General features: G+C 38.7%; 5 protein-coding genes and 1 long non-coding RNA gene across 12 annotated transcripts; 3 read left to right on the forward strand and 3 right to left on the reverse strand.

The window, feature by feature from the left end:
* Positions 1–12,282: 12,282 nt before the first annotated feature.
* On the reverse strand, positions 12,283–128,216 carry LOC125806756 (rho guanine nucleotide exchange factor 25-like). 2 transcript variants are annotated; one of them, XM_049486393.1, is made up of 4 exons: positions 127,115–128,216; positions 115,724–115,859; positions 16,280–16,590; positions 12,283–12,489 (listed from the first exon to the last, which is right to left on the reverse strand). In XM_049486393.1, exons 1-4 carry the CDS (start codon positions 127,208–127,210, stop codon positions 12,331–12,333), a joined length of 702 nt encoding a protein of 233 aa, XP_049342350.1. In that variant the 5' UTR covers positions 127,211–128,216; the 3' UTR covers positions 12,283–12,330. The 2 variants fall into 2 exon arrangements, with proteins under 2 accessions (XP_049342350.1, XP_049342351.1); XM_049486394.1 differs by lacking the exons at positions 115,724–115,859; positions 127,115–128,216 and adding an exon at positions 84,071–84,603 and having other exon boundaries at positions 12,286–12,489.
* Positions 128,217–138,372: 10,156 nt separating this feature from the next.
* Positions 138,373–162,906, reverse strand: LOC111194058 (uncharacterized). Its single transcript, XR_002650858.2, has 3 exons — positions 162,726–162,906; positions 142,518–142,644; positions 138,373–138,639 (listed from the first exon to the last, which is right to left on the reverse strand). It is a non-coding gene; the product is annotated as an uncharacterized LOC111194058 (long non-coding RNA).
* Positions 142,575–162,360, forward strand: ankrd33aa (ankyrin repeat domain 33Aa). The gene is made up of 5 exons (XM_022676902.2): positions 142,575–143,116; positions 149,302–149,669; positions 151,667–151,796; positions 151,901–152,041; positions 159,151–162,360. The coding sequence occupies exons 2-5, from the start codon at positions 149,388–149,390 to the stop codon at positions 159,984–159,986; spliced, it is 1,389 nt and encodes a 462-aa protein (XP_022532623.1). The 5' UTR covers positions 142,575–143,116; positions 149,302–149,387; the 3' UTR covers positions 159,987–162,360.
* Positions 162,907–164,609: 1,703 nt separating the features above from the next.
* On the forward strand, positions 164,610–190,779 carry acvrl1 (activin A receptor like type 1). Of its 5 annotated transcripts, none has more exons than XM_049462752.1 (10): positions 164,610–164,628; positions 178,665–178,736; positions 180,712–180,942; positions 182,861–183,045; positions 183,833–183,932; positions 184,466–184,612; positions 185,581–185,856; positions 186,075–186,272; positions 187,955–188,085; positions 189,835–190,779. In XM_049462752.1, the coding sequence occupies exons 2-10, from the start codon at positions 178,667–178,669 to the stop codon at positions 189,979–189,981; spliced, it is 1,485 nt and encodes a 494-aa protein (XP_049318709.1). In that variant the 5' UTR covers positions 164,610–164,628; positions 178,665–178,666; the 3' UTR covers positions 189,982–190,779. The 5 variants fall into 5 exon arrangements, with proteins under 5 accessions (XP_049318709.1, XP_022532622.1, XP_015460684.1 ...); XM_022676901.2 differs by lacking the exon at positions 164,610–164,628 and adding an exon at positions 165,547–166,403 and having other exon boundaries at positions 182,864–183,045; XM_015605198.3 differs by lacking the exon at positions 164,610–164,628 and adding an exon at positions 165,548–166,407.
* A 9,780-nt stretch (positions 190,780–200,559) lies between these two features.
* Positions 200,560–240,464, forward strand: acvr1ba (activin A receptor type 1Ba). The gene is made up of 9 exons (XM_022676897.2): positions 200,560–200,795; positions 229,093–229,332; positions 231,032–231,292; positions 232,801–233,031; positions 234,237–234,404; positions 234,564–234,720; positions 235,720–235,844; positions 235,959–236,089; positions 237,036–240,464. The coding sequence occupies exons 1-9, from the start codon at positions 200,702–200,704 to the stop codon at positions 237,159–237,161; spliced, it is 1,533 nt and encodes a 510-aa protein (XP_022532618.2). The 5' UTR covers positions 200,560–200,701; the 3' UTR covers positions 237,162–240,464.
* Positions 240,465–242,013: 1,549 nt separating this feature from the next.
* On the reverse strand, positions 242,014–284,192 carry kmt2d (lysine (K)-specific methyltransferase 2D). Of its 2 annotated transcripts, none has more exons than XM_022676896.2 (54): positions 283,288–284,192; positions 277,609–277,691; positions 275,719–275,830; positions 275,409–275,611; positions 275,193–275,302; positions 274,946–275,108; positions 274,670–274,841; positions 274,460–274,574; positions 272,995–273,176; positions 271,403–271,557; positions 271,033–271,179; positions 269,714–270,519; positions 269,492–269,602; positions 268,410–268,523; positions 268,212–268,316; positions 267,934–268,115; positions 266,488–266,652; positions 266,230–266,339; positions 265,622–265,663; positions 265,329–265,517; positions 264,470–264,655; positions 264,268–264,390; positions 263,917–264,168; positions 263,709–263,789; positions 263,528–263,611; positions 263,301–263,441; positions 263,128–263,212; positions 262,795–263,033; positions 262,488–262,561; positions 262,342–262,392; positions 260,636–262,243; positions 259,735–259,902; positions 259,478–259,605; positions 257,543–259,374; positions 257,322–257,445; positions 257,148–257,235; positions 256,983–257,049; positions 256,596–256,828; positions 253,362–256,388; positions 253,124–253,267; positions 252,791–252,955; positions 252,466–252,613; positions 252,297–252,378; positions 252,013–252,188; positions 251,759–251,883; positions 251,535–251,673; positions 250,577–250,701; positions 249,031–250,453; positions 248,170–248,306; positions 247,954–248,084; positions 247,163–247,448; positions 246,955–247,028; positions 245,514–245,622; positions 242,014–245,391 (listed from the first exon to the last, which is right to left on the reverse strand). In XM_022676896.2, exons 2-54 carry the CDS (start codon positions 277,655–277,657, stop codon positions 245,299–245,301), a joined length of 15,180 nt encoding a protein of 5,059 aa, XP_022532617.2. In that variant the 5' UTR covers positions 277,658–277,691; positions 283,288–284,192; the 3' UTR covers positions 242,014–245,298. The 2 variants fall into 2 exon arrangements, with proteins under 2 accessions (XP_022532617.2, XP_022532616.2); XM_022676895.2 differs by having other exon boundaries at positions 252,791–252,958; positions 283,288–284,191.
* Positions 284,193–288,358: the final 4,166 nt, after the last annotated feature.

The following is a 288,358-nucleotide window of genomic DNA, read 5'->3' on the forward strand; positions in this document are numbered from 1 at the left end:
GGAACAGTTCTTGCGCTGCGACTGATGGCGTTTCCCGAGTCCACAAGAACACAAGTACAGACAGGAACGCAGATTGAGAAACGGCCCTGGTCTATATCATGTTATATATAGTATATTCAGGTAGTCAGCTGACCTCAACTTTTCAGCACATACTGTTGCTGAACCTAGACCTGCAGACCAACTGCAGCATCAACCCCACATCATTTACTTAGTTAAATCCAGGTGGAGACTTTTGTTTTGGCCAAACTGTATTTACTTCAACAGAAGCAGGATAAAATCCTTTTTTTTTTTACATATTCCAAAACATATTCCGTCTACAAATTGTGTATAGTGATCTAGCAGCATTCCAGACCACAGTGGCAATGGAACATACATCATTTTCCCCATTATAATCAGCGGAGCACTGTTATTTTAAGGTACAATTGCTACATAATGTGGCTTCAAATTCCACTGTGTGTGAGATTTGGGCCATTGTTCACATGTTTCTGATGATGATGAACATCCATTAGGCCCTGCTGGCTTGTGTAAAGTGTTGAAAGAGAGGAAGTAGATGGAAGTTCCTGTCTTTGTTATTAACACATATTTTTTTAAAAGGTAAATTGAGGACAAACACACCAGTCAAGCTTCTCCTTCACGAGTCAATTAATCTCCCTCCAAAGATGAACGATAGATGAATGTAAATGAGACGTCAGGACTATAATAGGGATTAGAAAATTCGAGCTCATACAGAAACTACTCAAGCAGTGAGCGTCGCTCTGAAATCAAAAGACAGGGCGAGCCAAGCTAACCAACTGCAGCCTCTGTGCGCAGGGAACACAAAGTCCTTTAATCACTGGCTAAAGCTGCAGTTCCTCTGCAGCTCTTCCAGTCTTCATCTCATTTTTCAGCCCTAATGTCTCACACCTCATGCCAGGAGGGTTCGCTCGTGCCAGCCAACAGTTCTACTTCCAGACACTGCTTCTAATTAGTGGATTCGGCACTTTAAAGAACACGCTCTTTGCTGACATGGGTGTTAAAATGTACACAGCTATCTGATCTATTCTGACTATTTCAACCAGAAAAGCAGGAGCAGAGAAGCTGTGGAGAAGCTATGATCACCATCCACAATGTCAAGTTCAGAGATAGTGGTTTAAAACTTCCCACCAATGGAACGAAGAAAGAAAGTGCCAGAAAACTAGTCTGGTGAAGAAAAAGGGAAAATGTTGCTAATTGTTTCCTTCCAATCAGAAAATGAGTGACAAAATCTAAAACAGTTGGCACTATTAGGAGATGACCACCATGGTCACTGGTCAAAAAAAGACATTTACCACAGTACATTGTAAATCATAATTTTAAAATGGCAAGAAATCACTGTTCCTTGAAATGTGCCATGTGGTTTTATAAGAAAATTCTATATAACTGTGTAAGAAATGTGTTATAGATGTGTATTTATAGATGTTCTAAAATTGTCTTATACAAACAAATACCACCAGAAAATTACGCCCTGTCTAGATGGTATTAGTTTCTCAGGGAGATGTCCGTGAAAAATATTTAACACTTCTACTCAGTGATAAAACTCTTGCATCCAGACTGCAATTGAAAAAAACAGGACGACCAGTGATTTTTTTTTTTTTTGCTTTCTCAGTCACATAGACATTTGAACACAGAGCATGATGGCGGCGTCTAAGTGATCTAAAAGACACTGGAGCAGAGAAGAGACACTGACTCTAATTTATTTCAGTTTGGGGCAAAAATGTATTTCCTTCACTAAGGAATTGGTTCAGTAGCTCCTCCATTTCCACTCGCTGTTGTGTTTACATGGATCTCCATGGAAACACGCGCCCAAAGTGTAATTGCGGTGCGTGGCAGTGAACAAATAGCTATTTTATTAAACGCGAGATGTGCGTCCGGACGGAACTAAAATTGCTGGACCACCACAGTGAAAAACAGTAGATAATTCAGCCTTTTAAGAAAAACACATACATGGTCATTCAGGACGGGAAAAAAATCACAGAGGACCCCCCATAAAAGAGAAAATTACCCCAGGACCCCCTGAAAAACTAATCATCCGGATAGGGCTTTTTGTATTTATTTTTACCAGTAGAGTGATGCCACAACTAACCAATGCTGGTCTAGCACAGTGACTTAGTGGTTAGCATGCTCACCTCCCAGCACTGGGGTCTTGGGTTCAATTACCTATCTGAGTGGAGTTTTCATGTTCTCCCTGTGTTTGCGTGGGTTTCCTCCGGGGAAGCTGGTTTCCTCCCACAGGCTAAAGACATTAAGATCAGGTAAATTGGATAAAATGGTTGTTTCCGGTTGAGAGTACGCTGTGCGCTATTGGCTGCAGCTTCTCACCGGTGTGTGGATGAGTGCTCAGTGTAAATGGTTGTGTGTAAATTATGATTGTAAGGTGTCTTTATGTTTCTAGAAAGGCGCTATATAAGCTAAGCAATTCTAACTGTCTATCTAGATAGATAGATAGTGCTGGAGTGCTCATCCAGGATCAGATTTCCATAATTCCATTTTTCCATAATATTCTTACTACCACTCTAGATCAACACTCCTAATTTTAAGAAGCTTCTGGAACACGGAGACCCAAGGGTTTCCACATTTCCACATGAAGACAGGAGCATCAATCTATCCTCAGTCCTCAGTATCCTCCCCAACATGCTGACTGAGGCCTGGTAGCAGAGATTTCCCAACAACTGGAATAAACTACAGAAAACACAGAAAGACAAAGCATGTCCGTTACCGTGCCCCTGGTACTGTAACTGAACTCAGAGCAGCAGAGAGAGAGAGAGAGAGAGAGAGAGAGAGAGAAAGCAAGTCCTGGGGGGACCAGGGAACTGTTTGGGGCTTTAAAGTCACGTAGGCTAATATGAAGCACACAGAGATTCCTGCACTGATGCTGTGATTGAGACCACAGCTCTGTTCTCCATCCCCTGGGCTTCTCTCTCTCTCTCTCTCTCTCTCTCTCTCTCTGTTCATTACTCATAGCTTTTCTGGGAAAGGCCTTTGCCTACAGCAGCCTCCTGTTCAGCTCAAACATTCCGATCACATTCACTTCTCCTCTTTACCTGACTGACTTTCAGGCATTTTAACAAGCAGCCAGTGTGCTATAAAAAATGATTTCAGATTTCAGAAGCTCTGCAGGGAATGGAAGCACTTCAAAACTCAGAACAGTGGAAGGCAGCATAATTGTTCCACAAACAGGAGGCCAGAAACTGTGTTTGTTAACCCTTTAACGTCCTCATTAATGAAAAAAGCAATAAACTGTGCCGGCTTATTAATCCATCAGTCACCTCAGCCACAGTCTGGTAACCAGAACGTTAACCAGCCAGGCTAAGCTAAGCTAAGCTAAGCTAAGTTAATGCTGAAGCTAAAGTAAGCTTCGCTAACCTAACCACAGTCCTGCAGGCGCAGCTAGCCTGCCAGTTAGCTAACCAGAACCATGCAGCAAACAGGTAGAAATGCTCGCAAACGCGCAGCTTTCACATTAAGACGACTTTGCAGGGCAGGAGAGTAGAGTTTCAGCATTATTTCTAGGTCCTGAAGTTTACCAAGGTCCTGAAGCTTTCAGCATTATTTCAAGGTCCTGAAGTTTTCAGCATTATTTCAAGGTCCTGAAGTTTACCAACCCCCTTAACCCCCTATTTTTATTTCAAGCTAACATTCGTGGTTTTAGCCTGTATAAACCATATGCCGTTTTGTAGTTACAGTTCTGTTACAGTTCACTTGAGATAGATAGATAGATAGATAGATAGATAGATAGATAGATAGATAGATAGATAGATAGATAGATAGATAGATAGATAGATAGATAGATAGATAGATAGATAGATAGATAGATAGATAGGTAGATAGATAGATAGATAGATAGATAGATAGATAGATAGATAGATAGATAGATAGATAGATAGATAGATAGATACTAGCATTGTTAGTAGCACTGTTGCTAATACATTTCCAACCTGCCTAGGCTAGCTTATAGCACTGTTGCTAATACACTCCAAACCTACTAGGCTAGCTTATAGCACTGTGGCTAAACCACCAACACTCCAACACTGGCTGTTGTGTCTGTGAGCACTGCTCTATTCTTGGCATTATAACACAAATTCAGAATAATCTTCAGACATAATCCAGATACCTATCATAGTCTCTAACAAACCCTCAACCTGCCAACAATTATCAGCGAGTAATCCACCTCAGAGAAACAGTTATACACTTGTTTACAGTCAATAAATCCCAGTTTAAAATCTTACAGCAGCCATCAAGTGCATATGTTCTAGTCTGTAAATTTTATATGTATAATTCTGTTTATTCTTGTTATTATTCTGTTAAAGCTTTATCTTTTATTGTAGAATTCCATCCTAAACATCTCATACCTGCAACCCTACTCACTTCTAGACCTACACTTCATATTAGACAAATCATATTAGACATATGTTTCCTTTAACTACACTCTTGCTTGAAAAAAACCTATATAATATAATAATGTGTCATATGTTACACATTGACTTTAGTATATTCTAAAACTGTTTACAGTAAATAACGCAGTGTTATCTTGGCAAGCCGGCTTCTGTTTATCATTATGTGTTAGCTGTTTTGTAAATACAGTAATAGAGCTTACTGAATTGCAATGGGTTGCAGTGTGTTACACTGGGTTGCAATGTTCTACATTGGATTACAATGCTGTGCAATGCTGTGTTGAACTGTGCTACACAGTGTACAGGGTGCTACACAGTGCGATTGCACCATATTACAATGCAGTGCAGTGTTTGACTGTATTGTGCTATAGTGCGCAGCTATGTATGTGTTCCAGAGTACTACACTGTACTACCCTGGGTTGCAGTGTGCTACACTGTATTGCACTGTGCCACACTGTGCTTCAACTGGCGTCAATGTGCACTGTACACTGTGCTGTAACAGGTGTCATTGTGCTACACTGGGTTGCACTGTGCTATAGCATGTTTCAGTGTGCTACATTGTGCTACAACAGGTTTCAGTGTGCTACACTGTGCTGCAACAGGTATCAATGAGCTACACTGGGTTGCACTGTGCTACAACAGGTTTCAGTGTGCTACACTGTGCTGCAGCAGATTTCAGTGTGCTAAACTGTGCTGCAGTGGGTTTCAGTGCACTACACTGTGCTGCTCTTAACTACAGCAGGTTTCAGTGTGCTACACTGTGCTACAAGAGATTTAAGTGTGCTACACTGTGCTGCACTGTGCAATAACAGGTTTCAGTGTGCTACACTGGGCTGCACTGTGCTTTAGCAGGTTTTAATGTCCTACACTGTGCTACAGAAGGTTTCAGTGTGCTACACTGGGCTGCACTGTGCTATAGCAGGTTTTAATGTCCTACACTGTGCTACAACATGTTTCAGTGTGCTACACTGTGCTGAACTGTGCTATAGCAGGTTTTAATGTCCTACACTGTGATATAGCAGGTTTCAGTGTGCTACACTGGGCTGCACTGTGCTATAGTAGGTTTTAATGTCCTACACTGTGTTACAACAGGTTTCAGTGCACTAAACTGTGTTGCACTGTGCAACAACAGGTTTCAGTGTGCTACACTGTGCTGCACTATGCTCCAACAGGTTCAAATGTGCTACACTGTGGTGCAATAGGTGTCAGTGTGCTACACTGGATTGCACTGTACTATAACAGGTGTCAGTGTGCTATACTGGGTTGCACTGTACTATGACAGGCATCAGTGTGCTACACTGTGCTGCAACAGGTGTCAGTGTGCTACACTGTGCTGCAACAGGTGTCAGTGTGCTACACTGTGCTGCAACAGGTGTCAGTGTGCTACACTGTGCTGCAACAGGTGTCAGTTTGCTACACTGTGTTGAACTGTGCTGCAACAGGTTTCAATGTGCTAGACAGGTTGAACTGTGCTACACTGTATTGTGCTAGGCTACATTGCGCTATATACACTATATTCTAGTGTATCATGTTGCACTGAGCTGCACTGTGTTGTGTTGTGCTCCATTGTGTGGCACTGTGTCGCACTGTGCAGCGTTGTGCTCACTTGTGTGTTGCTGTTTGCGCTCCCCTGCTCAGCTGACAGGTTTCCTGGCTGCTTTGCTCGCCTCTGATCACTTCCAGATGCGCTCTGGCTCAGTCCACAGGAGACATCCCTCTACTTTACGTTCTCTCCTTTATTTGCACGCCTTGTTTTTCTACCCAGAAGCCCACGTTCCACACTCGAACATTTTAATAAAACACTGGGATCAGGACTTGTTTTGCTTCCTGCAGGAAATTATGCTAAAGTTAGGTACAGTGAAGAGGAGGCCATCCCAGCATCACTCCCTGCTTTCTTTTTCTGTCTGGAATGTGAAAACATCTGCAGTTTCCCACTCAGCCACCGACAGACTGTCACAGACTTTTCTGTAAAAGCAATGCGGGGACTGAAATAAAACCCTCTGCTTAGAACATTCATACTATCCCTCTGTTTGGGGGGTTGGGGGGGGGGGGGTTCAGAATGCTGGAGCGATTATATGTTCATTCAGGAATTTTCCATTAGCCAACAAACAATAAACTCACGCTGGAGCGCTGGGGCCTGCAGCACAGAGGCAGGTAAAGCAGGCTGAGGAATGAGGTCCTGTAGCGAGGACACGGCGAGGACACGGCAACGTGCGGCTTGAACCGTATGAGCCACTGAGCCGCGGCCTGCAGTGAGAGACGCTGGTAGAGGCTTAAAGTAAGCAGCCTTCATCTTTGCAATTTATAGTAATAACAGAGAAATGTTCATGAGGGCACAACCCAAGAGAGACTGACCCGAATACTGTAATCCACAACTCTCACATCTCTCTCTCTCTCTCTCTCTCTCTCTCTCTCTCTCTCTGTGTCTCTTACTCAATCTCTCTCTTATTCTATCTCTCTCTCTCTCTGAGCTTCTTTTTTGTTTTTAGGGTTAAGAGGTGGGATTTCAGTTTGTACCTAACATGTTCCAACTCATTTAATCTTCATCTTAACCCTATTCTCTCTCTCTCTCTCTCTCTCTCTCTTTCTGTCTCTCTCTCTCTCAAAAAAAAATCAACAAAATGTGAACACAATTGTGTGTTTCTGTGCATGTGTGTGTTTGTGTGTATAATACATATGGTACAAAAATCTTATTACATAAGTATCTCTACATGTAATAATAATTTGTACCATATGTATTACACACACTGCACATTACCACTATGTGAGTGTGTGCGTGTGCGCACATGTGTGTATAATACATATGGGACAAATCATTACTACAAATAGATACTCATGTATCATGTATCGCTGCTGACAAAAATAAAATCCTATTAAAAGCTGTTAAAGATTGTTAATTTCATTTCTGTCTATTCAGCAACATGGTTTGAAGGCACCACATCTTTTTCGTTCATTTGACCATTTCTCATTTTCTGCAAATAAATGCTCAAAATTACAAGATTTTTATTAGGAATTTGGGAGTATTGTTGTCAGAAAATACAGAATACAGAAATATCTTTAAAAAAAATTTGCTTTTAATTATTTATTTAAATAGGTTTTTATTAGAATGCATTTGACAGGAAAAAAAAAACTATTGGTGCACAATTGTTTAAAGTTTTAACAGTTTTTTTAATTAACATGTGTCAAAATTAAACAATAGAAATATGCCCTGACATACCCATGATAGATGTTAACTTCTATTGTAACTGTATGCACTTATACAGATGTATATACTGTATATATAATACTTATGGGGCCTATGTATGAAATCACTTCCAGATATTTTGTGTAATATGTGCAAACTGGAGAGTGTTAGAGCTTAGATCAGGCTCAAAGCTCGAGCCCAAATTAAACCCAACCTTTTTTTTAGTAAGTAAAGTGTTAAAAATGAGCCTTTAAAACAGATTTTTGGGCTAAGTGAATGAGCAAAATCTGTTCAGATTGCTGTTAATTAACACTGCAACACTGAAGAAGCATAGACCCATTATTTGAGAAAAATGTTTATTATAAACAAATTTTCGAAAGATTAAAACACAAATAATGTGAACAATGATCCACAGGCCTAAACATCCGTAAACTAGGCCTGAAGAATGACGTCTGAATAACTTTCCTCTAATCTAATATAATTTAACATGGTTTAAGAATATAAAATACTTTCTGAACAAATAAACGTTTTATATTGAGTTTATACTCAAGTTTGCAATACACACCCAATACCTGCACTACTGATATACTTGCACTGTCAATATTCACTTTAATTCCCCAAAAACTGTGAACTTTAAGAACTTTACGCACTCATTCACTTTACCAGCCTTAAGCTATATAACATATTTGCACTACTGTTATATAGTATTTATACTGTCATTCCATCCCAATCACCATCAATACTGCACTACTGTCTTCCGTCTTACTTATGTTTATTGTGTCTTGTTGTATTGTACATATAGTGTCTCCCACTCTTTTAGATTATATATCTATTTCTTTTTTTTTTCTTATATTTATATATCTATTTCTCCCCACACTACTGCACCTTGTTTTTGTCTCATGTATGTCTATTTGTGTCCCTGCTGTATTGTACACATAGTGTCTGTTTTTTTTTAAAACACAGTTTTATTTGTTACTTAGCTATATTATGATTATCACACCGTAGCTTTATATAGAATAAAAATCGCCTATGTCACAGACCATTTTTTTGAGAGACTCCAAGTTCTAGTGTGTGTCATATTTCACCAATGTATGTGTTACCTACAGTATATGCAGCCTGGCAACAAAATGCTCTCCCCCATCCACACACACACACACACACACACACACACACATTTCCCACATCACATGATAGCTAGACTGGAAAGTCTGGAGGTGAGATATGGAGGAATAGCTGGTCTAATGACTGAGGGTGAATAGGCTACAGGGCAGGCGGGACGCTGAACAGTAATCACACAGTTTAATCCCAGCACAGCTCTGCACTCAGCATCCTTAAACTACATACAGAGACATCAGTGCAGGCCTGCGTCTGACCCCCCAGCACCACGTGCACTCCCCCATCCTCTCAGCTCATACCTACACCACACAGTAAAGCCTTAACCCTGTGATCTAACTGCCATACATTCAGACTGCCAGTCATTAAACACACCCACAGAGAGGTTACAGTGTGAGTGAGGGACCCTGTTCAGTGCAGTAAAATGGATAAGCACCTCTGTTTTTTCCATTCTGTGTGAAATAGCATCATGATATTTATATCATCAGTTGTAGTATATCAAAAAATGACAACTATAAAGGAGAAGAAAAAACTATTCTCAGCATTTAATGGAAGTCAATGTAAAAAGACTTTATTCATAGCCAAATTTTAGCATTTCTATTGTTCTGTTTATTGTGCCATGTCTGTTTATCAGACATATTCTGTCAAAAACAGCTCCTTATATCTATTGTCTTCTTTTTTTAAGCTGTCACCCTATCACTCGCATTTGACAACCATGTGTCATTCACACTGCACCTGAGTTTTGCACAGTAAGTCTCAAATATGACTGGAAAGTTTTCCTTTTAGTTTCTGCGCTGCTAACAACCAAACATAGCTATAGAGTCTCACGATACAGCAGGGAAAGGAACAGCCAATCACACTGGCTATATACTAGTGCATCTCAAAAAAAAATAATTTAAAAGAATATCATTGAAAAATTTATTTCACTTTATTTCAGTAATTCAGTTCAAAATATGAAACTCATACATTATATAGATGCATTAAACACAGAGAGATCTATTTTAAGTGTTTATTTCTTTCATTGTTGATGATTATTATGGCTTACAGCTAATGGAACCCCAAAAATCAGTGTCCCAAAAAATAGAATATTATATAACACCAATTGGTACTTTTGGCAGTGTAGGCCAAGTGTGCCAAGTCCTGCTGGAAAATGAAATCCACATCTCTATAATAGTTGTCAGCAGAAAGAAGCATGAAGTGCTGTAAAACAAAACTGCACTGACTTTAGACTCTCCAAAACATCACTGATTGTAGAAATTTCACACTAGACCTTAAGCAGTTTGGACTGTGTGTCTCTCCACTCTTCCTCCAGATTCCATGATTTACAAAAAAAAGTAAACTTCACTGATGTACAAATTGGCCTTATATAATATTCTAATTTCCTGAGAAACTGATTTTTGAGTAGATCAAACTTTTAAACTAAATTACTGAAATAAAGTAATTTTTAATGATATTCTAATTTTTTGAGATTAACTAGTATGTGATTCTGTAATTTTCCCTTTACATTATTTCTTTGGAAATTTTTGTTTTAATGATTACACATTGTGTTTTTAAACATGTCATGGTAGTCAGAGAAAATCTGTAAAAACGTAATACACATATTTTATGTTTTAACCAGTTTTTGACAGATTAGCCAACTTTAATGAAAATTACTGTGAAATGAAAAGGATTCTCATTCTGCAGTTTCACACATAATTACTGATGTTATGAGGATATATCACTGGTAAATACATTCAGTACAGTCATTTTATAGCTGCTACAAAATATGCAAGAAAATAGCAGTAACAAAAAGCAATTTTTGGCAGCAGAACAGGGGTTTGAAAAATGTTTTAAAACATTTCAGAACCAAGTCAGATTTGAACTGCTAATATAATAAAATAAGCTGCAGGTTTGACAGGTGGAGTACCGGTAAGAAAGTTATTGCTATTTCTATGGGCTATACAACACTGGTAAAATTGGAGTGGTGTACTTGATTAATAATACTGTATCTCGACCATCTGGCAATAATAGTTTCCTCCAATATAATCATCACTGAGTGCTAATCACAAGTCTGCAGATTAAAATCACCAGCATTCCTCTGCTCCGCTCTGAAGTTGTGTAATTACAGTTCTTCAGTCATCAGTCAGGAACAGAGTGATTCTGGAGCTATAGTTCATGCTGGACACCAGCCAGGAGCACTAGATCCACCGTACGGACCTAAAGGGTGATGCTGAGGGTGACGTCTGGAGCGGTGTTTGTTTTCCCTCGGCTCCAGCTGAAGCGTACAAGATGTGTGGGCTTTATGTGAGTGTGAGAGTGTGTGTGTGTGTGTGTGTGTGTATGTAGAGATCAGGTGGTGTGTGTGTGTGTGCGTGAATTGTGTTTGATCAGTGTGTGTTCTCGCTCTTGGAGTCAGCGCTGTAACAGGGAGCCTGGCGACTAATGACCCATCACTCTGTCCCATCTGGCTCTTCTCACACAGCACACTCTCCAACACACACACACACACACACACACGCGCACACACACACACATACATCACTGCTCCTGCAGCCTTTTTCAGACGCTTCTTCATCTAAATCTATGTGAATGTCTCTCTCAGCTCGTTCCTCACCTCTCTCTCTCTCCACAGTGCTCTCAGACCCTTCATCATCCCTTCTTCTCTCTATACTTTCTTCTGACCATTCCTCACCTCACTCCTGTTTAGCTTTTCCTATAAGTTTCGTAGATAACTACAGCGTTTTGGACTAAGTACTGTATTTTTTGGACTTTAAGGAGCACCGGATTACAAGGCGCATTAAGCAACACTAGTAAGAATGCAAACTTGAAGTGAACTTGAAGTGTGTCTCCATGTTTCCCTTCTAATTCAGCAGGTCTCGCCACTAGGGGGAAGCACCTAATAAACAAAACTGTAATTCTTAAAAAAAACTTTTCTTTCAAAGTCAAACAAGTGCTAGATGTCAATCTACACAGATTCTCTCCTGAGAAGTGTTTATTTGGGTGAATAAAGCTTAGAATTCCAGTATTTTGTCCAAGGGTGACTGCTAGCCGTGGTTAGCAAGTGTTTAGCCAGCCCCAGTTAGCAGTGCTTAGCCAGACGCGACTAGCAGCACTAGCCAGAGGCAATTAGCAGCGCTAGCCAGCCCTGGTTAGCAGCGCTAGCCAGCCGCAGTTAGCACTAAACAATGCCGCTCGATAGCTCTAGACTGAGGAACCCTGAATATTTCGGTAAGATAGGGCGCTATCAACTAGTGGTTTGTCCGACATAGCTTGTTTTATCAGGGTAATCGCGCAGACTACAGTCTGATATACTCACCTCTGAACGTGTGGTGAAAACGTGATTTGGTCTCAGTCCAACCCAGCTATCAAACATACTACTTTTATTTGAGCTAAACTGCTGATAAGGTGCAGTTTAATCTGATATATTAGCCAAATAACGCTTATTATTAACACAGCTATGAACAGATACTGTCTCTGCTGCTCCATGCTGTTTACCCGTGCAGTATGTGCAGCATTCACCGCTGCCAGCCACATAACTCTGTTGAATCCCATTGAAAACACTGTTAAATGTGTTAAAACTCTCCAATTAAACAAACTCATCAGCTGATCTAGACCATATAAACCAATGACAGGTGTAAAAACACCCTAAAAGCGCATACTGGTAATGTGTTGTGTAAGTCTCTCTGTATCTGTGTGGAGTAGACTGACCTGTGAGGTGGAGCCTTGTAAGAAGTCAGACTGGTGACTGTGAGACTGCAGGACACCTGGAGAATCTTCAGAAGCTGGTAGGCCATCCCTCCACTCCTGCCCAAGCAAAAAAAACACAAACTTTTTGTTTTTATTAATAACCAATGTACACTGCCTGGTCAAAACAAGTGGCCACCTGGATTTAAGTAAGCAAATGATGTGGGGTTGATGCTGCAGTTGGTCTGCAGGTCTAGGTTCAGCAACAGTATGTGCTGAAAGAATGAGGTCAGCTGACTACCTGAATATACTGAATATAGACCAGGTTATTCCATCAATGGATTTTTTTCTTCCCTGATGGCACGGCCATATTCCAAGATGACAATACCAGGATTCATGGTGCTGGAAATGTGAAAGAGTTCAGGGTTCAGGGAGCATGAGATCATCATTTACACACATGGATTGAGAGAGTTCATCACAGAGTCCAGATCTTAACCTCATTGAGAATCTTTGGGATGTGCTGGATGGAGAAGACTGTGTGCAGTGGTCAGACTCTACCATCATCAATGCTGCTGCAAGATCTTGATGTAAAACTAATCCAGCAAAACTGGATTGAAATAAATCTTGTGACATTGTAGAAGCTTATTGAAACAATGACACATTGAATGTGTGCTGCAATCAAAGCTAAAGGCCATTCAACAAAATATTAGAGTGTGATGACTTTTTTTTTTTTGGCCAGGCAGTGTAAGTTAATAATAAGCTTCATTCTGACTCCATTCAGGGTTTACTGAACACCTCTCTACCACAAGTACAGTATATTAAAATGGTTTAAAAACTTTAGCAGAATATTAAAGGCATTTAGAAAGCAGACAGCAGGGTACAGGAGCAGAGTCCTTGACGCATAACACTCAGTGGGTCTGCTGGTCAGTTAGACAGATGCACGCTGCAGGGCAGTCCAGCAGATCAGATGCTCACTCAGTGTGGGCCGGCTCTCGCTGCCGTATGAGACAGCTGGCTGAGGACGGGGACATGTGTACAGGTGCGGCCTGTGTACTTTCTTTAGTGTGTGAAGGTCAGGCTGAGCTGAGAGTGTTCAACACAACTGAGAAGATATTAGCACCTTCTGGAATTTCCACTGAGAGACAAAGGTCTGAACCATACACTGTGTATAGCTGGACAGAGCATCGTCTCTCAAAAGTGAAGCCACCACAGGTCGGGCGCCCCCTGCTGTTCGGTTGCAGAAAGCTGTGTAACCCCACCCATCCCCATAGGTTTCAATGGCAAAACAGACAACTTTCAATGCAAATGCAACATCTAGTGTAACCTCAGCTTATATTGTCTAATTTTTATATCCCCACAGAATTCGTTTTTAAAAACGTTATTCAGCTCCGCTCTGCAGCCTGTGACCGTGAGGCAGCCCTCAGGGGCGGGGGTTATTTAAATGAATAGGCTGTCTCTCCACAGTCTTTCTCCCTCCTCTGGTCTCTACTGCGCAGACTCGGGTTTCAGGATCGCCAACATGGAGGAAGATTTTGGCTTCATTTTCATTGAATGAACGGGAACGGCGACACGGCGTCCATCTTTTTTTACAGTCTCTGGTCTGAACCAAGATGTGTGTGTTTATTGAACTGTATACATTTAATATGTTTAGTTTTGGTTTCTCTGTGAGCTGCATACTTTCAGATGTTCTTCCCTGGCAGAATACAGCTCCCTAATGAATGTAAAGTCTACCGTACACTAGACGACTTCATAAAGACTGTGAAAAGACTTTTAGTAGACTAAAATCTGACCCCCTCTCACATCTAAAGACTCTTTTTGGCCACAGACTAAAACTGGGGGTATTGCAGGGTCAACATTTGCAAGACTGCAACAAGATTCTTTCTGAGATTATTTCCCATCATGCTTCTGGTGGAGTTTAGATATAAATATAAGTATTAATGGAAACACATGTCAAAGAGACACTCTTGTTCACTCCTCAGCTCCACCAGTTTCTCCTCCTTTTCTACACTCCAGGAGAACCATGGTTTCCAAGCCATCGCCGGAGTCTCATCCATGTCCAGTACTGCAAACTTTCCCATGCTCGCCTTGTGGCTTCCCGTAGCTCTCCTATTGGTTGTTGACACTGTTCATGTCACTATTTGCGTGAGCCTAGTCTCAAGACTTACGATAATATTAAACTCGACTCTAGCAAGACTCTCCTGATTGTATCTCTACATTGGTAATTCGTCTGTGACAGTGAACTCACTTAAAAATCATTTGGATTAAGGTTGGAATAAAAGTCGGGCTATTCTAGGATGAGATTTAGATTTAGGGGTGCTGAGCACCCAATGAACCCATCCACACTTCTTTTAAAAAACTGCAAATTAATTTCTCATATCAAGATTCAAATCAGACACACAAACTATTGTACTGTATGTACAGGGACAAGTGTGGTACTTTCATTTTAAACATATTTTCAGCAGATAAGAAGACAAAACTGTTGGGCACATTTTTACAGAGTTTTAGCACAAATAGCTCTGATAGTTTAAAACTCATGAAAACTATCCATTTTTCAGTGTGTGTGTGCATGTGTTTGTGTGTGTGTCACGGTCTCGCTCTGTTCCCCTGTGTTTCTCCTGTAATTTTCCATCACGTGTGTCTAATTTGTAGCTCCGCCCCTCGTTACCTGTCTCCCCAGGTGTTCATTGTTTCATGTTTAGTATAAATAGTACCTGTTAGTCTACGTTTGCGGTCGGTCTTTGCACCTTCCAACGTTGTCTGTCTCGTCACGTCCTAGCTATAGTTTTGCCACGTTTCTAGTTCTTTGTTTAGTTTGTATTATTTGTTTATCTCTAGTTTGTTACTATTCCTGGTTTTGTACATATTTATGTATTTATTCCTTTATATTTTCCCTAGCCCTGTTTAGTCACTTTCTGTTTAGCTTAGCTCTTTGTTGGTTTTCCCTGTTTGTTTATGTACATTTACTTATTCGTTATTCCCCTGTTTGTTTGTTTGTTTACTTATTATTCATTAAAGTCTGTCTTACCCGCTTTTACGTCCGCCTCCCGTCTGGTCCCGCGTTACAGTGTGCCCAAAGCAGCACAGACAAAAAGTGGATCACACTGTTTGCACAGCACGGGGAGACAGCAGTTTTTTTCCATTCTTAAAATTTAGTTTAATAACTTACTTTCTAAGATTGTAATTTTTTTTTAGCTTATCAGAGAAACACTAGTGTTTAAAAAATCAACAAATATAACTTTGTGCTTTTAATTTTAGGAGTATTGTGACACATTTAAGGGGAGCTTGAGCACACCTAAAAAAGGTGGAAGCACATTTTGTGTCTAAATTGTTCCATAATGCAAGTGTCTGTAAAAGGTCAAATTTTAAAACAACACCGGTAATTTTCTCATTCTGTTGTTGAATTTTTGAAGACAGAAAGCCTCAACTTTCTGTAATTAGTCTGAAAGTCTGAACCATCTACAAAAGTGTTTTCATAGAACAAGACCAGCTCTTTTGGTTGGACCAAATTTTGGTTCTTTGGTGTGGATTGTGGTTCACGGCTTCTTTCACATTTGATATTTTGGTTAATACCAAAACCTAAAAGCCTGAAAAGTCAAGAACAACAAGGGCTATCAGAAAGTTAGTTGGTCCACACCAAGCAGACAAATTATACATATTATTTATACATTATATTTTATTCCTGGAGTGTTTGCATTCATATGAAAATACTCTAAGTAGAACCAACATGAAGGAAAGGTTACATATGATGCCTATATGACAGAAGGCAAATGTATGTGAGCAAATGCGGGTGTGTCCAAGGATCCTATAATATCCATTCAATAACTAGCAATTAAAAAAAATAATAATAATTTTACCCCTGAATGCTTAATCTGACTTAAACACTGAATTTAATACTGTCTTTTTCTCTCACCAGCTCCTTGTCAGTGATGGGCAGGATGGTCAGGTGCTCCTCTGCAGTCCTGCTGCTCCCCAGCTCCTGGTTGCTCTTGCTTTGAGGTGGGGGGGGTTTGCTCTCCTGCTTGCGTGCCGGCCGTTCCCCCTTACTCCCCCCGGCTGCTCCGGCACTCAGCTTCCGCACGGGGTTGGTCAGCCACTTCTTCAGCGTGCTGACGGAGCGCCGAGAGCTGGGGGAGCTCGGGGCAGAGCTGCCAGACGCCTGGGGAGGTAATGAAGCCACAGACGTGGAGATGCTTCCCTCACTGCCTGCTGCCGAGTAGGAATCTGCACACAAATACAGAGAGAAACACAGCAATGAGCATTTCAGCAAATAGAAAGAGATAAAACTGCACTGCACTCTTTTATACACATATTATTGCTGTCATACAAAAACAGTACGTTCATTTTTGACATTCTTCATAATTTGTCTGTGTTTCTTTACATTGTGTCAGAATTTAATGATGAGTGAAACCATATTTAATGCCAGATGTGAACTAGAGGAGTATGGTTTATTGGCTACTGGCTTACTGGCTTAGTATTAAGGTCCCACTTATAGAACTTTTGGGTTGAGGTTGGGTTGAAAGTTGGGTTGAAATGATGGTGACAATTCTTGTCACTGAACGTTAAGAAAACTCAACATTTCAAAGTAACTGACTTCACAGGATTCTTTGTTTTTGAGGAGAACCATCACCATTTGTGCCAACTAGAAACCTTTAGTTCAGATAATTCATTTTTCATATGATTAAAAACTTCAAAAACTTCACTTTATGTTTTTAATTTTAATTTTAATTCTAATTTAGTTAGATGAGAAAGGGTTTTCTGATGACTATTCTTTACCATCAACTAAAATATATGTTTTTTTTTATTAATCAAATTCTAATAGTGGGAGCAACACTGTATGTTTTGTTCATTTAAATTAACATCTGGAAACTAGGAATATATGACTATAGTAGGCCATAAATCCCTTAATTCCTCAAATAAAACCCTCAAATAACCTTCAAAAATGTTGCACGGATTATTTAGTTAGACCAGAAATTGAATAGATCTAGTTGAAGCAATTAGTTTGCTATAGCTTGTGGTGCAAATCAGCATTTTTTTTTCTCCAACTGACTTAAGGAGAAAAAAAATCACATTGAGGAGAACGATTTTTAAGGAGAAAAGTTTTGTTTTGTACTGTATGACCGCAATCAAATCTTCACAGCAGTGTCACTCCAAAATCTCTCAGCAGTAGAGACCGTTACACCAACAATAGTAGGACAAAACTTATTTTATTTCAGGAAGAAACTATGTATCAGCAGGTAACCTTATAGTGAACTACATATAGGCCATTGTTTGGGAGGAAACGTTTACTTTGGACAAATATTCTGAAAATGTTGCTTTTAAAAAATTATGAACAGTAAAATATTTATTATCATAAATGAATTGGGTAAAGGTTTTGTAGTATTAGTGTCTCTCTTGCAGACTTTAGATCTATTCAGACCTACTTGATTTATCCATTCAGATATTTCTGAATGACTGAAGACTGAATTTGTTGCAAGTAAGATAGATAGATAGATAGATAGATAGATAGATAGATAGATAGATAGATAGATAGATAGATAGATAGATAGATAGATAGATAGATAGATAGATAGATAGATAGATAGATAGATACATTTTGGATATCCAGCAGCGGGTATACACAGTACACAAAAGTAACTAGGAAGGATAAGATAAAACAAAACTTATAAAATTACAAACACCAAAAAATGTGTATAAAAAATTGTATTTGTAAACAAATACAAAAAATACAAATACAATAAACTATATAAGTATAAAAGTACAACAGTACAGTCAGTAGTATGTAATGGCAATAAATCATAATGAATCGTAAACAATGAACACCAGTTGATGTGCATATAAAGAGGGTAATGCATATATATGCACATGCATATAAAAAGGGCTCCCCTCTTTGAAACAGAACCACAACACAGGATTGGAGACAATTCTGGCATATTTTATTGAATTATGATTAGACTATTTTAATCGCAATCCAGTTCTGAGTCTCTGTTTTAACATTTTAACATTTGCTATTAATGGACATTTTTAAAAGAGCAGCACTGAGGAGAGTTCTCAGTAGATAAATGAATGTTTAGTTAGAGTCTGCAGTGTGAAACTAATTAATCTATTCTGACTAACTCATCATATTTAAACTATTGTACTGTGGCTGTATTATTTGTACGAACATCTAGATGATACTGGATTGATATAGGTTGACATTCAGCTTTAAAATCTCAGATTGGATCGAAGGAAAAAGGATCTGAATGCTGAGTATTTTTAAGTCAGAACACAGTATGGCAAACCAGAGTGAACTGAAAACTACACCAGGAAACAGTTGTATTGTGTCGGTGGTTGTCGAATTAGCTTCACTGTAAAACAATTACTTCGCAACCTTCATAACCTGTTTGCTTTCATACACTTGCTCCACAGCAGAAGTGCAAAACACGACCATCACACAAACTTTCACACACAGTTGCGTAACACGTGGACCTTAGAGGAGCTATGATTCAGCGCTGCTGCTCTCCTGACACTCAGAGCAGTAGATGTGAATGTGTGTACAAGGGTGTTTGTTTTCACAAGGATTCAAGATACAAATATCCTGACGCTGTAGAAACACCAGAGGAAAACTGGGCCAAACCTTTAGAGCAAACAGAACGGTCATTATTGATCTGCCTTTTTAAACAGGCAGTTTAGTTAAGAGTTGGAGTTTCTATGGAAAGTATGAAAAGTAGATATATTTTTTTCTGTAACACTTTCTATGAATGTCATCTTTATTACATGCTATAATCACATTCATAACATATTATAATGCATTCATAAGGCATTATAAACATGGCTATAAATGTTTTAAAAAAGCATAACCCATTATAGCCATGTTTGTTAAGCATTATGACCTGTGATCATAATACATTATAAGCTGTGCTTATAATATATGTTAAAATAGTATATCTCTATCATAAATAATCTAGTCCTACAATGAAAGTCTGGCATTTTACTTAGAGCGCACAAAGACCTGTTATAATACATCATAATTGACTATTATTAATATTATATTCAAGACAGGAATAATTTATGAGTGGTTAAAAATATATTTATAGGATTATTGAGGGTGTGTTTATAAGTTGGAACCTTTTTAAGTCTACAAGCTGGGACTGAATTTCTTGGTATTGATGTATAACATGTTATAAACACAGCTATTAATGCATTATAATCACAGTTCATGATGCATAATAAACACGGCTATAATGAATTATACATTTTTATAAATATGTATAGCCATGTTTATAATGCCTTGTAAATGCATTATAATGTGTTATGAGTATGTTTATAGAGTCTTATAGAGATGACATTCGAAGAAAGTGTTACCATTTTTTCTATTCTTATAAGAATAAGTTGCTAATATGTACACACTAAGAAAGAGTACAAAGTTTGTCGCTGGGGCGGTACCTTATATTGAGGTACAAAAAAAGTACCTTTCAGTGAAAGTCCTTTTTTGTACCCATATTTTTGTGCCAGTAAAGATTATAACGATTATAAACATTATCATCAACTGAATATGTGTCAAGAACTAAAATTGTCTGGCTTTCACATAAAAAATCTGCAATTCAAATATATATTGTTTATTAGTACAGTGATACAGAATACTGAATGTACCCTTTGGCTGCAGGTTAAATGGTACAAATCTGTACTTATTGCTGTTAGGAAAGACTTTGTACTTCAGAGGGAACAAATCTGACCCTGTAAAGACCAATATTGTACCTTTGAGGGTACAATTATTAATATGGTACCTTAGAGTACAAAAAAGTACTCATATCGTACCTCTGTTTCATAGAGTGTAGAATATGATATCCGGCCTTTTTTCCCTGTTCTTTAAGGGTCAGGACCCTATAGGAACACCACAGATGCATTTGTGCCACTCAAAAATTATATAGCCAGGTAAAGGGGGGTTGGGGACTGACTTTGACTTTGAAAGTTAGACACTGAGGGTATGTTTCTGAGAGACAACAAAAGTTAAGATGTAAAATAGTCTACTCAAAGTCTACTGAAAACAGCGTGTCAAATTGATTTATATTTGATAACTCTATCAACTTTATTAAAAGCACAACCACTGACAACAAGGACTAATTACAACTTTGACAGCTGTTGGTACAAATGGATAAGGTGCAGCAGTGTTGCTGGAGTTTTTAAACATTCACTGTCTGTTCTATTAGACACTCCTCTCCAGCTGCTCACCTAAAATGTCTTTCAGTTAACAGCTGTGCTGAACTTGAATGTCTTGCCTCTTAAGAGTTACAGGTATACAGTGAATGAACTCTATTTGAGTAATGTTCTAATACATATTATGGCAAGAACCACTCAAACAAGTAAAGATGAAAAATTACTTTAAGAAATGAAGGTTCAGTCAATCTGGAACATTTAAAGAACAATCAAAAACGTCATGATGAAACTGGCTCTCATCAGGACCACCCCAGGACAGGAAGAACAACAGAGCAACAGTTACCTCTGTTGCCCAGGATAAGTTAATCCGAGATACCAGCCTCAGAAACAGCACCCCAGATAAGAGCACCTAAATGCTTTACAGTGTATTTTGGTTTGTTTAACACTTTTAAGTTACTACATGATTACTATAAATATTTTCAATAGACTTAAAGTGGACTATATATATATATATATATATATATATATATATATATATATATATATATATATATATATATACAGCTCTGAATAAAAGATACCACTTAAAAATTGTGGGTTTCTTTGATTATACCTAATTGAAAACTTTTGGAATATAATCAAGAGGAGGATGGATGATCACAAGCCATCAAACCAAACTGAACTGCTTGAATTTTTGCACCCGTAGTAAAGGCATAAAGTTATCCAAAAGCAGTGTGTAAGACTGGTGGAGGAGAACATGATGCCAAGATGCATAAAAACTGTAATTAAAAACCAGGGTTATTCCACCAAATATTGACTAATGATTTCTAAACTCTTAAACCTTTATGAATATGAACTTAGTTTTCTTTATTTCTCATTTTCTGCAAATAAATGCTCTAAATGACAATATTTTAATTTGGAATTTGGGAGAAATGTTGTCTGTAGTTTATAGAATCAAACAGCAATGTTCATTCACTCAAACATATACCTATAAATGGCAAACTGATTCAGAAACTGAACTAGTCTCTTAATTTTTTCCAGAGCTGTATATACATATATATGAGACGGCATGTATTGAATTTAAGCAACACCCGTGTGCGGCTGTGTATGTGTGAGAATATTCATGTGATCATGCATATGTGTGTGCACATTTCATGCCGGTTTACGAGTGTGCACGAGCCCCGTGCAGGAGCCCCACTCGAGTTGGCATGGGTCACATGGAAGAGCATAAGGGTACTTGAGGGTGGAGAAGAGGCAGCAGTGCCGGTCAGCTGGACTGCAGTGTGACCCAGGGGAGCTAAATATAGTCCCAGTCCAGCTGAGGCTGTGAGCGGAGAGCTGGTGTCACGGGGACCCTGGGAAGGGAACAGGGGGGAACGGGGGGGATGTGTACAGGAAGCACACTTTAATCCTCACCCACAGGAAAGGCTGCACTAACTCTTTTCTTGTTGTTCTTTTTTTCTGACCGAGTTTGTGTCCAGTTCCGTTCCCCTGGTTCCCCTCCACCCCCCTCCTTCCCCCAGAGTGCAGTAGCCGTATCTGAGGTTATCAACTGACCCTCTTCACTCGCCTGCTTCATCCTCCCATCCCTCTCCAGCAGCTCCTTCCTGACCTCTGATTCAGCTCTACTGAATGGAAGTGAATTACTCAGTTTAGTGAACTGAATCAAATGTCAGATTCAATGAACCATTGATTTACGCTCTCCTACGCTCTCATTTCCTCAATGTCCAATAAGATTCACTTCAGTAAGTGTGAACTTCCACACAGACATAGAAGAGGTGGAAAGTAATTAATTACATTTACTCACATTTTTAATGTTTTTAAAATAGCTAATTTTACTTTTACTCAAGTACATTTTCACACAAGTAATTTACTTTGCTACATTGGAAAACTCCCCGTTACTGAGTAACAAATGCTGGGAAAAAAAAAACAAATCGTCTGAATTTAAAAAAATTGAGTTTTGTTCTCCATGGCAGCGCAGCTTTGAGTTTCTTTACGGCACTGCACATGCACCGACCATGTTTTTCATCTGCTTGGATGTTAAAAAAATATATAAATAGCAGTTAAAGCATAGCAATGGCAAGTTAAAAAATAATAATGACCTGTAAAACTATTAAAAAAACAGTTTATGGTCACCTATATGACCATAACCTTTTAACTTTTTAACAGTAAAGGAAAAAATGGATTGTAGAAACCTTTTTACTTTTAGTATTTTTTAGATGGTTTTTAGATGGATACTTTTACTTTTACTTGAGTAGAATTTTAGCAACGTAAAGGTACTTTTTCCACCTGTGCATAAAACACAAACCCATGGTTCCTTCATTGCATTACTCAAATAATCACTTGTAGCACCTTCATTTTTAGGAGGTCAAACTGTGAAAAAGAGAGAAAGTAAGATACAGAAGAGTTTGGGAATCAGTTCAAATGGTTTATTTAAAAGAACCAGTTCAACCGAATGATTCTTTCATAAGTCATTCATGAATTGTTCATGAGACGGAAATATTCAGCCTGCCAGAACTGCACACGGACACACATTTCCTCCACTCTCACCAGTACAGGCTCATGCCCTAAGGTTAAGTAATGTACTGTATGCAGCCACTCAAAAGCCCAACCGCTACAGCAGCAAATTCTCTGCTCCAAAGAGGCAGCACTTCCTTTCAGGGTGAGAAATTAGACTTAGGAAAATTGGAATTAGAGATGCACTGAATATTTGCTCAGCAACCAAATATAATAATATGGCTTTGAAAAAAAGTACTTTTGGTGTTCACATATAATAAGCGAAATATGTGAGAAGGCACAGTAATTTATACTGTTTAAAAATATATATGTATTTAATTTCTTTCATCAGACATCAGAGTTAACCTAAAGCTATCAACAGACAGGAGGGTGATGTGAATACTGAGCTCACACAAGGACTTCAGTCTGTCATCAACTCAGTTATATAATAATCCAGCTCAGAAAAACAGTTAGCACTACACTCCAGCCCAGCCAAGTCTAACTGTGACATCTGTTAGCCTCACAGTTTTAACCCAGCTATTGACATCACAATTAAACTGTTTCATCTTAGTGGGGATCATCTGCTACGCCCTCTGCAGGGTTTCAATAGCAACATCTTGATGTTTCATAAAAATCTAAGGCAATGGAGGGTCATTATTGCAAAATACAGCTCTGGAAATTAAAAAAATTAAGAGACCACTTCTGTTTCTGAATCAGTTTCTCTGATTTTGCTATTTATAGGTATATATATTTTTGAGTAAAATGAACATTGTTGTTTATTCTATAAACTACAGGCAACATTTCACCAAAATTCCAAATAAAAATATTGTCATTTAGAGCATTTATTTGCAGAAAATGAGAAATGGCTGAAATAACAAAAAAGTTGCAGAGCTTTTAGACCTCAAATAATGCAAAGAAAACAAGTTCATATTCATAAAGTTTTAAGAGTTCAGAAATCACTAATCAATATTTGGTGGAATAACCCTTATTTTTAATCACAGTTTTCATGCAACTTGGTATTTTCTCCTCCACCAGTCTTACACACTGATTTTGAATAACTTTATGCCTTTACTCCTGGTGCAAAAATTCAAGCAGTTCAGTTTGGTTTGATGGCTTGTGATCATCCATCTTCCTCTTGATTATATTCCAGAGGTTTTCAATTTGGAGAGAGTCTGTTAAAATGTGTTAAAAGTGTTTAATAAATATCTTTACATTGTAGTTTTGAAATGTGCTTTACTTTAAAAAAACAAAATCAAATATGTTTAGGCTGTTTAATTTATGTAACAGTGACTGAAGTGGCAAACTAAATAAAAAACAAAAAAAACGTTTGCTATTCAGTATTTCGCCTCAGATAATTGTTTTAAAAAAAAAGTTTAGCCAATTTTGTCCATTTAGGTGCATCACCACTTATAACTGACTTATGGTTCCTGCTGTTTCTGCTGCTTTCTCTGCTTCATAAATTTCACAATATTTTCCAAGTTCACGTACAAATTAACAGCCTAATAACGGAGCTGATCTAAGCCCAAGTGGGATCCAGACGAAATCCAACAGGGTTTGATTACACCTCCCACTGCCTGCTGCTGAGCAGAGGAGAATAGCAGCTTTCTGACTCCACCATATTGCCGCATGCTGACCTGCAAAACGTGTGAACGAGGTGACAGACCGGCCATGTGTCTTTCTCCACTGCAGAGAGATGAGCGAGGGAACAGCTTTAGCCTGCGGTTCTCACTCACGTCTCTCTCTCTTCCTCTCTTTCTCTCTCTCTCTCTCTCTCTCTCTCTGAGCTCGTTCTCACAGAACAACAACATAGCCCACTTATGGAAGCGGGATAAATCAAATTCAACAGCCGCTCTTGAATTTTTGGGAGAAAGGAATGTTATCGAGAATCAAGGGCTACACAATGACCTTCTGGAGTTGGGAACAATCCGCCATTGTTTACGATATCCTCCACAAATCAATAGTGACATACACTATCCAACAATGAGCTGTCCTTCACTTCAGCCTGAGCACATGCCAGGCTGGTTTAAGATTCGCCCATTCACTATCAAGTTCAAGGCAAAAACTACAGTAGCATAGAGTAGAATGACTACAGCTGAGCAGGGCTGCATGATACATATTGTTTAAGCATCGTCATCACCATGTGTGCATGCGCAATAGTCACATCACTGGACGTGCAAAGTCACTTAAAGCAATTAAATCAAACACGTCATGTCGCAATGTTTTGATTCTTGGCACAAGAAGAAGTAGATACACAGCGCTGTCTCTGTGTCTGTGTGAGTGACAAGCTCCTGCTGCCATAGAAGCGTGAGGGAGGGGGACAGTAGTAAACACAAGGTAACCGAATGGCCTCCATCCACATGGTTGGGTCAAAAGCTGTGCACAGTCCAGCATAGTTTTGCGCAGATATTTCCAGTTACAGCTGAATTCACACTTTTAACCCCCCCAGAAAAGATGATTAAAGGGCCGATTACTGTTGTTTCGCTGTTTTCCTTGTGTTTTCAGTTGAGCTCGGCGCTGACTCAGCTCTTGATCGGTCCAGATGCGAGAAAGCACATGGGTGTGGCGGGGCTGGTGATGTCATGGGCGAAAAAAGAACATTTGCAATGTACATTTTCTTTCAATATTGTGCAGCCCTACTGCTGAGCATGGGACCAAGCATAGATAAGCCAAGACACCAGCCATTCTAAAACGTACAGAAGCTGACAGTCAAGACTAATAGAACAATACCACATGACCAATAATAGCATGATTAACTAGCAAGTTGATAGCTGACACCTTCCCTACAACCTCCAAGTCTTCCTAAGCAGAGTAGAAAACCAGAACATGGCTTACAATCAGAAACACTGTAGATGCCAAATCCAATCACTCAAAAGACCTAGAAACAATTAGGTAGCAAATGTGGGGAGCTGACATTAGATAGATGAGAGTAATGTGAGTATTTTTGTGATTTCATTATAGTAAAAACCCAAAACTGGAATCAAACAGCTCTAGTTCTAAACTAAGCACACTTTCTTATAAGTTTTATTTCAAGTTGTTATCCAATTTTCTCCCCAATTTACACGGCCAGTTACCCAACCCACTCATTACGACTCCCCTCATCATTAGTGATGCCACAACACACCAGGAGGGTGAAAACTAGCACATGCCTCCTCCAATACATGTGACGTCACCAGCCACCTGATGCAGCATTGCTGAGTACCATCACAGCGCGCTCGGAGGAAAGCGCAGCGACTCGGTTCTGATACATCAGCTCACAGATGCCTTGTGCTGAGCGATATCACCCTTGGCTCCGGTAGCCGATGGCAAGCTACATAAACAGGATTCGAACCGGCGATCTCCTGATCATAGTGGCAGCGCTTAGCCTGCTGGACCACTCAGAGCCTCAACTAAGCAAAACATCATTTTAAACATAAAACCTTTATTTTTTATGTTTTTTATGTTTATGTTTTATGATGTTTTGCTTAGTTGAGGCTCTAAGTGGTCCTAGGCTAAGCGCTGCCACTATGATCAGGAGATTGCCGGTTTGAATCCTGTTTATGTAGCTTGCCATCGGCTACCGGAGCCGAGGGTGATGTTCCTCATTTGTTAGCAGAATTTGGAACAAAACTTGGAAAAGCATCTCTCTGAATTGAAACGTGTCGATATGCAATGCACATGTTTCTACAAACCATTCAGTTTCAGTTATATAAAGACGCAGCCCACATATTTGTGTTGGCCACAGGATGTAGTAATTGTTTGTCACTTAACTATAATATAAAACCAAAAATGTTCATACCAAATGTAGACTATACAATGTAACAGCCACAGTCACTGCTACTACTATTCAAAGACAGTATAAAGACTCAAGACTAATAATACATCAGTAGAGATAGAGAAAAATAGCCAAGGACAGGGTTAAAGCATGTGGGTGTATTTGCTTCATTTGCATGACCTTAAGAAGCAGACTGAAGCTTCTGTATTATAACATTCATTCACAGGACACTGCATAGTGCCATTCACTTCCATCCAGTGAACTTCTTCACTTCAGATTCACAGCAGCAGCAGCAGGATTCTCTGTCACTGACTGATGTTTGACTCAAGGTGAGCGAGCGGCTCTCTGACACACTACCTCAGCTTACTGAGTTCGGGCATGAAGAGCTAAGCTGACCCTCTCTTTAACTTAGAGAGCGTCTTCTGGAATTCCACTCCCCAAAGCGAGTCTTGCCAATTAAACCACCTACTCATAAAAGTGGGGTCAGCAAGTTGAAGTCAGAACACTTTATGTAATATCTGGCAAAATTCTCCTCACATACCAAGCACAGTCAATAAAAGCTAATAAAAAAGTCCATCAGTCTAGCTCTCACGACTTTAGAGAGAAATTAATGATGTCGACCAGAAATATCCAACAAATCAGGAGGAGGTGTCAGCTGTATTTCCTTGCCAATGTCATTGAAATGTGTATATGCATGATTTGTATTTGTATTCCCTGCATTTTAATATAAGAGATATAAGAGATAATGGACCTATCCTACACCCTGTCAACAGTCTTTTTTCACGCTTTGCACCCATACCGTTAAAATAGCATCAGAGTTCAAGTATAAATCTACACTGATGGGTGTGTTAGTCTGGAAGTAAGGTAAAGTAAGGTGTTCAGGTAAATTTCTGGCGTGTTGCTATATGTTTTGGCAGCGGAAAACACAGGAGCTCCACTGACTGATTAAAACCCTGACAACAGTCAACAGTCAATCATCAGAGTCCATTCCTACAGGTAGTGCGCAAACCCGACGTTTAACTCAACAATGAACACAATAAAGATTAAAATAACATTGCTGTTCCCTTTAATGAGCTGCTGGTGTATCTTTAGAGCATGAATGAGCAGGTCAGTATCTTCTGCTGAGAAGCACAAAAGCGCAGCGCTGTTAAGATACAAACGTGCCAAAGTCAGAGCTCACCTGGTTCTTAAAGGGTCTAGTGTTTCTAGTGTCAGGACTTCACAGAAGAGTAGAGACTGTTACTGTGGCAAACCTACAAACCTTTAGACCAGGGGTGTCCAAATTTTTTTTGTTGGGGGCCAGAAGGAGAAATATATTTAGTCACGGGCCACAGACTCTGTAATAAAACAAATAATGAAATATACCACTTTAAATAATACATTTTCCTGATTACTTTCATTTACACACCATTTTACTTGACTTACTATCTTTATCTATCTTTGACAGTGTTGTGTAAACTAAGATTTTTTAAATTGATGTTTAATTTCATGATGTCTCTTAATATTAAACTCCTTAATTACGGCAACTTTTAGACTCTTTTGCCTTTTTTCTGCCCTACAACTGAACACTCTCACCCCTTTTAGACTCGTTGGGCTGTTTTTCTGTGCTACAACTGAACCCTCTCTCAACTTTTAGACTATTTGGCACGTTTTCTGCGCTACAACTGAACACCCTCTCCGCTTTTAGACTCTTTGGCCCGTTTTTCTGTGCTACAACTGAACACTCTCATCACTTTTAGACTCGTTGGGCTGGTTTTCTGCGCTACAACTTAACACTCTCTCCGCTTTAGACTCTTTGGCCCGTTTTTCTGTGCTACAACTGAACACTCTCATCACTTCTAGACTCGTTGGGCTGTTTTTCTGCGCTACAACTGAACACTCTCTCCGCTTTAGACTCTTTGGCCCGTTTTTCTGCGCTACAACTGAACACTCTCGCCCCTTTTAGACTCTTTGGCCTGTTTCTGACACCTAGCATTTTTTAATCTCACATTATAAAAACCTGCTTAACAGAGGGCCATCTTTCATTCTATTTCCAAAATACCTGGCAGGCCGCTCCAAAAAAGGAAACAGGCCGCAAATGGCCCGCGGGCCGTAGTTTGGACACCCCTGCTTCAGACAGTTTGCTTTGGGTGAGTTGGTACCAAACAGGGATTAAGCCTAGTAAACTATATACTGTTTTCTTTCAATTTACAAATGCTGTGTAGTCTAAGACTAGGATTAATCATTGTTTGGAAAATGACCCATAGAGTATAAAATGTATGGTTTACTGCTGCTAAACAAACCAGGACAAGAAAAGAAAATGCAATATCTTTAGAAAAGATAACAGTGGCCATCTGGGTGGGTTTCCAGCACAAGATGGGATTTGAAAGGCATGTAGGGGAACTGCTCTAAATGTGATAGTGGCTCAGAGGTTCACAGTAGAGCAATGGTAATGTTATGTTGTTAAGCTAATAAGCTAATAAGCTATGTGAGCTACTTTCCATCAGAACCAATGTTCCTAAGTTCTCATGTAGTGATTCCTGTGAATCACCCAGTCTGTACTATCGTTATAGTTTAAAGAGTCAGCTGTGTAAAACAGGACAGAAAGCAGGAGTGTTTGTAAACTGACTGGTCATTCATTGTTGACTTTTCCTTGTCTTTCCTTGTCTCTCTGTCTCTCTCTCACACACACACACAGCCGGAGAGAAGAAATTCCTGGTAGGTCCCCAATGGTGATTTTCTCAAAAGCATATGTTTTAGTTCAGTGTGACCTACAGCAACCCCCCCCCCCCCCCCCCCAAAAGCAGCCGTGAAGGTACAGCCATTAGAGCAGTGTAAGAAGATCCAGGATGGAGGGATGGAAGAGTGGAGGTTTTTAAGGAAGGAAGAGGGAGGGAAGGATGTAAAGGCCTTAGACAAACACCGGCTTGGAAGAGAATGGAGGTGATAGAGATGGTGGGATGAACTGTTTGTTTCTGTTAAGAACACAGATTCTAAATCAGGGGTCGGCAATAGGCTTGTTGTGAGATTGTTTGAACTATAATGAACGATAATGAAAAACAAAAAACTAAATAAAATGCTTCTCTGGTGACCTTTTGTGTACATTCCTCCCCTGTGTCTCTCTGTCGTGCTCAGTGTGACTTTAGTTTCCATCCGTTCTCATTTTTCCGCCCGTTCTTGTGCTCCCTATCTACTTATAAGGGTGTATTTTTTCCCAGTCGTGTCCCAAATTAACAATCCAGGTCAGCGGTAGCGTATTGGATCACGACCATGATGACACGGGTTCGATCCCGCGTGAGGACCAGTGTGTTTATTCATGTATTTATTTATTTGTTGCAATTGGGTTCAACAACCCTCTGGTCTTTAGAGCTACGAGTATGTAGCACTTCATCCCATTACACTTCATTTTACAAAACATTTTTTTTTGTGGCCCGCCATGTAATGACTTGTAAAATATCTGGCTGGTGGCCAAATTTAATTGCCGACCCCTGTTCTAAATGTTCAATATATACCATGTTTAACAAGAAAAGTTACTGTGATTTGAACGAAACCTTTTATAAAATCTTGTTTAAGCCACTCTCACCTGGACACTGAATCTCCATATCTACACTGATAAGTGTGGCTGTCTGGAAGTGAGGTGTGTGCAGGTACATTTCTGGCATATTGCTCTCTGGGCAATAGAAAACACATGTGCGCCACTGACTGAATACAACCTAAACAACAGCCAACAGTCAGATATTAATTTGCTATCTTTCAGTGCACAGACCCAACTTTAACATCAACAAAAAACTCAATACAAAATAAAATAACATTGCTGTTCCCGCAAAAATGACCTGCTTGCTAACTTTCACAGTGTGAACAAGCAGGTCAGTTTCCTCTTCTGAGATGCGCAGAAGCGCTGCAGCGTTAAAACACCAATCCGCCAAAGTAAAAGAGCACATGGTTCTTAAAAAGAATGCCCCTAAATTAATTCATTAATTAGTTAAGATAATTAGTGCATGCCTTTTGCACGTTTCGAGTTCTGCAAGGTGTACTTTATCCTGACGTTATGATAGCAAAGACACTCCCAAAATTACACGCCCTAAATCAAGCTGCATGCTTCGCGGTTAATGGCTCACCTATATAGATATCTAAAAATAGGGCCCACATTATCATACCAGTGAAAGCATCATACTATATACTGTTCATAGCTTGTCCAAAGCAAAGTTGCCAAATAATGCACTTATTGAGTATTTTAACTTGTTCCTTTGTGTATGAATAATTTAGTATGCCTGTATTTACTCATTTTACAGCAGTGCAACCAAACAAAGCAGCCGGTAAACATTCGAGAGTTGACTCAGGTGTCTTTTTATATTATTATATTACCTCATATGGAATATCTTTTATTCATCATTCATCAATTCAAGATAATAAAGTTCAGTTTGACTTTGTAGAACATTTTAACCTTGTTCTGCACCTCTTGTTTTAGCATATTTTCTTGTTTAATTATGAATTAATACTGAATCTAACAGAAAAGCTTCAGAGTCCAGTTCTGAGTCTGTTGATACAGAATGTAAATGAAATGTAAATGTAATTCACTTCATTAATAAACACATAACTCATTATGCAACTGCTGTCAAAAATGATTCATAAACTAGCTTACAGAACCATCAGACTTTTTAGCAGGAGTAAAGCAATCCCTCAGCATGTATGTGTGTGTGTGTGTGTGTGTGTGTGTGTGAGTGTGTGTTGATGGGGGGAGGGGGGTGTGTGTAGGGGGCTGCAGACCTCAGAAGGTCATGAAAACATGCAGTTGATTGTGAGATCAAACGATTGGGGGCTACTTTTTCTGAGAATAAAGAAGGACGCAGCTGGCGGCAGAGCTGTGTATCAGCCAGCTAATCACTTAAGAGTCTTAATCTTAAACCACAGCTTTACTGCTCTATATGAATCACTCTACAGCTCCAATTCTCCACCCATTATAAACATGTTTATTATGCTTCATGAATAGTGTTTATAATGCATTATAAGTCAATACCAAGAGTTCCAGCTTGAATAGTGCTTTATAGATGACAAAGCCATGCTATGCACACTGAGCCATGCTAAAATTACTTTTAACCACTCGTGAGTTAGTATTACAGCTTACAGTCACTTATAATATATTATAACAGGTCTATGCATGCTTTGGTATATCTACTCAAATATTACACAAAGATACTGCTGTGCAGTATTTTTATTTTTTATTTTTTCAATGCTTTTGGCTACTGAAAGCTAGTCTGTAACACTTTCTATGAATGTTATCTCTATTAGACGCTATAACCACATTCATAACATATTATGATGCCTTCATAAGTCATTATAAACATGGCTATAAATACTTATAAAAATGCATCACCCATTATAGCCATGTTATTAAACATTACGACTTGTGATCATAATACATTATAAGCTGTGCTTATAATATATATGTTATAGTATATAGTATATATCTATCATTAATAATCTAGTCCCCCAATGAAAGTATGTCACTTTACTTGGAGCACAAATACCTGTTATAATACATTATAATTGACTTAAACTTGGTATTGATGTATAACATGTTATAAACACAGCTGTTAATGCATTATGGTGACAATTTATGATGCATAACAAACATTGAATGCCTTATGAATGCATTATGACGTGCTATAAGTATGTTTATAGTTTATGACATTCATAGAAAGTGTTACATTATAAAGCTTTAATATTGCTATACATATTTATAACAATATATAACACATTATGGACATACTTATTAGGCATTACAAATTATGATTATAATGCATCATATGCTGTGCTTGTAATGTAATGTTACACATCTGTGTTAAACTATCTTATATCTGTTTGTCTGTCCTGACACTGTCTGTCTGGCCATGATACACCTGCACTCAACTTCCGGACATGTGGGATCACGAGACTCGACAGCGTTCCAGTTCACCCTCCTACTGATTGCAAACACCTGGACTCAGCACTATATATAGCACTCACTTTCACTCACTCTTTGCCCGGTATTTAACCTATATTACATAGTTCTTCTGCCTCACGTTTTTTTTTTTTTTTGCCGACCCTTTTTGACTTTTTGACTACTCTTTAGCTTAGCCCTTTGTTTGCCCTATCCGTTACTTGATAAATTATCTATACTGTATCCACGCTTGTTTGTCCTGTGTTTGGCTTCCGTGACACTGTTACTAATAATATATTCCCATGAGGGACATCTGTCACTTTGACAGCACTTGGACAGCAGTTATAATATTTAATTTTTTATATAATATTTAATATAAGTAATGATATCATGCTTTGTTAAGGCAGCTTTGTTTAGTTTCTAAATATTGACATATAACACTTTATAAACAGCCAATGCATTATGATCACAGTTCATAATGTATAATGAACACCGCTATACACTGGCTATTCATTTTTATGAACATATATATATGTATTTATAGTCATGTTTATATCCCCTTATGAATGCATTATAATGTGTTATGAGTATGTTTATAGAGTCTAATAGACATGACATTCATAGAAAGTGCTGTCATAATTATTTTTCCCAGGCTTATGATTCATGTGATTCACAATTCATAAAGCATTATGAACATGGCTATAATGTGTTATACATTTATATAAATATATATAGCCCTGTTTATATTCCCTTATTCATTATAATGTGTTATGAGTATGTTTATAGAGTCTAATAGACATGACATTTATAGAAAGTGCTTTCGTAATTATATTTTCCAGGCATATGACATACAAATCACAGCTTATGATTCAAGTAATTCACAATTCATAAAGCATCATAAACATGGCTATAATATGTTTTTTGCATTTGTATAAATATTTATAGCGATGTTTATAATGCCTTATGGATGCATTATAATGTGTTATGAGTATGTTTATAGAGATAGAGGGAAGAGGCCAGGCATTCAACATACAAAAACACAGCTTATGATTCATGTGATTCACAATTCATAAAGCATCATAAACATGGCTATTATATGTTACGCATTTGTAGCCATGTTAATAATGCCTTATGAATATATTGTAATGTGCTACGAATGTGTTCATAGGGTCTTATAGATATGACTTTCAGAAACAGCGTTATCTACATCTCCTACACACTCTCCACCCCTCACCCCGTGTGTTATTATCTCTGTGTATGAGTGTGCTGTCTGTTCTGGCTGTGTGTGCGTGTGTGTGTGTGTGTGTGTGTGTGTGTGTGTGTGTGTATGAAATTGTATCAGAACTCTTGCCGTCAGTCTTTCTTCTCTCAGTGTTGTGCTTTTATAAGGGGTAAGAGTGTGTGTAGACGTCTGTGAGATGTGGAAAATGTGCTTGGTGTTTGACTCAGAGCAGAGTGGTGTGTTTGATGTGGAGTGATAGAAGAGCCGGGTGGGCTCTGAAGGGGTTTAGTTCATTTTGGGCTGGATTTACCTTCCAGCTGTCACCCTGCACAGAATGTGACGCCTAAACACACTCAGACAGTCCCTCGCTCTGTCCCCCATCACTGTAGAGTCACACAAATGCGCATAAACTAACAATCTGAAGTTTGAATAGCTGTCCAAAAGATTCAATAGAGTCAATATATACTGTCAAGTCACAATATTATGATATTCTTCTTTCTACAGTCATTGTCCGTTTTTTTTTAAGTGGAGCGCCACTGAGCATAGAGCTCTGGAAAAAAATAAAAGACCAATAAAAATGATGAGTTTCTTTGATTTTACCAAATAGAAAACCTCCGGAATATAATCAAGAGGAAGACGGATGATCACAAGCCCTCAAACCATTTTTGCACCAGGAGTAAAGGGATAAAGTTATCCAAAAGCAGTGTGTAAGACTGGTGGATGATTAAGAACCAGGGTTATTCCTGCAAATATAGATTTTTGAAGCAAGTTTAGGCAGCCGATGGCACACAGCGTACTTTCAACTGGAACAACCATCCACCTGAAGGACTGCATCAGGCACTAAGGAGTTAACCCAGCACAGATACGTCTTTTTCACCAACAAAGTGCTGCTGGAGGTGCAGCGAACCTTTTAAGAACCGGCCTGTGTTTCCACTGCTTGTGAATGTGGGTGTCTTGTAAACAACTTTGCGATGATGACGCTTGACGCCCCGTCCTTTGGTCGCTCACATCACAGGTTCACTGGTTCCAGACCAGCAAGATTGTGGTTCCAGAGCAGCGCAGACATTTCTGGCCAAGAACCTGTGATTTTGTGGTGGAAAATCACAGAACCATTCGGGAACTTGGCACCAGCCCCTTCACCATACCAGTGAAAAAACACCCAGTCCATATCTGGGCATATAGTCACACACTTTTACACACCAGGGTATCCAGTTTACCTGATCTTCATGTTTTTGGACTATGGGAAAGGAAACCAAAGGAAACTCACAAAGACACAGGGAGAACATGGAAACCCCATAGGACCCCCATTTGTTTTTCGTTTTTCAATGCATATGAATAGTACATTATTTAAAACGTTAGCAAGCAATAGTTAACTGCCAGTATTGTCTAGTCATCAGGTCTTTACATATGCCCCACCAGCTAGCTACTTACTACTTGAACCAGGAGTGGCATAAGGTCACCCAAAAGTAGTGTGAAAGACTGGTGGAGAGCGATCTGCCAAAACACATAAAAGCTGTGGTATTCATTTCTGAACTCTTCCTGAGTATTACACTTATCACTCATTAGTATTGCTGGTTCTAAATTAATATGACTGTGTTTTCTTTGCATTAATTGAGGTCTGGAAGCATTGCATCTTTGCATCATTCCTTATTTTAACCATTTCCCATTTTCTGCAAATAAATGCTCGAAATGACAATATTTTTACTTGGAATTTTGAAGAAATGCTGTCACTAGTTTATATAATAAAACATCAATACAAGGTTCATTTTTACTTTAACATATAATCCCTATAAATGGTTAAATCAGAGAAACGGATCATTTTTTAAATGGTTTCTTAATTTTTTTCTGGAGCTGTATTGCCTGGCTTACAGTACTATATATTTAATCTTAACTCTTGTATCGTAATATGAATCATATTGCCAAGTTTTTGCCAATACACAGACCTAATCATGATGCGTATCATACTGCCAGGTTCTTGCCAATAATCAACTGTAATAGTAGGGCTCATTTTATGTAAACACAGCATACTGTGATTAAAATCTTGTTCCGCATCATGCATGATGTTGGAAAAATTTTACATTGCAAATGTTATTTTTTTGACAATATTTATCTTGATATTAAACAATGCAGGGCCCATGGCATCACCATCTCCGCCCCCACCCGCGCGCTGTTACTCAAAACCCAAGGAAAACAGCAAAACAACAATAATCTGCCCTTTAATCAGGCATTTAAATGGCTTTTTAAAAGGTAAATAAGAGTGATTCTCTGGGATTAAAAGCGTGAATTCAGCAGTAACTGGAAATATCTGCACCACAAAACTGTGCTGGACTGAGGTGCACAGCTTTCGACACGTGCCCACGTTTACAAGCACGTGTCCAACCATGTGGATGATGGAGGCCATGCGGTTATCTCGTGTTTACCCATGCCCCCCCCTTGCGCTCCCCCTCCCCCTCAAGCTTCTTAGGCAGCAGGAGCCTGTCACTCACACAGACACAGAGACAGCGCTGTGTATCTACTTCTTGTGTCCTGCGATGTAACTATTAAACGATATATCGTGCAGCCCTAATGTGCGGGTCAGTCCAAATGCCTCGATTCATCAAAGCTTCCTTTGAAACTGATCTGGGCTGAGTGTGAATGGGCTGAACTGATAATCACACAATAAAACATTCTGTGATTTGATTGAGGCTTTATATTTTCACCAGCCTCTGCGTTAAACACTCTCGCAAAGGCCAATATTGTGATAACTGCGCATCCCGAGAGCACGCCGTAATTCTTCCCGTGCCCTAGAATGCTGATGTGTGTTAATGTCCATAACTGGGTTGGCCTTCTCTCTCTCTCTCTCTCTCCAGCACTCTGCTGTCACTGTGTCACTTAAAGAGGAGAGAGAGAGAGAGAGAGAGAGAGAGAGAGAGAGAGTGTGTATTATGGAGATTATAAAAAGAGCCTCCGCTCTCAGACTGTTGGACTGGGCCTGCGGGGCTGCCGGCTGCACATTTCTCTAATGGTGTGCTTCAGAGCGAGAACAGATTACACAGATGCATTTTCCTAATGCAGGAGAAGCAGCGTTCAGTGGATCTGATAATTAACAGCTAAAAGTAAAAGGCGGGCATATTAAGGCTGGGCTCCCCCTCTCTATAGCTTTCAGTGTTATTTCACTGGGCTTCTCCCTTCCATTAGGCTTCTCCCTCTCTCCATCTCTCCTTCTCTCCACCCCTTCTAATCCCCCACCACTCTAATGGCTCTGCTAAGGCATTGCTCCTGTTCTTAGCTTTATGCTTTCTGAGCAAAAAAAAACAAAACAAAAATAAAACAGAGGAATAATAAGTGCTTGCTGTTACAGTGCAGTTTGGACAGTGGTGTGCAGTAAAGCCCTTCTAACCCTTCAGAGAAGGGGTGACAATAGGTGCATGTAAATCATTCCATAATATTTAATTAGGAAATACAGTGGTTGGACAATGAAACAGAAACACCTGTCATTTTAGTGTGGGAGGTTTCATGGCTAAAATGGAGCAGCCTGGTGGCCAATCTTCATTAATTGCACATTGCCCCAGTAAGAGCAGAGTGTGAAGGTTCAATTAGCAGAGTAAGAGCACAGTTCTGCTCAAAATGTTGCAATGCACACAACATTATGGGTGACATACCAGAGTTCAAAAGAGGACAAATTGTTGGTGCACGTCTTGCTGCTGCATCTGTGACCAAGACATTAAGTCGTTGTGATGTATCAAGAGCCACGGTATCCAGGGTAATGTCAGCATACCACCAAGAAGGACCAACCACATCCAACAGGATTAACTGTGGACGCTGTAAGAGGAAGCTGTCTGAAAGGGATGTTCGGGTGCTAACCCGGATCGTATCGAAAAAACATAAAATCACGGCTGCTCAAATCACGGCAGAATTCAATGTGCACCTCAACTCTCCTGTTTCCACCAGAACGCATTAGTCTGCGTTTTTCAGTTGCTATAGGACTCATATCTGACTGACAGCGGTACTAACCAATCAAAACTGCTTTATAAAGCTCTGATACATCAGCTAACAGAAGCCTGTGCTGAGCAACATCACACTAGGGGTGTTGTGTGGGTATTGAGTGCCAACTACCCACCCAGAGAAAGCAAGGCCAATTGTGGCCAACTCTCTCTCAGACTCCGGCTGCTGAGGGCAAGCAGCCAGGATTTGAACTGGCGCATCTCAGACTCGGAGTCCAACATAGGCATTTGTGTTGGCTATAGATGTTTCAAGTAATTCAACAAATCAGCAACCCACTGACATTTTACCAGAGGCTGGATACCCCCCTAGTGATGCATGTTCATGTTCTTTCAGCCATGTAAAGCATCCCGTTCAGTGTTGATGGTTGAGTTGACCAATTAAGACTATTCCACTTACTGACCCCAAACAAAAACTCCTGCAAAAAAATTGCTGCAACATAAATGTCCTGAAGATGCTCCTGTTCACTGTTAGCAATTCATACTGTTTAAATGTGTGCCAGGTCAGTACATGCCCATGCTCCTGTGCTCCAGAGATGAATGATGTGATTCCGATAAGGGCTGCCCAGATCTGCTCCTGGAGAGCTCTGCTCCAACACACATGTTTCTAATGTTCAGATATTATTCCTGAAGGTCTTGACTAACTGGTACAGGTGTGTTTGATTAAGACTGGAACTCTTGTATTTGTCTCACTGTGCTGAAAATAGCTGTGGTAAACAATTAAGAAGGGTCAGTTGAGTTTCTTGTTTTTTTCTCTAGTTATTTTGTGACAGACCCTCACAGTGAAGTGGGCACACTGGAGCAAACAAATACAGGGAAGCATGTGAGTTAAATTCTGTGAATCTTTGTCAAATAGCAGATCACAGTTAACCCTTTAACAGGAATTTTTGGTTTGTTTTTTATCTTTTGGACATTTGGTGCACTGTGGGTATACTCACAGTTGTCAGCTATTTAGATATTAATGGCTGTTGTCACATCTGCTCATCATCTCACTGTTCTGAGATCAGCATCTCCAGACTATTGAGAGACTGACTAGTTTACATTTAATCAATCAGCAGTCCTACATACTGTATGCCTGAACTCATACTCTACTCTTACTGTGTCTTTTTTGGGCGTATTATTCTTGTATTCTTCAAAGTTCCTGTGTTTTTTTTTTATTATTATTAATATTTTTTTTTACTATTGGTCTGTCTTTTAGACTCTAGATTTTCAAATTAAAGTTCTCTGCCTGGTGCAGGTTTTACAGATGTGTGTTGAGTTCTTTTCAGAAGACAGTAAATCTGAACTGCTATATAAGCAGTACACTGACTATTCTACATTATGTCCAAGTGTCATTTTATAGTATTGTCACATGATAAAAAAAAATATATAAGATAAAATATTTGCAGAAATTTGAGGGGTGTACTCACTTTTGGGAGATTCTAACCATATAAAAACATATAACCCTCTCAAATTATTTAGATAATTCATGTTAAAATCAGAAGACAAACATTAAATCCCAAATAATGATAAACTGCATGTTGTAAACAGTTACATAATTCCATTTAAACACTATCAACGTGTGATTTACTAGCTTTTTTATTAGTCTTATTTCAATGTACCAATTGGCAGAGATGGCACAATCAGGTTGCATTAAGTTCAACACCTTCTTTAATTAGATACAGTGACTGTCATGCCTGCCACAGACCACAGTTCCCATCTCTCACCCTCCCAGTTGCAGCTTACTCACACGTTCTACGTCACCGGAGTTTTAGATTGCATTCAGGTGTTAGTAATTTGCTCTTGATATATGTACAGTATATACAGGTCTTTGTTATATTTTTCGCCAAGTATTTTCCCTGTTAACCAGCGATTTACTGAGCGTTCTCTTTCTGTCTGAATTATACGTTTATGACCCTTGTTTGCTCTTTTGACTATGTTTTTTGCCTCGCCATTCTGCTTGTTTGTTGTTTATTTCTGATTTCCTGGTTGTTGAACACTGCTTCTGGCTCATGGTATCGTTTTCGGCTTGTGATTTGGCTCTGATGTTCTGGTTTATTGTCTCTCTGATTTTGACCCACATCTGTTCTTTGACTATGCTTTCTGTCTATGTGCCTTGTAATAAAGCCTCATTCTGTTTTTACTGCGAGCATCTGAATCACGGCTGTAGCGTTACAATGACTCAAATATGCTCTTACAAATTGGTTGAGCAGACATTAAAGGGTTAAAGTACTTTTAGGAACAGTTGTAGTTGTAAGACAGTCGTAATAAATATGGCTGCACAACGATTAGTCAATATAATCGACAATGTCGATTATGTCACGCTGCCGTGTTCTCCTTCCACACCACCGGACTCCATTTCCCAAAATCCCATGAACAATGACGTCAACAACACCCGCTCACCTTCACCCAATCACGTTACGCTCCGACGCTCTGACTCGCCTGTGTTCTGAGTTAGTTCCGGTTCATTCCCCTCTAGCTTCCTGTATTTAAGGCGGCCGTTTGTAAACAAACACCGCGAGGTATTGTCGACTCATGTTGCATACTAAGCGTTATTTTCCTGTGTACTGTTTTTGCCTTCTCGTTACGACCCTGTTTTCGGATTATCGGTTTATGTCTTTTGCTTTGCCCTTTCTGGATTTGATGTATGGCTGGACTGTTTCTCGGTTACGAACTCGGACTGTGTATTTGACTACGTCTTCTGTCATTGGTGAGATCTTTGTTTGCCTGACTATTTTGTTAGCGGTATCTGTTAGCCTTCCTGCTAATAAACCTGTTTGTACTTTTAACTCGGCTCGCGTCACTCCTCACTACCTGGCGTTACAGATTATTCAAATTGAATTGTCGACTAATCGTTAACTTGTAGCAGTACTGCATTACACAAAGTGCTGGGACAGAGGCGCAATGGGAAATGCGTTAATGGCTCACTTACACAGTTAACAGTCAACTTAATCTGTTTTTCTAAAAGTGCCCAAACACAACATATTACATATTTAATCACTAAATACCAGTAATTTCCATGTTTAAACAACATCTAGACCAACATCTTTTAAATCTCATGTTAAGTTGTTTTTCTGTTGTTTTTAGAGATGAAGGACATGGCAAAAATATTCGTTGACTAATCGAAAAATTCGATTTTTCAGATCAGATTAGTTTATTACCAAAATAATCATTGGTTGCAGCCCTAGTGCACAACTGATATTTATCAGTTAAAAAATTAAAGAAATTGCCTTTTTGTTAAGATTTGACTCAAAACATGAAGCTATTAAGTCTTTTTTATGTAGATTTCGTAACATGTAAAAGATAAAGTAGGTGGTGTTTTATAGAGCTGTCATAACAGTCTTCTTAAAACTTAATAAAGATGAAGCTTAAATGAACTAAGGGAGGATTTTTATGCTGTAACTTTACAAGTTTATGCTGTAAAGTTGCTCAGGAGCAGATCGTTTTTCAGAAATCTGGCCTGGGTTTTGGGGTATCGATTGTGGCCAGTCTGTGCTGAGACGGCACTCTGCTGGACAGAGTGTAGCCATTATGGGGCAGCATTGTTTAGAGAGCACGCTGGAGCCTCGTGGGACCTGAAAGCCTTTAGTCAGCTCCAGCTTGGCAGAGAGCACAGAGACTGCATCGAGGGGGAAAACAGCCAGGTCATGCCCACCTGACCACCAACTGTATTACACAGCTCTGCACTGACCGGCTCTGTGAAGCATATATATACTCACACACACACACACACACATACACACACACACTGCTGCACTGATACCTAACCCTGAGTAGCCGGGATAAACACACACATCACAGATTAATATCCCACTGTGTCTAACCTGTGCAGTGATTTCCAGCCCTGTGAAGCACAGACTAACACACAAACACACACAGCGGGTTCCTGAGCAGCATTATTCACAGCATTACAATTATCCAGTGGACCAGAGAGGAGGAAGCAAGGCCAACAGCCAAGATACTCTTAACCCTTAAACAGCTGGATTATCATTTAGTTATTACTTACAAACCATTTAAAGTGGCAGTCCTTAAGATTTTTTCTTTAAGGCCACTATGTTCAGGTGATTGCTGGTTCGAATCCTGGCCATGCAGCTTGCCATCAGCTGCAGGAGCCCCTAAAAAAGCACAACTGGATGGTGCTCTTTCCCCTCATCACTCCAAAGGGTGATGTCGATCAGCACAAGGCATCTGTGAGCTGATGTATCGGAACCAAGTCGCTGCACTTTCCTTTGCGTGCGCTGGCTACTTGCCAATACTACTCTTCACCAATGATGGGGGATATACAGCTGACTAGCAGCAGATTGGGTGGTACAACTGGCCTAGCTAAATTTTGGAAAAAAATAGGGAAAAATAAGAATTTTGCTTTAAATTATAAGCAGTAGCCTTCCTAAGTAAAAAAAAAAAAATTCTAATTAATGGTGTCAGTGTGCCAGAACGACTGTCCCTAAAATGGTCTGGTGGTCTGGTAGGTTTGTTGGACATACTGTAACTGCTTCCTACATATATTCCATAAATTACAATATTTCATAAATAAACTCAATGAAAAGAACAAAACACTCAAAAGAACAGAATAATTTTTCACAGCAGTTTACATACATTGCTCTGTGAAATTACTGAAATTACAAATTTCCCAAAACTTTTAGATTCGTTAGATAAATTTAGCTAAAAGTAGCTAAATTAACTGAATGAATTCATCATAAGGGATGTCCACAAACAAACCTAGGACATAAACAAATGAAAGTGACAAAGCTAATCACGCACCATTACTGTTAAACAATTAAAATTACAGAAGTCATAAAGAAATGTATGTATACTTTTAATTAACACTACCAAATAACATGACACACATTTAGATAATATTCATCTTTTACTTGCTTCCTGTTCCCACATGTATTTACATGCTAAATGTACTCACTATCCAAACATCCTGAATGCTAAAGCTCAATTAACACACACATGTTTATTAGCTAATAATGTAAGTATAAGTTTTGCATAAGCAAACAACAAAACACAAGTGTACATAATGCTAATCTCTTACTTGCTGCTTAAGTTTTGAGGTGCTTTATGTACACCTAAGTTTTAGTGTGCTAAATGCACCTACTATCCAAAAATCCTCAATGCCACAACTTAAATAGCAGCACACTAATGTTTGCTAGCTAAATGCTAGTTAATGCTAACTGAATGCTAGCATGGTTTACTGCTGTGAGAACAACGAGGAAGTGGCTGGGACAAAGAACATTTTAGCAATGTAAATGCATTTAAATTTAAAAAATAAAAATGTAAATACAGATCTTGCTCATATTTACATTTGCACATACACACAGCTTGTAGAGTCTCGGTAGAGGAGAAGTACTGCCAATAGAATAGGACTCTCTGGAGCAGATACATATAAACAAATGGCAGAAATGGGCTGGAAGCATATATTTCCCCAGGTTTGAGCTGTGAAACTATGTTCTTGGAAATTACGGTGGGGTGGTGATCATCCAAAATCATGACCTCACTAAGGCTTTTGTTTTTGAATGCAATCAAAAACTCAAAGCAATGCATTACAATCTAGTAGAAACCCTTAAGTCCTGGACAGTAGAGACAATTAATCCCACAAAAGCAGGAAAAACTAAAAAAAATACCCTTTATCTGTGCAGAAAACATCAGAGCAGGTGTCTTAATACTTGTCAAAAAGTATACAGTCGTCTACATGTTTAATGTACATCAGTCTAATTTAAAGGCTCAGTTAGCAGTGAGGATGTGCCATACAGTATCTTATCACATACACTAATATTGTTATAGCTTTTGATGGAATTAAAAGGTCCATATAATGATAATAGTGATTCAGGACCCTATCATGCACCCTGTGCAAGGTGTGTTGTGATGATCATTGCTATCTTACACCCTGTTAAACAGTCTTTTCACATCTTGCCATTAAAATAGAGACGGAGTTTATGAATATATTTACACTGATAGGCATGGTGGTCTGATGTAAGGTGTGTTTAGATCAAATTCTGGCGTGTTTCTATCTCGTTGGCAGGAAACACAGGTGCGCCACTGACTGAATAAAACCAACAGTCAACAGTCAGCACCCCTGTTCGTTAAACACACACACAGAATAAACAGGGGGACCATCGGTCTTGAAAGCAGTCCATTTTGCATTTCCTGTGAACATTTTTTGTTTATGCTCACAATTTTAATGCATTCACTAAATATTGTGGACGTTACTATTGTGTTAGATTGTTTTATTACATTATAATATTTTTGCTTCATTATTTATTTTGTTACATTACTTATCTTGGAAATTTACTATTAAAACTGTTATGCTATAGAAAACTTTATTAAATATAAACTTTGTTGCAGTAGAATCATCAAAATATTTTGAGATATTATTTTAAAGATATATATCCTCCACCCTAGTCAGCAGCACTATAAAAAAGTTGGCTTTCTTCCCTGCTATCCCTGCTATACCTGCCCCCACCCGCCTCTCTCTCTCTCTCTCTCTCTCTCTCTCTCTCACTTTTTCTCTCTCTTTTTCTATAGCTTTTCGTCTGTACCCAGCCCTGTCCTGAGATTACATTTCACCTACTCAGAGGAAATGGAGCTGTCTGAGGTTCAGACAGGTCTGGCTCCAAAAGAGCTCAGCTGTGCCGGGATGCGGCTGGAGGACAAGCCCCCTGACCAGGTCACTGATGGGTCACTGATGCTGTTCAGCCCTGAGCATGGCTGAACTGGACTGAACGAGGGCTGGACAAAGCAAAGAGTACCTCACTGAATAACAAAAGCCCATCCGCCCTGTGGCCTCACATGACTCGAACCCCCCCCCCCAGTCCCCCGCCGCCGAAGCTGGGGTTGGAGAACACACAAGGCCAGGTTTAGCGGTGCTGGTCATGATTACGGCCATTTCCCAGGTTTATTTTTGCACGAGTGCCGCTGTAAGCTCTTAATGTGCCTTGTTGTTTATGCTCTCAGCCATATATGGGAGGTATCTCATCCCGTGTTTTTGTTTGGTTTTGTTTGTGGCTCTTTTTTTCGTAGCTCTACTTGAGTTAATGAGCGCTGACTGTTGGCTGTTCCTTCGTTTCAGCCTCTCCTCCCACCTGAATCGCCCTGTCATGTCTGTATCTCGGACAAGCTGTGCTCTGCGCACTACAGCACCCCCCCCCCCCCCCCCCCCGCCCCTTCACCAGCTGAAAGATGCTGAGATGAGCACTAAACCATGTGGCCACCAGGCCGACGGGCTGAAAAGCAGCTGTATCCAGTCCCTCTGGAGCCTCAGCTTTACGGGAAACATGGAAACGTCCAGTTCCGGGAGGCACCTAATGCAGCGGAACTAACGCACTCTTCTCATGTTAGCAGCTCTTCAGTGTTTACCTTCCACATAAGTGCATGGCAAGGTGTAATGGTGTAGTGAAAGGGAGAGAGAGAGAGAGTGCTGACAAGAGAGAGCTGATGTTGAAAAAAACTATAGCAAGAAATGTAGAAAGCCTAAAACTTTGACCATAAAGGGATGCACAGGGTCAGCAATAACACTCAAACAAGATGTGGGAATCGAGCGATGACTGTATTAGCAGTAATGACCTCTTCCACCAGCCTGGTCCGTTGACACAAGGCAAGCTGGGTTCATTGGCACCAAATTCCAACCTTATTATCTGTGAATCAAAGCAGAAATCAAGACTCATCAGATTCATCAGACAAGGCTGTTTTCCTCCAGTCTTCAATTGTCCCATTTTGCTTGGTCTATGCGCCATATCTGCAGCCTCGGCTTTCTATTCTTAGCAGACAGAACTGGTCTTGTACTGATTTAGTCCACTTGCCTCAAGGTTTGTCATATTGTGCAGTCTAAGATGCCAACCTAAAGTCTCAAGACATTGAGTATAAGTCAATCCTTGAGTCTCTGGATGTAAGTTTGTATCAAGTCAAGAATCTCTGGGATGCAAGTCTCAATCCAACTTGAGCCTTTGGGATCTTTTGGATCTTTGGGATGCGAGTCAAGTCTCAAAACCTTGTGAGTCAAACTGAGTCTAAACAGTCTATTTTCATGTCTTGTGCCTGCACCATTAAAAGCGTCAGAGTTTAGGAAGATATCTACACTGATGGGCATGGTGGTTTGGAAGTGAAGTGTGTTCAGGTAAATTTCTGCAGGTTTCTATCTTGGTGGCAGAAAAGACAGGTGCGCCACTGACCGATTTAAACCCTGACAACAGTAGCTACTTAGGTGCGCTGTGCATAAGACACATGCCAAGCGTGCGTACACCCTCGCTCCTTACACACGGTCTTTAACAATAAACAGAATACAAAATAAAATAATATTGTTGCTCCCCTAAATTACCAGCTGTCGCACCTTCAAAGCGTAAACGTGCGGGTCAGTTTTCTCTGCTGAGACGTGCAAAGCACTGCACTGTTAAGATACCAACGTGCCAAAGTCAGAACACACCTGGCTCTGGCGTAAAGGGAATGACAAGTGAAACACTGATTGGTTTATTTCCAGCTACACCGAAAACACCCATTTGTGCATTTTGAGCTGCGTAAGGTGCGTTTTTTGCATTCTCACGATACCAAAGGCCCTTAATGCCCTTAATACATCAGCACCTTTCAAAGTAGGCCTTGGACAAGTCCATGTTTTGAGGAGATTTATTTAAAAAATAGGCTATTAACACTTTTACTAGTTTAAGATTGTTGCAGCTGAGTTTGTGCTTAACATTGGGACTTAATCCAAGAGTCTGAATCCAAGATGAGTATATAATAGTATCTGTTTAGTCTTGTTCTTAACAAAAATCCCTGCATTTACGGACTGAAACATTTAATTCTGCCCTATAGGCTAAAGTTTTTTTTTTTTAATAATAATAAATGGTCTATTCTATGGATCACAAAACTGACAGAAGAACGGCAAACATAAGGAAGCCTTGACTCTAGCCATGTCTAGTCATAAGTCAGTTTAAAAGGGTCAATCCAACTCAGTCGACATCTCTAGAACATGCAAACCCTTCATCACAGTTTATTACATATTGGAATTGGCACTGCTGGTAGACCACAGCCCACTCCCAATGTGCTGATCATACTGTTACTTAATATTAACATGCCCAGGCCCAGAGCAGTGCCTTATAAAAGCATCTTGCTGACTCTTCATTTAATATCAGCAGTCTGTTAACAGTTCCAGACATCTTCAGAAGTGAGAACTCCAGCTGTGTGGCTGTTACACAAGCTCAGCACAGAGCTGAGGCTGGCTGGCTGATACACTCCAAACAGTGTGAATGATTACGGGATGGTGGAGGAAAGCCACGGGCAATAAAAGCAGAACCGCAAACACACGGAGGCGTCCAGCCACCCCTCCTCCACCCGTTCCTCCAGCCGTCCCCGGGGACACACTCATCTCCTGGACTGGTGCAGGGGAAGAGCAGGATTCGCCACTTCATAAGAGATGGCTCACGAATGCAGAGACATGAACAAACGCACACAAACACACTACATACTTTTACTGTGGTCTTTAAAATGTTACTGTCTCAGAAACAAGCTTGAGTTAAGCAAGAATTCTACATACTGAAGGGAGAAAGCACTGTTTATTCTTAATTTAATTAACACACTTGAAGGTTAAATGTCAACACCAGTGGTGTACAACTCCAGGATTAGAGGGTTTGTCTCAGAAATATTGATTACTGTATAGTTTATAATTTCTTACACAGTTTACATGTAACAATGCTTCATTTTTACGTGCTGTGTTTAAATCCCAGCCATTTGAAAGCAGTGTTGTATTACTGCAAAAAAAGCAAAGTTTCCCTTTATTCTGATTTTATATATATAATATTGACATGTTTTTAGATCAAAAGCTTTCCTACATTTTCTTAAATATCAGAAATATAATGCCTTGCTTTCTGTGTTGCAATATATTGAAATATATTGAGTTATAACCTCATATATGTATAAATATGTATTATGATATGATGGTATGTATCATACTGCCAAGAATTTGCCAATACACAGCTCTAGTCCTAAGCAAAGGTAGATGACCTACTCAAACACACTTGATTAAGCTCATCGGTTAATTTGCAGATAAAATGAGTGTCTATAAGTTGGGCTGCAACCAAATTCTGATGGAGACCAGAACTCAAAAACTGGCCAGACTGGAGAAGATTTTCTTCAGACTGTGAGTTTTAACATTGCAGATCAGCCAAACCCCAAAACTGTACTTTTCCTCCAACACAAACACACAACAGAGTTACTACAAACTGAACCACTTGAGTCAAGAGCGCCATTTTAACCCTGTAATTGTATAGAATAACTCACAATCACCGGCTCACAAACTTATCAGCTTCCTGTCTTTCCTGATTAACCACTCCAGCCTTCCTGTTACTCCAAGGATTTATCACCCATTCAAAAATCTGATATATATGACACGCAGTAGAATATACACTATATGGACCAAAGTATTGGGACACATGTTCATTTTTTGTTTCTTTTAAAATCAAGGTTATTAATCTACTGTCCCTATACCCCTCTCACACATGTCAGGAATTAAGCATGGCACCAGGAGGTTCATGATGATCTGCTCCAGAGAGTCTTATTCTATTGTCAGTATAAAGGGAGAAAAAAGCATTTTCACTTCTGTGCCTGTCAGCAATAGGTGCAATTAAATATAATAAAATATAATTAAATATAATAAATATAATACATATAATTAAATAAGTGTTAATTAGAAGGGGTGTACTGAAATATATGTGACATATGGTTGCTCAATTTTTAATGTGCAATAGTTATAAAATTACATACGGAAAAATCCTATGTCATGCTATAACTTACTTAATACAAAAATGTTCACTGGTCACATTTTCCATGATATATTAATATATAATTAATTAATATATTATAACATATTATAACACTCATATATTCCTAAATATATATTTTAATATTGCAATATACCTCTGAAAAAAAATAAGAGACCACTTCAGTTTCTCTGATTTTGCTATTTTGAGTAAAATGAACATTGTTGTTTTAGTCTATAAACTACAGAAAACATTTCTCTCAAATTCCAAATAAAAATATTGTCATTTAGAGCATTTATTTGCAGAAAATAAGAAATTGCTGAAATAACAAAAAAAGATGCAGAGCTTTCAGACCTTAATAATGCAAAGAAAACAAGTTCATATTCATAAAGGTTTAAGATGTCAGAAATCAATATTTGGTGCAATAACACTGGTTTTAATCAGAGTTTTCATGCATCTTGGCATGTTCTCCTCCACCAGTCTTACACACTGCTTTTGAATAACTTTATGCCTTTACTCCTGTTGCAAAAATTCAAGCAGTTCAGCTTGGTTTGATGGCTTGTGATCATCCATTTTCCTCTTGATTATATTCCAGAGGTTTTCAATTAGTTAAAATCAAAGAAACTTATCATCTTATTTTTTCCAGAGCTGCATATTGTAGAATAATGCATTATGTATACTAAATGCATTATGTATACTGATGTGTTTAGGTAGCTAAAACATTTACACAGCACTGTATTTTCTTGGATGTACATTATGTATTACATATAGATGTATAGTATACATATAGTGAATAATCCTTAGATTAAAGACGTTTAAGCAATCCTTTAAGGTATAAAACAGAAAGTGTGAGAGAGACTGCGGGTATATATGTGTGTATATATGCTCTCCAGTCTCATTACACTGAAGCCTCTGAGTGTTTGACACTCTGGGCTGCTTGATTGGATCAGGCTGTGTGTTTTATCACACTAGAGAACACAGGGCTGTTAAAGTGGCTCTATTTCTCCAGCACTCCCAGCCCTCAGCTCCTCCTGTCACTGCTCAGCCTGTCCCCCTGTCCAGCTGGCACACGGACAGACACGGACCCGGCCTGTCCAGCTCTGGTCAAGATGACCTGGACTCAGTTTACTGGTTTTAGTATTCATACACTCTGTATGTCCAAATGTCTCTGCATAGCCTACAAGCATTCTGACTTCTGTAGACAAACAAAACCCTCCAATAAAATTCTATCAAAACCTGATCCAATATTGTCACAATTCTGCCCAACCCAATTAGTCTGACAAAATTCTGTCCAAATCCATATGTTGTCTAAACAATTCTATCAAAACCTGAATAAATACTGTTATAATTCTGCCTAAACTCAACCAGTCTGACAAAATTCTGTCCAAATCCATATTTTGTCCAATACAATTATAGCAAAACCTAAACATATACACTCAAACTTTTATCCAAACTCAAACAGTTTGCCAAAATTTTGTCAAAATCCATATGTTGTCGAATAAAATTCTATCAAAACCTGATAAAATTCTGTCAAAATTCTGCCCAACCCAACCATTCTGACAAAATTCTGCCCAAATCCATATTCAGTCTAATAAAATTATAACAAAACCTGATCAAATATTGTCAAAATTCTGCCCAACCCAACCAGTCTGACAAAATTCTCTCCAAATACATATGTTGTCCAGTAAAATTCTATCAAAACCCAATTAAATGCTGTCAAAATTCTGCCTAACCCAACCAGTCTGACAAAATTCTGCCCAAAGCCATATTTTGTTCAATAAAATTGTATCAAAACCTAATCAAAAATGTACCATCCTGACCTCTGCAATGCTCCTGTCACTGAAGGCAATCAATGTCAGTCCTGATACTCTCAGTCTCCCTGCCCTAGACTCTCTGACCTACTCAGCAAAAACTCCACTTCCCAGCATGCACTCACACCAGACTTCCCTGACTCAGCTGATCACGTGATGGTACAGCGTTCTTGCTCATCCAGTTACTAATTGGTTTCACCTGTCCTTACTAGTATGAATACCCCTCAGTTTGCTCTGTTCTCTACTGAGTATTAAATCTAGTTTTGTAGCTCTTCTATAACACATTTCTTTTGTTTAATGCCTTTTGTTACCGACTTGTTTTAATTTCCAACTCTCCATTGTTTTTTTTTCGTTGCCAAACAGAAAAAAACATTTTTGTATTTTTTAATTAGTTTTTTACATTAGCCCTTTCTCTGCTGGATTTAGTGTTTATGACCCTGTTTTTGCCTGACTATGCTGTAGTATGTTACTGACCGTGCCTGTCCTTAACTACTCTTGGAAGCCTAGCCCCTTCATTAATAAATTGTGTGATTTGTATCTGCGAGTGTCTTTCATGTGTCTGGCCAGTGTGACAGTCAAATCCTCACAACAATAATCAAACTCTTGTGGAAAGCCTTCCGTCAACAGTAGAGACTCAACAGTAGTTACTCCGACAGAAGTTTAACACCTTTTTTTTCTTTAATTCTTGTTTTCAGAAGAAACAATAAATGAGCAGGTGTCCCAATACTTTTGCCAATAGTGTATTGGTATCAAGCCAGTTTAGTTTTTAGTACATTTGCACTGGAATCCATCCCTGGTACTAGAAGTCAATGCACTAGCCAAAGAAGAACATAAGACTCTAGAGTTTTCCTGAGCCTTTTGGAATTAATCCGACTTGAGTCCAACCCAATCTAAATCTGAACAACACCACTATCCTGAGATGTTATGAACCATAAAATAAACTAAAACATATACCTGTTATGTGCCATGTCCGATCAAACTTTCACACATCTGATGAATGTTGTCTTGACTGAATCATGTTCTCCTCAATCTATTTGCAGTTTTCTATTTCACTAGCTTCCATTTTTACACATGTGCAGGCCACATGACCCAGCATGAGGGATTCCACATCTACAGCGGGAATAAATGCATTCCAAAATCTATCAAAAGCAGGAGATCCAAGCTCCAGTCCAAGCCCAACAAATAGCTGAGGAACAACGTCTGAACCTGGTGTGAACACTCAGTCATATATCAGCTCTGAAGATGACACACACAGCTCTGAGCGAAGAGGTCATCGCGAGAGTGCGGTCAGCATTACTCGCATGTCACACTTCACTCACCACTTCATAATCTGATGAAATGCCTGGATCTGGGGCAGTCAGAGTATTCAGGTCAATGGCAGTCACTGACATTTGCAGATAGTGTAAAGAAAGATGGAAATGGAATGGGACAGGCCTGCCACTCTCCCCAGTCTCAGGAGTGAAGAACCCGTGCCAGAGCTTCAATCAGTCCAGAAGTTCTGATCCAAAACCAAATAGTGTTCTACCTGACTGTATTTCAACACAATTCAGTTTCAGCTTGATTGCAGCCAAATGAAATTCTAAACTAACCAAATTTTAGCCAGAAACAAATCTGTCCAAAATCAACCACAGAGCAAAATTCTTTCAAACCTGACAGCAGCCCAACAAAATATTCTGACCACTGAAATAATTCTGTCAAATTCAACTGTAGTTCAACTGTCCAGATGCAACCTCAATCTGACAGAAATCTAACCAAACTCAACTACTGTCTGTATTTTTTCTACCCAAACCCAACCATATTCTGACAAAAATAAGACAAATTCTGTTCAAACCTGACCAAATTCAGACAAATTCTGTTCAAACCTGACCAAATTCAGACAAATTCTGTTCAAACCTGACCAAATTCAGACAAATTCTGTTTAGATTTGACCAAATTCAGACAAATTCTATCCAACCTGACCAAAATCAGATGGAATCAAATTTAAACCTAACCAAATTCAGAGAAACTCTGTACAAACCTGACCAAATTTAAAACAAATTCTGTTTAAACTTGACCAAATTCAGACAAAATTCTGTTTAAACTTGACCAAATTCAGACAAATTTTGTTCAAACCTAAACAAATTCAGACATTTGTTTTAAATGTGACTGAATTTAGGCAAAATTCTGTTTAAACCTGAACATTCAGATGAATTCTGTTTAAACTTGAGCAAATTAAAACAAAAATCTATTCAAACCCAATCATAGTCTGACCAATTGTCTGCCCAATTGTTATCCGTCAAAAATCTCAAAAAAACTTGACTGTAACCAAGCAAAATTTCAACCTTACTCAGTTAGAACCTGTTAGACTGTAGCCTAAAAAACGTCTGTCTGAACCCAACTCTATTCTAAGAATCTGTCTGTCTTCATTTGTAGTTATTCTGTACATAATTCTGTCATAACTTAAATTTATTAATTCATTACTACTTTTGCAGAACTTGAGTTCTGCAAAAGTGTTTTGTCTGGAAAGGTTTACATAATCTTTACCTACATCTTTATTCTCTTTTGACTCATCAGATCTTTCTTTCACCAGAATGGGTGCATCTAGCATGCCTGACCGTAAATCATTTAGAATATTAAAAGCAGCAGGATGTAATTATATAATTTAATATAATATTACATTATCTAATAACAGTGTAGTAATAATCAGGGGTAAATGCAGGTTAAAATATGTTAGGGTTAGCCAGACAGGCTATGAAAAACCCAGAGCAGAAACCTGAACCCTGCTTGAGCCTGAGCGAACTTCAGCGTGAATAATGGGGTCCTGTTGGATTTGGACGTCAGACTCCAGCCTGCAGATCTTATTCAGGTTGCAGGACTGCACTGAATCCTTTCTTTTAGTAAACTTTACTTCATTTCCACATACAATATTACCAAATTACAATTACTTAATTACATATTACATATTACATATTATATGCCATCCATGTGTTGAGACAGTGAGACTTGGCCTGATTACAAAATAAATCTTGCAGATTATGTAAATATTTGAACGTGTGTTTTAACTAATAATATTTAAATTTCAGTAATACTGTATAAATTACTGTATAAATTAAGTAATTGTAATTAGATAATATTGTATGCAAAAATTAAGTAAAGTTTACTAAAAGAAAGGATTGATTCAGTAAAATTAATTTAAGTAAAGTTTACTAATAGAAAGGATTGACTGAAGTTCAGTTCACTTATTTACTCTATGTAACATTTAAGACTTGAAACCGAGTTGAAGTTACTTAAATTTATCTGAAATTAAATTTACTTCAAAAAAAGCAAATGCAGAAAGTTGCGAAACCTTTTTTTAAAGTAAATTTTACGCATCATTTTTTTTTTAGTGTATAAGTGAGTGTGAGTTGAGTGGTGAGCCCCGGGATGGACGGTAGCCATTCAGTCCCGGTTTGGGGGAAAAAGTCCCACATTCCTGCACAGCAGGTCCAGCCGCCCCTCCAAGTCCCTCTCTGTGCCCTGGTTTCCTCAGGAGCCACCGCAGGAGCCTGCGGCCCCTGGGATTAGTGGGTCAGACGCAGATTAAATGAAGAGAGAAGGGATGGAAATTACACTTCTTATTCGGCCGCAGTCTGGATCCCTGCGCTCTTCCCGCACTCCCGGCACACACACTCCGTCTACGGTTCCTAATGATGGGCTGCTGTGGTTGGCAGCTTGTGGGGAAACGAGTGAACCCGGCAACCTCTGCATGAGGCTGTGGGACGGGGCTTCAGTCTCTGATTAATCTTATTTACCTTATATTGGATCTGTCTGCGGTGCTGCAGGGCATACTGATTGGGTTTAAATGTGTGTGGCGGGCATGCGGGAGGGGGCTGGAGAATGGCTGGGTTCATGGGCGTTTGCATGGATGGTCAGGGCGGGCTTCCCTTAGAGTGTTATCAATATCGTCCATCAAAAAGTTCATAACTAGATATAACTTTTATAATATCCATTCTTACTTTAAAGAAATTAATATGGATTTGATCCATCATTTGCAGCTATAACATCTTCCACCCTTCTGGAAAGGCTATCTACAAACTTTTGTCTGTATTGTGTCTGTAGAAGGTGGTGCCAGTTAAGTTTGAGATCAATGCTCTGTGCAGGTCACTCCAGGTTCCACACCAAACTTACCCAGCCAATACTTTACCTTACCTTTTATTGCTTGGTGCACTGGGTGGGGAATAGCCATGCTGGAATACTAAATAAGGGCTTTCCTAAACAATTTTCACAAAGTTGGAAGAACACATTTTTTCAAATTGTCTTGACATGCTGAGGCATTCAGGTTTCCCTCATGATGAGGTTTGCCAACTCATGAAAGCCCACCCCATAGCATTATCCCTCCTCCACCAAACTTTACAGTCGGCAGGTAACTTTCTTATGACATTTACCAAACCTCATGCACGTGCAGAGGAGGGGGCGGAGGGGGCTGGAGCACCTGCCCCTTTGGTTCTTACTGCCCAAAGTGCCCTTTTGTCAATTTTTTTTATTTTTTTTTTAAGTGTATGTGTGAAAGTCATACCCTTTTTGGCTGGGAAACTACCGTATTTTACTCCTCTTCCCGCTGTCTTCATGTATTATGTGTTTTCCCGTAAATTTCCCGTATTATATTAAATAAAGAGACCGCTGTGTGAATGGGAAATCTGTTAACGCCAATCATGGTGCCGGTTCACGGATAAAGTCCCACCTTTCAGGAGAAACAGCCAATCAGCTTGCTGGGGTTTTGTGGAGCGTGGAGGAGACTTAGTGTGAGTGGGGAAGCACCCCCGCAGGATTGCAGGATTTGTAAGCTACAATGAATGAAATTCCATTTAGCTATCTAGTTTGCTAGAAGCCGGATGTAGAGGATAGATAGAATTTAGTGCAACACTGGATAATGTTGGTAGTTTAAAGCAATTTCTTAACCCTGATCTCTGCCCTAAAATTGTGTATTTTCCACCTGATCCAACTGATTAGCTAATAAACAATCCTTTACTGAGTCTACCTGTTAAAATCAGTCATTATGTACATCCAGCAGGGTATTAGATACATCATACCACCATTTACTTTATTAACTGCCTTTAAAGCAGAGAAAGCTCTAGAAATATGCAGAACAGTGGGAATATGCAGTAACAGGGTGTCGAAACAGGGCTCTAACGTGACTTATGTTCATTTGTAGTTTACAGTAACACCACAGTAAGACCACAAATCAACCGGTTATATTGTAAGGTATGTTTCTGTATAGTGTTTCAAATTCATGCTCAATGTTCCCCCTTTTGACTTTAAGCACTTACTATGTTTATTATTATTTAGTTAAAAATTCACACTTCTTTATCTGGTAGTCTGATGGATGACACTAGGTTTGTCAGGGCCGTGCAGAGACCTTTGGAGGGGCAGGTGCTTAAAGTCAAAAGATGGAACATCGAGCAAGAATTTGAAACACTATACAGAAACATACCTTACAATATAACCAGTTAATTGAGTAGTAGAAAGTGACTTGAGTAGAAATGTACAGTAGTGAAATAAAAAGAATACTCCAGTAGATTCAGATACAGTATTTTAGTACTTAAGTACAGTAGTGAAGTAAACATAATACTCCAGTAGATACAGATACAGCATTTTAGTACTTAATTACAGTAGTGAAGTAAAAATCAAACTCCAGTAGATTCAGATACAGTATTTTAGTACTTAGGTACAGTAGTGAAGTAGTTAAAAATAATACTCCAGTAGATTCAGATACAATATTTTAGTACTTAAGTACAGTAGAGAAGTAAAAATAATACTCCAGTAGATACAGATACAGTATTTTAGTACTTAAGTACAGTAGTGAAGTAAACATAATACTCCAGTAGATACAGATACAGTATTTTAGTACTTAAGTACAGTAGTGAAGTAGTTAAAAATAATACTCCAGTAGATTCAGATACAGTATTTTAGTACTTAAGTACAGTAGAGAAGTAAAAATAATACTCCAGTAGATACAGATACAGTATTTTAGTACTTAAGTACAGTAGTGAAGTAAACATAATACTCCAGTAGATTCAGATACAGTATTTTAGTACTTAAGTACAGTAGTGAAATAAAAAGAATACTCCAGTAGATTCAGATACAGTATTTTAGTACTTAAGTACAGTAGTGAAATAAAAAGAATACTCCAGTAGATACAGATACAGTATTTTAGTACTTAAGTACAGTAGAGAAGTAAAAATAATACTCCAGTAGATTCAGATACAGTATTTTAGTACTTAAGTACAGTAGTGAAGTAGTTAAAAATAATACTCCAGTAGATTCAGATACAGTATTTTAGTACTTAAGTACAGTAGTGAAGTAGTTAAAAATAATACTCCAGTAGATTCAGATACAGCATTTTAGTACTTAAGTACAGTAGTGAAGTAAACATAATACTCCAGTAGATACAGATACAGCATTTTAGTACTTAATTACAGTAGTGAAGTAAAAATCAAACTCCAGTAGATTCAGATACAGTATTTTAGTACTTAGGTACAGTAGTGAAGTAGTTAAAAATAATAATCCAGTAGATATAGATACAGCATTTTAGTACTTAAGTACAGTAGAGAAGTAGTTAAAAATAATACTCCAGTAGATTCAGATACAGTATTTTAGTACTTAAGTACAGTAGAGAAGTAAAAATAATACTCCAGTAGATACAGATACAGCATTTTAGTACTTAAGTACAGTAGAGAAGTAGTTAAAAATAATACTCCAGTAGATACAGATACAGTATTTTAGTACTTAATTACAGTAGTGAAGTAAACATAATACTCCAGTAGATACAGATACAGTATTTTAGTACTTAAGTACAGTAGAGAAGTAAAAATAATACTCCAGTAGATACAGATACAGCATTTTAGTACTTAAGTACAGTAGTGAAGTAAACATAATACTCCAGTAGATTCAGATACAGTATTTTAGTACTTAAATACAGTAGTGGAGTAAAAATAATACTCCAGTAGATACAGATACAGTATTTTAGTATTTAAGTACAGTAGTGAAGTAAAAATAATACTCCAGTAGATTCAGATACAGCATTTTAGTACTTAAGTACAGTAGTGGAGTAAAAATAATACTCCAGTAGATACAGATACAGCATTTTAGTATGTATGTAAAGTAATGAAGTAGTTTTACTTCATTATTATAAGCTATATAACAACCAGCAGTGATTTTTCTGCTTGTCTATCAGTATCTGCAGTGCATGCTGGGAGCGTGTATACCTGGTCTTTCATGTGATCACACAAAATTCAAACATGATCTGATGACCAGTGTGTGATGGTGTGAACAGGCTCTGTGTGAAAGTGAGTATCTCTGTGTTTGTGCCAGTGAGAAATCCTGCCCAACACAGTTTCACTGTGTGTGTGTGTGTGTGTCTGCTGCAGCTTTTTAATTGTGAAGATGGCGGTCCAGGCCCAGATGGTACTGAAGAGCCTCTTGCAGAGATGGTTCCGGTACGGAATGCCCGCGGCCCAGGAAAGCCATGTGGGGCTTTGTGTTTGCATGCAAATGATTCAAATTACGATTTGAAGCTGCTGATTTTCTTGAAAGACCATTATGTATTATATTTCCAGTACTAACTCATAAAATGTGTCATCAAATATTAAGGAAACATGCTCAGTTTAAGCAATGGCATCTTTTGCAGCAGCAGTGTTTCAGCCACTATGTTTGAACTGTCTTTTATGGAGCAGAAATCTTGTTGTGTATTAAGTCTTTGATTTTGTCTTTGATATTTTTACTACCCAGGTTGCCAGGTTTGGGACACAACCGCAGACAAACATAGGATATACGGCAGCTTCAGTATCCTTTTAAAAAGCTCTGTGACCAAAGATGAAGTAAAATGCAAATATATTTTTGGAATGCATTTGATAGGTGGAGACACTTAGATCCTAGAAGGACTACAAGACAGATTCTAAGCTGGCTATTTTTCTCTTGAACAGGTTTTTCTCTTGAAACAGCACTGAGTTTCAGTTACAATTAGCTAAGTAGGTAAGTTATTTATCACAACCACTAATATGGATGGGCATTTTCAATCAAGATTTTAAAATTCAAAGGGTTGCATTCTTAAACACTGGTCTGCATGCAGCTGGATTATCAAGGCAGTGAGTATTTGAGCTAAAGGTAAAGTGATCCAGACTGGTGCAGCAAATCATCGTCATGATACAATATCCTTATATTAATCTCAGCATCAACCAGCATGACAGAAATGTATATTGAAAACAAAAACAAAATTTCACTTTAGATGTACTCAATTTAGGTATAATTGTGATTATATATCAATATTTGCAACCATTACTGAACCTTTTTTATGCTGGCAACCCAGCCTTGCTCCCATTTAGTACATATTGTTCCTTTAGGAATTAGGAATGCTGGGCTCCGATTGGTCTAGTAGATTAAGGTGCTGTAAATATGATTTAAGGATCACTGTTTGGAATCCTAGGTCATGTTGCTTGGCATCAGCAGCTGGAGTCAGAGAGAGCACAGTTGGCCATGCTCTTTCTGGATGGGTAGATGTCTCTGTCTTCCCACATCACTACTAGTGTGATGCTGGTCAGCACAGGCATCTGTTAGCTAATGTTTTAAAACTGGAGCTCAGACACTTTGCAACATACAAGCATGTTGAATACCCAGTGATGCTGCATCAGCGGCAGTTGGAAAAGAGGTGGTGGCTGAAATTACATGTTATGCATGTAATGTATCGGTTCAGGCACGTGCTATTCTTCCCCCTCCTAGTGTTAGGGGCATTTCCAGTGATAAAGGAAGTTCATATGAACAGGAATTGGGTGATTGGCCTTTCGAAATTGGGAAAATAATTAGATAAAATAATCAGGAAAACTCAGGAACCTCCAAATTTTCCAGAAACTATATGGGAGAAGTAAGGTGAGGGATAACATCACAGACAGCATGTTGCAGCTGTAAGTATACCCGCTCCTGTTCATGTACGGCATGGCCGAGTGCCTGGAGAAAGGTGTGCTGCATCTATTTGTCTCATTTCTCAAACTCGCATTCTTATTCTTTCCCATGTCTCTCCATTTCTTCCCATTTCAAGTCACATTGCCATAGCAACTAAACCCAAGGGGAGGAGAGCGAGGGACATCCACACGAAAGATAAGCAGTCAGAAAGGCTGTTTTAACACCCATGCTTCCTCTCTCTCTCTCTCTCTCTCACTCGCTCACTCTCTCTCTCTCTGACACACACACACACACACACACACCTACATTACTTCATATGTTACGTGAGTTAGCACTGACATCAGAGCTGCACAGCTGGGACTCACTGTCCATTTACAGCCTCACACCTTAAAACCACTTTCAGAAAATCCTTCCAGCATCGTTTCCTCCTGTCCTCCTGCTTTTGTTGGGGTAACTGTCTCTACTTGCTGTAAGGATCTGATTGAGTACAGAAACAACATTGTTAGTGTTGTTAGTGAGGTCAGGATGTTGGGGATGATAATCACCACTAGTCCACACCTTACATTAGGCATGGTGCCAATAAATTTAAGTTCTTGCCATCTGCTTCAGACATTCCTATTCTATTGGCAGTACTTTATTTTCTATAGGGATAAGCTGTGAAATGTGGTGTCCACAAACATTTGGCACATGAAACATACCATATTTTTCACACTATAAGGCGCTCCGGATTATAAGGTGCACTGTCCATTATCTGGTCTACCTCTATTATCTGGTCTATTTTTATACATAAGGCGCACATAAAAGGCACATATTAAGCGACACTAGTAAGAAACAGGGGTGTCGCCATGTTTTCCTTCTAATTTAGCAAGTCTCATCCGCTGGGTGGTGGTGGGGAGGGTAGTTAACTAAGTTAACCCTTGTGTGGTGTTCATATTTTTTGTTACTCGTTTACTTTGTTACTTGTATTTAATTCAGCAAAATTAAAAAAAATTACGTTAAAATGCTTTACACATGCTCGCTTCACCTAAATTGCTAGCAATATAAACAGCTTACATGGTTAATATTTGCCCTTTACCTTTCTTATGTTACATTTCTTTTAAAAAGTGCTACTCTTTTTTTATTAGTTTTTTAATAAAATGTAAAAGAAAATGAATTAAACTCAAGATATGAGTAGAACATTTGTTTAGTTTCAAATTTACAAATAAAGCAATGTTTATTAACCCTTGGCCAAACATACTGTATGTTATATAAACGTGTGTGTGTGTGTTTATCGAAAATGTGTTTTGATATATGTTTTTCACCAAAAATGAGCCAATGCCAATGAGTTTGAGTTAGAAAAAATATATTTTTTGTATCATTTGATGAAAAATGAAAACGGGTCCCACAGACCCGAACACCACACAAGGGTTAAATAAAGCTATGCTGAGTATAACTCTTAAAAAACAGACTTTATTTTAAAGTCAAACAAGCGCTGGATATTAATCTACACAGATTTATTTGGGTGAGTAAAGCACTTTCATTTACTTACAGTAAGCTTACATTCCCGAATTTCTCCAGCACTAAGGCTGGAGCATTAGCATTATCGGCTAATGCCTCCTGACAGGAACCCTAGTGAGCCAGGGCGATATTAGCTAGCGGTTCTTCCCACGTAGTTAGTTTAAAACGGTAAACACGCAGACTACAGTCCGATAGTACTCGCTTTTGAACGGTAAGAGAGGGCTAACTAGCACGGTTAGCGGTTAATGCTAATGTTGCTCCAGCAGTGTTAGTCAGGGTTAGCAACAGGCTAGAAGTGGATAATCCCCACCTCTGAACAGCTAAAGAGCTAGAGCTTAGTGTGGTTAGCGGGTAATGCTAACGCTACTCCAGCCCCTTACAACCTGACATATTTTATGACATAGCCTTCATTTTCCAGTCCAATCCATACAGCCTAACTACGGAAGCTAAGCAGCAACATAAACAACCTGTAGTCCCACTTTGTCTGCAACAACCATGTAGTTACACACATAAGCTGTCTGTGTAATAACACTGTAACTACAAGGGATTCACTGATTATTCAACAACCAGAATTATTTGGTCAAAAATTAATTATTAATTAATAATTAATGCAATGATAAATAAAGTATCAAAATCAATTACAGTAAGTAAAATTTATTACAGTATGCCTGTTACAATAACAATTTTTTATTGGATGATATTTTGTCCCAGAAATTCTTGTGATAAATAAAATATTGCCATTTTATGATACTGATTTAATAATAATATAATAGCATAATAATGCAATTACACAGTTTAAAAAAAGAACAACATTCAGATATTGGAATCAAAATATATTGCATGCTTACAAATCCTAAAAAATAAAACATCTATTATGTTTTTAAACAAAGTCAGCATACCAGCTCATTTATGTTAATCAGATTTTTTTACAAAGTTAATATAATGTGGCCACTGTATCCGTATACAGCACAATAAGCCAATAACACAATTACAGTATCATGACAGGCCAACATTACAGTGATATAGGGTTAATGGTAGACATTTGGATACACTGAGGATTCCCCCTGAGGTCAAAAGTGCACATATAGATCCTCACCCCTCCTCATAAAGCAGCCAATCCTCGTAAACTACAGCTGGACCCCCCTCACTATCCTTTTTTCCCTTTTACATCATCTGAAGCCCTGGAGAGTCCGACCGTGAGCTCGACTGGGTACAGGAACTGTTTCCACTCCACAATCGTTTAGTGCTTTTTTTTTCATGCTTGTGAAAATGTTCGCCAGTCCTTTCTTTCAGGGATCCTGTGGGGGGAAGAAAAAGTGGGCGGCTGCCAGTGGAGACAGACGGAGACCTTTGTGCTGAAAAACATGGCAGAGAAACGCAGCACTGAAAGGCATGCCAAAGGTCAGAGAAAGTACTACTCCTTAACAGACACACCGCTCCACTGCTGCTTGCATTTTAGAGCTGGAACACGCTAAAGGGGTCTATTTTAAATCGCTTGCGGGAAAGTTTACATCTGACGAGACGGGGGGTGGGGGCGGGATAAAGTGAAGATGCAGTCGGAGGACGAGAAATTTTCCCGAGTGCGTTCCATACCTTCCCTTTTTAATTCTAAACAAGGTATGGAATGCTCTCCTGCCTTTAATAAGACGTTCCCTCCTTCTTCTCTTAATGCAGGCTTCACAAACACAAGCCCGGAGAACAGACTACACACAGAGAGTTATGTCAGAGAGAGAGAGAGAGAGAGAGAGAGAGAGAGAGAGAGAGAGGGGAAATATGACTGCAGGGAAGCAAAGGTGAATCAAGTAGAGAGGGTTATTACAACCAGCTGTGGAGATGGTGATTAATGTGGCCTGACTAAAAGAGAGAGAGAGAGAGACAGAGAGAGAGAGAGAGAGACAGAGAGAAAGACAGAGAGATAGAGAGAGGGAGTTACAGAAAGTTTGAAAGAGCAAGACACAGAGAGAGAGGAAGAGAGAGGGAGAGAGAAAGGGGATACAGGAGATAAAGGAGAAAAAGAAAGAAAGAGAGAGAGAAATATGCAGAATGATAAAAATGCAAGATATTGTGAGAGGCAGAAAAGAGAAACAGAGGCAGAAAGAGGCAGAGAGACAAAGAGAGTGAGAGAAAGACAAAAAAGGGAGAGATACGGTGGGGATACAGAAGATAAAGAAGAGAAAGAAAGAGAAAGAAGCAGAAATTTATAAAAGGAGGCAGAAAGAAGCAGAGAGACAAAGAGAGAGGAAAATAAATATATGCAAAAAGATCAGGAAAGCACAACAGGGTGATAGAGAAAGAGAAAGAGAAAGATATACAGAACCAGAAAGAGAAAGACAGATAGAGAGGAAAAACAAAGAGATACAGAGAAAGAAAGAGAAGCAGAAAGATAAGGAGAAGCCAAATAAAAGAGAGAAAGGGGGGCAGGCAGAAAGACAGAGATAGCAGAGAGAAAAAGAGAGTCAGGCAGAAGGAAAGACAGAGAGACAGACAGAAAAAGAGAAAAGGGGAAGTATAAAGAGAAGAATTCTGAGAGAGTGAGACAGAAATTAAGAAAAAGAGAAAGATGGGTTGAGTGAAATAGAGACATACAGAAAGATTGAAAGATTAAGAGAGCAGAATAGAGAGAGAGTAAGACAGACAGAAACATGGAGAGAGAGAGAGACAGATTTTTGCCCCGGGAATGATCTTAATGCTCCATTTGATGTTCACATTCCTCACAGTCAAATCATACGACTTTTCTGCCCAAAATTTAGCCTCGGCTATTCCTCCATCCTGCTGCCAGGACCCTGAGTGTGTGTGTGTGTGTGTGTGTGTGTGTGTGTGTGTGTGTGCAGTGTGTAAGAGCGAGAGAAAGGGAGAGTTGAAAAGGAAGTGTATCAGAGAGAGACGTGTTGGGAGGGAAGGGGACAGAAGGAGTGTAAGGGGGGGATGGGGGTCTCGTGTTAAAAATATCTCAGTACTTTCAGTCTGAACTCCTCTCTGCTGCTCTTTCCTCACTTCATTCAGAAGCGAGAGCTGGAAGAGGACGCAGAGAGAGATAAGAGTCAGGATGTGTTACAGACAGAAACACACCGTCAACCCCATCACCCCTTCAGGATGTCCCTCACAATGGCCTGATACACTCGTACTGATGTAGGTGGTGAATAGGGGTCTCTTTGGGGGGAAACTTATTATTGATGGAGAAGTTTTCCTTTGAGGGATCTTTGAGTTCTGGTCCTGATGAAACCCAACACAACAGAGAGGAGGCAAGCAGAACTTTACACTGAAGTCATGGGACAGTATGGCATCACATTAGTGCAGGGGTGTCCAAACCTTTTTTGTTGGGGGCCAGAAGGAGAAGGAGAAGTCACGGGCCACAAACTCCATAATAAAACAAATAATGAAATATACCACTTTAAATAATACTTTTTCCTGATTATTTCATTTAAACACCATTTTACTTGGCTTACTATCTTTATCTTTGACAGTGTTGTGTAAACTAAGATTTTTCAAATTGATGTTTAATTTCATGATGTCTCTTAATATTAAACTCCTTAATTACGGCAACTTTTAGACTCTTTGGCCCGTTTTTCTGCGCTAGAAATGCACACTCTCTCCGCTTTTAGACTCTTTGGCCTGTTTCTGACACCTAGCGTTCAAACTGTGAATCTCACGTTATAAAAAACTGCTTAACAGCGGGCCAACTTTCATTCTATTTCTAAAATACCTCGCGGGCCGCTCCAAAAAAGGAAACGGGCCGCAAATGGCCCGCGGGCCGTAGTTTGGACACCCCTGCATTAGTGTCAAAAGACGAGGGCGCAAAACCACCAGGTGAAAAAATTAGCCTGTGAGTTTTAAAAGTTTGTGTGTGTGTGTTTGTGTGTAAAAAAAAGAGTGGAACTCGCGAACACTAAAAAGAAAGCATGTGCGCTCTGAACAAAAGCATCATTTTTCTTCCTCTCAAGTGTTCTCAAGTGTTCACAGTTGTCCTCGCGTGCTATGTGTATTGAATTATTTGCACGTAAATGTAGAAAGGGGTAATTTTGACATTTTGGGGGTGTGGTCAGGGTCATCTCCAGGTCTTGAGAGCGATATGTTGTTCAGTGCGCACAATTTCTTTTTTATGCTCGTGAGTTTCACAGAATGTTAAAATGTTAAAACTTGCAGGTTAATTTTTCTTTCACCTGGTGTTTTTGTGCCCCTGACTTTTGACATTAATATGTGGTGCCATAAGACAGAGCCTAAAATATACATATATATATATATATATATATATATATATATATATATATATGTATATGTATATATTTTTTTTCCAATGGCTTTTGAAATGTCAAATGCAAGCTAGACCTGAGACCTGACCTGTGGAATATGTGTGTGAAACAGGGCTACATGATATTGAAAAAACATTGCAGATGTTCCTTTTCAACTATATATCGCCATATTAAACAATACAGAGCCCATGACATGACCAGCCCCGTCCCCACCCACACTCTGTCTCGCGTCCGGACCGATCAAGGGCCGAGTCAGCCCAATCACTCAAAACCCGAGGAAAACAGCAAAACAACAGTAATCTTCCCTTTAATCAGGCATTTAAATGGCTTTTAAAAGATAAATAAGAGAATTGTTCTGGGATTAAAAGCATAAATTCAGCTGTAACTGAAAAATCTACACAAAACTGTGTTTACAAGCACGTGGCCAACCATGTGGATGGAGGCCATGTGGTGACCTTGTGTTTACTCCTGCTCCCCCCTTCCCTCGTGCTCCCCCTTGCGCTTCTCAGGCAGCAGCAGCCTGTCACTCACACAGACACAGAGACAGTGTTGTGTATCTACTTCTTGTGTTAAGAATCAAAGCATTGCACCACAACGTGTTTCATTTAATTCCCTTAAGTGACATCGCATGTCCTGCAATGTGACTATTGCGCTTGCGGAAATCACGATGGCGATGCTTAAATGATATATCGTGCACTGTCATCACTGTTTGTGAATGCAAGCAGTAGCCTAACCACAATTCAGACAATGATTAGAAATGTAAAACAATGCCAGCAGCTCAGTACAAAAGTGTTGAGTACTGAAGAAAACTATTAAACTGCAACAAACCAATATAAATGTGTGTGTGGGTGTTTCATCTACAAGAGCTAAAACTGTCCAAGTGCATAACCTATACAGGTCCGTTTTCTCCTCCTGAACTGAGTCTAGTTCTGAACTGAAGGCCTAGCTCTAATAGGCATTCATCACTGTTGTAAATCACTATTTTTTCTCTCTATCTCTGATGTCATCTCCTCCTGAGTCACAGCGCCCCGCCTGCTCTTCAGCATTTAGCAACGAGGGACTTCACAAAGCACAAATCCAAACAGGATTTGTACAGGAGAGCACTGGGTCAGCTGGACTGAGGCCTGCACACACACAGGCAACATGAACTAAATTCAGTGTAAGTGAGTAAGTTTTTATACAGTTTCACTGTATAAATAACAAAAGAAAAAGAAGGTCAGAAAATATGAAGCTACCAGCAAATAACGCTAAAGTAACTTATACTTATACACAATTCATTAAATAATGTACACAATGACATATCTACAGCAATATAAATAGTAAGACCTGTTAATAGTTACAAAGTTATAGATAAGGAGACAGATGAGAGATGAGAGAGACAGATGCAGAGATAAAGAGATAGATTAGAGGAGGATCCAGAGGAGGAACAAATGCAAACACATATTTAACTCCACCCCTACAAACACATTCCCACCCCTAGAAAAGGCTACCTTTGAAACATGCATTGTAAGCATTGTAAAAACGGATGTAAACATATTATGAATTAAACTGAATGAAACAACTGAATTAAACTGAACTGAACTGAGAGAAAGAGAGACAGATAGAGAGAGGGAGAGAGAGAGAGACATGGTTGTAATTACCTCCTGCCTCACAGGTATTGTCTCAGCTGCCTGGTTGATTTGGGAATTAACCAAGAAAAAAGAGGTAGTGAGGGTCGACCGAGTGAGAGAGAGAGAGAGAGAGAGAGAGAGAGAGAGAGAGAGAGAGAGAGAGAGAGAGAGAGAGAGAAAGTGAGAGAGAAAATGAACGAGAGCAGGAGGGCAACCAAGAAACTTTCATACACAGTACAACAGCCAGAAAAAAAGCAAAATGAAAAGAATGAAAAAAATAATCCTCTCTTGATTTTCTGCTTTTTTATTTTTGCATCTCATAACAGAAATCTGATCTAGAATCCAAATTACTTTTGTTACAAGAAGCAAAAATGATAAAATCAGAAAATCAAGAGAGGATTATTTTTTATTTTGCTTTTTTCTGGCTACTGTACTGTACTGTACTTTCATTACAAGATGCAAAAAATTAAAACTCAGAAAACAGAGATGTGAATATGTTTTCATTTGTCTGGAAATGCAGATTATAGGTTAAATTAAAAATATGACAATGAATTTAATAAAAATTAAACAATGAAGTTTCACACGTAATTTTCACATTTTTAATTTAGCCTTAAGTTGTCAGAAAACTGATAAACATTACACTGAGCCTGAGCCCTATACTCTGACTTCATTCACCTTTCTTATTCCTGCCACAGCAGTCTGTCTGTGGGAGATACTCTTATACTGTACACACATAGTGTCTGTTGTTTTTCTTCTTTTGTCATCAAATGAAAGAATTGTAAAGGATTTTATTTTATGTCACCAAAATTGTAAAAAAATAATTAATTCTGAGTGAAAATACCAGTGTTGTAAATAAGCTTGCTTCATATAATGAGAGATTCCTGTGTGAACAAAGCCAACCCTAATACTTTAGGCCAGTGATGTGATTTTTTCAAGCGCAAGTGTATCTCTGAAGCGGCTAAAAGCAAGAAACGAAGCATCAATTGAGGTCTGATGTAGTTGTCTGGCACACAGTAGACTATTTAGCCTCTGGAGCAGCTAAAAGCTAATGCTAGGCCAAGCGAAGCAGTTTTGGAGCTAATGCTAAGGCTAGCTCAACAAGCTATAATATCTTAACTCATGGTTAGGGAATCTGAATTGTGCATGAGTTCCAGGTAACATTTTCTTACCTAGAACTCCCACAGAAATTCCAGCATCAAAGTTTAAAATGGAATGCAGAATTATATACCTAAGATCAACGTAAAAAACTCCAAAAACTCACACGGCGTTCTTTATCTCTGCCTTCAATGAAAATACCAACATGCTCTTCTTATCACTGAGAACAACTCTGTCAGCAAAGGGGTTAATCTTGCATTAAAGTGTCATCCACCACTGCCCTGTCATGACCTGATGGGCCAACTTCTAAGAGGCTTTACATTCCCATAGTTGAGTAATGTATAGGAGATCCTCTTTATTTCGATGTCAGCAGAGGGAGTGGTGCCATCCGTATGCAGGGAAAGGACATGTACGCAGCCCAGCTGTGCTAAATCTAACAGATAAACACTTTAAACCTTCTCTGAACAACTTAAAATATCCATTAATGCTGACAATCCAACTGACAATATAAACAGAAGATGTTAAAAAGCTAAAGAAAAGCCCCTCAGTCCAGTTAATCTAAGAGTCTCCATAAAAAAAAGAGGCATCAGACTGTCAGGCCTTTAGAAACAGCCTTCCTTTGACTCACTCAGATGGCTAAATGCTAATACTAGCCTGAACAAAAAGCAGGAAATGATTCTGCTATTTGGTGCTTAGATGCATCTAGAATTTCTGTAGCAGCTAGAAGCTAAAACTGAGCCAGCAAAAGGAAGACGGATGAAGTTAACTGGTGCACAAAGACCTGTGGTGCTGGAAAAAGGCTAAAAGCTAATGCTAGCACAACCAGATGCAGATAAGCTCTCTTCAGCTAATATTTAGCTAATCATACTGTTTTTACTACTCATAATGTACAATAATGCTTATTTGTTGCTGTTTGTGTTAATTTATTCATGTGACAGTGCTAATATATGCTAGGCTAAGCTAGGCTAGGGTATGCCATGCTTATTTTCTTTTATTTCCTTGCCAGCAGAGGGAGTGGTGCAGGTTCAGCAGTACTATAACAAACAACTAAAAACTCTTTAAATTATAAGGCGATACGAAGCCAAAAAAAAACAACCCTTAGTCCACCTTATCTGATAATATTTTTACACATGTATTTGGTTTCTATGGTCCAGATCATACCTCATACTCATACTTTTTGGTACTGTTTGGTTTGGTTTCACACAGGCATAAACTTAAGCACACAAAAACAAGCACCAATAAATCATGTGAGCATGCTGTGTCCTCTGATTGGTCAGAGCTGTCTGAAAAAAGTACATGACGCGAGAATATATTGTATTCCAGCATGTGTATCTGTACAATAAGAAACTTTCAAACACAGTGTTTTTAATGGGACATGCATTGCAGATGTACATGTAGTCAGCGGAGTCGTACATCTGCGAGCAGTGAACGCTGCACAGACTGTGTGTGTAAACAGCATGGATCAGAATCAGCATTTGTTCATAGCTGTGGTAATTAGTGTTGTCTGGCTAATATATCAGTTTATACTGTTGCTTACCAGCAGTTTAGCTCAAGTAAAACGAGTGTATTTGATATTGTATTTGGTATTTGATGCATTTGGGAGTTATTTTGATCCACACCCGAGTGTGATTACTGTTTTCACACCTGCTCAATCGAACCGCTCTAAGGGTACAAACGAACTAGAGTCCCTTTTAATAGTAAAGCAGGGGTACAAAAAGCACTTCTGACTGACTGGAAAGGCTAAAAGCTAACACTAGGCAACCATAAGCAGGAACTGATGAAGCTAACTGGTGCACAAATGCCTCATTAGCCTACAAAAGCCTAAACACTAATGTTAGCCCAATCATCTACAAACATCTTAAGCTGGCTAATCGCACTGTACATGCTAATCATAATGTTTACGCGATGCGGCTTGTGTTTATTTGTTCTTGTGACATTGCTAACTTGTGCTAGGCTAGGACAGGCTACGATAGGGTATGCCATGCCTTATTTAATTTCCTCAAAGCTGTGCTAAATCAAACAGCTAAGAACTTCAATCCTTCCCTAAACAGTGTGAAATCCATTAATGCTAACAATCCAAACGACTTTTAAAATGTAAAAAAAAGTGTTACAAAGCCAAGGAAACAATGCTCTGTCCACTTAATCTGAGAGTATTGTAAATTTAAAAGCCCTTACACTCCCTCACGCCTCTCTGCCCTGACCACAGCATAAAGCAGGGGTCCGAAAAGCCCCTTTGACTCACTCGTCTTGAGCTAAGCTGTGTTTTTTCCTGAGCTAAAGCTGAGCTTCCTGTTGCTGGGAGGGCCAAGTCAGAAGCTGAGCTGAAATAGATACAACACTCCTCACATTTTCTCACATTCACACACTCTTTCAGACTTATTTCTCTGCTGTTCTTCTCTTAGTTTTTATTCTACACTCTTTACTTTTCTTCTTTGTATTTCTGACTTATACATTCCTTCTCCACATCTGTTGTTTCTTTCTCCAAAAATTAATTGTACACCTTCTTCCTGAGCGCTGAATACATTAGTTATACAGCAACTCAGCCAAGACATGCTTGGAATCTAGTGTGTTATATAACTGTGTTTCTGAAAGTTAGCTCTTAAGCTACAATGCTAATTAACTCTTATGTAATCTCAAATATACATACTGTATACTAGTGCATCCCAAAATAATTATATATCATTGAAAAGTTACTTTATTTCTGTAATTCAGCTCAAAATGTGAAACTCCTATATTATATACAGGGGGTTGGACAATGAAACTGAAACACCTGGTTTTAGACCACAATAATTTATTGTGGTGACGGACAGTTCTGGTGGAAACAGGAGAGTTGAGGTGCACATTAATTTCTGCCGTGATTTGTGCAGCCGTGGTTTTAGGTTTTTTCGATACAATCCGGGTTAGCACCCGAACATCCCTTTCAGACAGCTTCCTCTTACAGCGTCCACAGTTAATCCAATTGGATGTGGTTGGTCCTTCTTGGTGGTATGCTGACATTACCCTGGATACCGTGGCTCTTGATGCATCACAAAGACTGTAAGCACCAGCAAGACGTGCACCAACAATTTGTTCTCTTTTGAACTTTGGTATATCACCTATAATGTTGTGTGCATTGCAACATTTTTGAGCAAAACTGTGCTCTTACCCTGCTAATTGAACCTTCACACTCTGCTCTTACTGGTGCAATGTGCAATTAATGAAGATTGGCCACCAGGCTGCTCCAATTTAGCCATGAAACCTCCCACACTAAAATGACAGGTGTTTCAGTTTCATTGTCCAACCCAATTGGTACTTTTGGCAGTGTGGGCAGTGTGCCAAGTCCTGCTGGAAAATGAAATCTTCATCTCCATAAAAGTTGTCAGCAGGAAAACACTGCACTGACTTTAGACTTGATATAACACAGTGGACCAACACCTGCAGATGACATGGCTCTCCAAACCATGCAGATTTCATTTTCCAGCAGGAACAATGAATGCATTTATTAAAAGGGGTGTCCAGAAACATTTGGACACATGGTAAGTGTACTTGATTATACGGCTTGTTTTAATCAATACTACTGTCTATAAGTATAGAGTATATAGTATAGTACTATATAAGGGTACTTGTATATTTGTAGTAGCAGTAGTAGCAGCTACAGTGTGTAGCTATCAACACAAATAGCTTGTCTAGCCTATGTAGAGTTAGAAGTAGTGCCAATAGAATGGGACTCTCTGAAACTATGGGTACAATGCCTAATGTCAGGTGTGGGCTAAAAGGGAATAATGATGCAATGATGGATGAATTGAGGATGAGGTGAGGACATGATCATTCAGCATCCTGCATCCTAGCAATGCCTCAAAATTTGATAGAAAGCCTCCCCTGGAGAGATACAACTCAGAACCTACACTTTTCACCTCGGGTCATCTGTTCATCAGCTATGCCAAGCATGGCACCATGATACCTATAGATTCTGATCCATTAGACTTTAAGTAACACATCAAAACACACACAAACACACAGGCAGGGATGCAGCTCTACAATCCAGCAGCTCATTGATATTGATCTGATTCAGGCGTGGGCATCTGAGTGCCTGGTGTGATCACCAGGCTTTGTCTTAAAGACTATTGATCCAGGGATGGAATCGGGGGAGGTAGGGGGGGTTGTCATATGCACCACAGGCGCTGTGGTCATCCAGACCACTTCATTTCATTCAGCCCTGCTGCGCTTGTAAATAACAGGCATCTGCAGCTGCAGTGCGGAAAGAAGCGGCCGTAAAACGGCGTAATTATGACTATCAGGGTCTGGATAGAGAAAAAAAAAAAAAAAAAACAACAGGCAGAAGCAGATGCCTTTAACAAGACTGACACACCGAGCAAAAATGTCCGGATCTGAGACGCACTGCGGATTAAAGAGACAACAAAGTGAGCTGATGTGTTGGGAAATCGGCTAAAAACCATAAAAGGAGGCGGGCTCAACACTCTAAAAATAGTTTGTCACCATAAAAAAAATGTCTTCATGTGGTAACAAGCAACTTAACTGGTTTAAAAATCCACTGGTTAAGATAAGAAGTGCTTTTTATACAATAATTTAAAGCTCAAAATGACTCTATTATATACTAGGTTTATCTAAATGAGCAAAACAGAGTCTCAAAATGTTGTTGCTATCAATACATGGTCCATATAATGAAAAACTTTCAATTTAACTAGTTTATCTTGTACATAGACCCACAGATCAGATATTAAACCCCTTAAACTCCTGTACACTTAAAAAGAAACATCAGTTAATGGATACTAAGCTAGAATTCAGAGGCACTGCTAAACGTATGCTATTAAATAGTGTTCAATGTGTTGAAATCGACATTAAAATAGCTGCTTCAAAATTATTTTGATGATCCATTCATTGAGCTATAATTAGGAGAGAAGCACCTCAACCATTGTGTCTTTATATTGCACTATATACCTCTGGTGAAGCAGGCAAGAAAATCTTTGCAAGAACTACAAAATGCTGATTTAACTCAAGTCACATTTGCGTATCATCATGTAACATTATTAGTGCCTCAGTACACATAAAATGAGTTACTTTCAGTGATGGTTCTGTATCTTTCAGCTTGTCCAGAAATGCATGCATTCCTTACTGTAAGGGATAGCCAGTTCTTGTATCATGCATATATAAGCTTTAAAAGCTTAAAACAAAGTTAATTCAGTTAGTTGAAATCTACATATTTTGAAAAAAAAAAACCTGACCCTTTATGTGTATCAATCACAGCCACAGAAGATGGGGAGACAAAATAGGGAGATGATTCAGTTCCAGCAAACGAGTGGCTACACTGCTTCATTTATCATTTCACTCCAGGGAAGGAGGATGCGAATGACTGGCCAAGTTTGGCACGTGAGCCTCATCAACTCGAGATTGCCTCAGACTGTTTCTGCCACAAACATGGAAAATGGGAATGCTCAGTGAGTGTGTGATCAAAAATCATTCCACATTTATACTATTTCCTCTGTTTTCCTCGGTTCTCTGTGGAAAACAACCAGTGTGACACTTTATTTTCCTTTATATATAAAAAAAAACTAGCTCAGTCAGTGCGGTTAAAGCAAATGTGTAACGACACATGCAACTGATTGCACAAAGTTTTTTTTTTTTTATATATAACTCATTTTTTATATCTGCATCTAATGTTTGGTCAACAATACATAGGGTTGTGTTGAGTTATATACTGTGTATTCCCATTTGTAGGTTAAATTTCCGCATCCTTTGATGACCCAAGACAAAGACGGTTTTGAGACTGGATTGCTGATCACATTTGACGAGCAGCAGTTAGACTGTAGGGCCACTCTAGAGCTGTGAAATTACGCAACAAGGAAAAAGTTCTGAGTAAATTTAGTTTTCTGTTCTTACTTGGACACATACAGTATGCAAATTGGTTTTAAAGCTCTAGAGTGGAGCAACTGCCTAAGTGCCTGCTTTTCAAGAAGTCAAAGATCTTAAGATTCCATTATTAAAATCCAGCAACACAAGAACCCTCCACGATTAGGACACCTCACAACTTCTAGGTGAGGTAACCCTACCTATTTAATCCACATACTACTATCCCATGATTTTTTTCATGTTGATAAGTTAACTAAAATAAAAGGCTCTGTAAAGTCACTTTAAAGGAGAACTCAGGTGTAAAATAGACTTTGGTTGTAGTAAAACATGATTAAAAAAGTACTTACCTTTGATGAATAGCACTCCTCCACTCTCCTACAGCTTTCTGAGATACAGTAATTTTGTGCTTTTTGAGAGAGAGCCCTGACATTCTAATCGAGACACTAATAACTTAAAAAGTGCACAAGAAGTTTGGCGTCGGCTGCTTTGCTAAGAGGCAGGCTATGGGGAATCTATGTATATATATATATGTCTGTCATTATCAGTACAGTGATGGCGGTGCCCAGAGCTGAAATCTGACAGTATGGGATGTGAAGAGTGTTTTTAAATAGGCTTCTTGTGCACTTTATTAAAGTTATTAGCACCTATATTTAAATTAAAGGGCTCCCGGATTCTAGCAAGGAGGTGTGGAGCTAGTTTGAGCTACTGGATAACGGTGGAACGGTGGAAGCGATTTATCGGGGCATATTTTGGCGGTTGTACAGAATTTAAAAATTACTGTATCTCAGAAAGCTGCGGGAGAATGGAGGTGGGCTATGTTGAATAGGTAATTACTTTTTAACATGTTTTACTACACCAAAAGTCCATTTTACACTGGAGTTCATTTTTCACAGTGCACTCTAAGGTAAGCAAGGTCAAGGAGAAGAGTCAGAACACAGTGCTACTCTACGCGGGATGGTGGAGTGTGTAGTGTTTTAGCTCTGGATACATTTAGCTTGTTTCCTTTATTCCAGGGCCTGAGTAAACATTTAGCCCTTATTCAAGCATGATTAAACACTCTTATGTAAACCACCCAGTTATACCCTCCTCCATCATGGGGGATGCGGCTTAGGTGCCGCAGAGATGGCAAGCAGTCTGCAGGCCAGAAGGAATAATAAGGAAAAATAAAAAGAGAGAGAGAGCAAATGAGCAAATGAGAGAGGGAGAGAGAGTTGGGGAGGAAAGAGGTACATAAAGGAGGTGGGAGGGAGTCGCATATGGGTTTAAGCAGTCTCCATCTGCCCCCAACACTCCCCTAATGTGATTTATATTAAAGCAGCTGGGCCTGATGCTAATGCCCAGCATTAAAATGATATTTGCTTTACTTCCAGCAGCATTTGCTCTCTAGCCCACATAACTGCGGGCTTAGTGCGGTCTTGAGATGGCCTTCTCTGCTGATGGAGAGACAGAGAAAGAGAGAGAAAATGAGAGAGAGAGCAGTCCTGCCATTTTGCTTCTTTTAGAGACATATACTCTCTCGCCCCTTAGAGACCTGAGTGTGATCGGGCCGGAGGGGACATCATGCATGCATGGGGATGAGCTAAAAGTGGTGCACCATTGAAGTTTAATGAGTGCCCTCCGCTACTTTCAGAACATCCTCAAAGTTCCTTCCCAACATCCTTGTGGAGTAAAGCTGTAAAGCAGTATAAAGCAGTATAAAGCTGTATAAAGATGGTGCTGTGTGTCGTTTTAGCTCAATAACTGAATAATAAATCCAGCACTGAAAGGGTTAAACAGTCAAAACACTTTTATATATATTTTTCTTCTCAGCTTTTTGTGAATTTGCATCCCATCAAACTGTCAAATCCTAGCAAAAAAAAAAAAAGCCTGTCAGTGGAAAGCCAGCCAGCATGGAGAGAAGCTCCATTAAATAAGTGCTGGAGATTAAACAGGAGGCATTTCAACTATTCCCGGGCCCTGCCGTGTACACCGCAGCAGCAGCAGCAGAGGTGGAGCTGAGGTAGCCTGCAGACTGCAGGGCATATTTAACCCTTTAAAGTCGACCAAAAAAAGTGATATTACAGATGATTAATATCATGTTTTTCTCAATAATTAAAAATTAAATTGAGTTTCTGATATATTAAGCCAACTGTTGGCTATTGAACACCACTATCAGGCCACTTTTGAGCCTTAGAGTATATACTGTACAAACAACGTGTACACAAAAAGTAGTGTTCTTGTTTCATACAGACTCATTCGTTAAATTTTATCCTACTTTTTAACCAAGTTGGCTTAACCAATTAACTCACCCACTCCAGGACTCTAAGAGCCCTTTTTTGCAACCTATAGCTGGATTTAGGGCGTGTCAGTGTGTCTATACACCTCGCGCAGGTTGAAAGGCGCAAAAGGCATGAACTTATTCTCTTAATTAATTATGTTGGGGTGTGTTTTGGGGGTAATGTAAAATAAACCAATCAGTGTGGCAGTTTTCATTTCCTTTAAGAGGCAGGTGAGCTCTGACTTTGGCGCGCCCATCTACCCAGCAAGAAACAGCATGCTGCTCTCTCAGACTCCGGCTGCTGATGGCGTAGCAGCATGACCTCGGGTTTAAACTTGCATTCAGATCAGATGTGACTGGATTGTACACAGAGAAAGGTAGACAGACTTTTGGTAAACAAACTAATGCTAAGGCTAAGTTACATCAGCTAACTTGAATATATAATCAAGAGGAAGATGGATGACCACAAGCCATCAAACCAAGCTGAACTGTTTTTGTTCCAGGAGTAAAGGCATAGAGTTATCCAAAAGCAGTGTGTAAGACTGGTGGAGGAGAACATGCCAATATGCATTATTATTATTATTGTTATTATTATTATTATTATATTATTATAATATAGATTTTCGGAACTTTTTAAAACTTTATGAATATGAACTTGTTGTTTTCTTTGCATTATTTAAGGTCTGAAAGCTCTGCATCTTTTTTGTTTTTTTCAGCCATTTCTCATTTTCCTCAAATAAATGCTCTAAATGACAATATTTATGTTTGGAATTTGAGAGAAATGTTGTCTGTAGTTCATAGAATAAAACAACAATTTTAATTTTACACAAACATATATCTATAAATAGCAAAATCAGAAAAAAACTGATTCAGAAACTGAAGTAGTCCCTTAATTTTTTTCCAGAGCCGTATTTGGAGGATATCTTTAAACTAGCTCACAAGATATTTTCACATTTATTCTGAATAATACAGTTTTATGTTTACTTTAATCTTTTCTCATGAGTTTTTACAGCGAAAAACCCTCTTATTGATGGTTTTCTTGGTTCTAAATAATGTGCATAGGTGCCTAAAACCTCTGCACAGTACTGTATGTACTATATTGATTATAGAATTATCAACAGTGTGCTAAGCACACACGTTATGTCACTGTTTATTGTACAAACATTCACTTTTAAACAACCTTTCATCCAACCCAGGTCAAACTAACAGTGGAGTACTTTCACTTTTGCTTAAACATGGACACCTGAAGCAGTTTTACAGATTTTTTAAAAGAATTTTACAGGGACCTCCTGCTATGGAAAGCTGCACTGTTTGACGTACATGCACTAAGTACTGTCAGCTGTAGTTTCTATGGTGGGTTCAAGTGCAAGTTTTCACCGAGGACTAAAAGCAAAAGTGAAGAGAGGGAAGGCCATCATCCACTGGCTTTAGCTGGTGTTAGTTCTTCACCCTCCGTTTATTTTGGCTCTTACTAGCTTCGAAAACACCTTTTGATTTATGGCTCTATCATAGCATAGTACACCAGCGCACAGGAAAATAATATTAACCAATAATATCCCATTTCACTTTCCTTTCCTCGCCCACAACACATATCAGTTATAGAGGGCCCCAGCTGGCAGACCCTCACCCCAGTTCTGAACTCCAGTATAATACATGAATGATAAGTTTTTGTCATTTTTGTAATATTGTTATATAACTTATATTATGTAATATAAGTAGTGATGAATGATACGCTTTGGGATGTTCATATGTTTAGATATTCTATGTCATTTAAAGGTAATACTTTTAATGTAGTTAGTAAATAATAAGCTTCAGGTTATATACTTTTATGCACTTTAATTTTAGGTAATTATTTTATATTTTCAACATAGTCCAAGGCATGGACAAAGCTAACTTTGTAATTCTGTAATATATTTTTTTTATGTAGTTACTAAATCAAGCCTTATAATGTGACTATTCTTGCATTATATAATGCAGTTAAATGGAAAATATAAAAAAGGTACATTTTGTAACATTTGTTTTGCAAAATGTAATTAATAGATTACGTGTTTTAATTATTCAAAGGTAAGAAGAGGTAAATTTTGTCATTTTGTAATATGTTCATAGTAGTCTTCAGTACTGAATAACAAGAATTAGGATGCGAAATTTCATAAATTTAAAATTAACTTTTAAATTCTGTAACATTTGCAACATGGAAAGTGAATGGAAAATCTTAGTATAATAAATGATTAAAATAAAATGGAACTTTTTTATTTTGTAATATATTTAATTTAGGTACTGACTGACAAATGATGTTAAAGAGAATGTTAATTTTGTCCTTTTGTAATATTTTAAGGTTATGGTTATGGATAAACAAGCATTAGGATATAAATTTGTGTAGTTTAAAGATTACATAGAATTTTCTTACTTAAAGCTCCACTAGGTAGGATTGAGATTTTGTGCTCGTGGGCTCCCCCTACAGTTGTAGAGTGTAATAAATGTTTCAGGCGGTTTAGTTTCTCTTTCTAGTTTTCTGGCTTTCACAGACATATTCGGTCTCTTTCCAGCTTCTGCCAGAGTGTCTGTATGGTAGTTTGTAAAGAATGAACCAGTAGTCCTTATAGAACTGTTAGAACTAAAGGTCGGAAAGCAGGTCGCAGTTCTCGCGAGAGTTGGTCGCGGCCGCCTCGGAAAACTTACAGAGTCTGGTTTGAGCTCATAGGATCTCCGGCACAGACACGAGAGCACCCCTATTCCTCCTATTTCACCTCAATGCAGCGCTGCAGTGAGTTTCAATCTGTAATTTTACTTCTTTAAAAAGATCAAAAATCAAGAATATCCTACCTAGTGGGGCTTTTTTATTTATTAATAACTTATCATAGTGAATGATGAGCTTTATGATGTGAATTCATGTAGTTTAAGGGAATTCATGTAGTTTTCATTTTGTAACATTTTTTAATAGTAGTTAAATATGCCCTAAAATAGAACCCAATGTAATGTAAAACAGCTTAAAATATTGGCACCGAGTGGTCCAGCGGTCTAAAGCACTGCTGCTACTATGACCCGGAGATTGCTAGTTTGAATCCCGGGCATGCAGCTTGCCATCAGGTGTCAGAGCCCTGAGACAGCACAATCGGCCTTGCTCTCTCTGGGTGGGTAGATGGCGCTCTTTCCCCTCATCATTCTTAGGGTGATGTTGGTCAGCACAAGGCGTCTGTCTGTGATCTGATTGATGTATCGGAACCGAGTCGCTGCGCTTTCCTCCAAACACGCTGTAATAATACTCGGAAATGCTGCAGCAGCAGCAGTTCAAAAAGAGGCGGAGTCTTGTTTATATATATATATATATATATATATATATATATACAAAAGAAAAACAGCTAATTTAAACATGTAACCAAACTGACTTATTTAAAGTGTAGACTTATTTAAAGATTCTAAGATTTGCCTGAAGAAAACACTACTAAATGTTGTGTTGCGAGTGTGTACGTGTGCATGTTCTCTGATTATTAGGCCCATTTACAAGCTTGTTCTCTTCCTTTGTAGTTTCCACCAATTGCTGTTACATCACGCTTCCCACTGTTTTACTCAACATCACCAGACGCCAGCGTTCGGGGACTCGTTACTGCACGTAATCACTGGGACTTCATCAGCGGGGCGGGAGTGCAGAGGTGTTCTGCGGGGGGGGCAGGAGGAAAGCAGGAACAGAAGAAAGGCCTGGATTTTATTCCCGCTGGTGGAGGGGAAGGAATTTTTCTATGTGGCTCAGCACCCCACTGTTTCATCCACCCACGTGCTGCACAAAACCTAAAGCATGCAGGAGCGCACTGGGACACTTGCCACTCGCTTTAGCACTGTATGGAGCCTTAAACACACTCGTATCTACACACACATACACACACACACACCGGCACAGAAACTCCTGTGGGTGGAGTTTAATATATCGTATCGAGCTGAATCTCTTGAACCCAGTAAATCATATTTTAGTGAATCGAATATTCACTGAATTTAATGATTTACTGACCATCAAGCAGTCAAATTTAAAATTTATTGTCCCGTCTATATACAATAATTCAATTCTCAATTTAGCAAATGACTCTAACAACGCTGTGAAATGGCCGAGCGCCATGCTCAAAAGAACAGCACAGAGCAACCAGAATGATGCTGCTGCTGGATGACCAGCTAGACCAGCAGCAGACCAGCATAAACCAGTCTGATCAGCTCAGGGGGGTTTGAGTCATGTCTTGAGTCCTAAGACTAATGCTGCGTTCCACCCAAACATCTAAAACATTATGTTTAATAAAAAGTATGTATTTATGTACACTTACTTTTTTATTTGTTCAACCAATATGACTTTTTATATGAATTTAAAGGAATCATTATTATGTAAAATATTGTCCATTATAATTTGTTCAACCAATATGACTTTTATATGAATTTAAAGCATCACTATCATGCAAAGTACAGTTTATTATAATTAATTCAACCAACATGACTTTTATATGAACTTAAATGAATCAATTATATGTATAGTCCAGTATTATTTGTTCAACCAATATGACTTTTATATAAATTTCAAATTTATAGGTTTCAAAACTAGGTTTACCTGTAGTAATAAAAAAAAAAAAAAAGGTGTTTGGTGTTTAGACGCTTTGGGTTGAGTTGACTCTTTAAATGAATCAATGATTCAAACATTGTTTACAGGCCCATTTGTTCATATCACGAGCTGACCTCGTATCTACACAGCCGGGAAGAAAATCCCACACTGACAGACACTGGATTATACTGCGGGTTTCTGACTGAAAATTGAGAAATAACACACTAAACAAGTCACAGAAGAAACTTTAAAGGAAAGATTATTATTGTTTTCCACAATTAATCACAGTTCCTCACCAGAGAGAGATTCTATATTCTATATTCTAGCTAAATATATGCTTTATCCCACAGGGTGTTTGTATCGAAAGTGCTAAAACTTTTTCCAGTACGAGCTCAGTCCTTGGAGGAATGTTTATAAAATATGCGCACAGTAGTTTGTGGGAGGCGCCGGTAACCAAGGTAAGGCGGATAAACACTTCAGAAATTAGTAGCGTTTTCAGATATTTTAGATTAAAAAGATAAAATGTCTGTATGTAAATTCGCGATTATTCCATTTTGAAAATCGCATTAAAATTGTAATTCGAATTAACTGAATTAATCGTAAAAAAAAAAAAAACAGCACTAATTGTAGTTATATTGGAAAAAACTATTTTAGTTAGTTATATTGGTTATCAGCAACAAGTCCTGTATACAATGTCCTGACCTGTCCCAACAGTAAAATGTGTGAGATTTTGGAATCAACAAATGCAACAAAAATGCCTGTTACACACCTTAAGATGGGCTTTTAGGACGAATGGGACAAAATAAAAACTGAAATACTTTAGCGTTTTGCATCAAACAAGAACTGGTAGCATTTCAAAAGTGGTAAATGCTTTGATCATTTCCATTGATTATGGAAAAAAAAGCTAATTCATACATTTGATTGCTCATGAACTTGTCATTTCTTACAGAAGACATTACACAGTTATATTCACACACTATATAACTACACTATACACACACACGTACGCAATTACATAAGCACTGTTTCTGCTGCTAATGATAACTACAAAATCTGCAAAGTGTGTGAAGGGAGACCATAAGCAGGAGAAGTGACAGACTTCTGCTGCTCTGCCAGGGAGTGGGCGGACGAGAGGGAGAGAGTCCAATTCTCACATACACACGCACAGCTACGCTAAATCACCAGTGTATACCAACACTGCATCTCCAGGGGAGAGATAAGGAAGAGGTGGGAGAGCATCTGCCAAAGAGGATTTAAGGCAAAGAAAACCTGAAGGGGAGTAAGGAACGGGCAGAAAAACAAAAAAACAAAGAAACAGGGCAGCTGTGTGGGAGGTCACCTGGTGCAGTGGGAGTACATATGGTTCTAGAAGATGACACAGCTCGGAAACACAGGCAAAAAAGGTATTTTAATGAGTTTAGTGCTTGGTTTATTTTACTGGATAATTGCAGAGTTTAAACCTTTTAGACTGCCAGAAATATTAATAAAAATTGGGATAATATGAAAAATGCATTTGTTAATATACTGTATATCCATTCCTGCATTTTAAGCCTGTAACACATTCCAAATAAAGTTGTGACAGGGACAGTTTAGGACTAGTAAACCCTCAGATGAAACTCCATCAGTAACATCATTCAGCAATATCTGATGGAACCATAAGAGCAAGAGATTACTACTTTAGCCAATCTTTGTTACGCACTTATTGCTTTATTAGGAAACTACATTAGGAACTACATTAACTACGTCCAGAAGCGGCATCAACTTCTCTGGGCTTGGAAGCATCTGGGATTCACCATCACACAACTGTGGTCAGATAAATCAATATATTTTTGGGAAACACCATGTACTCTGGCTCAAAGACAAAAATCACCATCATTAGAAGTCCGAAAAAACCAAGGTGATAAAAGCCTGAACAAATGTAGAAAATAGGAGTTTTTTTTTTTCAGAAACATACATGCATTTTTCAAGAAGACAATGCAAAACCACACGCTGCACACATTACAAAAACACGTGTGCAGAATAAGAGGGTACAGGTACCAGACTGTCCCATCTGCAGTCCTGATCTGTCCCCTCAAAAGAGCAAAGAAAATGTGCAAAAAAAAAATTCTAAATATGCAACAATAACGACCTCATACTGTTGCACACCTTAAAATGCCCTTTACGTGTAACAGTGGTGACAGGAACCAAAAGGAAGAGTGTGAGACTGACTGAGAGAAAAACTCCAGGAGGAGTTGTGATCTGATGTGATGATGTCATAACCTCTGAAATGAAGTCAAAAATATTATTTGAGTTAAACTATTTGTTTTACGTTGTTTTAATAGGGAATGGATTTGCTTTCAGGCAAACTAAGAAAAACAGGTTTGAACCAGAAATTATACATTTTTCATTACACCAACTTAGAAATGCACTTTAAATCAGTGACATGGTTGTTACACTTTTTTCAGTGTAGAGAGTAACATATTTTATGGGTGTTTTTTATCTGATGTTATTTTTTTAGTGTGTTTAAATCAGACGCTCACATGTCTCACATGGAGTGGGTGGACCAAACACCAAGTACCCAGCAGCATTATTTATTTGACTTTTTTGTCATTTTTTGTTAAGACATTATCTGTTTTGTTAAGACTTTCCTGATTTTCCTATTTTTTCTGCTTTTTTATGGTTTATAGGGTCATCTATGGTACCTTTTTTACTTTATGTGATGTTGTATGTTGTTAAATTAAAGAAAGAGTTCCAAAACTTGTCATACAGTGTAAACCCAACGTTAGTGAAGTGATGGTGTTACTAATTTTAACGTTAGTGTTTTAGGGTTAATTCTAAAACACTAAATGGCCTCGGACCAGCGTATATCTCTGATATGCTGGAGAAACACCGGCCTGTTAGACTCCTCAGATCATTAGAGGCAGATCTGTTAACAGTACCTAGAACTAGAACTAAACACAGTGAGGCAGCTTTGAGACATTATGCGCTCAAACTAAAACTTCTTTAAAAAAAAAAATGCTGAAAACAGATCTGTTTACCTGAGCTTTCCACACTGTGTAACTTTCTCTGCTTTGACATTGTTAGTATTGATTTTTCTTCTTAATTTTAATAATATTTTAATTATATATATATTTTTTTTATTTCTTTTAACATTGTTCTTAAACTATTTTCTTAAATTACAATTATTCTTTTACATGTTTTTAAATTGATTTATCTTTGTTTTAATCATATTTTTCCATGCTTTATTCTTATTTTATTCCTTTATTTCCCTTTTTATTGTTACATGTTTTTGTAATTTTACTTCTCTTAGTATTTTCTAATTTGTAAAGCACTTTAAATGACCAGTTTAGCAGAGAAAACATAAAATATCGTAGATTCAAAAACATCAATGTAAATGTGAACTAATGTCAATATGGCAGTAGCTGCATTTTTGGTTTTCAAATTTCTTGATGAATGGACCAATAAAAAAGCTTTAAAAGGACTTGGAATTAAATCTCTTTGCATTGACTTCCATTGAAAGTCTTTTTCTAGTAAAATTCAGGTTTTAAAGTTGAACTCAGGTTAATGATATGGGTTAGTGACTAAATAATAAGACTTTTTGAATCAAGTCACACAGATCATACGAATAACACAAATAAGAGGCATCGGAGTCACTGACCTCTGACCCTGGCATAGCAGCAGCCGCACTTTGCCAGGACTTTTCGGAACAAGTGTTGGCAGGCGCAGCCGCGGTGGTGATGGCCCCCCTTCATGGTGTACCCCAAACACTGGCCGAAGGACTACCAGGTAGGGGCATGGCCCATGGCACTCACACACACACACACACACACACACACAGGCACACACACACTCCTGCCCGGCGTGTTTCTGTGGAGTTAATCCCAAAGCTTCAAACGGTGAAGGGATAAAAGTGAAAAAAAAAAACGTAAATTCTAAGTCCAGATATCCAGCCTTAGGGGAGGCAGTTAATGCCAGATGAAGCAGCTCAGTTCATTCTCTCCCTCTCTCGTCCACTCTCGCGCTCTCACATATACACTCGCACACTCACTCACTCACTCTCTTACACACACACATGCAGTGTTTTTCCTCTGCCCTGCTCTCTCCTGCTCACCGCCTGGTCAAATGACAGACAGAGAGCGAGAGCATGAGAGAGCGAGAGCAGGAGCGCGAGAGGGAGTGAGAGAGGGAAAGAGAGAGAGAGAGAGAGAGAGAGAGAGAGAGAGAGGGAAAGAGAGAGAGGAGGGGAGAGGAGGTGGAGTCAGCAGCTCCAGTCACTGGCTATTCCAGGATACAGCTCCCACTCCCCTCATATTTTCTCTCTCAATCTATCTTCCTCTCACTCTGTTTTATCTCTCTCTCTCTCTCTCTCTCTCTCTCTCTCTCTCTCTCGTTCTCCATCATGGTTCTTTTTTCTTTCAGAGTCATGGTTCTGTTTCTCTTTCTTTCCGTTCTCTCTCTCGGTTCGGGGGTCTCAGATTAGTGTGTTGAGGTATAACTGAGGGGGGGGGGGGGGGGGTCAGTCAGAGAAACCCAACACTTCAGCTCAGACCACTCCACACACTGACACCATCCAAACACAGGCTTCTCCACTAATTCAGCTCTAATACTATAGCTTATTATTTAATAACTGCTATTAAAGCCAATTATTCTGTCACTAACATCAAGATTAACAGTTCTACTATTGATAATAAGGTTTATTACTCAAATACTAGCATTAAAGCATGATATCAAGTTCTTCATGTTCATTGTTAATATTATTTGATTAGTAATAGTAAGGTTTATGGATAACTTTAATAATGTTATAATGTTTTAGCTTATTATTTACTTATACAGTTTATTTACTTATACAGTTTTTGTGGTAAATATACAGTTATTATTGTTAACATTTGGGCACACCTTCTCATTCAGTGTTTTTCTTTATTTCTTTATTTAATTTATTTTCTACATTGTAGATTAATATTAAAGACTAGAAAACAATTAAGGAGCACATATGGAATTATGTAGTAAACAGTATTTATTAATACATTAATCCCCTGATCTAATCCTGATGAACTGAGATGGTGATTTGAGGTGATTTAATTGGGATGAGCTGGAGCTTCACAGTGTGAAGGAAAAGAAAATCAGCAAGTATAGTTCAGCACCTCCAGAAACTCCTTCCTTCAAGATACTGAGAAAACTATTCCAGGTGACTCTCCCTCATGAAGACACTGAGATTAAAATTAAAACCAAGAGTGTACAGATCTGTCCTCAAAGATAAATGTGCTGCTTAGAAGAATCTAAAGTATAAAACAGATTCTGGTTTGTTTAACACTTTTTATTTACAGAATAATTCTGTAATGTGTTCCTGTATGACTTTAATATAATCTTCAATATTAAATTTACAATGTTAAAAAAAAACACATTCAATGAGAAGAGGAATGTCCAAACTAGTGTGTTTTTCTGTATTTGCATTTATTAAGAATCACTCTAACATTATCATATAGATATATTATTTAAATGTATTGTTAGGTGTTAATACTTAGTCTTATTGCTCAGATATTAAAATGTAGATCTACTATTCAAGTGTTGAAATTAATTTTTAATTTATTCATATGAACATTTGTTATTCATTGTTCATTTTTAGGATCTTATGTCTTGTCACTATGTCATTTATTTGAAGGCTTAATAAATTAATAATTTTCAAATGTACTGTATGATTTAAGCACTGAAATGAATGCTTACAATTTAGTAATTCATGTTAATGTGTATCATTTATTATTGATATTAAGACTCATAATTTAGCTATTAATGTTGAGGCTTATTTTTGACTTGTTAATGTTTTGGCTCATTTTATACATTTTATACATTTTATATATTTGTTGATGAAACAAATTAAATGGATGATAATGTTTTTAATGTTAAATAATAATATTCCATTATTAATTGTATGTTAAGAGTTAATGTAAGGCTTATTTCATTACATTAATTATATTTATTATATATTTTATCTATTCAAATTTTTTTGCGGTACTACCACAAATGACTAAGCTGTTCAATAACAAACCACTTTGTAGGAAATGTAGGGAAAAAATAGAAAAGAGGAGACAGGCTATGGCACTTTCAGAGTTTATGGGGTTAAACAGACCCCTTGCAGCCCCCCAACATACATGTGTTTAATGACATAATAGTGTGTGAAGTGTAAGGCGAGACTGAGCAGTGACTGGCAGTGACGGAGTGGCTAAAACAGGCCGCTGGGGGGGCGGGGGGGGTGTTTACTGTACACACAGCAGCAGCAGCAGCAGCAGCAGTGAACAGTGCAGTACAGAAGAACACTGAGACACACGTATCACTGCTGATTTCTGATAATGAGATCAGTATAGGAAGGTGTAGAAGTTCTCCACTGGAAGGTGTGTGAAACCAGGGGAACTTAAGGATTTACGCGTGGAAAGCGCCAAAGAAGGAGATCGGAATCCACCACACCAAGATCAAAGGATACCTCCAGGTAAGTTCAAAGTGCAGAATTTATTCAAAAAAAGTGTAATTAAAGAAAAAAAGAAAAATAAAGAATTATAAAATACAATGCAAATTAAAGGACTATAACGCAACTTAGCATTGAACAGCAGCCCTACAAATAAATACTGTGCCTAGGCTTCAGGACAGTACTTCACTGAGCTTACTAACTCTTCAGCAGTCAGTTACACAATGAGAAAAAAAAAAAAAAAGCTCCTCCACTCTAACGTACTGCCCCTCTAAATACTGGAAGCACCGCCCCGGGCTAAACCAAATCTCAGCAGGTGAGTTAAAACATCCTAATTAAATGCATACAAACATTAACATTTTCTACAATGTGCACATATTCTCACACAGATTTAAAATGGCCATTACATCACAACATCTACCGGTAAGTATTCCTTTCAATTAACTTAGTCTTTTTCTTTTACAGGTTCTTCACTCCAGCTCCCCTCTCTCCTGCACTGCCATGGGCCCTTCTGGCTAGTACAAGAAGAGGAACTGGAATGGCTGCCAGTCCTTTGGAACCCCCTTCTCAGGTAAGTATCTCCATGTGTTTGTTAAAACAATTGTCTTTACAGAACATTAAATCTCTAGCAACAGCTTTGGTGATGAGGGAGACTTCTTACCTCATCAAAGAAGGAACTGTGAGGAAGTGTGTGTGTGTGTGTTGGAATGTGGGATGATGGGGGGGGAAAGGAGCTCATAATAAGGAGCATGCTCTGAACTCTGAGGAGTGTGTGTGTGTGTGCGTGTGTGTGCTGAGGATTGTGCTGAGTGACTGAATCTCTCTCCCCCCTCTTCCTGTTGCTCTGTTTAAATCTCTCTCTCTCCAAACTCTTGCACGCCCCCCCCGTGCCTCTGTACGTGTATATGTGAGCGTGTGTGTGTGTGTGTGTGTATGCAAATGGAATCAGTCCCTCTAGAGTCCAATTACAGAACATCTACTTCAGTAGAGCAGAGCAGCTTCATCTGAAATCCAGAGAGATGTGACGATTGAGCTGCTAACTGTTTTCTCCACCCAGTACTTATCCTGCTGTTCTACAGCTCAGCATCAAAGCCTTTATACACTACACTACACCATGTATTCCAAAAGTCATGGGACAGGGACTAGTATTAGCGAATAGTGGAGAACTCTGCACTGACCTGTGGTTTCTGCTAGAATCACTTCTATCTTCTATGTCTTCAGTCTGATCGAATGGGTAATTCTAGCCAGTTGCCACCGGTTACCATTGTTATAACACGAAGAGCAAAAATCATTTAGGTCATTTATACACTGAGCTCCACAAACTAATGCATGAGTTGCATTAGCCTGGCTTCGGTTTATATCTAGGCTCAATTCTGGCTCAAATGCTAAGCTCACACACAGAGTATAACGTGGGAACACCCCGGTTGCCGAGTATAATACAGGAATTGGTTCAAGTCGCATGTGCCGTAACCACAGTTGCTGAGTACAATATGAGAATCAACCCGCATCAATTTTACCAACACTAAAAGGAGAACACCGGTGTACAGCTCCACTCTCAATTTTGTGCTTTTTTTTAACAACTTGTAGCTTTAGCTAATCACTGGGTGCCACCATCATATATATATATATATATATATATATATATATATATATATATATATATATATATATATATATATATAACAATAACCAGTCATATTAAGACTATGCATGAAGTGCAAACAGAGACAGAACATTTTTTGAAATACAGTACAGAGCTAAGGAATTAGGGTACCACTTTAAAATAAGACTACCGTTATAAAGGGTTTATAAATGGTTTACAATTAGTTTATTAATGGTTACTAATTAAGTTGTAAATGCCTTAAAATCATTAATAATCAGTTATAACACATAATTAGAAAGGGCAACAATATAGATGGCTGTGGGTTCACTATTTGGCAAACAACAGGTCAATGTTGCCCTACATATGTGTAATAACTGATTATTAATGATTTTAAGGCATTTACAACCTAATTAGTAACCATTAATAAACTAATTGTAAACCATTTATAAACCCTTTATAAAGGTAGTCTTATTTTAAAGTGGTATAGGAATTAGTACAACTGCCTATGTCACGTGTACGATTTATTTACAGTATTTATATATGGTTTGTGTCTTGTTGGTCACTCTGTTACCGATTATTGTTTCCACTGGAGACAAAATGCAGCCAGACATACAACTTAAAAGTAGCAGAAGCATCTTCTGTGCAAATACCCAAATTTTCCTCTTCTGCTGAGAGCTGCTCTCACTGCTCAGCCACCACACGCTATCACTACTGGGTTGCCAGATCCCTCTTAAAAACTCCACACTAAACTGTTTTTTTTCCCTGCAAGACAGGTTTAAGCTTGACGAGAAATATCGTAATGTTTTGCCACAAGATCTCATCACACCCCTAATAATTATAATTATTAATTTGCCATCCATATGTCTGTCTTTGTTAAAGAGCATAAATCTAGCGTATTTCAGCATTAAAGCAGGTATTTGTAATGTGTGACAGCACCTTGTATCATTGTAACAAACCACACCGTGTGTATATCAGGTATAAATGGGTAGAGTTGTTATTATTATAGGTGTATTAAACACCTTCCTCAGTGTAAATAAATGCACTGGGGCGCATGGTTGATTCCTCCAATATAGCGGCCGGCTGCTATGCCAGGAGGCAGGCTATGTGTCGTCTATGTATATATATATATATATGTCTATGTCATGATCAGTACAGTGATGGCGGCGCACGGAGCCATAGCTAAATCTATGGGATGTAAAGAGAGGTTTTTAATAAGCTTCTTGTGCACTTTTTAAGTTATTAATGCCTTGTTTTAAATGTCAGGGCTCTCCGGATTCTAGCAATGAGGTGTGGAGCTACTTTGAGCCTGGATAACAGTGGAAAAAGCAATTTATCAGGGGCAGGTGGATGCTCCGAAGTGCCTGTTTTACAGAGTGCTGGGCAAAAAGCACAAAATTACTGGATCTCAGAAAGCTGTGGGAAAGCGGTGTGCTATTCAACAAAGGCATGGTATGGCTATTTAAAAAATGCCAGGTATGGTCTAGAGAGGTATAAAGACAGTACAGGGCACTGGATTTTGGAGCAGTGGAACTGTGTTCTCTAGAATGATGGAGTTCCTTCCAATACCTTTGGGATGAGTCGAGCAGTTGGAATGAGGTTTGGTGGTGATCCTCATCCAACACCCCGACCCTGATTATCTCAAGGTCTTGTTGAGATACGGTAATTATGCACTTTGTCAGCTCTGATTTTCACCTGTTTGAAGACGAGGCCACAAGACTTTAATTACAATGACTTAAAGATGTCAAAGCTAAGGCAAAAATAAGGTTATTTTTTCTTCAGTTAAATGTAATTCTTCAGTTAATTTTAAGTTTATTTCAGTTTAAATTAAACTCTTAACAAGAGTCCTCAAAAAGAGCAAGACTCAAATTGGGCAAGCAAATGTGACGACTGGCTCAGAACACCTCCCTCCAAAACATCAGGCAGCTCTTGGGGTGCTCCCAGTATGCAGCACTGAGTATGGACCAAACACGTGCCAAGAGAGAACACCCAGTAAACCAGTTTATCATACTTTTTAATAAAAGGTTTTTCAGGATTCACGTCACAGAAGAACCCTGATGGTTCTCTGGAATCTGGTTGGTTTCCAGGTGAAATCCCTGATGTCAGAGGATGTAAAGGCATGTATTAGAGTGAGTCTGTTTTTCTATTGCATCACTCCAGCTGCTCCAGCAGCAGTAATTGGGTGCATTACCCATGAGCAGAGGGTAAATAAGGCCAGGTACCAGTTTGTTTTTCCAGAGTAAGGCAGTTCCAAACAAGCAGCACAGACATTTACCTCCCTAAAGATCAATGACATTAAAATAAACACAGAGAACTGACTGAACTGCGCTGCAGAACAGAGTAAATATTACAGCTGCGCACATGTGGAACGGTTTGTGACCCAGGCAGTTATTAAGAGCTAAAAGTTTAGAAAATGGATCATATATAATATCTGCTCATATCATTATTAATATTATTTAATCAGGGCATTATTGAGTGATGCAGCAGTGGGTTATAAACTGTGAGAAGTCAATTATAATTAAATATTTCTAACTGAAACTCTAAGGTCTACTTTTGGTGTTTGATTGGGTTTATTTAACACAGGCAGTCAGAATAAATGACTTAATAACTATTTAAAAGTTATTTTACAAAGTTTTTATCATGCTGTCTACAACATTTATGCAAAAAAAGACTTACATTTATGTATCAATTAAGATTAAGATTAATTAAGATTAAGGATTGGTGAATTGGTGTTTTGCTTGTAAACTGCCCATGTAAGAAAACTGATACTGTTGGATTTGTTGGAATTTATTTATATGTATTATTTTATAATCATTTTATTATATTTATTACTTATAAATATATATTTATTTATATTACATTTATTTTTGATATCTTCTTGATTTACTCTTTTTGAACACTTTTTTATCTACTGTTCTCTGTAAACTTGTTTAGTTTTCATATTTATTGATGTATTTTTTATATCTTCCCTCGTAGGGGGTAGTGGGAGTTCTCTTTTAAGAGGTCCAATAGACAAACAGCAATAATTTAAGGATGGAATAATCTTGTCACATTTCTAAGACATGGTGTTTGTGAGATCAGATCAATTAATAAGCTCTTATTCTTATATTTTTCATTTGTCTTCATTCAAAATTAAAGACTGATGATTCTATCCTATCTTAACTTATACCCTATATTATTTGTTATACCTGTATATTTATATCTGTGCATATGTCATTGACAATAGTGTATAGATGCATGTAAAAGCATCGTAATAAACAATATAATCTTGATCTGCATCTGCACATCTAAAGAGAGTCTAGGAGGCTGTGTGAGAGTGAGTGCAGTACTGTTCTTTATCATTAGGGGGCGAGTACAGCACTATAACACAGCGGCAACTGCAATACTTTTTCCACATCTCAGTGGAGAGGCCTATTAGCATCAGTATAAATGTGCGTACTTTGTGTGCTGTGAAATATTAAGTGTTGGACTTCTATTTGAGATAATTTGATAATTATATAGATGATCAATTCATATGGAACACAATTTTTAAATGTAGAAAAAAGGAGCTTGTGCAGAAATGTCAGTAATGCTTTATAATACAACCCGCATTTTAGAGGGTAAGTTTCCTTTACATGTTTTTTTGCACTTCTCTGGATGAACCAGAGATCCTACCGGATCCTACAGGTACTTTAACTATAGGTATAAATGAAGTACAACCAGGAACAAGAGTGTAACAACTAGGTAACTTTCTGAAATTTACCCTGTACTTTCCCAACACTTATGGTGTAACTGTTCTCTATAAATCAGTAAAAACAAAATATTTATGGACTCCTACTCATACTTAAATGTAGGTACAAATAAAGCACATAAAAAACTGTAATTTCCCTAAACTTGTGGTGTATTTTATACAATATACAATGATATATAATCATTTTGCTCTTTGTTCATGGCAGTTATAAAGGCTTAATTTCAGTAACACTCCAAGGAATCACAGTATTATTATTATTCTAATAATTTTTATGAGTTTTAAAAAGATTGAATTATACTTTTAAAACTTTCAAGGGTGGAGCAGCTAAAAACTGTCAGGGTGGAGTTGGAAGAAAATGTATATGTCATGCCTGGTGCTGAAAGCGCTCCTGTGCCTTCCACACTCCCCGTCAGCGCTTCTCCAATCTCCAACTACAATACCCAGAACGCACCACACCATTACATCACACCAGGAAGGCCGGAGTACTAATCTCAGGCACAATTTAAGGACCACGCTCACGCTCACTCCTCGCCGAGTAATTGTTTGGTTTACCTACATTAAAAAGCGTTTCCTTGCCATTGTTTGATTGTTTCGTGTATGATCCTTTTTCCGCGTTTTTCCGACCTCGATTTTTACCTTCGTCCTCTTATTGGATTTACCTCATGTATGACGTGGACTGTGCTTATCACTCTGCTTTTTGCTTTTGCCCTGTGTGTTGGATTTACTCTCGTGTATTACCTGGACTGTATTATCAATTCTGATTTTTGCCTGCTTCCTTTCACCGCCTGCCTGTGTATGAACTCTGGACTGTTTCCCGTTGATGGTATGGTTTCTCCCTGTTATCCTTCTGTGGTTTTGTACCTGCTTGTGCTCATCACCCCTGTTAATACTAAACCTTTTAACAAAAGCTGTAAACTGTGTCCGCACCTGTCTGATTCTTGTCTGGCCCTGACAGTATAGTTTGAAATGTCAAGAGTAAAATGTATTAATATTTACATACTGTATCTTCAATAAGACAATCAGGAATGCTGAGATTTTAAGGAAAATGTATTCATTAACACACAAAAACCACAAGGTTTTATATTAATGATTAATAAACCCACACCTCACCTGATGTTTACTGTTCTTACTCTATAAATACACAGTACTTACTCAGAAAGTACTCAGAAACAATAGGAAGCAGCGAGCTGTGTTATGTAGTGTACAGTGTTTTTACCATTCTTACTTTGTAAGTACACAGTACTTACCCTCTAAAACTCTGGCTTTATTATAAAGGGTTTCTGAACTGTCTATTTATCAGGCTAAGAAGACCAAACTATGAAAGGAAAAGGGAGGATTCCCTTTTCTTCTCTCTCTATCCTTCTTTCTCTTCTGCTCTCTCTCTCTCTCTCTCTCTCTGTCTGTCTCTTTCTCTCTCACACATACATTAAGCATAAACACAGATGTCTAGGCCTCAGCAGCCGCCACCATTTTTTGAGGTGACTGAATACGTGTGTATCTGAACCTTCGTGCAGGCCTGTTCCCTCCCACTAAGTCCTTTCTGAGAAAGCTGAATTGATGGTCCTGTTTGTGCCCTGGAGCTGATCTGAGCCCAGCTTCACTGAACAGAACAGGGCAGGTCAGGGCCGGGGGAAACGCTCTCCTTTTCTCCATCCGTTTAGTCTTCATCTATGTCTGCTTCACGCATTAACCACCCATTCAATTCATCCTGATCCCAACGTTTATACCAGCCGAGCTCCTGCAGAAATCAAATTCCCAGCCCCTGAATCATAATCACTCAGGGTCAGCTCCACCGTGCAGGATCATGCTTCTGAAAGTGCACAAGAGCCTGACATTCCTTCCTGTGTCTTAATCAAGGACTGAACAGATCAAGCCCTACTTCCTCCTAATAAATTACTGCAGAGAGAGATAGCCACCCTGAGCTGAGGATCTGCAAAGAAACTGAGCTAGCATTAAACTACGCATGTTTGAGCTGTATAATATGAAAAAAATATATATTAATTATTAATCCATTCTAAGGGTTTAATATGAAATTGGTCCACCATTTGCAGCTGTTGCTGTCATTCCCAGACGCTTCCACTTTGTTATAATAGTACTGACAGTTGGCTGTGGAATATTCAGTAGTGATTAAAGTGGCAGTCCCTATTCATTTGTTTCTAAACTAAAAGAAGAAGCATTTCTGAGTGGAGAAGTGATAAAATATTGTGTTTAATGGTAGCAATGTGCTAAAACAATCATCCCTGCTAAGCCTAATATATTCATTCTAAAAACTGGGGTGTCAGAACACTTTTCACAGGAGTTCTTCTGACCACGTCACACATCTTTACGGACTTACTCACATTAAAGAGGATCCGGCGCAGTTTTACTGAATGTGAGCGGCTGGTGTAGCAATGGAGACTTCAGAAGGGGAAACTCAGAGCTCAGAAACGTATTCACTCATAGTAAAAGCAAAGTGTGTAGATGAAGTAAAGTTTCTGACTGAGTGGTCTCTCTCTCTCTCTCTGACTGAACATAACTTTGAAATCGTATTCATCCCCTCTGAAAGGATACCGCATCACACCCGCCCAGTTTAAAATGATTCTTCCGCATGCTCTGTGCAATTACCCATTCTCACCAGAGAGGGTCCTAAATCCCAAAATGTATGACTAAGATTAAGCTTTAAGATTAAGATTGAGGGTCTTACTCAGAAACAGACCTACACAATACGTCCAAATGTTTGTGGACACCCCTGTTAATGAATGCATTCCTTTACTTTAAGTTGAACCCATTGCTGACACACATGTGCAAATGCACACACACACACACACACACACACACACAGATTGTGTAGTCCCTGCAGTCAACAAAAAGCTGAAGAACAGACGTGGCCATAAATATTAGCACACTAGCATGGTAGCATGTACTGCACAGATGACTGGAGGACACAGAAGAATGCAGAAAGAACAAAAAAAAACAAAAAAAACAAACAGAGAATGTGTTTGCTCATCCAAAATATGCTCCCCTCTCACCCAGTGTTTACCGGGAGGATAAATTCTCCAGAACTATATTAACCATTTTAAGCGAAGGCATAACAAACTGAGATCCAAACTCATAGTGAGCTTTTTTAACAACCTTAAATCAGACAAAGTTGGGACAGTGTGAAAAATGCAAATAAAACTAAAAAAAAAAATGCAGTGTTTCCTATATTTACTTTTACTTTTGAAATTTGATTGTAGTCAGCATGAAGCCAAGACATTAATATTCATGCATTACTGCAATTTAAGCCTGTAATGCATTTCAAAAAGTGTTGGGATAGAGGCTGTTTGGAGCTATTGATGGGGAACTAGAAAAAAAAACGAAATAATGATGTGATTTCTAAGAGATGGTGTCAACAGGTGACTGAAAGGATGACTTGGTACAAAAGCAAAATCCATGAAAAACAAGGTCTTTGAGGAGTAAAGATGGGCAGAGGATTTCCTGTTTATAACAAATACATGAGAACATTACTGAAATGTTAAAAACAATTTAGCATAAAAGAAGTATGATCATATTTATCATTCTACAGGCCATAATACCACTTAACCATTTAAGAAATGATATAAGATGGATTGGTCGAGTATAACCCATATGAGCACCTCTGGGGCATCGTCGATGGAAGGTGAAGAAGCACAAGGTCTATAAAATCCACCAGGTTTGTGATGTCACGGTGTGAAAGAGGATTCCTGTGGCAACCTGTGAAGTTCTCCATGATTAGGAGAGTTAAGGCAGTGCAGGAAAATAATGGTGGCCACACAAAATATTGACACTTTGGGCACAATGTGGCCATTTTCTCTTGTGTTCTCCTGTGTTCGTGTTCTCACTTTTGTTGCGGTGCACTCTAAAAAACAGAGGTACGATATGAGTACTTTTTTGTACTCAAAGGTACACTCTTCATAATTGTACCCTCAAAGGTACAATATTGGTCTTTACAGGGTCAGATTTGTTCCCTCTGAAGTACAAAGTAATTTCTAACATTTTAAAAGTACAGATTTGTACCATTTAACCAACCAAAGGTTACATTCAGTATTCTGTACCACTGTACTAATAAACAATATATATTTTAATTGCACATTTTTTATTTGAAAGCCAGACAATTTTGGATCATTACGTTTTTGAGCCATATTTAGTTGATGATAATGTTTATAATTTTTATAATCTTTACTGGCACAAAAAACATGGGTACAAAAAAGGACTTTCACTGAAAGGTACTTTTTTGTACCTCAGTATAAGGTACAGCCCCAGCGACAAGCTTTGTACACTTACTTTTCTTAGTGTGTGGTTTAGACACTAATGGCTGTGTGTTATTTTGGGGGTGGAGCAAATGTACTTCTATACTATAAACTGAACTCTGACTACTTTACATTAAATCAAAGTAAAGTGTCATATCTTCAGTGTTGTTCCATTAAAAAAAAGATACAACCAAAATATGAGGTGTGTACTTACTTTTGCTGCCAGTGGTATAGACATTAATGGCTGTGTGTTGAGTTATTTTAAATTGCACAGTTATACTATATTTATACTGTTATACTCTGTATCAAAGTGTCATTTCTTGAGTGTTGTCCCATTAAAAAAAAAAATAATAATATATATATATATATATATATATATATACGTATATATATATATATATATATATATATATATATATACGTATATATATATATATATATATATATATATATATATACGTATATATATATATATATACGTATATATATATATATATATATATATATATATATATATATATATATATACGTATATATATATATTTATATATAATAAAATATTTTCCCAAAATATAGGGAGTGTATTCACTCTTGTTGTCAGTGGTTTTGACACTAATGGCTGTGTTTTGCTTTATTTTCAGGGCACAGTAAATTTTAAAATGTTATACTATAGCTGTACACTGACTACTCTACACTGAATCAAAGTTTCATATCTGTAGTGTTGTCCTATTAAAATATATAATAAAGTATATTTAAAAATGTCAAAGGTGTACTTTATGACAAATAGCAAAATAAATAAATACCAATAAATACTAATTTAGTGGTAAACAATTATACTTTATGTTTTTCTATTTCTTTCAACCTCATCTCTCTCTTTCTTTAGCTTTATCTGTCTGATCTCTCTTTCTTTCTTACTCCCAATTTCCCTTTCTTTCTTTCTTTCTTTCTTTCTTTCTTACTTTCTCTAGCTCTCTCTGTCTTCTCTCTCTCTCTCTCTCTCTCTCTCTCTTTCTTTCTCTCTCTCTCTCTCTCTCTCTCTTTTCTGAGATGAAGCCCAATTAAGGCTTGCTTGTATAGGAGAGCAGTGAAAGGCTGGACAGGGTGAGTTGGCCCGGTTCCAGCGGGTGCAGCTCATTCGAGTCCAGCGTGCTGCTAACTGTTTACTAGCCTGTCTGTGAGCCCAGAGCATGAGCGCCGCCAGGACACACAGCCCCGCCCACTCACTTTCATTTATACACACACACACACACACACACACACACACACACACACACACACACACACTAACACCAGCCGTAGCCCACCTGCATAGTGGGATAAGTAGGAGGAGGTACCAAGCAGTGCTGCCCCGCAGCTTCACTCAGCTTCAGCACTCCAACCCCCCATCCCCACCCTTTAGTGCCCCCCCTCCAGAGGAATTCTGGACACATGCATTAAATCTGGAGTGTAGAATTCTGTAAGAGGATTTCAGAGCTTTTTTATACAGATCACAGTTACTCCAGCAGATGTTTTATCTTTTGTAAACACAATCCATGAGCCGTCTTTTCAAGTTCCCGAAACGAAGCGCAGTCAGAGAAACCCACGTTAAGCCCCCCCGCTCGGATTACATAAGAGCTTTCTGTTTTAAGTTACAGCGCATTCTGACTCCAACCTTGACCTTGTGTCATTGCCTTATAAAGCATAACCCTCACACAGCAGTTCTTATTAATGTCCTGCTCTCAATAATACACATCTGTCTGTCTCTACACACTACACTCACTAACTACACACACAGAACAAAGTGAAAGCACACACACACACACACATTCAGACTGCTGTGTGTGCTTTCACTTTGTTCTAATAGGCCAACATATGCCTGTAGTATGTACTGGGCTTCAGAATTATGTATTTGAATATCTGCTTATCAACAGATTTAGTCCCCATGCACACTTCTGCATATTTTTTTAAGGAAGCTCCTAATATTCAGAAACTAAACCCAGAGAGCAAACCTCTGGCCTACTGTATATTCTGGCTCAAGTGCTTCATGTACCAATATCTCCTTTTACAAAGTAGTATTGTACAACAATTGGTCAAAGCTGGGTTTTGGCATGGCTAAAAGTACACTGCCTGGCCAAAAATCAAGTCTCCACCTGGATTTAACTGAGTAAATGATGTGGGGTTGATGCTGCAGTTGTTCTGCAGGTTTAGGTTCAGCAACAGTATGTGCTGAAAGAATGAGGTCAGCTGACTACCTGAATATACTGAATATAGACCAGGTTATTCCATCAATGGATTTTTTCTTCCCTGATAAACACGCCCATATTCCAAGATGACAATGCCAGAAGTCATGGGGCTGTAATTGTGAAAGAGTTCAGGGTTCAGGGAGCATGAGATCATCATTTATCATTTTCACACATGGATTGAGAGAGTTCACCACAGAGTCCAGACTTTCACCCCACTGAGAATCTTTGGAATGTGCTGGATGGAGAAGAGCTGCTTTGTGCAGTGGTCAGACTCTACCATCATCAATGCTGCTGCAAGATCTTGGTGAAAATGAATGCAGCAACACTGGATTGAAATAAATCTTGTGACATTGCAGAAGCTTATTGAAACAATGCTACTTTTTGTTGTGCAGGTAGTGTATTATACTACAATTGTCACAAGCTAGTTGGGCCAACTCTTCACAAAACCAAATTTGGCCCAATTCTGCATGGCCAATGCCAAGATGCAGACAATCTTGAAAATTATCTTGAAAATTATTCAGGCAAAAATGGCAAAAAAACACTTTCGGTATTTGGCCAAAAAAGCCAAAAGACCAAATTATACAGAACAATATTGTGTTTTCTAGGCTGATTATTTTAATCAATACAAAGCGAAAATTAACATGTAGAAGCTTTATTTGGATCTCATAGTAAAAATAGAACAGCCTCTATAAACCCCTGTATATACCTACATGACTGATTCTATAGTCTCATATGATCTCTGTAACAGTAACTGAAAGATTATTTTTCTGTTGTTTAAATGGCATGTCTCCATAACACAAAATCTGACATCCAGACTCAAACGATGTAAAACGAAATGATTTGTAACAGAAAAAGAGCTTAAAATCAGAAAAAACATTTTTACATTGCTGTGGTGACATCCGTCTCTGTCTCACACACTCTTAATCAGCCACCAGGCATCAGGCTTTCTGTCGTAATTTGAGGTCTGTACACAGTGTCCTGTACACAGTGTAATGACATAGTAAACTCAACTGTTAATTGACACCAAACATGCACAGGTTACAGTTGCAGTGCCTGGGTTTTGCAAATTGGAGCTTAAACAGCATCCTAAAAATCTCAGCTTTTAGTGGGCTGGCCAAATCGGGGCCAAATTTAAATTTAAATCATAAATGGGATTTGGAGTCACACAACTATACAAAAACAAATTACATCTCTGAGGCATTTTAATAATTATATATCATGCTTAAGTTTATAGTTAGAGAGTGTTAGAGAGGTAACAAATCCTATTTTTTTATTGTTTTAAGCCATTTTTATTAATGTTTTTAATTACATATCTTACTTTTGCAATTAAGCCAATGTAAAAGACACTATGCTTAGTAATAAAATGTATTTTAACGTTATTTTGTGTTCACATTTGTACGTGTAATTTCCTGGGGACAGAAATGGTTTAATCCCTGTTCAGAAAACTGCCCTAGAATCAGAACATTAGGACTAACAGCTTTGCACTGTAACTCTAATTAAGCTCCAGTTTTCCAGTTAGAGGTTCCAGATTTCTTCAGTTTTTTTCCTCTGGGGTCTTTCTGGTCCTGAGGCCGTGTGTCGTGAACCCTGTGGCTTATGAGGATGACACCTGGTCAGTGTCAGAAGACACGGACCGCTCCCTCTCTGACTGCCCTGGATCAAAGGTTCACCTCCAAATGGTCAGTTAATCACAGGGACTTGGCTCTACGGACTGGAACAATGCAGGAGAAGACACAGTTCATGACACAGCCCAGACCCGGCTAAATGTTCCACTGGATTATGCAGCACTGTGCTACATCTCACACGACTGTCACCATAACGTACATATGCTACCGGTCACTCCAAAATGTCTACTCTAAAAGGAGTCCGGTAGCATTTAATGGTTTTACTGCTCTTACTCTGATTTACTGATTTAAACCGGATAAACTGATGAGCTGCATTGAGTTTGTAATGTTTATGAGGAGATACAAGATCAAACTGTGCTATACAGATACACTCAACATTTACAACATTACACTACTCTAGTAGCACTGATTGGCCACTTTAAAACATCTACTGGCAGCACTTATTGGCTACTTTATTAGACATGTCCGCTTACTGCACTCAGTGACCACTTTCTTGGAAACACCTACTTAATTAGAAGTATCTACTTTGAAGGACTTATTTGTGACATTATTAAAACATCTACTTGTAGTACTTATTGGTTACTTCACCAGAAACTTCAGCTTTGTAGCACTTATTGCTACTTTGTAGCACTCACTAATCATTTTGTTTGTAATGTTTGCATCCACTGTCACTTGAAGTAAAACCTACTTTGTTGCATTCAGTCTTCACTTATTTGAAAATGTGTAATCGCATTTGTAGCACTTATTGGCCACTTTATTAGAAACATCTACTTTGTAATACTCAATGGTCAATTTATTAGAAAACATCTACTTCATAGCACTCACTGGCCAGTTTATTCGAAACATTTACTGTGTAGCAGTCAGCAAGAAATTAATGCAGAGAAAAAGATCTTATCGGTTTCAAATTTTCAATTTTGTTAAATGCCATTTCTACTGATTTTCACTTTTGATTTAATGTGAATCTTTTTTTTTTTTTCAAGTCAAGTAGTTTTATTGTCAATACTGCATATGTACAGGACATACAGAGAATTGAAATTACGTTACTCTCCTTCCCAATTTTACAGCAAGTACAGATAATAGATATAATAAAAGAAAGAACGGGAGACACTATGAGTACAATACAGCAGGGACACAAATAGACATACATGAGACAAAACAAGGTGCAGTAGTGTAGGGGAGAAATAGATATATAAATATAAGTAAAAAATAAATAAATAGATATAATGTAAAAGAGTGGGAGACACTATATGTACAATACAACAAGACACAATAAACATACGTAAGACAATAGTGCAATATTGATGGTGATTGAGATGGAATGACAGTATAAATAGTATATAACAGTAGTGCAAATATGGTAGATGGTGAATCTGGTAGATGTTCTATACAGTGGGTCTGAATGTCATGATGAATAAGACCTAATGCTGCTCCAGAGAGTCTCTATGTAAACAATATTATATCCTGAAATACCGTGCCACCCACCCCTAATTATCACATCAGGGTAGTACTTTTTTACTGTTTTTAGCAAAAGAAAATTTATATATCTACTAGAGACAGATTATATCTGTCCAGTATCATTATTATTATTATTATTATTTATTTTACTTTAATGCTGGATATATGGAGATATATGAAGTGCACTATGCTATCAAGACATCATTGGTCATTGACTTTTTTTACACGTCTGATAAAAATTATTGTATATTCTTGTAAATTGCCATATCGTATGGTATGCAATAACAAAGTTTAATTTTCATTTTGTTGCAGTAGATTATTCTTAAATAAAATAAATAATTCAGTGTTTTATCATATCGTTAAGAGTATCATTATTGCAACAATACCATCAAATATTGTGATATTATTTTAGGACCATATTGCCCACTTCCTCTGGGATCAATAAAGTATCTATCTATGCATTATTAGAAGTGTAACCCACCTATTAGGTTCAGCTGTGAGGAACAGCAGTAATGTGAGTCAAACTAATCTGTGTTTAACCATGTTTAACAATCCAAAACTCATTAAAACAGCATTTTTTTACATAAATACTGTCTCTTTATGTTGTCTATATATATTTATATAATCTACTTTGGTCTAAGTTTTGTATTAATATTATCTTTTAAAGCTTATATTGTCACCACTGGGTCAAACTGACTGGAACTATATAGGTATAATATAAACCTTAAACACTAATATACACAATACAAAGTAATCAGATTAATAATTACACATTCTGTACACCAAATACGGCTAGCAGAAAATGTTTCATGCTCCAAATATGAAAAAAAAAAATTAAAACCAGCTCAGTGGACCTCCAACAGTTATTAAAAAATACAAGAATATGTGTCATTCTGTTCGTTTAATATTTAAAGTTGAATAAATCAGAAAATAACTCTGAATTTGTTTTATTGTTATATAGAGCATTATTTATTAACAGCATAGCTCTGCTATAACAGAATGTAGCATGCACATACCATGCACATCTCCAGCGCTGCAGTCATGCCCAGATTGTCACCACCACCAGATTCATGACTGGACAGTTTCTGACCTCTGTACTGCTGCAGATAAGATATAATTCAGAGGACAAATACAGCAGTGTTCCTGGTGGTTCAGCACACGTCAGTTTCACCGCTAGATTGAGAACAGACATAAAATGGTCTAGCCAAAAGTGGTTCTGTGGTCAGAAACTGACCATTGATGAAAGGCTAGCGGAGGGCTTACGTAAATTATGCATGGCAAACAGATGGGCTGCAGTCTCTAACTGCACACTCGACTTAAACTTTTGCAGCAGCAAAAACAATAGGTGTGGAAAGGATGTTTCGATCTTAAAAATACTTACAAATTGTGTCTAAACATTTTGTTGTGACAAAATGTCTTGATAAATGGGACCAATTGCTGCTCTAAAAGGTCCTAATCTATTGGAAATATTTATGTACATTGACTAAAGAAGCTACAGGAATTGGACAATGAAACTGTAACACCTGTCATTTTAGTGTGGGAGGTTTCATGGCTAAATCGGAGCAGCCTGGAGGCCAATCTTCATTAATTTCACATTATTGCACCAGTAAGAGCAGAGTGTGAAGGTTCAATTAGCAGGGTAAGAGCACAGTTCTGCTTAAAATATTGCAATACACACAACATTATGGGTGACATACCAGAGTTCAAAAGAGGACAAATTGTTGGTGCACGTCTTGCTGGCGCATCTGTGACCAAGACAGCAAGTCTTTCTGATGTATCAAGGGCCACAGTATCCAGGGTAATGTTAGCATACCACCAAGAAGGACCAACCACATCCAACAGGATTAACTGTGGACGCTGTAAGAGGAAGCTGTCTGAAAGGGATGTTCGGATGCTAACCCGGATTGTATCCAAAAAACATAAAACCACAGCTGCTCTAATCACGGCAGAATTCAATGTGTACCTCAACTCTCCTGTTTCCACCAGAACTGTCCGTCATTGACTTCCATTGTAAGCCTTTAGTGACCAAAAAACCCACTTACATGTACATGAAGATGCATAGATATGTATTATTGTTCATATTGTTTGTGTTCTAATTTTTCGGAGATCGAAAACATTAATAAACATTTCTGCTTAAATAATAGGTCTATGCTTCTTCAGTGTTGCAATGTTAGTTAACATCATTGTAAAAGAAAGGATTTTGCTCATTCAAACAGACAAAAAATGTTTTTTGCTCAGTTTTATCACTCTACTTACAAAAAAAATGTTGGGATAAAATTAGGCTCGGCTTATAATGACAGTTTATGGGGCGGGTCGGGCTCATGCAGAATGTGCATGTGCTCGGGCCGCATTAGGCTGGATTTTTCGGGCATTATGAGAGCAGCTTGGAAGCCAGCTTTAATAACCCATGAGTGTGCAGGATCTACACGCCTCCATCATTATGCTCAATCATATCTCATCTTATATCCAGGTTAGAGGTGGACCAAAAGGGTACTAGTGTCACATTTCTATTGTGCAGTTTTACCCAAATTAACTAATCCAATTCTTTGGCTCAAATTTTTTAGCCACTTACACAGTATATCATCATTAAATTTAGGGTTGCACGATACTGGAAAAAAATTAAGATTGCAAATCAAATTCTTTTTTCAACAATATATATCGTGATATTAAACAATGCAGGGCCCATGACATCACCAACCCCGCCCCCATCTGCGCGCTGTCTCTCAAAACCCGAAGAAAACAGCAAAACAACATTAATCGGCCCTTTAATCAAGCATTTAAATTGCTTTTTAAAAGGTAAATAAGAGAGTTTTTTTGGAATTAAAAGCGTGATTTCAGCTGTAACTGGAAATATCTGCGCCACAAAACTGTGCTGGACTGAGGTGCACAGCTTTCCACACGTGCCCACGTTTACAAGCACGTGCCCAACCATGTGGATGGAGGCCATACGGTTACCTTGTGTTTACTCCTGCCCCCCTCACGCTCTGCCTCCTACTTGTGCTTCTCAGGCAGCAGCAGCCTGTCACTCACAAAGACACAGAGACAGAGCTGTGTATCTACTTCTTGTGTCAAGATTCAAAACATTGCAACATGACGTGTTTGATTTAATTGCCTGTGATGTGACTATTGTGCATGTGCACATCACGATGACGATGCTTAAAACGATATATCCTGCAGCCCTAATTACATTACACATATATTGCAAACTCATACAGTTCATTTGAGTATCATGCCACACTGGTTAATACTCCAGCAAAACTTGCCATTATTGTTATCTACCGTCCTCCTGGACAAATGGGCGAGTTCACACACGAACTTGACATGCTACTGTCTTCTATCCCTGAGCAAGATTGTCCCATGCTCATTCTAGGGGATATGAACATCCACAACGACAGTACCAACTTTACAGACTTCTCATCCCTCATGCAGTCTTTCGAACTGGAGCAGGTCCCCAGCCCTCCAACACATAAAGCTGGCAAACATCTAGACCTGATTTTCACTCGTAACTGTGACACCGACTCTTTAACTGTCACTCCTTTGCACCTCTCGGATCACTACTTCATGAAACTCAATATTCATATTTCAAACAAACCCACGGCTACTCCTACGATGGTCTCGTTCCGCCAAAATTTACGAGACATCTCAGCAGACCAGTTCTCCTCGCTGGTGACTGACAACATGCCCCCACCAGGCTCATTTTCATCACTCAATGTAAATGATGCCACCGATACACTCTGCTCCACACTAAGCTCCTGTTTGGACAACCTCTGTCCTCTTACATCTCGAGCCATTAAACCAAGCAAACCGCAGCCATGGCTCAAAAATAACTCACTGAGGGAACTACGTTCCAAACTCCGAGCTGCCGAAAGAAAATGGCATAAAAACAAAAAACAAGCAGACCTAAAAAACTACCAACTGCTCCTGGCTTCCTTCTCAGCCAGCATCACGACTGCTAAAGCTGAATTTTATCACAATAAATTCAGCTCCCTCACAGACTCCCGGAAACTATTTGCTACTTTTAAATCACTACTGAACCCTCCTCCTCCTCCTCCGGCTACATGCCTTACTGCTGAAACACTTGCCTCATTCTTTACTGGAAAAGTGGCAGCTATCAGCAACCAGTTTACTGATGTAACATGTAGCAGTCCTACTACATGCTCTGCTGCCCGGTATCCCTCCACCGAAGGCGTTGCGCTCTCCTCGTTCACTTCTCTCACTGAGAACAAGACACTGGCTCTCCTAACACGTAGCCGTCCTACTACGTGTCCGCTTGACCCAATTCCCTCAAACTTACTACAAACCATCGCACCTGCAATCATTCCGGCTATCACTCACACCATCAATGCCTCTTTGACTTCTGGTGTTTTCCCAACTGCTTTCAAACAAGCACATGTGACACCACTGCTTAAAAAGCCTTCTCTCAACCCCGCCCAGGTTGATAACTACAGACCGGTCTCACTACTACCCTTTCTCTCTAAAACACTCGAGAGAGGAGTTTTAAATCAGGTCTCTGGCTTCCTCTCCCAGAATGACCTCCTGGACCAGAACCAATCTGGATTCAAAAAAGGACACTCTACCGAGACGGCTCTGTTGTCTGTGACTGAAGCGTTGAAAACTGCTAGAGCTGCAGGCCAGTCCTCAGTGCTCATTCTGCTGGACCTCTCGGCCGCCTTCGACACGGTCAACCACGACTTCCTCCTAACTATACTTTCAAACATGGGGATCTCAGACAATGTGCTGTCATGGTTCAGATCATACCTCACTGGGTGCTCGTTCAAGGTGTCGTGGCAAGGACAGCTGTCCTCAGCCCACTCCCTATCCACTGGGGTTCCCCAGGGTTCGGTACTGGGTCCCCTTCTCTTCTCAATATACACTGCCTCTCTTGGTCAGATTATCCACTCACATTGCTTTTCCTACCATTGCTTTGCTGATGACACCCAGCTATACCTGTCATTCTCACCTGAAGATCACTCAATCTCTGCACGGATATCGTCGTGTCTCTCTGACATATCCTCTTGGATGAAGGAGCATCACCTTCAATTAAATCTCTCAAAGACTGAACTTCTGGTCATACCAGCAAAACCATCTTTTCAACACAACCTCTCTATAAGCATCGACTCTCTCTCTCTCTCACCGACAAAGGTTGCTAGGAACCTGGGTGTTATGGTTGATGACCAGCTCTCCTTCACGCACCATGTGGCCTCGGTTGCTCGATCCTGCCGCTTCGCTCTTTATAACATCAGGAAAATTAAACAGTTTCTGACGCAACAGGCCACCCAACTCCTGGTACAAGCAGTCGTCATCTCACGCCTCGACTACTGCAATGCCCTGCTAACTGGCCTCCCGGCCTGCGTAGTAAAACCACTCCAAATGATCCAGAATGCAGCAGCACGTCTGGTCTTCAACCAACCAAAACGGGCACATGTCACACCGCTGCTCATTGAGCTCCACTGGCTACCAGTTGATGCTCGCATCAAATTCAAAACTCTTACAATCGCCTACAAGGTGATGACAGAACAGGCTCCTTCCTACCTGCACTCACTCCTGAAGGCTTACGCTACCTCCCGGCCGCTGCGCTCCTCCAATGAACGTCGCCTCGCTTTGCCAAACACTCACACAAAGCAATCCAGACTGTTCTCATACAGAGTTCCCCAATGGTGGAACAAACTACCTTCCACTACCAGATCAGGAGAATCTCTCACTATCTTTAAGAAACTCCTGAAGACAGAGCTCTTCAAAGAGCACTTACTCTCCTAACACCTCTAACACATTAACTACTTCTAACCCCATTTCCTTCTTCCCCTCCTTCACTTCTCTATCCCTTTATTTCCCTTCGACCTCCTTTAAGCCCTATCTAAAAATGGGTTATCTAAATTCCTATTACTTTTGTACTTCATTATTGTAAGTCGCTTTGGACAAAAGCGTCTGCCAAATGAAATGTAATGTAATGTAATGTAATATATATAAATTGCGGACATGTTAAGATGCCATTTACAAACATTACTCAATAAAAGATCAAAGCAGCAGTAGGCCTTTATGGCTTTACAGCGTGTTTGACACAGACTCATCCTCTGCTTGTAGAGATGTCTGAGTGTTTTACGGCTGACGTTTCAGGGTGTCTGGTTTGGCCTGGAGCCTGGAGCAGAGGCATTAAGGCGAGCAGTCCATCAACATGTCAGTTACTCGTGGAGCACCGCTACTCGAGACCTTCTGCTCTCTGTGTGACAATTCCAGTGTAAAACTTATATTTTAATGTATAAAATTTTAAACGTGCACTCAAGTTTAAATGTGCACTGACTGTGCATGCATCGAGAACATCAGCGTCTGTGTTTTTTGAAGCTTTTTGTCTACTGACACACAGTTAGTGTACTAATAAGGGTCTGATGAACTGCGAGCAGGGAGGCGTGGTGGAGAGCAGATTGCAACTTGGCCGTCCTTGTCAAAGTTTATGGTCTAATCATCGTCTGATGACCACTAAAATAGAAATATTACCCACGCTTACTCACACACACACTTACACGTTGTGAAAGCGTGACACATCCAGGCCGGGCTCGAGGGCTGTGGTAGAGCGAGGCCCTTTTAAGGTCAGGCCTGGCTAAACCTCATGCTCCCCTGGAAGGCCCGACTGCAAATTCCCGCAGCTGTTGTTTTTTTCCTTCTTCTTTTTTTTTTTTAAAGAAAATAAAAGTGGACAACAGGGCCATAAAATGGGTCAAGCTTATGAATGAGTGAATGTGCCGTAAATTCCAGGTCTTTAACCCCCTTTAACAGCCCAAACCCCACCCAGCTCCCCTGCTGTGCTGTATACACTCTGAAGTGCCTCTTCTCCCTGTTTAATTATCACTCACCCCTACAAACAAACAAAGAAAAAACTCTGTCCAGAGCGCAGGTTCTACACAGATAATACACTGACATGCCAGAAGTCATGGGACAGCAGAATGCAACCTGATCATTACATCAGATATTACATCACCTGTACAAGCAGTGAAGTGTTATCTTGTGAGTGAGGTAGATCAGCATTTACTTAAAGAAAACACACATAGTGCTTTGCTGTAAAAATCGTGATGGTTTTGGGATTATGGGATTCGGCCCATTCTTCATCTCTGTTTTGATTCTGTTTGATTTTCTTGAAAAGGAAAATGTATTTTAAAGGTAATTCCAAATGCATTATTACTAAACTATTACTGTTTAGTTTATATTTATGTGTTATTACAATGTTATAACTATGGTGATATTACTGTTATTGCTGTGGTGTTATAACTGTTCTATTACTCTGTAATTACAATGGTAAAATGACTGTCTCTAGATTGATTATAATGTTATTATTGTGATAGCACTGTTGTTATTACTATTATGTTCTAATTTTGTTGTTATTATTGTGTTATCAGGTTGGAAAACGCCTACAAACACAGAATTTATATATATATATTTTTTTACATTTTTAACATAAAAACACACAGGAATCTCTTCGCCTCATAAAAGGTTGTTTCTTAATGGCCATGTTCTTCTGAGAGCTGCAACAATACAGAGGGAGGCTTTAATCTTGTTTACATGAAAAAGGATGGAAAAGAACATCTATTCTCAGCATGATGCGTAACCACACCGCCAGGGTCGTTACTCATTCAAATGAATTATTAGAAGACTGAACCTGATTACATACAAGACAGTCTCGTGGAAAATGCGGGAGACGCAGGGAAGCAGCATGTATAATCCGTTCAAGGGCAGAACGCTAAAGACACCCCGCTCGAGGCCTAGAACCTTCTTCTTCATCAGGGGAACAAAGTGAAGAGAAAATCTAAACCAGGCTGAATTTCCACAACTGAACCCCCTTAAGCCCACTGGCGACTTTATTCTCTTTATAAAGGTCTTACTAAGCGTCTTGTGGCTTTTTAAAATACTCACACATTAAAGAATCAAACTGAATGAACAGGTTTTAAAAGATTTAGGGATATAATATAGAATAAACCCATTTAAAGGGGGGAAAGTATATAGACTGCTCTATTTTTCATCTTCAAAACAAGTTTATTCATTCATTAATACAGATAGATTGCTGTGCCAATCAGATTTGAACAATATTACATCATCAAACACTATAAATCAATAGTCATCCAAATGTTTTCCATTAATACATGACCACACACTTCTCTCAACCCACTCAAACTACATCCCAGACTTGATTAAGGCTACTCAGACTTTCCATGTTATTGTGCACAGTGTGGTTTACTGTATTGTGCCAGATTCCCTGTCGTGTACTAGGGGGTTAGGAATGTACCAAATATACAAAAAACTAAATTATTTAGATGAAAATGTCAACAAAAAAAAGTTTCAGTGACATCCACATAAAAAAGTGAAAATACAGAATATTTTATATTAAACAGTCACTTACAATTGTTCAATAAAGTGCTCAATAAATAATTTAAAATTGTTCAGTTCTTTTCTTTGTTAGCAGCAAAATGAAATACAGTACCAATAATTATTTTTTATTCATTAATTAATTAATAAATATTGTTGTCCTAGGTTTAATCTGCTTTACAATGTGTCAATTTTTCTTGCCCTTGATTACCTTTGTTTCTGAACTTTTTCTGTGTACCTCGACTTTATGGTATGTTTTCTCCTTATTGCTCCTGTTTTCCAGTATATTAAAGTCTGTTATTTGCATCTGCACATGCTTGAGTACTGCCTGATCATGACAGATAACTGACTATTAACATTTGTTATCTACATTAACCTTGAAGTTCCAGTTTAAAGTTCAAGAATCAAAATCAGCTAAAGTACAAAAGCTGTCTAAGATGATTGACTATAAGAGAAGGTGAGAGGTTCTGCACCCTCTACTGTTCAGTCCTTTTATTTGTCCCTCCCGCTTATGCCAGGGTCATAATTCTGAGGAAACTGGAGGTGGAACAGCCCACCTTGGTAACTGAGAACTCGCTGCTTCCTGTTGTTGTGTTTTTAAGCTTTCCATACCGACAAAGATAACACTGAAAAGATGGGCTACCGTCCATGCAGCACCTCAGCCTGGGCTTGTTTTGAAAGCCTGGAGCAGCTAAACGACTGGATCTGGACTTGAGACCCTCAGCTAAACTAAAGCTGCTCGTGGGTGGGCCCTGGAGCTTTTAGAATGAAACTGAATGAGAGGATTTGAGAGAGAAATATGATCACTTATCAAAGAAACTGCAAGGGGCAGAGGAACAGATCTAACAATGCTGTAGATCCACCATCTTTAGGTTCAACAAAGATCCTTTCAGTGGATGATCATTTTATAGAATATTCTGTAGATTTCTCAACATAATTTCAATCTGTTTATCTTAGTAATTACACAATAGCTAGATGCCCTAGATGTCTATTTTCTAGATGTCTATAAAAGCTTCTGCTTCCCTAAACAAGCTTTCAATGGATGGATCTTCAGACTCCTACTTTGATAGTCTCTGGACTATGATACCTAGAATACACCTCACTCTGACATCACACACTCCCATGATCACCTGACTTCCAGGAAGCAAATCACCAGAATATTAATTTCACCTGCGACTACCTGTATTTATACCCTTTCAGCTCATACGTACACATTTTGTTCAGCTTATCCTGCTTTACAATGCATCATTTTTCCCTGCCTCTGACTACTTCTGTTTATGGCCTTTTTCTGTGGACCTTGACTCGTTTTTCTTGTCTGCCCTGTGTTACTTATTGCTTGTGTATTTTCCTAGAGAAATGCTTCTACTTCCCTAAACAAGCTTTCAATGGATGGATCTTTAGGCCCTTGGATCCCGTTTGTAAGCCAAGATTCTTTACTTTCATAACTACTTTTCTATCATAATAAATATCAGTTTTATAGATCTAAAATAGAACCCTGTGGGACTCCACAAGATATGCTAAACCAAACCGTTTCCAAAGAGCCTCTACATTCTGTCTCAGTCCGCAGGCGTCTTCCATGTTCAATGACAGTTCTGTGTGTCACAGCTTGTCCAGAAATGCATGTGTACAGTTGTCATTTAGGGGTGGCACAGAAGTACCAACTCATGCATAGGTCTGCCTTAATCAGTTTATAAATCCTAGGCTTGGATACAGTACACCAGGAAATAGTTTAAAACATTCTCAACCACTAGTCGATACAATAAGAAAATTGACCATGATACAATAAAATATAGTGCTAGGCAGTATGACCAAAAAATGTATGTTACGTTTTTTTTTTTTAAGATTCTGAAGTTTTTACAGTGTATCACGATATTTGTATTATTTTATTGTAGGGTTTTTTTTTGTTTGTTGTTTTTTTGCATGACAGGGCTTTAATATAGGTTCCATTTGTCTCTTTTCTAAGTAAATAGTTGCTGCTTGCTATTGTTTTTTTTACTCATTGTCATTTTACTCAGATAATAACACGCATACAGTGAGGAACAGCAGCAGGATCTCCTTAGATAAAGTGCTGTTCTCATTTCTCTCCAGGCAGGATGGAGCATTTCACTCCACAGAGCTGAGCTAGGTTACCATTACTTCAGTGCATTAGCTTGTTATGCTAACTGGCTAACTTGTTAGCTTGCTTCTTTGGTGGTGCTGTTCCACACGGCACTCTGCAGCGTCTCTAGCGGTATGTGAAATGCATACTCGTTTTAATTTCCCCTCCGGTATACAGAATGAACCGTTATACCGCCCAGCACTAATAAAATATTTAGCTGATATTAAATAGGGTAAATACTTAAAGGGAGTTTTTCCTTGCCACTGTGTCACCATAAAATTGGCATCTCTGTGGTGCTGCTCATAAGAGGCGTGGACCTGTTTTTCCTGTAAAGCGGCTTTGTGACAACCTTTGTTGTAAAAAGCTCTATATAAATAAAATTGAATTGAATTGAATTGAATTTAATTGAATTCATTCTTAAGAACCTTTTTTATGTTCCTTTTCAAAAGAGGTGAAATTGAGTGAGGGGGACACGGGGTACAGCCTGCGCAAACTGCAGTGTCTCCTTGTGATTTAGTGAAACACTGGCACGGTCCTGTGATTCCACTGAAGCCACTAGAAGGCATCTTGTTCCTAATCTTTAACAGATGGGTGATCTACAATGCCTCTATGCATCCCTCTTTTTCTCTTTCTCTCTCACTTTCTCTCTCTTCTCTTTCCCCCTTTTCTCCCTTTCTCTCTTTTTTTCTTTCTCTCTCTCTGTTCAGTAATTGGAGCTGGGGCCTCCTCCCCCAGCAAAGCATGGAAACTCCACTCCGGCCCTTTCAAAACTTATTGATGGGCCACTCAGATTGCATTACCATAAGTGAGGTGGACATCTTAAAGCACAGCAAAACACATCTCGAGACCTTTCCTAGCTAAAGTAGGTTTGGTAACCATTATAGAGTTATCAGCAATTAAAATCTCCAACTTCTGCAGAGCTTTGAGAAATCTGACCCTCGCTAAGCCAGGATAATGATGGCATGGAGGAAGCAGGTCAGCTAACGTCAGCACAAGACAGCGCTAACGAAAACAGCCGAGCTCACAGCACTCCGGCTGCCGCGTGCCATTACATAAGCCAATATTTGGAAGATGGAGCGCTGGCAGAGCAATCCATCTAAGTGGTCTGCTTAGGAATAAACATCTCCGACGGCCTCCTCAGTTTTTTTTTTTTTTCGAAGCGCATCGTTCTGCACAACAGCCTGCCGTTCAGCCATATGGTGCAAACCCCAGACCTCAGTCCACCCCCTTAGTACACTCACAAAGCTCCTTTTGTTCCATGCCACTCAAGGAACATGTGAATGCACGCAAACCTTTCCTAGGCAAAAAAAAATATATAACTACGCCTGCACTCGATAGAGCTTTTCAGGTTTGTTTTTTTCACCCCCCCCCGAATCAACCCGGAGCAAGCTGTGCCTCTTAGCTTCTCCCATGCATCTGGAAGTTGCTCAGGGCAGGCAACTCATCAAGATTTCAGCATGCAACATTAGCAGGGGCCCACGTCGCTTTCCCGGTTTGACTGGGCCGCTCTGATTATCAGCCCAGGCGGTGCAGTTTACAGGGTGTGGTTCATTAACCTCCAGCCTGCCACTGTAACAAATCCAATCTGATAACAGCCTCGCAGCCATGCTACCCTCGCACATCGTCACGCAGCGGATTCTCGCCCACACTAACTCCAGCTAACTCCAACTACCTCCGGCCCACGGAGCCAAACAGCAGAACGTACGGATTACGCTCTGATTGTGGGCTTTGCCTGCCGGTCCCCTGAAAATCTGCGGCTGAAGTTGAGGATCAAGTATTAGCCGTATTAAACTCTGATCTGCCACACGGACGGCTGCACATCTGATACCAATCTGATAATTCCTTTTGGCCCACGCTGGAACTATTATAATTCCATTTGGGCACACAAAACACGCTAATAGTGGCTGGATGGATTTGTAAATATTTGCCAGCGTGCAAACATTGCAGGCCTGAGTGTTTATTTAGAGTGTCAGTCAGATGAATGTGCTGGTGCTCCTACTGGCAAGCAAGCGTATGAATTCTTGAAGGTCAAGGTGTGATGAACGTGTTGGAGGCGTCCTACTGATAAACGACTTTTCTTACAACACTGAAGAAGAACTGCCCCAAAGATCTCAATCGATGGCTTAGTCCTACTTTTTAATAAGTGTCTCTAATAACTCTGTATAGGTATAGATTAACAAACAATGTAATAACAGAGTAACTACTGGTAAAGTACGCATTGTTACATATTTATTACAGTTGTGCAGGTTATGTAACTGCATGTGTATCAACACCAATTTTGACTGGCCAAAATATTCTGCTATGTATAGCAGATGACACTGACACTGATACATATGTGCAATTACATAACTCGTACAACTGTAATTAATCTGTAACAATGTAATGTTACTGTTATTACATGGATTGTTAATGTATAGCTACACAGTTATTAGAAACACTGGTACCACTTTAAAATAAGACTACCTTTATAAAGGGTTTATAAATGATTTACAATTAGTTTATTAATGGTTACTAATTAGGTTGTTATTAATAATCAGTTATAACACATACATAGAAAGGGCAACATTGACCTGTTGTTTGTTAAATAGTGAACCTACAGCCATCTATATTGTTGGCCCTTCGACGTATGTGTTTTAACTGATTTTTAATGATTTTTAAGGCATTTACCACCTAATTAGTAACCATTGCAAAATGTACACCATTGTCTCTCTAATTTGGGAGGCCAATTACTCAACACACTCATTAGAACGCCCTCTATCAATAATAATGCTCCCAATACTTGGAGAATAAAGAATAGCATGTCTGGTGTGTAGCCAAGCGCAGCACTCCAGCTCTGATACATCAGCTAACAGGTGCCTGTGCTGACCAAAATCACTTTGGGAGTGATATGGGGAGACGGCCAGAGATGCGGAGATGGGGAGAGACCAAATCTCTCTCGCTCTCTCTGACTCTGGCTGCTGATGGCAAGAAGCATGAGCTGGAAATTTAACCACGACACTCGGATCATAGAGGCAGCACCTTAATCCACTGGAACACATAACTACAATAGTGTAAGCTAGGCTAGGCTAGGCTAGGCTAGGCTGAAAATACCATTTTAAAAGCAGTCGATGAAGCAGATCAGAACTTTAAAATGTAGAGGAAAATCAGAATAAAAAAAATGCTTGTAAGGTTTCTTTTTAGCCCAAACAAAAAATATAAAATAACAGCTTAAAATGCTCCGTAAATTCATTCTATGGCATCTTTACAGAAAACAGAAACACCCCCGAAGGTCAGACAGACTGATCAGTACTATCTCTCACTCTGTAGCCACAGAGGCAGCTGTGCTGACAGGTCAGCCAGCACAAGGTCTTGGTTGATTCACGACTTATGTACGTATTAACCATGCTATTTCTGTTGCCTACAGGATTGCATCATTCCGTTCTCGTCTGAATATGGAAACTTGATCACTGTCAGGATTTGATGTATTAAATAAACCTACTGTCCAAGTCAAGCTGAACACGACCAAATAAGGCGTCTGAGTCTTACCTTCTTTGTCTCTTTGCCCTCTCTCATGGCTGTCCTGAGACGCCCGCTCCCACTCCAGCCCTTCTGGATCCCACTGAGGCTGGCCTGCTGCTTTCTGCTCCCCGTCCACCACCGGCTCCTCGTTTCCCTCAGAGCTCTGCAACATACACAAACACACAAGCACATACTGGATTTACATGAACACATCTGATAGGAATACTGATACTGGCATTGAGTCACATTGCAAAATTTGATCAATTCTGCAGTACTGTAAAAATAGTATTTCTAGAAACACCAGAACAGACTATTCCCAAATTAAGATACTATCACTGGAAATGGAAGAAATGGAAAGAATGACTCAGCATTCTGTTGTTGAATGTTATGATTAACTCGTGCACTGCAAAAAACGATTCTTGAGCCCAGTAAACTTTGCTCATTAATATGAGAAGATTTTACCTAAAATTATACTTTTTGAACTATGCTTAATTAAAACAGTATGTACAACCCAATATTTTGTGTGTTTATTTTGTTTAGAAATTTGGAGAAATATTGCATGAATATTTGAGTAAAATCAACATGATTTGAGCCCAGTGATGTTTGCTCATTATAATGAGAAGATTTTACCTAAAATTATACTTTTCGAACTTTGCTTAATTACAAAAATAAGTACAACCCAATAGTTTTAGTGTGTATTATGTTAAGATTTTGTTACGCCTAACTAAATATTTTAAGGCTGCTTGGGAGACCACGAGGCACTGATACAAGTACTTATCTCCACTGATGAAGAACTTTTGGAAGGCAGCGAGCATGGACTGCATGGGTAAGAGCACAGTGACTGATTATTTTTGAGATATTTACAGTTGTGAGTTATCTGTGTAGTTTAAGTTGGTTTTAGAAACACGGTGCTATAGTGAACTGTGTTGGCCTGCAGCTATAGGCAAGCATCAAACCGAAAGAAAGGGCAAATGTAGCTAGCTAGCACGTAGGCTAACCACCCGGGTGGCTATTCCGGCACTGGGCGCGTACAAACCGGGCTGGGCCGTCATGCTAACACGCATTGGCGACCCCGGTGAGTATACCAGAGTCGGTCTAGCTGGCTTAATCAACTTATTTTTAGCGTGCCGTAATGCTAACACCGCGTTAGCGTGCTGTAATGCTAACACAGCGTTAGCGTGCTATAATGCTAACACCACGTTAGCGTGCTGTAATGCTAACACAGCGTTAGCGTGCTATAATGCTTACACCGCGTTAGCGTGCACCGCATTAGAGACCCCGGTGACTAACGCCAGACCAGAGTCGGTCTAGCTGGCTAATCAAAGTATTGTTCGCGTGCTATAAGGCTAACGCATGTTAGCTACAATGATTGGCCACTTCAACCCCTTTTTTACATTCTCCTTTTCACTGAGCAGCTTGGTGCACTTAGTTCTATAATTATCAGTGTTGGGAATAACAGCGTTATAAGTAACGGCGTTAGGTAACGACGTCATTTTGTCAGTAACGGGATAAAATAATTAATTACTTTTCCTGTCGTTACAACGCCGTTGACGTTACTGGTGATTAAAAGCAGTGCGTTACTATATAATGATATAATAACAGTAATTCGAGCGGACCCCTGCCCAGGCTAGTGAGTAGTAACAGGTGTTTCACCATGAACTGTGACCTATAGAGATCTGTGACTCCAGGTCTAAACAGGTGACAGTTCTCGGTGTAACACCTGTTGAACTTGACACGCTCTTAACACGCCCTGGCCCGACGGCGGGCCAGATAAATATAATAATTAATATCTGGCTGTGTTTATGAATAATTACAGGCTCAATATATCAATGACAGCCTGCTGACTCTCAGGATTACGGAGCTGCAAACCGTTTTACTGTCGGATGTACGGTTCCTGAATAAGAGTGCGTTAGACGGTTCGGTCTGTGAACACGCTCTTTGATCCGCCTGGGGTTACTACAGGACACCCCTCACACGCAAACAGAGAATATCAGCGCGTACCTCAGAGTCCGGGCTTCAGAACCCCTCCAAACATCATAACATCCATCAGTCCAGTCTCCAGTAATCCTCATATCCGAGCACTGCTTTTAGAAAAAAATATTATCAACTTTAACGGTTTATTTTAGGAGTTTCTCTTTGTTCTACAGCGATAAACTGCGCATGCGCGTTTCCATGGGCTTCAGCCTGAGAAAAAAAAGAGGTCTGGGCTCAGCCAATCAGGTGGCGAGTTATGCGGGACAGAGGTGGTAGCCAATCAGAGCCAGTGTTTTTACACGTGTGCCGAAGCACACCTGTGACACTCTCTGTAACTGTTTACTTTTTGCTTTTGCTTTTTTTTTTATAAAAAAAAAATGTTTTTTTTAAAGGATTTTATTCTGCTCTATTCTGATGTGCAATAAATATAAAAAGTTATGTACAAACACCTTTCTGATCTACTTATTTCAACTGACTGTAAAAATGCTTTTTTTTTTCAGTAATTGGCCTGCAGGTTAGGGAGACAAAGGGATAAAATATTATTTTTGTTTCTACACTGTTTTACAGAGTTTTTGCAGATGAGCATGAAACACATGTATTTCTATAATTACAGACTGTTTGTTAAAAAAAATAAATGGAGTTCATTTGAAATGGTCTAAGACTTTTTTTTAACTGCTTTTAAATATTTAATGTTCAGCTGCTCAACCTGCTGTCTTGCTCATGTTCATCTTACAATATTAAGTTAAGTTAATATTAAGTTTATTCACTGGACAAAGACATTTTTTTATGTGAAGGCGTAAAGTGATTTTTTTTGTACTGTCAGTATTAAGACTTTTTGAAAAAAGGACAAAAAAACTTTTCTTAGTTTTATTTAAGAATATGGTGCAACATTTTTGCAAACGTATTATTAAGTATTGCCAGTTTAAGATTTTTGTTAAAAATGAGTAAAAAAATATTTGTTGGTTCTACGTAAAAATATGGTGCAACATTTTTGCAACCTTATTATTAAGTAATGTCAGTTTAAGATTTTAGTTAAAAATGACTAAAAAATATTTGTTGGTTCTACGTAAAAATATGGTGCAACATTTTTGCAACCTTATTTTTAAGTAATTTCACTGTAATTTTTTTTGTAAAAATGACGAAAAATGTTTCTATGGGTTTACGTAAAAACATAGTGCAACATTTTTGCAAGCAAATTATTAAGTAATATCAGTTTAATATTTTAATTAAAAGTTATCAAAAAAGATTTGTGGGTAACACTTAAAAACAAGCTTGCAAAAACGTTGCACTATATTTTTAAGTAAAACCAGCACATCATTTTTTACAGTGTGTGCAGCCAACAAAAATGGCATAAAACCTGTCCGTGGACGTCCCTGGAAAAAATGTGGTCTTGTAGGCTCTCCACTGGGGTTCTACAAGGTTCAGTGTTTGGTCCTCTTCTTTTCTCACTATCAATATCCTCTCATGGCTTTTCTTACCACTGCTATTCGCAGATGACACCCAACTCGTCCTTTATTTCTCTCATTCTGAAACAGGTTTCAACCAGTATCTCAGCATGTCTCACTGTGGATGGCAGCTCACCACCTGAAGATAAACCTCAGCAAGACTGACCTACTGTTCATCCCTGGAACTACAGGACTTCAACATGAACTTTCTATCTCATTCGAGAACTCGCTGGTCTATCAGCAGAGACACAAAGCCTTGGTGCATTGAATGAATAGTCGGTTATTCTCAAATCATGGTGCAAATCTAACGCAGCCATGCAGATTCCTCCTTTACAACATCCAGAAAAATTGTCAATTTCTCACTGGAGGAGCCACCCAAGTGCTTGTGCAGTCTCTTGTCACTTTAAGACTTGAATAATGCAACTCCCTTCTGCCTGGTCTTCCTTTGTAAGCCATCAGACTCTACTGCACCTGATTTACAATCATCAATCTTCCAAAGGTCAGCCATAAAAATTGTTTGCTGTTTTTCCCTCCACTTTGACCAACAATATCAAGAATGGACCAGCTACTTTCTACTTGATGGCAATGGTCAAAGGCTCTTTACCAAGAGCACTTAGTAAGCAAACGTCCAATATGACCCATGGAAGACACTTTTCCCTCTCATGCACCAAGGTGATGGAGTAAAGCATATATATATATATGGGTGTTCTTCTTCTAGACCAGTGTTTTCCAACTTTTTTTGAGCCACGGCACATTTTTTATGTTGCAAAAATCCAACAGCACGCCACCAACCAAAATAGGTTAGAAAATGACACTTTTTAGCATAATTATGACAATATGGTCACTTAATTCATCTATACTTACTCAGTATATCAATGAGAGCTTGCTCACTCACCTATGTGTTTTTTTTTATTTTTTTTTTATAAAAGTTACCTGCTTTTCCGTGTTTTCAAGCAGGCAAACAAAATAGTCTGTCTGCTTGTTTTGAAGCGTCGGATGTTTCGTTTGCAGATATATCCAAATGAAAAATAGCTTTTGCTGTACTGCCTTAAGATCACCATCTATGCTTTCTTTTGACTTTCACATGTCTCAGAATACTTAGGCAATGTATTAAATCTCCTGTCTCAGAGTATTAAAGGAATTAACTATCTGCTGCCCCTACTGACAGGGAAGAATGTACATTAGTTTTAAAACCCTGTCACTTGACAGTGTGCCAAGTAATGACCAATTATTACCAACAGAAGTGTAGAGTAACACACCCCACACCCCATACCTGGATTTTGAGTTGTTTCTGATAATAGTCGGAATGGCCTCTTTGGACCAGAGCACACAATTTCCATTTTGTCCAAAAAAAGATCTGGAAAACTGAATCATCTGACCACAGTAAATGTTACTACTTCGTAGTGGTCCGTCCCAAATGTATCAGAGCCCAGAGAAGCCTACACCACCTCTGTTCAAGGTTAACACAATGCCAAATGTGAATGACAGTTCTTGATGCACTCTCACCAGCAGCTACACCAAAGTAAAACAGGATATAATGGATGTTGCAAGAAAGCTGTCCGACCAACAGAGCATATGATTTAATCTGAGTTTAGCTGGTCTGTCAGTGTAACCCAGGTAACTTCCCAGTTTGATGGAGTTGCTCATATTTACAAGCCACTACAGAAAATGATAGAAGCAATATTTTTGTAAATGTTCCTTCATTTCTGCTACTGAAAATCAAGGCCAGACCCAGAGTGCCAAATATGGTCATGTCTAGGTCTACAGAATGACTGTAGTCACAACTTCTGTGACTATTTGTGTATTTGTGTAAAATCCTGCAGTGACACCCCATCACCTCAGTCCACATGCTTCTTTCATTTCCACATGTCAACAAATGCATGTGTACAACTGCTCATTAGGGAAAGCTCAAATCACAATCTGTATTAACAGCAGTGGTGTAAAAGTGAATTACACTCCCCAACCACTGGGGAGGGAGCTCTGAAGCAAAACATATAGATTCTGTCATAATGCTGTTTTAAATGTATGCAACGCTGTATTTAAGATTGGCCACAGCAATTTAATTAAGAAGGGATGGTAAATTAATGGACTGTGAGTTTGAGGCGTCTTACTTTTTGGCACTGAAATAAAAGATTTATTCCCACAAGAACTCAATGCAATCCGTAACACTAATCGCCATGATCACCTTTAACCAAACATATTCCTACTGAGATGCTGAAAATGAACAGCTTAAAATTCCTTGTGCAAATAATTTCCTCAACAGACTTTATTCTGGCAGCAGGCGTGGAACTGTAAGTGTATAAAAGCAGTGTTTTAAATCAATTTTATTGCAGGCCTTGAAGTACGACCTCGGGCAGCGTGTTGCGCAGAGATGGAAAAGCTTCACATAACTTGCGCTAATCTTTCTCAATTATTCTGCACTTTCTCATTTTTTCTTCTTTTATTAACTGTATTGTTCCAGACTTTCGCCTTTCTTTAAACGGTAAACTAGCGGCATTACGTATTGATTCAGATTTTATGATGTGTTTTGAAGTGTTAATGCCGCTGGTTCTAGGCAGAAGCTGCCTCATGCTTGGAAGGAGACGCAGGCAGGGAGTCAGAGTGCACTGGGACGCTAGTATGACAGCTGTGGTGAGGAGTTGGGCCTGCGTGGTGTGTTTGTTTATGGGGAGATGTCTTCATCAGTGCTACTCTGTTTCCTGTGCCTGTAAGACATCCAAAATTCCTATGCAGCCCTGAGGAGACACCAGCCCCAACATTTGTCACAGCAACCAGCCCTGCTCCAATTTCTTTCTTTCAATAAACTCACACTTTCTGTAAATCTGTAAAAAAAAAAAAATGTTTTGTAACCTGAAAGTAACAAAAAAATTATTTTGTGCTTTAGTCAGAATAACTAAAATTATCAAGTTGAGTGAACTTTTTTTGGCCAGTACAACTCAATAAAATGCATTCAGAGAACTTCAACCTGAAAATTAAAAAAATGTTTTTGGATCCAATTAAAAAATGTGATTTCAACCAATTTTTAGTTATACTACACGTGTCAATGCTCTTTCCACAGTGTTAAATCATACAGCTTTCCCATTATGCCCTGGCACCATGTATTTGCATATTGGATGTGGCCTCTTTCTTACTTAAAGCTACCATATCCTAGTCCTGCATTAGTGTTATATATGCGTTGATTGACAGGCCTCAATGTTGTAGGCTGTAAGAGCAAGTCACATTTGTTCTGTGTCGCTAGTTCTCACAGTGTGTTGAGTTGGAGCTAAAGAGTTCAATCTTTACAGAGCTCACTCTTGTGCTGCTGCAGTATTATGCTGTCAGTATTGGCTATAAGTTCTATAAAAATATGCTAAATAGAGTAGAGAATTGGTAGAGAATACCAATTTATATATATATATATATAACTTAAATGTTATATATTTACAACTTAACTGAGCAAAATTATGCAAAATGATGACTTGACTGAGTTAAGTTGAGCAAATAAATATTATTTTTTCAGTGCAGTGAGAACTAAAGCCTGATACGATTTCATTTTAAAGCTCTTCAGTCATTATCTGATGTATTAATAGTAAGTATCTGACTTCTATAGGAGAGAACAATAGATAGACATGCCTTTACCATCCTTTTACAACCCAGTTATTCTGTCTTGATGAATAAAACACACTGATTTCCATGGTTTGCAAAGGTATTTATCTTTGAATCTTAATAAGCCTTTACTTGTAAATGTTGCTTTTGTCGCACTGCTATTAACAAGCTGAAGAGATTGTAGCCAGTTAGCTTTTAGCCTTGCCCCAGCTCACTTCTCTATATTTTGGCTTTAAAAAATGTAAATACAGTTTTACAATCTAGGGGTCCTTTAAATATTTAACTCTCTTCAGAGAAAGTATTTTAAATTGATTATATATTTAAGCATTTTTGCATTAAAAGTTGTTGAGTCATAATTTTAATTTATGTGCCATAATTATACTGACATGCTAAAAGCCATGTAATTTTAGCATGTAAATCAATCATGAAGTGTTACATCAAGACACAAGTTTGGGCTCACCCACACCTGTATAAGTTGTAAGTTGTTATCATGTGAGTGAGGCTGAACAATGGCCAATGTGCTCATGGCAAGGCGACACGCATTATGGGAGTTCAAACAAGATCTGATAGTGGGTGTCAGATGGATGGAACATTCTATTTCTATTCAGTTTAATGGGCATTATTTAATATTTCTCGATCCACAGTGAGACGTGTAGACTGGAAATACATAAAAGAAGGCTAATATCACTTCCCACAGTGGGCAGTGAATGCAGTGGTATGATGATAATGATCGTGACTGGCAGCTTCTGGCTAAAATTGTCCATGTAAACAGACAGAAGTGATTCCAGTGTAGGAAATCATATTAAAATTCAATGCACATATGCAACATATGCACAAATATATTTCACAGGTCAGTGCAGTATCCTTTGGCTTCATTGGGATATGCCAAAAGTCACGGGACACTAGATATACTACAATCTTAAAAATGAACATAAATATAATGAACTAAATATAAACTAAAACAGAAAGGCCAGTAACAGATCATGATTCCTCAGACAGACACTGAACACAATTCCCATTTTTTTTCTCAATTCCACGCATTTCTGTTCAGCTAAGAGAGGATGTGTTGCATATTTCTGTGTTTGTTTTAGAATCCTGTCTCCTTATCTGCCCGAGCTCCTCCACACACAACTACACACAGATACAAGCATCTAATCTCATCACATCTCTGGAATGTGTTTGTAAACAGCAAGTGTCCAGTTAGCCTATTAGTTTCGGCAAAGGCCAATCCACTGACGTGCGTCAACAGGGATGTCATGCCAAGTAGGCTACTGGAAATGAAAAGGTATGATCTTAATCATCAGTTTATGAGAGATTATTATGAGATTCATTGGCTAGAGTGAGTAATGTGGTAAGCTATATAGACTAAAGTGTTGGGACACCTGCTCATTTATTATTTTAGAGCAGGGGTAGGCAATTAGCCAACTAAGTTTGGCCGCGAGCCAGATATTTTTCAAGCCATTACGTGGTGGGCCAGAAAAAAAAAATTCTGTTTTGGAAAATGAAGTGTAATGGGATGAAGTGCTACAGACTAGTAGCTCTCCAGCCAAGAGGGTTGTTGAACCCAATTGCAGAACAGTTAATCTCAAAGCAGGTAAAGCCAAGAAGAAAGGATGCGGGATCAAACCAGTGTCGTCAGGTTCGCGGTCCAATATGCTATCGCTACCCTGGCTAGTGAACTGGGACACCAAAACGCCCTTATAAGGACATAGGGAGCTCAAGAACGGGTGGAAAAACGAGAGCGGGAGGAAACAAAAGTCACGCCGAGCGCAACAGAGAGAAAGGGGAGGGATGTAAACAAAAGCTCACCAGAGAAGCATTTTATTTTTTATTTTCTTCATTATCGCTCATTATAGTTCAAACAACCTTACGGGCCACATGTTTCATGCTTACAGGCCACATCTGGCCTGCGGGCCACTTATTGCCAACCCCTGCTTTAGAGCAAATTGATCTATTGTCCTTGGAAGGCTTTCTACTAGATTCTAAAGCATTGCTGTGATGATTTGATTGCATTCAGTGACAAGGGTGGTAGTGAGGTCAGGATGTTGGATTATTACCACCTCACCTCTTCCCCAACTCCCCAAATCATCCCAAAATTATTCTGGAGATTACCATCATTCTGTGTTACCGCTGCTTCAGAATTTGATCGAATTGCAAAACACTGCAGAGGGCTTTTTAATTTGAAATTAGGGATACACAAAGTACTAAGAGGGGGAGAAAGAAATAAGAAAGACAAGGAGGTGAGAGATGAGAAAAAGGTAAAATAACAACAACATTATAACCACAACTACAATATAGAAACAATAAAGAAAGTCACTTTAGGACCACGAAAACCACAAAAGATCACATATTACTGAAGTTTACACAGAAAAAGGCAGCCAGACTTTTTTTTTGTTAAAGGTTTCATTTCATATTTTTTTTATTCATTTTAAAATGTATAGCTGTGGTCTGTAATATGAATGAATGCCATGTGAGCTGTTTTGTGAAAAAAGTCCTCTGGTGATCCGTTATATTGTTGCTTTAGTCCGGTGGAGGAATGGGCAGGGAAAAACAATAGGATTTTGGCTCTTGCTCATAAATATTTATACATGCAAACATATTGCCTCTGATTGGCTAACAGCACTGCAACACCAGAAAGCAGCGAGACAGACAACAGTTATAAACGTTTTAAAATAAAAAGAATTGTACACTAATAACAGTCTTTGTCTAATGTCTATGTTACTTACAACATGTGTAATGCCCTGATAAGTGCAGTTGAGCCACTGACCCAGTCTCTGTAAAACGCAAAATGCACCGGAGATCCTATTTAAACCTATAGTTACACAGTGACGTGAGTAGTCAAGGTTTAAAAAGCAAAAATCAGAAAGTAAAAATCCGCCCAGGCGGTTGGAACTTTACCCCAGAGTGAATTTTTACTTTAAACTAGTGTAAAAAAAAATCTCAATTGGACTTCGCTGGTGGTGTTCCATTGACAAATTCTAACCATTTGTTACTTAGCTCTGAATTACTGGGCAAAGCATAGAACACTGATGTGTAATTTATTATTCTTAATAGTATTTACGGGTTGACATAAACACAATGCTTTTCCTGATTAACTCTTTTTCTGAACAACTTCTTTTACTAGCTACTGCAGACAATGGAGGTTAAGGAAGAGTTTCATGTGCGGCATCATATACAACTCAGAGAGACCTATAGTATTGTGTAAGTGGAGTTTCCACATCTAACATTACTACCGTAGCCCAATCCTAGTGATGCTAAGCACCCTATTTCATTTAAATTATGTGAGCAGAGCATATCCTGGGGGGCTTTATATCCCTCTGTAGCCCATACTTGGCATTAGAGGTATGGTGCCAATAGGTTCCAGTTTATCTGGTCCAGAGTGTCCAATATGAGTTCTATTGGCAATACTTCTCTAAAGGCACTAGACAAGCTGAGTGTAAGCTTTTGCACATCTGTGTCAGCAATGGGTGCAACCCAATAGCTGAATGGGTAGTATTTATGTGAAAGGGGTTGTGAGTGTATTAGTGCATTAGCAGAATATGACCACCAGTGATTTGGTCTACAGTTCAATACAAAAAGCTATTGAGTGTACAGACGTAACTAGCAGATGTTGCAATCCCAGTCATGTCCCAGTCTTTATCAGGAAATAAATGGAATAACTGGAACAATATCGTCATAACTGCTTTGTCATGTCATTACAAGCATTCCCACTATTCATCTAGTTCAAAATGCTGCAACTAGGGTCCTTAATAAAACAAAAAAACATGATCATATCAGCTCAGTCCTATCAGCACTGCACTGGCTTCCAGTCAAATTCCATATTGATTATTAGTCTGCTGACATACAGCACAAAGCTCTATGGGGGCTCTGTTCTGAGTACCTGCATTACCTCATTTCCTATTAAGAACAGTCAGGATTACTCAGATTACAGGGTGCTGGTTTCTTTCCAGAAATTAGAAGGCTTTAGGAAGGTGACAGGTCTTTTCTTTTAAAGCCCACCAAGTTTGGGATGTTTTTTTACCCCAGGTAATGCCTCTAAAACTTTGAGTATGCCTCTTAATCTTTGAGTATTAGCTTTAGTTTTATTAGCTTTGGTTTATTGACACTGTGGTACACTGAGATGCTGATGCTATCGTTCCGTCACTTGCACGTGGTGGAAAACTGCCGGACAGATGCCAATGTTTCAGGGTGCCTTTGTGTCTATGTTACCTCCTGGCACTTTTCCTTTAGTTAGGCTCTTAGAGTAAAATCTGCCATTGTTAAAAAAATGTGCCATTGTTTTCTCTGTAGTCCATACACCCAAACAGAGCTAATACTATCTCTCTGTAAAAAAAGATCCAAGCTGAACAAGTTGACTTCTAAACAAAAGCCTCATTAATAAATTAGCATGCTAAGACACTGCTAAGTCACTCACCCATTGTTGACTGGGCATGGCCAGTGAGCTCAGCATGTCTGCCATAGCTCCCAGTATCTGATCAGTGCGCCCCTGGTTCTTCTGAAGAGCTGTCATCGTGAAGCACTCTGCTCTTCTTCTTGATCTGTCCTCTCAGTCTTCCAGTTATCCCTGTCCTTCCTGCGGCGCGCTATGACTGAGCTTTGAGCCGCAGCCCAACTCCTATTCGCCTGGCCCACTGGAACACTCCTGCACATAAATAATTGATTGTGGAAGAGCGGAGGGTGCTTTCGTCTGGACTGGCGCGTGCGCTCGCTCGCTTTTCCCACACCGCTTTCCTTTTCTAAGCCTGATTCCAATTGGGCAGAAGTACAGCACACTTCAGTCAGGGCCTCGTCCCAAATCAGCGCCGTCACCTTAGAGTAAGGTCACTTGAATTGTATATCTAAAAACAGCTTCCCAAAGAACTGCTGTCCACTTTCCGTGAGGTGTCCACCACTTTAGAAAGCATCATAAATCACAGGTTCGTCCAAATCACAACGTCCTGTAATCCTTCATCCCGTGTGAATTCCTATCTCCTTACCCTGAGGCAAAGTGCCGGGCAGCGTGTCCTCCTCAAGCTTTGATGTACGCTCCTTGACTTTTTAAGAACCTTTCCTCGTAATGTGAAGACTGACCATCCAACAGCCGTTCTGAAGGCTCGCTTTCTCTAGCCAGTCATTGGCTGTAAGTGTTTTCCACCCCTTCGCAATCTTCTCCTCCCTCCCTCCTTCTCTCCCCATCCATCTCTTGTTCCTCGGGGCTCTCTTGCACAAGACTTTGCAAAATTCAGGGAGCAACTTTCTTTCCTTTTTTTCTCTCCACGCCTTCTTCTCCTTATCCTGTCTGCCATCCTCCGCTATGTTCCCCCTTGTGTTCTTCCCATTCAGTGCCACATGGTTTGTGTACGCTCCCAAATAAGGCAGCTAGGGCTGGCGTCCAACTCCAGAGAACAGGGCACCCTCTGCTTACAGAACTTACAAACTGACAGGGGTTATTCAGTGTGTCCACTGTGTCTGCTTTTAAACACGGCAGTAGGCTGTGTGCTTCCAAGGTGCCAAAAAGAGTTCTGCAGGGTAATACCATAGAAGAGGCAGTTTTGCTTCCATTAAATACATTTATAAGTTCATAGATCTTTCAGGAACACACAGAGCATTTCTTTTAAACTGATTTCTGAAAAATTTACTGAATTACAAACCATTAAACTAAGACTTGGGTTGTGATTTTTGTAGGTACAGGGTCACAGAGGCATTTCTAAATTGGTTTCTCTGAGTAACTAAGTGGTGTAAACATTACTTACTTGGGTGCCATACAGGTTTGGCCAAATCTAGCTTTGCAGAAAAACTACAGTTCTGAAAGGGAGCATGCCCAAATCTCTTTCTTTTAATCAAACATTCTACAAATACAATCTCCACCTTGTTCACATACACCACTGCAGTCATGCATCATTTTGTAGTCCTTGTGTGCCTATATTTAGGGTTCCATGTCTAAGCTGCATTTGTCTATGGCAAAAAGAATGAGTTATCCCAGAACCAGGTTTAAACACTGTGGCACCAGTGTAGCTGAGATGAGTGGTATTAGCATGTTTAGTTAGAGAACCTAAACTCAAAATATATTATTTGCTGTGCTGGTCAAGATCCACCAGATCAACCAGCCTCTTTACTTCCCAGCCTCTCTAGATTTTACAGCGGGTTAATAATATGGGTTATATTGGTTTGTTTATCTTATGAACATTCAGATTAAGTTTATTATGCACTGAAATACATGTAGAGTAGTTTGATGTTTCTGGCTCTTTGTTTTAGTACATTAAGAAACGTTAAGATTTGTCTTTATAATAAGTTTCAATGGGAAGAAAACCAAAATTAAGTGTTTTAGACTCTTACTGGTTCTTTAGTTAGCTAGTTAGCTTTGTGTTTTTTTTGCTTAGATACAAAACACCAAATATGGGCATAAACAACATGGCGTCGACTACAAAATGACGACACAATTGCAGTGGCCTAACTGCACAACTTTATAAATGTCCCATTCATTTGGCACCCATTATCAGACTCCCATAATTCATGTTGCCTTGTCATGAGCACGCTGGCCAACGTTTAACCTCACTCACAAGATAACACCTCACAACTCATCCATCCCTCACGGTAACAAGCATGTCAGTGTAAAAAAAATGATTAAATCTGCTTTTGTTGGAGTATCTGTTTCTGCTCTCCAGGGAAGACTTTCTAGTACATTTTGGAGCATTGCTGAGAAGATATGACTGCATTTATTGGGGTCAGGATGTTGGATAATCCCAACCTCATCTCATTCCCAACTTCCCAACTCATCCCAAAAATACTGGATGGAGCACCATCATTCCAGAGAACACTGTTCCACTGCTTTACAGCTTAATACTGGGGGCCTTTATACCACTCTAGCCACAGTCTAGGTCTAAGTTCATGGTTAACTGATTTAGAGAGGCTTATTCTATTGGCTGTATTTCTTTACAGAGTCTAGACTTTGTAAACTGTGTGTGTGCATTGAGTTAAATTTATTATAGTGATAATTCACATGCCTTTCTTAGTTCTTTGTATCGTTGCATCAAAACACTTCCAACTGCTGATTCAAATCTGCTGCACATGCATAACCTGCTGTATCTCATCTCACTCCACTTGGTAAGAATTATGTAGATGAACTGCCTTTGATGCATGTGCAGCCACCTGACACACAACAAACATGCACCTTCAAAACACAGTGTTTCAGTGAACTGGCCAGCATGTTTGGAGTCAATGGGCCGAATCAAACGTGGCATGAATAAAACGCGTTACAGCAACACAATTCCCGCCACATCAAATAAACTAAAAGAAAGCAACTGTGCTGATGTTACATATTTTATTTGTGTGCACCCACCATACACATCTGATTCATGTAAATTTAAAGCATTTTTTGTGTTAAAACAGAAAAGAGAGGGGTTATTCTAGGCAAAATAGCACTGTGCAAAAATCTTCAGTTTTGCAGAGAAAGTACAGGGCTAATGTAATACAAAAAGGCTGCAGCTGACATAGACTTTTACTGTATTTTACAGACTATAAGGCACACTGGATTATTAGGCGCATTTTAAGCAACGATAGTAAAGAACAAGGGTGTTTCCATGTTTCCCTTTCAATTCAGCAGGTCTCGCTGCTGAGGGAAGCGGTTAAGTAAACAAAACTGTTATTCTTAATACAACAAACGAGCACTGGATGTTAATCTACACAGATTTTTCCCTGAAAACAGTTTATTTGGGTGAGTAAAGAACTTCTGTTTATTTACAGTAAGCTTAGAGATTTCCAATATTTCCAAAAGCACGGTTAGCAGCAGAGCTAGCCACGGTTAGCAGCAGCGCTTAGCGCTAGTAACTGCCGCCTGATAAAGCTACAAGTCAAGTCAAGTCAAGTCAAGTAGTTTTATTGTCAATACTGCATATGTACAGGACATACAGAGAATTGAAATTACGATACTCTCCTTCCTAATATTACAGCAAGTACAGATAATAGATATAATAAAAGAGAATGGGAGACACTATGAGTACAATACAGCAGGGACACAATAGACATATATGAGACAGAAACAAGGTGCAGTAGTGTGGGGAGAAATAGATAAAAAATAGATATAATATAAAAGAGTGGGAGACACTATATGTACAAAACAACAAGACACAATAAACATACGTAAGACAATAGTGCAATATTGATGGTGATTGAGATGGAATGACAGTATAAATAGTATATATCAGCAGTGCAAATATGGTATGTGGTATATATCTTAAGGCAGGTAAAGTGAATGAGTGCGTAAGTTCTTAAAAGTTCACAGTTTTGGGGAATTAAAGTGCGAATTGACAGTGCAAGTATATCAGATATTGGGTGTGTAGTGCAAGTCCGTTTGGAAGGGACCAGTACTTTGTGTATTGTAGTGCAGAGTTTCAGTACTGTATTAGTGGGAGGTCAGGATGCTGAGTGAGTGTGTGCTGGGGGCAGGATTGGGATGGGGGGTAGAGCAGGAAGAGAGTTCAGCATCCTCACAGCCTGATGGATGGGGCTGTCTCGCAGTCTGCTGGTCCTCGCCCCGAGACTCCGCAGTCTCCTCCCTGATGGCAGCAGGCTGAAGAAGCTGTGTAGTGGGTGGGAGGGATCTCCTGCCAGACGGAGGGCTTTCCGTGTGAGGCGGGAGCTGTACAGGTCCTGAAGGGAGGGGAGAGAGGTGCCAACAATCTTCTCAGCTGCTCTCACGATGCGCTGGAGGGTCCTGCCGCAGGATGCTGTGCAGGCCCCGTACCACACGGTGAAACAGCTGGTCAGGATGCTCTCGATGGCCCCTCTGTAGAAGGTGGTCATGATGGGGGTGGGGGCTCCAGCTCTTCTCAGCTTGCGGAGAAAGTAGAGACGCTGATTTGCCTTCCGGGTCAGTGATGCTGAGTTGGTGCTCCAGGAGAGGTCCTCTGTGACGTGCACACCCAGGAACTTGGTGCTGCTCACCCTCTCCACAGCAGTTCCGTTGATGAACAGAGGTGTGTGCTGTGTGTGAGTTCTCCTGAAGTCCACAACAATCTCCTTGGTCTTCTCTGTGTTCAGAGAGAGATTGTTGTGTTTGCACCAGGAGGCCAGGCGGCTCACCTCGCTCCTGTAGTGTGACTCATCGTTGTTGCTGATGAGACCCACCACCGTCGTGTCATCCGCAAACTTGACGAAGAGGTCGGAGGAGTGTGCTGGTGTGCAGTCATGGGTCAGCAGAGTGAACAGAAGGGGGCTCAGCACACATCCTTGGGGAGCCCCTGTGTTCAGTGTGATGATGCTGGATGTGCTGCTGCCAACCCGCACTGCCTGTGGTCTTCCAGTCAGGAAGTCTAACAGCCAGTTGCACAGTGAAGTGCTCAGCCCCAGACTGTCCAGTTTGAGTATTAGCTGTTGGGGGACGATTGTGTTGAATGCCGAGCTGAAGTCAACAAACAGCATTCTGACGTAGGTGTTCTTGTCCATGTGTGTGAGGGCTGAGTGGAGAACAGTGGAGATGGCATCATCGGTCGAGTGATTTGACCGATATGTAAACTGGTAGGGGTCCAGGGAGGGGGGGAGCGAAGACTTGATGTGATGCATGACTAGTCGTTCAAAGCACTTCATGAGGATGGGGGTGAGTGCAACTGGACGATAGTCATTGAAACAGGATGGCGATGCCTTCTTTGGGATAGGGATGATGGTGGTGGCTTTGAAGCATGTGGGAACCACCGCCTGACTCAGAGAGGTGTTATAGATGTCAGTATAAACCTCTGCGAGTTCCCAGGCACAGTCTCTCAGCACACGACCAGGAATGTTGTCAGGCCCAGGAGCTTTCCGAGCACTGATCCTGCTGAATGCTCTCCTCACACTGTCTGGGGACAGCGTCAGCACCTGGTCACCAGGAGGAAGGATGGATTTCTGGGCGGGTGTGTTGTTGAGTGGCTCGAACCTTGCAAAGAACCCATTCAGGTCGTTCAGCAGAGATGTGTCGCTGTCACAGGTCTGTGGCCGTGGTTTATAGCCTGTGATAGACTGGATACCCTGCCACAGGTTCTGTGTGTCTCTACTGTCACTGAAGCATTGGGAAATCTTCTTTGAGTACAGCCTTTTAGCTTTCCTGATCCCGCGGGACAGGTTGGCCCTGGCTGTCCTCAGGCCTGCCTGGTCACCTGTTCTGAAGCCTGCATTTCTAGCCTTCAGGAGCTTGTGGACCTCTCCTGTCAGCCATGGTTTCTGATTCGCTCGAATAGTGATGGTCTTGAGGTCGGTTACATCATCAGTGCACTTGGTGATGTAGGCAGAGACAGTTTCTGTGTATTCCTGAATGTCTGTGGGGTGGCAGCCTCTCTGAACATATTCCAGTCTGTTGTGCTGAAACAGTCCTGAAGTGCCTCTGAGGAACACACTCGTACCTGCTTAAGAACTGGTTTGGTGACTTTAACCAGTGGTCTGTAAGCTGGCATTAGCATAATGGTGAGGTGATCAGAGGCTCCCAGGTGGGGGAGGGGGGAGGCTCGGTAGGCTCCTCTGTGTGTAGTAAAGACCTGGTCCAATGTGTTGTTACCCCTGGTTGGAAAGTCTATGTGTTTAAAAAGTCCAGAAAACACACTCTTTGGGTCTGCATGGTTGAAATCTCCAGCCAGAATGAGAAATGCATCTGGGTGTGCTGTCTGCTGTTCACTGATGTACAGTTCATTCAGTGCTTCACTCCTCACGCTGTTGTTGGAGGTCGGAGGGATGTAAACAGCAGAGATCAGCACGGCGGAGAAATCTCTCGGTAGATAGAACGGACGGCACTTGATAATCATCAGTTCCACTACCGGTGAGCAGTGTTTACAGACCACAACAACGTTCCGACACCAAACATCGCTGATGTAAACACAGAGCCCGCCGCCGCGGCTCTTACCTCCGTCAGCTAGCGCGCGGTCCGCCCGATAGCATGTTAGCCGCTCCAGCTGAACGGCGTGGTCCGGGATGCTGTTGTTGAGCCAGGTTTCGGTGAAAATATAAACACAACAGTCTCTCACGGTCTTCTGAGTTGACTGAAGTAAGCGGATGTAATCCAGTTTTTTGTCCAGAGAGCGTACATTGGCCAAAAGCATGGTGGGGATAGCTGGCTTGTGTGGGTTAGCCGCTAGCCTCGCTCGGATACCCCCACGCTTACCCCGCTTCTGCCTTCTCGCCTGCCGCCTGTGGCGCTTCCATTGTGGGCGAGCTGCAGCGGTGGGGGTTGGTGGGGGTGCGGGTGTCCGGAGCACGCCGCAGACTCGCAGTTCTTCTCGGAGTCCGCGGTTTAACTCCAAAAGTGAGTTTCTACCGACTCCAAGCAGAAACTCACGGCTGTAGGTGCGCTTCAGGACGTGAAGGCAAGACAAAGACGAACAAAAACACTGCGACTTACGAGACAAAAAACACGAAAACGCTGTTTCCTCGGAAGAGAGAGTAGCCGCTGCATGTGCATGCGCCGCCATCTTGGATTAATGAACTAACTAAGGAACCCTGAGTGTTCCGGTGAGCCAGGGCGCTATCAGCTAGCGGTTTGTCCCACGTAGCATGTTTTAACACGGTAAACATGCCAACTACAGTTCATTATACTTACCTATGAACACTGAAAGAGCTAGCACTGCTGTTAGCAGCTAATGCTAATGCTAATGCTGCTCCAACCTCAGTGCTGAAGAAAATTCACTAAAACTCCTTTATAACACTGTACTTCAGCAGAATGGCTTTACTGCTCCTTACAAACTGAGTGGTAGAAGTAATAAATAAGGTGCATTATCGATTTTTGGCCCGATTAAAGGATTTTAAACGCATCATATAGTGTGAAAAATATGGCAGCTTTTGAGCTACATTAGCCTCAACACTCCTAGTTACATATTAAGAAGCAAAATTCAAGACTTGACTGATCAGCTACATGAGGTAAAGAGAAAAGTATGTAAAAATTACTTTTCCTTTTTTAGAGTTAAAAAGAACCTGCCAATTGCATCACGGTACAGGGTATATAATTTAATATATTGCAATATATTGCAGTACTGTCAGAAAGGTAAAATAATAATTGACTTTAATCAGACCACTTCCTCAACCCTAAGATGTGCCCTTTTTTAAATACAATAAGTCATTCTGAGATGGATATAATTGTGGCATATGCATATTTTTAAGAAAATAGAATTTAAGAAATAAATAAATGAACCCGTAACTTAGGATTCATGGACTCACCCACCTTGGCTTGCGACCGCCCACTGCAGAGCCGTGGAGGGAGTGTCACAGTGCTGTTAGCCAATCAGAAGCTAGATGTTTGCATGCATAAAAGCCGAAAGCTTGTCGTTTTACCAAAAAAAAAAAAAAAACAGGCTGAGCATTGGAGCACTTTTTCACAAAAAACAGCTCACAGGATAGAAATTCACCATATCATCATAAACTTGAAATATCACCAATAATGTAACTCCTATAAAACAAACAACAAAAAAAATTGGCTTCACTTTTCAAGTGCTGACCCCAATCCACAAAACATATATATTTTTATCCAGTAAGAGAATCTGAAGACAGAGAACAAAACTGCTATCTAGTGATCAGGATTCAAAAAAACACAAAATGAATAAATAGAAATGTATACTGTGTTTTTTGAGAATTGATACAGTATTGCAAACCATTACATAATATTTCAGTATGTAGATATTTTCTTACACTTCTATGTATTGATGTACGTACAGAATGTGTGTATATATACAATGTAAGTTTTTTTGCACATCCTGCTTTTCCGTTGTCCATTTCGCTCCATTTAGATCTATTATCAGACAGATCTGAAACGAGTGCCTTTGTGACTTTGAGCTAAAAACAGTGCGTTTGTGGGTGGGCTCCTCTGTATATTGGCCCTTTCCTGTGTTAGACATATACATTCTACAGTCTGCTGCTCATTCCTGCTTCATCTGGCCCAGACACAGAACACACGGCCAAAAAAAAAAGTTACTGTGATTATTCTCTCTCTCTTTCTCTCCCTCCGCTGCCAGAACCACAGCAGGGACGGTCAAATTTGGGTTGGATGTTTTTTCCCCCTTCAGACACATTCTCCGCAGATGAAGCACCATTTGCGGGCTTTCAGAAACACCATGCAGCAGAGTGATTGCGAGAAGGGGAGGGATATAATCAGCTCCAGCTCCTCCGAGCCGAGGCCGAGACGTGTTAAGATGGCTTATGGAAACACTGCCAAGGGTCTAATAATAGCCCAGCACACGGCTGTGTTTAGAACTGGCACTGTGTCTAAACTTAGAGCTCACCGGCCCTTTCTTGTCCAACCCCTCACTCAGTCTGATCACATGCTGGAGAGCAGAGGACTGAAGCTGAGTCATCAATGCTCGATCTTCTTCATAACTCGTCGTCTTTATTGTTCTGAACTTCACTTTACCTGTTTATGTGTTGTATGAAAAATATGGGTTACACTTTATAATAACTTTCATTAATATACCATTAACCAATGATTAATAACTGTTATTTCTCATATTTTAAGAAATTAAAAAGGTGCTATCACATTTGTAAATACTAATGAACGCATTGGCAACATGAACTGCGATTAATAAACATTTGCCTGGTTTAAAATTCGTATTAACTAGCGCTTTGCTAGTATTGACCCATGCCCTTGGGTGGGCAGAGAAGAAGAAAAGAGGGGGAGTTCGGGGCAGCTTCGCTGTAAAGCGTGAAGCCGAAGCCCCGCCTCACACAACGAGAAACATGAGAAAAAGAATAAAATTAAAGAAGGAGGAACATGGGGAGGAGGTGGGTGTGAGGTTGTTCAACGAGCAGGTAGAGAGGAAGTGACGGTTTAAATAGGGAAGAAAGTGGGAGGAGTGAGGGCGTGGATCAACTTCCAAAACTTAGCTATAATACATAGCTCCACTTTATTAATGTTCAAATTCTGATGAGCTAATGATTTGCTAACATTTCTAAATATGAATATACATGCTGATAAATAAATGTCATGTGTGAGCATTTGTTAATATTCCAATTCTGAGGAACTACTGCTTTGTTCACATCTACTGATCATTAGTTAAACAAATATTAATGAAAGTTGTTATAAAGTGTTACCAAAAAATGTCTCATTTTATTTAAATGTTGGTTTTAAAATAAGGTTTGACTGTGGCAAACAACCCATTTGGGACTACTCATTTGGTAACCATACAGATTTTCTGTTAATATGTATGTAAAAAAAATAATATAAAATATATAAACCAAGCTGGTACTGTTGGCCAGATGTTTTTTTTTTTTATCAGGATTTATTTATGGCCATGTTGCCCACATATATTACTAATACAATGTTAAAATTAGAATGAGATGCAGCACATCAGCTTTAAATGATTAGAACATGGTTATGATCTTGGAGGAGCCTGTCTTATTTTATCAAGACATACAGATCACATTTATTTCTGGTCATTTTATATGTCTTGAGTATCAGAATTATACATGTATAAGGTGTATAATCCTGACTAACCGGGTTAATATTTGATTAACATATATTATCAGGACACAATCAGGATACTATTGAGGGTCTAAATATATAAAGTTTAAATAAGGCATACTCCTAGTAGTGATAACTGTGGGGTATCCCAACTTTTACCTTACAAAAAAGACAATTCCATTACTTTAATTACAGTACTTCTATTTACGATGTACAAAAGACAGTTTCACAAGTTTAATAATACTACCTTTATCTCTCAAGATTGTTTCAATTGTTTAAATACCATGTCCAAAAAGATCAAAATGAGGCCAGGGCTGATTCTGTGCAGGCCAGTCAAGTTATTTCATACTGAACCTGCTCATCAATGTAAAAAAAAAAAAAAAACAATAAAAATAAAGAACAAAAACATTAATTGAGAATTTGTGTCCAAACCTATGACTGGTACTTTTTGTCAAAAGGTTTCTTTGGAAATTAAGAAAAAAAAACAGCTCTGTAATCAACAGTTAAAACAATCTATCGTACAAATTACAATACTGCATAGCTAAAAAATGAAAGAACTGAAGTGTGGACCCTCACACACAAAGGCTTGGTATCTGTTAAATGACTAAGTTGTTGTTTTGGCCTAGAAGTTTGATATTCTGTCATTAGGTTTTGATTATTTTAATACGATCATGTCATTTCAGATGCTATTATGGAGAATAATACAGGACTTTTTTTGATATATATATAAATATAATACAGATATAACACAGGTGGTGTCCAATTTCTGTCCCTTTCTCTTTCAGTTCATTCCATTTTCTAAAAAAAAAAAGACTTGTCCCCAAAAAAACTGTAAATAACACTCAAGAAAATGTTCTATAACCAAAATTCCTAAAACACAAATATCAATGCAGACTATCACATTTCTCACAAGAGTCTGTTTGCTGGTAGTTTATCAAAAGCCATTACATAACGTAGAGGCATTCCTTTAATATTATGTCAGTGTCTGAACTCCTTTACAGACACCGTTAACTGGGCTTCACTGTTCCCTGTGTGAAGATGCCCCCTACTGGCATAAAAACATTAAAACACTCTTTATTCAGAGCAAATTACAAACAGTGCTATACCACACTGTGTAGTGTGTGAGTTCAGGAAAGCTGAACTTACTTGCCTTACTGCAAAACAAGTAGTTGGATTCCTGATACGCAAGAACTAATTGACATTTTTTTATCAATAAAAAATTATATAAAAAACATGGTGTCAAGACAGAGTATTAAGACAGTGTAATTTAGAAGAATATCGTTTCCTAACTACAGGTAATGTAGAAACATTATATTACTTGTTAGCTTGCACCATAAGCTTACCTTGTAGCTCCAGTGTAGAAATAAAGACGCAGGGCACCGATCACTGGTTTGAATCCCGGTCATGCAGCTTGCCATTAGCTGCTGGTGGCTGACTAAACATGTGTTGGAGGAGGCGTATGCTTGTCTTCACCCTCCTTGTGTTGTGGCATCACTAGTGATCGGAGATATACAGCTGAGTAGCTACTAAATGGGGTGGAACAATTGGCTTAGCTAAATTGGGAAGAAAAATAAAAAAAAAGTAATTAAAGATGCAAACTTTGGACACCAAATGCATCTATGCTGATCAACTGCTTATGAGATATGAGAAAGCAAAAATTAGGGCTGCACGATATTGGAAAAAAATACATAGCAAATGTTCTTGTTTAGCGATATATATCACAATATTAAAAAATGCAGGGCTTATCCCCCACCCCCACCCACGCGCTGTCTCCTTTCCTGACCGATCAAGAGCTGAGTCAGCTTTGAGCTCAACTCAAAACCAGAGGAAACAGCAAATCGGCCCTTTAATCAGGCATTTAAATGGCGCTTCTCAGGCAGCAGCAGCCTGTCACTTACACAGACACAGAGACAACGCTGTGTATCTACTTCTTGTGTCAAGAATCAAAACATTGCAACATGACGTGGTTGATTTAATTGCCTTAAGTGACTTTCGCGCATGCACACATCGCAATGACGATGCTTAAACGCTAGATCGTGCAACCCTAGCAAAAATGCCATTAAACACAGACACAGCAAGTCTTTGTAAATGATAGCAAGGCTCAACATAACTCATTTTAATAGCTATGTTCATGCTAGCTAAATCATTTTAAACGTACAGGAGAAATGATCAAAATGAAATAATTTCATTTTGCTACGACACACAATGTAGTCAAAGGTGTGGTGTGAGGTGGAGTGAGATCAACTTTACAACTTAACCCTTTTATGGGATTAATTTTATCCATTGCCGCACAGGCACAGCTTTACTAGTGCCTGTAGAGAAGTACTGCCAATAGAACAGGACTCTCTGAAGCAGATAAACATTAACCTACTGATACCATACATAATAGTTACAAGCATGGGATAGAGGGGTGTAAACCACCCAGCGTTGAGATGCAGATCATTGGAGCTGTGCTCTATCCAATACAAAAATGTTCTATATTTTGGTAGAAAGCTTTCTCTGGACATGTAGAGACATTTACTCTTTCAAAAGAAAGATAAACTATTTTTAATACCCTTGATTTCAGAAGAAACAACAAGCAGGTGTCCCAGTAATTTTGTCCATTATAGTATATATGCCTGAAATATCCCCTAATATCTACTTTCAGACACTGGCACAGACACATGCATCTCTTTCACAGGTTGCAGGTGCTAAATGTGGTAAATGCGTTATTTCAATACACTTCTGGCAACATCCTGTCACAGCTTCCTGTCACAGTCCTCAACTGATGTTTCAGTTAGGTTTAGAACATCAGGAAGAAATACCCTAAAACTGCCTAAAGCCCCCTAAAACTGGCTTATATTTAAAAACAGTTAAAATCTGTTCTGTTTCAGCCAGTAACAAGCTGTGACCCACTGTCCCCTGCTTTGCCCTCTGTGGGGTTTTTAAGTCTATACACAGTGCGTAGCCTTGAGAGGGCCTCTTTACTTTAGCGAGATTTCCTCTCTCCAGGTCAGCTGTGCTTCCTCTTTCTCTGGGTCATTTCCTGAGACTGTGGACTGCTGCACTTCTCTTCAGGTCAACAGAGGGAGAAAACAGTAGGAGCGCCCCTCTCTCTGCCTCTCTTCCGGTCCTCCCGACCACACATCCGGCTAACTCAACTCAGGTTTGCATGGTGTTTTGTCTTTTTTTATTTTGTTGTGGTTAGTCATGTATTTTTGTATATACTCTGGTATTCTTTTTTTACTTATATATTAAGTAGAGATTACAGGTACATTCCAATTGCATACTAAATACTAATACTAACTAGTCTTGGAGTGTGTAGTATGTAGTAGTAGTTGAAGCGCATACAAACACATTACAGATAAACATGTTACAGATATCGTATTTATATATTTTTTTTAATTAAAATGATTTTTTTCTTATTTCTTGGGTCATCATGAACAAGAAATGCAAATAGAACCATCAGGCTGCACTTGCTTAGATTGTGTGCACATTTGTGTGCATAACATTAAAAACTTCCTTTTGCAAACTAGTCTCAGAGATTTTGTTTAAAAATAAATAAATAAATAAAATAAACAAATAAATAAATAATTTCAAAATTTCAGCTTAATATCAGTAATTACCAAAAAAATTCAGGAAACTTTTGGGCTGTTAACAAAGAAATTTAAACACATATATCTGTAGACAATTCGATGTAGACTGCAGAGTTTGAGCAGCATAGGCATTCAGGAGGCTTTATTGCTGTAAGAACTGTCCAAGGTAGTTTGGATGCAGAAGGAGGCAGGTTTTACTAATCCAAGGCAAATCATAGTCCAAAAAAAGCATGGTGGTTGACCAGAATGACCAGAAAGACCAAGCTGAGAGAACAGTATGGTCAGTAAAAGTAAGGTAACTAACCAGTATTCCCAGCAAGACCAAACTGGTTGATCAGCATGACCAGCAGGACCAAGCTGATTAATGTGAATAATTAAATTAATAAGATAGCCTAGTATCGCTAGCATGAACATGCTGGTTGATTAGCATGACCAGCATAACCAGCATGACCAGCGTCCGCAAGATTGTTGACCAATATGACCAGCATGACTACAATCAGTTGCAATTGGCTCATACACAATACTGGTGTGTTTTCACCTTGATCACCAATGACCAGCTAAGACCATGTGAACACAGCTAACAGCAAAACCAGGTCATGCATTAACCACTATTTACTGTTACTCTGATTTTGCTTTATATATATGAATATTAAAATTTTGCCCAATATTGTTGGACAAAATTTCTCCCAAATTACAATATACAAAATTACAATATTTTCTTTCAGAGCCTTTAATGCAGAAAATGAAAAATGACAAGAAAGCTGCAGAGCTTTCAGACCTCCAATAATGCAAAGAAAACAAGTTCATATTCATAACGTTTTAAGAAATCAATATTTGGTGGAACAACCCTGGTTTTTAATAAAAGTTTTCATGTATCTCGGCATGTTTTCCTCTACCAGTCTTACACACTGCTTTTGGATAACTTTATGCCTTTACTCCTGGTGTAAAAATTCAAGCAGTTCAGCTTGGTTCGATGGCTTGTGATCATCATTACAGCTTGTTGCAAACTATTTTAAAGCTACATAACCTATAATCTGCTAATTGTTATTATCTTACAAAACAGATAGAGAAAAGCTTTATACAGTGGTAAGTGATAATCACCATATGGACACTATTAAGCCTGTTAGACTTGAGAATAGAATGTAATTCCAGCCTGCTATACTGGGTCGATTCACTTGTGATAATAATATATGCAGGTGCTCAGCCATGCTGGGCTTTATAAAGCTACTGCCTTAAGCTTTAATGCACTTAACAGCACTGGAAAGGATAAAATCTCTATTACCAATTCAGTCATCTGAAAGGAGCCGCAGGGTTAGTGTTGCTGTTTTAGAGAAACTATACTAAAGGTAATATTAGATATATTATATTGCAGAATTATTGTGTTTGATTTTGTCATTTTTGCATTTGCTTTCTGCCAGTCACTAAGAGACTGTGTCATGCCACAGGGGGTGGGGCTTCAACTGGTGACCTTAAGCTACATTTGTGTGGATTAGGTCTCATTATATTCCGTTACTCAGCTATTTGTGTGCAGGTAAGATGAGGATGTCTTGCACAGAGGCCAAAACTGAACAGGCACAGAGCCATGTGTTGCACTATGTCAGTGTATAACCAGCAGGGGGCAGTATAATCAGTGGCATTTGCCTGACTAATGCATTTTCCTTCCTCACATACTTTTGTTTTCATTGCTTGTAGATTGTGTTTCTTGGTTTATTTGACTGCATAAATAGGATTTTGTGAGAAATATCTTGGTATTCTTTGTCTATCTAATAAATATGCTCATAATAAGCTTGTCCTGTGAGAGTAAAAGTGTGTAATAAGTTTGTTTGTATCATTTGAACTGGGATTTTCGTGGAAACCTTGCTGTTGTTTTCTCTCTTGGTCCACTGGGGATAGGTAGGGGATTCACCAGCCGCTCTGAGGCAGATTCAATTACCATGTGTGTCCATGTCACAGGGGTCAACTTTTGGCATTCTTCACAGAACTCTGGAAACAAAGGGAGGAGGGAAAGATGAAGTGAAAACTGAAGATAGAGGAAATAAGAAGAGTGCAGGCAGAAGAGATGATGACAAAAACACAAGAGAGGGGCCTCCAGCTCGCACTATCTGCGGAAAGATGAAGCCTGTTGCTCTTTCTGCCGTCTAATCCCAAAATCTCCTATAATTAGGATGAGTGAGAGCATGTTGCCTGACTTAAGGCAGAGTCTATGTAAAGATTTGGACGGCTTCCTCAAGCTATCGGGTGGCAACCTAAGCGGTCAAGCAGAGCATTAGGACAGGCAGGGGGAAGGCAGCAGCTTCTCTCAGCTTCCCTCCGTGTGGGAAAGTCTGTTTAGTCTACAGCAAGACTCTACAGCAGGAAGTCCCTCTGGAGAACGCAGGAGGGATGCTGTGAGTGTGGGGCACCAGAGGACCAGAAGAACCCAGCAAAACTTCTACTCTACTGAGAAGACATCATGGTGAGACATGGGGGTGGGTGGGGCAAGTTTTACTTGTTTGAGAAGATATGATTCAGAAAAGGCTGACAGTAAAGTCATATGAAGAAACCAGTGCATAATGTCATCTGTTGTACTTAGTTTAAAAAAAAAAGCATTTACATCCCGGAAAGTTATTTATTCATTTTTTTGTAAAAGAAGAAAATTGCAGTTTGTTAGTTTAGTGTTTAAAAAAAATAGAGAAGTAATTTACTTAAAAAGTACTTACATGCTCACATTACTTACTGTATATCATTTCTGTCCATTGAAAAACAAGTAGTATCTCCATTTTTGTCGATATTTAGTTTACTACATAATTTGAACAGATAAACTGTCTCTTACACTATGCCAAAAATTATTATATTATTATTATGAAAGGACCAATAGAAATACTTCAATATGACCTTAAATAAACTTGAATAACTTTTTTCATTGACTTCCATTGAAAGTTTAGAAGTTTTTTTTTTTCTTTTTCCTGTAAAGTTGCTGTTTGGGAGATATTTTGTTTTATTTTTAATTGGACAGTGACGATTTGTAAATTTACAACATTTCACTGTTCATTTAAAAATTATAAACTGCAAAAAACAGGACTTAGAAAATATATATATATAATAATAATAATATAGTATGAATTAATGGAGATCTTTGCTTAGCCACAACATGTTATAGCAGCAAAAACATAAACAACACAGATCTTTAACAAAACAATTCATAGATGGGAGTACCCCGACACGCCCCCAAAAAGATGGTTTTACCACTGTTACCACTGTTTTTTATGGCACCGCTGCTGTCAGAACATTACTGTTAGTTAGAATACATTTTTGTACATTTACACTTATAAACTGTATTTAGCAGTAAACTATTTACATAAAAACAGTCATTATTTGTAAATGTATAGAACATTTTACTACTCTTAAAGCTAATTAAATAAGACCTGATATTACGGTTACCTTTGTTAAATTTGGCATATAAAAGCTGTTTAAAAAAAATAAAATGTCATAATGAACAGTGTATTTATCATTTTAATGTGATGTTTAAAATGGAAAGGCAAATAATCTGCTTGCCTGCTTTGCATTTGATGATATGAGGCCTGGATGGAGCTGCTTGGCCAAGAAAACCCATTCCATGAAGATCTCTATGCTCTCTATACTTTTTATGAGCTAGTGAGCTCTGTGCACTAGGGTTATAATATCACTGACAGTTGGCTGTGGAATATTTAGTAATGAGGAAATTTCACGACTGCATCCTATCACAGTACCACAGTGCTTGAGTTCACTGAGTTCTTGAGAGCGACCCATTCTTACACTAATGCTTGTAGAAGCAGTCTGCATGCCTACTAGGGGTGCCACGATTCTCTAAATCCTCCATTTGATTTTATTTCCGATTTTAGGGTCACAATTCACTTTCGATTCTCGATTTTCCTTTTTCTTTTTTTACAGAGGCCTATGCCAGTTTTAGATTAGTATATGGTCAGTCATTGGTTTGATTAATCAAATTTAAAATATCTTATTTCAAAAGGTGGGCTTGATATAAGTGATGCAATGTGATACAAGTGATCTGTAATACACCACATTAGGCACTAATGGCCAAATTTAAATAATTTAATTAAGATAAATATGTAATGCCATCTAGTGTTTTTTGTTTGGTAGCAGCAGTGTGCACTATTAGCACAATGTGCAACATAAAATAAATAATAAAAAAATACAGGAACAGTCATGTACAAAATAATAGAACAATTAGAGCCTTAACAAACTGAACTCTATCCTACTATAACAGTTAAACATGAAAAATAAGACTCTGTCCCTGAGAATGACAAGTTCTTTATCTGAGAGAAAGATGCTCCTTTAGGTACCAAAACTATTAACATATTTGAGGCTAGACAAAACAACTGTTCTTTTTATATTTTCAAGTTTTGCTTTAAGAAGATGAGAATGTCCACATTCTCTGGAGAAAGGGCTGCTCAGTGTGCTGCGCCTTTGCGTAGCGTGCGCGTGCTTGCGTAGCCTAGAGGAAGGGATCGTTGATAATCTTTTTGACTTCGAGGCTCGAGACCATGACATAATTTCGATCGATTTCGATAAATAATCGAAATCGTGACACCTTTAATGCCTACACAGTAAATTTGCCATGTGTGCTTGTAGATGCTTGGATTTATATACCTGTGTCCATGGAAGTAATTGGAATAATGAATGCTTTCCTACTTTCTTTTTTACTGGAATATACCATTCATACAACATGTCTGTTATGAATGAAGGATCCAGTGTCTAGTACATTTAAACACACTTTATGCAAAAAGTAAATAGCATATAATAGAAATCTGTCTATTCCAACCACCCCACCAGCCTTGCCTTATATTACGCACTGTGTTCAGGCTGCCAGTTGCACAGTTTTGTGGTCGTAATTGTGTGAAGCAGCCGAGAGAGCCAAGGCAGATCTATTTTCCTGAGAACAGATTGTTTATGTAGCTGAAACAGAATATTTTCCCATCCCCTCTCACTCCCTGCCTTGTGCTGTGCCCCTCTGTTGGCCTGCAATGGTTACAGTATGTTAACAGCGAACAGGGATAAATATAGCCGGCCCTCAAAGCATAATAGCTATTTTGTCTCATAAGAACAAATGAACAAACACTGACTGAGCTAAAGATGGGTTTCAGTTGGCCTGAAACTACTGAGAAGAAGTACTTAACAATGTGTGCACAGTTCCAGTGAGCAGCCGACACTTTCAGGGTCACACTGTCAAAGGATATAAAGGAACTTTAATGGCATTAGACACTAGCCTGATACGTCTGAAGTAATGCAATTACAGTAGAAGGCTAGATCATCGAATCTGCTTCAAAGCTTTAGTCAAGATGGATGCTGGCACTGAGGCAGATGCTATAGTTTTATATAGCTCTTGTCTATCAGTTGCTTTTATTAACTTTACTCATGGTGCACTAAATATGGAAGTTTAAGGGAGCCTCTGTTAATGTTTCCCAACTTTATTTATCCCTCAGATTACCTTAAAACCATCTCTGTATTTAATTAAATACAATACGGGTCAGTTTGCAGGATGGGGATTAAGTCTAGATGCAGACTATATTTTACATTCAATAGAAAATCTCTATTCAAAATGCTGTAAAGCCAAAGACTAGGAGTGTGCTTATATGTCCAAATGAATGCATTCAGCTACTTTACGTTGAGAACACAATGTGCAAATGTGCAAATGCCCACAAACATGAACAACTTGTCCTTTCTCTATTGCAAAGTATTGCCAATAGAATAAGACTATCTAAAGCAGGTAAACATAAATGTGTTTGCACCGTGTCAAAAGCCAGGTTTGTGCTAGAGGAGTAACAAGCTCCCCAGTATTGAGCTGTGGAATAATGGCGCTCCATCAAATACATTTAGGAGGAATGAGTTGGATGAGTTTGGGATGAGGTGGGGTGGTGATCATCCAAACTTATGAGCTCACTAACTATTACTCTTCTCACTAAATGCAATTAAGATTCTTACAGCAATGCTCCAAAATTTAGTAAAAAAACTTTTCCTGGACAGTAGAGACAGTTACTTCAACAAAAGCAGGATATACTCATTTTTAATGCCCTTCATTTATTTACTTTTGTCCATACAATGTTGATTAAACAACAGAGGATGATGCGTATCAATGTTAAACTCTCTGTGAATGTGTCATTTCAGCAAAATGAGATATCCCTTACATTATCACTACTTTGGAAAATGTAATAACAACATAATATTCATGAGTGCACAGCTACACAGGTACCATGTGGTCTTATTGCTGACGTAAGCTGTAAACCTAAACCCTGCTATCATCATCTCTTTTGCCAACCTATAATTAACATCCAGATGATCTCAAGCAGAGTTTTGTTTGGGAGCACAAATTGCCCACTTTGAAAAGAATGACCTACTGTAAATCAGGAAGATTTGTGCATTAGGTTTAAGGTTGTTATAGGTTTGATGGGTCAGCACTTTTCCGTTCGTAAATGGGAATGTGGCCGTGGTGGGTTTCAGTTGGGTGTAGGTTCTGGTGGGTTTGTAGAAGTGTTGCTACTGGAACTCTGTTGGGCTTCCCAAATGGGCTCTATCACTATCACAGCCCACATTAACCTTACATAAGCCTCATCAAGGCCCCATGTGCAGAGTATAACCCGGATTGGGCTCATGTTTACTAACCCATCATGTCCCATTCCTGATATCCATATGTGGGGCCAACATGGAACCCATGGACTTTCTGGTTCCCAGTTGGACTACCAATACTTGGCACATGGACATGGACAGCTCACAATGAGCTCCTACTAGTCTCCTACCACACTACCTCCAAAGCTCAACCAGAGTGAGTAACTAGTGTGCAAACAACACAACAGTGTTCAGATCACATTACCTTAGTCTTGACCCTCTTACCCTGACCTTTGTTATGTAACACTTAAAGAAACACAGATCCTGGATGTGCCTTCTTCAGTCCCCTAAATTATCTAAAATTATGTGCTATCTGCTTTGCTATCATAACAACAGGAAAAGTATGCACAAAAGGCATGTACTAATTCTTCTAATTAAACATGGGTGTGTTTTGGGAGTGACGTGAAATAAACCAATCAGTATGTCACTTGCCATTTCCTTTAAGAGCCAGATGCACTCTGACTTTGGCAAATTGCTATTTTAACAGCGCAGTGTTTCTGCACTTCTTAGCAGAGGAAACTGACCTGATTGCTCACACTGTGAAGGTGAAAAAGTATGACAAATGACAATTATCTATAGTTTGTGTTGATTTAGAATAGTGTTATTTCATTTTTTATTCTGTTATTGTTGATTTAAATGTCACCTGCTATTGGTTTGTGCACTGCTGCATGTCCATGTGTCCATGAATTGCACACTTGTGTTGACAATTCACTGCCAAGATAGCAATGAATGTCTGACTGCTGATATCAGTCTAGGTTGTATTCAGTCAGTATGCCCATCAGTGTAGTTATATTCACAAGTACTGTTGCTATTTAAATGACACAGGACAATAGATTGTTCAGAGGGAGAAAGATATTGCCCATTCAAATCTGGCGTGACTAAAAAAAAGTAAATAAAAAAAAAAACACTGGTGAAATATAATATATATAATAATATAGGTGAAATATAAACAGAAACTTATTTCTATATATTCTAAAAAATACATATTCAGCAAATTCAGATTTTGATATAGCTCACAGTCTTCCCAGTACAGACACTTACTGACTCTGAGCCTATAGTCACACTGTTGCACGTTGCACGGTGCAGCTTCAGCAGATTACCACACGCTGAACACTACTACTCTCACCTCACACTATAAGTTCATGCATTTCATTCTATTTCTGTAAGAGCCAGGTAGAATCAGTCGCTCAGAAACTGCACATTTCCATCGATAAATTTTTAAACATTAAGCACATAGTAGAATGTAAGTTGATCAGAAAGTGTTATCTCATGAAATGGCTTGGGAATGCCTACACCTATATAAGTGGTAAGGTGTTATCTTGTGAGTGAGGCTGAACACTGGCAATAGTGGGTGTGATAGTGGGTCCCATATGGTTGGGACATTCCATTTCAGAAGTTGTGCGGGCATTTAACATTCCCCCATCCACAGTTGTATGTCTACAGCAGGATTACATTGTAGAACCTACAGTGGACAGCACAGTGGTGGGTAATGAGCAATACTGTCAGCTTCTGGCAAGAACTCTCTATGCAAATAGACATCCTGTCTCACGGTCACAACTGTTGCATATCAGTGTGCTTATGAGTTCACATATTCAGCAAACATTGGACCTCCTCATATAGCTCAGTGTCTTCCTGTATAGACTTTAACTGACAATGAGCCAATTATAGCCGCACTGTTGCACGGTGCATGGTGCAGTTTCAAAACTACACTTACCTCACATACTTCAAATTTAGGAACACTCGCTCAGAGACTGCAGACAGAACAAAGCATACAGCCACTGCCTAAGATGAAGTTTTTGTAACTATGAGTTATGTGGATTACACTTTTTCATTTTTATAAAATGTATAAAATGTTTTCAATGAACTAAATTGTGCACATTTCTTAAAATAGAAAAAAACAACAACATGCACATTCAAATACAAAGTAGCTAAACTGTTCTCCATTCTCCTATACACAATATTAGCAACTGACTGACCACTCAAACATTATCATTGCAGGAGCCCAGACAGCCAGCAGCTGGGACACAAGCTTTTACATGATGGAGCTTCTACATGGTGTGTGATCTCTGGCTCATAGGAGCCAGATGGCTGAGGCTAAAGTCATTGTGCAGGAGGACCCCATTCTGGGCGAGGGTCCAGACGAGGATGCCTCGGAATCGAATGCTTCTGGATATGACTTGGACTCTGGGAGTTTGCTTTCAGACGACTCCGTCCTCCCTGATTATGAGCGGGAGCAGGACAGTGCAGAGGGAACGGCCACCACCCTGTACCAGGCCTGTGCCAAGAACCAGGCCTCGTCCCTGCGCAGAGTGCTGGAGCGAGGGGTCACAGAGGAGGAAGTCATGGAGCTGGACATCAACGGCAGGGTAGGTTTTTAGTCACTAGAGTGTCTTGGGTGTACTTACCCTAGGCACGGCTTGGTTTAATCGTGCTGGAGCACAGTTCACACTGCATTTAATTTAACACTGCAATCTGTGCCTATTCAGCGCCCCTGCCATGAAAAGCACCCTCTCTCGGGAGCTCGTACGCACTGTGTTCTTGATAAAAGGCGAGATAATCTACTTTAACTTACCTAGAAATCTTAGTCACCCTTACATAGATAGCGACATAGCAGGCGCTCCCGAAAGGGGATGCTTCCTGGGGTGGATGCTAAATTCGGCACAAAACTGCCATGTTTGTTTATAGGAATGTCGCATCACTGATATCATCTTTTTCCATGTGATCACACTGGTCAAACGAGATGTGCTATGGGAGGTAACTGAAAGGATTGCCTAGTGTGAGTACACCCTTACTTGCAAAAATAAGTATGATAAGTGATCCATATAGTGGTTTAGTGCTTCAAGTGGTTTATAGGACACTGTAACTATGATCAATGGATCACCTGCTCGAATCACAGATTATGTTGCTTGCCATCAGCAGTCAAAGTCAGAGAGAGAGCACAATTGGCCATGTTCTCTCTGGGTGGGTAGATGGCACCCTCTTGCCATATCACTCCCAGTGTGACATTGTTCAGAACAGGTTTCTGTTAGCTAATGTATCGGAGTGGAGGACCTGGCGCTTTCCTCTGAGCACACCAGCTACCCAGTGATGATGCATTAGTGGCAGTTTGAAGATAGGCCATGACTAATTTTTATTATTATAAAAAATGACTGTCGTTCTGTTCTGAGAGAGAGTCTGTTAGCTGATGTTGCACAGCTTGGTCGCTGTGCTTTTCTGTAAATGTGCTGACTAGTGCATCTTGCGATGCTGCATCAGCTGCAGTTTAAAAAGAGGCAGTGGCTGGCTTTGCATGTGTTGGAGAAGGCATGTGCTAGTCTTCACCATCTTAGTATGTAGGGGGAGTTCATATGAATAAGCATTTGGTCTTCCAAATTAACTTGAAAAAGGGATATACGTACAAATAAATCATTATTAAAAAAAGACTGTTAGTGAAAATAAAAGAAAACACAAAGAAGATGTTTTATCCACCCGAACTGCTTATAGTTACACCAGTTACAACAGTGCAATAACCTATGTTAATGCTATTAACGCAGATTTTGAACAATACTGACCACTTTGCACAAATGGTAACGATGAAGCATTGTGTGCAAGTTATATGTGCAGCTCACACCTATACATGCTTCAAAAATACAACAATTATGTATAACAATATGACCACCTCCTTGTTTCTACATCTAATAACCATTTTATCTAACTGAGGATATAGGACTCTTTGTAGTTCTATAACTACTGACTGTAGACCTTATGTTTCTGTGCATACATTATTATCTTACTTTTACCTTCTTCAATACTCAGGACCCCAGAGGACCACCACAGAGCAGCTATTATTTGGGTTTTCATTTTCTGACACTGCGGTGGTGGTGGAGTTTTTAACGGAAGATAATGAACCTTTGTTACAGTCGCTGTGTCATCATGTCCGGCTCTGAATGGCAGTTTTATTTACAGTATTTTCCCCCTGCACTGTTTAGCAGGGTGCTAACCTGTTTTTAGATTCCCTTGAATATCTTTACTGTGCTTCAGCACAGTATAAACTCTTGGGAGGGTGTTAAACTGAATTATAGGTGTTATTCAGAAACTGGCAGTAGCCATTGATTACAACACAACCAGAAATTGTTTAACAGTGCTTTTTATGCTTTGGCATCAACCAACACGGAAGTGTGAAAAAGGTCAATAAAGTAGGTAAAAAAAAACAGTCTGTAATTAAAGAGCTACAGTATGCTCCTATATGCTTAGTAGAGGTGATATAATGGCGAATTGGTGCAGAAACAAAGCAGTGCTCATAAAGTTATGCTTGATCAGTGTACAGGCTAACAAAGTATGCAAGTCTAACAATGCTACTGTGTTTCGTTCTGCTCTGTGACAGAATGGATTGATGCTGGCCGTTTCCAAAGGATTTGTGGATATTGTGTATGGGCTCAACAAGTGTCCACACATAGACATCAACCACCAAGACAATGACGGCAACACGGCCCTCATGATTGCAGCACAGGCAGGTAGGAATATAAGGATTTTTATTTTATTCTAATCTACTTAATCCACATCTTCATAAAATAATGTGTGAAACAAAACTGAATCCCATTGTTTTGTATCAACACAGGTTTTGTGAATATCCAAAACTTCATCCTCAACTTCTTCTCGGGAGTGGAAACTGAGCTCAGGGACAACCGTGGCTTCACTGCTCTTATTAAAGCAGCCATACAGGGAAACAATGACTGCGTGGCTTCACTCATCATGGCAGGTAATGGACTAACATTTTGCATTTAAAGAGGCACTAAAACCCTTGATTTTTGCTGACTCCACCCTCAGCTCCAATTTGAAAAAGGCTAAAAAATAGGAGGGGTAGTGGGTGATGTATGGGTTTAGTGGAGAGGCAGGAGAGAGAGCTGATTGGCTGAGGTGCAGCAGCAGCAGTATGCCACTGATAGCGGTGAGATGCAGATGGTTGGACATAACCCTGGTTTTTAATCACAGGTTTCTTTCATCTTGGCATGTTCTCCTCCACCAGTCTTACACACTGCTTTAAGATAAATTTGTGCCACTCCTGGTGCAAAAATTCAAGTAGTTCTGATGGCATTTGATCATCCATTTTCCTCTTGATTATATTCCAGAGTTTTTTTTATTTGGTGAAATCAAAGAAACTGTCATTTTTAAGTGGTCTCTCATTTTTTTCCAGAGCTGTATGTCTCAAGACTCATCTTAATACTTCAATAGTGTGCATATCCTGTAAAATAGGAAACCTAATCAACTCAAATAATGCAAAATAATAACACACATCTTTTGTACATGTCCCACACACAACTGGACCCAAACAAGCCTTCCCACAGTATGTTACTATGGCATGGCGCAAGCCCGAGCAGGTTTACAAAGTCAAAGCTGAGGACATTTTCTTTCCTGATCTCACAGCTAATCTTAGAGTCGTCTCAGAGAGCGCTGGATTAGGCCTGTGTGGATTTATCAGGACTTATTTAAAGTCCCTCTGGAGACTCTCCAGCCAAGCTTATTGCTGGTGCAATAAAGGCAGCAGAGGTCAGTTTAGTTACACTGGTCTATTTCTGGACAGCTTAACCCAATATGCCAGAAAAAAAAGACCGTTTACATTAAAGGAGCCAAAGCATACAAAATGCCGGTACCACTTTAAAATAAGACTACCTTTATAAATGGTTTATAATTAGCGTTTTAATGGTTACTAATTAGGTTGTAAATTCATTAAAAATCATTAATAATCAGTTATAACATATATGTAAAAAGGGCAACAATGACCTGTTGTTTATAAATGAATAAAAGAGTTAGTGGTGGAATGATTAAACTTGGAAGTTAAATGGTTAAACTGATGTTGACTGATGGAGAATATGGAGATGGAGAAGCAAGTTGCGTTAGATGGAGAAGACAAAGTAAGTTGAGTATGGAACAAGATCTGAAGTTTAACAATATAGATGGCTGTGTGTTCACTATTTGGCAAACAACAGATCACGGTTGCCCTTTCTACATTATTAATGATTTTTAAGGCATTTACAACCTAATTAGTAACCATTGATAAACTAATTGTAAACCATTTATAAACCCTTTATAAAGGTAGTCTTAAAGTGGTACCAAAATGTCTTTTTCTTGATTTAGTGTTTTAAATATATTTAGACAAAATAAGAATTAGGCATCATAATATATTTAGACAATGTTTTTGTAAGTTTCAAAGGATTTCATTCCAAATAATTAGATTTGTACTATTCACAGAGCACAAAAGGCACAATACAGGACTGCCAGTGAAATATTTACCATGCACTATATGTCTATATGTTTGTGGACACCCTTGCTAATGAAAGCATGCAGCTATTTTACGACCAATAGAATAGAAGTCTAAAAGTTTTGACACAATGCCTAATGCCAGACATGAGCTAGAGAGTATAAACCCCTTAAACAAGCAGTGGAATTGTGTTCTCTCAAATAATGATGCTCCAACCAGTACTTTTTTAGATAAGTTGAGGATAAGTTAGGGCGATGATCATTCAACATCCTGACCTCACTAATGCTCTGGCTGCTGAATTCAATCAAATCCTTTCAGCAATGCATCGCTAAAAAATTGAGACAATTACACCAACAAAAAACAAGATGAAGAATATCGGTTTTAGAAGCAAAAATAAAAATTCTACCTAGTATCACCTAGTATGACCGACCCCAGCTGAACAGTTAATCATGAATTAAAAGCCTCTACGTCACTCCTAACACCTTTGTGAAAGATCAAGCCAGGTCACTTTCTTCTCACTGGATAAAACATACAGTGGCATGGAAAAGTTACTAACAGTCCATAAATAACTAAGCTCAACATTGAAACATATTTTAATATTTAAAACATTGTTACTTTTTATATTCATTTTTCTATGTGGCTTACAGTGTCAAAATAATTTAAACACAAACATTGAAAAACGCCCCCTTTGACAAATATCACAGCCTGCAAATCATTTTTTGCAGCAGATTTTCACTCATTCACCCATTTCACCCACAGTTGCAGTGATGGTCTTTTGATTGTGATAATTGTGAACAAGTCAAAGGATTGAAGTACGAATTCAACCGATTCACCCTAAAATTTTTTTTACTATGCTGAAAGTAATGTATTGTATTTAACTATGTACCTTTTGGATATCAGTCCCTCTTCTAATTTACTAAACTGTTTACAGTAAACAGACATTTTTACACACTGCATACACGCATGTAAATAGCATCCTTAAAGAACAAACAAATGCTCCATAACCCTCTCCTTTAACAGGTAAAGCAGATTCTGCAGATGGTTTGAAACCAATGGTTTGTTCCATTAGTGGCCACATGAGGGCGTAACCATGCTGTCTTTTCTAATACTGTAGATTCTCTAAAATTCTAAATCTCATAGAGCAGTGGGGACTGGGTTTCAATGTTTTGGCTCCTTATATAGCTGATTCATTTTAATGTACATAATGGGGAAATCTACCATTTGTTTTTAAATTGTAATTTTTTCAATTATATCAAATAATATCTAACAAATATCTAACCAATTATAAATGGTTTGATGCAGTATTTAATTAGTAAATGTTGAATGAATTTTGTGGAAGCTAAAAAAGGGTGGGATATGTGTATGAAGGTCTCCTGTATTGAATGTGGTTAAGATGTTTGGTAGTTTCTTGCATGTTTGCATGGAAAATTCCAGACAGACGCCTCTGGTCATTATCATTACCACTGTGGGTGGTAACACTTTCTATGACGTATTTTCAGAAAACACAACACTGTGAATTGAGGAATGTTAAATGCTTACACAACTTTGGAAATGGAATGTCCCATCCATCTGATACCCTCTATCAGGCCTCACTTAAACTCTGACAATTCACATTGCGATAATTCCCAAGTTGTCCCCCGAGATTTACGTTTACATTTACGCCCTTATCCAGTGCAACCTGCAATAGTGCTTCGTTAACTGGTTCGAAAATATCCATAGCTAGTTTGTAGAGACTAGAATTAGAAAGATACACCAAGCTTCAATAATGTTTAGACACCTAGTGTTAGTTTAGATCTCTTTTAATATAAGTGATCCTTTTGATGAGCCTACAGTCATTATCTGAAGAGAGCGAGTGACTCTACTGTTCTGACACACCGTGGAAGTTCGTTCCACCACCTTGGTGCAGGGCAGAGAAGAGTCGGGATGTTTGTTTTCTGTCGGACTTGAGGCATGGTGGGTTAAGCTGAGCTGTACTGGAAGCTCTAAGACACATGTGTCAAACACAAGGCCCGCGGGCCAAATGTGGCCCGCCACGTCTTTTTATGTGGCCCGCGAGAGCTTGTAAAATCTTAGTGTCTATAATAAATAGGTCAGAAGCGTTCTTTGACCAAAAAATAAATTTCCCACAATGCTTGTCGATTGTATTACCCGCAAAGTTACGGCTTACTGCCACTACACGGCAGTGTAGTCATTGATGTGGAAACCCTGCCGGAGGGAAGGTGTAACTTCGCGGGTGGAATTGAGACATGTTTATCCCATAATATCCAGAAAAAGAAAAGTTGATGCAGACGGACGGCTGTGCTTCAAGGCGAAAGACCGGTATGCATTTTGTGTTACTGACCAAAATAAACGCTTTTTAGAAGAGATATAAATTATGTGTAAATATTTATAAGACAATAGCTGATAAAATCTGTTTTAATGAGGTTAATAAACATCACTGTGACATCGCTAGTCGCAGTTTCACCTCAGCAAAGGACGAGGAGGTGAATCACTTATCTAACCAGCCTTTACTGATTTCTGCCCCCAATAACCCTTTCAATAACCTCCAATAGCCTTTAATAGTCTCCAGTAGCCTTCAACAGTCTAACCTTGCAGCCGTGGTGTGTTCTAAACTCCGTAGTTATAAACATCCTGAGGTTAGCAGCGCGCTAACTGACCTGTTTATAATGTAATCCCAGCAGTGACTCCGGGATGGCTGCTCTAAACTGCTGCTGTTAGCTGCTTGGGCTGAAATATGAACTGTAGAGAGCTGTATTATCCGGTTAGTGGGGTTATTTTATTTCATACACAGAAGAACTTAAAATTTTAAAAACGCTCCAGACTGGCTCAGCTGAGTCCTGTAGCCCGTGGCTGGGCTGTAGCTCTGACTCAGTAAAGACTGTGGGCTTGTGCTGCTGCAGCTCCCACTAGTGGTTGGATGAGGAAATGCTAAATCTGTCACAGCTCACAATTTTTGATTTTATATTAATTAAGCCTCTTTTCAGTATCAAACGTTTTGATCAAAGTTAATATAACTTGTATTTTATGTCATTTCTATTCACTTGTATAGTTTGGTTCTTGATTGATGGAGTTTTTGGATTTCATAACAGGATTTATGTTAATAGAGCAACAAGCAAACATTTTTTCCATGCAACTGTAATATTTGATTGAATAAATAATATATTGAGAGTTATTTAACATTAAGGAGTAATTACATTCATTTACATATATTACATTTGGTTACATTTTCTTATATTTATAAGTTACATCTGGCCCTCGGAGGACAGCCAATATGCCAATGTGGCCCTCGGCCAAAATGAGTTTGACACCCCTGCTCTAAGAGCTCTTGGTACAGACCTGGCTTTTGACCATTGCCATCAAGTGTGAAGGAGCTGGTCTGCTACAGGAAGCCAGGGGAGAGAACACAGCAAAGAAGTCACATGACTGAACTTCAGAAGATTGAAGACGTGTCATGCTGCCGCAATCTGAATCAGTTGAAGGGGCCTGATGGCTCACAATGAAAGACCAGTAATCAAGTCTTGAAATGACATGAGATTGCACAAGCAGTGTTGGGAAGTAACGGATTACATGTAACGGCGTTACGTAATCAGATTACAAATTATAAGTAACTGTAATCCGTTACAGTTACTGCTTCAGTAAGTGGTAATCAGATTACAGTTACTCTGCTAAAATAAAAGGGTTACATTGCGGTACTTTCCTATTTTTGCTCTTCCAATCCAACACTGACAAAACGCAAATAACATTTTGCGGTGAAATCGCTCTGATATGACAGGGAACTCTCTGCCCCTCCTCCCGTCTCGCTGCACACACACACAGGGAGGAGGGGCAGCGGCTCACAGCGGCTCCACGCTCACACAACGAGACGAAATTAACTGACATTTTGGTCAACGAATAAAAACGAGACGAAAATGTTTGGCAGGGACGAAATCCAATCAGAACTGATTTTGGTCTGTGAAAGGTAGGGATCAGTTAGGAAGAGATCCAATCACTGCTACTTTAGCGAAGGTGGAGTACCCGCCTCTCCTGCAGCAGCGCCGCGCAGAATTAAACTGTCGATACGGAGCTCGACTGGAAGTTAACTCGACAGTGTTCAGCAGGGAGAGAGGGAGAGAGAGAGAGAGGGCCGATATATTTCTCTTTTGACGTCGCGAAAAACAAGATAACGTGTAAACCGCGTGGAGCGACTCCATTACCGGTAAAAACACCACTAATCTTTCAGCTTCTGCAGACCAGAGTCACACAGATCTCCATGCAGAGATCAGCGTTTTAATACTGATGTTATTTCATGAGCTGATGTGTTTAACTCGGCAGTGCACTAAAACACAGAACTGATACAGAACCCTAACTCATTAAGATCCGATCATCTGTTTAGTCTCACAGTGGGAAAGATATAGCTAGTGTTAAATCAGCAGCAGGTCAGAAAGGAACTCAATAATATAACCAAAATAAAACAATAAAATAAGTGAATCTATGAACCCAAAAGTCTGTGTAAAGTTCCTTACAGCACTTTCTCATGAAGTCTCTCTGTACGTCCTGAGAGCATCTCTACAGGACAGTGTGTGAAGGTGTGTTCATTTATAGACTGTAGCTACAGTAGGTGTGCTGTTAGTGCTGGAGATAAAACTAGATCCTTTAAAAGTTTTTGCATCTACAGCTCTGTTTAAACTATAATTAAACTATTCAGATGTTTTATGACCTGATTTCTAGAGCAAAATTTTAAATGTAAAATATGTATAGTCACACACCTACAATAATAATAATAGTAATAATAATAATATACATTAAATCATATATAAATATATTTCACTTTCAAACATTAACAATATTACTCAAGTGGTTATTAAACGTTTCATTTCGTATACGTGTAGAGTTAATAATTCAAGGGAACTGATGAAAAAGCATTTACATTTACACCCTTTACATTTTAGTCGACTAAATTTACTGTAATTTTAGTCGACTATATTCTTATGACATTAAGTCGACTAAAACTAAAAACATTTCAGATGACTAAATTGTGACTAAAACTAAATACTATTTTCGTCACAAGACTATGACTAAGACTAAATCACAATTTGTTGTCAAAATTAACACTGGAGGCAAACCTGCAAGTAGATAGCTTACAGTTGTTGTTACATTGTTTGGTTTTAAATGGTTTTATCATCAATTTATAGAAGTGTTTTATAAAATTGTTTGATGAAATGGTTTCATAAGTATTTTTATAGAGTGATTGAAAAGGCTGTTTTATTCGTTTATCTATTTGTTACATTCATTCAGGCTTAAAAAAATGACAATATTTAAAGTAATCCAAAGTAATCAGATTACGTTACTCACTTGAAGTAATGTAACTGATTACGTTACAAATTACATTTTGAGTGATGTAATCAGTAATCTGTAAGGGATTACATTTTAAAAGTAACCTTCCCAACACTGTGCACAAGAGACTGCTAATAACACTTCCTGATCAATTTACATAATACAAGAAACAGTTTTCCAATTTATATGCATTTTTGTATTTGATTTACATGGCTTAGGTTAGCATGTTCAATTATATTGACAGTTTTTTAATCTGACAAAAGCAGTGACTTCCTACATATCTCTATTTTGTTCAGGGGCTGACGTAACTGCAGTGGATGGAACACGAGGAAAGGATGTGAAGGAATGGGCACTGAAGACAGGACACTTTGAGACTTTCTGCAGACTCAGGCAGCTGGCGAGTCGGCCCTGTGCAGAGCAGTTCTGTGAAAGCTTTGTCCCAGAGTGGCCAGATCTGAAAGAGCTAGTGGCCAGGGCCACATCCACGAAAAGTGCAGGGCAAAAGGTTGCCCATCGGCTGAAATCCACCTTCACTTTCAACTTCCCGCATGACCCCCAGGAAAACGGTGTCCTGGACCACATGGTGCGCATCACCACCAGCATACACAGCCCCTTGGTGGTCACCGGCTGCCGGCCGCTCTGTCCCACCAGTCCACCGGAGATTGGTAAGAGACGCTTGGCTGTGCCTGACCTATTGGCAGAGAACCCAGGCAAGGAGCTGGAGGGACAAGCAGTACGCCACAGCAACGGCTCCATATCCTCAGCCTCCACTGCTGTCAGTTCGACCTCCTCAGTGGCGTCCTTGGCCTCCTGCTGCTCAGACACAGAGAGGCGGGGCAGCATGATCTCCATAGCCTCCAACGGTGTCCGCAGGTTCATCCCGCGCAGCATGGCCCGTCGAAACAGTGTGTTCCCCTCAGGCTGCGTCCCTCAAATTAAAGTCATCAAGTCCGGTGAGCCCACGCCCAAGAAGGAGAAAAAGAGGAAGATGACTAAAGGTTACCTGGAGCCCCCAGTTTGGAAGTACAAGGAGGCCAAAGAGGAGAAGAAGAAGGAGAAGAAACGTCTGGAGAAGGAAAAGGCAGAAAAGGAGAAGTCGGACAAAGAGTCCAAGAAAAAGGGAAAAAAGTAATGAGTCTGTCAATTGATTACAGACATGTTCCCAAAAAAGCAGCAGTTTAACAGCAGACAAATTAGCAGAAGGTGACAGAAAGCGTGCTACAGACACTACATTTTTACTGCAGCTGAAGAGACTAGCAGCTGCTAAAAGGACTGGCAGCAGCTAAGAGGACAGGTAGCAGCTGAAGAGACTGGCAGCAGTTACAGAGAAAGGCAGGAGCTAAAGGAACTGGCAACAAGTAATGGGACAGGCCAAACCTGAAGAGACTGGCAGCAGATAAAGAGACCTATTTGAAGCATATTTGAAGCAGCTAATGCCAGGTTCACATTATACAACTTTCAAAAGCCCCAAGATCAATTTAACCTTATATTCCATGACTTGTTTCCCTATAATCAGGAATATTTTGGTTGTTGTGCATTGCACACCGCATGAGTGTTCAGTGACACAAGGTCACAAACTGCAAACTCTATTACCAGGATATTTCGTCACAAAAACACACACAAGAACTTCCAAAGAGTTCCAAAAACCTACGAATTTTGACAATGATCTTAAAACGTAGCCAGCGACTCAGAAATAAGGACTAAACTCAGGTAGTGTGAACCTGGCATAGAGGAACATAGCTGATAAAGGGAATGGCAGCACCTGAAATGACAGGCAGCAGGTGCAGAAAGAGACTGGCAGCAGCTAAAGGGACAGGCATCTTTTAAACGGACAGGAGTCAGATAAAGGGACAGGCAGCAGCTAAAGGGACAGGCAGCAGCTAAAGGGACAGGCAGCAGCTAAAAGGAAATGCAGCAGGTGAAGGAAGTTGTGGTAGCTAAAGGGATTGCCATGCCACTGGCCATAACTTATTTTGCCCTGAAATAAGGCTGCCAACTTTTATTAACTATAAATGATCTAATTCTTTAACATCATGTAATCATGTTTTTTCAGTCGAAAGCCATGCTTACCTTGCTTTAGTAATTTTCCTTTTTTGAATAAGCAAGAGAAAGCATAAACATCCTTTGGCAGCATTCTATTTACCAAATCTGTGCTGCAAGGAAATTGCACAAAATGTCCCTTTGGCATTAATGAAACATTTCTTTGACTAGAAGAAGTGAAGACTAAAGGGAGTTTTCCCACAGAAACCAATGACTCTTTTACATTCAGGTAAAATTGACAATGTTCTTGTCCTTTGATTCACATATTTTAAAGACATTTTTGCTGTTTGTCTCAGGGACTAAACTGATAATGTTCTGCAGTACATGCTACTAAGCTATGAACTGCTATGAAGAGCACTCAAGGGACACTTTTGATCAAACTATCTATGCAAATGTAACTATTATGCATCTTTGACACCAGAATGCAACCAATGGCTTTTGTTGTATTTTCTTGACCTTGAGAAAAAGCCAAGCCAAATGTGTACAGGTGTGTACAGCATGTGTGTGAGTATGCTTGTGTGCTTATGTGTGTATGATGACCTTTTGCTTTAGAGAAGAAGAATAAAGAACATCAATTAGAAGATTTAAAAATATTTTCTTTATTGAGAGACTCCCATTAAAAGTGTCCATGGAATCAGTCAGTCGGTAAAGCCGTCATGAGCTTGTTAAAGAGAGACTATAATAGAAACACTAAGGGAAGAAGGGTAAAAGTAGAGGAAGCCAGTGGTCTTTAATCCATTAATTGTACCAAGCTTATGTAACTTACTCAATCTTAACCGTGAAATCAGTTGAACTCATTGAACTCACTGATCATACAGTACTATAATAACTGTAGTCCTGTATCTGTTTCTCTGTATACTTAATTATCCTCCTTTCACACTGCTATTCAATGGTCAGGACCCCACAGAACCACCAGAGAACATGTCTTTGGTTGTGAGTCATTCTCAGCACTGCATTGTGGTGATATGGTGGTGGTATGTGTTAGTGTTTTGTTGTGCTGGTACAAGTGTATCAGACACAGAAGAGCTGCTGGAGTTTTTAAACACCTCAGTGTCATAGTTGGACTCCATATTCCACCAACAGCTTCCTGTGGGCAGTGTCCTGTGACCAATGATGAAGGACTAGAGGATGACCAACACCCAACACAAACTGTGCAGCAACAGATGAGCTTCTGCCTCTAATTTTACATCTGCAAGGTGGAGCATCTAGGTAGGAGTGTCAAATAAAGTGGGCAATGAGTAAACATAGTGTTTAAGTCATATATTATTCATGCAAGTTAGAAATTGTCCCACATGTATTTAGGTGTGTGTGACATCTAATGACCTCTGCAGGACCACTCCATTCTCAGCAAGAGTATGGAGTAGAGACAGATCCTTAACAAAAAGGGGCCAGTTTGTTCCAGCCACAAGGAAATGAGATACCGTCTAGTGATGTTGAAAGACCTCGAATGCAAAAAAAAAAGGACCTCAGCATCACACGCATTCATGGGAACAGTAAAAACTAAATAAATACTGATCAAATAATCATTCTTCCTCTCCTCATCCCCCTGATCTGAGCAGTTCCAGCTGGGCCTGCACACACAGGCCAAGTCCGTAGATTACAAAGCGTGAGAAAGGAGGGGCATCCCATTGGGAAAATCACTCCTGCTTTTTAAAATGTTTCGTTTTTCTTACCCAATTTTACACCATATAGGGTCTGTACTCTCAATGAGGTGAGATAAGAGTGCATGTCTTATTAAAGTATCTCCTCCAGAGAATAGCTGGCATGGTCTAACATGCAGTATCTACTTATAATGACTTCTAGCATTAAGCCTGTCAAAGAATTCTCTTACCAATACACTGTGGGCTCCTGAAATGGGTCTGAACTATGTCATCAATGGCTCACGCTGATCCTTGTGTTTGCCTGGGCTTTCCTCCATAAGAGGCTGTTTGGGAAGCTGCTTCTCAGCCTTTGCTCCCTCAGGGCATTAGCTTCCAATCCAGCCTGTCTCCAGCTTAGAATTTCGTCTGCCCTTTAAAAAACACAAAACAGCAGGTTAATATACACTCATAAAATGTGCTGTTAAGGCCACTGCATGCTTCTGACGCTGACCAATAACTCTCAGAATGTTGTAACATACTTTTTTATTCTAACCAGAACTGGGCACAATAGTTTAAACTCTTGCTTATTACAACATACTACTTATGACTCAAGTATTCTTCAGAAAACAACTTATTTTGTACAAAGAAGCAACATTGTTAGAAAATATCTGCAACATTATTCATCATACTTACTTGAAGTGCATTTGACTCTATTTTTTTCTTTTTATTCACTTTTGACCTAAAATACAAAAGCTCTGAAGTGTGAGTATTTTTATTCCTTCTCCTGTAAAGTTGCTTTTGGTAACTTCAGTGATTTAGGTAGATAAAGGTTGTTGGGGGATCAACATTACTCAACTATCTTGAGTTAGATACACATTTTGGCCACTTATATTTTGAAACAGAGATCTGTGAGTTATAATAACAGAGTTATAACTTATAATAACAGAGTTATTCTATTGCCATTGACCACTTTTATTCTACTGGCTTTTGCACAATCTATTTGCATACTGGCTGTGTCCCCAGTTTCTGACACTCACCATTAGTGTGTAAGGATTACCCTAGACTACCTTAAGTAAACTTGTTGATCATATATCATGATTAACTGCATTGACGCTACGTTGTAAGCAGTAAATACAAATCCATTTTTATTTACCTGACCATAAAGTTAAAAGTAGAATTATTGTGCAAAGAACAAAAATGACATCAACTAAATTAACTTAAACCTACACTACAGTCATAATAACTAAAATGACTTTTTGGTTTAAATGAAAAGTGTTATGATTGAAGAAAGAAAAACACTGCATTCCAGCAAAAGAATCTTATCCCATCTGTGAAACGTGGTGGTGGTACTATAAAGCTTTAGGTCTGTTTTGCTACATCTGGGCCAGCAGTGGCTTGTCTTCATTGGTGGAACAATGAATTCTCAATTATATCAGAAAATTCTAAAGTAAAATGTCAGAACATCTATCCATAAACTGAATCTCAAGAGAAGGTGGGTCATGCAGCAAGACAATGACCCTAAGCACACAAGTTGTTTTTACCAAAGAAGGGTTTAGCAAGAATAAAGTTAATGTTTTGGAAAGACCAAGTCAAAGTCCTGACCTTAATCCAATGGAAATGTTTTTGTTAGGAAACACACCGACATCCTAGAGTTGGAGTAGTTCTGTACAGAGGAATGGGCAAAAATTATTCCAAGCCGTGTGCAGGACTGATCAACAGTTACCAGAAAAGTTTAAGGTGCTTGTACATTGCACGCAGTATGCTGCGCTGCTTTCTGCTCTGCTTGCTGTTCTGCTGGACCCTGGCCAGTTGTGGTTGCATTGTGCTGCTGCTGACGCCGAGCGTCGCCTGCTAACACTCATCTAAAACTCATCATGTCTGCGACCAGAGTTTTGTAGTTTTGAGATGCTACAGCATCTGTAGACCTGTATCTGTCTTTCAATGTCATATGAAAGCTCTGATTCTGGCCTTCCTCCTGTTATCTCTATATGAGTGTAGGGAAGTGTTGTACAGCTCAAAGGATTCACTAATCATTAATGTCAGTCTCTTGCCCGTGTTTTTTGTTGTTTGGACTACAAAATTTTCCTTGGTCGCTCTGCCGGTGGAGGAACAATTGAAACCAATAGGGGTCAGTGTACAGCGTGCTGATAATAGGTAGGTTTTTTTTAAACACGTCACTGTCTATACGAGTGAAAGGAAATGTTGTACAGCTCAGGGTCTTCAATAATTGTTTTAATCAGTCTCTTGTCTGTGTTTTTGTTGTTTGGACTACAGTTTTTCCCTAGTCGCATGAGTTCACGTCACACATTTTTAGCCGCAGTACCACTTGCCGCAAGGTCATAGTTAAACCATGTTAGCATGATGGAGGCGCTGCTTTCTGCACTGCTGGAAACTGAATCGAAAGGGGGTCAGCGTACAGCAGAGCGGCTACCAAGCACCTTCAGTTGGAGTTATTGCTGCAAAGGGAGGTCTCACCAGATACTGAAAGCAAAGTTTTACATACTTCTGCCAATCACAAACAAGTCATGTTGGATCATTTTACTCAATAAATGAATGACTCCTTTTTTTTTAGCTCGTCATTTTTATCTACTTTTAGGACTTGAGAATATCTGATTAAGTTTAGGTCATATTTAATCATAGACCATTCAAAGTGGTTTCTAAACTTTTAAGCACCCCTGTTGTTATATAATACATTTTAGAAAATTGTTTTTAGCCAGTAGGCTCCTATCTGACTATAGTTAAATGAGTCATAAGAACTCTCTAACTATCTAGAAGCTATAAAATGTAATATCATTTCACGTATAAACATACACACATTCAGTTGTGGCTGTTGTAAATAAAAACAGAGCGGTCTGCGGTACATAATGAAAGTTAAGACGCTCGGAAGGAACACGAGGAGCCTCGTTAAAGCCGATGTTTTCTGAGGAGGACACGCTATGAGGGGGGAAAGAAAGAGAGGGAAAATGAAAGGTTTGTCAGAGACAGGAAAACAGTAATGAGAGAGAGAGAGAGAGAGAGAGAGAGAGAGAGAGAGAGAGAGAGAGAGAGAGAGAGAGAGAGAGAGAGAGAGAGAGAGAGCATTCCAGCGCCAGACAATGAGGGGTGGGACAGAGCTGTATATTTAAAATCTGTAATCTAACGCTTAAATCAGGAACACGGCGAGGCTCGGGGCTGGACCTTTTTTTTATCGAGATGAAGTCTGAGGAAGGAGTCGCTGGAAGAATGTTTATTTCGGAGCGGAAACGGTGCGGTGACGCTGCGGAGCCCTGAGCCTTGACCACCCGCTTTATCACCTCCAGATTCGGCCGGAGATTAGCGAGGCTGCCCGCTGCCTGGCTGCCTGGCTTTGGGCTTGTTTGCGTACGTTTTCCTGATGTTTTCCTGGCTGTCTGTTTAAAGCTCTAAATAACAGCTAGAGAACTCAGAGAGGGAGAAGAAGAGAAGAGAACTCTGTAGAAGAGTGAGGAGAACTTACTGAAGAGTATATATCTAGCTAGGAACCTCGCTGTGAACCGTTGATTGAAGCTGCTAAACTAAAGGATGTGCTGACGGTTTACTAACTAACTAGCTGGTTCATCCGGGTATTAGTTACATACCTAGTTACCGTTACTAGGTTAGCTTAGCTAGCTTAACGGGTTAGCTAGTTAGCTAACTAACTAACTAGCTCTAGGTTATTTAATACAGGCTGTACTCTGCTTTAGACTCAGCTTACAGACTTTTCAGAAACTTCTTTACCCTCTCAGAAGATCTTTAGAGACAGCATGTGTCCTGAAGACACGAATTCATGACCGAGGAACTTTTTATCTTTTATGAGGAACAAACATCTCCTTTCTCCTGGCTGCTGCTGCTGCTGTTTACTGACTGATAATAAAGGTGTTATTAGCTAGAGGTGGAGGAGGAGTGAGTGGAGGACAGAGCTGGAGGAAAAAGTAGGTAAAATCACCACACAACCTCATTTAATTACTGATTTTGAAATGTGTTTAAATTCAAAAGTATGTACAAATAAGGTTTTAAGGGTCAGTGTAACATTTAGCAGTTCCATTTCCAGAACAATTTTCTAATATTTCATACTCAAGAAATATTAAAAAGTGAATCTTTCCTCAATATTCATAATTTTCCAGTTTTGTATCTTGTACCACAAATCCGATGGTATAATCCAGCTAACTTTTGCTACAAGATGCAAAAGAAAATATTGATTGTAAGGTGCAGAGAAGGAAAAATAAATATTATGAAAAATTGCGGAAAACTTGTTTCTTCTACACTGCACTAAATGTAAAAAAAAAAATAATAATAATATGTTTTAATTGAAAATTGAGCTGATAGACGTTAGACTGGCCTTTAAGTCTCCCTTGTGCAGAGTGAACTCGTAACATTTAGCTAGTTGTTAATTCCACTTACTCAAAACTAGGACGGGACAATTTGAAAATTATTGTGATAATTTTGTGTATTCGTGATATTTTTGGTGATATAACAAAACACTGATTTTTTTATATCTGTGCTGGGGACAAAAAGCAATGATGGGGAAGATAGGTAGCTCACATAGTTCACACTTAGCCTGGTCTGTGTTATCAAAAGTGCCCAAACACAACAGATTAGCTACATACAACTCTGGAGAAAATGAACAGACCACTCCAGTTTCTGAATCAGTTTCTCTGATTTTGCTATTTTTAGGAATATGTTTGAGAATAAAATAAACATTGTTGTTTTATTCTATAAACTACAGAAAACATTACTCCCAAATAAACATATTGTCATTTAGAACATTTATTTACAGAAAGTGAGAAATGGCTGAAATAACAAAAAAGTTGCAGAGCTTTCAGACCTCAAATAATGCAAAGAAAACAAGTTCATATTCATAAAGTTTTAAGAGTTTAGAAATCAATATTTGGTGGAATAACTCTGGGTTTTAATGCCACTCCTGGTGCAAAAATTCAAGCAGTTCAACTTGGTTTGATGGCTTGTGATCATCCATCTTCCTCCTGATTATATTCCAGAGGTTTTCAGTTTGGTGAAATCAAAGAAACTCATCATTTTTATGTGGTCTCTTATTTTCTCCAGAGCTGTATTTGCTCACTATCTGGACATTTAAATGGCTTTTTAATCCCATGTTCTGCTGTTTCTCTCATTTTAACATATGGAGGTGATACAATGTAAAATGCTAATTAAAGAGGCAGAAGGTTAAGGACATTTTGTTGATTCAACATTTAAATGTTAACGTTTGCACAACCATTAAACATTACATTTTGTTTCAACGTTGTTTCAATGTTGAAACAACAACAGATAATACAAAATAGACTAGAAAAAAGAAGAATATCGCTTTTATCACCATATGGACGTTATATGTGGAGATATACTGGGGCTGGATAATCATGTAAAGACTAGTAGTCTGCTTTTTTTGCTCAAGCTCAAGACTGTTTTATTGCCATTTCCACTGGTACACGCCCTACAGGTGAGATTAGCTGTGTTGTTCCCACTGATCTTTATCTTGGTATTCATCACATATTTTTACACAGTACTCTTAAAATAAAAAAAAATACTTATTATTTTAATACAAAATAAACAAAATTTGCATGTCAAGAATCACATTCTAAATAATAGTAAATAAGTTGTGAGTGTTTAAATACACAAACGACAGCAGGCAGGCAGGAGCACAGATGGAAAAGCAGGCAAAAAAACATGTGGTTATATCTTTTAAACATCTGCTCTATGCAGGCAACACTGGAGCTCATGAATACAATCAGGCATACCAGGCTTTCCTAACCCAAGTCTAAACATTGCATTGAGGGAACAGTAAGATGGAGCCACAGATATGCAGCCTGAATAGTAAAATTCCATTCTTTTGATTTATCAGAATTTTATATATAATATGAATATTGTGTATAATATTATATTTAATAACCATATTAAGACAACAATATGCCACTGATATAGTTGATAATAAAATCTATAATATAATTGCACAATAAAGCAGTTACACACTTTCAAAGGGCAATGAAATGTATGTAAAATTTCAGCTCTGGAAAAAATAAGAGACCACTTAAAATGATTTAATGAGTTTCTTTGATTTTACCAAATTGAAAACCTCTGGAATATAATCAAGAGGAAGATGTATGATCACCATCAAACCATCATGATCGAACCATCAAAGCAAGCTGCTTGAATTTTTGCACCAGGAATGGCATAAAGTTATCCAAAAGCAGTGTGTAAGACTGGTGGAGGAAAACATGCCAAGATGCATAAAAACTGTGATTAAAAACCAGGCAGGGTTATTCCACCAAATATTGATTTCTGAACTCTTAAAACTTTATGAATGTGAACTTGTTTTCTTTGCACTATTTGAGGTCTGAAAGCTCTGCATCTTAAGCCATTTCTCATTTTCTGCAAGTAAATGCTCTAAATGATAATATTTTTATTTGAAATTTGGGTGAAACGTTGGTTGTAGTTTATGGAATAAAACAACAGTGTTCATTTAACTCAAACACCTATAAATAGCAAAATCAGAGAACCTGGTTCAGAAGCTAAAGTGGTCTTTTATTTTTTTCCAAAGCTGTATATATAGTAATAGTGCTGGGTATTTGCAAGAACTTGGCAATGTGACATGTATCACAATACAGTGCTTACGAGTCAATATATCACAATATATTGTTACAAAACGATATTTTGTGATTGTTTAAATCAAATTTTAGAAAAGTCTTATTTCTAAAATCAGAAAAGAGGAAATGTTTACTTTTTATTCAACAACAAAGTACAGTACTGCTATGTAGTGGGCGAGATTTAAACTAAACACTAAATAAACCACTGTCTTACACCAAATGTTACCACATAATTAATTGAGTTTTGAAAATCGATACAGTTTGGCAAAACAAAATATCTCAAAAATAAGTAAATAAAACTAATTCATTTAAACTAAGTCTACAGTAGCATACTTATCCTAACAGGCCCACCAACAGTGAAATGTTGACATCAGATGACATGTCAGATGATAGCAGTCACACTTGAAGAGCACAATCCCATTACTTCCCAAGGGTCTGATGACCACTGCTGGTACAAATGGTGACAAAGAAGGACATAGAAACTGGAATTGAGTTTCATCAATTTCAACTCTGCTCCTGATTAATGAGATTACAGGGCACAATCTGATTTGAGATCAGACACAGCACTCACAGATACAACGCAGAAATAAGAACCAATGTCTCCATAGAGAATAGTGTAATTCCAAACGGGTGGAGTAGTTTTCCACCGTAAATGGAGTCCACAGGGCCCACAAATTACCCATCACTGACATGCACAAGGCAATAGGTTTTATGGCTGTCTTAAATTCTGGTCTCTGGATCAGAGATTTTTAGTTGTAAATCAGTTTAGTTGTTTCACTGTTGAAGGTAGTGAACAGTTCTAATTTGCTAGGAATAAAAATATGTAGTTTTTTTATATAGGCAGAAGCTGAGTTGTCGTTTATAATGTGTAACACTCATGAGCTGACTTTTGTCACTTTTCTGTAGAAAACCATCAAATTACTGAACCATTGGTCTTTTTTTAGGTGGATCAGTAAAGTAACACTAGTTTAACAAAAGTAATATGCAAGTAATAATATTAACATTTTTTAGAAACATTCTTCTTTTACACAGAATTACACATATGTGCCAATAGTCATGGGACAGCAGTATGGTAGCAGAAGGTTTGGGAATGCCCACACCTTTTTAAGTTGTGAGGTTTTACCTTGTGAGTGAAGCTGAACACTGGACAGCGTACAAGGACCAGTAAAGGGGCAGTATGGATGGCATGTTCCATTTTCAATTTGCAGCACTTTTAAGCTTGCATTGGGCAAAGCAAAAATCATGTGACATAATACTAGTCTCGAGTCCCACATTGGATTTGGCATATCATATATTTAGCACAATTTAGCACAATTGCAGAGCAAGTTCTGCTTTTTATTTATTTTACTTCACATATAGTTCTATAGAAAATAATGTTGTATTTATTTTGGATTTACTCTCAATTACCCTCACCATTAGACTACAATGAGATACCGGCATTGGCCAACAATTCTCAATCAGACCACACCTCCCCACAATAGATTTATATAATAAATCAGACTTCTTAAGATGCTGACTCATTTCCAGGCATCAGTGGAGAACTGATGAATGCTGAATCTGAGACCATGCTTTTGGGGAGATATTATTCCTAGAAAGTGGAGAGGAAGTTGACCCTTTGATTGCATTATCTAGAAGTTCTTAAGATATGATCTGCTGTTTTTGTCTTTTGATTGAGAGTTCTCCTATCTAAAGGAACCTTACTGACCAAACCTATTTTTACATTAATGATAAGCTATGTGCTGTGGGCCCTGGCAGCCAATTACAGTACCAGTGATTGTTATTACCTGGCTGTCTACCATTGCTGACTTTTTTTTCATACAGACTCAACAGATTTCCCACATTTACTTCTTACTCAGATAAATACTGATTTGATATAACATTAAAAGCACTGACAGCTGAAGTGATTAACTTTATTATGATTATTTGGTTACAGTGGCATCTTTCTAGGGTAGGGATCTAGAGATTAGGCACTAAGACTTTTAGCCTTAGCCTTTTATTTGCAGACCTGGGAATACATGCTTTGTATGTTCGGTAGGGGTGGGCGATATGGCTCTAAAATAATATCACGATATTTCAGGGTATTTTTGCGATAACGATATATTTGGCGATATAGGAAAACTAAAATAATTAATTCATTTCAGGAATATAGTATAATTGTATAACAGAATAATCATAATGTGGCAAAATAAATAATATAGCATAAAATAATATAATGCAGCAAATAATATTGCAGAATATTTAGTGCATGCATGTAAACTGCAAACTAAAACAATTATACAATAAATACACCTAAAGCTTCACAGTAAATAATGGACTACTTTTAAGACAGAACAGCCCTATTATCACGATATGGATTTTTAATATCACAATATTGCTGTGTCACAATATATTGTATACGATATAATATTGCCCACCCCTAATGTTCGGTACATTTGGTCAAGAAGTGTATAAGAGTAGCAGAGTGCCGATCTCCAGTCATCCTAAAACTGGGAGTGTGGGGTTTATTCAAGCGGATTTTGTGATAGCACACTGTGATAGGACTGGAGCGAGGGTACTGTAATAATCTCAGCTTTGTTAAGTGAGTGCATGTAGTGACAGCATAGTGATAAACGTTTGCCTCTCACTGGCATGCATGGATATAAAAATCGTCCAATACGAGAATAGCTGCTGGTTTGGAGAACCTCCTCCATGGTGAAACATCAATGCTGTTCCTCACCGCTCAAGTGTTTTTGCGTCCAAGAAACTTAACAAAAATGAGCAAATGGCTGAATCTTTTGCTATCCTACATCCTACAAGAATCTAAGAGACTTTGAATAGGACCAAACTGTGATGCCACATGACTGAATCAGAACATTTCCAAAACATCAGGCAAATCCTTTGGGGTTTTACTGGTATGCAGTGGTCAAGCCCTACCAAAAGTGGTCCAAGAAAGGACAACCAGTAAACCAGCACCAAGGTCTGTGTTCATTAATCTAATCCAAGTCCAACTTCTAAAACTTGCTAGAGGAACTGCAGCTAAAGGTTTAGGGCCAGATAACATAGGACATATTGACTGGTCAGAGCTGTTTTGGCTGTGTATCTTCCTCACACCTTCTCCAATCTCCAAGCAAAACATGTCAGATCAAGTCGAGCTTTTTTAAACTAGGAACAAACTATAGTTTCACCAGGAAACACAGTCCCATATATTTAACACAGAACAGCAGCAGCAGTAGAGAGGATAGGAAGACAAAACAAACAACTATAGCACTTCGGCACACATGTTGCTAAGTAATATTTATATAAACTCTATAAAAAAAAGGTCACGAAGAACAGCTGCAGCATCTTGTGGGGTCACTACTGTAAACAGGTTATTCTATTAACTGTGTGATACACTCAGGCAGCATAAACAAACAGCAATGACAACATTTTTTTTTTTGATACTTGTTTGCTCGGCTGATCTAAAGTTGAATTTGAGATGGTTGCCAAGTGGGCCCCAGGCCTATACCCAGAAAATATGTTCATGTGGGTCCTGTATGAATAGCCTAACCGGGTTCCAGAATGTTTGGTCCACAGGTTCCAAGTCAGTGACAGGCTGATTGAAAGGATGAAAGCTGTGAATGCCATAGTTTATATGTATTTTCCCATATTCTTATTTCCATAGTAAGCAAACCAGTGATCCCTTGTGCTTTCTGTATGGGAGCATAGGCAGACTATGCCTTCACAACAATGTCCATCACACATATGGGAGTATAAACACACTAGACAGTTCTGGCAGAGCAGGGTAGATCTGTGTTTCAGACCAGCTTTTGGGTTGAACATTTGAGAATGTCAAAGGCAGCCTTTGAAAAGCTATGTGTCTATTATACAAGCTGGACATTTGTACCCTATTGTAATAAGGTAGTATAGAGTAGTGTATAAAGCATAGGATATATAGACAATAAAGGGTTGTATAGGGACTATAGGGTTGTGGAAAAATTGTTGGTGGTTCAGTATTATATATAAACTGTATGTCCAGCATTACAAATTAATACGGTATAGCGTATTACCAGATGGCTTCATTTGTCAGCATTTATTCAAAAAATTATATGTATGGAAATCCAATTATATTTGTGCATGTGTTGCAGCAGAGGGTAGAGTCCAGAGTATACAATCATTTTCCTAAAGCTCAAACAAGCAATTGTCTACTGTAGATGTGGGCAGACTGTTCTCACTGACTGTTGGATCATGTCCTCTTTTTGGGTCCTTGGTTGCCAGCATTATATCAGCATTACAGCCAATAGAGTTAAAGCACTTTTGACCACAGTTTTCCAAACCTAATGTGAGTCTTCTTTGTGACTGAAACTCCAGTTACCCGTGCCCTAGTAATGAACCCTGATTCCAAGTCAATTGAATCTTTTCCAATCTTTACCTTTTACTATCTTGATTTAAAATCAAGGTCACTTGGGTCTGCTCTGCTTTTTTTATATTCCACAGTGCATTGTTTAATTGTGCACTCTTTTTTCATTTATTCAAGGTTTTCCTTTGTAAAATGTATTGTTTCTCCACTTACCACTAGAAGTAAGGACAACCAGTGGGCAGATGTTTTAAGTGTTTCTAAAATTGAAGCAGTAAATCAGTAAAATACATGACAGATTTAAAATCATGAAAGCAAGTAAGCACAGCATTTTATGTATAAACTACAGCATGACCTTTTGCTGAGTCTAGCTATATGCGTGTAAAAGAAAGGATCTGAAACTGCTCTGGCTCTTGTTACTCGTTTATTTCAAAACAGCACCGATGACTCAATTTTTCCATTACATCAAGGAGTAAACTGTATACTTATGGAATTACAATCCTGGAGCCCCACAAAAATGCTTCCTGATGCTTTACTCCATCGTTTATATGCAGTAGTGAGCTGTACTTCATATACTGACTTGCTTCAAACAAATAATGCAGTTGTGTTTGCATAACACTGCAACTGAATTTTATCGAGGCAGGAAATACAGTGAGCTCAAATGTGTGCACGGTTTCAGCATGTATACATCATACAGTATTTATTGTTAAAAGGAAGAAAACTGACGTGTTAAATATGGCTGCACATTATTAAAACATTCTGGCATTAAAACTGTTTTTTCAATAGAAATCACAGTCAATCATGATAAGATATCCAAGATTTGAGTAAAATAAATTGATATAACCTGCCTTGGTTTAAAGCAGCAGTCCTTAAGATTTTATCTTTTAAATGAGTGCAGAGAGGGCAGAATATTATAATAAATGGCTTCAGTGTGCTTCTGCTACCATTCCTGCAAAACCACATATATTCATTTATCTACACATTAGAACTTATTAGAAGTTATCTGAATGCATCATTTTTCCCAGTTTGCACTTTGCACAGTTTGCAAAGTACACGTGGTGCACTTTGAGCAAAAAAGGGTTTTGTGCAGTATTACAAAAGGTTTGGTTGACTCATAGCGATAGTGGAATTTTCTTTGGTGCTGTATAAGACAAGGTTCAATATAAAGTCATCTGCTGACAACATCTTTTTTGTTTTCCATCAATGCAAACATCACTTTAACCAGGCAAAGAATATGGTTCAAATGATGAATGAGTTTTGTAAGTTTTCATGAATTCGCTAAGGATTCATTTTTAACAGTATTTTTTAACTAGTATTGTATCTAAGGTTTTTTTTGTTGTTGCTGTTTTTTCAACTATATCCTGCATTAAAAATTAATTAATTAACAAAAATATTCTCACTGCTATATAGACTTCCCCTCATATGATGTTACAAGGCAGGGAGAGTAAACACCATCATTAAACATCACATATTTTGGAAACTGCTACTAATGGAAAGCAGAACACGTTGAACATGCTTGGAGGAGTACATTAACCATCCATTCTGTTACACCAGCTAACAGATTATAGATATGTCTTGCATCATACTGATTAATGGAGAAGACCTGAGATATCAGCGAATGCCAGGAGTCGCAAATTAGGAGGGAGATTTATGTCAAGCCATAATTTTTTTTTTTTGTAAAATAGTACATGTACAAATTGGGCGATATCCACTTTTATCATACCATATCAAACCATTTTATACACCACTTTATACAGATTACACAGGGATTTGTGTAAACTGAGAAAGTCCTGTGTTTATGTGGCTACAATAGCATCAAATGCTGGATTATTTTAAAACTGAAAAATGAACAAGTACAATATTCAGTTTGTGTACAGAATAATTGAACACTGCACACATAATTAAGTCTGTCATACAGTAAATGTTCAACCATCAGTCTGACATTCTGTTCACCACAGAACACACTCAAGTCTGTTTGTCTGAAACTTGACTTATAAACTTTATAGCCTCCAGTACAGATACACAGAGTACCAGACAGCTGAGTACATTTAATCTGAGTACTGTTGATAAAAACTCATGTCTAAAAGAGTGAAGCCTTAGTTAGTTAGCTAGATAACGTTAGCTAACAGACTAACCGCTAACTGCACAGAACAATCTAACAAGTGGCGCTGAGTAGGGGTGGGCAATATTATATCAAATACAATATATTGTGACACAGAAATATCATGATATTAAAAATCCAAATCGTGATAATAGGGCTGTTCTGTCTTAAAAGTAGTCTATTATTTACTGTGAAGCTTTAAGTGTATTTATTGTATAATTGTTTTAGTTTGCAGTTTATATGCATGCACTAAATATTCTGCAATATTATTTGCTGCATTATATTATTTTATGCTATATTATTTATTTTGCCACATTATGATTATACTGTTATACTATTACACTATATTCCTGAAATTAATCAATTATTTTAGTTTTCCTATATCGCCAAGTATATCGTTATCGCAAAAATACCCTGAAATATCGTGATATTATTTTAGAGCTATATCGCCCACCCCTAGCGCTGAGCCTACCAGCAGTAAATTACTGATTAAATTTTCCTTGATTTATTGGGGTGAGATGGCCCTTACTTTAGTGTTCTCCTCCATGCATGTTCCCTTTTTGTTGGAAATTGTAAATGACTAAATTTGAGAGAAAATTTTCGTAAAACAACTTGCGTAAAAGTTTGTAGTCATGTTTTCTACTTAAGCATAACTTATCTCAATACATGTATTTGGAAAGAAACAATTTAGCTGAGTTTATTCTTCTCAAAGAACATGTTGAAGAATTTGTTCAGTTGTTCTCCTTTTGAGTTTTAGATCCTCTTAGCGGTTTTTCTAAATGACCTTTGGTAGAGTTTTATTTGAGTTCAATGAAAGTTAATGACTTGACAAATACCAGATCTTTCCCATGTCTAGTACTGTCTATTTGTATTTATAGCGATTTTTTTCTTTTTTTTTGTACTTTGTATTATGGGATTCTTGAAAAGCACTATATAATGTATATATATTTTTCTTAATATTAATAATATTTTCTTATTATTATTTATAACCCCTTTAGACCATGTAGGTACACACTTCTTCCACACTTTATTATTGTCCTTTTTACCATAAGTTTAATGGGTCCTAAAATAGAACCATCTAAATAAAGAAACTAAATAATTCATAGTAGTTTCTCTATTATAATAATAACTAAATAATAAACTCATGTTTTTCTTGGGTTAATATTGAGCTTTAATTTCAGTTTCATTATTGCTGTACTTGTTTCAGTCAGGTACATTCAGTGCATGACTTTCTCTCAGTCCATCAGTGAAATGTTAACAGCTTCTATAGGACCCCAGGGCAGCACTTTTCCCATTTGCAGATCTGGCTCGCATGAAACAAACACCGTTGTGCCGCCATGTTGTTTGCGTGTCCAGCATCCTCTCAGACCTTTAGGAATGAGCGACCCCCCGTCTCTGCTGGACGGCCAGCCGGGCGCGGCCTCTCAATGGCAGGAAGCTTAGCCATCAATATTTACTCTGCGTGCCGAGCAGTCAGGCTGTCGGCAGAGGAGAGCGGCGCACTCCATCCCGGGCTAAAGCACTCTCCCACCCACCCTGACTGCAGCAATTAGAGCGCAGGCAGACTGGCTGGACCCACACCGCCTGCCTTTCCACATCACAACTTCCTCTGCTGTGGGGACGGGGGGCTACTGAGCCTTCAATGTCCATTTAGGGACCTTACATCCAGCTCACATGTCTGGCACACCGACAGGTCTTAGACCCGTCACAGTTATTACATCATCCACTTAGTATGCAGTGTATGGACATAATCTTAATAAGTGAATGACCTCATTGTCATCAAAACATATTGATTATACTGATTTGTTAAAGGTGAAATCCAATGTGAAATGAAGTTGGGTTGTATTGAAACATAATAATGAGTTTGCTTCCGTTCCCCCCAGCATTGCGAAATACAGCATTTTTAGCCGATGCTCCCAACAGGCTTAAAGTGCTAGTGATAGGGGCATAGCGTTGCCCATGCAAACAAATCCCTATTTTTACACCATTAACAAGCTTAAAGTAGCTCCACACTCCACACTTCATTGGTAGAATTCTGAGGGCCCTGACATTTAATACAAGGCACTGAAAATGCTATGCCTCTATTACTAGCATTACAAGCCTGTTGGGAGCATCGGCTAAAAGTGCTGTATTTCAGAATTCTGGGGGAGAACGGATAAGGGCTATTCAATAAAAGTTTGTAATCGTTATCATGTTTCACTACACCTTTGGTCCGTTTTACACTTAACTTCTCCTTTAAGATATTTTCTTTTGTTTAAACAATATATTATGTTGGATAAGTAAACATTTTTTCTATTCCAATTCCAATTTCCTTCTATTCCAATGATCTTAAAAATCTTTAAAAGTAAGTTAAGTAAATTAGTGCTTTCAATCGATAAAAAAAAATATAATTAGTCACTAAATGATCTGTAATACATCACAATTGAACACATCTTTTCTTCTTTTTAAGATTAAAGCTTTTAATAATGGATATTCAGGTGACAAAATAGATATACATATATGTTAGTGGTCTCAATAGCGAAGAAAAAAATATATTCTATTCATCACTACAATGTTATGTGTTAACTCCTGATTTAAAAAAAAAGTTACATATTTGGCTTTTTTTTTTTTTTTGTATTTCTGGGAAGGGAGCCAATTGGGTAGTGTGGGATGCCCAAAAACAGACTTAAACCTGTTTACTTTATTCTAATATCTCTAGTATCATCTAGTTTGATGCTTTTTAAATACATTTTTTATGTGCTGAGTAAAAGTTTAACACAAAGCTTAAACTTGGACACAGAAGAGTTAATGAAGGAAATGAATGCTAGCATCACAGGAGCAGCTGTGTTTGCATGCTATGCACTGTATTACAGAAGGACGTTGGGGCCAAACTATTCACATGATAAATTTGCATGGCATGAAATGGTCTTAAACGACAATAATGTTGTTTATTGCAATTATTTCTGGGACTATAAATTGCAAAAAAAAAAGTGTTTGCTGGGCCAGGAGATATTTACAACTTTAAATCACAGGTGGGAGGGCAAATCACGATCAGACAGTAGATGAATGAAAGATGACGGATGGGGCTGAATGGGGGGGGGGGTGAATGTGACGATGTTAGCGGATGTGACTAAACTGAAATACTGAAATGTTTCGCTGGCCTTTGATTTTCTTCTTTTGTTCTTTTTGCTTGTCTTATTCACAGAGATGGAAGGTGCTGCGATCTTCTCAGTTCTGCTTGCTTTGTTGTGTTCAAGAATCATGACCGTTCTGACAGGTGAGGCTGAAGGCATGAAGCACGCACTGAATGCACTGTTCTTCACTGTTCTTTACTGTTCCAGAGTCTGGCATGCCTAAGTGCACGTAAATATAAAAGGCAGCACACTGAGCACTGAGCAGCCAGCACTGGTAAAGGAACGTGGTTCAGAGCAGTCAGTTCTACAGTTCAGCTCTGTATAGTATAGTGCTTGTGCTTGTTTATGTGCATTGTTTTGTGTTGTTTTCGCCATGCTTGGAGCGTGAGGTAGTGATGACGAATCAGCAGCGTGCAGATGTAGAGATTTGCTCCCTCTGCAGTGAAACAATAGGGTAAAGGAAGTGTGTATCTTCCTGCTGTAGCCAGGCCTGCTGTGCCTGACAGGACACCTTTCAACAAACTCACTTAACCCTCAGCACGCTGGCCTCTGCTCAGCAAGCTAATCAGCTACACTTGCTTTAATTAAAACTGGTATATTTGCAGTTTACCTACAGTCTACTTAAATAAAGCTGTTAAATTACTGTGATTTTTATTAATGCAACAAGTGGTATTAAATCTAGATTTGAACAAACACCTGAGGTATTAAAATTTGCACATATACCAGGAAACAATTGGATTCAAGTGTAGTTAATCCACAGTTACCGTGAATTTTTTATTATAACTCTTACATTCATATAGCATGAATGTTTTGTTTTGTAGTTTTTTTTTTTGAGCTCAGTGAAACAGACTCAGTCCATGAGCAATATTTTTACTTAATATTTATATATTTCCAAAGATTTTAAAAGATATGTTTGTTTTTGCCTACAATCAACTTATATTACATTCATAAAATTCATTTATCAATGCAACAAGTGCTAAACAAGTGATAAAAATCACTGTTCATGAATGTCATACATACAAACTGATCACACTGTTCTGTTTTTTTCATGTTTATTGAAACATACTTGATCTACCTGCAACACTTATGTAAAACCTATATAAAACTTATACACTTATATATACACCTGTATTTCTAAAGATTAGAAATAAGGGTTGAAATTACCGTATTTCTGGGATTTAGAGCACAGAAGAGTATTTTAAATGCAAGTTAACTGAATAATAAATGATACATTTAGAAATTCTGTGATATTATATATATATATGTGTGTGTGTATATATATATATATATATATATATATATATATATATATATATATATATATATATATATATATATATATGATTTATTAGTCATTTATTAATCAAGGTTTAAACTTGGTTGCTGATTTTGGAGAAGTATAAACTTTGCATGGTTTGAATTAAGTTTTTTTTTATATCTGTTTTATGTGACAATTTGTCATGTATTAATTAAAATACCTAGAAATGGGTTCATACAAGTTCAAATTTCTATTGTAATACATACATACTTATCAAAATATTTGTTTTGTGGGGTTTATTGAAACAGATCAAGTCCACCAGTAGACTTTAATATTAATAACAAATATCATTTAGTATAATTTTTAGTTATAGTCTATTTATTTTACATTTTTAAGTCTAATGAAATATCTAAAGCATATCTAATGTATTCATGCAACAAGTGACATGGGAATGAAATTACACTGGTTACATAAATGATGTTTTTTAAACTTGTACATTTAGTTTGACAAAAAGTTGTTTTTAATATAATATTGTTGCTAATGTACTTAGACACAGACTTAAGCGTAGTTAATCCACTGTTCCGCCTGCTAGATCTTCATTGTAATACATAAAACCTGCTTATCAATGTTTTATTCTTTTGGAACAGTGCCAAACCTGTAGCAAAATGTAGCAAAACAGCTACATTTTTATTTAGTTTCACTACATCCAGATAAAACCTGGAATCATCAAGTAATGGCGATTTTTACATTACGCATAGAAAAGCAGTATGATAATAGCATACTTTCTAATGCTCTGCCCTCCTTTGTGAGTCATAAAATAGTTTCTTAGACTCTCTTCCTCTCTCTGTCTTTATTCTCAGCACAAAGCATGGACGATAAGTTGTGGTGTGTGTGTGAGAATGCAAATACCTGTGAAGATGGCGTCTGTACCGGGGATATGTGCTTCCTCACGCTGGTCTATGGGCAGTTGGTAAGAGGCTGCTTTGATAAGGAGCATCGTGAGCAGTGCTACGTGCCTCGTATGCCAGGTCTGCATGCCGAGTGCTGCGTCACCAATTACTGCAATAACTCAACGGCACCTGTGGAGAGAGGTCAGTAGAGATATTTACAGACATATCAGCTGAAAATACACTATATTGCCAAAAGTATCCGCGTGCCTGCATTGCACTTGGTTGGAGCTGCTCGGCCATGGAAACTTATTTGATGCATCTCTCTAAGCTCTAGTGTTTTTGAGCTAATCTGAAGACCACAAGAAGTGTGGAGATCTGTGACTTCTGTGCACTATGCTCCTCAGCATCCGCTGAACCTGCTCTGTTATTTTACACTGACAGAGTGAGTCACTGTCCTTCCCAGTCTCTTCCACTGTGTTATGATATCACTGACAGTTGGCTGTGGAATATTTAGTAGTGAGTAGTGAAATTTCACGACTGGACTTGTTGCACAGGTGCTGCATCCTATCACGACACCATGCTGGAAGTCATTGAGCTCCTGAGAGAAACCCATTCCTTCACTAATGTTGGTAGAAACAGTCTGCAGCATGTCTAGCTGCTGCTTTTAAAAACCTGTGGCCACGGAAGTGATTGGATGAGTAGTGATGGGTGGCGGATACTTTTGGCAATATTGTGCATGTCTGTTGTATGTTATTGAAGAATATCTGAAAATATAAACCCAAATGTGAATTTTTACCAATTGAAAATTGTGCACAAAAAGTGAGCGTGTCTATGGACAGAGTATTCTAACATGCCACATGTCATGGGACTAGAACTAGTACTGCGTCCCCTGACCTTTGCGATGCCCCATTTCATAGAAGCTAAAGCAGGCGTCGGCAATGAAGTTTGGACGCGGGCCAGATATTTGCTATGTCATTATGTGGCAGGCCACAAAAAACAAATCTGTTTTGTAAAATGAAGTGTAATGGGATGGAGTGCTACAGATTTTGAAATCTAATGTCCCATCCATCTGGCATTCACTATCAGGCCTTGTTTGAACTCACATCGATAATTTACATTTAAATCGCCTTGCCAAGAGCACGCTGTCCAATGTTCATCAATATTACTCACAAGATAGCACCCCACAACTTATACAAGTGTGCATGTTTCCTAGTCATCTTGTGAGGTAGCACCATGACCAATTTACATACCTATCCTATGACTTTTGGCATGTCAGTGTAGGTAGGGTAAATTTTGTTAATAGGTGGTGTTTATTTGCCCTTGATACCTATGTTTTATGGTAGCAGAAATTTGTTGCCCAGTCGGATTCTCCCTCTCTTTTACTACATTTGAGAAATGTATGCAATTAAAAATTTTCACTCAGTGGTTTGCTGTCTGGGGTTCCCCAAAGTTCCTCAGTTGGCCCACAGTTTTTCCTGTAATCTCTCTCTATGTTTAGCATGTTGAGAAGAACTAGAGCCGGGTTTTAGATCCTCTGCTTTGTGACTCACTTTCTGTACACAGTCCTTCAGAAACAAAAGAGGATGGTGCTACCACCTAGTGGTGCCCAGTAGCAAGTATAGTCTTATAAGACGACTTTGCCATAATGTTAATAATCACACTGGCATTCATACAGACAGACAAACAGCTTGTTTATGCAGAATTAGGAATGCACCAATATGGAGATTATATGAATTTATGTCTGATAGTGCTGTGTTTATGCAGTTTAGAATTAAAGACTAAATTACAGATATAAAACTATATACAGATATAAAAAAGTATTTTTTGGCAGATACCAACATTATCATACATCTCTTATTATAATTACATTACGCCTTATTTTCTAAATACAACAATTCAGATAGACAGTAACATGTGCTGTGTAATATACTGTCATTCGTCATTCGAGTTATAGTTTATTTTTGGTAAAAATTTTTTACAAATCAGTCCAGTCAAGCAAGCATTGATTTATTTTGATTTGTAGCGGTAATATTGTCTTATATTGTAATTGAATTGAATTTTTAATTATCTGTGTTCTTCGGTCTCTCCTGTGTGTTGTGTGTGTGTGTTTCTACATCAGAAGAACCTAAAGAGCCAGACAGTGTGATCGTGCTGGTGGCCGTGCCTCTGTTGGTGCTGCTGGTGTTGTCTATATCAGTGTGTGGGCTGGTGCTGTGGATGCGATCTCGACGATCACACCAACCCCTTCCGGAGCACGAGGCCTCCATGATCAAAGTGCCCAGTGGAGGGGATCCCACCTATGGGGTATGAGCACTTTTACACAACCACCATAACCATATAAAACCCACAGAATAACTGCCAATAATTAATGAACCTGCAAAAAAAAAATGTACTAATTAATGTAATGTGTCCTGTAATGAAAGAAATATTGAAATATTGAAAAATTCTAAATTCAAAAAATGCAAAAAAAAAAACAAGGTCCTGGAGTAAAAATTCAAGCAGTTCAGTTTGGTTTGATGGCTTGTGATCATCCATTTTCTTCTTGATTATATTCCAGAGATTTTCGATTTGGTAAAATCAAAGAAAAACATCATCATTAAGTGGGCTCCTTATTTTTTTCCAGAGCTGTAGTATTAAAATAATTAAGTGCTACAGAATTGAACTGTTAATGATATTGTAATTTTGAAAAAGCATTGAAGCATTTTTGAAAGCATTTAATATGTTGTGCAACTGTAATACATATATTGAAAACAATTGGATTTGACATGTCCACACAGGCCTAAAAAGTCAAATCTGTGTCATATAATGGCAAAAAAGTCAGTACAGCCTGGTAATGTGAACGTAGCGTAAAACTTTACTATTTAAGAGAGAATTTGTGTTATGAAAATTCTGTTCCATTATTTTTGTCATTAAAATTGATGGTAATTGTCTCACTCATTTTAGTTTGTACTAATGTCTACTACTACAACAGTACATCATGACTGTAGTAATATTAGTATTAATGGCTACTATAAATAATTAAGAAATTTAAATTTCATTGAATTTCTATTGAATTTGATTTTATGTTTTTTTTGCCTTTCTTTTGTTTTAGGATATCTTTGATGAGTTTTGTACATCAGGCAGTGGGACTGGGCTGCCTTACCTTGTGCAAAGGACTATGGCTCGACAGATCTCCTTAGTTGAGTGTGTTGGTATGTGAAATTGCATTTGTGTGGTAGTTATTACTAGGGGTGGGAGTCACATTTCTCACAATAATGTTGATATCACAATACTGTGATTCTGTATATTCTATATATATTACAAGACAGTTCTTTATAATACTTACTGATGAAGATAAAATACTAATAAATAAGTAAATACCATAAATGCTGGATTTATTGGTTTCAGTTTCACAGAATATAACACCAATATTATTGACCACAGGTTTATTTGAATAGCGCCACCATGTGAAGTAAGAAAGCAGTAACTTTAGTCAAATTGGCTGACAAGTCTTTTTTATCGATATTGGACAAATGATACGACCAAAATGATACAATATATTGAATTATCAATATATTGTCCCAGTTATCACTGTGGCACTGTCTTTCTGTTGGGCTGAGAGTTTCATTGGCTTTGACTTTCTACCAAAGTGTAAAACTTTTTGTCAACCATATACAGTAATCAGATAATCCGCTTTCTGTTTTACTGAACAATCCTTTGTAATCTAATGTGTGTTTTGATGCAGGTAAGGGCCGATATGGAGAAGTGTGGAGGGGCACTTGGATGGGGGAGAGCGTGGCTGTAAAAATCTTCTCATCTCGAGATGAACAGTCCTGGTTTAGAGAGACAGAGATCTACAACACTGTCCAGCTACGCCATGAAAACATTTTAGGTATTAGTATTTTAATATTTTAACACTTACTCACTCAGCAGGATGGAGATTTTTGACAAGGGGAAGCTGTTAGCCACTATGTTAAATCTTAGACACATGATGACTCGTGTCTAGTGGCTAGTGTGAATGTTCTTTTAGATTTAGCTAGATAACTGCCTGCCTTTTCATTGCTTGCTAATTGCCAAGCTTGCTTCTTAAGGTCAGTCTAGGTATGTGCATTAACTTAACTAAATAGCCTGTTATTTGGGGCAGATTTAGTTTAAAATGTGTTTTACAGTAAAATGAATAAATCAGAAACCAGTACATATACTAGTTGTGTTTGCTGCCATAAAACTCACAAAACAAGGGTGTCTGTGGGTGTCTGTGGTGTCTAGGGTAGGGTTTACAGATGACCCCAGATTTTGGTTAGATTTTTTTTCTGATTGTATTTTACTTTCAAGCATGCAATACACAACGCCTTTTCTGATACATTCGCTGGTCTGTTGTGCTTAAAACAATCACACATGGCAGGGGGAAGAAAAGCAGCCGCACGACAGTGAGCTTTTACTCTCGGCCTGTAGGGGGAGCATTGTAAGAAAATCAACCAATGGTTGCATAGTGCGTCTTTAAATAATGGTCCTTATACCATACTGAACGTGTCAAGTTATCAGCTTATATAATATGATATAGTTTATATAATCAGGAGCTCGCCGGCTCGAATCCTGGTCATGCAGCTCGCCATTAGCTGCCGAAACTGTGAGAGAGCACAATTGGCCTTGCTCTCTCTGGGTGAGTAGAGGGCGCTGTTTCCCCTCATCACGCCTAGGGCGATGTCCTTCTAGCAAGCTGGCTACTCTGCAATGCTGCATCAGCAGCAGTGAAAAGAGGTGGTGGCTGATTTCACATGTGCTTCACCCTCCTTGTGTTGTTGCAGTTCATTTTATTTTTATTTTTTGCTGATCTCGATATTGTCTTTTGTCTGCCTTTAGGTTTCATTGCCTCAGACATGACATCCAAGAACTCCAGCACACAGCTCTGGCTGGTCACACATTTCCACGAGCTGGGCTCCCTCTACGACTTCCTGCAGTACAGCACCTTGGACCCTGAGGGCTGTCTGCGCATGTGCCTGTCAGTGGCCAGTGGACTGGTGCACCTGCACACTGAGATCCTAAGCACACAGGGCAAGCCTGCCATCGCCCACCGTGACCTCAAGAGCCGCAACATTCTGGTGAAGAGGAATGGCCAGTGCTGCATCGCTGACCTGGGTGAATGATGCAGAGATATATATACAGTATATTGTATAGTGAGAGTTTAGCTGGAGAGGCAATTCATTAATGTGGATTTACAGATTCTGTCTATTTATTTGTCTAGAAAGCAATCTAGCTAGCTAGTTAACCAGATGGTTATACAATATTGAATGCAAAATATATATGAACTTCTCATCAATAGCCAATTTCATTTCATTTCTTGTGTGTTTCTGTAGGCCTGGCGGTCATTCACTCTCAGTCCAATGACTATTTGGATGTAGGGACCAACCCAAGAGTGGGCACTAAGCGCTACATGGCACCAGAGGTTTTGGATGAAAGCATACGAGTGGACGTGTTTGAATCATACAAGCAGACTGACATCTGGGCTCTGGGTCTGGTTCTGTGGGAGATCACTCGCCGCACCATCGTAAACGGTTAGTAGGACTGTTGAAACTTGGGGGAAACCAGAACCCAGAACCTTAGCTTGCAGCAACCAAGGTATAGGCACTTTGTACAAGACTGAACAGACTTGTAACGATACAGCCTAAAGTCAGACACTTGCAGTAAAAAGTAGATGACACTTTAATAAAAGTAATGGTCAAAACCAGAAAGAGAGTAAAACGATACATCAAAGCCAAATCACAAGATAAAAGAGAAAACCTGAGCCAAAATGCAGAAATAAAAGGATCAGTACATACATACAACTCTAAGAGAACTCTCGATATGTTGCTGGATTAACAGTGGCAATTCTGGGGATGGGGAGTGTAGATATGCGATTGGCTGAGATTGAACAGGTGACATTGTTGTTCTGGGAAAGCGCATGTCCATTGACATAAAGGGAAAGGACTAAGTTTGGGACTACAATGTCAGTATCAGGCATAACATAGCCAATGATTGCATTTTTGTACATTTAACACTTTACTACTGTTCATCGGTGTCAGTTATTGTAAAACTTCCTTTTCCTATGACTTTTTGTGCATTCGCAGCAATATATCTCTATGTCTATTGGCTGGGGACGACAGAAACATTGAAGAGATTGTGAAAGAAAGGCCATAGCTGCATGCTACACTGCATGCTACATGCCATCCTCAACTCCTCAACTCTCAGCTCAATTTTACAAAGGCATGGTGCCCATAGTTTCATGTTTATCTGCTCCAGAGAGTCATATTCTACTGGGAGTGCTTCTTTACAGGGATTAGAAAAGCTGTGCATGTGCATTTGCACACCTGTGTCAGCAATGGTAGCATCTTAAAGTATATTAATGCATTTATTAGAAGGGGATTCCATAAACATTTAGCAATAGTGCCTTAATTTAGAGTCTAGTAAAGCAGTTTGCACAAGTTTATGAATAACATCCTTTGTCCCATTGTTATGAGAGCGTCTATCACACCATTATGATAAGAGAAAAGGAAATATCTCCCATATTTTTCACATCACTCCACAGCGTTCTCTTGTCGTGCGGTCCTGCCAGAACGCCCTCTACTTTCTCTCTCTGTCTGTGTCTGTCTCCACTATCCACCCACGATTAGCAGTCTAGCAATTATAAACAGTCTTATCTGGTGTCAGCACTTTCCCTCATACAGTCCAGATGCTTTCTATCTCTCTCACTTTCACACACACACACACACAAACATAAAACCACACTCTGAACCAGGCTTAATGAAAGATTGTGCTGAAATACAATATGTACCCCTGTAATCTCTGAGCTTTTTTGCAGACTTTCTTATTCTTTGAAGTAGATGAGTAGAGGAAGTAGTTGCCAAACTCTAGTGAAAATCATGTCTTACGTTCCCCCACTGTCATACTACAAGACTCAATACGCAGCTACAGCCTCACTCCCACTTACTGATACCAAACTCTACTCCTATTCTGCTCTTTTCCACCAAAATGTCAGCTGTCACATGAGCATGAGTTTTCTGGACACTGTTCAGCTCGCCTCCCACGGAATTATTAGCTGTTCCAAACTCCCTAAAAAAAAAGTCCAAAGCTCTGTTTTATAGATAGGCCCGAGCAGACTTACAGTCTCAGTGCATGTTTGCCCTTTTGTCAGGGAAAGATTATAGGTGATTATAGATGACTAAATCAGTGATTAAATATGTTGCAAAATATTGTGCAGGAATCGTGGAGGAGTATCGCCTGCCCTTCTTTGACGTGGTTCCCTCTGACCCCAGCTTTGAGGAGATGAAGAAAGTGGTGTGTGTGGACCAGTACAGGCCTTGCCTTCACAACCGACTGCACTCTCATCCCGTAAGTATCATACTAATATACAATACAATACTATTTAGCAGAGGTCACGAATAGGCAGACCACGGTCCGTGTCCGGACCCAGACGGACCCAAACAGATAAACTACTGAGAAGGATTTAATTCTGACAGTGTTTATTTAAAGCAGCAGAATTTTTCTTGTCTTTACATTACACATGCTTTGCAATGCAGTAAACTAACAGACCAATCACGTGTGCGGTAAGATCACCAAACGCTCTCCTCCAAAAGCACGCAGTGAGAAGCAGCAGACAAAGAATATAGCAAGAAAGGCTAATTTAGATGGTGCGCACCAGAATACGCTTTAAATACTACATTTATAAAACATACTAACAGTAATAATATAAAAAAATGAAACTGCTGATTTTAAACAAAACTGATATTCTGGCAAAGTTCAGCAAACATTTCTCCATATATTGTACGATTTGTCATTCATGTAGTTATCATGACTGGCAGGCCTAAATCTAATATAAATAAAACCTAATAGAATAAATATAGCATTTTAAAACAAAGTTGACATACAGATTCACATTAATAGACTCGTAATATATAATATATAATAATGTAATTATTGTGACAGGCCTATTTAAAACAATAAACATTGTTTAAATATACTGAATAGTATTTGTAATTTGTTTTGTGTTTCTTAAACTTAAATAATTGCATATATGCTGTGATTAATCATGATTGATCACATTGTAACACTGAATATTTTAATAATGGATATTTCTTTCAACAATATTAATGCAACATATTTAAATAAAAAAGCAGCATGGACACATTCTACTTAAGAATCAGATTGTTGAATTTAAATCTCTCAGTAAAAATGCATTCAGCGCCTTCCTTACATTCAGAGAGGTACTGAAACAGACATACAGACAAACAGTTTATTTTAATAGTAGAAGCTTTAACTCTGTATTGCATAGTATTACCATAAGTCAATATTCCAAATGTTTGGTTAGTATTTTTATGTATTTATTTGTTAATTTATTTTTAAAATAATGTTAGAATAGAATGACACATACAAGTTGCTCATAAATACATTCAAAATACATTCAAATGATCTGTTTGTTATTAAAAGTTGTTATTTTAAATTAGATTATTTTGTTATATCCACAGGGTCTCCCAATCTTTCAAAAAATATATTTTCCCTCCAAAAATTCATACAACACCATTTCATTGCTTGTTGTGCCATGTTTATTTAATTTCACTGTGTACCTGTACTCAGATGTAATGACAATAAAAGCCTCTTGACTTGACTTGACTTGAGGGTTTTTGAAAGCCTTGACATTAGAGCAACTCTCAGCACAGTGGTTCATGTCAGCTTGCCACGAGCACACTGGCCAGTCTTGTTCAGTCTCTCTCACACGATACTTCCTTACAGTTACACACATGTGGGCGTTCCCAAGCCACTCCCTGAGAAAAACACTGCGCACTGATCAATTTAGAGTTTACTTACTGCTATCCCATGACTTTTTGCATATCAGCTCTGTTAATATCCAAGAGCCATTATTCACATCTTAAAGCTGCTCATAACCACAGCTGTAGTCATTTTGATTTGAAATATAAACAATGGCATGTATGTGCTGGGGTACTCTCATATTCTAACCGAGCAGAGCAGCACAGTATACACTCTTATTAAGTCAAACCCATTACCAGCATAACCAGATTTCATGTCAAGCCAATAAACTGATGATGAATGTGTCTCATTCTTCCAATAATGTCCTGTGCACAGATCCTGTCTACCATCGCTAAAATTATGAAGGAGTGCTGGTTCCAGAGCCCGTCAGCCCGCCTCACTGCCCTGCGTGTGCGCAAGACCCTGGCAAAGCTGGACCAGGACCAGGACGGCAGCACAGACAAACTCAAACTCGACGTCTGAAGCTCGGTTTCCAACACACAGCACCTTAAAATGGAGCCAAACACCATGATTTAAACTTTCGGGGTTCCAGAACTCATTGCTTTATGTGCCTTTTGAAGAATAGCCTCTATCCTATGTTCGTCTCTTTGTTCACGCTTCAGTCGAGGAGGACACGTGTTCGTCGGACTGACCCACAGCTGTGGTTCTCCCCTGGACCTCTGTGTTACCGCTGCTGAAGGATTTACGACGTTTCTCAGCAGGGTGACTCAATTATTAAGTGAAAGCCAGCCATGAGCCAACTGAAAGCACTCTAGGGTCCAGCGAATTCTCCGTGTTTTTCTCTATGTCAGTGTTTGTCAGGATATGAGCCATACTGGACTTCCCAATAGAGGAGTTTCCTGAAATTCCTTCATAGCTCCACGACATGATGTTTCCTCCTACGCTAAATGTCTTAGTATAGGTCACCCTGTACATATTCTCACAGTCCTTTTTCAACTCATGTCTTACATGTGCATTTTATCAGTTTGTATTTGTGCTGAAAGCCTTTGGAAATACCAAGTTTTAAACATATATCCATCAGTAAGCACTGCCTTCATAACACTCACATTCCATATTCATTCAGACTGCGAACCTAGGATAGTATGTTATTGCTAAATACTATGTTCCAAAATATTTTTATATAGTTTTATATAGGATATCTTTTATGTTTTTATATGTTTTCATAAATATTTTAAACCATTGTTTTTTGCACAGAACAAAAATATTACACTCACTGCAAATAATGGTATTTAAATGATAAATAAAATTGCAATATGTGCATTTTTAAGTTTTTTTTTATATGTGGAAGAGGTATGCAATCCAGTGGGAAGGTTAATAGGACTGCACATTATATTGTTTTAGCATAATTAGCTTAAACAGTCCCACATAATCCACCAATACTTTGTGTTCTTCTAAAACACCATAGCTAGTACACATCAGCTCAGGTTAAGGACTAAGGCGCTGCCACTATGATTGGGAGATCACTTGTTCATATCCAGGTCATGCAGCTTGCCATCAGCTGCTGGAGCCCTGAGAGAGCACAAGTGACCTCCTAGGGTCAAATGATTATTATTTTAAACATCTGTTGTTACTTGATGCAAAAGGGAAGTTCATACTATGCTAATTTTTCAATGCATATCTAACAAAGACAGATTATACAGTATATGCCAAATATAGTTTATTTAAATCCAGTCTTTCATAAGCAGAGTGAATTATATCTATAAGTTATAAGTATAAGTTTGGAAATGGGACAATATATACATGTAAATAAAAAAAATATTATATTCACACATTAATCAGCATACAATTATTTAACGAGAAATTAAGACAAAATATAAATATTTGTGAAGCAATCGACTGTGGAGAAAACACACATTTTGCATGAATGTGCCGCAGAAGTGGTGCAGTCTGTAAACAGTCAATCTGAGGCTATTTAATTTTACTATTAATTTTATCTGCAGCAAAGCATAGCCTACCCAAATAAACTTTCTGTATTTTTTTAAATACAATTTTTATAAGGTTTTTCTCCCAATTTATCTGGCCAATTGTCCCAACCAATCAACTGCTAGCCAGCTGTATATCCCCCATCACTAGTGATGCCTCAACACAAGTAGAATGAATACTAGCACATGCCTCCTTCAATACAGGAAGCCAATCACTGCCTCTTTTTGAGCTGCTGCTGATGCAGCATTGCCTAGTAGCATCACAGTGCACTCGGAGTAAAGTGCAGCAACTCGGTTCTGATACAATAGCTCACAGACTCCTTGTGCTAATCGACATCACCCTAGGAGTGTGCCAAGTCCTGCTGGAAAATGAAATACGCATCTCTATAAAAGTTGTCAGTAGCAGAGGGAAGCATGAAGTGCCGTAAGATTTTGTGGGCAAACAAAACTGCACTGACTTTAGACTTGATATATCACAGTGGACCAACACCAGCAGATGACACGTCTCTCCAAACCATCACTGATCATCAGTAAAGTTTGTATTTCATTTGGAAATCAAGAGATCAGAGTCTGGAGGAAGCCAGTGTCTTGCTTAAGGCATACCCACATTCAGTTTGTACTTACAAAGTATGTATCAGAAAAGTCATGAATATGTCTTGGTACTGCCTTCCTATCAGTACTGAAACACTGTGAGTGACACCAGGAACTAGTGCTAATGTAGTTCAGTCCAACACTAGGTAGACAACTGACCCAAAAACATCAATTTTAGGTTTAAACCAGGTCCTGCACATGATTTCACTGCTTCCAGCACCTCTAATCCAACTGCTCATCTCTGATCCAGCCCTCTTTTCCAGTTACAGTGGGTGTGCTGGTTTATTTAAAACCAGTAAACCCTGCGGGACAAGGGCCTCTCTCTCTCATGACCCGGGCTGGGAACCACTGCCTTGTTAAAGTAAAGTGTCTCCAGTCTCCGGAGCGCAAGTGTAGAAGCTGCTTTTAAACACTAGGGGGCATCAGAAGCTTCAGGGTTGGTGAGAAGCTCTGTGGTTTGTATTACCTCAGACTGCTCTCAGCAGCTCCTCTGGTTTTAAATATAATAATAATGTCTGAGCAGGCTTATTCTGGTGATGAGGAATGCATTACGCTTTAATTCGATCCATTTGTTCCTGCATTGTACGTGCAGTGTCCGTGCATCACGGTATTGTTCCGAACAATAGGAAAGGCGCTGAAGGACCTGATATCCCAAGGGGGTAACCAAGACACACCTCAGCGCTGTAGTATTCATGGATACAATGCTGAATGCATCCTCCCTGATAGGGTTTCACTCAGACCTATATTTACCCTGTCTCACATCTCTTATTCATGGAAATGTGAATGCCAAATGAGGAGAATTGTGGTATAAATCTCTGCCTGCACGTACTGACACGTATACACCAGGCCACAAGAACACAATTTATGATATAACCATACATATACGATAAGATTTCTTAGTTTAAAACCATTTCCAGCCTTCTAGACATCTTTTTACCCACCTTTTCCTGGTCAGGCCAGGGGACCAGTTTATCACCTATTTACCCACAGACAATGTGTGGTTTTGTGAGGTGGAAAGAATCTATATATCGGCAACATACATTTTTTTAAGCATGCTTAAAGTACACTGACCCAACAAGGTTTGTCACAAATAGGATTTTTTTCTCTACGATTTGGTGCGGCTGACAACTTTTATGGAGATGCGGATTTTATTTTCCAGGAGGATTTGGCACTCTGCCCACACTGCCAAAAGTACCAATTGATCTTATATAATATTCTAATTTTCTGACACAGATTTTTGGGGTTTCACTGGCTATAAGACATAATCATCAACAACAAAATAAATAAACGCATAAAATAGACCACTCTGTGTGTAATACATCTATATAATATATGAGTTTCACATTTTGAACTGAATTACTGAAAAAAAAAGTAACTTTTCAACGAGATTCTAATTTTTTGAGATGCACGAATATATATCCCTTCAGAAATGGGACGTCCAAACAGTCTGCATTCACTATCAGGCCTCACTTGAAGTATGAAACGTCTTCTGCTTGCCTTAATCAGTGTAATCAACATACAATATAAAAATGGTTCATCTCATATATTTGCAACCATCCCCTGCAAAAATTAAATTAAATCAAAATTGAAATGTTATGTTTCAATGTTGTGTAAAACTATTGTTTTTTATGCTGGTCTTTCGAAAGTAATCAAGTAGAGAAACATAAAAAAAAGCATGTTTGAACATCTTTTTTTTAAATGAAAAACGAGTGAATTATCCTACTTGAACCATTACCTGTTATAGGTAAGAAACACTATTGCACTAAATATTAATTATATTGATAATAATTAGCAATGGAGTTAGTAATTAAATATTTACACTGCTTGTTAGGATTTCTTTCAGATTTCTTTTGGAAAATTAAACATGCAATGGGTCAATATGAACCAGGAACATCACTGCTGGTTCTGACCAATGAACATAACAGGAGGGTTAAGTGATTCTGCACAAACACTGGGAATCAGCCCCTTTTAAACTTTCTGAATAGAGACGTCAGGAAAAAAGAAAGTCCCATTAGCAAAGTCTCCCAATCAGTTCCATTAGTCAAGTGTCCAGTTCCCATTGATGGTGAAAGAGGACCACTGTATGAGTCAGTGAGGGGATGGGCATTGATTTCTGTCTGCAGCTTTATCTATATCTGTGCTCGCGTGTGTCTGTTCTCAGTATATCCATCTGTCTGTGGCCGAGCTCGCGCAGACTTTGGGGGAGATAATTCTCCGACGAAAGCCCAGTCTGTCTGGTGGGTCAGATGGAGCGAGGGTGGGGGGGGGGGGGGGGCTGTATATTTTTAACAGTGTGTAATGGGGCGGCAGGGGGGCTGTGTAGAGTATCTACTGTGTGGTCTGTCATACTAGACAGACTCATTGTACACAGTCTTGATTCCATTGTGCCACTATCGGCCTACTGCTCAGCATTTGAATGAAATCAAATCAAATTGCATTATTTATACAGCACTTTTTACAACTGATTTTGTCACAAAGTAGCTTTATTGACACCTGGTAACAGGAAAAAGAATCAAACAATATATAAAACATAAAAAATAGAAGGAAAAACTCCCTCAGAGCTGGAGAAGGAAGAAACCTTAGGAGGAACCAAGGCTCACACAAGGGGGGACCCATCCTCCTTTGGTCGGAATACTTACTACATATAGATTATTGATAAAAAAAGAATTACTATACAGCCATGTATAATATATAATCCTTATAATGGATATAGAAATAATAATGAATAAGTAGCAATAATGGGTATTGATAAAAAAAATGGTACTACTAGTTATGATTAGGGATTGGACAAAATATCAATATCACAATATGTTATAATGATAAAATACGATATTGTCATGATACACTGCCCACAATATCAATCACAAAAATCAGAATCCTGTGATTCTGCAATACTCAATCTGCATCTGTGTTACTGAAGAAGATAAAATACTATTAAGTAAGCAAATAGCAGAAAATATGGATTTATTGGTGTCAGGATGAAGCAGGAAGAGGATGCGGAAAGCAAACGCAAATGAAAGTAATATTTATTAACAACACAGAAACAGAGATTAGAGTAATTAGAGAAAACCACATGAAACCTGAACAGACGTTAAAAAAAGTACAAGAACCGACAAATTCGAAAACTGAAAACACAGAGGCTTAAATACACATGGAGGGAACAGGAAACGGGAAACACCTGGGGATAAGTAATAAGGGGGCGGGGCTACAAATGAACACAGGTGGGAGAACTGAACATGTGCTGAGACGAGGATGCTCAGGAAAGGTAAATGAACCAACAGGATGGCAAAAAAAAAACCAGAGACAGACAGGTGAGACACAGAACAGGACAAGAACGTGACAATTGGTGCCAGTGTAGAAGAATTTAACAACAATATTCAATATTCAACTGCAGGTTTACTCTATTCTACCCTTTTATATTAGTGCCACCACATAGAGTAAGTCAAATAGGGTTGCAAGTCTGTAGTCTAGAGTGTGTATGTTTCAATAAAATATTGATATTTAATGTCACATATCGATACAATATGATACAATCAAAATGATTCAATATATTGCGTTATCAATATATTGTACCTACAGTATATTGTGCTAATTGAGACTGTGTCTGGGGATGCGAGACTTAGAGTGCTTACATTTCAATAAAACTATCAGTGTTTGACAACAAGTATCGATACGATACAATGCGATAAAAATCACACAATATATCATAATATCGTTATATTGTTCCACCCGTAATTGAGATTATTGTGTCTAAGTCCTGAACATTTTCTTATACCCTGAAATATCGTGCCATATCACCCACCCCTAATTATCACATCAGGGTACTACTTTTTTGCTGTTTTTAGCAAAAGAAAAATTCACACTGTTCTCATTTCCCATCATATATCTACTAGAGACAGATTATATCTGTCCAGTATCATTTATTTTACTTTAATCCTGGATATATTGAACTATTTAAAGTGCATTATTAGTATCATGATATTCTGGATCATTGACTTTAATTACAAATCTGATACAATTATTTTAATTTTTATATCTCAGTTAGGGGTGTGCCATATCACATTGCATACATTAATAAAATTGAATTTTCATTTTGTCACAGTAGTGTATTCTTCAAATAATTTTTTATTCAGTGTTTTGTCATATCAAGGGTATCGTTATGGTGAAAATACCATGAAATATTGTGATATTATTTTAGGGCCATATCGCCACCCCTAGAGGCCTCTTTAAGAAAAGGCTCTTTCTCCTAAACTCTTCTGAACTCTGGGAGCATTATGACATCTGGATTGAAAATAGCCCTGTTTCCTATTTCAGATATGAACATGCAGATAAATTCAACAAGCTGATAATAGAAAGATATGACCCCACTTAAGAGACAGTGCAGGCACTAGATTTCTCTGGAGTCAGGCGAAAGAGAGGAGTCTAATGATAACAGTGGACCAAGACCAAGAAGAAGCCAATAGCGAGGCAGCGTATTACCCTGCGCTTTAAAAGCAACTTGAAAGGAATCTTAGTCTAATTAGATTATAGATTGTGTTTGAGGTTGTTGTGTGCACCGAAAGCAACAGCAAAGGCTCTATCTATCTCCAGAGCGGAGGATCCACTAGCATCATGTGGCTAATGAAGGGATATAAGGACCGGTATCAAATGCCTCTTTTATTGCTGGAAATGAAAATCACGAGGTTCTCCTCCTAACCCGTCATCCGGAGATCGTAAACATCCCGAGCAAAGAGCAGCTATGTAGATATCTCTACGCACAAACAAGCTCTAACCTTAAAATTTGTTCATACAAAGCATTTTACTGCAGCAGAAGAAAATAAAGAGCTCTTTGTTGCTGCCATATGCTGTAATTAATCTTCTGCTACTGGAGGAGAGCAGAGATCTAGCTTTATTCCTCCCATTGACAGGCTTATGGCCCTCTCTGGGTGTCCTGCCTGCTCTCCAGACTGCTCGCAGGGGCTCTCTAAGCTCATTTCAGTCTCATGCTTCGCACAAAAGCCTTTTTCTCACTAAGACAACTCTGGCGCCAGAGCCGTAGATAGTGGCCCCTGGCAGTGGACAGAAGAGGATAAACTGACAAAGCATCATCCACTGCACCACATCACAGGCAACACTGCGCCCATCCTCTCCAGCACTTTGTCTGGGGCTTTTATTCTTAGACAAACTCTGTGTAAGAAACTGCCTGGCCTGAAGAAAAGAGTCTCTCAGAAGCCTGCTCTGGGGTGGAGATGAGGTATTGTCTAAAGGTTAACGGCTGAATATCGCCCTTTATATTCATACTGTACATTAAGAGACCACTTCAGTTTCTGAATCAGTTTCTCTGATTTTACTATTTATAGGTATAAGTTTGAGTATAATTAACATTGTTGTTTTATTCTATAAACTACTATTCTATAAACATTTCTCCCAAATTCTAACTAAATACTTTGTCCTTCAGAGCATTAGTTAGCAGAAAATGAGAATGGCTGAAATAACAAAAAGGATGCAGAGCTTTCAGACCTCAAATAATGCAAAAAAAAAAAAAAAAGTACACATTCATAAAGTAAGTTTTGAAAATTCAGGAATCAATATTTGGTGGAATAAGCCTGTTTTTTAATCACAGTTTTTTTTAAAATGCATCTTGGCATGTTCTCCTCCACCAGTCTTACACACTGCTTTTGGATAACTTTATACCTTTACTCCTGGTGCAAAGATTCAAGCAGTTCAGCTTGATTTGATGACTTCTGGTCATCCATCTTCCTCTTGATTATACTCTAGGGGTTTCCAATTTGCTAAAATCAAAGATACTCATCATTTTTAAGTGGTGTCTTATTTTTTTTTTTACCAATCTGCACTAACGCTAGTAATCTAATACACTTTACCCACCACTACTAACATGAACTTCATTGCCAATCATTTTGCCCATGTAAGTGAGTCATATTAATAAATAATAAACATGAAATAGTTTACATTATTTACATGCAAATATAATACCATTAGATACAAGAAGATCCCTGTTATATACATATAAGACAAAATACACTAAAGACAGACCAGACTCAATCATTTAACAATGTTTGTTAATGTCATAAGTACTGTTATTTATGATCCTTACTGTAGTGTTTCATAAAACCTTATCCAAACTGTGAAGCATGGTGAAGGGAGGATCATAGTTTCGGGCTGCATTGCTCCCTTAGGAACTGGACACAGAAACAAAGGTGTATCCAAATATTTTCCCAGAGAATGTAAGTGCAGCAGGGTGAAAAGCAGATTTGTGATTTGTTTTGCTGGAATGGCCGCGTAAGATTTCTGACTCATTCTACTGAGAAATTATGGGATGTCATCAAGATGACTCAAAGTGCATACAGGTCATTGCAGAAATACTGATGAACTGATCTGATGAACATCTGCAGGGAGGAATGGTCAGAAATTGCTCATTGACGTTGAGTAAATGCTTTTTGCAGTTATAGGAAACATCTGGAGTTAACTGTGGGCTATTCAACAAAAATTCACACTCTTAATCATGTGTCACTACACCTCAAGTTCACTTCACACCGGATTTCTTCTTTAAAGTGAAGGACAGAGTGCTGTAAGAAAAATTACACTACAGCTTTTAATGGGTCTGTGACACATACAATTAGGTCCATAAATATTTGGACAGTGACACAACCTTCATGATTTGGGCTCTGCATGCCACCACACTGGATTTAAAATGGATTTAAAATGAGATTCAGCTCAAGTGTAGACTTTCAGGTTTAATTCAAGAGCACGAATGAATATCCTATTCGTCCTATCCTCAATTTGCACTTTAATTCTCCATAAACTGTGAACTTTAAGAACTTTACGCACTCATTCACTTTACCAGCCTTAAGCTATATACCATATACCATATTTGCACTACTGTTATATACTATTTATACTTTCATTCCATCGCAATCACCATCAATATTGCACTATTGTCTTACGTATGTTTATTGTGTCTTGTTGTATTGTACATATAGTGTCTCCCACTCTTTTATATTATATATCTATTTCTTTTTTTTTTACTTATATTTATATATCTATTTCTCCCCACACTACTGCACCTTGTTTTTGTCTCATGTATGTCTATTTGTGTCCCTGCTGTATTGTACTCATAGTGTCTCCCATTCTCTTTTATTATATCTATTTTCTGTACTTGCTGTAAAATTGGGAAGGAGAGTAACGTAATTTCAATTCTCTGTATGTCCTGTACATATGCAGTATTGACAATAAAACTACTTGACTTGACTTGACTTAAAAGTTCAGGAAATGCAACCATCAACCTGACTGAGCTGAATTTCACTTGCTTAAGACAAAACTAAAGCTAGAAAGACCCAAAGGTCAGCAACTGCTGAAGATAACTACAGTAAAGTCCTGGCAAAACATCATTAAGGAGGGAACCCAGTGTTTGGTGATATCCATTGGTTAGAGACTTCAAAAAGTATTCAAAATGAACATTTTATTTATATTACTTTTGAGTCCTTGAAATACTGTTAATCTTAAACGCTTCATAAACACAATCTTAAATAATTGGACTTTGGATGCCACCACATTGGATTTAAAATGAAACAAATGAAATACAATTAAAGTGTAGACTTTCAGGTTTAATTCAAGGTGCTGAACAAAAATATCCTATGAAGCGTTTTTCTACAAAAACTGCTCATTTTAGCAGCTCAAAAGTAATTTTTAAGTTTTAATACTTTGTTCAGAATCCTTTGTAGATAATGCCTGGCTGAATTCTGGACCATGGACATCACCAAACACTGTGATGTCTAATACTCGTTTATGATGCTTTTCCAGGCCTTTACTGCACCTAAACTTCACACATTTGGAAGTCTCAGCATTTGATAGAATCTGTGTGCAAGACTCCTTAGTAGCTACATTGAGAATTGAATAGTCTTATCTGAGTCTGAACAACCAAAAAAGCAGTTTCTCTTGGTGTTCTCTTGGTAAACAGATGAATACTACAACAAACATTTAGAAGCTGCACCATCATTTGAAGAATGGATCAGAGAATTTGCTAATGTGCTCCATTTGGAACAGCTTTGATACACTACTAAAATATGGCAACCAGTTCTGCACCTTAACTGTTTTCCACCTTTTTTCCAGTTCTGTGTAACCCTATCCAGAAATGCAATTTTCAGTGTTGAGTTTACTGCCATTGTACGCAAGGAATGTTGCTGTGTATGTATCAGTTTTTTGGTACTTGTATATTTTTCTTTGTATGTGTATCACAACATGTGCTTAATTTCAACACGTGCTGTCTTTGTCTTTGTATTTGAAAAAAAATGTTTCTGAAAAAAAATATATAGATATAAATATATAAATATGAAAAATGTCAGTAATCCCTGAGCTTTATAAGTACATGAGTAGAGTGCGTGCAACTAGTCACTACTCACCCCCAGTGTAATGTACAGGCTGGGCTCACTAATCCCCCTCTAATACCCCCTCACTAGTGAGTGCTTAGTGAGATGTGGCCACAACAAAGGAGCCGAGGCGTGGAGCCCTTCCCCTTTAACACCGCACACACACACACACTCACACACACACTCGCGCGCTCGCTCTCTCTCTCACACACACACACACACACCTTTAACAGGCTGTCGGACTATGGCGTGTGCTCCCGTTCAGCTCGGCTCTGTTGTCAACATCTCCCCACAGATGCATTAATGCGGAGCGATGGGAATCTCGCAGTCATGGCTCTGGCACGAAGCGTCGTCTCCTGGTTGCTGGTGGTGGCGGGATTAATCGCACTGGGCGATGGTGAGTAGCGCGTTTAGCCGCCGTTCATGCACACACGCTTTCGCTCCGTCTGTATTTACGCGGTCGGAGTTGGCTTCTGTATCGAATTCTCCAGTCCACCTTAAATGCCCTCTCTGCTCCATTCACACCGCTTTAGGGCCGGAGCGCTTCTAGTGCAAATTGCGGTAGAATTTAAGGTGGAACGGAGAATTCGAATGAGACGCCGACTCGCTCGCTGGCTGTTTATTTATTAAGTAGCGAATAGTGAATGTAGTGAATCTCGTGCACAGCGTCAGTAGCGTGTCCGCTGGCGGCGAAGAGGCTACCCGAGCCCAGCCGCCATGGCGCTAAGCCCGCTCACTAATGTTACAGTATTTTAGCGTATTTTTAAACTTCAATATGTCAATTTCCCGTCGTGTTCGTTTGCCCTATTTTTGCGGTACAACGTTTCCGGTTGGAAATGTGTTTGGTGGGAATGTGCCAGCAGCCAGGCTCCCGGTCTCTGTGGTCACTGTGGCCAAAGCAACTCACACACAAACAAAAACCAAAGATTAGCTAAATATTATCTCCTGTAAACCCTGCTGATTAAAAACATGAGAAAAGGAGGTTGGTTATAAACTGCTGCACCAGCACAGGGTAACCTTATGTTTAAGACTCACAGTTTGTCTCATAGTGTCACAGTTTAACTGGATCATGGTTAACAAGCATGGTCTACCTAAACAAAGCTGGGTAACTAGTATGAACAAGCTTGGTCATGACTAGCAAGATCAATTTGGTGGACCATTTTATCCATTTTAGATGATTTTGACCAGCATAGGGTATGTTTGAGTTCAATGGTTTACAAGCATGGTCTACCTGAACCATGCTTAAAAAAACAATGTAAACCTCTTCACCAGCAGCATAGGGTGTGTTTGAAACTCTTAGACTCAAACTTGAGATTCCTAGATTAATAGTTCAGCTGGATTATGGCCAACCTAAACAAAGCTGGGTAACCAGAATGATCAAGCTTGGTCATGACTAGCAATACCAATTTAAGGGTTCGCCTTAGTCGGTTTTGACCAGCATGGAGTATGTTTGAAATTGAGTTTGACCATTTTTGGGGTACTTTCGGTTGAGTTTGATTACAAGCATGGTATATCTACAGTCAGATAACAAGTATAACCAAACTTAACAATGCTGAACAACCAGAATGGATAGCTAGCAATATCAACTTGATGGTTCAGTTTAGTTGATTTTGACCAGCATAGAGTATGTTTCAGTTTGGGTTTGATGGTTTACAATCATGAGAAACCTAATCAAACTAATGCTTTGCCATGCAGAACAACAACCCAGACTAGAAAGATCAGTTGGGGGCCCGCTAAGATGATGTTGACCAGCATATATGGTGTTTTTGGAGACTTTGATAGTTTAGCTGGATTACACACATGGTCACACTCATCAAAGCTGGAAAAAAAAAGTAAAACCAAGCTTGACCATGCTGAAAAAACAATGTGAGGAAGCAGCAATATCAATTTGGTGAAGCGACTTGGATGATGTTGACCAGCATATAGAGTATGCTATATATATATATATATATATATATATATATGTGTGTGTTTTTTGAGTACGATTACAAAAAAGGTCAACCTAAACAAAGCAGGATAATCATCATAACCAAGCTTGACCATTCAGAACAATAAGCATGACCAGTAAAACCAATATGGTTGGCCAGCTTGAATGACATTGACCCTCTACCTAAACAAAACCGGATAACTAGTATAACCAGCATGACTATCTAGCAATATCAGCTTGGTTGACCAGCTTAGATGGTCTTGACCAGCATAGAGTATGTTTGAGTTTGGGTTTGATGGTTTAGATGGTTTACAAGCATTAAACACCCACCCTTCTTGTCAACAGCTGGCTAATCAGATATCTTACCAGCATGTGTTTTGTTTTTGCCTGAATCACCAGCTTTTTAACCACCTTGACCACCAATGACTCAGTATACACCACAAGCAACCAGCTACCAACAAAAGTTGCTATAGAACTAGATTTTTTTTTAACAGGGTAATTCAGCTCCAGAACACTCTCCATGCCTGCATTATTATGGTACACGTATGTAGCTAAAACAACCTATAATAGATGGTCTGGTCACTATTTGTGGTAAAGTTAGCCACCTTGTCCGGACCACAGAGTAAACCCACTTTAGATTATTAGGCTAAATATAAGGTAAATGTTGTTTTTGTGGTCTGGCTCTCACAGTGACCAGGCAGCTTGTTTTCTGAGCTGCATTTATCTTCCATTTATCTTCCTTCTACTCCAGCAGTCCTCTGTCTCTTTGATTAGCTGAATGGGGTGTCCCAGATAACATGCCCATGTGGGGCCGGTGTGAGGAGCCCTACTGGGTCTTAGCAAAAACACATGAACAAACCCACTCAGATCCAGTGCCCACCTGAAAACCACCTAACTATCCATCATTAAAATCATAAGAGCCTCACAATTGAGATTGTTATATGGGATGTTGCATTGGGTTAGAGGTGAGACCTGATAAAATATACAGTATATCTCCAGGTGGTTTGGGGACCTCAGTTGTACCCTAGAGAAATTAAGGGTTTCTTATTGTTGAGTCACTGTTTTTAATCCCTGTTTTCATGCGTTTCAATGCATGTTCTTCTCCACCAGTCTTACACATTGCCTTTGGATAACTTTATGCATCTCCTGGTGCAAAGATTCAAGCAGTTCAGCTTGGTTAGATGGCTTGTGATCATCTGTCTTCCTCTTGATTGTATTCCAGAGATTTTCAATTTGGTAAAATCAAAGATTTTTTTACACCACGAGCAGTTGATTTTACACTGTTTATCAATATCTTAATTAAATTCTATCAACCAAAAATAAGTAATATATTGAGATTAAGAAATATTACTTTTTTTCCATAGTTAGGTAGATATGCTGAACTAGTTTTCAGTTATATTGTTCATATGTAACCAAAATAAGTAAGCAATCTTTATTTATAAAGCACTTTTCCAGAGCAGCTTACAAAGTGCTTTACAGACAAAAAATAAAAATATATATTTACGAAAATAAATAAAATCATAAAAAGCACAGATGCATTAATGCAACAAACTGTCAAAATAATGATGCTCATAATGCTTATCAACTACAAAAAGCAAGCAAGCAAGAGAATAAAAAAGTAAGTATTTAAATGTTTCTTAGAGATGAGACATGATCCATTGTTGAGAGTCGCAACAAGTGGGTCATGATTTTACCCTGCTCAGCTGTATATAAACCACAATGCACTATGCTCCCATCAGTTTAGCAGCTAGTTTAAGCTCCTCACCCATGCTAAAATGTGCTATGTGTAAAATAAGGCCACAGAGTTCATTGACAGTTGAGACGCCTCCACAGAATGGCATGTTGTGTTGAGTACAGTGTCTCCTGCATGCTCAGCCCTGCTATCTGTCTGCACGCGCGTTTACAATACAAGCAACAGCATCCAGGAGTGTGTTAATGGCCCTGGGCTTAAGTTGCCCTCATGCTAACATATGCATCATCATATTCATATTCCTGTCCTGAGGGGGTATAAAACATTCATGGCCACGGCTTCATTTCATGATGGTGGGTCCAGTATGGTGCTGCATATATAGAGTTGCAGTGAATAGAAAGCTGGCTGCCCTTGAGATGTAACCTTGGACGTTCTTTCACACTGGGCCTATCACTATAACTGTTTTTTGGGGGTGCGATGTATTGTTCCAGAAATATTTGCACTAATTAATATTAATAATTTTCTTTTTTTAAATGATTTGCAAATTGTTTGACGAGAAAAGCATTATAATGCATTTACACTTTTTTTTTAAAGGTACACAATAATAGAAATAACTTGTGATAGACAAACAGACTATAATATAAATTACAACTGTAATAATAGTTTAGGAGCTATACTTTTTCTTCACCTACTGCAGACTGATCTAAGTTCAGGTCCATATAGGCCTGTCACAATGATTATGCTTTATCGGTTTATCGTACATAACCTCTAACTTTTGCCAAAGTCAATATTGTCCACTGTGTTTACTAAGTAAGGAAAGCCCATTAGCTGGAATAAGCCAATATGTTGAATTTGTTTAAAACCAAAAAAGTGTTTTTATTTTATTTATTTAGGATATTTGTGCGTTTTTAAATTCTTGAATTCCAATTCTAAGTATTACTAACAATTAAAAATTCATTGCTCTTTAAAAAATAATGTGTAATTGCATTTTAAAACCCTAAATTTCGCTAGATGTCATTTATCTTACATGTCATGATGTTAATAATGCAATCTGTGTATCAATAATTAGGGAAAAAAAAGAATTGGTAAATATTTCCGTTAATCTGATATTGATGATTGTCAAGCAAAATAATGAAAGTGGGAATGTTTATTTTTATCAAGCAGCAAAAAAGCTTTTAAAAATAAAGATTAATTGCATTTTTATGCTATTTTTTCATATCATCACTTGTAGGTCTGGACGATATTTAAAAATATATATCTTGTGTTTTAAAAAAATACTGTTTTTTTTTTTTTTTGCTCAAAATTTGCTAGTTGTCATTTATCTAACATGTCATGATGTTAATGATGAAATTTGTGTATCAAAAATTTAACAAGAATTTATTATAATTGGTTAAATATAATTGTTAATCTGGTAGATTGGCATACAAAATAAAACAGTGGAAATGTTTTTTTTTATTATTTGTATCAAGCAGCAAATAATATTTTTAAACATTGCCCAAAACAATGCACCTTCTGTAATATCAAAGCTGATATTATATTTGTGTAGCCATAATCCGTGGTATAAATTCTTCATAAAAGCTTAAAATGGCTGAAATTTTGTTTATTGCCGTTTAAGTGGAGATATGTTGCTTAAGAGATTTAGTTTTTGTAAAAGGCCCAGGTCCATATATTGCACGATAACTTGATAATGTAATTTGCTGTGAACATGTGCTAGCAGTTAGTTTTTTCTTTATAGTTATATAGTTATTTATAATGTTCAGACCTATCTTGAACTCTTGAATTTAATAAAACATAAAACAAAAACCCTTTTTTTATTTTTATTTTTTTATCATACAACACCTCAGCACAGTTGAGCCACTGGATATTGAAGATATGAAGGTCATCAAAAACTGGCATACTTTCCACTAGAATAAATTTTTGCCTCTGTATATATTCTCTTTTTTAAGATGAAATAAGTTGTTTTGGAGGAATTACAGCAGTGATGTGCTTACTGAGTAGTAAAACAGTGCTGCCTATGTCTGTAAACAGGCTGAGTTTTGTTGCTGGTAAAACAGCCAGCCTGTGCACTCGCAGTGGGAGGCGGCTGCAGAGCGTTCACTCTGCGAACCCAGACAGAAGTCAGAGTTGAAGTCTGGCCTTTTGTGATGGAAATGTAGGCAATGAGCCCCATTCAGCAGCCTGTCAAAGGAGTCTGCCTCTCTTTTGTGTAGCCCAGCTAATGTTGATTACATTCACTGCATACATAAACATGGCTGACGTATGGTGGGGCAGCGTGGCCTGATCTCGGGCTTTGTTGAGCTCGGAAGTGAGGCGTTCTCTCTGAAGGCCGTGTCTGACTGGAGTTATTAGATGCATTTGTTAATCTGGGAGTGTTTTAGAACGTTTAAAGCCTGTCTGGTCGAGGATCTGAGCTTTTAAGCAATCTTTTAATTTTTTATTTAATTTAATTTTTTTATTGCTAAATCAGTTCCTGTCATTCTCAGCTTGCAGTAAGAATTATTGGTATTGTTTTTTAATGGATGACTCATCTGATTTCCAAGAAACTTTACTTCTCCCAGTCCATACAAGGCCAACATGCTCAGCAGTCTGTCTCAGGCTTTGGTGCGAGCATTAACGGTAAAGGTAGCAGTAAAGGCGAAGGCCACAGGCCCACCTGTAGCCATGTGAGGGGGTTGGTGAATGAGCACTTCTGTATAGGGGCCTCTGAACTGCTGGTAGTGCTGGCTCATAGATCATCTGTGTTAGTGGTGAATTAAGAACCAATGTTTTAATATATATTTTTAATATAATCTTTAGTATGGGCACAACAGATTAGGCTCACAATTCCTGTTGTTTCTGTTTTGAAAAAATATAAAGGCTTCTAAACTTAAGTTTTCTTGTGCAACAAAAAAAAACAGAACAATGTTTAAGCAGAGTCTGACTCTAAGAAAGACCGATATGGCCCTAAAATAATATCACGATATTTCATGGTATTTTCGCGATAGCGATACTTTTGGTGATATGACAAACTACTGAATTTAAAAAAGGATTTCAAGAATACTCTACTGCAACAAAATGAAAATTAAATTGTATTATTGCATTCGATATTATATGGCACACCCCTAACTGAGAAATAAAAAAAAATACAAGAATTTTATCAGACTTAAAAACAGAAGTCGATGATCCAGAATATCATGATACTAATAATGCACTAATAATGTACTGTTATTCTGCATTGTAACTATCACAGGACTATTCTCTACAGTACTACACGACATCTGTGTTACTGAAGATTATAAAAAAAAACTAAATATGCAAATACCAAGAACTATGGAATTAGACCACCAATACACTTCACCACAGGTTTATTTATCTATTCATTTGAATAGTGCCACCACATCAAGCATTGATTTTACGGGCAAGTCTTTCAATAAAAATATAGAATTTTTGACGCCACTTATCAATACAATCGAAGCTATACAACATATCACAACATCGATATATTGTCACACCCCTAGTGAACATAGCCTTAGACTTCAAAGTTAGGTGCATTATGAGTAGTGGCCATGTTGTTGATATACCAAAATATTAAAAAAAATCAACCATCAAAACATAAATTCCATAATATTCAGGTCAGTTTGATCCAGTTTGGCCCCAGGGTAGTTTGTCTACTCTGCTTTTTTTTTTCTTTTTTTTTTAGCGTAAAACAGAACATACAAAAAGAATCTATTATTATTTATAATAGCTGTAAATTATTTTTTTTTATTATGAATTGAATATGTAAAGAAAAAATCAATACTCTGACTCTTTGGCAGCATTAATGTACAATAACCTGTTGCTGTGTAATTATATAATTTGCTGGATGTTTTCTGATTGAACTGACATGCTGGTGTGGTGTCCCATGAAAGGTAAAAAGTGCTGCACTGAGGTTTTAGTGTTTTTTTTTCTGCTGGATCTCCTGCATTAAATATGAAGGTGATATCTGCCAGAGTTGCTTGTCTAATCTCATGGACAGTTCTAGCTGGAAACAATCATTAATAATGTGTTCTATAACATATTCCAGGTGCATATCCAATAATAAATTACGTTTCCTGTCTGTTCAGTGTTGCTGTAATTTAGTACTCTAAAAGCGTGGGTTCATTACTTTATTAATGCAGACTCTAAAATCTCCCCTGCTGTGATGTGTTTGGAATACTGCGCTCTAGTCTTTTATCAGTAACACCCAGCACTGGATGCCACAGTGAAGGGGTTTGCACAGCTGCTGTGTTTTTGTCCCGGGCTGAGGGGTGAAGGTGCCCGCAGCGACAGCGTCCCCCTGCTGAAACCCAAGAAGCCCAGGCTACAGAGTGACTGCGCATGCCGCCTGCGCAGATCTGGACTGGTCTGGAATGCCTCTCGGTTTTCTCAGCGATTACAGCAGAACAGCATAATCAGGCTGATGGGCCTGAAACCGGCCTGTCATGAGGGCTGCAGGGCTGCGGGGCTGACACGGCCCTGTGACGCTTCTCACGGTTCAGTGTGAGAAAACAGCATCAATGTGAGACCAGAACAACGAGCCCGGCTAAGACAAACAGCCTTGAGGCAGGGAGCGTCTCTCTCTCACTCTCTCCCTTTCCGTGTGTCTCTGTCTCTCTTTCCATTTGTCTTTCTCTCTCTCTCTCTCTCTCTCTCTCTCTCTCTCTCCTCTATATTCTCCCTCTTTTTGCCTCTTTCTCATCTTCTCTTTTGCTGTCTCGTTTTGTGCTATCTTTCTTTGTGTCTGTGTCTCTACTTTTCTTCCTCCATGTCTTATTTTTGTCTTTCTTTCTTTCTTTCTTTCTTTCTTTCTTTCTGTTTCTATCTTTTTTCCTCTCTTTCCATTTAATTCATGTTTATTTGTCTCACTGTCCTTTTCTATGGGTGGCTCTCTCTTTCCATGGCTCTCTCTTCCTGTGGGTGTCTCTCTCTTCCTGTGGGTGTCTCTCTCTTCCTGTGGGTGTCTCTCTCTTCCTGTGGGTGTCTCTCTCTTCCTGTGGGTGTCTCTCTCTTCCTGTGGGTGTCTCTCTCTTTCTGTGGGTGTCTCTCTCTTCCTGTGGGTGTCTCTCTCTTTCCGTGGATGTCTCTCTCTTTCTGTGGATGTCTCTCTCTTTCTGTGGATGTCTCTCTCTTTCCGTGGATGTCTCTCTCTTTCCGTGGATGTCTCTCTCTTTCCGTGGATGTCTCTCTCTTTCCGTGGATGTCTCTCTGTCTTTGGGTGTCTGTTTCTGTGGGTGTCTCTTTCTGTGGGTGTCTCTCTCTTTCTGTGGGTGTGGGTCTCTTTCTCTATGTCTCTCTTTCCGTACGTCTCTCTTTCTGTCTCTGTTTTTGTGTGTTCCTCATTTTGGATAATGATACTGAAATTGCGCATGTTGGCCAATACTGACCCGATTCTGACCTGATACTGACCCCAGTTTTAAAAGTACTGTGTCCACTACTCAATCACCCCCACCAACCCCACCCCACAGCAGAAAGACACAAACACACACAGAGCATCACACCCCAGTGTGAGTGTGTGACTGACTAACACTAGATTTCTTACACAGTCGGGTCACATTCGTTCTTTTTCCCCTGTGATATCCTATCCTGTGTTTTCTGCTGATATCAGCTGATCTCTGGAACGGTGTCTGCGCCATCTCCTCTAAAAACAGTAAAGCCTGATTTAAAAAAAAAAAAAGCGTCTGTGGATGGTAGATATGCTGACAGCTTGTCTGACGGTGTGATCAGTGCAGTGTTCAGTATGATCAGGAGGCTAAACTGTATTTTATGCGATCGCCGTGGGCTGCGGAGTACGACATCAGAAGGCTGCACACTTGAGGCCTTGAGTTTATAGTGTAATTAAGGCATCAAGGTAAAGTCAGTGAATGAGTTTGAGCAGCGGAGCTCTGCAGCTCTTCAGAGGGAAGTTATGGAAATGAAAGTGGGAGCGTATTAAGCTGCGGTGTAACCTGCAGGTCTGTGCTTGTTCAGGAGTTGAAATACAGGGAGTCCTTCTGACTGATCTACTAAAGCAGCAATCCCTGTAGTGTTCCTGAGTTGGGAGAGCACTAAATAATATACAGTAATTGAAGGTTTTCATGTATTTGCTCGATGGTGCCTGAGGTTTTAAAATATTCATTCAGAAAAACAGTCTGGTCTGGTAGGTTTGTTGCATGTATATATTTTTCCTTTTCTTTCTTTTTTTTTTACATAATATTTCAGAAATACCTCAATGCAATAGATTTACATCAGTCTGCATTAAAAGTACTCTTTCATGTATACTCTGTGCAGTTACACATTCTCACCAGGGAGGTCACTAAATCCCCAATTTCTTAAATGAACAGACTGTTGCTTTAATAAAGCCACATTCTCACATGCACAGTAACCCCGAACTCAAACCCAAACTCAAATGTTCAAATAATGTGTATTAAGCATTAACTGCCCCTTATCCTCATCTTATTGTCTAGTACGAAATCCCAGTAGTATCAATGTCAGCCAGTGTGTGAAAAGAGCAGGTAATTTTCCGGAGATTTCACAGCGGGTCATGCCGTGCCTCCTGCAACCGCTACATTGGCGCCACTCTAGTCTAAACCATGCAGAACATTTCCTGTAGTGAGAGCATGTCTGACACAGAACATCTCCATCTGCATGTGTGAAAGATCTGCTCTGGATAATGCTTGTACTGTTCTGATAAGTATTCTAAAAAAAATAGGCAGAAAGTTCACTTTCTGTGATTCCTGGGCCAAGAAGACCTGCTAATTTCCTTAGATTTAGTCTGAAATGGTGTAGAACACATTGATTTCAATGGACTCTCAATACTGCTATGGAACATTAGCCACAGCATCGTTATATTATTCTGGGCAGGTCTTCAGGTTCTTCTTCTATCCAAAGCTTATTACTGTTCCAGAAATCCTGAGCTGTATCCAAAACTGTGCCCTGTGTGCACTATTTAGGGAATCCACCAACCGTAGTGCCTCAAATCCCACAAATTTGCCCTAAAATACAATGCACAAAGGATGTGCCCTATCAGATTTGTAATTCATCACATAGTTTGGTTTGAAGAGTCACGCTCAGCCTCTCAGAGGAAGACACAAACGCTCTGTATGTGTGAAAGGGCAGATCTGAATAATGCCCGGATGTTTTTCTGAATTTAGTGTTTCACACACCACAATATCTAAATGCATTTAATTTCTCATGATTCCTCAGTGCAGCTATCTTGTGCTAGAAGAATGCCATGAATGGTAAATGATTGTTAGCGACCAAGAAATCCTGCGAATTTTATTAGTTTCAGTCTAAAATTGATGAACACCTTCATTTTCATGGACTCTCTTGGAAGATCAGCCATTGCATCTTTAGATTAATCACATTTAAGGCCCTGTCCCATTTTACCTTTTGCCCCTAACGGTTTTCTCAACCCTCAATTTTGTAATAGGTCAATTGGTACTTTTGGCAGTGGGCAGTGTGCCAAATCCTGCTGGAAAATAAAATAATTATAAAAGTTGTCAGCAGAGGGAAGAAGCATGAAGTGCTGTAAGATTTTGTGGGAAAACAAAACTGAACTGACTTTAGACTTGATAATAAAACACAGTGGATCAACACCAGCAGATGACATGTCTCTCCAAACCATCACTGATCATCAGTAAATTTTACATTTCATTTGGAAATTAAAGGATCAGTGTCTGGAGCTCTGATTGAGGTCTAGTGTAAAGTTTCTGCAATCAGTGATGGTTTGGAAAGTCATCTGCTGGTGTTGATCCACTGTGTTTTATTATCAAGTCTAAAGTCAGTGCAGTTTTGTTTTCCCACAAAATCTTACAGCACTTCATGCTTCCCTCTGCTGATGACAACTTTTATAGAGATGCAGATTTCATTTTCCAGCAGGACTTGGCAGACTGCCCACACTGGCAAAAGTACCAATTAGTGTTATACAATATTTTAGATTTCTGAGACACTGATTTTTGGGTTTTCATTAGCTGTAAGCCAAAATAATCAACAATAAAATAAAGAAAAGCTTGAAATAGATCACTGCGTGTTTAGTACATCTATATAATGAATTTCACATTTTGAACTGAATTACTGAAATAGAGTAACTTTTCAATGATACTCTATTTTTTTGAGATGCACTAGTATAGTGCAGTATTTTTCAGTACACTGTAACATTCCCACATTGCTCCTTAAATTCAATATAGAGGAAAAAATAGCACACACGATCGATGACATGGTTTGATTTGAATGTTCACGCTTTTCACACACTCTTCTGTTTCCTATAATATTGTATTCAGTATGTACTTTTCTGTTTTGGTTGTTTAGTATTGCAAAGGGTCAGTATTGCTGTAACAGGTAAAATAATACAGTGTATGTTGATGTACATTGTATTTAACTGCCAGGTATGGATACTGGTATCAGTACCACCATTCTAGACATTATATTGCTCAGCTTTAGTGCGCATCTGTTGTTCTGTTGGGGGGGAGGAGGTTGAGTTCATGGTCCCAGCAGTCTCTGATCTGTCCGTCCATCTCTAATGACCTTGCTAATGACCTGAGTGGCCATCAGGGCATCAGGCAGTGCGGCTAATTGTGCTTTCAGACAGGCTGGCCTTTGCTTGACCTGACTCACTCCTGCTGTTTGGAAGTTCTCCATGTTGTGGCTTGTTTATTTACATTTAACATTAATTTGCTCTAATGACATAATAGCCGGACTGTTTTGTCTTAGTAGGTCCTAATATTATAAGCATCTCTATTGCACTCTCAAGTGGAGCCAGCAGCCCTGCCAAACCCTGCCAGCAGAGCATTGATTTATTTGCATAAAATGAGAAATGGCTGAAATAACAAAATAAAAAGATGCAGAGCTTTCAGACCTTAAATAGTGCAAAGAAAACCAGTTCATATTCTTAAAGTTTTAAGAGTTCAGAAATCAATATTTTATTGTCAATTTTTTTATTACAGTTTTCATACATCTTGGCATCATGTTCTCCTCCACCAGTCTTACACACTGCTTTTGGATAACTTTATGCCTTTACTCCTGGTTCAAAAAATCAAGCAGTTCAGTTTGGTTTGATGGCTTGTGATCATCCATCTTCCTCTTGATTATATTCCAGAGTTTTTTAATTTGGTAAAATCAAATAAACTCATCAGTATTTTTTTCCCCAGAGCTGTATATTGAAAAATAACTCCATATTGATTTGTCCGAATTTTTTTTTTATTCTCAATATCAAACATCTTTAAGTGGAACTAAAATTTTTTGTTTTTTTTTTTTTTTGTTTTTTAATGATGGTGCTCTATATTTAGTGCTTTTGGGATGAGTTGTGGAATTAAGGAATGAGGTGGACTGGTGATCATCAAACACTATATAACTGCAATCAAATCCTCACAGCGATGCTTTAGAATATATTAGAAGTCTTTCTCTAGACTGTAGAAACAGTACATTTAAAAACTGTATTGTTCCAATACAGTTTTTATATAGTTATTAAATTAATTTCTTTTTAAGCACTTAGTGCTGATATACATTTCTGAGTATATTTTGAGTATCATTATATAATTTCTCGCACGAGCAATACAGTATTGTCATATTACCCACCTTTACTCCGACTCCTGTTAATCCTATGTTATATTGGTTCTGTCCTGTGTTACATTAGATGTGTTGTCTATGTTTGGAGTTATGTAAATGTATGTGTGTAAGTGTATGTGTGTTGGGTTAAGGGTGTTTAAGGCCATGGCTCTCAGGAAGTGCGTTCAGAAAGCTATTAGATGGACAGCGACTCGAGTTTCTTTAGGGAGAAAGAGATTTCTGCTTTTGGACCAGACAAGTAATTTGACCATGAGAGAGCAGAAAAGATGCCCCTCCTTCCCCCGCATTGATTTTGTGTGTGTGAGCAATAGGGAGTGTGTGTCTGGGAGTGTGTGTGTTTGTGTGTATGTACGCTTGTGTGTAAGTTTGTGTGTAGGAGGCTCACTCCGTGTGTGTGTGTGTGTGTGTGTATGTGTGTGTGTGTGTGTTCCGTCTGGTGGCGTCGGCATGTCTTAATCAGCTCCCTGTCTGGGGGCTCTATGGATCTCGTTTCAGCCGCTTTGCATCTTGGGTAACGGCACTCTCACAGTCCGCTTGCTCCCTCCGGCCCCTGGCATCCTGCTCTCTACGACACAGAGGAGGATGATGGACCTTAATTATACTGAGGAGATGGAGCGAGATAACGTCCACAAGGAACAGCAAGCGAGACCAAGCTCTCGCTTTAGCTTTAAATCGCCTTCACAAGAACCCTGTTTGTTTACTAGACTTATACTTAAAGGAACAGTCCACTGTTTTAAACCCTAAATCTGCTAGAAAAGAAAACGTCTGTTGGTCTTACTAACATAAAACCAAAAGAAAAAGAACATTAGGAGAGCATCTAACTGACATTGGGTATAGCAGTAAACTTGTAGCTTCTAGCTAACACCAGCCACAAAAGTGAATATTTTGCTAACATCAGCCAGAGGAGTGAACATCTAGTGAACGTCAGCCAGAAAAGGTAGCATCTAGCTAACGTCAGGTGGGAAATGGGCATGTAGACAAACAAACCTCAGTCAGAGGAGGGAGTGAGTAGCCATGTACTTTCTTATAATCTGTTTGGCGTTTAAAAAAATGTGTAAAAAAGAGTAAATAGATGATAGATGATAAGATTGGAAAACACTGTAATATTCCTGTAAGAAGGTTAGCGTTCCCGTTTTATCGCTTACTCGTGGAAGGAGGTGTGAGGAGGTTGGGAAATATTTGGCCAGAGCTGCGTTTAGTCACCGTACCAGTAATATGCAGCTGTTTATGCCAGATCCATTTGCGGTTTCATCATCACGCTAAACCCCAGTGTGACGAGCTGCTCTGAATCAGCCGAACTCGCTTTTCCTAAGGGCAGCAGTTTTATTCCCCCCTTTCCTTCCACTGCTGCCACTTCCTGTCTCAACAAGACTGGAATGATAGGAACTTCACACTGCCAGTGAGTTTCAGAGCCCGGCCTGCACTGAATTCCCCCTTTCGTACGGGTTAAGTCGAAGTCTAGACTGGGCTTTAATGACTGTCACAGCTGGTCCCTCGGCCAAAAAACCCCACTCGCAGCTGGGGGTGCGCTAGCCCACCCTGCCCCCAGTCCTGTTCCATATCTGCTCCTGCCCCCCACCCAACCCAACCCCACAGCTCCAAAATGGCCAGGGTTGACTGGGGTTGGGGGATGAGGGCGTCCAGTCCTTCTAAACAGCCCCTCTACACCCCCCACACACACCCTGGTCATGCTCTTTGTTCAGACACAGTCAGCCCAATCCCTCCTCATGTCTGCCTAATCTCCACACAAAGGGCCAGTGTAAGGCCACCAATTATGTGCGTACGAGAGCAGAGTTCACTGAGCCCAGACTGAGCACGCTCCTTCACACTGCTCTCAGAGACATGCACACCCACACACCACTTCAGGTACTCTTACACGACAACTTCATACAAGCACTAATTGTACTTTTAACTCTGCTGGTCAGCAGAGATGTATAATAAAGAAGTAGAACTACTCCACTACTGTACTTAAGCACTGAAATACTGTATCTGTATCTACTGAAGTATTATTATTGCTCCACTACTGCACTTAAGTACTAAATGCTGTATATGTATCTACTGGAGTATTCTTTTTACTTCACTACTGCACTTAAGTACTAAATACTGTATCTGTATCTACTGGAGTATTATTTTTACTTTATTACTGTACTTAAGTACTAAAATACTGTATCTGTATCTACTGGAGTATTATTTTTTTATTTTATTACTGTACTTAAGTACTAAAATGCTGTATCTGTATTTACTGATGAATTGTTTTTCTCTGACTTCCACTTTTACTTCACTACATATTTTCAATGACTTTAATACCTAATACATTGTTTATTTTAGGCATTGTTACATTATAATGTTAGGAATCATTCTAATCCCACATTATCACTAAGTATCACTGTGTTTAAGTCTGGAGCTTACATAACACTTCAACTTATCACTTTTTGATCATGCTTTTTTACTTTTACTAAAGTCTGGCTTTTAAGTAGAGATGCGCAGAATCTAATTTAGCAATCTGATACTTTTTTGTCATTACAGCAACTTGATGTGGCTGAGAATTATGCAAATATGCTAAGATTAATATTGTGATGTTTATTAGAGCATTCAACATTGTAAAATATAATATTGGTGTCAGGAATACAGCAAAAATTGGTGTTTGCATATATTTACTGCTCCTGGGCTTCCGCAACATCAGAAAGTCTCATCCATGCTTTGAGCAATCAATAAAGAACACAATTTCTGGACAAGCTAAAAGATTCAGAGTTGTCCCTGAACGTGGAAGAGACTTGTGGACAGATATGGAGTTAGGACTGCCTACCACCATGTTTTAGAGACAGCAACTACGTCTATGTCTGCAAGATGTTCTGAAAAGAACATAAGACAAGACCACCATGTACTCTATACTTGTGCTTGGCACATATGGGTCTTGATGTTCGCCTTTAACTCCTCCTACTGGCCGGGGAGCAGTTAGGGCTAAGGGCCTTGCTTAAGGGCCCAACGATGGTGGCCCATCAACTCCAGGTATCGAACTCTCAGCCTTGTCGCCCATTGCCTGGTGCTCTAACTCCTGAGCCACCACTGCCCCTACATCAGTTTTGTGCTCTTAGATATGAAGCTTTATCTTAAAGTGTGAGTGATTCGAGCCTCAGTTGTCTGAAACACAGTCAGTACTGTAGTGTTTAACCTGTAGGCTAAAAGCTGGATTATACATTCCACTGTAGAATGAGTGGTGACAGATAAAGAGGTGTGTACCTATAGAACCGATCCGCTGCATGCATCCACTAGATGTCCCTTTTTAAAATAAATATTGATTTAAACTGTAAAAAGAGGCAGGAAAAAGTGTAAAATGTGTACAGAATTTATTACAACTCTCTGTAAAGGATTTTCTCACAGAAAACTACGTTTCAGTGAGAGATGGGTGGACAGAGTGTTACAGCAGTGTAACAAATGAGCTTGACCTTCTGACACCACTGTGCGTGTCCCTGAGACGAGCACACACCCGCCCACCTCTGAGTTTAAAAGTTTCTGTTGTTGCAAAGCGAACATCACGCTGCCCTCAACCTGTAAAATCAGATGCTTTAACTCATTTGTGTATCTGCATTAGCATCAGTATAAGCATAAACGTAAATATTTATATTGTTTCATTATTAGAATTAGGGCTGGGAGGTTAGTCACATGAATTAATTGAGGTTTAAATGCAATTTTCACTGGGATAATGGAGATTGTATATATTTACATATAAAAGCAGCTAGAGGGAATCTTATTAGATAGATTTTTCTTATGTGGCAGTAATTTTCATATTTACACTTTTTCTTTAACTATAATTCTGAAATAAAAGAAGGTTATGTTTGCACCGTGTTTAATATAAAACACGGTGCTTTTAAGGTTGAAGGGGGATACTTACTATTTGTGAAATAAATAAATAAACTTGACTTTTTGATTATTATTAAATTCAAAAGAAGCAATAGCTTGCAAATCACTTTTTTATATATATATATATATATATATATATATATATATATATATATATATATATATATATATATATATATATATATAAAAAACTTAGGTAAGAACTAAAAATCTAGTATTCTAAAGTTCTAAAATAAAGAATTTTGGAGAATATCGAGATTATTATTATTATTATTATTATTATTATTATTATTATTATTATTATTATTATTAAACAATATCTTCCAGCCATAATTGAACTACAATAGCTATACAAGGTAATATACACCACATAGACAAAAGTATTGTGACGCCTGCTCACTAATTGTTTCTTTTAAAATAATAAAAAAAAAAGAGTCCATCCTGCTTTCTTGGAGTAACTGTCTCTACTGTAAAGGGAAAACTTTCTACTAGATTTTGGAGCGTTGCTGTGAGGAGAGGATGTAGTGTAGTTTGTGGCTTGTGAGTTTAAATATATTGTCACTGTCATGGAACATAATTTAAGTGAATCTTGGAGTTTTTTTTTTTTTTTTTTTTTTTTTTTTTTTATTGTTTCAAATCCTCATGAGAAAAAGGTCCAGTTGAAATTCTGACTTGTATTAACATATGTTATCAGTTAAGTTCCTGATTGTTTTTGAAATAACAAAGATACATTTCTGTAAAGTTACTATTTTAGAGATGCACTTTCAGCCTGACTGACGGATGGATAAAAACTATTTTATGAGGGTTGTAGAGGGACTTTCTAGAGCAGAGGTGTCCAAACTACGGCCCGCGGACCATTTGCGGCCCGTTTCCTTTTTTGGAGCGGCCCGCAAGGTATTTCAGAAATAGAATGAAAGTTGGCCCGCTGTTAAGCAGGTTTTTATAATGTGAGATTCAAAGTTTGAACGATAGGTGTCTGAAATGGGCCAAAGAGTCTAAAAGCGGAGAGAGTGCGCATTTCTAGCGCAGAAAAACGGGCCAAAGAGTCTAAAAGTTGCCGTAATTAAGGAGTTTAATATTAAAAGTCATCATTAAAATTAAACATAAATTTGTTTACATTAGTTTACACTGTCAAAGATAAAGATAATAAGTCAAATAAAATGGTGTGTAAATGAAATAATCAGGAAAAAAGTATTATTTAAAGTGGTATATTTCGTTATTTGTTTTATTACAGAGTGTGTGGCCCGTGACATTTTAAATATATTTCTTCTTCTGGCCCCCAACAAAAAAAGTTTGGACACCCCTGTTCTAGAGTGTCTATTTGAGGGAAAAAATGACAGTTCCTACGGTTGATTAACTGCATTTTAAAACAGCTTTTAAAAGCAGTCTTTATTTATTGACCGTGTTTATGTTTCGGAACGTTTAAGCGGAGCACTCTGAGCCTCACACTGGCACTGTGCTCTTGTTACTGTATTTCAGTATCTTGCTATTTCAGTTTGTTAATTGGCTCTGGCTGTTATGTGATGTCAGATGACGCATGACCTCAGCGAGCGATGCGCGGTGGGTAGGATACTGCAGTGTTGTAATGCCCTCAGCGGCCGTGTTTACAACATAGCTAACGGAAATGCTATTATCTGTTTCTTGTTTAAGGCTGTGTTGTGAATGGCTGCAGTTATGGGAGAGAGACGGCTCCATTGTGTGTGTTGGGGATGTTTTTGAGGAACATAACAAGTAGATTCGACCACAGCTCACACAGCTGGCGTCCCACATGCCGCATACATACACAGCACAGCACATCACGGCGCAGCACACCATCATTTACCATGGTTAACCTCCGGGAACAGCCTCTACCAGGGCCTTCACCACACGGCTACACGCTTCAGCTGGAGGGTGTGTTTAGCGTCTTCATAATGGAGTGTCAGTCATCGGGTTCAGATGCCTGTTGAGTTACTGAGTTTATGTGTGCGTCTTGGAAAACAGAAGGGCTGGTATGATCATTACTGTACATTACATACAAACAGAACCTTTCTCTGTTTTGATTGGCTGTTCTGTGCTCTTCCTAATAAAAAAAAAAGTCTACATGAACCAAAACACAAAGAGACTGTAGGCTAAAGAATTGCACACCATCATAGTCGTGCAAAAAGTTGTACATCTTAATTGGTAACTTTACTAGAGAAGGAAACCTAACTTTTATTCAAAGTCAATGTAAAATTTTATATTCTAAATCACTCTGGACTGTTTCTATTGGTCCATTTATCATAAAAATTTAAATTGTCAAAAAACGTAGAAACTGCAGAAATGATTGTTTAATATAGGGGTGGGCGATATGGCCCAATAAATAATATCACAATATTTCCTGATATTTTCCTGATAGCGATGCTTTTGGCGATATGATAAGACACTGAATTAAAATAAATTATTTCAAGAATACACTACTGCAACAAAATTAAAATTACATTACATTACTGCATATGATATGATATATGGCACACCTCTAACTGAGATATGAACAAAAATACAAGAATTTAATCAGATTTGTAACAGAAGTCAGTGATTCAGAATATCATGATACTAATAATGCACTCCAAATATCTACTTCCAGGTATCTATTTCCAGGAATGAAATAAAATAAATGATACTGAATCTATATAATCTCTAGTAGTCTCTAGTAGGGGTGGGCAATATAATATCGTATACAATATATCGTGATACAGAAATATTGTGATATTAAAAATCCATATCATGATAATAGGGCTGTTCTGTCTTAAAAGTAGTCTATTATTTACTGTGAAGCTTTAGGTGTATTTATTGTATAATTGTTTTAGTTTGCAGTTTATATGCATGCACTAAATATTCTGCAATATTTTTTGCTGCATTATATTATTTTATGCTATATTATTTATTTTGCCACATTATGATTATGCTTTTTTACTGTTATACTATATTCCTGAAATTAATTAATTAATTTTCTGTTTTCTTTTATCGGCAAATATATCGTTATAGCAAAAATACCCTGAAATATCATGATATTGTTTTAGAGCCATATCGCCCACCCCCAGTCTCTAGTAGATATTTAATGAGAAATGAGAACAGTGTGATTTTTTTTTTCTTTGGCTAAGAACAGCAACAAAAAAACCCTAATACCTGATGCGTAAATTAAGGGTGGGAGATTTTAAACCCTAAACTATTGTGCCAAAATGGTCACACTACAGTGGAGAAGTAGAGCATACCTGTCAAGTCTCCCGTTTTGGCCGGGAAACTACCGTATTTTACTCCTCTTTCCCGCCGTCCTCCCGTATTAGTATTTTCCCGTAAATTTCCCGTATTATACTAAATACAAAAATATATAGGCCACAGGCGACAATGCACTGACCGCTGTGTGTCTCTTAACCAATTGTGGTGCCTGTTCAAGGAGAAAGTCCCGCCTTTCAGGAGAAACAGCCAATCAGCTTGCTGGTTTTGCGGAGAGCTGTTAAGTGTGGGGTAAGCCCCGCCCCTCCCCTCGCTGTGAGTTCAGGCAGCTAGTCGGAGCAGCTGTCGTTAAAACTAATCTGGATATACGGAGATTTTTCTAAAAGAAAGGTAACTAACCATGTAAACTGTGATGAGATTGTTTCTGATAGCTGGTTAAAAAGACTCTTCTCTGAATCAAAACATAAATTAAACCCATTGTGTGTTTAATAAAATCCAGCTTGTGACTCAGTTAGCTTAACTTTAGAATTAGCTAGATAGATATTCAGGGTTTGAGAAAAATCTACATATATATATATATATATATATATATATATATATATATATATATATATATATATATATATATATATATATATATATATATATATATATAATGCCCTGCCCTTATGTGCCTGATCAGCCAATAACTATAATTTCCAAACTCTATTTGTTCAGGGCTAGTTTTAGGGTTTGTTAGAATTTGTTTAAATCTCAAGTATTGTGGTGTAATGTATTATTTAGAAGGGGTAGAAGAGATGGTTGAGCTGGAGAGAGAGAGAAAATGTGGAGAGGGCTGAAATTAACTGAACTGATCAGGAGTGGACTGAACAATAGAAAGAAGTATTAATGAAAGATTAGTAATTGTGTAGGCCCCTTAGGACTATTATTTACTTATGGAATGTATCTGATCCATGTCCTTCTTGTAAATTTGTGCACCCTTCAATTTCATATATATATATATATATATATATATATATATATATATATATATATATATATATATATATATATATATATATATATATATATATATATATATATATATATATATAAAGCACAAGCCCTCGGTTGGGCTGTTGGGGCGGCGGAAAAAATCCCTTATTTTTAAGTCCAAAACTTGACAGGTATGAAGTAGAGTTCATCTTTTGAGTCAACATGACAAGACTCACTTCACACATGCTTTTCTGGACAAGCTGAGTCATGCAGTACGAGAACTGAAAGTGAAAGAATCCTGTGCACTGAAGTGGTGGAGCAATATTACTGGATTTAACACTAATATCACTGCGATTATGCAGCATTAGGCAGTTGTTGTGAGCGTTGTTGTGTCTGCTACATAAAAAATACCATGATCCAAGCCTGTAGTAGCAACGAGAGACATGCTTTTCAGCTTATTACACCCTGAAATCACCCTGTTAGTCAGTAAAGCATCAACGATGAATTTAAAGCTGGTAGTTTTGACAAATTGAAAAATAATTTAGCTTAATTTATCTTAAGTTTCTTTAATGTAAAAATCCAGATCATTTATTACCTGTATTAAATTATTTAAAGTGTGATTTTTAATGTGAATAGTCAAAACCATGAGAAATAAAGGGTAGGACATTTTTATACTGTTAAACTACTGAAAAGAATGAAGTTGTACGTTTTTGCAGACTGTTCTAGTGCCTAGTTTTCAGTAATTGACCCCCAGCTTTGTTCAGGGTGAGTTAAAGTGTGTGTGTGTTCGATTAGTGCAGCGATTAGGAGGATGTGGCACGGAGTTGTTTTTCCCACTTTATCTGGGTCTGGTCACCTCTGTGTAATATGCAGGAAATTCTTTGTGCATGTGAACAGTTAAGTTGGATCTGCTCCACTGGCAGTTACTGGCAGCTCACTTATGTTTGTGTGTGTGTAAGTGTGTCATAAGGAACACAGTCATTCAGCATTTACTATTTAATCACACACTGTATCTCACTCTCTTGTTTTCTCAGTATATGTATTTCCTGAATATACTTTATAGAAGTCATAGAGTCGATTATCCAAAACAAAGGGGCTTAATTTGTCTTAACCCTTAACAGTCTGCCACTAAATAAACACCACTAAATCTTGAGGATTTCTATTCAAGCATTACATAAAAACCTTTCATGTTTGATAAGGAACATTACTGAAAATGTAATTGTAATAGAAAATCTAAAAAAAATAATATTTAAATAATCTGCAAATGTCAAGATATAATAAATAAAATAAAAAATGGCTCTTTTCTGAACTTCATTTTAAAATCAGTATTTTCCTGAATACAAATCAAACAGTTCATGTCCTCCAAACCTTTAGTTTCGTTATGTTTGTCTAGTTTTTACGTCTATTTTCAAACCTGCAGAATTTAAGATTGATTCCTGTTACTGATCTGGAATTATTAAGTGGAGTAGAGAGAAAACAGGCAGCTTCTCCAAGTGTCCTGAAGGAGATTTCAAAGCCCTGTATACCGGTCAAGTCATTTTAAGGGGTTTTAAAAGGTCTTAATCATCCCTCACACAGAGAGAGATCTTAATGAATGACATTAAAACAGTAAATACAATTTTTGGTTTTATTCTTTTAATGTACTGAATTTTATTGATTCTAAATTTAATGTAGTGGTATTAAACTGCAGGCTGAACTAAGCAAAACCCCTCTGCATTATTAATGGCTCAGAGGTGCGCTATTTTCAGGCACAATCATTACTTGCTTTTAGCTAGAGGAGAGAGTAAGTACAGTAGGCTTTTTTTTCTTCATTGTACCCTGTGTTTTTTTTCCGTGTACAAACAGTTCTAGTTTTGTTTGTGCAAAGCTGTTAAGTTTCAAATATCAGTTTGTGGCTAACTTAATTAATTTAGTTAATATTGGTATAGTGCTTTGCCATTTTCTTACTGTCAAGATAGTGTTAATATTGCCTGAGTTTATTATTTATTTGTTGGAAAAAGTAAAAGAAAGTTTTTTTTTTTGTTAGTTGAAGTGGCAATCTGTTAGATTTTGGTGAAAAAATGTAACTGTACTGAACATCCTAAAAAGTAAGTTTAAAACTGGGGATGTACAATGATATGGGAATTATATTGGTATATTACAAACCGATATTTGTTGATGTATATATTGTATGCTGGAAAAGGACCAAGCTAGAAGAAAGAGTACTGTAGGCATTTCTTTCATTGGACCCTGTTTTTAGTGTAAAAAAACAGTTCTAGTTTTGTTTGTCCAAAGCTGTTAAATTTCAAATATCGGTTTGTGGCAAATTTATTTAATTTAGTTAATATTGGTATAGTGCTTTGTGCTTTGCCATTTTCTTACTGGGAAAGTAGTGTTAATATTGCCTGAGTGTATTTATTTATTTATTCATAGGGGGAAAAAAATAAATAAATAAATATATATATATATATATATTCATTTTTTTTTTTTTAGTTAAAGTGGCAATCTGTAGGATTTTTGAAAAAAATGTCTAACTGTACTGAGTATCCTTTAAAAGTAAGTTTAAAACTAAAGGGTTGCACAATGATATTGGAATTATATTTGTGCATTACAAACCGATATATGCTGACGTATCTAGAAAAGCAAGAAAAGAGAGTACTGTATGCATTTCTTTAATTGGACCCATTATTTCAATAGTGTACAAACAGTTCTAGTTTTGTTTGTGCACAGCTGTTGAATTTCAAATATAATTAATTTAGTTAATATTGATATTGTGCTTTGCTATTTTCTTACTGTGAAAGTAGTGTTAATATTGTGTGAGTGTATTAAACAGTATTAAATTTAATTGCCCGTTACCTGCAGTTAGCCAGCCTGTCAGTCTTCTCCTGTTTACTCACTGCAGGTCAGGAGGTTTAATTGGGATTAACCAGGGAAAACACACAGCGCTGGCAGAGGTCTGGGATCAGTTGAGCCAGTAATGATAGTGAGAGGGAAAAGTGTCTATCATGCAGTATTATGGAAGGGTGCGGCCGGTCAGGGCACTCCAGTATCATGCGTTGTGCAATATATATATATATGTGTGTGTGAGAGAGAGAAAGAGAGGGAGAAAGGCAGAGGAAGTGTGGTGACTAAGATCAATTTAGTGAAGCCAGTCTCTGTGGAGTCCAAAGGAAGCAAAGAGAGAGTGAGAGAGAGAGAGAGTGAGTGTGTGAATGTGGGTGGTCATGTATTTAGCTCTTTATGGGGACTGACTGTGTGTGTGTTTGTTTTTGACAGTGTGTGGGCATTCGGCTGCTGGCCAGGAGGCAAAATTTGCCCAATGCTAATTTAGCAATTACATGGTGGTGTTTTTTTATATTTGAAAAAGTAAAAGACAGACATTTTTAGTTTTATTTTAGTTTTATTTTAGTTAAAGTGGCAGTCTAAGTTTTTGGTGAAAATGTGTAACTGTACTAAGCATCCTTAAAGTTACATTTAAAACTGGGGTGCACAATGATATTGGAATTTATATTGTGAGATTTCAAATTGATACTAGCTGACCTATTTATTGTATGCTGGAAATCATTTTTAATCATTTTAAATTTTTTTTCCCATTTTCTCCCTAATTTAACACGGCCAATTACCCAACCCACCCATTAGAACTTCCCCTATTAATAGTAATGCCCCAACACCAGGAGGGTGAAGACTAGCACATGGAAGGACCCTATAATTGGTGCGGGACCTCTATATTGAGTGTTTGAACAGTTCTCCAAACATTTTTTAGGGTGAAAACTTGTTTATTTTTTGGACCTTTCCGTTTAGATCTGCTGAACCATGGTCCAGTTGGTCAGTAGTATGAAAGTACTTTTCTAGATGGTTCAGACATTTATATCCTGACCATATTAAACAATAGAAAAAGAGAAAGAACAGGTGTTGTGCCAACAGCAACAGTTTGGGCACAACAGGTGTACACTGGTGACTCTTATATCTGCTGTAACTGTAGATTAACGTTTATTTATAACCAGATAAAACTGACAGGGAGATGCAGGATTTGGTAATTAAGTTTCTTAAAGTATAAAACCATAACTAACTGAGCTTAATGTACAGTAGTTTATACAATGTAACACACAGTAGAGCCTTGGTTCAGACTCTTACCCAGACAGGCATTTAAAGGGTTATTCTTTGGCATCACTTACAGAACCCTTTAGGACTAAAGATTTCTTTATATGATTAATGTTAAATTATCATTACACTAAGTAGCATAAATCTAAATATCTAACAATGTATTTATATGCAATTCAGGGAACTGCACTGGATTTTGTTGTTAGAAAAACTACTTCTTTAGTTAGAATGTTTTTAAGACATAATTTCCAAAATACTTTTTTTGACACAAATGACCCATGCATGTTGTTTTCTTTTCCTTTTTTTTATTAAATCACCCTCAAATGAAAATGGTTATACCTGAAAAAAATTGTGATATCAGGCTTTCATCACATCATTTTAAGTATATATCAATATTTAGGATGTATTGCCCAGCAGGCCACAGTAATACAGTGGAAAAGTCAATGGAAACATCCCCAAAGGTAGGAATACAAACTGCCTGCGCGGGCTAATGTGTGCCGAGTACAGGATCTGCTAATAAAAGGCTTGTACAAACAGCACAAGCCAGAGAGAGAGAGTGGAACAGCAAAGTTTAAAGAAAAGCAGGGATTTAGAATAGACCATTTTACTGAACAAGACAGACAAAAAGGTCTGGCATTAAAGAACCTTTAAGCTCCAGGACTCAGAGCTGCTTTTTTAACTTGTTTTTTCATCGCAGGGCCTTGTTGCCGTCATGCATCACAGTCTTCAGGTCCTGTTATTTTAAAGCCGGTGCAATTTGTCCTAAGTGGGCTGCCATTGTTGGTGGCTGAGCGGCGGTTCTGATAAGGCCGGGGTGTGAGTGAAGCGTGACAGCCAGCCCTGCTCTCCCCCCGCCATGACCTCAGCCACCCGCCTCAGCTGCCCCCTGTGCCAGAGACCCCCCTCTACCCCTCCATCGCCCACAACCCCCCCCGCTCCCTCACTGGGGGAGACATGAAAATACATGCCAGCACTGACGGCTCAAAAATAGTTTAAAGCTGGCCTGCATGCTGGAGCTCTGAAGCAGTCTGAGAGCAGCGTGCGCTTGAAGACGAGCGCTGTCAGCTTCTTACTTAAGCTAGATCAGCGCACAACATGTTTTTAAAGTCCTGAAGTGGGCTAGTGGGACTGATCCTGGATTAATATGCTTCAGCCTGACACTCCCCTCAACCACATACACACAAATCCACTCCACCCTTTATATTTAACCCCTACTGTCTGCTCTTTACCCCATGCCGAATAATAATAGTGGTGCTACAACCCCAATATGACCCTTTACAATGATTCAGTTTAAAGTGTTGTTAATAGTTGTAGGAATCACAGGACATCTCATAATACGATAATATCACAATACTCTCTTTTCTATAAAGATGAAATCACAGTACAGTGATTCTGCGATACTTGAACTATCACAACTGTGTAACTGAAGAGGATAAAATACTCTTAATAAACAAATACCATGAATTATAAATTTATTGATGTCCATTTCAAAGAATTCAACACGTGGGTTCAGGGCTTTTCAAAATATTTATATATATTGAGAAAAAAAAAAATCACGCCACGTATCAATTCCTTCCAGTGTAAACTAAACAATATTTCTCAATATAATGTCCCTCCCCTAATATTAATCTCAAATGTTGCCACGGGTCAGTTCTTTTTGAAAATTGTTCACCTCTATAAAGGCAGTACAAGTCACCAAGAATTTCTATTTTTTTTTTTTTTTTCATTTTTAAACGTAAGTACCGTAAAACTTTTATTTTAGAATAATATAATATTTTTAAATGTAGATTTAATATGTATTATATGTATTGTTATTGCATATCTTTTTACGTGTTACAATTAAGAATGTCCTTTGTTTATTTTACAGTACAACATAATATGGTATATAGATTTTACCCTCTGTTAAATTACCAAATTTATTTATTTTTTCCTTAAAAATGACCAGGAACTTTAAGGTTACAATATTTAAAGCATTTTTGTTAAATAAGTGTTCTTGCATAAAAAAAATGTGTTTTGACGTTTTTTTGTTTTTCCAATTTCCAAAAGGCTATTTTACAATAATACTTTTTAAACAATCTCTTTACTTAATTTATATACTCCAATATTGGATATTTTATATCAGTTGATCATATTACAGTATATGATATAATTATGCATTAATAAGAATGTCTTGGTATATTAATACAACATTAGACATAAGTTTTATGTCTGAGAGCCCTGATCAGACTGTTGTGGTGTCGTCCCCCCCCCATTGTGTCTGGTGGGTCTGCTGTACATCCTGCAGTGTTTAGTGTTGTGCTGGAGCTGATGGTGGTGCTGGTGGTTGTGCTGATGGTGGTGGTGCTGGTGCTGATGGTAGCGCAGGGCTGTGGGGTGCTGGGTCTGGAGCGGAGTGCTGCCGCAGTGATCCGGGCCTGCCTGTCCCAGGGCAGTTTCAGCTTTTCACAGTGTGTTTGGGTTTATCTGCAGTGGCGGATTGGGTTTCGTGCTGTGCAGTCTGGTGGTAAACTGGTGGCTGCAGTCGTGGCCTCGGCTTGAACTAACAGTGAGACTCACGCGACGCTCAGCGTTTAATACTGGCTTTTAACGCCCACTGGTGGACTTATAGGAGAAGCACAGGTCTGCAAGGAGACAACTGACTGAATGAAGGATGGAAGGAGTGTGTTTGTACAGAGTTTTATTGTAATGGTTTAATAGGGATAGACCCCTTAAAAATGATTTTCTTTGATTGTACCAAATTAAAAACCTCTGGAATATAATCAAGAGGAAGATGGATGATCACAAGCCATCAAACCAAGCTGAACTGCTTGAATTTTTGCACCAGAAGTGGCGTAAAGTTGTCCAAAAGCAATGTGTAAGACTGGTGGAGGAGAACAGGGCAACTGTGATTTAAAAACCAGGGTTATTCCACCAGATACTGATACTCTTAAAACTTTATGAATATGAACTTGTTTTCTTTGCATTATTTGAGGTCTGAAAGCTCTGCATCTTTTTTTTATTTTAGCCATTTCTCATTTTCTGCAAATAAATGCTCTAAATGACAATATTTTTATTTGGAATTTGGGAGAAATTTTGTTCATAGTTTATAGAATAAAACAACAATGTTCATTTTACTTAAACATAAACCTATAAATAGCAAAATCAGAGAAGCTGATTCAGAAACTGAAGTGGTCTCTGATTTTTTTCCAGGGATGTAAAATATACTTTTTCCTGTAAAGTTTTACATTGAGGTTACAGTTTTGTTACACAGTCCAGTCAGAAATAATATATGTTCATTTTTGTTGCTACACATGTTCACCCTGTTCTTTAAAACTCAGTGAGTGTAGAAAGTTAAAATAAGTTGTAGTAGTAGTATTAGTGTTGAAACATTGTGTTTGAACCTGTCTTTGTCCATTGATCTAATAATGATTCCTCTGTTTCTTCCTGCAGCTCTGAGGTGTAACTGCACTAACTGTGAGAAGACTGGTTATGAGTGTGAGACGGATGGGGCCTGTATGGCCTCCACCTCCTACATTAAAGGAGAAGAGCAGCACGTCCGTATCTGTATCCCCCGCGACAACCTCATCCCACCCGGACAGCCCATCTACTGCCTGAGCACTGAGGGAGTGGTGAACACACACTGCTGCTACACCGACTACTGCAACAGCGTCAACCTGCAGGTTCCTAATGGTGAGGGAGTGGAATTTGAAAATGGTCCAGGCCTGGATAAGTTTTGGAAAAATTAAAATACCCAGAAATTTTGGAAAAGTCATGGAAATTTAGTTTACAGATCTTTGTGATTTTGTTTATCAATGGGGAAAATCTATTTTGAGCTAACAAATTCGTCAGCTTAAGAGTTAATTCAGTAATTTTGGCCTATACAATAAAGCTGTCAGGATCTGAAACACACATTTTATTATTAAAAATTGTGAATCAACATTTTTATATGATTCATTTTAGACCTACTATAATCAATTTTAACTATAGTTTTAGTTGATTTTGGTTTTATTTTCCAGATCTGCACTGTTTTAAAAATCTTATGGTCATGAAAATTTGCCTTTAAGGCAAGGAAAAGTAATAATGGAAATCATGGAAATGAATTGGTTAAAACATGTATGAACCCTGATCTGTATTACTGAGAAGGATAAAATACTCCTAAATAAGAAAATACCTGGAATTATGGATTTATTAGTGTCCGATTCATATAATTTCTCAACCAGTATTTTTCACCACAGGTAGAACAACGTAGAGTAATGAAGCAGTAACTTTTTAATAAGTCAAATTAGGGGGGCGAGTCTTATATAGTTTAGAGCGCCTATGTTTCAATGAAAAACATAATGTTTGATGTAACATATCAAAGCGATGCAATATAATATATAAACCTTTACCTGCAAACATCCATAGTTTAATCAGGGCTTTACTGCCTGCCTGTCCTGCCTGAAGCTTGTTCTTTTGAACTGGTTTTAACTGGTTTCAGGCCGATATCAGCAAAAAAAAACACTGGATCAAGTGTCGGAATGAAATTAAAGAAGGAATCCAGTCCAATCCTGTAACTCATCCATCATGATATAGCACACACTCACACTGCTGGTTGAGACTCTTCCTCTGGTGGTCTGCTTTTATATGCTTAATTAAAATAGTTATGAAAAAGTAATGTCACAAAAAGTGATCAATCGATACTGTTTTTCTTTTTTCTTTTTTGAAAATGTTGAAAAGCGCTATATAAATAAAATGTATTATTATTATTATTATTATTATTATTATTATTATTATTATTATTATATGAGTAAACAATAAAGATTAAAATAAATTAAACATTTAAAAGGATAAGAAATTAAATTCTAAATCAAATATTAAACTACAAACATTTTGCCATCAAGCTGCTGGCGCTCAGAGGGAGCACAATTGGCCCTGCTCCCTCCGGGTGGGTAGATGGCGCTCTCTCCCCACATCACTCCTAGGGTGATGTCCACAGCACAGGGCATCTGTGAGCTGGTGTATCAGAACTGAGTCACTGCACTTTCCTCCGAGTGCTCTGTGATGCTACTCGGTAATGCTTCATCAGCAGCAGCTCGAAAAGAAGCGGTGGCTGATTTCACATGTATCAGTGGAAGCATGTGCTAGTCTTCACCCTCCTGGTGTGTTGGGGCATTACTAGTGATAGGGGTCCTAATGAGTGGGTTGGGTAATTGGGGAGAAAATGGGAGAAAATAGAAATGAATTATAAAAAAAACATAAAACCTAAAATCGATTACAACAAAACGTTAAGTTTACAAAGACAAAACCCTTTTAGAGCAACACTGAAACTAAAGGATTATATAGAATAGTCTTCTAGCTTATGTTTGAGCTCGATGTGTTAAAATTAAATATGTCTCTTTATCGTATGCAGGGGTTCCGGAGGACACGACCTGGCCGGGTTCGAGCAGCAGCTGGGGTCCGGTGGAACTGGTAGCGGTGATAGCAGGTCCGGTGTTCCTCGTCTGTCTCCTGCTGATCGTGGGAGTGTTCCTGTTCCAGCACCACCAGCGGGCCTACAACCACAGGCAACGGCTGGACGTCGAGGACCCGTCCTGCGACCACCTGTACCTGGCCAAGGACAAGACCCTGCAGGACCTCATCTTTGACCTGTCCACGTCTGGATCTGGATCTGGTCAGTTTTATACACTTTACACACACGTTTTAGCAGAGTGCTGTGAAAGCAGATTCAGAGGGTAGAGACAGGCTGGATAGAAATGAGCCAATCAGAGAAGTGTTTAATCATGAATTGCATTAAAGGTTGAGAGTCAGCTTGGGAAGAACGAGAGAGATGAGGCTGTTCTCATCATGGTGATTATGGACGACTGCATTACTGTGCTATAAATGTTTTCTGGATCTTGCCCACACTGATGTATTGAGTTCTATATTTGCTTATTATAACCTGTAATAAAACAGTGTGTTTGTATTTTGTTTATGTTGGCCTAAAAAAAGGCTTTTTTTTCTGTCCACCAAAAAATAGATTTTCGATTTTAATCTATTTTTTTTCCCCTATTAAAAAGCTATAACTACAGATGACAAAGAAAAGGTTCAAAACTAGGTTTACCTCTATTTTGGTTTCACATAAATTTCTCCTTTGGGGTTCAAGTGCTACCAGAAACAAGCTTGCAGATGGCAGATGGCATAGTGTAACTAAGTTCTAACTGGCACTGGCAAAATAAAATTAAAACTAAAAATACCTATTTATTTATCATTATCTATCAAAGCATGAAAATAAGGCATTTAAAAGCTGGGCCACATTTAAACTCTGCTGATATTTTGTGAAATATCATTTGATCTGTGGTGTTCAGATGCTTTAGATTGAGGGTAAAATCGAGTCATTAAATTAATCTATTTACAAACCAAAGATCAATGAATCAAATCATTGTCTATATGTGGGCAAGTGCACAGGAGGAGCCCAGAAAGAAGGGAGCCCTGGAAGGAGGGAGCCCAGAAAGGAGCGTAGGTAGCCAAAAAAAAAATCTGATCTTTGGGTTGAACATGGTTAAATGAAAGCTTAAACTTAGCATATTCTATCCTGTCTAAAGTCATATTTTCAGGGAAGACATCAGAAAATTATTCCAATTTGACAAAATCAAAATTAGATTTAAAAAAACTAAGTCAAGTTTCAGAATAAATTGGCGTTTAATTGGGTACCTAAGACTTTGAGTCCTGATTAAAACATTAAACAAGCATTGAATAAATAAAAAAAAAAAAGCATTTGAATTCCCAGTACTGTTGTGGAAATGGAAAAAGCATGTGCACTGAGGCAGTGGAGTAACATTACTGTAACAATTTTACAGTAATATGACAGTCTCATGTACATGAGAGGTCTCATGTACAGAAGCTCAACCAAAGTTACATAGAAGCAACATCATATATATATATATATATATATATATATATATATATATATATATATATATATATATATATATATATGTATATATATATATGTATATATTATTTATTATTATTATTATTATTATTATTATTATTATTATTATTATATATATATATATTTTTTTTTAACTCACAGAGCTAAAGCTGATATTCTAAAATCCAGTTGCTGTATAATGTTGCTTTTGCACAGGTTTTAAAAGCATTAGTTTATTTACTGTGGGAATATCTGACTTTCTGCTGCAGGTCTGCCGCTGTTTGTTCAGAGGACCGTGGCCAGAACCATCGTTCTGCAGGAGATCATTGGAAAAGGCCGTTTTGGGGAGGTGTGGAGAGGGAAGTGGAGAGGAGGGGACGTGGCTGTGAAGATTTTCTCCTCTAGAGAGGAGCGTTCCTGGTTCCGCGAGGCGGAAATCTACCAGACAATCATGCTGCGGCACGAGAACATCCTCGGCTTCATCGCTGCCGACAATAAAGGTGAGCTATTAATTCCTACCTGTTGCTGTAATCAATTAATATGCTGTTTCAGTGAGGGGTGTGCCATATCGTATTATACATAAAATGTATAGTAATAATAAATAGGGATGCGAATCTCTGTTTGGCGATTCGATTCAATTTAGATTTTTGGAGTCACGATTCGATTAAGAAACGATTTTGGATTCCGGAACAATTTTTCGATTCAAATGGTCTAAAATTTCTGTTTAAATTATGTGATTCAGCAGATGAAATGAAAATTTAAACAATAGAACATTTAATTCAAACAATTTTAGGTTCTTTACTGGATCAAATCTTTTTGCAACCTTTCATATTTAATTTCTCTAAATCGTAACCTTATCAAATAAAACACAGCCGTCACAGTCTTTTTAACCGTATTGCATCGTGGCTACATTTTCTTTTCTTTTTTTTTTTTTTTTTTAGATAAATTGAGCTGGCTAACTAACTACCTTGCTGTAAGGTGGCCTAGAGGGCCTTCTACTAGGGCCAAGATGACACAAAAATTAAACTATAAACACATTTTTAAATCTATTTCGGGGCTTTTTGAATCGGTTCAGAATCACCAGGTCTAGGAATCATGATTTTTTTTAAAGATTTTTTTTTTTTTTTTAGCACCCCTAATAATAATATTAATGGTTATAATTTTTGAAATGATAAATAAAATAAATGCTGACCGTAGCCTTATTCCGATCGTATTTGCTTTGGTTTATTGTGGTAGATTACATTATTTTAATGTTAATTATTACATTTTTACAACATTATTTAAAGACTATGTAAGAATTTGTAAAAAATAGACAGGTTTAAAGATTGTAGATTAGTTTCAAATGAATGTTTTAAAACGTTTTATATTTCTATTTATAGTAAATTAAACTTTTTACATGTATTTAGTTGCAGTACAATTTTCTCGAAATGTAATAAAATATTTATAATTTTATCACATTTGTAAGAGCTTGATATTATTGTGTTTGATTGTGTTTAATAATTTTCAAAATCATAAAAAAAATGTTGCTGTGTTTTGTCTTATCACCAAAAATATTGAGATATTGTGATATTGTTTTAGGGCCATATCGCCCACCCCTAGTGTCTCCCTACACACTTTCTCTAATCTCTATTAGAGATTAAATCATATCAGGAAAGATGATCCCTTACTAAATTAAATTGCCTGTGTTTTTATATTCTCTCCTCAGATAACGGCACATGGACTCAGCTGTGGCTGGTGTCTGATTATCACGAGCACGGCTCTTTGTTTGACTATCTGAACCACTACTCCGTCACTATCGAAGGAATGATCAAATTATCTCTGTCAGCTGCCAGCGGACTCGCCCACCTGCACATGGAGATCCTGGGCACGCAGGGTAAACACATTAATAACATTATCAACAGCAACCTTTTACACAGCTGATCTCTGCTGCAGATCTGTGAGATTCAGTCATTAGTGTGACGCTGGAGTTAATCTGGTTATGTGGAAACACTGAGGACTCACGGTGATTGTGTCTGTGTCTGTTGGTTCACAGGGAAGCCGGGGATCGCACATCGTGACCTCAAATCTAAAAACATCCTGGTGAAGAAGAACGGCACCTGCGCTATAGCTGACCTGGGTCTCGCTGTTCGACACGAGTCCGTCACCGACACCATCGACATCGCCCCCAATCAGCGGGTCGGAACTAAAAGGTATTAATCCACTGTGTACAGTCCTAAATATAGCCCTGTTATAATGCTTTATTTATTATTACTCACCATGCTGACAAATATGAAAGAACTGTTTGAAAAGATTCCACCAGCTAAAATACTTCATTTTCTGGAAGTTCTTCATATGAAGACACTGATTTAAGTCTGTGATGCTCAAGTCACAAACATTGTCGATGCCATAAAATAGCCAATATGTTGCTGATATGGCACAAAACACAAACAAACAAGTTTACCATTTAGAGTACATCATCATATTTCCAGCACGGTAACTTATGACATAAAATGTTAATATATTTTTGTTTTTATTGGTTAAAAACGTAAACAAAAAATGTTCCAACGATGTTTTTTTTATATAAAAATAATTCAAATATATTAAATCAATAAATTAATAAAGAAAATTTGCTTTCTATTATTCGTTTTTGGTCTTTTCATTATTAAGTAATAAAATAATGTTTTTTAAGTAAATGGTAAATAAAAGACAAACAATGACGATTTAATACATATTGAAAATTTTGATTGCCAACTATTGATTGACTTGTTATAAATTATTCTAATTTTTAGATAAAAAAAATTAAATTGTATATTTTAGAAAATAATAAAAAAATATATGTAAGTGATAAGATTTAAGATAAAGTAAAATTTAAATTAATTAATTAGTTTATTTATTAATTTTATTCCTTTTTTAATCAAAAAATAAACCAAAACCTTTTCACAAAAAAAAACAAAACATTTTGTTTAGTAAGTAAATAGCAAATTTAAGGACTCCTTAAACATTTTTTAAAATTCACTATTTTTTTAAATTAATTCATTCGTTTATTTATTAATTTAATTTCCTTTTTTAATTAATCTCTAAAGTAAATAGTAAATAAAGACCAAAGCTAATTTAAAAGAACATCAGTTAATTGGAATTAATAGTGAATATATATTTATTTAGCTATTTATTTATCAGGTTGCTGTGACTGTTTTGTGTTTATTTTGCAGATACATGGCTCCAGAGGTGCTGGATGAAACTATCAACATGAAGCATTTTGATTCGTTTAAATGTGCTGATATCTACGCTTTAGGACTGGTGTACTGGGAGATAGCGAGACGATGCAATGCTGGAGGTACGACACACAAACTTTCAGACCATGAACAGTCCAGTCCGTCGACTGGAAGGACGCTGATTGTTTAATAAAATCTTCTCTCCACTGGTTTATTCTTTTTCTTATTTCCTGTAGGAATCCATGAGGAGTACCAGCTGCCGTACTACGACCTGGTGCAGTCTGACCCCTCCATAGAGGAGATGAGGAAAGTGGTGTGTGACCAGAGACTACGGCCCAATGTGCCCAACTGGTGGCAGAGCTATGAGGTACCTGAACATAAATATAAATTAAAGATTATAATTTGTTAGTTTCCTGTGCCCTGAAAGCACCCCCACAAATTTATCACATTATCTACTGCTGACATCAGATCATGATTGGATTATGATTAGGGCTTTTTATCTAAATTTCTTTACCAAAAAAATGTTTATAAAAATCATTAATGAACCAAGCTTGTGACCCTCACAACATAGGACTATTTTTTATATATATTTTTTTTAAAGATAAAAAAAAAAAAATGACAGGCCCACATAAAATAAAGACAGATTTAACAGTGTACTGCCTTTTGAATTGTATTTGTGCATAAGTTTGGAAACTCGTGTGCATAACTGTCTCAACCCTTTTCCACAGTTAGGCCAGAAGAAATTTCGATTCAAGCATTACATAAAAAAGCTTCATTTTTGATGATAAATGTTACTGCAAATTCTAATTAATTGTAATAGAAATAATTTTAAAAAGATTATGTAAATCTGCAACGTTAAAAATATAATGAATAACAATCATACAATTGTCTCTTTCCTGAACTTCATTTTAATTTCAGTATTTTTCTGAATACAAATCAAACAGCTCATGTCCTTCAAACCTTTCGTTTTTCTATTTTTTTTTCTATGTCTATTTTTAAACATGCAGAATTTGGGATGATTTCTGTTACTGATCTGGTAGTGATTTAGTGGAGTAGAGAGAAAAAAGGCAGCTTCTCCAAGTGTCCTGTAGGAGATTTCAAAAATACTTAAGTTATGTACATTGTGAAAATTTATTTTACTGAAGAGAAAAAAGTTTTTTTTTTTTTTTTTTTAAATCACCTACACCTGTAGCCCATATACAGGTTAATGCATGTTTATGGGTTAACTCCGCAGTTCTAGCTCAACCAAAAGTGTGAATCAGGACATTTAAAAAGCTCTAAGCTTAAACTGCTGTGTGTGTGTGTGTGTTCAGGCTCTGCGGGTGATGGGGAAGATCATGCGGGAGTGCTGGTACGCTAACGGCGCGGCGCGGCTGACAGCCCTGCGCATTAAGAAGACTCTCTCTCAGCTCAGCGTGGAGGAGGACGTGAAGATGTGAGGCGCCGGCGGGGCCCCCACCCCCACAGAGACGCACAAACACACAAACAGAGAGCGAGAGAGAGGAAAGAGACTCAACTAAACGTCTCCTGCCAGTTTCAGCCACAGTTTCAACGTTTTTTAAAGTTGTGACGAGGACTACCTCACCTTTTTAGCCAAAACTACTGAGAAAACAGGCCACTCCAGCCATCCATCACTCCATCCACCGGCTCCAAACCCTCCATCAGCGGTCCAGCCCTGTCCAGCTGCGCCCACCCGCCCTCAGCCCCACCTACACTCCACAGACTTCTGACGTTTTTTATTTTTGGTTTTTATGGCAGGAATGAATGAACTGTGTATGGTGTGAAGATTTTTGGGTTTGTTTTGTTGTTAATTCTTATTATTTTGACCACTCGGCGAGATCGAGCCCTGCAGAGACGGTTCAGTAGAGTATGGGTGTGTGAGCATTAGAACTCTGGGAACTTTCTCTCAGCTCATATATAGTAAATAGTAGGTGTTACTCTCACTGCTGTCCCATTTTCATGAATGCAGGGAATTAATTTGAATTCATTTTAGGAGTAAATGTGAATTTAGTTGGAGAGGAAGTGGATTTTAATCATGGTTTTATGGTTTTGTTGTGACTAACATTCATATTGTCATCTTGTATTAAGATTGACTAAAATACACTGAGTTACTATATACGGCAAGGTTTTTTTTTTTAAAGCTCAATATTGTTTTATAGGGATTTTAGTGTTTTTTTTTTTTTTTATTTTGTTTTTTTTTTGCCCCGAGTGTACATATTTATTTAACTATGAGTTTTGGTGAGTTGTAGCCTTTAAGGACACTGTGAGAGGAGGTCCTTCAGGGTAATGGCTATTATTAATCTTTGGCGCTGTTCCACTGTATGGTATCTACGCTAATCTACTCAACTCAAAAACAAAACAAAACATTTTTTTTTTTTTTTTTTGCTTTTCCATTACGCAGATTTGGCTGGTATCACGAACCGGGTTCTTTTTAAGTACCTGTTCGGTCATAGTGGCAAAAAATTATGTGTACACCTTGTAGATTTGTCCCTCTATGTGTCTATAAACAGCTCTGAAATAAATTGAGAGCACTTCAGTTTCTGAATCAGTTTCTCTTATGTTGCTATTTATAGATATAAGTTTGAGTAAAACGAACATTGTTTTTTATTCTATAAACTACAACCAACATTTCTCCCAAATTCCAAATAAAAATATTATTATTTAGAGCAAAATATTGTCATTAAAGGAATCAATATTTGGTGGAATAATTTTTTTTTAAATATTTTTTTTAATCTTGGCATGTTTTCCTCCTCCACCAGTCTTACACTTTATGCCTTTACTCCTGGTGCAAAAATTCAAGCAGTTCAGTTTGGTTTGATGGCTTGTGATCATCCATCTTCCTCTTGATTATTTTATAGAGTTTTTATAGAGGTCAATTTGGTAAAATCAAAGAAACTCCTCATTTTCAAGTCGTTTCTTTTTTTTTTCTGGTGCTGTTTTATGTTCAGACTGTATTTGCAAGTGATCAGATTTGCATGTCTTGACATCACAAAAAACATATCTGCATGGGTTTCTATAGAACAACGTTAATATCAGAAAAAGAAAAAAATAAACTTTGGTGCTCTTCTTGGCTTGTTGTGCTCTGCATTTCCATCTCTCTGGATTTTATGAGGTTGTTGGAGCCCACCTCCAGTTTGATTTCATGTGATTAAGAGCCGAATAAGCCGGATTAAGAGTTGAGTCGATACCATACAGTAGAACAGCTCCCTTAAATACTAGAATCTGTAGAATTGAACAGAATTGAGTTGTCTCACAGTGAGGATCTCACTCATCAATGTCCTGCAAAAGCCAAGATAATGGCAAGATCTCGACCTAGCAAGCAGATGTTCTGTTCATTTGTTTCAGTTTTGCCATGCTGATTTTTTATTTTTTTTTAACTGTGTGTAGCCGGGAGTAACATTAACCTGTAGTTTATCCAGAGCCGTCTCATTCCAGTATGAGTTTTTTTTTTTTTGGTTTGTTTTAAAGATGTTTTAACTAACTGCACTATAGTTTCTAAAGTTGATAACTGATATTGATATTGTATCGGTCTGGTTCCACTAGGGGAGAGTAGCAGAAGATGGCTGTTTGTACAAAAACACATCCTATACAGTAAGTAAGCATCCTGTAAAAAAAAAAAGAAAAGGTTCCTGTAAAATAGTGCATCTCTCTCCATTTATTTATAATGTAGCCTTTATAATCGACCACTTTCTATGCTCTATTTTCATTATACATTTTGTAGTTTGAATTCAAGCCAACTAAAAGGTACTACTGAACATTTGATTGCATGAATGGTTTCTCCTCATTATCATTATCTACTCCAATCAGATTTATTAATAACCCTGACCTGTATTAATAACTTTGTGCTGCTACAGCGTGCTGAACACTTCTGTGTAGACTAATTCTGAAATTGACTCTTAAGGGAATTTCTGAAGAGTCTCATTTATAAATATTGAAGATTAACACTAACACCGCTTTTCCATCAGCAGCCGGAGTCTGAGCGAGCACGGTTGGCCCAGCCATGCTCTGTCTGGTTGGGTAGATGGTGCTTCTTTCCCTCTTGAATCCCATTGTGATGCAAAATGGAGAAATAGAGAATAAAAGCCGCTGTGCACGGAGTTATTAATGCTCTTTTTTTTATTATTAATGAGCCCATAAAATATCTGTAGCGATAACTCAGCAAATGAATGTGTGCTTTTTTTTTTTTTTTCCCCAATTTATCGGGTGTTCTGGAAACTGCGCTGTACAGTCCAGCTAAAAACATGGACGGATGGCAACTGAAAACGTTGCTTAAAAAAGCTGGAAAAATGTGACCGTCCTTTTAGAGAAGGTGCTCCGTGTCCAACACTGGGATTTCAGTCTTGACTAACTGCATTGTGAGGAAAGACAGTAGAGGAAGTTCGACTAGTCAACTCCACTTTTATTTATATCTCTTGTGTTTTACTTTAATTTTGTTTTATTTTCTGAATTTCTGAATTTGCTCTTTGTGTGTAACAAACTTCTTCATACTCTTACGACTAAAACACAGGACTGTGGGAGGAGTAGAGGAGCAATGTTAGATGTTAGATTCCACCTACTGGAACTGTACCACACTGGCGTTTAGAGCAAAAGGCCGGAGATTGCCCAATGCCTATGTTTTGGTTGTATGTTGATTAGACTTTTTTTCTGCTTATCAAACAATCTGCATTTCAAATCATGTTAGACACACACATCTTTTTGGGATTCATTGAAATTGTACATAAAATAATACATTTGTTTTCTTACCTCCGTCTCTGTGTTTCTTTCTTTACCTGTGCTTCTGCTTTGCTGGAATGGAAACCTGCAGCCAATTTACTCGTGCATCTTGGGGAAAAAAAGAAAAGAAAAAAAAAAAACACCAGCAGATGGTGACATGTCTCTCCAAACCATCACTGATCTTTTCATTTGTAAATTAAAGGATCAGAGTCTGGAGGAAGAGTGGAGAGACACACAGTCCAAACTGCTTGAGGTCTAGTGTGAAGTTTCCACCAATCAGTGATGGTTTAGAGAGACATGTCATCTGCTGGTGTTGATCCACTGTGTTTATTATCAAGTCTAAAGTCAGTGCAGTTTTGTTTTCCCACAAAATCTTACAGCACTTCATTCTTCCCTCTGCTGACAACTTTTATAGAGATGCAGATTTCATTTTCCAGCAGGACTTGGCACACTGCCCACACCACCAAAAGTACCAGTTGGTCTTATATAACATTCTAATTTTCTGAGACAATGATTTTTGGGTTTTTATTGGCTGTTAGCCATAATCATCAACAATTAATAAAATAAACACTTAAAAAATCATGAAAACTTATTTTATTTCAGTAATCTATTTTTGAGATGTGCAAGTACATGCATTTCTTCATTTAACTGCATCAAAGAAAACTTCTGTGTATAAAACAGCCAGGTGTCAGCAAACAGACACACCATTTATATTTTGGATGCATAGCCAAATCTATTCTATATTACATTTAATATGTTCAAATTCAATAGCAATTCAGGTGGTTGGTCCACTACATGTGTCATACACGGCTGTTTTTAGGGTTTATTTAGTGTATATATTATGGCTAAAATGATACTGAAATAGAATACATAAAAAGGATAATTAATTGCATTTTCAATAGTATTCCAAATCTAAGTCTATGCTACCTGACGCCTAGCTTAGCTGTTTTATATACAGCTGTGTTCAGTGTTCTGTGTATTGCAGTTGAATTTTTAATGCTATAATTTTTTTAAATATATAAATTGTAATATGCGATAGATTTGCAAAATATTAATAGCTGTGCAATTTTCCCCATGACTCAAAGTAAAAGTTACAGTTAATCTGATGGGTATAGATGCTAGCGATATGGATTTATTCTTATCTAGGACAAATAATAGGCATTTTTATGCACTGAAGTGATTTGGAGGTTAAAAAAAGTGTGTACAGATGTAGAGGTGATCTTGCAGCACATGCATTTTATTCTGATTGAAGTGCTCAGTTTTTTAGTATTAACACAAAAATATTATGCAAATTTTACCCAAACATCCGACTGTCCTGATTATGTAGGTTTTTGCTGGCTACCATCCCCTGTTTAAAAGTTATTAGCGCTATTAAGCTGATTGTCAAAAATCAAATTAACTTTTACTTTGGTTGTCCCAATCAAGATAAACGCTGGACTGATCTCTGAAGATGACCCGCTGCCATTCTCTCCGGTCTCTTTGGGTGCAATTATTTCATTAACAATAGTGTACTGTACTGTACAACAGTGTACTGTATATATTTAACTGCTCTTAAACATACAAACCCAGAAACCAGACTATATTTAAAATGCATTTTATTTTCCTTTACAAGAAATAAAGCAGAGACAAAGAAAATGGAAGAGGGAAGGGAAGAGGGCAGCTGTATATAAAGTGATGCAACCTCTGGCCTCATCAAAAAATATGTACAATTCAAAATTATATCCATACAAAACATGCCACATACAATAAAAATGATCATTTCTCTTCCTAAAAGTAGCTCTGCTGTACAGATGCAGCATCTTTTTTAAAAAGTAGGTTGGGTTTTAATAAAAACGAAGAAAAGAAAAGAAAAAAAAAAACATCAGCAATCTATTCTTTATTAAATTAAAGGATATGCAGAGAGACCTTAAATTAAGATATTCCAAACCGATCAGAAGGAAGGATAGAAGTTAGGCTAGAAATCCAGTGAGCGCCTGCGAGTTTTATAATCAACTTCCCTCCACAAGATACACACAACAGGTACAGTTCACCAATTCTGCTATACTCCTCTCGCTCTGCGTCTGCAGGAGGAGGATTCTAAAGCAAAATCACTTCAGAGTGCAATTCTCTCTCTCTTTCTCTCTCGGGTAAAGCACAGGGGTATTGTTGAATATCAAAGTCATAGCACACACTGGCTATATTGCCATTTCACAAGTTATATAAACACGTTCATCACTTCTACTGGGGAGAGGGAGAGAGGACGTGGGGACCGGGGGGAGAACATGACACTAATTTCATAAAACAGTATCATATCTGGACCTTCAAGAATTTCTATATTTAGAGAATTTACTCATTAAACGCTTACCAATTCAAGGACAGGAGTATTTCAGGTATTTCACAAGCAGTAGCATAAATAATAGTAAAAGAAGAAATATATGTGAACAATATTACATAAATACACAAACGCTATGCACCGTTCTACTGCTCCGCTTTCCGAAAAACTATGGATCTGCATGATGAAGAAATATTACCAGGACTACATTCCAACATACGACTCCCGTGATCTCAAAACGTTGTTGTCTCATTCACCTCAAACACTCATCCATATCATTGGTGAACAACAAGATTAACCAGCACACAATCTCTGTTAAACTGTATAATATGGTCTTATAGCAAAAAAACGCTAATAGAAAAAACAGGTAAATGCAAAAAAAAAAAAAAAAAAAAACACTCTGATTCATATACATATCAAGATATTACTTCGTTTGCCATTTTACATATATTTATAGATATATACACATTTAATCTTTCTGATAAAATGATATCCAGTGGTTTTTTTTATTCCATCAGTTTTATTTCTCTACAATTTTGATTTTATTGATTAAAAAGGAGTCGGATAAAGAGCTTCTGCCCCCACCCCCACCCCCCCCATTATATACAGTTTGTACATTTTGCATTTCTTTTTACTGTGAGGTCATACGTCTGGGGAGGAAGGAACAAAGTAGTATGCGGTTTGTGGACACTTTGTTCAGCTCCCTTCTCTGAAGATCAACTTTATTTTTTATTTTTCTGTTTTTAAATTACTTTAATATCAAAGAAGAAAAAAAAATGCCCTTTTAAAAGTTTCTCTCTTTCTCTGCCATTGCTTCAAGCCTCCAGAAGACAACAGTGCCAACAGTTTATCACACCACAATGCAGGGATTACATACGCTGACTGTGGTCAGGCAGAGAAAGGTTCACTACAGTAAAAGATTTACAACAGTCCACTAAAGTATTACAGAGAGGAATACGAGGCGTGCGAAGAGCGTGGAGTGAAGGAGTGATGAGCTGAAAATGAAGGAGGTCTATTAAACAGGCGGTATTGAATTTAAACTGAAGGAAGATGGAAAAACAAATTATGTTAAACATAATTTTAGTAGTCTTGCATCACAAGTGACAAGTTATTATTTCAGTTTCGGATGAGGATTCGGATTCAGATTCAGATTCAGCTTCACACAGCAAGGTTTGAACTGAAGCTAAAAGTATTCAAGCTATCCGAGTTTACTGTGAAATCACTGTGAAATTCACTGCACTTAGCGATGAAAGAGTGGATTTGGTTGTGCGCTTATACAAATGAACACAAAAGAAAGAAGAAACTAAATAATGAAGAAAAAAGAGGATAAAATAGAAGGAAAAGCATGATTTCTAGATGCACGGAGGCAGACAGTAATGAAAAATGGCTACATGAGATCTACAGTCATTCAGACCGGGTGGCCTCCTAGACTCGGTCACCCATTTGGTTTTCTGATTGCTCTAATATAATAAAAATAATAAAAATAATAATAATGCATGATCATCGTTTCTAAACGCTATTTATCTGGGCTCTGCAGCTTTGTCTATGGATGAGTCGCAATGGTTCACTACTTCAAATAATAAGCGAAACAGATAGGAGCAAACCGGCTGCTTAATTATTTAATTTTTCCCTGCTTAACCGAGAAGGCAACTGCCATGATAACATTCGACCTTCCCCTTTCCACAGTAGCACTTTTAACAGTTTAATACAAAGCAGTCACTTCCCAACAAACTCAATGAGGTAGACTGGGTCGACCGAACCCACCTTTAAACTCATAATATAATAAAACATCTGGTGCCTTTTGAGCCACAGGTCAAATAGTATTTAAACTTTATATTATCTTACATCTTGTCCACCATAGATACATAAGATGTGATCTGAGCCACTCCAGGATTGTCTTGCCAATATCCATGTTGTCAATCTTCATTGATGACGATGGGAGAGAGTGTTGTTCTGGGGTGACGGGTTGGTAGGAAAAAACAAAACTTGGAAAAAAATATATATAACAACGAAAAACAAGAAAAAAAAAAACGATAGGTCCAAAGCTAAAGTGTATTAGTTCATTTCTGAGTACTTTAATGGCTTTAATCAAACGTTTCACTGAGTTCTACCCTAAAGTGTATTGATATGATATAGAATCAGACGTTTTGGTAGATGTAGAGAGGATTGATTCCAGCCAGAGTCAGCTTATTGGAGGGAAAACAGTAGAGGAAGTAGGAAGGAGGTGCTTTTGGCAGAGGCGAGTTTTAACGAGACTATTCAAGCACACCATCGAGCTCATCAGAAAAGGTTGTGGCTTCAAAAAATGTTACTCTCTTCAAAGCTTTGGCTCCTGATGTGAATAACAAAGTCTTTTCTTTCCACTGATGGAGAGTAAACGGTTTTCCCTCCTCTGGTTTCAGAACAGCTTATGATCTGGGTAATAAGGTTAAACGAGGCTTTGGCGCAGGCATCATCATCATCATCTTCATCATCTGGCACCAGGGCGCAAAGGCGTTTCTCACGCATTCCCTCGCTCTTTCTTTCTTTCTCTCTTTCCGTCTCTTTTCCCGTTAGTTCATCCATTTCCGGCAATTCCAGGCTCCACAATGGCAGGGGATCTTGTGCTGATCATCCTCGAAGTCGAACTGATAGTCATACGTCAGCTTGTGTTCCATCAGAGACGGCACAAAGAGAGGAAGACACACAAAGAGCTTTGTTTAGAGAGACATCAATCAATCATCAGTTAAAGTTCATTTACACAGGAAGAATCCTGAGGGTTTCTTACCTCCTCGCCTTTGGGGATTCTGCGGCTAGAGATGATGATGATCTTGTCCTCTTTGTCAAACGTCACAACCTCCGCAACACAGTTTGGTGCACAGGAATGATTGACATAGCTGTTAATGACAGCAGAGTGTGAGTGAGTGAGGCCCAAGTCATACTGTGCAAATTATTATAAAAATGTATTATTTTCAGATAGGTTGAGCAGAATTTTGTTTTTACTGATGCAGCTAACCAGCTAATAAAAGCAGCCAAACTTAAAGAAAGCTTGGTGTGTCAGTGTCCTGTATGGTAAATGCTTTAAATTTATTTTTTAACTATTCTGCAATAAAACAGGGTTCTCAACAGTAATGCAGATCTAATAATCGGCCCTTATTGAGTCCCCTAAAAAATGACTTATAAAATTGTGTCCATTGCTCTGGTCTATTTCTATCAATATCTAAAGACGTTTTCATAATCCGCAATCTATATTGTGATGCATGTTGCATCAATTCAAACAGTCTCCTTCAGTGAAGTACAGTGACTTCTATTCTAAATATAATGCAATTTATCTAAATAACAAGAATAATTATGCTCTTGGTAATGAAATACAGATAAGTTATTTTAACAGTTTAAAAGTTGTGGAAAATTCCTTCCTGAGAGCATCATCACAGGACAGTGTATGAAAGTGTTTTATTTATCTGACCTTGTAGAAGTGCTGGGTTAGTACTGGAGATAAAAGTAGCTCCTTTATTTAAAAGTGTATGTTTTGCTTCTGTAGGGTCTGTTCCGATCAGTTTAACAGTTCAAATATTTTAATTAAATGTTTTACATTCAACAGAACTTGATAATAAGCACAAAAACATGAATGAGCTGAAAACTGAATTTATCTGATTCAATTTTGAATTTGGCATCAATATTCAGAAATGATGTGATACGATAAGACTCTTCATTTGAAAGTGTGATATTGAATAAGATTGGGTGGTACTGTACAATTGTAATATTGCATTTGGCGATGGATGGATGGATGAGACATTAGTATTAAAAATATATGAAAGTATCTATTTTAAAATTAGGATATGTATGATCTGTCAAATTTATTTATTAATGTTTGGGGATCTGTGGGAGCTCAATCTTTTAATTATGCATCTATTCTCACTAGTGTTCTATGCACTACTAAGCAACCAAGAAAATCTGCCCATCGTTATATCTTTTTTATCACAATCACAATAATATCTGGGAAAATATTTTGTCTGATAAATAAATTCTTGTGATAGTTCAAATCTATGTTTTACTGAACTGCATGTTTTCCAATAAAAAGCAAATCCATTTTTTATTCATATGTATGTATTAAAGATTCTTTTGCTTTTTTTACCTCAAGGAAAAATATGATGATCCTGAGACACAAAAACAGAAGCAGAAAAGGGAGAATCAAAGAGAGAGAGAGAGAGAAAGAGTGATCATCTTACCGAGCAGGGCCGCCAGTGAGGGTGGCGTCTATTACGTGTTCGTTATTGATGCGGAACATGTAGATCCCACGATTCTGATTTAAAACAACAGCAAATACTTCAGGTCACCAAACAAATTCAAACACAAATCTCTGACCATCATTTTACTAAACACTTAAAATGTTTATTCTCTGTGAGTGTTTTAACAAAGTTGTTGTGTTCAGTATACCTGCTCCTCATAGATCTTTTCCCGTCGGTTTGCCACCTCGTTGCGAATGATGGTACCAATGTACTCGATCACCATGGTGTGTTTTTCAAGGTCTTTAGCTGCGTACAGACCCAGCCCCTGGATACGGGAGCGAGCCAGGTACACGTTGGTCTTCCACTCGGTCTTCAGCCGGCGGTACTGAGAAGATTTGGAGTGAACGAACTGCTTGCTGTAGGGGGTGTTGATCTCCCCTGTGAAGGTGCTCTGGTAGGCTTTGGACATGCTTGTGCTGTTGAGTGTATGGGGCCTAAAGAGACAGAAAAAGACAGAAGTCATTATTTTCATATTAACCCTTTCAGACCTGAATAATCTCCAGTGATGGAAAAAAAATATACAAAAAAAAAAAATATATATATATATATATTAATAATAATAAAAAAAAAATATATATATATATATATATTTATTATATATATATATATATTTGATAAACCATCCCCAAACAGTGAAAAAAAAACATGCAAAAATTGTTCTAAATCACATTAAATTAGTAGCAATTACTAAAAAGTTACTTTGCCTCAATGGCTCTTGTTCATTAAACTTGTTCATTGGCTGTTTTATGGTCCATTTTAATTGTAATAGTGTTCTGTGCAACAAAACATTTAAAAAATAAGAAAATACATGATGTCTTTTGTAATGGATGCAGGGTCTGAAAAGGTTAAATCACAACAAGGAAATAGTATGAACAATAAAACCTCCACATTCCAAAAACAAATAAATAAATAAAATAAAAAATCAACACTAAGTCTTACCGCTTGCAATGTGTGAGAATCTTGGGCTCAGAGCGTGCACAACCAGTGGGATTAATCATTAGAGGAAGCTCCATAAGAGGATGGCGGCCATATCTGAACGTGTAGTCCTGACAGTTCTCCACCCCTGGAAGCTGCAGTTAAACAGATTTGTCAAACAACTGTAGGAAAGTTGAAGGTAACTCAGTCGGCTGTGAGCAAAAGCCTGAAGCAACTTACCGACTCAGTAATGCGCATCACTGCATGGACAGTGAGCCCGTACATCTCCTCTCCCTTTACATGATCAGCGAAGAGCTTCAGCATGGCTGCATCTTCACGCAGCTTGGCAACCTTCTGAACAATCTTGTCCCAGATGCCTGATGATTAAAAGAGCATAAGGAATGTTAAAACCAGTAAAAACAGTACACGTGGTGTATACCTAAAAAAATAGCAGCCAATTTAGTTATTTTTATACATTTTTATAGACAGAAGTACGGCATCTGTGTCAGAAGCTGATCATCTTTCAGCATGATTAGGCAAGTGCAAATACTGATTAAGGGCAGGGATGGATTCTACATGAACCTTTCTAGACAGACCTGGTACTTGGTACTCTCAAGAAAAAATGTACTTTAGTTTTTATTATCGAAATTTTATTAACCACATATAAAACGCAAGGTCTGAGGCCTGAGCTCCAGCTGTGAGAGTGGCCTTAACATTGGACTCTTAAGAGGAGTATCTGGTTAAGAAGTCGTTACTTTGCTTCTGCCATGACACTTTAGTTTTACACATTCTATTAATGTTTTTTGCATCCATGCACAAGGTCTGTATGGCATTCTATATGAGGAAATCAATGAATATGCAAGGATAAAAGAACTCTGAACTCAATACAATGCTTCAGCAACAAAATATGGATCATGGAAAAATAATCGGCTAATAGATGATTGCACACAAGTTGTGATTTAGATATGCAGTCTGACTAATGTTAAATAGCGATTTCTAATGAGTTATCTTTTTTGCATTTTAAATATTTTTAATTTGCTTACCACTAACCAAGATTATTCAAGCCAAAATGCAAAAAGGAAGTAAATGACAGCTACATACCATCTGGACTACAGTCCCTGAAGTGCAGGTCTTCCTGTCCAGGCTCCAGCACACGAACTTCAAACAAGGGCACGCCATCCTGCTCACTAATGCGACAGCGATAGCGGCAGCGGCGGTTAGGCACACGTGTGCTCCAGTAGATGCGCGTGGCCTCGTAACCCACAGGAAAGATGGCAGTGGGCGAGTGAAAGGCAGCCATCTGAGAGGGCAGGAGTTGACCCACAGCATGAAAGATGAGCCCACCAACCCGGAACAGGTGGATGCGGTCACCGCGCTGCAAGATGCTGGCAATCTGCTTCACCTCGTCTCGCTCGATGTAAACTCGGCGGAAGACTGCGAAGCTGCTGAGCTCCTCTTCGCTGGGGCCTTTTAGCTTGTGCTGGGTGCAGAGCATGGTTTTGTCTTTGAAGAACATGCAGCGTGCTCGGATGGCGCAAGCAAAGTGGTAGACGTTGGGGCAGCGCAGGCGGTTGCAGCTGTTGGTGGCACCGGTCTTCTGGCAGCAAGCGCAGCGTGTGCGCAGGCCACGCCGAAGAGCCACTTCCACATTGATGAGTGCACCACCCTGAGTCTCGTAGACCTCAGTAGACCACAAGGCACAGTTGAGATGCACCCACAGGTCTACATCAATGTTAAGAAGACGAGCTGGACCGTCTGTGGCACCGTCGCCCTCTTCGTGACAGAAGCAGCACTTGCGCTTGTCCCTTGGCAACTTGTCTGGTCTAAGTGTGATTCTCAGGCGCTCCATGAGTTCAGACACCTCCCGGCTGTTTTCCTTCTTGGAACTGCCTTTGCGGATGGTGATGACCAGATGAAGACGTTTCCAGCGCACACCTTTCCATTTCTTTATTTTTGGACGTATCTCTTCATCTTCCGCGAAGGCCCTGCTTCTCTGTTTGATAGGCTTAGCACAGATGTCTATTGTGATGGTGGAATCCTGAGGCATAGAGGTGGTGGCGTCGGTGGTGGTGGTGGCGGTGTCATCAGCAGCACCAGTATCAGTATCAGCAGAGGCAGCATCAGCAGGGGCAGCAGAAGCAGCAAGAGCTTCTTCCTCAGATGGTGCAGATGGAGGAGGTAATAGAGCCTGTTCCTCAGGTTCAGTCTTAATTGGAGGGTTCAGTGACGTATTCAAAGGAATCTCACCCGAAGGCTCGGTCTTAACAAAAGCGCAAGAGCTCGAAGTGACTTGGGAAGGAGATTTAGGTTGAGCAGGAGGCTCAGATTCAGGCTCTGGCTGAGGAACAGCGTCAGTCTGAATGACAGGTTCAGGCTCAACATCAGCAGGTGGTGGTGGAGGAGGTGAAGGTGAAGGAGGTGGTGAAACCTCGACAGGAATGACGGGAAGATGGCGCACGTCTAGGTCTGACACGTTGGTCATGTAACAGTGCTGAGAGGGTCGTTCCTCATGCTCTGGGTATTCCTAGTGAGAAACAAATAAAGAAAAAATTAAGTAAAAAAAAAAGGACAATTAAAGTTATAATTAGAGGAAAACTACCCTCTCTCATAGATTCATATGAAAATTGGACAAAAGAGGAAAACCAACCTGTTTTATGAGTGACAAAATATCAACCTGCTTCTTCAAAGTACATCCAGGTAAGGTGACATCAAACTGCCTCAGCCATTCTTCATCTTGGCTTGCTGACTGATCAGTCTTTACACATACATCTCCTGCATTAAAAAAATAAGGAAATGTATTCGATTCATGAATAGAGCTACAAAGATGAACATTTTTTATCCAGTTTTAAGTAATACAAATACATATAACCCTGTTATATTATGATAAATATTTAGCAACCCACTTCTTACAGCTGTTTATAAGCAAAAGTAGTTCAGATAGTCATTGGACTGTCAATGTAGTTTTAAAATCACTCAGCATTGTACATTTAATCCCATATAAATATTTCTCCCCCTAAATTCAGTAGCCTGCAATTCCCATATTGATTCATGCCACAGTTTAGAAAATCATGATTCCGTATGTGAATTGTAAATATAAAATGAGAGCAAATTTGAACAGACAGTTCTTTGCATGGCTATTTTTACACCTATAACAAGCTTAAAGTAGCTCCACACTTTATTGGTTAGAATTCTAAGGACCCTGACATTTAAATTACATTGACATTACAATGACATTGAATTATTTTTTGCAATCTGGAGAACTACCTCAAGATACTGTGTGTGTATATAAACAGCGTTTTTTAATAAACTCCCTGCGCACTTTTAAAGTTCTCAGTCTCGCCTTATTTTAAATGTCAGGGCCCTCAGAACTCTACCAATGAAGTTTGGAGCTACTTTGAGCTTGTTAATGGTGTAAAAAATAGCTAATTCCTTACATGGGCAACGCTATGCCTTTCTAGCTAGCATTGTAAGCCTGTTGGGAGCATCAGCTAAAAGTGCTGTATGACAAAGGTTTGTACTTATGTTTCACTTCACCCCAACTCAATTTTACACAGGATTTCTCCTTTAAATAAACATTCACATGCAATTTAATAAACAGCACTTACCCGAGTTGGTGGATTCAGGTGCTTTCCCAGGGCCAACACCACCTGCTCTACCAGGACTTTGGGGGAAAGCCACCTCATAGGACCCTGGCATTCTCATGTGCAGTAGTTGGGCAACTGCCACCATCACAGAGTTCAGATTCTGTTGGGAGAATGATTATGGTTCAGTGAACGCAAGAAGTTAATGGAGGTTTTAAGTGGATTCAGGCAGTTAGAAGTTTAAATACCTTGGCAGCAGCTGTCGAGAGGGTGAAAGTAACAGACACTTCATTGCTCTTGGCTTTGTCCCAGGGACTCAAAGAGGAGCCTGCTTTTCCCTCTACTGCCTCGAAAGGTTTAGTCTCTGGAAAAGCTGTACATTTGAGAGAGAGAGAGAGAGAGAGAGAGAGAGAGAGCAGATGAGAAGAGTTTATTAAATGTTGACAGGATAGAAAGTCAATTTCTGGGAACAGTAACACCAGAGAGAGAGAAGAAAACATACTGGGGATAGCAGAACGAGGGATGATGGGAATAACAGGGGAAATGGCCCTTTCTTCCTCCTCTTCTTTGGGTTCCAGCAGATGAGGGAAACGTGATGAATCATCTCCCACGTGACTCTCAGGTGATGATGCAGGCACAATGCTGTCTGGAGCATCACTGTCATCATCACTTTCCATCCTTAAAAAAAAAAAAAAAATCAACAGTTAAATAGTTTACTTTGTGTTAATTATAGACGCAGTTTTATTGGTAGATCTTGGAGGGGATTTTCTATACTCTGCAGCATACCTCACATCTTCGTTCTGATTATGTGGAGGAGTGGGGAGAGCTGCTAGTATGTCCACACTCTTCACCTCCTCTGGAACAGAGTCTGTGAATATAGTATATAGCCATTTAACACACAATTTAGCTCAGCTATAGTGTTTAAACACTGATTTTAAAGTATTAATACTGTTACCCATGGTATCTTCTGAAGTTTCTCTCTCTTTCTGGCCTTCTGCTAGTTCCTCTACACCAGTCACTCCATTCAAAAGCTTGTGCTGCACCGAAGGGGGCGGAGTCGGGGGAAGGGATGAAGGTGGTGTTGGGGGATTGCTGAGGTTATTCTGATTAGAGAGAAAAGCATCTTTTTGTTTTAAATAATCACGGTTCAAGGATTAATCTAGACATATATCCAACATACAGTTTTAATGTACAAAATCAAATGCGGTTACCAAGACAAAGTTTTCATATGAGCAAATACCACTACACATTATTTAAAAGCAACAACAAAAAACACAAACCTTAGTGAGGAGTTGAGAATAGTAGTCTGGAATATTGTCTATTACAGCATTTCCAAAAGAGCCCTTCAACTGAGTCTTGCCGTTAGCAGGGCTGCTACCAAAAGGTGCAAACAAATCCAGGCTAGCAGTTATAGAAGGCTCCATCAATGGAAGAAGAGACAGACCCTGCTGTTGAAAACAAAACAGAAATTAATGACCTCTGATGAAAATAAGAAACTATGGGTGTTATTACTACTGCAATTTCAATTAGATTTGATTAGTTTCCCCTCCTAGAAGAGATTTGTTTGAGCCGGTGTGAATATTTGTGTAAAAAATACAGGAAACAGTTCTTACTTGTTTAAGTTGCTTCATTATTGCTTCAGTTTTTCCAACCTCGTCTTTTTTAGTCTTCTTCCTCGAGTTTGGCCCACGTTCTCCAGCTTTTGGAGTTCGCTTGGCCTTTGCTACAGGCGCTCTCTTCGTTATTGACTGGAGATCCTAAAATAAAAGATGAACTCAATTTTAAAATGCTATATTTTACTGCTTTTTAGTGAGGAAAAATGAGAAATAAGTTTTAGAAATAAGTATTTACCTCCATGTTGCGTGGCGTCCCTTGAAGCTTCTGCTCCAACATGGCCAACTTGCTGTTTATATGACCATTTATTTCATTGTGGATGCCATCAGACGGCCTCTGGGATGCCAACTGAAGGTTCTTCGTTCGAAGTAGCTTCTGTAAAAGCTGCTGGCCAGTCTCTGTTCTGGGAGTCAGAGCTGCAGAATCTCCTGGTGGATTTCCAGAGTTGTCCAAACCACTGGCATTACTGGTACCAACTGCCTCACCAGTGATCTCTCTCTTAATAGGAGCTGACAGCACCTCTTCTCCATCTCCCGAATCACACTGAACTTCTCGAGGTTCCTGTTTGATGTTTTGTAGAGTGATTTTGCATAGACCTGCTTCACCACTTGTTGGTGTTGAACGTGAAACATCACTTGCTGATAAAGAGGTGGATGGTGACATCAGGTGCTGTGCTGACTTGGGAGAAGGGCCATTTCGCGGAACAGAAACGTGTGGTGTTTCAACACCCAGGCCATGAGGTTCTGACTTTAGACCTGATATATCTTGTGGAGTCTTAACTGTTGGAGATTTTAGGGGTGAGGCTGCTGATGGTCCACCGCCACTGAAAGGACTGTTTTTCCCAACGTTACTTTTCCCAGGTGACAAGTGGGTTGAAGGAGTGACTGAATCCCGCTTATTGAAAGATGCTGGACTTGATCCTGCTTCGTGAACAGAGCCTGCAGGAGAACCAACATGAGAGGGAGAGGCCTGAAATGGGCTAAGTGCGGTCACACCGTGAGGCTGCTGCTGCTGGCCTGGAGGAGTCTGACGCATTCCCATCAACTGTCTTTGCTGACTCGACAGGGGGCTGCCTGGTGAACCCTGACTCATAAGCTGACGAGGAGACATTGGCCTAGTCATGTGCCCAAGTGGTGTTGGACGAACCTGACCCATCATTGGTCGTGTTAAAGGCACCTGTCCCCTCATCATTTGCTGCTGCTGTATCATCTGCTGCTGTGGGTGGGTATTACTGGGATACTGAGGTGATGCACCTGGTGGGGTTTGGTGTTGTTGCAACGATCCACCATCTTGATGATATTGCGGCGCCATGATAGAGGACTGGTTTGTTACACCCTGTTGCTGTGGAGATCCAACTGGACCTTGCTTACCAGCAAAAGCATAGGGGTGTTGCTGCTGTGCCTCAAGCCCTGGCATTCTTGGGCCAACAGGTTGACCTTGTGGACCCATAGGACGCATTTGGGCCTGTGCTTGCCCTTGCAATCTCAACATCTGGCTTTGCTGTTGAGCCTGCTGAGCCTGTCTCTGAGCAATCATTGCCTGAATATGCTGGATCTGCTGATTAGGAGTCAAATGCCGAAGCTGAGGATTTTGTGCAATGATTGCCTGAATGTTGATAGGAGCTCGTATTTGCCCAGGTGGAACACCCGGCCTTGGATTCATCATTACCTGCTGACCTCTGGTCATCTGCTCAAGCATAGCTTGCTTCTGCTGCTGGGCCAGTAGTTCTTGTTGCTGATTTGGATTTCCAGGCATTAAAGGTGGGTTTGGGCCAGTCTGTGGTGTTAGCATGCCCTGCAACTCTTGACCAACATTCTGACCGATTGGTTGTTGTTGCTGCTGCTGCTGTTGTTGTTGAGCCACGTAACACATTTGCTGACCTTCCTGTTTCACGTGATCTGTATTAATGGAGTTCTGCCTCTGAAGAGCAAGCTGCATTTGTTGTTGCTGTTGCACTTGAGGTTGTAATCCTGCCTGTTGATTGTTTATAAAGCCATGTTGCTGGGTTGGGCCATGATTTTGTCCTGGTTGCTGCTGCTGCTGTATTGCTTGTTGTTGAGCCAGATAGCCAATTGATGGTTGTTGCTGCCCAACTGCTCCCTGCAGTTCTCCACTTGGACCTTGCTGTTGCATCTGGATTGGAGTTGAAGGTCCACCACCTTGCTGGGGTGGGGTTTTAGGACTGAGGATTCCTCCATCTTTAGGAACAGGGTTCTGGACATCCTGGGAGTGACCTGGAACCACTTGTTGCAAATTCTCAACACTTCCTTGAATACTGCCTGAAGGTGAAGCACCCAGGGCCCTTTGCTCTGGAGGACATACTTGTGGCAGTTGTCTCTGTTGTGCCACTTGCTGCTGTTGAAGCTGAGCGAGGTTCTTTGCTGCATTTTGCTGTTGCTGCGAAAGAAGCATACGCTGTGCCAAAATGCTCTGCTGCTGAGGAGTAAGTTGGGGTTGTGGGCCTCTAATAATGTGTGGTCCAGCAGGCACCTGTTGACCCAACAGACCCTGAGGTCTCTGAAGCTGCTGCACAGGTTGATTTCCCGGCATGCCTTGCTGGCCTGGTATCATATTCTGATTCTGAGCCATTGGCTGAGCCATGAGATTTGGCTGTGCCTGTCCAACTGAATGATTCCCCATCATGCCCTGTGCAACCTGCATCATGCCCTGTTGATGTGGCTGGTTGGGTATTAACCCAGGTTGTAGGTTTGGCTGCTGCTGGCCCATCAATGCATTGTTCATCAAAGGTTGAGGTGGTTGACCACTCATTGGTACAGCTGGCTGACTCATGACACCGGGTTGCTGGTTCTGACCTGGCATGGGCTGCTGACCCATCATAAACTGCTGCTGCTGCAGTTTCTGAACCATTTGCATCCTCTGCTGTAACTGTCGTTCTTGAAGGAGTCTTGGGTCTGGTGCCCCAGGACGTTGTGGGAAGAATCCAGCCGGTGCACCAGGTGGTACAGCACCAAGTGCCCCAGGATGAGGAGGCTGGGCTCCAGGAAACTGATGCACTTGAGGCATTCTAACAGGCATACCACCTGGAGGAATGCCTCCAGGTACAGGGGTCCCTGGCCCAGTCCCTGGCCCAATCACTGGCCCACCTTGTTGGCCCATCATCATCTGTCCAGGTATCTTAGAAAGCATGTGTGGCCCTGGATTGGAAGTTCCAGGTGCCAACGTTGAAGACCCTTGCTGATGCTGCTGCTGCTTACTTTTATATTCAGCAATCAGATTTGTGTGCTCCTTTTGCTGCTTACGTACCTAAAGAATATAAAATAGAAAACAATTAACTGAAAGAACTTTATCTGATAGATAGATATTAGGGGTCAGTTTCCTGGACAGTGATTAGGTCTAGTTGCAGACTATATATTTTTTTCCTTTCAGTGGAATAACTCCATTCAAATGCTTTGTCTTGGAACCTGCCTCTGAAATCAGCATTTGTTGATATAATAAAGCATATTTACTTACCTGATCTAACTGTTTCTGGATCTTGCTTTGTTCTTCTGTGACCAGTTTGAGCTTTTCAGCATCTGCTTCCGCAAATTCACGCCCTGCTTTCTTAGCAGTACGTTGCTTAGCGCACAACGCTTTGCGAGATTTACGGTGCGCTCCTATCTGGTCCTCAAGGAACTTCAGCTGCATCTGTAGCAACTGCTGGGTGTGCACTAGCCATTCTTCATATTGGTGTTGCTCTGCATCATCTAGTACACAAAGGGAATGAAAGATATAGTTACAAAAGAGACAAATACTAATGAATAAATTAGATAGGTAGATAGATAGATACTTTATTGATCCCCGGGGGGGAATTCTTGAAAAATGAATGATGTATACAATGACAGCCACAGAAATACATACTGATGATGCCTTGGACAAACTGAGGAGGATTAGGTCGTGTCTGAGCCTGTTCACCACCCTCCCCATCCTGACAAGCAAGAAAAAACACAATGTTGCAATATTTTTAATAATTGTTTCAACCAGAGTATTGGACATTGACACTGAATGAAAAGGAAAACTACTGACCTTAGATGACCCAGGTCCAAGGTGAGCCTGAGAGTCTGAACTTCCTGGGGCTGAGGCCAACCTCTGAGCCAAAAGGGATACTTGTTGCCTGAAATAAAATGAAAGAGAAACTCTTACAGTGATGTGATGTGTCTGAACATTGCAACATAGTCTCAAACAGTGAACAAAATGTACCTGTTAATTCCAGGAGGAACACCCATGGGGTCTTGGGTCAACACCCTTTTTATGCCTTTTAGAGCCACCATTTTTGCCTTGGCAATAGGATCCATGATATCATCAGCCATGAACTTATCCAGATCTGGGAGAAATATGGCAACATGTGAAGATGCAGAAGACGATATTTAACATAACACATTTAGCATAAAGTGCAAGATGCACTTCACATCAAGACATACCTTTATCTGGAAAAAAGTTGCTAGGAAGTGTTGTTCCTAGTTGCTGTTTTGCAATGTGCTGAGGTGGTGCTGCTTGCTGCTGTGGATTGAGACCAGGGTGAACGCTGCCTGGCTGTCCACCTCGCATCATAGCTTGTGGCTGTCCCATTGCTACATGCGGAGGTGGAGGCATTGGCGCACCAATTAACCTCTGCTGTTGTGACATTATGTGAGGTGGCCTCGGCACCATTCCAGGCTGACCCACAAGACCCTGAGGTGGACGATGATGGGGTAGCAAAACCTGGTTTGGCCCACCAGGAGGAGGCTGCTGATTCTGCAGGTTAAGCAGATGGCTACCACAGCCTCCCTGCAGTGCACTCAACTGCTGTTGCTGCTGCTGTTTCTGGAGCTCTTTCTTTTCATGTTCTAGAAGATCCTGAATCAATAAGGGCAGTTCACTTGCCTCCAAGGAGCTCTCCACCTTGTCAAGATCAACTGCTGGTGAGTGCTGGCCTCCGCCATCTGGCAGACAGAGGGAATCCTCACCCAGGTCTGGATGTGTTGTAGGTTGTGGAAAAGAGAGAGGATCAGCCTGAGAGGGAAGAGGAAATGGCACGCCTCCTAAACGGACAGTGTTCAAGGACGCAGATGAATTCTCTGTCTGAGCTGAGGTTTTGGATGGTGTTCCACTAAGAAGCAGGGAGACAGCTTCTCGCATCTCATCTTTTATCACAGTCTGTGCTGGCTGCTGTTGCTCAACCAAGCCCTTCTCTAGTTTTACAGTAGCGAGTCCACTTGTTTCTGAAGCCTCTGTCTTGGGAGGACAGGAACCACTGGAAGATGTTGTGCCTTCGGTTTTTGAAGGTGGCTTTGTGGAAGCTGTAAGGGAGTCCTTGGCAATTACACTAACTTTAGGTTTCTCTTCCACCTTAACATCTGTGGAAACAGAGGGTCCTGATCCTTCACCTTCTGCTTCAACAAGTCGCAACTGGTCTGAAAAAGCATCCTTAGGGTCACCCTGATCCAGTTCAGGGTCTGTGTAGGCAAGCAAGTCAAATTCATCACTATTAAGCAGATCGTCCAAATGGGGGTCGTTTGTTTCAAGGTTGTCAAGGTTTCCCAAGTCATCAACCCCTTTATCAGTATCCAAGTCAAGTGCAAGGTCATCTTCATCCTCTACTCCAGCTTCCGCTCCTGCATCTCCCAAGTCTTTGGCAGCAAAGGGGTCCCCAAGGTCAGGTTCCGGTAAGTCAACGCTTACTTCTGCAGGCTGCTGCCCTCCTACAGTATTGGCCCGAGGAGCCTGCTGCTGAGTGGTTGCATGGGAGGAGTTTTGTGTGTTTGATGGCGTTTGAGTTGGTATCTGCTGGGGTTGCAGTTGAGACTGCGGTTGTGGAATACTACTTTGCTGAGGCATTAATATGCCTAGACCTGGTTGTGGTAAACCAAGTCTGGGATCTTGCCCAACTTCTGCCTGTGAAGGTGGCACAAATTGAGCAGCCACTTCCTGCTGTGGTACAAAAAGACGTTGGCGGTGTTGAGGTACCCTTGGCAAAAACTGAGGTGCTAGTGGCCTGGCATTATGCTTCAATTCTATGAACTGTGGTGGAGGTCCAGACACACCGGTTTGCATTGTGTCTGTTACAGCACCCTGAGCCACTACAAGGGGATTAGGCATGCCTTGCACTCCCGGCATAGCGAGAGGGTGGTTTATAGGTGCATTAATGTGGTGCCTGGGACCAATTTCCAACATGGATGGCTGGGGAAACCTTCGTGGACCAGCTGGCTGACCTTGCCACTGTGGATGAAAAGGTGGACGATACATCCCCTGAGGAATAGCAGGGCCAGCTTGCCTATGAGGACAAAATATAAATATTATTCACAAATGTGCTTTAATAATCATTAAATATATGCATATGCAGGTGCACAAAATAAAATAACACTAACTACACTTACCTTACTACATTAGGATCCATAATGCCAGGTGTTCCTGGGGGAGGTGGCCGACACATTTTGTCATCAACGACTCCCATAGGCATAGGAAGCTTGCCAGTCATGGGCACCTGAGCAATGGCTGCTCTATCCTGTGTGACATGATGACAGGACAATTAGTACACATCTACTAGATCTGCATCACAGTACAACAACAGAAAAGTAAAAATACAATTGTCATTTGTAACCACCTTTCTCTTCGTGGACTATTTAAAACATACCTGTGGGTAAGGAGGTGGTGCTCGCTGGGTTTTGTCCGGATGGTAGACGGACACATCTCCTTCTTGCCAGTTTGGAGCATTATTACTGGCTGCAGTGGCCTCTTTCTCCTGACGAAGTGAATTCCTCTGCATTTTCTGTCTGATTAAAAATTCTCGAAGTCTTTGTCTCTGCATTAAAAAAGAGAAACAAAATGATGTACTTAGGATCTAACTTGAATATATATAAAAACAGACACAGAGTTAAACAAACCAAAATGTAGGAAACTTTGAATTTAGGTGCATTTGGGTGGCCTTTTTATGTTAACTTTCAGTTTCTGAGGCTGGTAACTTTTTGAGGCTAATATTTTAATCTGTGCAACAGAGTTAAAACTTAGTCTTTTTTGAGGCGGTCCTGATTTCATCATAACGTTTCTGCTGGTCTTTGCAACTGCACTTGACAATACTTTTAAAGTTCTTGAAATTTTTCAGATTGACTCACCTTCATTTCCTAATTTTTTCTTTACTTAGTTGAGTATTTCTTTCCACTATATGGTTTCAAACATTATCAAATAGGGCTATTCACTGTATACCAACTATATCTGTATGTGTGATACACGGATCTAGTTATACAACTATATATGTGATACCAACTGCATCACAACACAACTGATGACACAACAAGAATGCAAAAAATTCAAGTAATGAACTCTTGAAAAGGCACAGCTGTTAACTGAAGGCCTGAATTCCAGGCGACTCTACCTCATAAACCTGACTGAGAAAATCCAGCCAAGACGTGCTGGTTTGTTTAACAATTCTTCTATTTACTAAATATTTCAATTTGTTTTTAGTATTAATCCACAATGCACAACATTTTAAAATAATGAAATATATACAAGCAACACTATGAAACTTCTTCCTATACCTGTCTGTGCTTTTCAAGCTCCGATGGGCTAAGGCCAATGAGAGATGGATCCTGCCCAGCAGAGAGGTCCGGCAGTTCTTGAGCACTCTGCATGCCTGGTAGATGTGGTGCCTCTGGTGGTCTTGCAGAAGCACTTGTGTCTTGATTCACAGGTGGTAAAGCTAGTCTAGAATTTAAATCTGCAGCCATGGTTTGTGGCTGGGAGGGTGTTTGCTGGAGTTGAACCTGAGCTTGTTGAGGAGTTACCATTTGATGCTGGACCATTGCCTGTTGCTGGCCAATTTGAAGGGCACCCATGCTGGGGCTACGGCTAAAAGCAGGAGGTCCCGGTGGTTTTCCAGTGAGTGGATCTCCTAGAGAGGGTGAACAAGGAGGCTGCTGGCTATGGTGAGGTGAGCCTCTAAAGGAAACCTCTGGTGCCGCAGAGGCGGGGCGAGAAGGTTTGTGCTGTGAGGTAAAAGGGTCTCTCGACTGAGGCCGTGAGGGTGGTCGGGAATAAGGATCTGGGGACTGAAAGCGTGGGGTAGCTGGTGACTGCACAGAGTGTCCATCGTTTGAGAGGGCTCCTGGTGTGAGAGGGGACTGAGAACTGCCTTGTGACTGAGGGCTTGTGGCCACTTTTGAATAACATTCTTGCTGGGGTAGAGGCAGTCTCTGTGGCAAAGGTGAGGAACTGTCTGCCGACTGCGGCCGTGGCGTGAGAGGAGCCTGGCCACAGGGATCAGAAAACGAAGAGGGAGATTGGCGATAGTTCTCAGGAAGATGACTGGGCGAGGCACCAGCAGGATGTGGAATAGTATCGCCTTGATGCATGCGTGGGGTCATAGGAGCTTTGAACAAACCATCTCCAGAGTCCAGCATCCCTGCAGGAGAACCAGTGCCAAGCTCAAGTCGGCCAACTGAGGCACGCGGAGACTGGGCGCTCATATCTGTTCTGTTTTGCCCCATTCCAGCTGGTGAAGACGCTGCAGCAGAGTGAGATGGAGATGAAGCACACTCTTGTCGAACAATCCCCTGCTGGCCACGAAATGGGTCTCCATGGTGGGTCATGTGGTGTGGGGAGAACATAGGGGAGTCTCCCGTCCCACTACCTCTGGGCCGAGGACTCTCAGGTAGGCTGGCAGAATCCTGAGAAGTCTGCTGGGGTTGGGATGGAAGGACGTGCTGTTTGAAGAAGGGATCTACATGCTGAGCCTTACGAGGTGTCCCTGTCTGCATATCAAGGGAGCCAAGACTGGCTGGCCGTCCCTGAGGAGGCCCCTGTGGGCCAGGTAAGGGGTAACCTGAGGAGACCTGCAGGGGGCTGGAAGAAGGCTGAGAGTACGGAGTGGATGGCTGAGACTGAGCTTGTGGAGACTGAGGTGGAAGCTTGGAAAAGGGGTCAGTCTGAACATTTGCTGAGCCTGAAACCTTCCCAGGTCCATCTGGGAAAAAGGTTGAAGATGCCGTTTCTGGGGTAAAGGGAAAGGGGCTTTCAGCAGAACTAGGCTGAGAGGGTGTGGAAAGAGATCCAGAGGGTGGGGGAATTTGAAGGTGCAAACTGGGGCGTTCTCCTTTTACCCGAACTGGCTCAGTTTTAACCGGCCTCAACACCTGACTCTCTGCTTGCTGTAGAGAAGAAGATAATTTACAACAATTAATTAATAATCTGAACACATTTTATACATATACATGAAGGATATTCACAGATATACATTACACATTACCTTTTGTGCCTTGCTGATCCTCTGAGCTGCCCTGTTATCTTTGGCCTTTTGCTGGAAGAAAGAAATACAAGAACATAAATCAGATGAGTATTAATATTCATTTAATTTGTTTAGCAATGAGTGAACATGGCATGTCCAGCTCTTACCAGGAAGGGAACCTTATCAGCAGCAGACACTTTTCTCCAGATTTTCATGATCTGCTTGCAGCGACTGGCCCAATCTGTCAAATAAATAAATAAATAAATAAATGGTTACAATATAAATTTTAATGCAATTTATATACAAGTTTTGACACACCTCCTTGTTCAATGTTTTTATATTTCTTTGTTTATTTATTTTCCACATTGTAGATTAATATTAAAGACATTTAAGCGACAGACGTGCCTCCACAATCACCTGATCTAAACCTGATGAACTGAGATTGTGATTTGGGATGAGCTGGATCTTACTAACCTGGGTAGTCTTGCTTGAGGTTAGGGAAATTAATGTTAGCATATAGCACAGGTGAAATTGTTGACAGGTTTCCCAGCTCCTCATCTTTCTCCCACCGCTGCAGACTCCGCTGATTGTACGAGAGACCATCACCTTCCTGTTCAGTAGGAGTTGGGGGAGTGGAGGGTGTAGCGGGAGTAGATGGAGTTGCCCAAGGACTTTCATCATCCTGGTCTGGACTGAACAGCCCAGCTCTGTCACTAATAAAATAGCAAAAAATATATATTACAATATATTACAAAATATTACAAATTAAGAACTCTCATGAAGGGTTTGCATTTTCACAAAACCTACCGCAGGTCAAAAAACGGGGACTGAGAAAGTCCTGGAAAGGAATCCATCATATTAGCGGAGGGCAATGAGCCAGGCAAGGATGTACCTGTTAAACAACAATCAAAGCATGGTCAGGTTAAACTTGTATATGTGTTAAATTAAAGTCAGCATGTGTGAAAAGAGAATGATCATACCTGGAAGGCTTTTTCTGTTTGAGTCTGCTTCCTGAACAGGCCTACCCTGAACTGTTCCACCTAGAGAACTACCCTCTGTAGGTCCAAGAACCTTCCGGAAAAACTGCTCAGAGTCCTGATTTTCTGTCACCTGTGGAAGACCTGGAAAAGAAATCACATTATTTAATAAAAAAAATAAGTTACAGTTTAATGAAAACTTATAAAAGATGTTACAAGTAAGCATTTACCTTCTTTCTTCTGTATGTCAGAGCCCGAGGCGTCACCTTGACCCTGATCTTCGACAGAGGGCTGCTCAACTGCTCCAGGGAGCACTGAAATCATAACAAAAGAATTGTTATGAATTTTCAGCTTACAATCCCTAAAAGAAAAGTAAAGTTTTTAAAATCTAATCTAATTTTAAAAGCTTACTTTTTATATCTCCTTGTGGCTTTGAGCAATCAGCCTCTTGCTTAAACTGCTGAGAGATTCCAGATGCTCGGTCTCCACCCTCTACAACAGGATGCATGAGAAGGACAAAGGTTAGGCAATGTACATATTTTAATATATTACTTTAACACTCATATTTTTTTTATTATTTTTTGTTATTATTCATGCAAAACATATTTAAAGCATATACCAGACTCTGGAGCTGCAGATCTAGTCCCAGGAGCAGTTAATAGGGGTCTTGGAGGGCCCTGAGGAAGTCTCGCCGGGGCAAGAACAGCCCTTTTACTCAAGTCAAGCAATGTCTTTCCAAAGAACGCTTCCTGTAGGTATGCAGGAAACATGTCCTCCAGCTTGCTTTTCTTTCTCCCTCGGCGCTTTTTTGCTTGTTCACCGTCTCCCTCTGCTGCCTTCAAATCAGGGAGATCCATGTCAGGATGAGGGCCTAAATGGGAGGAAAACATATGCAAAAGATAAGGTAACTCTTGTTTAACTACACTTTTGATCTTCCACTCTTAAAAGCCAAGCTCTGTTTTTCACTTACATTCCTCAAATTTCGTTTCTGTTGTTTGTCCTTCAGACACGCCTTCACTAGAACCAGGCAGGTTTAAACTCTTCCTGATCCGGGTGTGGCATTTTCTCTGCCGGACCATGAACCCTCCAATTCCTAAAATGGAACAAATTAAGGGTTATCTTTTGCCATTTGTGTGTGCATTAATTAAATTAAATATTGTAACCCAACGTACCAGGCCTGTACGGTTTTCTCTTTCTTTTCTTTCCATCATCCATCTCCTCTGCTCCACCTTTAAGAGCATCACAGTCACCCATGCCCTCTGCAGCTCCATCTGCCCCATGGTCTTTGTCTACACCTCCTTCTCGGTCTGGGCTTCCAGGACCTTCCAGTTTAGAGTCACAATCCATTGACTCAGAACCTGAAGACATAAAACAACAGATTTATTAGCATTTCAAGTGATCTTACATATGTTTAAATCCTTTCTTCCTTTTTGTATGTACGTATGTCAGACAATCAATCCACACACACATACATACATACATACACCAGGAATTATTTAATAGGTGGGTCGTTCTCAGCACTGCAGTGACACTGACTGGCATGGTGGTGGTGTATGAGGCGTTAGTGTGTCTTATAATGGTAAAAGTAAATCAGACGGCAGTGCTGCTGGAGTTTTTAAACACTGTCTCCGCTCACTGTCCCTCACTCCCACACCTACCAAGCTAGCTGGTTCACTATGTAGATATAAAGGCAGAGAAATATGACCATCTGTTGCAACACAATTTGTGAGTCATCGTCTAGTCTATCAGAGGGCACAGGATGCTGCTCGCAGACTACTCCCAGTCCAACAGGGACACTGAGGTGTTTAAAAACTCCAGCAGCACTGCTGTGTCTGTATCACCATCGCCATCACCATGCCAATCAGTGTCACTGTATCGCTAGAAATGGTGCTGCCACTATGATCAGCAGCTTGCCATCAGCTACTGGACCCCTGATCTATCTGGGTGGCTAGATGGTGCCTTTCTTTTATGAGTTTGCAGACAACTGAAGTATATCTGGTAATGAAGGTTTACCAATCTCAAATCACTGACCTTTCCCTTCTTCTCCTTCAACTTCGCCTTCTTTAAGCTCCAGACCATCAGGGTTTCCTTCAATGCAAAGCATTCCCAATCGGGAGCGCCGCTGTCTCCGCTTATGCAGTGGAGACATAGAGATGCTTCGAAGTAAAGACATGCCTGTCTCAGTCAGCCAGACACCTTCTAATCTGTAGAACTGTGGCTCTGGAGAACAAAGATTATTATGTTAGTTAATAGCGAATAATCGATGGCTTTCTAATTTAAGGTAAATTACATTTTATGGATAGTTTACAATAAATAAAATGTACCAGGCTCTTTTATCTTGAAGATTGACATCATTGGAGTTTCCACTGCAATAAGCAAAGAAATGTAAACATCAATTAACAAAATACAATGAGAAACAATTGAACAAATAGGTCTACTACAAGGTATGTTGCGCAAGCGATAGACATATTGCTGCTGAAAAAATATATATATATTAGTCATTTTCAAGACTTTATACATATGTTATTATAAGGTCTTTAACAATAATTACATTATTATGATATTACACATGACCTTATTATTTACCACAATTTTGTTTTTACATAAATGAGCTGATAGTGACTTTTTTTGGTTTCAGGACTTTTATATCCTTATATATATTCTTATTACATTTATATAAAATGTCCAAGACAATCCCATGTCTAAATAACCTTAATAACTTTTACTGCTCTTTTAAAGAGTGCAACTGCATTTTTATGCTATTATATGATCACTATACCAAGTGATATAAATCTGTTAATTTCAATTATTCCTAACACAACAAATACGTTTTCAGGACGGGCATAAGTACGACAATAATAGCATATAAATAAGGAGCAGTAAACTTGTAAAAGACCTACTGTACATACTACATTAAAACACAGACACTCACCAACAGGTTTGGGAACAAATGGAGTGCAAGCCGTACAGGCAAAACCTTCATCAGACGCTTGTTCAACCTCGTCTTCAGTATAGAGACTTTCACATACAGCATGGACCCATCTGCAGCAGAGCAAACAACCCAATATTACCAATGCACAAAAGTTCCCTGGTTCTGCTGCCTACCATAAATGTGATCAAATAGTATAATCCATGAAAGCACAGTGCAAATACAATAATGCCAGCTGTCATTCAGTCATACAGAACTCACCTGTCACAGTGCTGGCACTGCAGAAGCAACTCTTCTTCCATGAAGTTCTCCCGACACACGGGGCACGTGACCAGACTGGCACAGGGGCCGCAGTGATTGTAGTTATTTTGCCACTCGCAGTGAAACCCTGGCGAGCTGGCCCCACAGTGCATGCAGCACACACACCTACAGGAGACACACAGTCCTTGTTACCACACTGAAATAAAAAGACTAAAGCAGGGTTCACACTATTGATTTAAAAGTTGCTTGCTTGCAAATTTCCCCATTGTGAGATTAAAGGATTACCTTACCTTATTGTATCTTATCTTGTAACATTACCATATTTTTCACAATATAAGGCTCACTTAAAATCCTTTAATTTTTCCAAAAATCATTAGTGCGCCTTGCAATCTGCTGTGTCTTGTGTATGAATTTTACCAGTCAGGTTGTAAGGAGCAGTAAAACCACTCCGTTGAAGTACAGCGTTATACAGGAGCTTTAGTTTAGTTCACTAGCACTGTGGCTTCAGTAGCATTACCATTAGCAGCTAAACGCTATTTCTCTGTTCAGAGGTGAGTATTATTGACCAGTAGCCTGCTCATAACCCTGGCTAGCACTGCTGGAGCAGCATAAGCATTACCCACTAACCACTCATATTATTTCCCCATTCAGAGGGGTGCATTATTAGCCTGTAACCTGCTCCTAACCCCTGCTAGCACTGCTGAAGAGGTTAGACGCTAAAATAAAAATAAAAAGAAATCTTTGTAGATTTACATCCAGTGCTCGTTTTACTTTAAAAGAAACTCTTTTTTATTACAGTTTTGTTTACCTAGCGAAGCTTTACTTAACTTATTTTTAGGTCCCTGCTGCTGTAGAATATCAAAAATGTGCAGAATTTATTTCAAGGTTTCTTGAATCATAAAAATCCATATAGAGATGTCCCCGACCCAATTATGTGACCAGAAATTGGGTCAAATCACATAATTTTCAAATTATCAGAATTGGATGGAAAAGATCCGGATCACTGATTTATCATATTTCTACGAGTGAGTGGACTGTTCAGGCAGCTTAAATGGCAGTGAGCTGAGCTGGGGGCTGGTAGACTAGGACAGCGGACAGACAGTTAGCTATATAATCAAGCGATCCACTACTTTTATCCACACTTCATTTTCCTCCAAACTGTCGAAACAGTGTAGACTCTCAAGCACGCACTCACACACGTTTCCTCTTGTTGAAGGTGTAATAGTTGAATGGTTTCCACATACGTGCACTATTTGATATTTGCACTGTCAATATTAATGTTTTTGTTCGTTTCAACCAAATACAAAATGCCTTAAATATACTGTTTTTATTAATATATTTAGTAAGCACTTATTATCTTCTACCAAAGCACACACTGGTACATTAGAAGACTTTTACACAAGTGGTTTTCAAGAAAACAAAACCATGAAGAAAGATGTAAAATACCATTTGCACTTCCAGCCTCCCTTGGGTACAGTGTGTAAGGGAGGGTCCAAGCAGTAGGTGTGATAGCTCACGTCACAGTCGTCACACAGCAGCAACCGGGAAGGATCCGATGCCTTCCCACAAACCTCACACACGATACACTCAAGACAACGCCAGCCTTTCCTCAACATCATCTTAGTGATCTATAGGGAATAAACAAACAAATAATGTAAAACAACCAAAGGTATAGTTTATTCTCTCAAAAAAAAACTTAGTCAAAAGCCACTGGATGAGCTTACCTTGCTGTTTACACAGTATGGATGATAACATTGAGCACACTGTGCACAAGCCAACAGCTGGCCCTCTACACCTCGCCCAAAGCTGCCACACACTACACACATATCCTAAGAAGACGAAAAAATTCATAGCATTTTAAAAGACAATGCATTAAAATCTAGTGAACTATACACTATATTAAACAAGTTTTTTTTTTTTACCTGCAGCAAAACAAATTTATCAGTGTTGGAGAAGAGCACCACTGTATTCTGCATTGTGTCATCCTCCTCCTCCTCGTCTTCTTTATTTATTCCAGTGTCTGTGGTCATGGTTTGCTTTAACAATGACGAACATATTTAGGTTAGACATGCAAATCTTTATTATTATTACACATTTCCTTGAGGTCAATTTCAAACACCATAGACCCAGGATTTACTCTAAAATGCTGACAAAATTACAATAGATACACACATAATACATAGCATGCTAATGTATATTTTACAAAGCAACTTGTTAATGTTTATTATGTTTAAAAGAAGCATGTGTAATGTAGACTCCAAATATGCTGTCTAATTAATAATCTTTTGGCAATATATAGTTCGAAAAATGAATTGTACTTGCGTTGTACTTATTAAACCATTGTCATTGTAAGACTGGCTAAAATACTGTTTACTGTTATATATTGTAACAAACATACAAATAAACACAAACAATACTTATCGTTATCAAACTTATCAAACATTATTGAAGTCATGTCCATTTATTGTAAGATAAGTCGATAATGTAATTATAATGAATGCAATAAATAATTTTAAGTAATTCACTACATAAACTCAACTTTTCAGGTTGGGCAAATATACACCTTATTTTTTGCACTATTAGGTGCACTTAAAAATCCTCTAATTTTCCCAAAAATCATCAGTAGCTGTCATTCGGTGTGTCTTATGTATAAATTCATGAATATGAATTCAACCAGTCAGGTTGTGAGGAGCAGTAAGGCCACTCCGCTGAAGAGCAGAGTTATACAGGAGTTTTAGTCAAGTTTCTCCAGCACCGGGGCTGGAGTAGCATTAGCATTAGCAGCTAACTCTTATGTCCCTCCTGGCCTAGTGCATGGCCATGAGCAGAGGATCTCAGCACTGAGCTGTGGAGCACTACCAAAACCCTTTGAGACAAGCTGGTGCACTGTCAGTGCCATATTTTACTAGGATACCCAAAAATAGGTTTTAGAAAAGGGAAAATGACAAAACAGAGTACCAAATAAAAATGTTTTTCATTCCTGAGATAAAAGTGTAAAACTTACCAAGAATGCATCAATGCAAGAAGCCATGGCTTTGAGACGCGATCGCCCTCGTCCTCTTCCACCGCCTCCACCTCGCGGCCGTCGCCTTCCTGGAAAGCCACCGCCCCTTCCCTAATACATTAAAAATGAAAGCCAAATCATTCAAATTATTCATATCCCTGTGTCTTTGTTTTTACACAGATATGAAACAGCACTGTAATTCGATAAACATGCATGCTTTACCCTGGAGCGCCCTGGAGATCCCCTCCGCTTTAGCTTCTCTCCGTCACACTTGAGGGGGTCAAAGGGTAAGGAGTCATCGGTCTCCGTGAGCAAGGAATCAGAGCGCAGCCTGCAAGCTGGTACTACACTGAGGTCTGTGGAGAGCATCTGAGAGTCTGCCTCGGCTGGGGAGCCTAGGAAGCCACTGCTGCTCTCGTCACCGTGGCTCATGTTGGACGTCTCGTCGAGGAGCAGCTCTGACTTCATACCCGCATCTGCAGCCTCAGCATCAAGCTTCTGATCACCTTCTGCTTGACTGTTTTCCTTAGAAAGGGAATCTTCCAACAGTTCATCCTCCTCCTCCTCCTCCTCCTCCTCCTCAGACTGACCCAATCTGTCGTCTGTGTCTGAGGCAAAGGGCTGGTCCACCTGAGGAGCAGGGGGAGGAGTCCTGTGTGATGCCTCCTCTTTCTGCACCTCAGGCTCTGCCTTCTCTGTGTCCATTGCAACAGTGTCCGCCTCTTCTGGAACAGTCGTAGGATGAATTTGAGGAGATGGGGATGAGGAAACTGGAAGGGGCTCAATTACAGTAACATCCACAGTACAGCTCAACTCCTTCCCCTCCTGTTGACTGGCTTCCTCCTGAGACTGTACATGACCTTCTGCCTGGGTCACAGCTACATGAGGTTCAGCTTCCAATGCAGTATTGGAGGCAGAGCTTTCTGGGCCAGGCAGAGATTCCCGAGTGTCTTTAACTTTTTCCTCTGTACTAACAGCACCATCAGCAATAGATTCCTTACAGGAGTCCATTACTCCTTCTTCAGCACCTATAAAACAACACAGTATTTATAACAGATTATTTCTTCAAATAACACCATAAATCATTACTACCTCAAGCTGGGAGGTCAATTGAATTAATTTGATTAAATGAATTATTGTTTTAATGCATTTTTTAACATTTGTTTGTCAGAAACCTGTAAAGAACGCTTATGTGAAAAGCATTACAAATTGTAACAGCAAAAAAAAAAAAAAAAAAGATAACAATAAAATAATATGAAGAAATGTTTAATAAAAAGATGGATGTAAACAGTGAACCTTACTATAAAAAAATTCAATTTAAATGGAATATAAAGAAACAATAGCCTAAATAAATGGTGCTGTCTGTTTATAAATAAAACAGTTATGTAAAACTAAAAAGTTATACAGAACTAAAAATCTAAATCGTAATCTTTCATGTATTTTAACAATATCAAGATCATTATTTTTTTGACAATAGCTCTTCATTAAGCACATATTCAGTAAATGTAATAGGTAAACCATGCTTTGATCTGTGTTATTACCTGCAACCTCAGCTACAGGGGCCTGTTGCTCTATGGACACTTCACCATCCACTTGTGGAGCAGTAGAGTCCACACTCATCTCCTGCTGCTGCCCCTCCTCCATAATGCTTTCATCTACTTCTGCTGTCTCAACTTCAGCTACTGTTCCTAAACCAGAACAAATTAACTTGCAATATTAATGCAGAGTAGAATAAACAGTGGGGATGCACAGAAAATGTAAAAATATACTATAACACTAAACATTTTAACAGACCAACAATGCACAATATGATGTAAAATTAAATGGTAGTTTCTCTGACACATTTTTGATGCATCACTAAAATTACTACCAAAAACATTCTCAAAATAGTGAACAAAAAGAACAACATACCCAATTCCATGGGTTCCTCCAGATCTGCCTTCTCATCCACTTGCATGGAGGACATTTCTGTCCCTGCGACATCAGTAGGTGTTTCTCTGCAGATGAAGCAGATGCATTTCTCTTCTGGAAGCTCAGAGAGTGTGGAACACTCACTGTGTACCCATCTGTGGAGGTAGACACAAAAATGAATAAACCTATACAGGTCAGCCCTCTCAGAACCAATGCTACCTTTTACACCATGTATTACGATAAGACAACCAAGTTATTTCCTTTGGCAATAAAGCAGCGTGAAAACTTTAAAAGAGAGGTGTTTTTCATGTTTTGTATTTTGCTACACAGTGCGTTAAACCTGGCCAGTCATGCAAAGGAAACAGGAGATTACCTTTAACATTGGGATGAACACTGCAGAATTCATTAAAAAGAAAGACTAAACAAAGTAGAAGACTTACAGCCTACTAAAGGGTTTATTTCATCATTTAGCACTATGGGATGCTTCATTTTTTATTTTATATATTATAAGAAATTGCCACTTTAAGTTTGTGTGAGATATCACAATGTTTCTGTATTTGTTTTCACAACAACAATATTCTTGGTGTTATTATGATTTCAAGAATACACTACTGCAGGGGTGTCCAAGCTACGGCCCACGGGCCATTTGCGGCCAGTTTCCTTTTTTGGAGTGGCCCACGATGTATTTTAGAAATAGAATGAAAGTTGGCCCGCTGTTAAGCAGGTTTTTATAATGTGAGATTCAAAGTTTGAACGCTCGTTGTCAGAAACGGGCCAAAGAGTCTAAAAGCAGCGAGAGTGAAGTTGTAGTGCAAAAAACGTGCCAAAGAGTATAAAAGCGGAGAGGGTGCTCAGTTGTAGCACGGAAAAACAGGCCAAAGAGTCTAAAAGCAGAAAGAATGCGCAGTTCTATACGTCAAGTAAAATGGTGTGTACATAAAAATAATCAAGAAAATCTATTAATTAAAGTGGTATATTTTATTATTTGTTTTATTACAGAGTCTGTGGCCCATGACTTCAAATATATTTCTCCTTCTGGCCGCCAACAAAAAAAGTTTGAAAACCCCTGCACTGCTGCATCAAAATAAATACTAAAGTTTATTTGGTGATTTTATTGAATGCGATATGACAGGGGACAGCACTAAGTGAGATTTTAAACAGATTGTAACTGAAGTCAATAATCCAACAAGTAATGATACTAATAATGCACTCATATATCCAGCATTTAAGTAAAAATAAACAATACTGCACAGATTTAATCGGTCTCTAAAGATTTTTAATGGGAACTGATTTTTTTTTTTTTTTGCAAAAACAATATTCACAAATGTTGTCTATATTATAGCCTTACACCGCTAGTGTGAGAACTCTGATGTTAAAAAAGAACAGCTTGAAAAAATAAGAAAATCATTAACATTTTTGAGATGGTCTAAATTACCAGTGTCTTTAAACAACATACGGGAAAAGGCTGTATTTAATCAAAGCCCAATTTCACACACAAACACCAGTGGTTCTACCATAGAAATCCATTAATTACATTTTACTCCATATAAATTTATACAAAAAAAAATAATAATAGTAAAAAACAAACTCACCTGTGGCAGACAGTGCAGCGTCGCTGTAATGGGACCAAGGACTCTGTGACTTTACTGCAAACCCCGCACACAGATGTTCGCTGCCGCTGACAGCCCTCACACACTGAATAGCTCTCAAACCACTGCTCAGAGCCTGGCAGAGTAAGTCCTCGAGCCCCACAGTCAGTACAGACACGACACCGCTTAAAAAAAAAGAGAGAAAGGGAGAAAGCCATAAATCCCAGTAGTCTCACAATTTACAAAACTATATTCCTTGACTGCACCTTGCAGACTGCTCACTCAGACATGCGCTACATTTTCTGAATGCTAGCTGTTAGCAGACCCTTTAATCCCACTGCGAAGTTAGTACAGTATTTGTATTTAATCCCAGTGTCTAAATTAGACAGTGTCTATCCCTAATAATCAGCACTAAACCCTAACAATTAAATTTTAGTTTGAAACCAAAACACAAACTTTATACAGACTACCCTTTTAATGTTGGTTTATTATTTTACCAAAAATTGTATTATGATATAATTCTTAATTTTGGTTGAAATAATATACTTCCACTCATCAACATGAACAATCAATATGAACAGGTTAAGAGAAACTAGTAGCGTTCTGCTCTTTCTGTTTAGCTTGAATGCAGTAAACTGACTGAATTGCCCTGTAATGAACATCAATCAGCGACGATGCTGCAATCTCTTGCTATATCTCTTGAAACCTAAGGCCAATTTTGCAAGATGTTTTGATATTTTGATGTACTTTCATGTGCTTAAAAATTACAATGAATAGGAAGCCTAGAATAGAGGGTTAGCTGCAATGCTAACAACAGGCCTCGGCAGACGTGAGGTCGTTAGCCACAAAGTTGTAATAGTTTTCAATTTTTCATTATAGTTTAATTTTATTTTGGTTTGAACTTTCCCCCTCAAATTCAGTTAGTTTTAATTTGTTTTTAGAGCAGGTTCACATTTTTTTATTAACGCTTAGTCTTATTTTGTATTAATTCTAGTATCATTTGTATTTTTTGTAAATACTTTGGACTATTTGAGGTGCAGGATTCAAAAAGGTATTGGGTAATAAAAACTCAACAAAAGAAACCATTAAAAATATATATATTCAGTTACTGTGAAACGACCAACTGTCCACAAAAAAAATAATGTAATACTACTGCTTAAAATAGCCAATGGACAAGAACTCACATTAACATAAAAATAAAAACCTATCTATTAGACACACATCACACCAGGGAGAAAAACAAACAAATGTTTTTTACTTTCAGTTTTAGTTATTTTGTTAGTTTTTGTTGGTTAGCCACTCTGCTAACAGGGAAGGTTCTAAGTGAAAGTGAAATATTTCGAATACACGTTTAAAAAAAAATAATCATATCACTGTTATCTCTATATATTATTATTATAGATTATTTTCAACCTTAGCTGTGATTTATTTTGTAAGGATGAATAAATGACATCTAAAAAAATCTTACTCTGCACTTCCAAGAGTCAGGGGGTACAGAATCCATAGCTGGCTGCAGACAAAAGGTGTGATAGCCCTTGTCACATGCGTCACAGACCAGCATTTTTGAGTCCTCCCCTGGTTGCCTAAAGAAAAAACAACATTTGTCCTATTAAAAAAACAGGCCAATCCAAACTTATGGCAATGAAGTGTTCATTTTCATAGTATCTCATAAACATACCTGCAGGTTTGGCACACCTTGCACTCTGGACATTGCCAGCCAGAGCGCTGGAGAGGTGTGGCACTGATCTCCAGGCAGGCATCATGGTAGTGTTGCCCACAACCTGTACAGTACAACAAACCCGAGAGCTCCCCTGCAGAGTCACACACCGCACAGCGTGCCTCCTCTCCAGCTGTTAGACAACACAAACCCACATTCAGTTTTATGAACTTTAATAAACCAACGCAACATCTACTAAAGCTTATAAGATATCATCTTGTGAGCAGAGCTTTTTACCTATCTCCTCTGCCTTGTCTATGTGCTCAGGACAAAGGAGAGCCAACTGCTTCATGGACTGGAAAGATCCACTCGCAGCCGAGCAAGGGAAGTGGTAGAACCGTGAGCAGCCCTTGGCACGGCACCTGATGGTTGCACCCATCCTTTTACAATAATCGCACGGCTGTAGAGGGGAAAAATAAAGAGTTTTAAATTTTGGAAGATTTGAAATACTGCTTTTGAATCAAACTGCCTGTTTAACACATACCTGCTGTATCCCTGAGATGACTGCCTCGTCCACATTTATCAGTTCCTCACCCTCGCCCTGCCGCACACCTTCTGACCATACTGCACACCAGTAGTGAACCCAGCAGCACCCTGTGTTAAATCATATGAATAATTTTAAATCACGCTTCACAAACCATTATGCCTTTTTTTCCCTTAAAAAAAAATCAATTCAAGAAAGCACTACTTTTTGACAGACCTGTTTCATCAAAAAGAATCGCAGGACTATTGGATTCATAGAAGCCAATGGAAGACAGGTCATCATTTCCAGGTGGTGGCAGTGAGGAGGTAGAGGCCTCCGGATGGGGACAGTGGGAAGAGGGTCCGAAACACCTGAGCTCCCGCTGTCCGTGAAGACTTCTCTCCACACAGTTACAGAGCGCGCAGGCCCTGACAATCTCCCTAAACATCCATTCCCAAAGAAATCTATAGTCAGCATCTTGTGCAAACATATAATAAGCCAAAGCATTAATGTTTCAGCATGCAAATGATTGGAATTATTTATTTACGCTGGTGCACTGGAAGTGTCCACAGTAGTGCCTGAGATGTCCTCTGCAGCATGAGGGGTATTCGGGTCCCCCGGAGGAGGGACAGTCTCCTTTGAAGAGGCACCATCATCAGCTGAAAAACACATGTTTAACACTGGTTAATAAACATGGGCAAGGCACGCCTGGGAGACAGGACACTGATATATTGAAATGTTGACATGCCAATCACAGAAAACAGAAGAAAAAAAAAAACATCTTAAGCTATATGAGCAGCTAAGCAAAGTCTCACATACTCAAAGTGAAAGTGAATTTTTAGATAACAGGAACTAATATAGACGAAAGTGACAAAACAATCTTTAGTACTGTGCTAAGATTGTTTTGTCACTTTCGTCTATATTAGTTCCTGTTATCTAAAAATAGACAAATAGTTCACAGATTTAGTTTCTACTGAATGTTTTAAAAAGTTTATATTTATAGTAAATAAAACTTATTTTGTTGCTATAATCCTGAAATTCAAAAAACTAATTAAAACGGCACATATGTTAACAAAACATAAAATACTTAAGCATGTGCATGCAAATCAAAATGAGTTGTAGCATCAAGAAGCAAGCTGATATATACAATTTATTAGTCCTGGTCCTATACTGGCTGGTCTAAGGCACACCCACTGTTCTCACACACAACGCACATATAAATTACATAGAAAAGCATTCAGTAAAGACTCTGACAATTATTATCTACAATAAAAGGACCTGTAAACATAACCACCTGGAGTCCTGGAGACACCCAGTCCTTCACATTTACTTCACATTTTCCCTTCTTCCAGTTTAAACACCTGATTTCAACAAATTAAGTCCTTTCAGAGCAATAGGTCACCTAAAACGTATTGAGAATACACTAAAACATGCATTTTAGGATGCCTCCAGGACCAGGATTGAAAAACACTGCACTATATAATGTGAACCGCCATGCTGGTAAATAGTCCACATTAAATCCTGTGTAAACAGAACATTCTTATATACTATAAGAAGTCAATTAACTGTGTCCCGTGTCTGCAGTGAAGGAAAAACTAAACCTGCAAGTTACACCTGCAACATGGGGCACAAATTAAGCAGGTAGTGCAAGTCTGTGGCAAATGTGGAAAACCTTAAGTACTGTATGACGCAAGAATTTTCAAACACTATTCAGAGAGGCTACATTCATGTAGATGTACTGAGAGCTTAGGTCCCTTACCATTCTAGATACAAATTTACTGATCCATTGCATCGATTGTTTGGGTGTTACGATGATGCAAAAAGCAAGAAGCCAATCCTATCTTTGTCATGTATTGCCATAATTCTTATTTCGCACAAAACGGTCATTCTCAAGTCATTCACAGTAAAGAAGTCATGCGGTAAAATTACATTGCCCAACCTTACTGTGATTGCAAAACCAATCCTGTCCAAACAAAGCTTTTAACAAATAACTGAGTCTACAAATGTTTGAATATATAGAGCACTGAACTGCACATCAAGTGGCTGAGCCAGGTTTAAAGCTAAGTGGGTTTTGAAATAAAGTCAGTAAAATGTTTTGTTGCTCGTGGAATAATCTTTGATCATCAAGTTGTTTAGAAACATAAGCCCAACATCAAAAAAAACGTGAGAAAATACAGAAATTCATAGCATGAATTTCAACTGGCTATTGCTTAGTAATGAGACTTTCAATGCATTCTGATCAACATTTAACTCATGCATGAGCTACAACATTTACTATAAACTCCACGTGCAATATGGGAGTTGTAGTGCCACAACTGCAAATCACACTTCACAATTGGGACTGTAAGAAAAACATACTCAACATACTCAATAATTTCCTAAACTGTAAGTAGGAATCTGTTTTAGTCACGGTCCAAACACTAAACTGCTCACATACCTGCCGTTTCTGAATCATTTTCTTCGCAGTTTGACTTCTGCTCGTCCATTCCTTCTCCTGGAGATGATCTCTCTAGAGGAGATCTTTAATAAAAGACAAAAGAGAAAGGACAATATTATTTCTTCAGAATATGCATGTTATGACAGTGTTAGGTAGCTAGGGTTAGGTATGTATTTTTCTGTTTTGTTTTGTTATTGTTGTGAAAAATGACTTAAAGAGAGCAAGCTAGAGGAAACATTTATTTCTGATTTCACCATGTCACCAGCTCGCTAGCTAGCTAGGTTAATGACAAAAGTTCACAGATGAGGCCTTCATTAAAACAGTTGATTCTCCTTTACAAAAAATATATATAATACTAATACTTTACAAATCAGTGTACTTTAATTAACAGTACTTAACCCAATAGAGTCAACTGTGCTGTACATGCATCACAGGCCCTTTAAAATAGGTTGAAGGTTGTTAAAAAACTCTGTCCTTTACTCTAACTCATCAAGTTCCTAAGTGACATTTACACAAATTAACTAAACATCCCGAGAACAACACTACAGGACAGAGTGTGATTATTTGTTCATAATATTTGTTCATTTATTTGACCTTATTTACAGAATGTATGAGTGGTGGGTTAATATTTTAGATAACAGTACCTCCTATTAAAAGTGTATTATTTGCTCTTTATCAAGTAAAATGCTGGTTATTATATGATTGCAAGGACAAAATGTTAAAATACACACAAAACTGTTGTGTCAATTATGTTATGCCAACATTTGAACCTTAAAATATGTCATGTTCCCACTATAAGGGAAAAAACGTAAATGAGCTGCTCATTAAATTGATCAAATTCGATTTTACACTTTGCATTATTATTCAGAAATGTCTCAGAATGTCTTAAATAATTATTAAATGACACTTGGGTTAGGGTTAAGACATTACTAATTATTACACAAATGTATTTATTCTTATTTGCAATATTCGTAAGCATTAACATTTTAGTAGTTAATGTTTAGGAATGTCTTAACTAGTGACTATAATCAGCTAAAAGACATTAGCTGATACATTAACCCAAGGTATCTAAGCTACTACTTCACCATTTACCCATGTTTATTACTGTCATAGCTGAGTACCGTCATACTGTTGTACTGGGTCACCAAAATTACACTTAAACCCCTTAACAGGCCAGGATTTTTGCCAATTTTCTGCCTGACATTACATCTCTAAATCTTGAGGATTTCTAAGTAATATATAAAAATATTTAAGTAATCTGCTAATGCCAAAATATTAATCAAAAACAAATCAAACAGTTCATGTCCTCCACACCTTTAGTTTCTTTATGTTTGTCTAGTTTTTACGTCTATTTTCAAACATGCGGAATTTAGGTAGAAAGTGGACAGGCAGCTTCTCCAAGTGTCCTGTAGGAGATTTTAAAGCCCTCCCATTTCCAGAGTGTAAATATTAAGGGGTTAATATTTGGCAATGTCTAAACTAGTGACATTTAGCTAACATACATTAGCTGAGACATTAACGTAGCTAATGTCTAGAGTAATGTCATACTGTTATTATGTGTGACCCTTATTGCTTTTAAGAGTCGCCAAAATTACACTTTAATGCTTCTACTGAAGCCTTAAAAGGCAGGAAATCTCAATAAATAGCAGAGAGGAGGTGAAATTAAAGTGTGAAATCTGCTGCTGCTGCTGCTATTTCTGCTGCCCTGGAAGTTCAAGCTGCTGCACACTGAAAAAGGCGGACAGGATTACACCAAAATAAAAGTGCTAAAGTCAAAAGGACAGCAATACTGACCATGGAAAGGCGTTCACACACCCTCAGCTCATTGTCTCGGTGTGGAAGGGCGACTGCGCGTCCCGGTAAAGGCGGTAAACAAAGGCTTAGTTAGTTAGTGGGTTTGTGTGTTTGCTGCTCAACTGGCTCTGATCTCTGCGAGATTACTGCGGCTAGCGTTAGCGCGCTGCTAGCTGCTGCTTCTGCTGCCCGGGCTCAGCCAACTCTCCGTCCGCACAAAAGGCCCGCAAACAGCGGCGATCCTCCCCCGCGCGCCGCCCGGCACGCTGCTCCCCGGCTGCAGCGGATCACTGCAGTGTTTTTACCGCGGGCAGGACTCGCACCCGCCGCCGCTAATCCCGTATAAAACACCCGCAAACGGAGATACACAAAGAAAACACAACTTCCGAGCGGCCCGCTTCCTGCGACCTGCACAACGGCTTCGGGCTGAAACAAGCCCCGCGCTCTGCAGTTCCGCGCCGCGCTCTGCCCATGTTTGCCAAAATAAACACACACAAAAAACACCTTTAAAAAAAAAAAAAAAGCTTATTTAACAGGCATTACACTGTTATTTTATGTTAACGTTATTAAGAAGAATCGTCTGAACATTTTAATACCATGGATAGGTTTGCAGTTCTATTTTTGTATTAATTAATCCCAGTGTTAAATGTGTAGTTCTATTTTTACTTTATTTAGGTTATTTTATTTGTAATAAATGCTACTTATAGGGTTGTGTAGTATTCCAATTAATCTGAGTGCTAGGTTTATACAGTATTTGATCCTAGTGCTAGGTTTGTAGTTATTGTATTTGTAATTAATGCCAGTGTTAGGTTTGTACAGTACTTGTAGTTAATCCAGGTGCCAGGGATGTAGTTATAGTATCTGCAAATAATACCAGTGCTAGGTCTATACAGTATTTGTAATGGATCCTAGTGCTATGTTTGTAGTTATAGTATTTGTAATTAATGCCAGTGTTAGGTTTGTACAGTATCTATAATCACAGGGCTAGGTTTGTACAGTATTTGTAATTAATCCAGGTGCTAAATTTGTAGAGTATTCGTAACTAATCCAGGTGCTAGGTATGTAAAGTAGATGTAATGGATCCCAGTGCTAGGGTTGTAATTATAGTATTTGTAATTCATTCCAGTGCCAGGTTTGTACAGTATTCATAATTAACCCAGGTGCTAGGTATGTACAGTACTTGTAATCAATCACAGTGCTATGTTTGTACAGTTTTTGTAATTAATTCAGGTGCTTGGTTTGTACAGTATTTGTAATTAATCCCAGTGCTAGGTCTGTACAGTATTTGTAACTAATCCAGGTGCTAGGTATGTATAGTAGTTATAATGGATCCCATTGATAGGGTTGTAGTTATAGTATTTGAATTTAGTTTCAGTGCTAGGTTTGTACAGGAGTTGTAAGTAATCCAGCTGCTAGGTGTGTATAGTTTTTCTAATTAATCCCAGTGCTAAATCTCACTGTCCCGGTACCCTGTAATAAAGTATGACTTGGAGCGAGCAAGAAATATTAATTTAGAAATAGCTGTTATTAATGCCAATTTTATATTATAATATTTCTTTGTTTCAGTAGATCCAATCTCATTTCTATACTGATACGATTATACATTTTTAATGTGATTGTGCATAGTCTTATTGTCAGAATTCATGCTAGGATTTTACTGTAATTTGTGGTACACAGCTCACTCATTCTAAATAATAATAATAATAATAATAATAATAATAATAATAAGTTTAACAGTAATAAACACTATCAAGTGTATTTTGTAATGGCACAATCTTCAGGAAACATTTTAGAATTAAAAAACACACTCACAAAGGAAGCACATTGGAGTTTGCAGTCCCTGTTGCTTGTAAGGATAAGCACCGTTGCTTCCACATCCCTTGATTTACATGTCTGTTTCCTCTCATGACAAGTAACCGTTGGTGCAAGGGAAGCTACACTGTCTAGACATTCTCTAGACGTTTAGAACATTTTTGCCATGACTATCTTGTGTGTGTATGGAAGATGCTATGGATGAAAAGCTTAATGGCAAGGATTTTGCGGGGAATTTTTTTTTGTTTGGACTGGGCAATATGTGTATAATAATTATTTATCCATCTAAATAATTAAAAAGGTTATTGAGACTGGCCAAGAGGGTAGCTAACATTTACAGGTGTGCAGATTTGAGCAGGTGAGGTTAAAACATGCATTTCAGATGCTCATAGGATACAAATGTCATACCGCATAGTAAAATAGATAAGAGTTCAGCTAATAATAACGATATTTGGTTCCAATACAGGTGGGCAGATTTGCGCAGGTGAGGAGAAATGTGCATTAGGACAGGTGCCATGCTCACAGGAAGCAGAGTTTAAGCACATAAAATAAACAATACGTCCTTGAGGTGTTCACAAATCACAAAAGTAATAATCAGACCAAAATAATCATTAGTTGCAGCCCTAATCGACATAGTAGATTATGTTGAACAATCATTGCAACCCTAGAGCTTTCTATTTTCTTTTAAAAATGTTTGAGATCTATTTGCTCTTTTGTTTTGTTATGTTAGGCTTTGTTGTTTTTTAAAGTAATTGCAATGTACAGTAAAATAGCACATTAATCAATCTCAACATACAAATAAAAACCAAAGATGTGTGTTTATAAGCATTAAGGGATTCTATGAAATAAATAAAGCAATCAGTACATAAGTATAAGAAATGTTTCATAGCTACAAGCCAATCAGACAAATATTCTACTGCCCTGTCCCACATAGATCTGTGTGCTTTTGACTTGCACAGAATACAAATTCTTCAAATGTGGCGAACTATATCGTGAAATACATAAGCTAATGTGTGCATTTTAACAAATAATAAAAAGCACAAGTGCGCAGCTAATAAAATAACGATATGTGGGTCAATACACTGCTAACTAGAGGTGGCAAATCCAGGACCTGGACTAGCAACAACTCAAAAAAATGAATAAACAGTAAATAGCAATAGCAGCACAAAGCCAGGCGAATAAAAAAGACATAACAGGGAAAGTGGCAGAACTGTAATGCTCAAATAACCCAGTTGTTGAACTTTTCCAACTGTCAACACAAGACTAGCTGTGTTTGTTGGCTAACGTTAGCAAGCTACGATGCTAAATCGACCCATTCGTAGGGAAGTAACGTAGCTAAAGCTAGCTAGCTAACAAAGCTATCTAGCAAGTCAGTGAAGACCTGGTTGTTAACGTTAGTTGACATAGTCAATTAGTTAACTAAACAATTTATATTAACTTAAATGGACGCTGGATGACTTATTCGATGGAGAATGTAACGTTAACTGTTAGATAGCTTAGCTTAGCTAGCTAACTATGCTGTATTTGGCTAACGTTAGCTCGGTAGCTAAGCTAACGAGAAATGCTAGCTAGCTAGCCATCCTAAACTCTCTTTGCTACACATTATATGCTAGTTAAGCTAACTAGCTAACTATAACGTTACATCTACGCACACACCAAGGGCACATGAATCTTGAAGCGTTTTTTCCTTTATTTTTTTATCCAAATCGTTTCCAAGTCGCCAAACACTGCATAGAAATGTTTAACTTAACTAGCTAACATAGGGTTAGCTATGCTATCTATCTAACGTTATCTCAAATAAACCAATAAGCGCTAGCTAACCTAGCTAGTAACTAAAACGTCTGCCTAGCTTAATATACTAGCTAAAAAGCCTCTAAACCCTTATAGGTTTTAATCAGCATGATATCTCCAATATTAACGAGTGGCATAGCTTGTTTAGTGAACTGAAATCAAATTTGGCGAAGTTAAACGATTTGTGCTGTTTTAGTAGTGCAAATGAAGCAGATCAGCACAGATTTAGCTGAAGTTAAATCGCTAAAACTAGCTTAATACAAAATAAACAGTTCAACTTACCTTTACAGGGCGATCCTGGCGTCCTCGAACATCTTCACAACAGTTCTGCAAACACAAATCGCCCGTGTTGCTTTCATTTCATAAAGCTCCAGCCAGCTTTTCTAGCTGGGTATACCAGTTCGTTGTTGATGGGGGAAGTGGCCCAGAGGGTGGCCGTAACGTTTGCTGACTTGATAATGTAACGTATTAGCCAGCTAGCGCACAAGATGGCTAACGAAATTAATCATATTGAGTTGATCCTGGTCGTACTCCCAGCTCCCTCCAGGCATGGTTAGCCCAAAACGCTGCTCTGCTGCCGCTAAGTCCCAGTCCCAGTCAGAAGGCGAGCTGGAAGACAGCGTTGCAGCTCCTGCGACTTTTGTTTGTTTTTTAAATGTATCGAATATAAGCTATAATATGGACTAATTAAAAAAGACGAATGCGTAGCTAGCTATCCTATAACGCTACGTTATTTCTAGCAGCTTTAGCTCCTGATATAGAGATTCCTGGAGAAATAGCTAAGCTATAACTGGGTTAGCTAGCTTTTGATAGCTAGGTTAGGGTTAGGATTTGTGTAGCAGTAACTTAACTAAGTTTTCTGGTGTTTCGGTTACAGCAGAACCACTTGCTAAACAGGAACTAGCTAAATTAATAATGCAGCCAGCTATCAGGAACTAACTGAACAGGATAGGTTAGTTATCTAGCTTGCTAGATGCTAGGAAAGCTCGGTTTAGCTAGCTAATATTTTCTATATACTTCCAATAATGTGGTTTCTATTCTCATTGCTGTCACCACCACATACCACTTCCAACAGTCCAGAGTGAGCTAGCTAGCTGTTTTGGTACGTTAGGACAGGGAGGTTTTCAGGTGTTAACTCTCGTTTTCAGTTACAGCAGCACTACTAGGATAGCTAGTTAGCTAGGTAAACAGGAACTAATAATGCAGCCAGATATCTGGAGGACAAAAACAGGAGAAATAGCTTTCTAGCTAACCTAGTTATATAGCTAGCTAGTTGCTAGTCCATCTTAGTTTAGCTATGTTGGCTAATATTATTTTCCAATATTTCCAAAAATGTTGGCTTCTCTTCCCATTCCTGTCACCACCACATCCACTTCACAGAGAGATTTTTCAGGCGTTAACTCTCCACTTGCTATACAGGAACTAGCAAATAATGTAGTTGGCTATAACCTAGCTTAGTTATTTAAACTAGCCAGTTGCTAAGCATGCTCAGGTTAGCTAGCTTATATTTTTAAACATATTTCTATAATTTTGGCTTTTATTCCCATTGCTATCACCATCACATTCACTTAAGTAAGTCCAGAGTAAGTTTTCAGGTATTAACTCTCCTTTTTAGTTACAGTAGCACTACTAGGTTAGTTAGCTAGCTAAACAGAAACCATATAAAAATATATAACCATATATAATACTAAATGCAGCCATATATCTGGAGGACAAGCGCAGGACAAATAGCTAGCTAACCTAGTCTAATCTAGCTAGGTTCTAGTCCAGCTCAGTTTAGCTAGCTAATATTTTTTCAATATTTCCAAAATGTTTCCAAAAATCTCTTCCCATTCCTTTCACCAGTACACCCACTTCTATCACTTCAGCAGGACCACTTGCCAAACAGTAACTAGCAGTAAATTCAAGAACTGAACAGGACAAATAGCTAAACTAGCTTAGTTAGTGTTATCTAAACTAGCTTGTTGCTAAGCTTAGCTAGCTAATATTTTAAAATATATATTTATAACATATTTGCTTTTATTCCCATTGCTATCACCACCACAATAATTACAGTTATTTAGTTATTTAACCTAGCTAATCCAGCTAGCTAGTTGCTAGGCAAGCTCAGTTTCCAATATTTAATACATTTTGGCTTTTCTTCCCATTCCTGTCACCACCACATTCCCTTCTATCAGTTCAAAGTGAGTTTTCAAGCGTTAACTCTCCTTTTCAGTTAACTACAGCAGGACCACTTGCTCAACAGGAACTAGCTAATAATGCAGTTGGCTATCGAGAACTGAACAGGGCAAATAGCTAACCTAGCTTAGATATCTTAACTAGCTAGTTGCTAATCCAGAGTGAGTTCTCAGGTGTTAACTCCCCTTTTCAGTTACAGTAGAACAACTTGCTAAACAGGAACTAGCTAACTGTTAACTAATAGTGTAGTCAGCTATCAGGAACTGAACATGACTAATATGTTAGCTAGCTGACCTAGTAAGTTGCTAGTTGCTAGGAAAGCTCAGTTTAGCTAGCTAAAAAGTTTCAATATATTTTGAGTAATGTGGCTTCTATTCCCATTGCTCTCACTAACAAATCCATTTCTGTCAGCCAGCTAACCTAGCTAGCTGTTTTGGTGAAGTTTTAGGTGTTAACTTTCCTTTTTAGTTACAGCAACACTACAAGGATACATAATTAGCTAGGTAAAACTGCAGCCAAATATATGGAGGACAAGGACAGGCCAAATAGCTAACCTAGTTATAACTAGCTAGTTATTTTAGCTATGTTTGCTAATATTTTTCCAATATTTCCAAAATGTTGGCTTCTCTTCCCATTCCTGTCACCGCCACATCCACTTATATCAGTTCAGAGTGAGTTTTCAGGTGTTAACTCTCCACTTGCTAAACAGGAACTAGCTAATAATGCAGTTGGCTATAACCTAGCTTAGTTAAACTAGCTAGTTGCTAAGCAAGCTCAGGTTAGCTAGCTTATATTTTTAAACATATTTCTATAATGTTGGCTTTTATTCCCATTGCTATCACCATCACATTCACTTAAGTCAGTCCAGAGTAAGTTTTTAGGTGTTAACTCTCCTTTTCAGTTACAGTAGAACTGAAATGTATAATTCTTCTCAAAACGTGCATATGTACACTGCCTGGCCAAAAAAAAAGGTCACACACTCTAATATTTCGTTGGACCACCTTTAGCTTTGATTGTGTCACATAGTCGCTGTGGCATTGTTTCGATAAGCTTCTGCAATGTCACAATATTTATTTTAATCCAGTGTTGCATTAATTTTTAACCAAGATTTTTAATTGGTGATGGTAGAGTCTGACCACTGCACAAAGCCTTAAAAATAAATAAGATAAATACTGGCATTGTTATCTTGGAAAATGCCAGTGCCATCAGGAAAGAATAAATCTATTGATGGAATAACCTGGTCTATATTCAGTATATTCAGGTAGACAGCTGATTGCTGAACCTAGACCTGACCAACTGCAGCAACCCCAGATCATTTACTTATTTAAATACAGGTGTAAACTTTTTTTGTCCAGGCAGTGTACATTACCAACATAATGAAGTTGACCTTTTCAGATCTGGGACTGTATCAATATCTGGGGTACTGATAACTACACATCGATTGACATGAAGGGTTTTTCAGGCTTCAGCAGGTGACCACACTACCCCACTGACAGGATTTGCAAACTGTTGTACAGCTTTCAGCAGGATTATTTTAAACTGGAAAGGTTTGGAAAGGAGCATGGACTCAAGGACATGTAAATTCTGATTGGTTAAGCCAAGATAATTGAGGAGAGGGGCTATGCAATCTGCCGTCTGCCATTGGCCTGATCCAGATGGATGACAGGACGTCACCTCTCTTGGGGGGTATGTACCCATCTGCCTCCTCTACCAGCAGGATAATCCTCTTGAATACCTTCACAGCTGTCAAAATATAATAGGAAACGGAATGCACTTCAGTGTGCTTTCTGAAAAACGTTCATCAGGTCAAATTTATACATTTGATATTACAATGTAATGACTTTCAACTTTTTTTCTCTATTGGTTGATGCATAATTCAGCATAATTCGGGGGTTTAAACACTCCTCTGTTCTGCTGGCTCTTTTATCTTTACCTAATTATGCGTACATTTCCCATCTTGACATGGTTTTAATACAATGAAGCTTTTCCCAAGGGGACAGATAAACTGCAGAAACAAGCTGTGCACAAGACTGTTTGTTTTTACTGATACAGGCCTTTCATTTATCATTTAAAGGTCATTTACAGCTGACATTTATCACTGTAGCGCTTGTTGTTTTGAATAGAGCTCTTTAAAAGGCCGTCCTCTAATTATCTTCTGTCAGATTCTGAAAAATACTATGAAAGTCAAATGGTAATGACATTTGTTCAGCAGTTATGAAGCATTCCAGCCTCCCTACATCTGTAAACAAAGAGCTCTACATGAAGGACATGTTTATGTTGGCTGTTTGGCAGTATTCAGTGGATTTCAATGCTTTTCTATGATATTTTCTTTTTAAATAAGCCATAACCATAATGGATTTTTGAAAATGGATAGGGTTTTGTGATCCAAGGCCAAGTTGTGGCAATGTAACCATGCTTTGTATGTCATGGATTTGTCCACAAGGGGGGTGTAAAATACCACACTCAACTAGGGTTCCAGCGGCGTCTAAAATCAGGATAAGGATATTTTTACTGTATCTGAATTATTCTAAGCTTGTACCCATATTAACAATTTTTAAATCAGCCGTAACATTATAACCACCTGTCTGTGATTTAAACTCTACAAGAATTCTGAAGGTGTTTATACTCTCAAATCTTGTTATTAATCATTTTTTCTTTTTTAAAGTGTGTACAGAGTACACACAATATATTATATTATTTCAGCATTGTCACCGTAAACATACTGTAAGATGTGCTGTAAGGCAAAATATACCATAGCATCAAGCTAATACAACATTTAAATTCCCACTTTTCTCATTTTCTAGATTATGCCTGAAATCATTTATTTTACAATGATTAGAGTTAAACCAGGTATTTTATTTCACAACATGATGTATAATTGATTTATTTTGGATGGATATTTGCTGTATTTTAACATTATAATATATATCACAAAAAACAAAGTATCACAATGTTTTTCCCATCATACCATCATTTTTTCCAGTCATAGTTTGTTATGTTGATTCTGCTTCTTCTTCATCTTCTATCATCACACATTTACAAACTCTGGGCATTTATATTGTTCTACATTTTATTTAAGCAACATCCTTGGGGAGATGCTTTCACAGATAATGAAAGGTAATGAACCTTTAACTCTCTTAGAACTCAAAAATCACAATATAAAACCATCATTTAT

The sequence above is a fragment of the Astyanax mexicanus genome, chromosome 13 (assembly GCF_023375975.1).
Source record: "Astyanax mexicanus isolate ESR-SI-001 chromosome 13, AstMex3_surface, whole genome shotgun sequence".
NCBI classification, from domain to species: domain Eukaryota; kingdom Metazoa; phylum Chordata; class Actinopteri; order Characiformes; family Acestrorhamphidae; genus Astyanax; species Astyanax mexicanus.

Coding starts and splice junctions, on each gene's coding strand:
- LOC125806756 (XM_049486393.1), bottom strand. CDS start 127,210: ATGACAGCTCTTCAGAAGAACCAGGGGCGCACTGATCAGATACTGGGA. Junction 16,591..115,723: donor AGGGCAAAGAGACAAAGAAG/GTAAGACTCAGA, acceptor ATTTGTGTGCAG/ATTCCTACTCGGCAGCAGGC. Junction 12,490..16,279: donor CCATCACTGACAAGGAGCTG/GTGAGAGAAAAA, acceptor TTGCTTGGGCAG/GAGTGGAGGGATGGCCTACC.
- ankrd33aa (XM_022676902.2), top strand. CDS start 149,388: ATGGCTGAGGCTAAAGTCATTGTGCAGGAGGACCCCATTCTGGGCGAG. Junction 151,797..151,900: donor CATGATTGCAGCACAGGCAG/GTAGGAATATAA, acceptor GTATCAACACAG/GTTTTGTGAATATCCAAAAC. Junction 152,042..159,150: donor GGCTTCACTCATCATGGCAG/GTAATGGACTAA, acceptor TATTTTGTTCAG/GGGCTGACGTAACTGCAGTG.
- acvrl1 (XM_049462752.1), top strand. CDS start 178,667: ATGGAAGGTGCTGCGATCTTCTCAGTTCTGCTTGCTTTGTTGTGTTCA. Junction 178,737..180,711: donor AATCATGACCGTTCTGACAG/GTGAGGCTGAAG, acceptor CTTTATTCTCAG/CACAAAGCATGGACGATAAG. Junction 183,046..183,832: donor GAGGGGATCCCACCTATGGG/GTATGAGCACTT, acceptor CTTTTGTTTTAG/GATATCTTTGATGAGTTTTG.
- acvr1ba (XM_022676897.2), top strand. CDS start 200,702: ATGCGGAGCGATGGGAATCTCGCAGTCATGGCTCTGGCACGAAGCGTC. Junction 234,721..235,719: donor CAGCGGGTCGGAACTAAAAG/GTATTAATCCAC, acceptor TTTATTTTGCAG/ATACATGGCTCCAGAGGTGC. Junction 236,090..237,035: donor ACTGGTGGCAGAGCTATGAG/GTACCTGAACAT, acceptor GTGTGTGTTCAG/GCTCTGCGGGTGATGGGGAA.
- kmt2d (XM_022676895.2), bottom strand. CDS start 277,657: ATGGACGAGCAGAAGTCAAACTGCGAAGAAAATGATTCAGAAACGGCA. Junction 263,612..263,708: donor GCCACAAGGAGATATAAAAA/GTAAGCTTTTAA, acceptor TTATGATTTCAG/TGCTCCCTGGAGCAGTTGAG. Junction 252,614..252,790: donor ATTCTCAACTCCTCACTAAG/GTTTGTGTTTTT, acceptor CTCTCTAATCAG/AATAACCTCAGCAATCCCCC.